The 288358-nt window shown below is 42.5% G+C and overlaps 1 protein-coding gene across 12 annotated transcripts; it reads left to right on the top strand.

The window, feature by feature from the left end:
- Positions 1-82917: 82917 nt before the first annotated feature.
- Positions 82918-278149, top strand: EPHA5 (EPH receptor A5). 12 transcript variants are annotated; one of them, XM_039550865.1, is made up of 18 exons: positions 82933-83194; positions 98156-98220; positions 126820-127483; positions 189877-190032; positions 195778-196113; positions 226085-226209; positions 229458-229617; positions 233634-233739; positions 242784-242849; positions 249425-249492; positions 250845-250970; positions 251998-252183; positions 256362-256423; positions 257224-257433; positions 259236-259385; positions 263887-264080; positions 266994-267149; positions 275313-278149. In XM_039550865.1, exons 1-18 carry the CDS (start codon positions 83068-83070, stop codon positions 275416-275418), a joined length of 3063 nt encoding a protein of 1020 aa, XP_039406799.1. In that variant the 5' UTR covers positions 82933-83067; the 3' UTR covers positions 275419-278149. The 12 variants fall into 12 exon arrangements, with proteins under 12 accessions (XP_039406805.1, XP_039406806.1, XP_039406807.1 ...); XM_039550866.1 differs by having other exon boundaries at positions 233637-233739; positions 275313-275502; XM_039550862.1 differs by lacking the exon at positions 275313-278149 and adding an exon at positions 270754-273367 and having other exon boundaries at positions 233637-233739.
- Positions 278150-288358: the final 10209 nt, after the last annotated feature.

The following is a 288358-nucleotide window of genomic DNA, read 5'->3' as shown; positions in this document are numbered from 1 at the left end:
GGGAAGACTCTTTACCCTGGGCCAGGTTACTGCTGAACTAATATCTTGGTTTTATGTCTCCTGCTTGGTGACAGCAATAGCCAACATCAGTCACTGAATCCTGCTGGAAAGGAGAAAGGTCAATAGACAGACTCACTCCATGGCAACTCCCATTACCCTACAGCTACAGCGTGGTGACTTTGGTAGCTGCAAAAATAAATTCATTTTTGTCTCCAGTACTGCTGGAAACAGAAATAACTAGGGAAACTGAGCTCCACAAGTATTATTTTATGGAAAGCCAGCGTGATGCAGGGAACAGGTTTCCATTAGCTCTAACTTAAGTCAAAGCCACAGAGGGACTGATGTCCTGTTAGAGGATCAAAAAAATATTCTTCTAGCAACATCACAATGTCTGAGAATCTACTTTTCATCAGAACTCTGTACCTGAACCTTTTTACTATTAACTAAGTTTAATGTAGGTTCTCTTATACTAAGGTGTACAGCAAAGTTGTTAGAAGATGGATCTGTCAGAACAGAGGCAATTTATCTCAGGGCTTTCTTGCATCTGCAACTGATAGACAGAAACCAGAAATCACAAGGACTAAGAACTGAATAATAGAGCTGAGTTTAAAAATTAACAGTAACAACAAATCAGACTTAGGACAAGTGTTCACATTTTGCTAAGAAGTGAACAAAATTCCCGTTTGGTGTTGGAAAAATATTTCATTAATCTATTGAATTAATATTTGCCAGTAATCTCAGTCACCTCTTGATATCAGTCTTTCCTAGACCAGAATCTCAGGGAAAGCAAACTCAGGTGACATAGTCCCAGAGATGGTTTTCTTGAAACATAGCTCAGTCCTACTGAGCAAAAAACCTCCAGACTTTCATGGTAGAGAGATGCACATAGCCCTTGAGGCATTATAACCCCCTTAAATATATGAACTGACTAAAAAAATAAGCTGGGAGAACTGCAGTAGGTTATGTGATAAAGGCCGGTCTGCACACACATAAAACAATACAGACACAAAATGGCAGGGTACATTTATTACATAATGCAGACATTTGGGGACCACATAGGACTTAAGGGAGGTTTATGAGAAGAGTTGAAAGCAGGGAAAAGGATGGATCTAGGTGATTTGGAATGGGAACAACTGTGGGAAAATAGAGGGGGATAAGGGAATAAAAAGGAGCAATCTAATGTTAACAGTGTTCTGTAAGCTTCTCTGTCAACACCCTGCTGCTGATTGCCACAATCTGTCTTATTTTCTTATCATATTCCATTTTTTTTCTGTTTTTCTGGGTGAGGGATTCTTGTTTCTGTGTTCGTATGTGTATGTGGGGGTCTGCAGTAGCAGCAACTGCAAAGACTGGGGTTAATGAACTGAAGTATCAGCAACTGAAGCAGCACCTTCAATCACAGGGATTCATTAGTCTGGGGTGCCAGTCTGGAGAGAGTGAGGGTCTAACACCCTGCTGGTTCCAAAAAGCATCTTAATACATCCTGAAGACAAACGTCACCTTTGATTTCACTGTTGCCGCGACATAGTATTTGGACCAACCTACCTACAGGGAGATGAAAGGGAGTTGTACACTTTCACTTGTGTTTTGTTACATTAGAGGCTTCAATTACCTGATTATTTTAAGGGAAAATGAGAATTCAAATATCAAAGGCAGCTTTCACGCCACAGTCTTTCCCTTTATGAGTGTTATGAACGTGTAATCAGACGTTATCAGACGCTCAAGCTGTCTCCTTTGAGAATGATACTGTACATAGCCACACACAGCTTTCAAAATTTGACCCTTTATGTGAAAAAAATATAGCTAATAATATTATGAAATATTCAAATCCACTATGAAATGCTTAAACTTCCCTACCTTTGCCATAACAGAACAGAAACCAATTAACACACCTATAAGGACAATCTACCAACTTGCTTTCTCACTGTTATGAAAAAAAATACCAAAATATAATATTTTATTCATGTAAAATAATTTTGGATTTCCATATGGATGAGGGGGAAGCCATACATGTTATCCAATCTAAGTCATTTTTTATTATTATTGTTATTTTTAGTTTGGCAGTTGAACCTAAAAATCAATTACTTGTACACTCCTGGATGACAGTTGAAAAAGCAGCTTCTAATCTTGTGTCAGTAAAGGCTGTTGCCATGAGCAGCAAGATCCTCTGACTGACATGTAACCAGAGGCTTTCAGAATAATTTGACAGCTATTTTTCTTTAAGTTTTTTTTCCTCTAAGTTTTCTGTTTTGTTTTTCTAACAGGGAACTCTTTTATTATCATTTACACACAGCCAGTTCCTGTCTCCAGTACATTAGCTGAAAATCTACTTGTTTAATTAAGCTTTAGGCTGCAAGCCTTCTATTCTTTCACTTTAATAGACTGAGAAATGGAAGCACAGTCTCTGCAGGTTTTACCTTACATGTCATCAGGTTGTTGACTTCTTAACCAGATTACCAGATACAAGGCATTTTAGATACAAGGCCTGGCTGACTCGAGTCACAGAATCACAGACTATGCTGAGTTGGAAGAGTCACATCATGTGCCTGAGAGCTTTGTCCAAACTCTTCTTGAACTCTGTCAGGCTTGGTGCTGTGACCACTTCCCTGGGGAACCTGTTCCAGTGCCCAGCCACCCTCTGGGTGAAGAACCTTTTCCTGATATCCAGCCTAAACCTCCCCTTACACAGCTTCAGGCCATTCCTTCAGGTCCTGTCACTGGGCACCACAGAGAAGAGATCAGTGCCTTCCCTCATGAGGAAGTTGTAACTGCAATGAGGTCTCCCCTCAGTCTCCTCCAGGCTGAACAGACCAAGTGACCTCAGCTGCTCCTCACACAGCTTCCCCTCAGGGCCCTTCACCATTCTTATGGCCCTCCTCTGGACACTCTCTAACAACTTAATGTATTTTTATATTGTGGCACCCAGACCTGCCCCCAGCACTCAAGGGGAGGCTGCCCCAGAGCAGAGCAGAGAGAGAAGCCACAACCAGCCTGTTTCTAGAGAGTATTGGTAATAACATTACTCTCGGAAGGAAGGAGACTATTTACCCTGAACTAACCTAGTTGAAGATAAGTAGGGTTTTTTGTCTACTTCTAATTAATAAAGAGAAGAAATGAAGCAACTTTTTCTGAATTCTTGAATTATGCTGAAAACATGCTATTTTCTCTACTTATGTGTTTTTTACAGCAGTTACCTTCACTGAGTGGCACTCTGGAAACACATGGGAAGGTATACTGCTGCAGGACACAGCACTTTGCCAGGTACTGAACACCGTGTAACAGCAAGAGAGAAAGATGATGATTTTGAAGGGATCAAGTATGGCCATTTTGCACTCTTCTGTTTTGTCTGACACATCTCACGCACCACCACCTTTCTGTGTAGATGACAGAGCTACAGTGAAGATTTAGGGTTAAATGAGGTAGTGCTATATAAAAAAGTAAAGCAAAGTGGCAAGAATATTGTTGGGGAGAGGTTGTGGGGGGTTGTGGTGTAGTTCTGGTTTGGTTTTTTTTTTAAAGTTGAGACTCTTTTTACCTATCTGAAATTATTTACAAAAGTACGGGCATTTGCAATTTACCACCTATACTGAAAATTTGCTAGACTTTTAAGAGTAACAAGTAACAGTCATGCAGTAGCCATAAGGGGAGGGGAGAGGAAGAGAATGATAAATACACCAAAATATATCAACAAGGCACAGAAAAATGTAATTAGCATTATTACATGCCCTCCAAGTACCAACAAGATCTTACAAAATCATGAAAAACTCTGAGCCCCAGGGCTGCCAGATGGAATCAATGCCAGAGCTCCCCTGTACTCTCTCTGTTTCCCTTACTGTACACCACTACCTCCACTTCAAGATTTCATTGTGCCAGACCCTCACATAGCAAGAAACAGTCTCTGCTTCAGCACTCACAACCATAAGAGAGCAAATGAGCCAGGAATGCGGCAGTAGGGGAGGGAAGGCAGAGACTGAGACAGGAGTGTAGCACAGCTTCTGCTCGTTAGCACTGCCCAGCAGCATCGTGATGCTGTTGCAGTTGCACTGCTCTCCCCACAGCCCCTTCTTCTACTCACGGTCCAGGGAGCAGCAACACATGACTGGAAACAAGAGTAGGCAAAACTATTTTTTTGAAGCTCATACCTCAGGAGCTTGACTGACATCTGAACTAGTTTTCTTTACAAAAAGCAAGGGTTCAGAAGAAACCCACCCCCTAAGTACTGTGCAGCTTGAAGACAAAATACTCAGTCTCGAAAGAAATAAAGGAAAGCGAAAGAAAATTTACTCCATCCCTTCATAATCTGCATTCTGTCCTCTTTTCAGCAGTTTTCTCTCCTTAATTCAAACTCTTTGCAACCTTTTACCAATGCAGATGTAAAATAAATGCAATTACTATGAGCATATTTTCATTCAGTACACTGCACACTATAAGTGTTCTTCTATCGCCCTCAATAAATCTCATTTTGAGTGAGCAGACATGTAAAGAATTTTCATTGAAATTTAGGCTATAACAAAACAAAATTATATTCGACAAATCATAATGGACAAGATAGTCAAACACAGATAAGACAGCCCACAGCAGACCAGTCAACACTGATCAGTAGGTTCACCAAATATACTTGCAGTAGATGGCAAAACAGAGAGCAAAAATAAGTTGTCTTAGTCGAAGCACTTTATGCTTTTCCATAATCTTAAAGATAGGCAATGTAGCAGCAGTATGTTAGTATGCCATACATGCTTTCATCTGAGCACACGGAGTACAAATCTGGTGGGTTGTAGATGCACTGTTGAAGACCAAATCCAGCCCTTAAAAATCCCTTAAAAACACAGCCCAGCACAAGAGAAGCAGGCCACTTCTGCAACACCACAGCATAGGAAATCTTGATCCGTATCTGTAAGGAAAAGTGACCCAAGAGCATCTGTGAGACCAACAGCCAAAGGCTGCTGTAAGAGCCTGCTGCAAAGCAATTACCTCCCTCCCTTATTGTAGGGGAAGAGATGAAGCCCTGGGAAGCAGCAGGATACCCATTCGCAATCAGCTCCTCAGTTCTTCTCTGCCCTCATTTCTCATGTTCTTGTGCACTGCTTTGCCAAATGAGCAGCTTTTGGGTACTCAACTTGCAGGATATGGAAATTGACCATCTCTGCTCTAATCTTTTATTTAGATAATTTTCAGAAATCTGAATTTACACTGATAGGGAAGAATAAATAAATATTTGGTGATAATTAAGAGAGAATCTTCCATTTCTCTCCATTCAAAACTTTCCCAAGTATTCTTATGCTAGTTTAAAAAAAGGCAAAAAGTCAATCAAAGATAACAGAACAGCTTCTATCCATAGAATTCACAGTTAGAATAGGACTCTTCAGGCATGGCAAAGGGGATGGGGGAATGGAGGGAAACAAGGGGAGGCTTGGAGAAAGCAAAAAAGTTAAATAAGGAAAAAATGTTGTTCATAGTCTCTCCCAATAAAGACACTAGGGGACATTGGGAAAATCCAGAGATGCTCGAATCAAAAGGAAATAAGAGGAGTTGGTTCTACAGCTATGCATAGCACTTTCTTGAAACTCCTCATCACCTTATTCTTGCACCTCAAGCAGCAGCATCACCAGCCATTGGTGTGTCCCCCCAGATTTCTGCTATGACTCCCTGCTCACAGAGCCTGCATGAAACCTGCAGAGGTCAGGTCAGCCGGTAGCTGGGGCCGAGAGATCAGTTTTCACATAAGTGACATTGTAGGACAGATGGCTGGCATCAGAAAAGAAATGTCCTGTGTAGGCAGGTAAAGACTGAGACAGTCTCACCTCCCTTCCACACAGAACAGACCTGCTGATTAAAGAATTCCTTTTTCATTGAAATAGCTCATTTTACACTTTACCTGAAAGTACACATGTTCCACTGGCCACAGTATGCTTCTGCATGTAGACAAACCAGCAGCATAAACACTGTAGTATGACTGGCCATATTCCACTCTAACAGTCTTTTCGGTTTGACCAGAGGATAGACATCTCCTTGGTCATTCCTGTTGCTGAGGTTTTTCCTCTAACAATGTCTATGTTTGTAGACAAATGCATGCTTTTATGTTCTTTTCTTCCAGACACAGAGACCAGATTTTTTTATTCCATCTTTTCTCCTTGTTTATAATCCCACTCATTCCCCTCTGTATTGTTTTTGTACTCTAAATGGCATTCTCAGTCCTCTGGAACAGAGCAGCATCTGTGAAACTGAGTCACGTTCTGTTTACTTCCTCTCATGGGTCATTAATGAAAGTTGGGGAACTCCTCACCCCTCAGCAGTCTCCCTTCATCACAAACAATACATTGGTCTTTGACATTTATAGTCCTCCTGACCATCCTCACCAGATCTCAGTTCAAATATATCTAAATTCATTGTCATAGTAGCATTTGGGAGAACACCACAACAAATGCTTCAGTCACCTCTACATGTGTGACAGCATAGGTGGACCCATTGCCAAACAAGTACACCATAGAGGATTAGCATTATTTTGGATATTTTTTTCTCACTTGATGTCATTTTCCTTTACAACAAAACAAGGAAATCATACATATATATGACAGATCATAGTCATCATACAGTTACAGTTCTCTTATACTCAGAATTATTTTTGGTGGAGGTTGGGTCCTTTCTGTCCTTTCTATTTATTTGTGGCGGCCCTTCAGTGGATGGGATGGATTAGAACACAGGTTCATAAGGAGAAAGACAGATACTAAGATATTTAACTATATCAGTAGTCTTCTCTTAATATATTAGTAGTGCCTTTATTCAATGGGTGCTACTAATGTATTCTGAAATGTTTTGCACCTCTCTGTGAAATTCCAAGAGATATCTGGGCAAAGCCTAGGCTGATAAGCTTGACATTGATTTAAATGTAGTAGAAACTGGTATGAAAAAGGAAGATAAAAAATACAGTCATATTTCTGATATTTTTCTATAGCCATTGAGGACTCGAGAATACTTGATTTAGCTTTACATGGCAATACAGAAAAAATAAGTACCTTTGCAACTCATAAGCCAGAAGCTACTGCAGCAATAGAGCACAGAAAAAAAAATACCAAGTGGTAAATGTTCGATGACACTGTGTCATTTTCCTTCAGACGATTATTAAATCCTTGCAAGCAGGATTCATGCTGTACTGAAACTGGAAGACTTGTTAATGACAATGCGTCTGTTACATAGATGAACTTGATCTCAGAATAAGATGATTCATTTGAATTGTAGGGATTGTTAAACAAACCAAATGCATGATAAAATACGTTGGATGTAAGATAGGGGAAGAATATGAAATCTTAAAATACGGTGCCACGGAGTGAATGACTAAGGACTACAAGACAAAAAGGGAACAAAAGCTCCCCATAGATATGGCAGATGGATAATCCAACCGCCAGGTCTATAAGCAGGAGATACAAGGCAGGATTGAGAAAATGGCCAGAGAATTACCTGAAATGGTCTGTGTAGTCCTGGTGTCCTTACTTAAGGGGAAGGGAGATACAAGGGTTATACCATAACAGCAGAATTCTAGGGAAGAAAACCCACATAAATAAGCTAAAGTCTGGAAAAAGCAGAAAGGAAGTAAGAAACAGTCTCTCCTGTCTGCATAAAGAGATCTCTGATAAGGGAAATCCTCACTGGAGAAACAAAGGTACAGAAACTGAAAGTGGAAAATTCCCACTTAGAAATGAAAGAATCCAATTTAATTTTTGATCATTTACTATTTCAATAATTAATCCAAGACTCATGGGATGCTTCTGAAGTTGCACCTTAGCTCAAAACAGAAAGCACAAACATGATAAAGGACCCCATAAGGAGACATAAAACCCTTGGCCTCACAAAATAATTGTAGAATTTTTTGGGATCCATTTTCAATAGAATCAGGTTTCAAAAGGAAACTACTTCACCACTAATAAGCTTTAAACTAAGACAATGCACTGGTTTAATTTATTTTAATTCATTTCATGTAAGTGTAACCCACCCCTGCTGGCAGCTTTGCACAACAGAACTGTCACCATAGCAATCTATCATGTCATTTGAAACTGAGAGGTCTTTGCTAAGTCGGCACTCCAGTGAAAGCTACAGTGGGGGCACTGAAGGCTCTCCAAGTCTGATGCTGAAAGGAATCTACTATGGAACAGAAAGTCCCATATATCACTACTGAAGCCAAGTCATCAAGATAAATGGTCAAAAAATAATACAGATGATCTCACATTTTACTGTGCTCAGTTGTAGCTGAGGCAACCCAACCCTAAAAATCTTAGTGGGTTTCTCAATGATCAGTGATGAGAAAGTGAAGTCTCTGAGGGCTTCTGAGTCATTCCACATTACGATAAAAAACAGAGAATAAAATTTGTTTTGAAGCTTCCCAAGCTTCTCAAAAGTTTACTTTTTCCTTTTGCCTCAGGTGAACACAATGAAACACATCAGTTTCACACTCCAAACCCACTCCATGCTGGGCTCTCATTGCAGTTTCAAAGCCTAAATTCCCCTAGCTGTCCTGGCTTCTCCTTGCTGTCACCATGCCCAAGCAGAGACCCTCAAATATCTGCTTCCATACATGCCAAAGAAGACATCTGATGAAAGACAACTCCCTTAAAGAAGGGAAAACAACTTCAACAAAATTCTGCTCCCCTTCTAGATTTACTTCAGTGACTGATTTTGATGTTTCAAGCCAAATACGTGCTTAATTTGCCCCTTACAGACTCTACTCATATGTGAGGAATGCTAGCTGTGGATAACCAAGCTAAAATAATCCCACGTCAAGGATTCCCACTGGAGCTGTACATGGTGGGAAAAGTAACATAGGCATTTTGAACACAACTCCCATGAAAAGATCAGAACTGGAAGAAATGGCAGACTAGAATTTCTGGAAAGAAAACCACTTGGCATTTGCTCTTGTTACAAGCTATCCCAAACTTCCCTAATAGATCAGCTTCCCCCTGAGGAGGGAATATTCAAACAATCTGCAAAAACATGACAACTACCAAAAAGATTGATCAGTGTTCTCTCAACTATGTTTCAATACCAAATGTTCACTCTGAGTGTTTTATTTTGCACCTCTGTTACATTACACATTAATGTCTGATATTGAAAAATATGATGAGCAAATGATGCCATGCTGCCAATTTTTATTTTGCATTCCCATTTGTGAACACAGCTTTTGACATCTTATCTTCCTAACCCAAGTGAAAACAAATTCCTTAACTGGGAAAATGCAAATTCAATTGTAACTTTTGTTGAATTAAGGAAAAAACAGGAACGTGCATTTCTTAAGCATTCTCATGCAAATGTGATCTGCAAGACTGATTTCCTGGCTCAGTTAAAGGCTCCAAACAACACTGAATACTGATTATATGCTGAGGCCAGAAAGAGCAAATGGGTTTAGCTGCTTTACTAAAAGCAATCTAGCCTCTTCAGGAAAAGGTGCAGTGAAGTCTTGAAAATTCTTCACTTAAAGATGGGAAGTCAGCCTCTGAGAAAACTCAGACGTGTTCTTTATATCCTGGGTATACCTCAGAACGTGCTGCTGCCTTGTTTAATTTTTTTAAGCATTTCAAGGAACTGGGGTCTAATTCCTGCACAGCTCCCTTCAGTAATTTTGAAAATGTCAAGCAGATTGTAAGGTTCTGAAGCAGAAAGTGCATGTGGTAGGTAATATTACGGAACAAAGTCTATTACATGAGACTGTTCACAGTCATGTGAAAAATCACACAACAACAACAGCAAATGGGAACCCAAACTTGTATTCAGCTAGCTTAACACTTTCTCTCGCAGTGGATGCTAATAGAGCTTTTGCATGTTTGCATTTCCCAGCGTTTTGGAAAACAAAATTCCTGGTTCCCAAGGTTGCAACCTAGCTCACCAGCAAGGAGATTGACATAAGTCACATGGAAAGGCCTTTCACCCTAACAGAAGCTTTCAAGGATGAAGACAGCAAAAACCAGGGCATTTGCTTTAGGCCACGTAAAGTGGGCTATGCAAGAGCTTTCAAAAAACACTGCTCAGAAATCACAAAAGAAATACAGCATTTCCCTGCACAGCTCAAACCCAGTCAACTCTCTTCGCATTTGGCCTAGACAGATTCTATCCAACCACTGCTACCTTGACTTTGGACCTGCCAATCTAAACAGCACAGCCACAGATCTCCCCTGCCACAGCAAAAGCAAGGTGCTGGTGAAAACGTGATGAGCCTTCATAAGAGGATCAGAAATGCTAGTGAATATTTTGCACATTTCTCAGATGGAAAGGAACATGCTCCCTAGTGAAGGAGCAGCCCAGAAAGGCAGCTGCAACACCTCAGCAGCAAAAGCCTGCAGCTCAACACCTGACAACAGCTGCCACAACAGGCTTAGAAGCGGGATTAGAAATGCCCTCTACCTGTGTAGCAACCAAGGCTGGCTGTGAAAGTACCCCTTTCCAGCTTGTATATTCTGGGAGGTTGGTTAGGGCTGTCCTGTCCAGGTCCAGGAGTTGGACTCAATGATCCTTGTGGGTTCCTTCCAGCTCAGGATATTCTATGATTCTATGCTAACACTAAAAAGGCACAGCACAGAGCAGCACTTGATGGAAGAGAGTCACAGGGCAGGGGCAGAACTACGTCACTGCTTGAGCTCAGCGTGTGTCTGGTGAAGTCTCCTCCAGTCCTGTCAGCCAATCCTGACAGGAATCAGAGTTAGCCCCACAGCCAGGAGTCACAGATACAGTACCACAGCTCTGCAAAAGGCTGCAATTTAACCTTCTTAACCCATCCAAAAGAAATAACACAGTGCTGGGTGTCAGCTACAGGTAGTTTTTAAAATGTCCCTGTTATGTTCTCATAGAAAGCACCTGTCCCTTGTGCTGAAGAGAACTAAACAAACATTTCTGCTTCCTTTGGTTCTTTCAGGGAAAAGACAAACAATCTGAAAGTTAGTTTGGGCTTTAAGGAAGTGACTAAAAAGAAGCAAGTATCACCTTTCATTGTAGTCAGAGGCCAGTATTTCAGCTAGAGACATCAGATCAAATTCCTAAGGTATGCCTGGCTTTCACCAAAGGACACATATAAACAGTAATGTATGGGAGATCTGACTGCACATAGCTAGGAAATTAAAATATTCCCTTGAATGGCACTATTAAACATGCATAGATATATACATAAAACATGTGAATAGTCAGCAGAATTCAGAAATCCTTTCAGAGGAACAAAATGCAACAGAGGAATACTGTACAGCGAGGAGTAAAGATTTACCTGTAGAGCTTATTTCATGCAGAAATACTCACATCAGTTACTCCCCTGAAGGCTATCTTGCTCTCTTGTCCAATACAGATCGAAGAAGACCACTTCCCCCCCCCCCCAATTCCACCTGCTCTCCTTCTGTCAATCTCTGCTGTCATCTCCATCAACAAACTGGATCATAGTTTTCCTCCTCTCAGCAGTATGACACTTAAAAATTTGGATTTGTGTGAGCACAGCATGGGTTTGTTCCACTCTAGTAACTGACCCATGAACACCTGTTTAGAAAACAGGTACTGTCACTGCACAGTGTTTTTACTGAGAAAGGAAAAGCTGTGTCTCTTGGGGCAGAAGTGAAGCAAGCTTGGGATGTGGTTCACTAAGTACTTTGTGAGCTCTGATCAAGCTCTCCAGTAGGCCAGCCAGCCCAAGGTAAGAGCACTACTGCATTTAAAACAGAGACCTCTCTCATTATGATCAAATTGCCCTTGCAGTAAGAACTAGTGCTCCTAAGGTATCAGAGCTAAGCTGACTGGCACTGTACAGTACCCTAGGGGAGGAACCCTGTGGTGAAGTTAGCATCTCATTTGAGAGAGATGAGAACTATTGCAGGTAACTTTCATAACCACAAGGTCCCCATCCTGCTTCTCTACTCATCAGAAGAGGCTTATTTCTATTCCTCTCTTCAACCCAAACCCAGGAGATGTTTTGCAAGCAGCTCGTTATTTATTGTGCTTAACATGAACTTTCAAGATCATAAGTGATACAGAGGATGAGGAGGAAAAATACATATGCATTTTCTGACAGAAAGAGTACTATGTAGATGGAAGACTTTAAGGCAAGAACTGTTTTCAGTACTATTAGTCAGCCATACAATATCAAGACCAGCAGTCTGCCCTCCAGCTCGATAGGAGAGAATGATTTACTCATGTCCTACTGTAACACAGATGTCTGGTGAAATGCTTTCACAGAGGAATTATGTAGGAAGCTGTATAGTACAAGTGCCACGTTCTCTGAAAAGGTTTGAAGCCACAGCAGTAGCCTCCATACCTCTGGCAGAGGCATTTAAAGCAATCATGAAAAAGAAGAACAGCAGTCCCTAAGTTCACACATCCTTGTGTTTTCTGTGTTGAGGTCATCATTTTGACTTTTAAAGTCTTGCTTTACACAGATTCTTTTCTGGATCAGACCCATGACAATTGCCAATTTCTCTACCCTAGCAATTAGCACCACTACTGTCAGTGGGGCACTGTTTCCCAGCGTATAGCAGAGGCAATTATCTTCAGCTATAAAATGGATTTGCACAAACATGCCATTTTCCATCCTTTGTCACCTGCCTCAACTAGATCTCAGTTGTTTTTAAAGGCATCTCAGCCCTTTTTTCTGTGCTATACAGTACCACATGGACACATCTGATTTTGTTCAACTCTTAGTCCTTGCATACTCAGAAAGCTTGGTTTCACACCTTCCCATTCATTGATATTGCTTGAAGTGACGTATCACAAGAGCAGCAGCTTTATGCTGAAGTGGTTATTCTAATCAGGCAGCAGTGTCTTTTATAAATTAAAAAATCCACACACATTCTAATTTAAACCATTAGCATGGCCTGTGGTTAGATGACATTATGTTGCTAATGGATCCACTGTGGAATATGACACCAGTTGTGCTGTCCACTGGGATTTACAGGCATATAATACACATGTTTATTTCAACTCTTAAAAGGCTGTACTAATGGCTTCAGCACTTTTGTGTTAAGTAATCGGCATTCTCCCCTTTTGGCAGTGAATGCATATGTAATGCAATCCATGTTTTCCTGGGATAATTGGTCTTCCTTTCCTCAATCAGAAGTATGATGAAATTCCAAACTAGATGTGTGTTAGAGACAAGTTAGGTTTGCCCGTAGGTTGTGACTAGTTTTCTTTGGTTTTCTCTATTTTAAGAATGCCAGGTATTTTCAAAGTGATTGTTCTATTTACTGCTCATCTCCTCCCTTCTTGTTGTTTCACTTCAGGCTGGTGTTTATCAGGATTAAAATAAAAACTAATGCATTAGGATTTTTGCAAAGATGCTGCTGCTTCTGCCAACATCTGAAATGGGCTGAACTAGTAATGGGGCAGGTGTAACTGCTTAGGGAAATGTACTATTCATGAGTAATTATGCTATGCCATTCTCCCACCTAATGTAAAGCTTGCTTATCTGCAAAGTGTTTCCCCCTGTTATCAGTATCCCAGCACTCAACTTTACATCGGCATTAACAGAGGCTGCTTGTCACCAATCAACTTGTACCACCTCAAAAAATGCTAGCACACAAGGTAAAAGAGCAGGCAGCCTTCCAGATAATGCATTCAGTATTAGGTGGCCTAGCAATAAAATGCATCATGGTAGCAGTGATTAGAGTTTGAATGTGCAATAACTAATCAGCTGAGAAATGATCAACAGTCATGGGAGATCATATACTTTTTACCAGGTTTTATTTATTGTATTGCAATTATGCAGTGCTGTGGTTGCTGCTGTGGCTCCCAGGTGGTCTTGACTTCATTGCATAGGAACACGATGCATTCCCTTCTGCCACACTACCTTAATGAAAGAACCCCAAAGGGCACATCTAAGTCTGACACAGATCCAGAGAGTCACAGGCTTACTCCTAGCAGTCAGCTATAATAAATGAGTCACTAAATAAACCTCCAGCCAGTAGCAGCCAGAGAAAGCAGCAGATTCTGGAGAAGAAAAGCCCCTTCTTGCTGTTCACTTCTTCTTTAGTAATCTGTCTAGGTGGATCATGGTTCTGTTTTTACCACTGATACACATCCCAAAGCTAAGTTCTCCTGCAGCTTAGCCAGATCGTTGTGCACTGTGCTTGCAATGAAATCCCCATACACAGAACTTCGGCTGGCTGACTGAGGAAGTCCTTTACAAACAAAAAATTTCAACTTCCTTGCACTGAAAATAGGCTAGAACTGTTTTAGACCTTATGGTTTGAGTTATAAGAAACCCAAGCCAAATGCTCATCTTCCTCTTTTCTTCCCTATACTGTGTGAGTTCAGGTCAAACCCATTGTTTTGGTAGAGAACTTGGTGATCAGCATACATTGTTTGAGACTCATTCTAAAACTGAGAATGAGAGAATTGAAATTCTGACCTTTCGTTGAATAGTTGTATCATGTTTTATCCCTTGAACCTGAGTTCCACACTCTTTCTGAGCCAAAGCACAGACAGAGCTAAATTCAGTAAGAAAATATAGCTTCAGCTGAATAGTACTAGATGCTTATTCTGCCCAAGGAACTTAAGACAACATAGCAAAGCATAAGCCTGCAAACATATGGAACAGTATATATTTCACAAGGATCTGGAAATAGAAAACTAAAAAATAAACCAGGTCTCTCCAATTTATATGCATGCCACATGCAGAGAATTAAAGCAAAGAAAGTCTAAAGAAACACTTCCCCAGGGTGCACTGAGATTCCATTAGCCCCCTTTTTTCCCCTGTCACCCAAGGAAAAAACCTCTTTTCAACGCCGCGTTGTGCAAGAGAAACTTTCTTAGAAGTGTTGCACATCACAGTAAAGGGCATGTTGCTGAGTGTTTGGGATATGCATATTCCTAGTCTACACTGCAGCACATATGCCTACCAGGCAGCTACTGCCTGAAAGTCACCAAGTGACTATTAAATTTCGCAGAGGAGGTACGACAGTAATGCTATACTACCATTAATTAGATTTCAACCAAGATAACAATTACCAGGGATTTGTCAAACTGTAACTAGTATAATTTCAGTGTTATCTGGGGACTAGGGATAGACATCTCACATTACATTTAAGTTAACTAAACATAATTTATAAAAAGGTAAATCCTCAGTACAAAATGAAATAATTTCAATCAAAACCACACAATCTGATCAAATACAAGGGGAAGCTGCTCCTTCTAGCTTGCATTTAATGAGGAGTTTCTAATTTGCATAAGTTTTTACTAGGGAATGATGTGTCCAATTTAAAGTTCTCACATACTATTTTTCTCTTTCAAGTACAAAGACTCTACCACCTGCTCTGGAAGCATCCAGCAGGCCAATCTGTGTGGACAGTATCATTATTAGATTGTCTTCTGCCTCTTGCTGGCAGTGGACCTGACCCACTGCAGCCCCCACTACTTCCTCAAAAGCGCTCAGCAACCACAGCACCCACTCTGGACAGACAAGTGTAAAGTGGCATCACTTCACAGACTTAAGTTACAGACATTCATTATGTGGCCCAACAGTTGTAAACAATATTCCCAGTCCTCTTTGGATCAGGTACATGCTGACAAGGTGACATTATAAAAGTGCAACACCTACAACCCACAATCTTACAACAAAAACTCTTATCTCCAGCGTATTCTGGCAATTTTCAAGAGCAACAAAAGCAGAATACAAATGATTCTAAACTTCCACCTGAATTAAGATTCCTCTATGAAGCAAATCTGCTTACTTGCTCTATATTTATGGGTGCTTTCCAGGATTTCAAGTGTCTGGTGATGCAAGACAAAAAAAAAAAAAAGAAAAAAAGAAAAAGCACCATTAACAATTAAATGTCTTGATTGCACAATTATTGCAGTACTATAGCTAAGAGGTACCTGAGATTTTTATACTTCCTGCTTAGTTATTAGTGTTGAAAACCCCCATGGCTTACCATTAGATACCTCCACAGTAATTCCCACACCATTAGTTATTCACAAAATTTTCTGCTGTCTATAAATGCACCTATTATGATACATGTGACTTTAGAAGCCGTGTGTATTAAATTCCTAATACATCTCCTTCAATATATACAAGAATCGGGCAGAAAGAAAGCTATTTTGGGGAGGAGGAGTTACTCTCTTTTTAATATCATTATTATTTTCATGAAACGTACAGAAATAACCATCACTAGAAAAGTACAAAGCTTTAATCAAAGCCATTCAAGAAACAGGGTGCAAGATTATAACACTAAAAACCATGTGCCAGTAGTTGGAATGGCATATGGGGAAAAAAAATGCAGACTACATTCAAAACCAAGACAGAACAAAAAACCAGAAAAGTCTTTTGAGATTTGTTGCATATTCATGCCCCAATAAATTGCTTTAATTAGCTAAAGGAATGAGGAGGCAACCACAAATGAATATGTTATGCTGAGTATGCACACTTTAAGAATGTCACTAATGCTTCAAAAACTGCATTCTGGTAGAAGTCCACACCTACCCAAATACCTTTTCTCCTCTGTGTATGATTCAGACAGTCACTGCTGACAGGAATGAGGAACTGTGCTTGAAGGATAAAACTACTTAGAAACACAGCTAAGTAAGTCTGTTAAGATGCCCACAATACCCCTTTGCCTCCCTCTCCTATGAATAATCATACCTAAAAAACCACAGAAGATTAAAACCCCATTTCCTCCTTAAGAGATATGTATTATGCTGCTGTGAAAACAGACAAGGTATGTTTGAGAACACAAATATCAAATGAAGTCAAAGGCATTGGCTCTTTATCCCACAAAGCCCCACCAACAGAGGCCATCTTGGACCATCTCAAGACTTCAGCACCCAAGTATCATATATACCTAAAATGGGATACGTTCATTTGAAGCTTTTCTTAAAAAGGTAGCCAGGATGAGAGTCAACACTATTAAGGTATAAAAAAGGAAGATAAAGATCTTAGAGATGCAAGGGCATTAGATGCTCCTGTCTTTAATTGCTCAGCTGCTGTCAAGATTTAAGTGCTACATTTTTGACAAATTCTATAACTTCATAGGCTTTAGGTTAAATTCTGGCCCTTACCGTTCCACACTGCTGGTTATGAACATCCACTTAAGGCAACAGGAACCTCGGTATTTCATCACTATCTGCTTCTCAACATCATAGAGGTTTTATTTTTCTTAACCTGCTCAGGTTGCAATTCTCTATTTGCTCTTCTGCATGAGCAAACAACACTTACAAGGAGAGCAGCACTTCAGAGCGAGGACCAGACCATTCGGGCCTTGGAGGAAACAGGCAGTAAGGGACAAAGCTGGCCCATTTATTCTCCTCCTATTACATGCTAATCCTAGGAAGGCCTTCCCTTCCTCCTTTTAATTATAAGCTTTACTAACAAGCCACATGTGTTTTTGAGCACTTGTTGATGAATTCAGATTAGATGGGGACAAGGCTATTTCCCTTTGCTAATGTAGTGAATAGCGAAGTAACAAGCTAGCCCAAGAAACAATTTTCACCCAAATTTCCTCCTAATTACCATTCTCATTTAAAGACAATAAAAGGTGATTTCCCCTGGCAAATGAAACAGTTTGTTGATATCCCTTTGAAGATCAGTATAAATTAAATCCATGATATAATTCTAAATAACCCATCTACACACACACATCCATATAATTTACTTAACCATCAAGAGATTCAAGAAGCCCACACTTGGTCTTCTTATAGCAGGTCAAAGTAGTGCTTTGGGACACGTAGCAAGAAGCAGCCAGAAGGTGTCCCTTCCCTTCAATACTTTTGTACTTCCTTATATTACTTGTTCCTTTGCAGACACCCAGAGTGCAGTCCTGGCCCCAGTGAAAAAAAAAAAATTAAAAAATGGCTTGGGAATTCTACATTCCAAACTCTCCACAGTTTCCTACACACTCCCGTTGAGGAGGTGATGAGCAAAAGAGATCAGAGTTAAGGCCATCAAAAAGCTCTGAGTGCAGAAAAGACCAGGCTTTCACAAAACATACTTTGGCTGGCAGGATCCCTGAAAAGATGACCTGCAAATGTTTTTCTGGTTGTCTCTTCTGCTGGAAAATCTTTTAGTTTTAGCTTCCATTAGACCTATCAGTTATACTGATGCTACAAGAAGCTCTCAGACTATGTCAAGTTTCCCTTCTACAACCTCATTTAACATTTGGATTAACAGTTTGGAGAAGATTTCTGGAAAGGAGGAAACCAAATCAGCCAAAGCCATGAACTTCTTAGTGTAATCAGAACCAAGAGAAAGCTGCAAGCAGCCTAAGAGAACAGCACTTGTAATTACAAACAAAATTATGCACAAAGGTAGAGATCAGCTAAACTAGTTCACCATATAAGGTCTAAATAATCAGTGCAGGCAAATAACCTGGCCATCATTGCCAACTGGCTGAGCCATGGTTCAAAACATTTTACAGCACAGCTGGAGCAGCCCAGGAGCACTGCTGGAGCCCAGCACTTGCAGCTTAGCTGAAGGCAGAAGCTCTGAAGTCGTACCTACCCATCACAGGCACAGAAACTTTGAAAACACTCTGCTGACCCCAAATAAAGGCTGAAAGACTTCGAGCTTGGACACTTTTGTGAGCATTACATACCTAACCACATCTGTCTTTATCAACAAACATATCCCTAAATTTCACAGAAATCAAAAAGAAATAAATCAAGTCCTAACTAGTTTGATCGTTTCGAAAGTTGCAGTTGTTAGAACCTTTTGAGGTCACAGGCAGTAGAGCATTCTTATTACCAAAAGCATCAAATACCGGATCCATCCTTCTCATATTCAGTTGCACTGAAGTTAACAGGTGATCACCAGTGCCACCCATTCACTTTGTATGTGCAAACTGAGACATGTAAGTCACATCCTGAATACTGGGCAGTGGGTAGGGATGGAAGTTTCTGGTGCTTCAGACCATTACCTACCTTGAGCAACTCATTTGTGGCTGTGATATTCCAAAGAACAGTCTCTTTATACATCATCCTTCCATGAAGAATCCTGAAAATCCAATCATTTGGCTCTCAGATCTGCTGTTGCAGTTCTCTATGGCAGAATCACAGTTCAGAGGTTTGTTTGTAATACCTGACCTATTTCAGCAAGCCAAGTAGTCTTGTGAACAACTTTATCTCCTCACTTTCCCTTAATCAAAGTATTAAAAGGCATTAACAGGTTACAGGCGATTGTTCCTTGAAAGCTAAAATAGGAATTCATTTCTCATACAAACAAGTAACCACTACATTCACGCTAAGATGTAAATCCACTAACATCACTGGAAACACAGAAAAAGAAATTCTGAGCCCATGTGGTTTGGGTCATCATCTACCAAACACACTGTACTGTACAGTACAACACTCCTCTAAAAAAAGTAGATGAGTCTTCCTTGAAGTCTGTTACAAGGAGCAAGTAGCATTGCAGATGAAATTATGACCTAAATAGGCATCTTGTATTTCAAGAATCAAAAAGTTACTGTCCCTAGAGTCTCAATATTATGTCCAGAAATAATCTCTGTATTTAGTGTTTTACATTATAATGAAATTCACTGCTTGCCTACCTTTTAAATGCTGGGCCGGGACAAAATGTGAATGGGTAATGAAATTTGTGTATTATTATTGAACTTGGAGGATTTATGATCCTAGCTAAATTTGTAGGACCCACAGCAAACAAATGGCAGAAACAGGCACTCTGAATGCTAAAAAGGATATGTACAATGTCCTTGAAAATGTCAGAAGAGCCATGTACCTGGCTCTGAAGATTGTACCACATTAATCAGTATTACCCTGGCATAGAAGAGCCTGTCACATTCCCTCATATCCCAAAACCTTTAGTGTCCTCAGTGGCAACAGAGAGTAGCAGAAGGTCATCGTCAATTTGTACTGCTACTAGTACTTTACCAGGAGAAAAAAATATGGAAGCACCAACTGGCATTGTATTTCCCACATGCACATCCTGTAGAAAAAGCCCATCGGGACCCAAGAAGGAGAATTCACAGTCATACTCATATGTGACTTTTGGCTACCAAACCTTAGCAGGTGGGAGGATATAACTGAGGCAGCCCTGTAACAGGTGCTCAGTGATCAAACTAAGAATTTAATACATAAATTTTTAAAAGCATTTATTTCAAGTAACATTTCAAGTCAAAAAGCCAACGAATTGTCATAGCACAGTTTTTGTCATAGCTGTGCCATTATTGCAGCCTCTCACAAAAAGCACTATTTGCACCCTTCAGATTTCAAAGTCAGATTTCAAAGTTAGCAGCAATTTCCCCACTTTGAGACAAAGCAACACATTCAATTCTTTGAATTTCTTTGCACTGCCTGGAAGAAATCTGTTGTAGAAGGTAGACACACAAAGAACTGTGCCAGGCATCAAGCAGGAACTGAATCACCCTTCTCAAACATTGTGTCTTGCTTCTCATCTACCACGGAGTTTTGAGGGACTCCAGAGTACCAAAGCTTTAGAATTCAGCTCACAGCCAGCTACTTCTACAAAGTGCCCAGTACAGGTGACCCCACAACAGACCTGGTAAGCACCCAAGCTGAGATCCTAGTCAGCCTAGGACCACCTAACAGCCAGGGAAAATCTTTCAGACTCCAGGAGGCTGACCCACCCTGTAAAAGAAATTATAAAAAGAATCAGGGTCCCTTCAGACCTGCATTGGGCAGTTTCTGGAGGAGCACTCCTAATAAGCCTGGGCTCTTGCTTCAGAGCTCGTCTTTGCATTTGCATACTGCTGTTTCCAGAGGCAGCCCTTGCTAGCCTGTGTGACTTGGCTGGCAGACCAAGAGATTTTTGATCCCAAAATTGTATTAGAACCCAATGAACTATGTTCCAAAAGACAAATAAATTTGTATTCAATTATTCTTTCACAGGCCAGGAACCACTTCAGCTGAAATGCTGGCTTGGACCAGATATACAAAGAAATGAGTGCTTGGCTCCGTGCAAGTTGAAACAATATACAGGCTGACCAGCGCTTACATTTTTCACACCCTGGTATCAACAGGTAACATCTGCAAAGTCTCTTACAAGTTATCACCTTTTCAGACAAAACCAAGCTGAGGGGTATAATTGACAAATCCCCCTGAGGGATGGGATGCCATCCAGACATGATCATCCAGTGAGAACTTTCCATAGTCCTGTTCAGCAATCTGGAAACTGTAATAATTCCAGGATGTTTTGAAGTGACATTTGATTCTGACTAAAATCAGCAGGACACAGAGCTTTTGAGTCCAGAAATAATAAAAAGTATGAGTAAATTTACACTTCTTTCTTTCTCTCCTCATTTTTAAGTGTCTCGAAGGACATTAATTATACTCTCCACAGATTCACAAGCTTGGAGAGTTTGATGGCAAGGCTTATTTTCCCATCACCTCACTGCTATAGATAAAAGCCAAGCATGAAGAGAAGCACAAACACAGGATACTGAATCTCAGATGCTTTAAAGTTGGTAATATATGAGGTAGCTTTCTTATCCTGCCTGACACACATGAGCTGAAAATGCTTAGAAATGGTACCATGCAGCTTTCACTGTTTCACACACACACAGAAATTCAACATTTGCCATGACATAACATACAGTTACCATGGTTATTTCCCTATTCTTAGCATACTGGGAAGAAAAAAGGAAAAAAGATCCCAAAATCTCAATGCACAGTAACCTTGAGCAAGTGTTGACTCTGCAGTGCCAGCCACCATACCGGCTAACAGAAAAATGAACTTTATGTTGCCCAAATTATTGCAGATGAATAATCTATGCACTGTTTGAGACTAGGATTGCTTTGCTATATGCCACACAAGGATTGTCACAGGGCAATCAATAATAAGCAGGGGAGAGTGAAAGTCAGTTTGAGACCAAGATCCTTCCTGACAGGAGAAATTCAGAATCAGTCTTCAGTTTAGGATAAATTATTTAACAGAAGAGCTACAAAGGAAGGCTACTGGCATAAAGGAAAGGGGGGGTTTAGGACTTCAGATGAGAATTGCGCCTAAAAACAATGAAAGATCCTCTTTAGCTTAACTCCAGGGGAGCATCCTGTGGAGAAAAAAGATATTAAATTCAAACAAACGATGGCCCAAAACCAAGCATGTATTAGACCAGCTGTGAATTAGCAAATACTGGAGATGACAGAAAGTTCCAAAGAAACAGCAAGGAAGTTGTAGAATTTCCAGCTGGACCAGCTGATAAAAGAAGGAGCTAACATTTCTTATGTCACAACCTGGCAAATTTGCAGCTGGGCTTGTATGAAATTGCTTTCTATTATTTTAGGAATTATGTTCTGTGTTCTGGTCAAACAAAGATGCTTCAAGGCACTGCAGTCCCCTTGAGCCAGAAAACTTCAAGCTAGTTCACTGTTCAGAGATTCTACTGTCAAAAAACAAAACAAGCAAACAAAAAAAACCTACCACCAAATCACAACAAACAAAAAAAACCCTCAACAACTTGACTAAATCTAATTTATATCAAATTCCCTTGGTACAGGAGAGGTTCTAGTCAAGTGAATCTCCATTTTTCAAATGAACAAGCCATTAACAGAACAGAAAAGAAAAAAATGTGTTTTTTCTTCAGGGGTAGGACAGGCTGGTGGTGGGGGTATCAGGCAAAAAAATAAGCTGAATTCAACCAATTTGGCTGGAGGTAGCTGTGATAGCCTGGCATTTCCCAGTTTCTCACCTGACTTTTTTAACCAGGATTCAAACTGGAGCTGTAGAGCACAGTTTGTGCCACAGTCCCACAATCACAACTCTACCTAGAGAACAGCCAAATCCTCCAGAGAATCTTTAAAGTGTGTAGCGTTTGTAAGCAAATATCTGCCATTGTATCTGAGTGAGTGACAGTTAGGACGTGTCACATGTCACCCTGTCTCTTGCAGCAGTTTCCCTGGGTGTCACTCCTCTGCATTAACCATGTGTTGTACTGCTCTGCCCTGCCATGCTGAGATGCTTTGATCCAGCAAACATTCACTTGTTTGAGCATAGCAATTTTCCAAGACTGCCTTCCACTCTTGGTCAGATCAGACAATCTCTGAAATGAAACACCAGTGTTTGACCAATGACTCCCATAGGTGATGGAATCTGCCTTTGCAATATCAAAGCTGCTAATAGCTTCAGAGCCAAACTCCCTAGCAGCAACTTTTGGACTATTCTAAAATACATACAAGCATATCCATCCACATAACATCCTGCTGTAATTATTCCCAGCCTATCAGGTGAGATAAGATAATACTGAGTGAGCTGTGGCACAGAAAAATATTGGCATCTGCTCCATCTCACAGAACCCAAGAGAAGCAGAGGAAATCATTGCTTGTCTTCCGTGCTGTCATAGGTTAGCAACATATTTCAATGCCTAACCAAACTTTCAGCTGATAATATGAATCCAAACAACTGCCTTTGCAGTGCTTGCAAAAACAGAAAGCAGGATTAACCAAGCCAAAACCCTTAGATATGATAGGACCAAGACCCATATAGAGCAGGACATCCTGTCTTCCCTAGTATTCTCTATAGGTTTTTCACGACCTCCAGGGTGTACAGACCACTACTCATGACCATCCTGCATATTCCACAGGAATAATCTTTCTCACTAGACTCAGCCTGTGTCTAGGAAAACACTTAGTAGCAAATGTGTGTTACCATTCCCTCTTTACTCTTGCAAGACATACTACTGGGCTATCTGTACTACTTATCACTATGAAGCGTTGCTATAAATTATTTAAAGAACAATTGTCCAAATAAATGAGCGACGCACTGCTTATTTGTGAATGCACATTTTCTTGCTAATTTGTAACAACTGGTTTCCCACAGAAGGATTCAAGGCCATTACTGTGAGTTAGTGTAGTCCTACAATATGTTTTATTTTTATGGCTTACCGTATCCCTGACAAATACAATAAAATCAGATTTTTATTTTTAATGTTTCATACTTCAGAGCAAATCCTGGGCAGGTATCCAACCATATAAGAAACACCAGAATATATCAAGACACACAAACTTCAACAAAATAACAGTTTTGGACAACAACCTCTGCCATTATAAGGGATAAAGAATCAATGCACTGAAGTTGTGAATATCTAATCAAAGTAGGGGCTTCAGCAACTAATTAGGAGAGTGCATTAAGGGTTCTAATGGTCAGAGTCACTTGGAGTTAATGAAAGATTTTGCTAGTACAAAATATGCGATATTTTATTGCATTACTCAACATTATCATGTAATCACCAATATTAGACAAGCCTGTACCCACATCCTCCAGGCAGTGCCATATAGAATTGCCAGCTGCTGCAGAATTACCAAAAGCTCTGATACATCAGTAAAGATGAAATATCTCAGAGAACGTGAGTGTTACATTCATGAAGACTGTTCCCTCATTTTTTGTTTATTAAGCATAACAACTTGTAAAAATAAACAGTGATGTAAATCCAGTTTTCCCATATGTCAGGAGAGTGCATCATCATTAAATGATAGTATGCCTTTAGGCAGAGGAAGAGGTGACAAAATGCTCTCATTCTCCATTCCCAAAATTGTGCAATTTCAAATGGCATAATATGGACCTCATTATCCACAAATCGAACAGCATACCTGCATTTCTGAAACCAATACATTGATCAGAGGGGTCATTGCTTTCTAGGTTCTGTTCCCAAGTAACCCTGAAATACAAAAAAGTAGAAATAGCTCTTGCAGCGCAGCTAAAAAGTCTGGTTTCACCCACCCTAGGTGCCACTCTTAAAAATAGTCTTGCCCTCACTTGCACTCCACCAAATTCTTGCTCATTTATGAAAAGTGGAAGAGGTTCAACAAAACCCAGTAAAATATCCCAAAATATTCTACAGACTGCCAAATACTTGCAAGTCCTGGGAAACAGCTGCTTTCAAAATCTCTCAGACAGATGAAGGATATGAATGTTTTCACATGCTGGATAAACAGTAAGAGGAAAAGATGCCAACCACTGAGGTAGCAAGTAAACACAAAGCTTCAGCATCATACAGGAACTTTAACTATCCAGAGGTCAAAAGTTAAGTAATTTAGCACTCAGTATCATAACACACAAACTTTCTGTCTATAATCAAGTTGATAAGTCTAAAAAAACTTCGTGTTTTTAATGAAAAAGAAAAATCCAGTTCTTCAGGCAAATCTTAAAAGAAGCTCCCGGATAATTAAGTCCCATTTCAAGAATCATCCTGGACAGATAAAGCTATGTGTTGAAAATAGGTTTAATAATCAATTCTTTGAGTTTTCCAAGGATAACTAAAGGAGCCTTTGCAATCAATTCTACTGGTTTTAAAATACATGCTTCCACTTTCCAGCCCTCTGGTTCTTGTCTATTTATACTTTAAGTCTTTAGGACAGGGACTGCTACTGACTGGAATGATAGAGTCCTGAACTCAGCTGGGCCTGTGGGCATTCCTTTGATGCAGACCATAATATGCTTACAGAAAGGAAAAAAGCTATGTTCCTTAGCAGCTAGACCAAGTTTGAATAAACAGCCACCTATTTCTGGCAGTAAATACACCAGAGAACAAGCACTACTGTCTTTGATCTATGCTCACCTAACAAAAAAAAGGACTGCTTTGACAGGTAATTTCTAATCAAAAGGACAACCTGGACAGTGTATTGCAGCTAACACTGGTGAACAACATTTTATTAAATTCATATACTGGTGAATTATCAGCTGTTATTTTAGCCCGTGTGTAGTGCAGATTTGAGCATTATTGATCATGAAATTTTAATATAATGCTTGGAAGCATTCACTGGCATTTCAAAAGCACCATCCAATTGATTTAGAACTTAGCTGCACTCGAGAGACAAGTCCTTATTGCCTGGTATCCTCCTCTTCTCCCTTTTCAGCTCAGCTTGTTACTGCATAAAAAGTTGCTTGAAATTTAAGTTTACTCAGAATCCATAGGCCATGCTGGCCTTTATGATATTGCCCTTTACCGAAACTCTGCATTTCTCAACAGCTTTCTATTGCCCTATAGATTTATTTCACTTTTACCTCATTTGATGCTGTTACGCTGGGCTCTCTTCTCCCCAGCTCCATACAACAGCGAAAACCCAAATGTAATCAAGTTTTCTTACACATAAATGCATTCAAATCTGAAGTTATGATACCTTGTCACCCCACTGCCGTCATAGTTAATAGTCCATTTTCATTTGTTTTCAACAGATTCACCTTTTGGATAAAACCTTGCCTTCAAAATCAATTTGGACTGTAACCCACAATACGGATTACCTGCAGAACTTAAAGGCTATTAAAAAAACCTCAACCAACAAACAAATCAACAAAACCAAACAAGCCCACAATAAAAATAGACAAAAAATTTTAAAAAGGAAAAAGAAATGCCCACTATTTTCCCCATTCCCTCCCCCCAGTAGGGGTATATTCTCCATCTCTTGAGTATTACCTGACTTTGTTGACATTCGCTTCCCAGTACTGAAATTCTGCCTCAGATATTGATTTTGCCCCATCCCCAGCAACCCGATTATTGCAATTCCTCGTAGTTTGTCTCCCTTTAGCTACTCATCAAATGGACAGACTCAGCTCACACAGCCCTGCAGGAGACACCAAGTATCACTTGGTGCCATATCAAAAGACATCCTGAAATCATCCCAAAATAAATACAAGCTTGATGCCACTCTTGTGAAATAACACCTGACTCTGAATCAGGCCCTGAGGGCCAGTTCCATCCAAACAAATTTCAGGCAGTTAACTCATATATTCTAGGAAACCAGGAGAGAGCAAGAAATCTTGGCACATTTCCAGGGCCATCCACTGCTGCCAGACCATAGTCCTAGGAGAACTAGAGCTTCTAAATGCCTAAGTATGGCCATTGTTTAATAACAATATAAATCCTTTCTGACATGGCTTTAGTGAAAAAAAAACCCAACAAAACCAAACAAAACCCCACAAAACAGTCAACAACATCCCCCACAACCCCCACCACACCTGCACTCAAATTAAAAGCACAACCAGTTGTACTGCTGGGATGTGTAAAGTCCAAAGTGAGGTGCCAGGCAAATTTAAGCATGAAGAAACAGCTCCCCATTGTCCTACACATCCCAAAATCCATTAATGAATGACAGGAGGAAAAAAGCACCCTCCTTTTGCAAGGAGAGCTCCAGTCAGACAGCTCCCACACCTCGGCTCTGCCCAGCAGAAAGCCCCTGGTTATTGAGTTGCCGAGAGCCATTTGACTCAGTCCTGCTGCCCTCACACAGGGGAGGTAGTGGAAAGGTGCATCTCTGCACCAGCCCAGTGTGCTTGTTTGGGCTGGGGTAGAGATAATTTTCTTCACAGTGGCTGGCATGGGGCTGTATTTGGGATTTTTATTGGAAGAAGTGTTGGTAACAGAGGGATGTTTTCCTTATTTCTTGCACAAAAACCCTGTGCGAGCAGGGTTTGCACATCGTCAAGGCCTTTTCTGCTTCTCACACTGCCCCTGCACTTGGTTCCGTGTGACTAGCATAGCCAGGAGGAGTTTGCTCTATGCCTGGCTAAACCAGAAGCAGGTAAGCCTTCATGCCAGGGGAAGCAGCCTCTGCACTTCAGGGAGATATCTGTACCCTGCTACACCCCTCAGCTGTGGAAAAGCCCTGCACGATGCTCAGGCCCAGCATGTGCCCTCACAAGGGCCAGTCCCCCCACCCTCACCCTGGAGGACTGGGAGGAAAAGCCAAAAGGCAAGCACAGGATATTTCCCCAGTAGAGCAAAGCTTACAGAGACAACCATGATTTGCAGAACACCAAATCTCCTCATTTGTCGCCCCTCAATCTCCTTCAGATGCATTTTATTATTCAGTGATGATTTCTCAGCTGTGATAATTGCCAACAATGACAGGCTATGGAGGGCTTAAAACTGACTGAGAGAAGCAATACAAATAAGATCTAAGCAGAGGATAGACTTTATTCAGAATTAATAGCTTTTCCTAGTCCTATCATCCTTGGCTTCCTGCTGTCCATGATATCACAGATACTCTAGTTCCATGCCAATGGCTGAAGCCACAGCAAACCTGTAGTCTCAGCAAGGCTGTGCAGAGGGAGAGCAAGAGACGTGAAAAAAGGCCAAACCTCTGGCCTCACAAAACAGAGCAGGAGCAGCTCTCAGCAATCCCCTTTACCATAAGGATTTCCAGGACTGAAAGCACCAGCTAACTCCCTGTAGGAAGATCACCTTTCATCTGGTCGCTGGCTAAAGAAACACTTCCCTACAGTATTGATAGCTCCAGCCTGGGGCTCTGTGTAATCCCTTGGAGGAAATTGAGTCATACATACACATCCTTCTCTCAACATGTCGTGTTTTATAGGCCTTAAACGTAGGCTTCGATTCCACAAGCTCATCTTTCATTCAAAGAGTTGGAAATCACTCTAGCAAATAAACTATGAAAATTGCTCTTGCTTCCAGTCAACAAGTCACAGAAAGCAATTACTTTGAACATGAGTTTGCTATTTCCCCTCACCAAAACAGGACAAAGGGTTGGGCTAAAATGTAGAATATACAACAACAAATTCCTTTTTCCCCTACATCATCCAAGACAAGTAGCAGAACTGTTTTACACAAAAGGAAGTGATCAGAACCCTGCGCACTTCAGTGGAGACAAGTCAATAGCAGCTGAGTTATGCATGTACTCAATACCAATATACCAGCTGTAAGCCAGAAAGGCCACTAGCTCAATCCTTGAGGCAGATCTGGTCCCAAAGCCCTGTTCTTCCTGAAAACACTGCAAGTGTCCCCTCCTGGGAAGACGAACCTCTGACTTCCAAGGGACAACATCAGACAGCTAGGAGTAGTTTTCACCCATCCCAAATGTTACACTTCCCCCAAAAGAGCATAAAATTAAGAAGGTACAATGCGCAGCCTTATAAAATGGGAAGATATAAAATTATAGGATGACTGGAAAGGTTGCTAGATACATAATGAGACTTCCACTGAAGCTGCCAGCACTACCTCTGCAGACCTAGCACCGGCAGGAATATCAGCCACAATGACTGGATCTGACACAGGGCCTGACCTTTAAATGTGTGTTTGGAGCAGGCACTTGTCTCAGAGCTGCTAGGGACACTTTGCCATCTTTCCAGCAAAGAACTACTCCAGAAGAATTAATTCTGTTGTCTTTCCACTTTCACAAACCCACATGGCCATTAAGAAAGTGGAATTGAAGTGTCATTCCCAAACATTCTCAGGTGACTAAGCTAGCATGGCTAACGACATTTTAATATCTTTTTATGCCTTCAGGAAAAGTGATATAAGTAATGTAGTATTTTGTTTTACAGTTCTATAAACCCATTTGTTTTCGTCTCATTTCAAAATCCCTCTTGGAGTAGCTCTCCATTTGGGCTTATTTTGTATTTGTTGAAATTTATATCCATCTATTGTCCTAGTAACAGGGTTGAAAGCCAGGAAGCATATCATCTTTCTGTTTCTGAGAAGTCATTTCTTTCTGGCTAACCTGGTCTCTCTGACCCAGAAGAAACTGTATCATCATTGAATTAATTTTCCTCAAAAAAAGAAAAATAAGCCTAAAATGAAATAAGCCACAGGGAGCTGTGTGGAATAGGAATAACAGCAGACCGATATGTTCATTTTATGTAACTACTTCTGCTCTTTTATGAGCCAAGTAAATTATTCTATTCTTCCAGTTCTTGTGGCTTGTTAAACATTAGAGGTGTTATTATAGCTGCAGCTAGAAGAATCTTATTTCAGTACTATTTAAATATGTTTAGGGGTTTTTTTTAAAGAAATGTATCTGTGCTTAGATAGAGTTACTGTTAAGAATAAAACAAAACCAGCCAAATATAAACTGCGAAAGAATTACAGTCAAACGAAGTGCAGGAGGTAAATTTGCTTCATAGAATGTAATACAAGTGCTATCATTCAGACCAGAGACTACATTAGAGGAATTAGAGACAGATTATTGCTCATTAGGATTTTATACTGAGACTCTTATGAACATTTAAGCAGGCCTGTTCTCCACATTTAAACATCCTCCTTAGATCAGTTCGGAAAGTAAATAGTAGGACACAATTATCTAGCATGCCTTCTTTTCAAGCTTATGTTACAGGTGTCTTGCAATTTACAGTACTGAAGGAATAAAGCTCAAAATTGGTATCTATTTTATCACCTATTTAGAATGCTGAATTTGCTGCAACTGGACATGACATGTTTTTCTTACCCCTGTGGCAGTCACGCACTTATTCAGTGTGATGTGTTAACCGCAGCCAACAACTTAGCCCTAAACAGCTGCCCACTCACTCCCCTACCAGTGGGGTGGGGGAGAGAATCAGAAGGGTAAAACCGAGAAAACCCATGGGTTGAGATAAGGACACTAAAACAGGTAAAGCAAAAGTTGTGAACACAAGCAAAGCAACACAAGGAGTACATTCACCATTTCCCATGGGCAGGCAGGTGTTCAGCCATCCCCAGGAAAGCAGAACTCCTCCACATGTAGAGTTCACTTGAGAAAACAAATGCGTGATTCTCAAGGTACCTTGTTCCTTCTTCTTTCCCCAGCTTTACGTCCTGAACATGATGCCATATGGTATGGAATATCCCTTGGGTCAGCTGGGATCAGCTGTCCCAGCTGTGTCTTCTCCCAGCTTCTTGTCACCCCCAGCCTCCTCACTGGTGGGGTGGAGTGAGACAGAAGAAGCCTTGACCCAGTGTAAGCACTGGTCAGCACTGTTGAAAGTATCCCTGTGCTATCAACACTGTTTCCAGCACAAATCCCAAACACAGACCTATATGAGCTATTGTGAAAGAAAACTGACTCCAGTTAATAGTTTATAGCGCCCCACACGTCACTTCAAAGGGAAGCACGATTGGACACACTAATCCAGAGACTATACAGCCCATGTGGCTGTTATCAGGACTTGCAAGCATCTCTAATAGACAAGTGAGACCTTCACTAGCAAAAGAGATACCTGAGGAACAACAACTCACACAGAGGCAAACCTCTGAGTACTGCCACAAATTGGCACCAGTGGATACCTCTCTGGCACAGGAGTAATCCATTAGGGTGATGGCATTCTCCATGGCAGGAGTTTCCCACTAATCAATAACAATTAATTTCCCACTAATCAATAACAATTAATTACCTTTAGCTAGAAAAATATGTTAGGCTCATTCTCTGTTCACTTCAAACTCTGTGCTGCAGTGTATCAAATGCTTAGACACCAGCTACTGATGTTCCTTCCTGTCATGGTTTGAGCTGGGATAGATTTAATTTTCCCCCTAGTAGCTGGTGTAGTGCTGTGTTTTGGACTCAGTATGAGAACAATGTTGATAATACACTGATGTTTTGGCTGTTGCTCAGTACTGCTACCTGTAAGTTACTTACTCAGTTTCCCATGCTTTGCCAGTGAGGAGTTGCACAAGAAGCTGGGATGGGAGCATGGCCAGGACAGCTGACCCAAACTGGCCAAAGGGATATTCCACACCACAGAATGTCATGTTTGGTCTGTAAAATGGAGTGGTTGACTGGGATGTGCCAATCCATGTTTGGGGACTGACTGGGCATCGGTCAGTGAGTGGTGAGCAGCTCTATTGTGCATCACTTGTTTTTTCTTGGATTTTATTTCTCTCTCTTTTTCATTACAATTCATAGAATCATAAGTTTTAGTTGGAGGGGATCATTTAAAGCTGTTATTAGTACCATTATCATCATCATTATGATTATTTTTTGTTTTCTTTCAATCATTAAACAGCTCTTATCTCAACCCACAAGGTTTACTTTTTTGTTTCTGGTTCTCCTCCCCTGAGGTGGACAGGGGAGAGGATGAGCATAGGCATGGTACTTAGTTGCTGACTGGGGTTAAACCATGACATCCCCACAACAGTTCCTCTCTAAGAACCAGAGACTACCCTGCCTCCAGGATGCTCCCACCAGGTATTTCCAAGTTGGACATTGGTCCAAACAAAGCTAAGGTTATGCCAGCAGAAGGATAATCACACCTCAGATGCATTTTTTTCAAGCAGTTTGTTCCTTCCTCTGTGGCAACACGTGCTGACAGCCTGTCTCTCTGCCTCATCTTCAGCATCCCAGGCAAGGGTGTTGTACCACAAGCACAACAGTCTGCTGATAGCTCTGGCTTTCAGTGAGGATGTGGAAGGTGTGGTATTACTGATGCCCCAGACAGAGGTAGCTCACACAACATCTCCTACTCCTTAGTCTCATTCTTCTTTTGAAAAATTACCTACCAGTCTGTGGACAAAAAAAAAATCTCAGAATCCAGCTGACTGCTACTTAGGCTCTCTATAAGCAGAGACAAAATAAATGAGTCCTGTTTCAAAGCTCACCCTCACAAAGTAAGTTCTTATACCTCTCCTACCACCTGATTTCTCAATGGTCATTCCCACAGAGAGGAAATTATGGCCTTCCTCCCATCCTACTGTGCTAACTGATCCTGTCAAACTGAAAATGGTCTGCTAAATGCCCTTCCAGAACCAGCCAAAGTGGAGTAATCCGATTCCTCCTTCTACTTGTGCTATCTGCACTTCTGCTGACCTATTGGGGGTTTAATGATGTGACTGCAGGGGATTCATATACGTCCTATAGGAAAGTCACTTCAGCCCCCCTTGTCTGTTAATCTTCTCTAAGAAAGGTAGCATGTTATAGTTTGTGAGCTAAACTCCATCAGCTTTTGCAAGAAAATCTGTCAAAGCAGCATTTCCATGAATTCCTGGTCAAAAGACCTTTTTTTTTTTTTAATCTTATGGTGACAAGTCAGAAAGCTTTATTCCAAAGGATTTAGAAAGCAGGTTAACATTTGCTGGCCCTGCATCTTTCTCTGGCCTTAACATACATACAAATGGGGTTAAAAGACCTTATATCAACAGTTCTGTACTACACTACTTTATAAGCCATCACACAAGAGACAAGGTAAGGCAATGCCGTATTCATGTTCTGGAAACTTGTACTTCCCATTGTAAAGTTGGAATACAAGAGCATCCTTGGTCATTGTAAAAAATGTCAGTTGTAAATACAATATTAGATTGTTTTGCATTTAAAGTGTTTCACTTGAAGGGCACTGTACTGTATCGGTTCCATTTGCTTCAATGAATCTTTTGAGCAAGTACCCACAGTGTGGCTGTGCCACTGCTCTCCTCCATTTGACTCCAGACCTTGTTTTTATTATGTGGTTGGCTCCTAAGTATGCTTACCCTTAAACATGTTAAAGAAAGAAGGATCAATACAAATTAGATCACTCTGTATTAAAATACCCCTGCCTGCCCAAAAAAATCCCTTCTATTCTAATCCTGTGATTCGGTATAATTATGTAATGCTTGTTCAGTGATGAATACATTGACAGGTTGACATTAAAGCCAAGCTTGAGCTATTCTAGTCTGTAGCATAATGGTAACATGTCCAGTAATAAAGTTAAAGTAGTTTCTTGGAATTGTACCCTCAAATTCTGGGAGTGTTTCTCAGACCATCTCTGCCATACAGAAGAAATGCCTCAAGAGAAAGGAGAAGAGCTGTAGCTTTTCCTGCAAAAATTGTTTTGCTGCTGTATGCCTTTCCCATTTTTTTCTTTCAAAATACTTCCATCTGCCTCCTGCAGAGCTTGCTCCAGCATCCCTGTGTGCAAATAGCATGCTCCTCTATAATTAGCTTCCTCCTCTGTGACTTAATCAGTGATACTGTAAACCAGACACTGTGATAATTTGATCAGCTCGGTGGCAGTGAATTGTACCATGACTAAAAAGTCCAGGCTGGTTGTAACTGTAGGAGAAGCATCTGCTTGAGGGGAAGAGTGGTATATTCTTTAGGTTAAGGGCACATGACTGCATTTAAATCCTACAGCTAACCCCAGTTCCTATTCCTCACAGAGTCCCACTCCCTAGAGTGAAGAGGCACACAAGCTTTTTCTCCCTCTGTGATATCCATTGAGTCTTAGCTACTCCATGCAATGCTTATGCAGAAGGAGAGGGATTGCTACATCCACTCCAAATGAGATCACAGTCCCATGTTTAAACACTTTCTAGTGAAGTGAATCTGGGTTATAGAACTCTTCATGTAGGAGAGAACAAAATCCTACATTTCTGCTAGCTGTACAAGTGGATCGGAATGTATCAAGAGAAGCAAGTTTTTCTCTTGTCATGGAAAAAAAGAAAAATTACAGTAACGCCACTGGATTTGGTTGGACACAGTGATTTTAAGGGCCTTTTCCAGTCTAAATGATGATGCACACAAACTGCAAGCTTCACCCTGCACACCACACCCAGGGCAAGCTAGGCAAAGACATGCCTTTGCTGTGAATAACTGGTGTTGCCTTCTAAGGACTCCCCTCCCAACAGGTTTTTATTAGTGCAAAGCTGGTAATCCAGTAGGTTACTGAGCATGCAGAAAGAAACACTCTCTTTCTTTTGTTTAGGAGGAGATTCATGTTCCAAGACACTCAGAAGCTATGTGGTCACTTTGGCCTCACCAGTTCCTCACTGAATGCACCACTACTAGTTTTAGGCAGTATGTTGCAATCTCCATGTAATCCTGAATCATTTGGAGCATATATGAATAAATGGATTGCTTAATCCTGTTTTCTCCCCTATATGGGAGACCTTTCAAAACCTCCAGCAGGTCTTGACTTTGCAGAAGGTAGCTTTATGTCCTCTGGCTTTGAACCACCCATTGTAAGACATCCATGAACATCAAAGTTTCCTTCTGCAGTGCAAGTTTTTGCTAGACCATTAGTTCATACAAGTTGCACTCCCTGATCTGCCAATGAGTTCTCACGATGGATTGTGCACTTTAAGTAAGAGTTCCTTCCATAATTTGTCTTTCCAACCTCCCTACCCCATATAAGCCTGATTTTCTGTGCATGTTAGCTCTGGGTTTGCAGGTGTTTGCTTGCACAGAGGTAGCATGAGCAAGCTTGGTGCCAAAGCTCTCCATCAATGCTCTCACTGAAGAGCTGAGTTCATTCTTTCCTGTATGTCACCTGGATATGAATTTCAGAGCAGATTATACAAGTGAAGAAGGAAAAGCTGTGCATTTCTTTCCAAGGAATTTTACTGAGTCCATTCAAGCAATGAAGCACCAAGACACTTCTGAGTGTAGCAAAGGATGAGCTGGGCAAGAAGAAATGAACATGCACTGTGTACACTATGCATGAACAGATAAGAAGCCAAGCCATGAGGGGAAGGTGGATTTGTGTTACATGTCTGGGAAGCCAGAGGAGAGATCCCCTGTCTGCAGTCAGGGAAGGAATATATATAGGTAACTGATGCAATGACAGTTCTGTCCCAGCACAGGGATGAAACACCCATGGGCAGCATTCACAGATGGCCTGATAGAGGCATAAATGGAAGATGATGGATAAATTCAATCTTCCTCTTCAGAGGTCAAATTCTGCTCCCATGGATTCATGCAAAACAATTCTGGCTTCTTGCCCTATCAACAAGCTGAACTGAAACCATATCATGCCCCTAAAGGGGGTCATTTTGTTCAAGGATTTGTCCTTTCCCCCTGGCAGCAAAACAAACAGCGCCAGTTGGGTTCAGACTGTTGGAGTTGCTGTTCACTCCATGAAATGCCATAGATGGGCTGCTCCCAGTGCACCAGGAGTGGTGGTGATGTTCACAGTCTGCTTTAAATGCCTGAAAGAACTGAGTGGTGATAAATATTCTGTTTGCCTGTGTGCGAGGGGATAGGTAGGGATGTAAGTGTGCAAAACCACATGTAGACCTTATTGTTTACCTAAGAAATGCTGCTGCAAGGATGGAGGGCTGGACACAATTTCTTCCTGAAAAGGGTCTTCCCAGGGACCCCCTTCTGTGGTCCCAAAGCACAACCTAAACCAGGCTCCCAGAGATACTGTCAGGCAGACAGGAGCAGCAGAGTGGTAAAGCCTCAGTCTCAGCAAGCAGAACTGCAGCATGACATGCAGTCCCCTGTGGCTTACAAAACAGACTAGATAAATCTAAAGTTTTTCAAAACCCACAGTATCTCCAGGAACAGGCACATTGCCCAACATGACAGTATTTTTCTTTACTTGAGATTCCTGTCCTGAAAAATCTCTCCTAATTTCTGTGCTTGTTTTGTACAAAGGCAAGACAGCCAATACTCTCTTGCTTTCAGTGCTTTGCTCCTTTGCCATGATGGGAGTGTGTTGCTGCAGAGCTTTAAAAAAAGCACTGAAGGAAGTTAGAAGCAGAGACACCACTGAGAAATGGTGAGCTTGGCACTCCTAAATCCTTTGGCAGCCACTGGGAAAACTGCCCAGCATCAATACAGACCCTGAACACCCAAAGGACTTTATCACTGAAAGAAGGATCCCTGCACTAGGATGTCATGCTGGTGCATCTCCATTGCAGAAAATACCAGCCAAAATGAAAACACAGCCCACCTCACTGAGGAAAGGGGAGAAGGAAAACTCAACCTGTGCAAAACTGTATTTTCCTGTCTTAACTTCAGCAAACAAATTGGAGCCTATGCAGCATATTGATGCATTGGGATTTCTAGAGAGGGTAAGGCTTTTCCCTGTAGTAAGTCAGTCACAACAACAGCACCCCACCAGTGAGCTTGCATATGGGCTAAGTACTGTTCCAAGCAAGTACTTAAGGGATGTTACGTGGGAGCGCTTAGGAGCTGTCACCAGTAGAAGGATCCAATTTTGGGTCCTTAAAGGATTCTCAAAATGTGTTCTACATATGCTTTGCCTTAAACTATTTGCCACAAAGCTTCTGCACAACTCTGCATCTTGCAAATGAAGAGCAGTGTTTGCTAGGACATGTCTGACACCACGACTAAAATACTACATGTAGCCATTTTTACATTTTAGAAAAGATACTGGAAAGCTGGAGAGGAAGCAGAATTTTGCAGTTTGAGGAAGAAAAAAAATCTTGAACCAATAGGCTTAATTAGTGTATTCTACTTCAACTACCAAAAAAAAAAAATCAAAAGTTGACTTAAGAATGGAATCGTTTGATGTGGATAAAGTTCTGGGTATTGAAGATACATTTAACTACTGGAGAAAGATGTAAAAAGACAGCAGCTGAGAGAAGAAGGGGGACAAATTTAAATGAAAGAGGGTGCCACTTTTAACAGTGAAGGAGCTTAACCACTGCAAAAAACTATCAGAGCAATGGTAGTGTCACATCACTAGATAAGTTCAGGTCAAACTTGCATCTCTTTCTGATGAATCATTTCTATTTCCCAGGGATTTCTGTTCGCAGTACAGGAGGACTACATACTGGTTTAAGGTCTTAAGGTATGCTGGGGTGCAGACCAAATAACCTATGAAAATGTTCTGAAATCAAAACGTTTGCCCTGAGGATCCTTGCTAGTCTCCACAAGACCCCCAGATCCCATGACCTAAATCTTCCTAAAATGCTTAAGTCCTTAAGTATCCTGTCCTTCAGTTGACTGACATCTCATCTCCATCACACAGCCAACTCAAGCACCACATAGAGAGGGGGTCCTCATTAGAGGGGCAGTTTTCAACTGACCAAACCAACCCCCCTGTCAGCAGCCATGATAGAGTCACATAGAAAGCTGGGTTCCAGCTGAAATGATTGCTTCAGGTCTCTTGGGACAATACCTTAAATCATTATTTTGCTAAAGCCGGCAAGTAAATAAAATCCTTCTTCAGTTTGGAGTTCCAGGTTTTGGAGCCCAAATGCCTCAGGTTCCTTCAGCAAACACTAGCCTGAGTCATGGGAGTCCGTTGACCAGGCAAGTCCCACAGCAAACCATGAAACTGGGCTACTTGTCTGGCAGGTCACTCCTCACATTCACATCATTCCATAGTGGCCATAACTTTTGCTGCATGGCAGGGGATCTGTTTCCTTTCAGTGCACAAAGATAGTTAATTTTGGCAGGTAACCCTTGCTCTTCTCTGTCTAAATTCCAATGTGTCATGACTCCAGTGTGAGATGAACATAACCAAAGATTCATGTGCTGTTCAGCAGCCATTGCACCACATTATGAATTCACCATATTCATTTAAGCAGTGCATTCATATGCAGTGTGGGATGCAAGTGCTTTATGTATCACACCACATTTTTATCACATACCACTCAGTCTAATTCACTATCAGCAAAACAAACCTTTTGCAATATTTTCCCCTGTATCTATTTGGATATTGAATTTGGACAAATGGGAAGAGCTCCCTAAAGATGATCTCTGAATGATTGCAGCAGAAAGCATAATTAGGTTCATCTTTTGGAGTAGCATGAAATCATCTGCATGTACTTAAGACTTCAGCAAGGTTTAAATACTTTGCTGGATAAAGATTAATGCATAAGTCAGACCTGCAATGAATCTGTCTTTCAGATTGCTACACCCTTGGCACATCAGCACTCTGGTCCCAGTCTGTAACTGCTGGCTGTATTCAAGTGCTAGATCTCTTTCCCACTGCCTGTATAAGACAATGCCAGGGAGGGTAAGTCCTGCTGGCTGATTTTAGTATAACAGAAGCTATTGAGTAAAGTTTCACCACAAACTGAAATGGCTGAAAGAAGTTTGGCACCCGAGCATTCAAAAAAAAAGAAAAAAATCTGGAGGCTGATTGCAGCACTCTGATAGATATCCAAGACACTTCCAAGTACCGAACAGTATAGGACAAATACTTGCATGTCAGTCCAAGTAACAGCATATGCAGATGTGACTGAAGTTTGACTCTATTACATATGTTAAGCAAGAGTTTAACAGTCACACCATTTTAAAGATACTATCCTCCTCCAGTGCTGCCTGCTACAGAAAATGTAGCAAATGTCCTCCATTTCATTTTTTCCCTATAGGCTTGCAACAAATAAACCAAGATAAACCTTATCCTATGATCACAGGAAAATTCAGTTTGGAATGTATTTGAAGAGACCATTTACTTCTCATGATTCCCCTGTAACTAAGATTTCACTGCAGTAGCAAAGAAAGATGTGTGATCTATTTGTCTGAGCAAACCTAGGTCAAATCTTGGTTTTGCTATGATCTAGTAGAACAGCCTTGAGTTGGGCACCAGGAGACTGCTGCTTCAGGATTCAATACTGCTGCTATGCAGCTTTGTGCAACCCTATCTTCTTTTTATCCTTTTTGTGGCTTAATTGCACAGGAAGGTCTTGGAGGAAGAGGCTCTTTTCCAGGGTATTTGTGTTGTGTGTAGCATGATGTGGCTCCAATTTCAGTCAGGGTTTGTAGATTGACTGATAAACTTAGCACAAGAGTGAAGTGTTAGCAGCATCACATGGAGTCTGCAGCAGATACTGGAACTGAAACCTGATTTCCTGAAGCTTAGTGTCTGCCTAATCAATAATGTCATCTCCTGTGGAATTTGCCTATTTTCATCAATAAAATACCGAGATTTTCACAACAATTCACTCATTACTCACTCTCTCTTTTTATAAGACTCATAGCAGGTGTCTGAGTTGACTGAATCATTTAAAGATTCTGGTTATTATTTTTTCTAAACCCTAATTTCTTTTTGCCTGCATTGCAAAGTTGAAAGGCATCAATTTAAGTCTCTGCAATGAACCACTCCAAATTATTTCTTTGAAGCATCATCTCACAATGGGACTCATCTCACTATTGAGGATTTTTTTAACAGCAGCACATTAATGATTTGCCGAGTTATTTAGCAAAACCCCCATTGATTTGGCATGGCAGCAAGCTCTACAGCTAATGCTCATGCTATCTTTTCTCCCTCCCAGGGTGTCATCAAAATGTTTAAAGCTGCAAGCCAGATCCAGAGCCTGTGAATTGGTGCCTTCTCACAACATAGGCCAGATATTCACCTGCTTTATATCATGGTAGAGCTGCTCAGACATGCAGAAGATATCTCCACCCCAAGAATAGTTTTCAATGGAGTCAAATTAGGCATTTTGCAAAAAAGAGGATTTTTATTATGCTAATGGCCAGCATGCCTCATCCTAGGGAGAGTGTGGATTACTTAGCCCAGAGAAAAAATTGATGTTAGATTAAATGACAATTATTTCGCCTTCTGGCCTCAGTTAATTTGAAAAATTTCCTAGTACATATGATTTCTCCCTGAGATTATAAAAAGTATGGTTTAGTATGCAGACACAAGCCAGGCCTCTCAAATGGAAAGACGGAACTTTAGTCTAATATATTATAATTTAGCAACTTAAATTGTTACATACTTTTCCACTTATTCTATTAGAAGTAGTAGCACTCAGGAGAGGTGGAGGGGAAAAGCATCTAAAACAATAATTGTACTATTACTTCTAAAGAACTTGCATTTTTTTTCCAGTGCACTTAGATCATAGAATCATTTAGGTTGAAAAAGACCCTTAAGATCAAGATGCTCAGTTTGAAAAAGTTGATTCAGTTGCCAGCAAGAAAAGCTATGGGACCAAATTGTCATGGTCTGTTAATATACTATGTATTTCTACTAACCATCTGGCTGCTTTCAGTGCTTTTGCCACTCAGGGAAAATGTCATTTACAATCAATTTCAACAAATACCATATGCATGAAGGTTGGAGAACAAATGATATTTCAGTATTACACATTGTAGAAGAGCTTCAAGTTCACCAGACCCTTCAAGTTGTTCAGTTTGTGGTGTTCTGGTTTTTTTGGTTTGTTTTTTTCCAGACTGTCTGCAGCCCAGCAGTTTGGTCTTCTACCTGTGGGTACTTGCTCAGCTGCTTAGGGTGAGAGATGCAGAGAGACTGAGGAGCCCCTGCTGAAGCCAGGATTTGTGAGACCACCTCACAAGCATCAACTCTAGAGCACTGGCCACAGCCTGGGACTGAGAGCCTATTTCCCACACAGAGCATGGACAAGGGTAAGGACCAGAAAGATTTATACCAATCAACACCAGGGCTGCTAACCTTAGATTCAGGAGCTAGTTTGCACTTACTGAAGATTTAGTGCAAAAACATAGGATCCCTTAACTCCCTGAGGTTCCTTCCACAAGTATGCAGGCATCAGGGGAGGTTCTTTATAGCTGCTCAGAACTTTTAAGGACAAGTATTGAGATTTTGATAAGCATTGGCCTAAAAGGTTTATTTTTCAGCTAGCGAAATGTATTTTTTTTTCTACAAAAACAACTCTGAAAAAATCAGTAGAATCTCATTAATCTTTTCATTTGTTTGAAAGTTCAGATAGTAAATATTTGAATAGTGTGTCTAATTAGTTAACACAGTCATCTAGTCTTGCAAGTAGAACATATGGAAAATTTCTACTGGAGCTGAATGTTAATGGATGGAACTTTACAAGCAGTCATTATCTAATCCTCCTTCTATTTGACTAAACTGGAGTCTTACCACTTGCTTCAGAAAGAACAGGTTTGGGCCAATTTTAAAATTCCTTGACTATTAAGTACATAATAACTACCAGCTTTGGACAAAGTTGCTGTCTCATTTTCAAGATGGCATGATAAGTATTGATATTTTAAAATTACATTTAAATTTAATTACAGTCACTCCCCTCTAGCATTTTATAATAGGCACATTAAGCAGGATTGAATTGCTATTCAAGCCACTAAAAGATCTTACAATTTGATCTTTTGAACCTCAACTGAGCAGCGACGTGAACGGCATTGAAGGAATACACACAGTAAGTTCAGAATCACTTCAAAAAAATATGACTGCACAACCTTTGGATTACAAATGCAGGTTCCTTACTGGAAGTATACTAACTTTACAAGTAAAATATTATCACTGACTTCAGCAACCTCATGTATGTTAGCAAATTCATTTTTTCCGCATGTTTGGAACCTTTGTATTGCAAAATGTCTTAGAACAACTGAAAAGACATTATCAGACGATACACAAATCACTTCCTCAAGCAAAAGACCTTTTTCTCAAAAACTCATATAACATAATATTCCTCAGCATTCATAAAAAGATGTATACTCATTTCTACTAATGAGGGAATTGATTTTCCTACACTGCTTATGAGCAATGTTCTTGGCAAGTTACAAACAGCACATTATCTGTAGATTTAATTTTTCATGGAAGGGTGTAATCAGCACTCCTCTTAAGGTGTGTTTTTTCAATGGAAAGTGCTCCAAGCACAGTTAGGCATTTTGTCTCCAGATAGGAAGGGTTGATTGTTAGAGCACCTGCAATGCCCTCAGAAGATTAATTATTAGCTTCACCTCACTTGTGCTAGCAACCAGAAATATTAACTCATTACAAAAATAAAGGAGTTTGAAAGCACTGTGCATTTTTTGTACTGGCCTGTTATGTGTGCTGTGCCTTGGACAGGGCTGACTGCACTCACTGCAATTCTTTTCAATGAAAGATGCAAGGTGACAGAAGAGATTTTTATTGAATAGTGTCTATAGGGACCTGTCCTGGAGCAGTTATCACCAGCCTGAAATACCTCTGCTATAGATGGTAGCATGGCATAATAGTTGGGTTTCAGGTTTTCAGAGATTAAGCAAAACCTGGGCACCAGAGTCTTTTCCAAGACCCTTCTAGAGGAGAGGTCTTTCTAATGCTTCTTTCGAAAGCAAAGCCCCTTTCCCCGTGACTTGTGGCTGTTGACACAAGCTCAGTGAGCTTAAGAAGGCCTTTCCCAAAGTCAGGTTTTTGACTGCTTCAGCCTGCTCCTCAGCCTCCTGGGGACACACTGCCAGCACCTCACAAAACTGACTGCCAAGCTCCTAACTTGGGACAGCAAGAGAAGGGCACAGCTACAGTTAGGACAAGCCTACCTCTGAGCATTTCTCCCTCCATATTCACAGATCTCAGACATTATTTGTGTCAGATCTTTCCAAAGCCCAGGACTCTCCACCCTATATACCTTCTGGTTCTTCTGGAGAAATATGGGTATTTCTCTCCCTACCGTAATCCACTTTCAATCTCCCTAATTCTGGTATATTAGGCTGTGGGTTTATTTTCTCAGCTTCTGGGAATACAGACACTTACTCTCTGACCTTTTTTATCCTGTTGACTGCCATTTCAAATGAAGGAACTTCATCATGGGTTTCCCACTCACCTCTCCACACTAAGCCCCAAAGACCTCTTGTTGAGGAATGCTTTTTGGCCTTTACATGCGTTTCTTCCTTGTGTTGCCATGTGCATCTATCCATCCTCCTAAACATGTCTATCAACTGACAGGCAGCTGTTACAGGAACATCCCTTGGCTACATACATAGAAATTTGTAGTCTGTATATGGGACTGAAGTGTGGACAGCATCACCTGGAAGTCTTGACAGCTGCCACCAGCTTCTTTGTACAGCTACTTAGCACAGCACCTCATTTCATAGTATTCTCATTAGCATTAGTGTCTTATTGTGCAAAACAAAACAAGCTGGTTCTGTTTGCTTATCCATACTGCCTAGTGGCTAAAATGATTGTGTTTCCTTTTTTCTTTTTTAGCTACATCAGTGTTCACTAAAGCAGAAATAAGGATTAATTTAGTGAAAGCACAATATTAAATAAGCTCTTCTGGTGAGTAGACATCACACATCGAAATATGGGGAGCATGGAATTAGAACTAACACACAACCTAGATGCCCCACGTCACTTATCAGCAGTGCAGCTTCTGAAGAGTATTCTTGGCTTTCGGACACCTAAGAAGCAGATTTTGATGAATAGATGAACACCAAGCAAGCAGAGGAAACACTACCATACTGCCAAGTTAGCTGATAAAGAGCACTGTTGGTAAGCACTCCTGCTTAAATTGTTTCAGTGTTGGATCTACACTGGAGCTTTTAATAGGTTACTACAGCATAATGCTGGTAGAATAATCTGATAGTAAATGTAAGCTCAGAACTTTTTTCAACGGTATCTGAAATCCTATAACTTCATTACAGCTCTGGATTGTGGGTCATTACCACCTGCAACACTCAGGTTTTCTTTATGTTCCTGAAAGATAGAAGCATCTTTTACTTAATAATGAAATGCTTAAAAGACTTATTCCTGCTTTTTTAGCCCCTTCAGTTTTGGCAGTCTAAATCATGAACCATAATACCAGTAATTTCACCTATGGCAGGTGCTAAGCTAGAACTTTCCACTTGGAGTAAATTAAAAATAGCAACTCCAGTATAGAGCAGCTGCTGCAGTATGTGGCTTCTGAAATATAAGATTATCTTCTCTCTTTGGAAGCTGAAGTCTAAACTGAGTGCAGTTTCCAAAGTTCTGACTGTACTATACAGTTTTAAATCTAAATATGTGATTCTCAAGTAAGTGTTCATACAAAACCCCAACAACAAACCTCCAGAAATCTGATAAACGCAAATTTAAGAAAATGAGCCAGAGAAGAAATGTTGTTTGTTGTGAGCATTTCAGCTATATAAAAAAATGTGATATTTTTAAAACAGCTACAGAGAGGATAACTCTAAACCAGCTCCTCTGAGATTTATTGTACAAAATGTGAATAGGACTAGGGGCCCATGTGAAAAGGAAAAATGCTAGATGGAGAACTGATAAAACACTTTCCACATTACTAATCTGCAGAGCTCTACCATAAGATGTCTGTGGATACCATAGAAGCATCCAAAACAGCAGCGTTTGTTTTGATACAAAACATTACCAGTGTTTGGAAAATAGGTTAGGTAAATAAGTTACTTTATAAGATAAGTGAACAGCTATTAAGACATGGAGGGAAAGCTTTCTTTATAGACAACCTGCTTGCATGATGCTTACATCTCCCCTTGAAGCATCCAGTGCTGACTACCACTGCAGATAGTGAACACTTAGCTGCAATCTTAACTTTATCCAGTCCAAAGCTGACACTCCTGAAGTCACATGCAACTGTTGCATTCAACAAAAGCATCAGACTTCATTAAACATTTGTTTGTAACAGCAAATTTAAGAATCTGTCTTCAATCATTTAGAATAAACTCTTAGAGGTTTGCTTTTCAAAAAATCACCTTCATGTTGCACCTATGTTTACCCTTGATTTACTCCTATTCATACAGGGCACTCAAGATCAGAGATCTTATTTCTTTATGCCCTCCTCCACGAAAGCAGAAAGTAGTAACTGACCTGGTCACATACTGAAAACACACTGAGATAGCTTTAAAATCCTTCTTTGTGAAAGAGAAGTTGCCTGAAAAATCAGGTGCTAGACTAGGTGGCACCCCCATAACTGCTGAGAGCTGAGCATAGGAAAAGAACAAGGCAGCACCCCAGCCAGTCACAGCTGTGACAATGCTTTGCATTTTGGTTTACAGCTGTGGAAGTGTAGAGGCATATGCTTGCTCCTCCCCATTTTAAAAGCATATTGTGGATGCACTAAGTTTTGCAGAAATGTCTCCACTAAGCCAAGAGCCAAATGCCTGGCAAAGCAGGGGCCATACAGTTTCCATGAGTACAGATCAAGTGAAGGATTTCCTCAAGCAGTTACTTTTCATTTAGCTAATGCTCAAGGTGACATCAAGAATCCAACCAAGTATTGAGTGAGAAGCAGACATCAGTGTCAAGCAATTGCTGAAAACAGATTACACTTGAAATCCAGACAACTTCTATTCAGGCTGTACTTCCAGCTGCAAAGCCCTGGCAGGAAGACACAACTAGATCTGAGCCTCGACCAACTTGGCTGGGGATGCTGGACAAATTAAACAGGGTGGACACACAACGCGTGCAAGCAGGTGGCCCTGACCTCAACACAGTAAAAAAGATCCACACAAAACTGAAGGGGATGGAAGAAAGGGGCATGAAATGAGATATAGTGGGCAAACCCTGCCTTCTTAGGGTAACACACAGGCATTTGTAGGCCACAGGATCAATCTTAAAAGAGTGAAATCAAATAACTCCTTGTTCCCAGGACAGCACCAGTGCTCCTGACCTAATCTAGTGTTCATTCTCTAACCTACCCCTCCTCAATCAATGAAAGGAATTAGGAGCCACCCTTGAAAATGAGCCATATATAAGAGGAGAAACCATTTTGTCCAACTGATTTATACTTGTGATTTAGAAGAAGTTTCTCCTCCCATCACACTTCAACCTCTCTAAAATAAAAAGTGAAGTTTCTTTCAGCTGCCAAATAGGTTCGCAAAATATCAAGCTGAATTACAGATGGAAAACTCTTGCTGAAGGAGAAACTGCTGCAGTTGTCATTCTTTGTGCAGTCCTTTATTCATTTTCAGGCCTATTAGCAGCCCTCATTTTTCACTTCTATTCCTTCTTTTCACCACATCACAATACTTCTGCTTTGTTAAATGCCTGTGAATGAAAAGCAAATCCTCTAGTCAGAATAAGAAGACAGATTCAGACCCTTGTGAGCAAAATGGGCAGTCTAAGCAACAGCTTGCCTTTGCCATTTGTTTCTTGAGCACTGCCAGCTTTTTCCCCTCACTCTAGGTAAAAGACTGGACTGAAGGAACCCAGCTCAGCCAGTTTTGCCTGTCCATCTGGGAAGGATTTGGGAGGGGCTGGCCTCTGGAGGATGCCTTTTCACAGGAGGTGTTCACCCCACAACAGCACCCACTGTCTGAGGGACATTCCTGTCCCTGATGTCTCACACCAGATGCTCACAATGAATATATCAAGCTTTTCCACTCAGTCCCTCTGTGTCATCCCTACAAGTTAGCTGTCTCCTTTGCTCTCCCTTACTAGTTTGCCAGAAAAGTAGCTTGCAGCTTCTGTAGCCTTTAGAAAACAAAAACTTCACAGGACCCCAATTCAGTGTCCTGAAGAGTTTCAGTGAGCAAAGACAAAACCCCTAAAGAGTAAGTCCTTTAAAAAAAAAAAAAAAAACCTCTCTAGTTTAAACAGTGGAAAGATGTTACTTACAAATGTTTGCTAATAAGTAAACAAAACCAGAGGAAAAAGCAGGAGAAAGTAAAAAGAACATTCTGTAGGATTTAATGGGCAAGTGTCTATCTATCTTGCTACCATCATTTTCCCCTTTCTCTACAAGATCATCTTGGTTCAATCAAACTAACCAGTTTGCAAATATAATTCTAATTCTTAAAAGCAACTCTAATTTATCATGTTCCTCACTGAGGTCAAATCTATTCTGTGTTATTTTTCAAAGTTTTCCAGCTTGGTAAGTCCTGTAGCTGCATAATAAAAGGAATACAATTCTTTCTTTATGAAAAATTTCCTTGAAAAAGAAAACAACTCTGCATTTCTGTATTTATTAAGAATTTCAGCTTTTACAAGGCACATTGGTGTGTTCATCAGTTTTCACAAGAGCCTAGTACTCCTTGCAACTGGCAGACATTCCATTATATATATGAACACATACACATATACAGATGTAATGCTCAGAAAAGATAAATCAATTCAAAAGATGCCAAAGTGCAGCAAACTTGAGAATTATATCTTCCTAATACCAGTGCTTTGCTAAAACCTATCTTTAAGTGAACAGTAGTTGATGGACTTTGCAGGCCTATAGGACAGCTTAGGCCTCTTAATTACTAAATATCAGTATTAGTTTCAAGTATGGCTGCTACACTGCTAAATGAAGAATTGGAAAGCCAATAGAGCCAAGGAAATAGCAGAAGAGTTTGATGTATTTGGCTATACACAGGAAGCACAAATTTCAAATTGCAGATCTAGTTCTCTAAGGATGATCTAACTCTCAAGGGATGGAGAACTCCCTGCAGACACAGAAACGACATGCTATGGAGCAGCATCACATCTCAGATACTGGGTGCAATTTTCTGAAAAGCCTGAGTGAGGCAGTTCTAAATACCGCTGAAATTAAATACACACAGATAATTTCATTTTCTTGAATAAGCAGTTGTGCAGAGCCACAAATCACAGAATGGTTAAGGTTGGTAGGGACCACTGGAGGTCATCTAGCCCAACCTCTTTACTCGTGCAGGATCCCCTAGAGCAGGTTACTCAGGATTGTGTCCAGACAACTTTTTATTGTCTCCAGAGAAGGCAATTCCACAAACTGAAGTCAGTGGCACTAGAACCTTGATACCATACTGCTCCACAGTAAACACTTGGTTTCATTGGGGAGTTACTTCTTTTCACTGGTCCATTTTTTAACTTTTGACATAATATGGGACTTTGTTGGGGAAGATGAAACAGGAAAGCCTTATAAATATGATTGCCTGACAAAAGATTTTGGGAATATGAAAACTACAGGCGACATCAAAATGAAAGCCACTTTTGAAATACCAAGTCTTAGTTACTGAACAACTGGAAAACAATGGTATGGCCGACTGAAGGTAATCCCTCTTGATTGAACAATACCCTCTGCTTGCAGGCAGGTCCAAGGGTCAGAGCAGACCCTACTAGCTCAGCAGAAGGGGTCCAAAGAGTAGTTTTTAGAAGTTAAGATGTAACACTCTATGGTAATATAAGAACTCTTATAGGCTGTATGTAAATGCTATAGGATTTGTATCTTGTGTTAGATTGGTTAGTGACAATTAGAATATTCAGTACAGAAGATGATTTATTGTATTGTAACCAGGACTTCAGACACTCTTACTACTACTTCTTCTTCTTCACTCTCATTCCTCTCTCTCTCTCTCTCTCTTTCTTTACTTACCCACTTGCTCTCCTGGGCCTGCTCCGAGCTGAGTCTGGCAGCTCTAAGCAGTGCCCCTATACCCACGCCCTTTGCAATAAACCGCATGTTCCAAGATCTGACTTCAGAGATCTCTCGTCTCCGTCTACGCCCGGTCCAGACTGAACCCCAAAGCTCCCGCAGGACTTACAGAACTCAAAAAGGGGAAAAATAAGATAAATTTCTTTCAAGTAGTTCACTGTAACAGCACTTCAGGATGGTGCAGGAAGAAAGGAAATGCTTTGTTCTAACAGATATGACAGTAGTTGCTTCCCAGTGACAGAGGGAAATACTGATCTTTCTAGGAGCATATGGGATATTATCACACCCATCTTCATGCCAGCACTGTACATTATCCACTCAAGGTCTTAGACTAGAGTTATTTTGAAATAAAGTTAGATTTGAGCTTGGTGACTGGATCTAAGCAGCACAGCAAAACCTTTCTTTGTCAGGCAAGGTGCTACTCTTCAAACAGCGTTTATCTTGCAGTATTTAAAGCTGCTTGCAATGTTAGACTGAGTCCTGAGGGAGGCAGGCCAACAAGGAAAACACAGGCAAGATGCTTAAACGTAGAACTCTGCACAGCAATGCAGCCCACAGCCTACAATTGGTCTCAGCTGTATTCAAAATAGCACCAGCCCTGCCAGAGCCTGGTGCTTGACAAATGCTCATTTCACAGCAGGCAAAACATGCACCTGCAGGTATGATCTTTTGCACCAGGCTTGAGAAATAGGCTGTGACCATCCAGCTCCCACAGGTACATATTCATACACCTGTACACTGAGTTTCAGTCAAACATCTACACACCAAGTCTCAATTTGGTAGACTAACAACTGATGTGGAAACTTCCATTTCTAGAGGCTTTGGAAAACCTGGAGCTGATTTATTCTCTGAGGTGTTGGTGACTACAGGGCAGGCAAGCAGAAAGGTCTTTGTGTCTAAGGCACAAGACTTGCTTTTAGTGGTGCCCCATGGCAAACTTGGTCCAGAGGTTAATGGATGAAGGACAACTAATGAAGCCCTGCGCCAGTTTTTATACTGGCTCTCAAGCTTTTAAGTTCAGCAAACCTTCATGGTTATGCTTTTTCCCACCCTTTTTAAAAGCTTGGAGCACTTCAAAATTCTTCAACAGTAAAATGTGGAGCTCAAGGAAAATAAATCCAACTGCAGTCCTCATTCTAGCAGCCTGTAAGGGACATACTGAAAGCCCTCCAGGCACAGTTTCCACACTAAGTCCCAGAACTCAACTGTCAAAATTCAGGCTAGCTCACGCAGACAGGTTTCCCTGTTGGCAAACAGCATGCCAAGGAAAGGGGACTGGTTTCCTAGCCAACAGTATTCACTAAGCCAACATTTACCTGGTGTCTTTAGAACAACGCCATAGTCAGAGACAAATGCAGTCAAGCTCTGCTCTCAATACCTTCCCCAGTTTATTCAGTATACCCAAGACAACATACCCCCCAAAAATGGAAAGAGTCCATCCTCCCCAAAACTTACACCTCCCCCACCCCTCCCTCAAGCGAAACTGTCAGAGAAGTGCCTTGAGTTAGGAAACCACTCCTATTACTGCTTGCCTTGCTCCTTGTTTAGGAGTATGGACACGGGCATTCACATGCTTTCCTGAACAGGGATGGTTTCTCTCAACCAGGTGCTTCGTCCTGCTTCTTTCTTCAGCAGAACCTTTGTTTTGTGTCTTTCCAGTTTCGACTAGTAGTTCACTATGATGTGATTTTCCACATCAGGGTTCCAAACTTGCTGCATAATCAGAATACAACAGAAAGTACTGAAACATGGAGTAAAAACTTAACACCATTTTGGAGACAACAATGTGGAACAAGCGATTCTATTCCCCTCCCCCAGGAACGAGACTGATGATTCATGTAACAAAATTATAAATCACTGATATCTTTTTGTTGTCCCAGTGTATAATTATTCCTCAAAGCATCTCCCTCCATTTGATCATGGACATATGGACACCTTTTGACACATCTGAAGGCAAATATATACCAAGAGATGGCATAAGCCTGTCTAATAAAATACTGCTTTTTACAATAGTCATGACAAGGGAATTATAGGCTGTTATTTTGTATTTGTTGACCAGAATGTCTTTTAACTACTTACTGTTTATTTAAAAAACAATAACCCTCCATTTTAGAGATGCACAGAGCAAATAAGATGACTTGTTTTTCTGAAAAGAAAATTGCCCTGCAGATGTAGATGGTCATGCAACCAGTCTGGGGTGACAGCTAGTATTTAAACAGAAAATTAATTCTTCTCAGTCTGTCAAAGCAGGGACCTCATCTTCCAAAGGAAGTGCAAGATTGCTTAAGATCCTTCATATCACAAAGTTACTGACAGGAAGAAGAAATGAGTGAGGTGAAGCTAGAAATCATCTTTCCCTATGAAAGCTGCAGCTCCCTTGCAAGCCCTGTTCCCACATTCTCTGGGGTGGGGGATGTTTTTGCTCTGCAGGTTAGCAGAGGAGTATCATTCACGTAACAATGGTGACAGTCCAACAAATCCTAGGCAGACAGTGTCTAACTGACAAGGAAGGCTCACACTTGGCTCCTGCTCACACTCGCCCTGGAGTGTACTTTCATAGCCTACTTTTAATATGCAAAGATGAGAGAACGAGGCTGGTCAGAATCACGATTGCTGCCCATTGTGTGAGTGCCAGTACCTTATTTCACTACAGAGCACAGCTTGTCCCCTGCTACATTCCCCAACTTGCTGCTGGGGGGCTGCTCAGTCACTGCTCCTGCTGGGTGCCTAGGGAAACCAAAATCATTGTGTCCATTCTTCTGTGCAACTCATGTTCAGTTACACTACCTTTCCCTGCATGCTCCTGGCCATCAAGGACTACTTTATACACAGTCACTGCACAACATAGCAGGACACCCCAGAACTAAATTTCTGACAGCATTTCAGGAGGTCATTCATGCTGCATGTACCAAAGAAAGAAGGTCTATATGGATTTTTTTTTAATTCTTGGACCATATGTATTTTGATACTATGCTCAGGTTCTCTACTTGAGGAGTGTTTTGATAGCCAAGGCAGTTTGTTTTGTTTCACAAAAAATTCAAAGCAGAATTATTTTAAAAGATAATAAAGGTCAGTGTTGGGACATCCTTCAGCTGAAACACATCAGTTTGTTCCATGTATTTCCAGGCAAGGACTCTCATGTATTTTAAGACCTTCTCAAATAGGTATACGATCATCTTCAAATCACGACCCTTTATATTTCCGTAGGCCAGATAAACCTCCACTACTGTAGTCCTTGATGTTGCCCCCATCCTTCCACAGCCTCACAATATCAAAAAGTACTACCAACCAAATTAGAAGTCAACATAATGCCCAGAGGAAATTAGGGCAAACCCTTATGGCTGGACTCCAGCCAGCTTGAGGGAAGTCACACAGGAAGCACCTAGCAGAGCTGGGAAGCAAGCATTAGGCACACATACACTGATACATGTGTGCTAACACTGTATTGCACCACACCTCCCCTTTAGTAAAATATTTCATTTACTTTGTCTTCAGGCTCTATGCTTTGCCATACTGGGATTTTCACCAGGAAAGGAGCCTATGAGCATACACACACACATATAGGAGCCATGCAGGTGAACACAGACGATTTTAAAAGCACACCACACAGCACTCAGCTTTAACTTGTCAAAGGTCCACCGTAGACGATGCTTCATGCTCCTGCCAAAACGATGATCTGGATGCAGATCAGGGGCTCTGACTGCAGATGTTAGGAGGGCACCATTCCTAACAGATGCATAATCTGATTAAATATGAAGTGCAATGATATTGTCAAAATCCATTAATCATTCTTTCAAGACACATTAACGTAGGCTTAAGTGACAGCTGTGATGATTTTACTGTCTCTACAGGTACTGTTGCTCATCAAAGTTACCCATTGGGTTTCAAAGAAGAAAAGGTGTTCAGTATGCAGAATATTCTTCAGTGCACAGTACAGATATCGCTTTCATGAAAGTGTTGGTATTACTTATATTCCTCCATCTTTCTCTAGATTATTATCTGATTTCTATGTACCCTTCCTAATCTGCACCTTGTGCAAAAATGGTGATAACTTGCCAAAACTACGTGGAATTTAGAAACAAGCAGCAAGCATGGCAGATCCGTAAGAGAGGAGCACAACAGTAAGAAGAATTCACAGGGCTGCTGTGTCAACTGAGATAGCCTCTCCTTTAACAGAGGCATCCAAACATCTAGCTTCTTGGCCTGGGAATGAAGTCTGCATGCGCTCCCTTATTTTATCTCAGGGAGACCAAAAGAGACAGGCCATGAATCCATCTTGTATCCATGCAAACTTCCTTTATTCTGGCCTTTCATACCCTCGACACATCTACCACTAGAAACCATCCATTGACAAAGTTATCTGCACACTTATGCACAACTAGAATTTATTTGTACATCTGGTTTTAGCCTTTTTTTTAGCTTCATTTTTTGGTTCCAGCCTTGTTATAGGACCTTCTAGACCTTTGAAGTAGTTATTTTGAAATCGGTGTAGGAGAAACAGCACCTCCCTGGACCACTAGACATTAGGAATGTCAACAGGAGATAGCATTTGGAAACAGTTGAGGGATCAGGTCCAACTGATTGGCACAGTAGGGACATGCCTATTTACTTTAAGAGTTTGGCCATGACAAGCTGCCCAAGAGCATGGCTCATTTGCAGAAATGACCAACTGTGCGTTGCGGAAAGGGCAATAAAGGCCAGTGTTTGTTTACAAAACAAAAAATTTTGGCAAATTTAACAGTAATAAAGTCTAGTGGCTACCATTACATTAGCATACCAGACTTCCCCAAGAAGATGATTACAAATGAAAAAGCACAGGAACAATAATACAAAGATGTGCCATGTCACAGCAAGGACTAATGTTCCATGGCAGCCAGTGGCCAGACATGGATAGCTGCAAACATAAAGGGTTAAAACTGAAGAAAGAAGTTGTCACTTCCCAGACCACTGGAAATTTGTTTCCCAATCCTGTGCCAGAGGAAACATCTCTGTTTAATCTCCTGCAATGTCTTTTTATTGCACTAATTTGTCCAGTCACACTTTGAGCCCATATAAGCTTTCTGCATGTCCAGTATCCTGTGGCAAATACATCAACAGCTTAACAACCTGTTGCATGACAGATTACATCCTTTAACTCTCCCTTAACTTTTACCTACTAGCCACCTACTAGGCTACCACAATACAGTGAAGCTCTAATGCTAGAAGAGGCAACATCCCACCCTTACCTCCACTCACCATACAATTCGTTACTATGTACCTGGCATATATCCAGTCACTTTTCAAATGTTTAGTCATTGCTCAGTTATAAGAAACTACTCCATCATTTTTGTTTCTCTTATTTCCACTACACTTCTCTCCTTCCTCCCACCTCAGCCATCTTGTCAATCTTGGCCTCCATTCTGCAATTTACAGGATCAAATAGAGAATAAATTAGAAGCCTCAGTTTCAGAGGGGACCAAGATTGGCACAGCAGTCCATCGTGTATTGTTGATCAAAGGAATACAGTTTATATTGAAACTCTTCAAAGCAGGGATTTTTACTATGTATTTACACAGTACTTGTCTCAGCAGGACCTTGCCTTATCTAGGACTCAGGGGTGTTGTTCAAACAAATAATTAATAAACAGCTCAAATAGGTAAAATAGTGCTAGATAGGCATTTAAGGAGAATAAACACTTGTAGTTGTAGGCTTTCAGGCATCCTAAAACAAACATTAAGGTGGTGATAAGTGAAGGAAAGGACACAAGCATATTTTATAAAGTGGCGTGGAAATGGCTTTTGTCTTTGAGATGTTTCAGGTCAGCTGCACATAAATACATATACACACATAACAGGTATACATGTATATCAGCATGTATGAAGACAGCACTATTTTGTACCATGTAGGTTGGACAAAATCTTTATTAAAAAAAACATCTTCCTGCGCTGCCTCTTGCAGCTTGAGAGACGCAGCACTACACAGTAGTGTTAGAAACAGGCTGGAGAGGCTTTTCTTAGGTTGACACTGATGCATTTACAAGTTAATGGGGACCAAGAACATCCACATTAGCCATGGATTTATGAGAGGATCACTAAAGTGAAAACTAACAAATCCTGCTGCACAAAACCTAGCAATATTCTCTTTATACCTAACTCATTGTAATCTAAGATCCTGTTTGCCTACATGATCAGAAACAACATTCTGGACTGCGGTTCAAAACCACTATAGAAACTGTTACTTGACACACCACAGCCTGAAGAATTCCTAACACCACCTCCTCAGTAAACACTTCTAATGGTGTCCCACAAAAGCAGAACAGAAATCCATGTAACAGAGCAGCTAGAAGCAAAATAAAGTCACTGAATAGAAGTAAAAAAGAAAATAGAATGGAAACAGCATTCTAGAAAAAATTGGGAATTTTTTTTTTTTTTTACTTAGAAAGGATCCATTGGGAAATAATGACAGAAATCTTCTTTCTAGTCTACAATCTGAGCCATGGTCATGATTCACTCGAACTGTTCTTGTACAGTTTTGTTTTCCAAGTTGGAATGTGCAGGGTGGAAGCCTCCTGAACAACTGTTTGCAGAAACTCACAGTAATGTCTGTTACTTCTAAGCAGAGGCTGACATCCTGAAAGGCACTGTTCATGAAGTTTTAATAAGAAATGCTGGCCACAGGTGGAACTGAGAATACTGAGTTGTCTATGCATAGACAGTTGCTTAAATAATACATTTTAGTACCCATGAGGCTTCTTCTTCAGACCCTTCACCATCCTTGTGGCCCTCTTTTGGATGTTCTCTAGCAGCTTAATGCCTTTTTTATATCATGGCATCCAAAACTTTCCCCAGAACTTGAGGTGAGGCTGCCCCAGTCCCAGAGCAGAGCAGGACAATCCCCTCCCTTGCGTGGCTGTGCCTGATGCACCCCAGGACACGCTTGGCCCCCTTGGCTGCCAAGGCACAATGACTCATATTCAGCTTGTCATGGACCAGGACCCCCAGGTCCCTGTCTGTAGGACTGCATCCAAGGTATTAATGAAGATGTTGAAGGGAACTGGGATGAGGATGGAGCCCTGCAGAACCCCACTAGTGACCGGCCACCAGCCTGGTGTTAGCCCATTCACTCTAACCCTTTGTGCCCAACCATTATAAGCCACCTGCTACAATCTGTAAAGTTAGTACGGGAATTTGGAGCTTTCTGACCTCCATCTCAAACCAAAAGTCACTGTAATGGCAAAAGACTAGCACTCTTTCAGACTCTGGATCATGCACTAACAATGCCATTTATTTGCATGTTTATTCAAAGGGGCTTTCAATGATGGTTCAAAATCAAGGAACACTCAAATAAGATGTATTTTCCCCTTCTCTGTCTTCCCATTTCTTAAGAGCACAAACCCTTTCACTGCAGAAGGTAGGGACACAAACATACTGTATTAGAATACTAACTTTGTCCTTCATCAGGCCACGGTAGTCTTGCAAAGGACTAGAAGAAACATCTATATGTCTATGTGTGAGCCCTCTTGCCTTGCTGCCACCTCTGCACTGAGATCACCAGAAATAATATTTTATTGCAAAGTAAGGCATAACCCTAGCACAGCTCAGGATAATGGCACTGAATAGCACAGCTTGAGAATGAGCCAAAGCATACTCAGAGACTGCCAGTCTTTTCTCAAGCATCCTTAACAGCCCAGATATCTGAAGGAGAAGATCATGGTAAAGAAAATACATTGGAAAGCCAGTGATAACACCATTTCCCACTGTTCCCTGTCATGAGAAAGTCATTCCATTATGCTAGCTGCTCCTGAGTCATTCTCCAAGAGTGGTACCTGTGAAAGGTTTTTCTCCTTTTTCCATGTACTTACACACCCAGTTCCAAGAACTGATATGTAACCATACTTCTTTAGCATGGAGAAATTTCCAGGCTCCCAGTGTCCTTTGTGAAAACACATCTAAGAGGTTCAGCCTGTGAACTGTAGCACTGCTATTCTGGCAGGGACTATCTCCTCATGGTACAGTAGTCAGTACCCAGTTGAGGGATGACTCAAACACTCACTGCTTTTGGGTGATTCACCCAGTTAGGAGGTGACTCATACCATGAGGGCAGTGATTTAACTCTCTCATGGACCTCCAACTCTAAAGCAAGCCTTTAGCAGCTGCATCCTGAACAAAGCTCACAAGCTGAAAAAAATTAACCAGCATGGGTACTTTGATTTTCATTCACCCTCCCAGAACTCACTAGTCACTACTCAAACACCAAGGATCAGGGAATCCAAGGCATACACCAGTTAGCCTGTTTTCTTGTAGAGACAGAAAGTTCCCAAATAAAAACAGAAGCCTCATGGAAGTGAGAAGTTTTATGCTCTTGCAAACATTTACCATGCTGTAGCACAGGGAAAAGGGCTGACAGAAGAGCAGGAAGCAATGCTACATTTAACAAGATCTGTACCGGTTTGCACCTCAGCAAAAAACCTCTTCCACAGCAGGAGGCTGCTAAAAACTTCAGCAAGTTCAAGACACAGCAAGGAAAACAAGACGATATTTTCTTCCTGCCAAGAGAAATACTGACAGGATCAAAGTATTATGAAAACCTCTGCATTGTAGAGGGGAAAACAAGAACATCCAGGAACAGCTGAAGCTAACCTGTTCATATAGTGAATCCCACTGGAAGCATTTTCCTGGCCATTTTAAACCATACACCTGCTCTGGGATCAACTTGCAACAAGCTGAAAAGGAGGGAAGGTGCTGCCAAAATCACCTGGGTGCAGAACAGCCCAGAGCTGCTATTTCTCCATTGTGCCTTACTGAACCATATTTTGGGATCTCACATAGACTGCCCTTCAAATCCGAGGATTTCGGCTAACTTTTATGAAAGAAATTTATTGGCTGGATTTGAACATACCTAAAACATTTCAGGGAATCTGTGTGACTGATGCATAGTGCGAGAAAATTACTCTGTTCTTATTCATCCCATATCAAGATGAATGCATGTAAGGTTTGTAACAGGAGCTATCCTTCAAATATCAAATTTAACACATAACTGTCACAGAAAAACAGATAGCCCACACAGCATAATCTACTGCGATATCTAAAATCTGCTTAAAAGCAGGGCAAGAGTTGGAACAAAATCTGTGCCAATTGTTGGCATTGGCAGAGTACAATTCCTGGAATAACATTGCATAAGCAGGAGAATTACTCACAGAAGATAACATGGTCTGAATTCTTATTATTCTGGAATTTGCTGAAACACACAGCTTGGGGAGGAGAAGCCAGGCTGTTGATGTGTGTGACAATAGTTGGGAACGTTGTCTGTATTTCAGAGACAACATGCTGTCCCTTTCAATAGCATCAGCTCCACATCTCCATATAATCACTCTAGTTTAAAATTAGAACAGGAGCCTGTGGCCAGAGAGTTTTAACTCTTCTGCAGCACTTAAACAGTCAACATTTGGAAGGAAAAAAAAACTGATCAGGTGATCCATAGTGCATGCACTTTGCTAGCTGTCAGGAGGTTAATGGTGTGCCTCAAGCACAACGCTAAATTAGGATGTGAACACCTTAATCTACAGTTGCAAATGCTGACAGCAATGGCACTTCATCAACTATTTTTGCAGTCTTATTTGCTGCATATCTCCCTGATTTCTCAAGCCCCTGCCACCAACCCTCCCTCATCTCCACATAAATTAGCTAAATGACCTCTTGTAGCCTGCTTGAAATGAAAATTGTCATCTGAGGGAGAAAATAGCTGTTCTAAATGTTTGCAGAGAATGGAGAGGGTGTTGAGGATTGCAAGCTTTTCTGCCATACAAAACCTTCAAAAAGTCATGTGCCAGAAATTAGTCTTATCTGATATTCAGAGCCAAGTAATGAATAATTTTCCCTCATTTAAAAAAAAAAAAAAAAAGTCAGATCCCTTATTTATATTTGAATTTAACATTTTTAGGTCTGTAATGCATTAAAAGCTTTTGGATATTGCTTAAGAAAAATATATTTTTGTAGAGCAGAGCTGAAATCTACCTTGTTTATACATGTGCTTTATAACACAGATCCTGTGCCATACTACTAAAACTGATGCATAAGAGGTGTCTGAGGGGCCACCATAGATGCACTGATACTGTGCTCTAAAAGCTTTATTGCAGGAATGCATTAAACAAAGCTGAATGGTAGAGACAGCTTCAAATTTACGCTGGTGCTGTTTGATGGGGAAGAGAGACACTGAAATCACAAAATAGAAATTAATACAGTGGCCACAAGTATAATATTAGCAATTCTCCAATTTCTTACATGTAGCCCTGAAAAGATTAATTTAAGGGCAGCAATTAAAACAAGTCACAGTGAATTGATCTGGAAGTGAATTTTCTCCTTCAGGATAGCAGCATCTGAAGACATGATATGAAGTTTTACCTAAGTAGGAAAGTTCCTGATAACCTTATCACAGGTTCAACCTAAATATCCCCTGGAACAACTTCACGCCATTCTCTCGGGTTCTGTCACTGATTACCAAAGAGAGATCAGTACCTGCCCCTCCTCTTCCCCTCGTGAGGATGTTGTTGACCACAATGAGGTCTCCCCTCAGTCTCCTCCAGGCTGAACAGACCAAGTGACCTCAGCCACTCCTCACACAGCCTCTCCTCCAGACCCTTCACCATTCTTATGGCCCTCCTCTGGACACTCTCTAACAACTTAATGTATTTTTATACTGTGGCACCCAGACCTGCCCCCAGCACTGGAGGGGAGCTGCCCCAGAGCAGAAGAGAGCAGAGTGGGACAATCCCCTCCCCTGCCCGGCTGGCGATGCTGTGCCTGATGCCCCCCAGGGCACACTTGGCCCTCCTGGCTGCCAGGGCACTGCTGGCTCATGTTCAGCTTGCCATGGACCAGGACCCCCAGGGCTCTTTCTGCAGCGCTGCTCTCCAGCCTCTCATTCCCCAGTCTGTATGTACATCCGAGGTTGCCCCATTCCAGTGCAGAATCCAGCACTTGCCCTTGTTAAATTCAATTTCTTTTTATATATTGTAGAGTGTCCCTGTAATCCACTTATGCAATTCTATGCAAACTGTGTTAAATTTCATCCCTAGCTGAGTCATAAAACCAGAGACAATGGAAAAAGAAAAATACTCGTACTCAGGGTCACTTTAGTTCAGAAGGGCCACTAATACAAGGTTGCTAAGCAAGTACTTACAGTTATGCCTGAAGATTCCCTTCAAATAATGATTTTTTAGATTGAAATCAAATCAAACAAGAAAAAACAGTATCCTTGTCCTGAGAGTCTAAGAATAGCAAGACCCAGCAAAGATTAAAGTGTCCCACAAGGGAAAACTTTCTAGTGTAAATTTAGAATACTTGCTCCAAATAAAATTCACTGCTAAGATGATGATCTTTTTTGCACACTTGCCATGGGGCTATTGCTAGCACCTTTTGCACTAAGATCCTTGGACTCATAGCAACTCAGCTTAGGTAGCCCTGGCCTCAGTATTCACTTGTTTTCAGCAAGGCTTCAACATACAGAGAGGCAGTGTTCCCAGATCCCATGGAAGTTCTGGAAAGGACTGTTCTGCACAGCCATCAAATCTATTCTCTAATGTTTGCACACACCTCAGAGGGACCCATACTTTTAAGGAATACAGACAGTGATTCCAATGACTTTCATCACTGTCCCAGAGCCTAGTGAGATGCCCCCAGAATCACTAACATATCACTAGTTTCACAGAGATATAGCAAAAGAGAGGTTTCAAAGAGGTAAAGATTCATGTTAGCCTAAGCAGCAGAGAGTGTTTTATCTGATATGCAATGTTGAGGTGAGGTGAGTGTTATGGTAAGGGGCTTATCTACATTAGTTATTCAGAGCAGTAACCACTGACAAACATCCCACAGTGGGTTTGCCAAGTATTTTGCTGCAGGAGAAATTCTGATCTCTTTGGTGATTCCAGACCAGCAAGCAGAAGATGTAAAAAGATAACTTTCATTATTACAATAGAATGTTTTTTCATAGCAGTTGTTACCCCATTTGGAAAATACTGCTTGATATCCAGTAATCCCTCTGTATCTGTCATTTCAGTTTATTAGTTTCTCAAGTATATTCAGAGCTGTAAATGGAGAAACTGAGCTGTCCGTGTTTCAAATTGAAGATGGGAGACAACTGACAAAATACCATGTAGCTGTTCCAGTTTAATAATCCCACATGGACAGATGATGCATCTACTATTCCTTTAGAAGCTTATTTCCCAAACCCCATTATCATGCAGATGGTAAAATCTATTCTTTGAGGGTCAGGATTAAAGCCAATGGAAAGTACCATGTAATTCTTTGAGGAAAAATAGCTATTGCTGCTACCTGGAAGGTAATATCTATTTCCAATACAAAACACCCTACATTTTATGACAGCTAACATTTTCCCAAACCTTCCTAAGCAGCTAAACTTTAAAAAATAATCTAATTTCAGACACTGCACAGAAGCAGCAAACAAGTAAAGGTCAATATAACCACAAACGCTTTCCATGCTATATAATCCAAATAAACAGACACCCTTACAGGAAGGGCATTATCTCTCCTTCAAATCCCAAGTGCCTCAGTATCCAAAGCAGAACTTGGACACCCAGTCTGCCAAAACTCAAAAGTGAATGAAGAATTTCTGCACATGCCAAAGCTTTCCCAGCACAAGAAACCAAACCCCTTCCTCTCCCAGCCTTCACAAGGACTCCACACAGGTGGAGTCATGCCTATAGCCTGTGAAAGGCCCTGGCATCCTTACTCCAGCCAGAGAAGTGGACATAATCCCCAGGGTTTGCTGACATGATCCATCAATCAAGCAATGCAACTGATCTAACAGCTGCACTAGAAAAAAAATGCAGACCCTTCTATGGCATCTCTCCAGCATGCCAAACAGAGCATATGCAAAAATTGGCTAATGGTCTAAAACCAGAAAAATATTATCCCAGTGTGTCTTTGAATAAGTTCATAATGTTTATTACTTTGGAAATTATTAATTCATATAGATGGTGCACTTTTATTTTTACTGGTGAAAAAAGGCATTTATTTTAACCCTACCATTAAAACACACTTGTTAAATGCAGCAATAGTGCATTGTTGAGGACAAATGAATTTAAACATGAGGCTAACTCTATAAAACATCAGAATCACCCTTCCAAAGCAAAAAATGCTTTAAGGACATTTAAGTCTTTAAAAACAAAATTAGTCAGTGACTTGAAACATCTTCTCTTCATCACAATAAATTGCAGTTCTCTGGCTCAGCTGTATTTCCACTATTTATATACCTGCAAAACAGGCAGAGGCCAAAGTTCCACTTTTTGGTATTCCCCTCATCTACAGAACTGGCTAACACTCAGTTTTACCTGAAGAAATGTGCAGACTTAAGAAGGTATGACCTGCTCACCTGCTCATGGAAGCAAACTGTGATTATCAAAGGGAAATCCATGGGGCATTCACCATTAAAAACTGAATTAACAAGGCATTCTGCATTTCCTCTGTAGTATATTTTCTTTGAGGGAGGATTTAAGGGATGCTCTGAACTCAGTAGCTCAATAAATACACTGCAGTGTCACGGCAAACCTTCTAAAGCACATCCTGACCCACACATTGGCGTGGTACCACACCAAGGCAGGCATGTAGCACTTGCTCGCCAAGGAACGGTACAACGCAAGACAAGTACCTACAGGTACTCAAAATCTGGATCTTGGCCAATCTGTCCAGATAAAATAAATGCTGCTTTGAGCAACAGACAAGGGGGATCCCCCCCACAGAAAACCATCAGGCATGCTTGCCTCCTACCCTGTCCCAAGAAGTTCAGTTTGGACCACAGCCCAGTACTTTGTCAGGTCTCAGCAGGGAAAGGTGGAAGCATTAATGAGGGGTTTCCCTGACATTGCAGCCTTCATCTGAACACTCATTTCTACTATCAGGGAAAGTTCAGAGTCTGCTGGGGTTGGGGGAGGGAGGCTAGGGGGGTTTTGTACAATACAGCTTTTCCCCCAAAGTTAATTCACGCAGACCTTTTTGACTAGAAGGTACCGCGTTTTAAATCTAAATCCCCTGTAGAGGGATACACACTATCAGTATCTTTGAGCAACTCCCCAATGCAGACAGTAGGGAATTCTGCTCAGAAAAGAAATCAATGGCATAACGAAGCCTATGGTTGTTGGAACTGTTTTATATATTGCTTTATAGCTTTTAAATGAATCCTGACATTGATCCTCAGAAAAAATAATGAAAAATTAAATGAAAAGGAGAAAAAGATGACAAAACACTGCAGTCAAAAGGCTAGTAAGGCCAAAGACAGTAACATATTGTGCTGCTGGAATATTAAATGTAGAATCCTGAAAGTGTCATAAAATAACTTTGCTGTAAGCCCCGCAGGTGTTTGTGGGATCTGTCTGCATAATTTAATTATTTATTGTAGGAAAAGTCTTAAAAAGTAGAGCAGGGCTACCACTATCAGAAGTGAAGGACTGTGGAAAGCTGGCCAAAGGGAAGACATTCAGCATGTGAAATCCTTCAAGAACCTCTCCACTACTAAAAGGAAAGGGACTAGATTTCCTAAGTCCTTCAAGTACATGAACAATCTTACCTATTAGATGCAAAAAAAAACTAGCAGAGCACGGAAGCCTTGACAACATGCCAGTCCCAGTAGCTACAAAAAGAAAGTCCAATTTTACTATCTAAGAAGCCACCCCTACTTCTCCAAGCTTTAATGGAGTAGTCATTAATTGCACCAAAGTGGATATGGCCCAGTCCTTTCAATGCAACACTATTGATTTACTCCTGCAGCACGAGTAGCCCACCAGATTTTGACATTGAAATATGATCTCCTTTAATGACGCCCTCTCTTGGTAATATCTTCCAGCTTTCTCTGTTATTCATTCTGGGATTTAGATTTAATTTGGATGCTGTTGTGTTGCACATACTTTTATTGTGCTCTGTTTACAAAATGATTCTTGCAATTAATTACAGTAATGAGATCATGGCTAAAAGACTCACAGAATGTTGATTAGATAATTAATGATTGGTTGTTTTTTGTAGTATTTTATTGAATATATACTCCAGGCTGGTCTCTCCCCTTTCCTTTTTTGGTCTTTCTTGCCTGAGTTCTAATAGGTAATTGAATAAATGATTAGTGGGAAAGTAGATTACATGAATCATATTTAACCCCTTGGCACTTACACAGGAATCCAGAGTAATATAATGTGAGGAATATAAGAAATCAATTTCTTTGGTATTTTCATTGTAGTAATTACAGTCTGAAAATAGTTTTAAATCAGACATTAGTTCAAAATTGTGAAATAGGCTGGACCTGACATAAGAAGTCTCTCTGTAGAAGCAAGCGATGCTAAAATAGTTGCCTGCCAGCAAGAACAGAACTGATCATCCTGAAAAGGGGCTGGCCAGGACATAGCAGAGCTTGACCACGCAAACTAGTGTGGCCAAGTTTACAGTCAAATGGCTGACCATGGGAAAAAAATTTTGTTTCTGGGCCTGGAATGGAAAGAAAATATCAGGTCACCCTTCCCCTGCTCCCAGTAAGCTTCTGTGAAACCTTCAGCCATGCCAAAGGCCCATCCCCTCTTCAGGGCCAAGACATACCACAGGCAGTAACACTACTGCCATGAAGTGGATGATGAACTGGTGCAGTCAAATTCCAGACTGACCAAAAGCCATGCATCCAGATTGAGTCAATCTGGTTTGCTTTCAAAAGACTAGATTGACTAAAGTCACAAAAGTGAGCACTTTGTCTGTGCATATATTATGATACAGTCTAATTCAGATAACTCCCATTGACTTCAACCTCAGCACTTACAAGAGTCAGACACACAGATCTCCAGTAGGAATACAGAAAATGAGGAACCTGTACCCATGCCAGTAAAGTAAAAGTACTCCCAGCTGCCTTCTCTTGATCAAGCCCCAGAGTATCTTGGTACACTTCAGACCTCACAGCAAAAACCAGCCTGTATTTAGATAATTGGTCAAACTCAATTTGCAAAAATTAACCCAAGGAAAGTGGCTGGGCAACCTTAACTACTATCTTCTTGAAAAAGCAGAGCACACCTTTCCAGTTATTTGGCTTGTTTCTTTCTTCAAGTCTCAAATTTTTAATTAAAAAGGGTTTTTTTCAGAGTTTTGTTGAATCGTTTATGTTTTCTTGAATAGCTGAAAAGCATGAGCAAGAAAAGCTATGACAGTTTACTTTCAGCCAACCAGATGAAATACAGAATAAGTCATCACAAGAGACTGGTAAGTTACATTTATTCATGGGGACAAAGATCTAAAATAAAAGTTATGTTGTCAGAGAAGGAATTGTGGTAGTTCCCAAATATTCTGTAGAAAAAACATCAAGCCATGATCAATCTCCAACTGTCCCACAATGACTTCAATGTGATTTTTTAATGCCAATAAGCTCACATAGCATTTCCAGCAAAACACAAGACCAGATACAATATTTGAACTTGGTCCTGCAATTGCAGGTAGTTTCAACAAGGCCAAGTGCCAGGTCCTGCCCTTTGGCCTCAACTATCCCAGGCATTGCTGCAGGCTTAAGCAGAGTGGCTGGAAAGCTGCCCAGCACAAAAGGACCTGGGGGTGCTGGTCTACAGCAGCTGAACAGGAACATGAGCCAGCATGTGCCCAGGTGGCCAAGAAGGCCAATGGCATCCTGGCTTGGATCAGCTCTACAGTGGCCAGCAGGACCAAAGCAGTGATTGTCCCTCTGTACTCGTCACTGGTGAGGCCACACCTCGAATCCTGTGTTCAGTTGTGGGCCTCTGACAACAAGGAGAACATTGACGTGCTAGAGCTTACCCAGAGAAGGGCAATGGAGCTGGTGAAGGGTCTGGATCACAAGTCTGATGAGCAGCTGAGAGACCTGGGGTTGTTTAGCCTGGAGAAAAGAAAGCTCAGGGGGCACTTTCTCACTCTCTACAACTATCTGAAAGCATCTTGTAGCAAGGCATGGTCAGCCTCTTCTCCCAGGTAAGAAATGGGAGGACAAGGGAAAATGGCCTCAAGTTGCACCAGTGAAGGTTTTGATTGGCTGTTAGGGAAAACTTCTTCAAGGAAACGGTGGTCAGGCATTGGAATCAGGCTGCCACGGGCAGCAGTGAAATCGCAGTCTCTAGAGGTAGTCAGGAAAGTGTGGATGTGGCACTCAGGGACAAGTTTTAATGGTGGACTCAGCAGTGCTGTTAGTGATTGGACTCTATCTTAGAGGTCTTTTCCAACCTTAACAATTCTATGATTACTCTACTGAATCAAACTACCCAGATCACAGTATATGCCATGCCAACCTATTTTGAATACATTCTCACACTGATTTAATGAACAAAGGTGAATTATCCTACCTCCATATACTACCAAAGACACAGGCCTCCACAGATAAATTTCTGCAAGACAGACCTATTCACTCATGGATGAACAGGTTAAGCTATCAAATGCCCAAGGCACATAACTTTCTCATCATCCTCCTGTGTTTCTTCAGCTGTCAACTCAGTAGCTTTCCAATGAAACACAGATATCTTACAATTCCTTTTCAGAAGGGAAATAAACTAGTAGGAGAAAAGTCAGCAAGATTTCTCTCCACCCACCATCAAAAAGAAACATTACTAAGTGGCTAGGAGAGCCATACATTTGAGGGAAGTTACATATTGCACACAATTTTTTTTTCTACACAGCATGATTATAGATAATTGGCACACACGATTGCTAAAAACACAATTATAAGTCCCCGCATAGGACTGGACTTTGCAAGAATCCATTTCAAATCAGGGGGTATGAGGGTCACAATCTGTTCTGATTATATCATATGTTATAGATGCTTCCAATATGTTTAAGCTGAGGAACAGGATCGCTACTAATGCAACACAAGGTTTTTCATGAGCTTCAGAAGCTGGCTATCTTGGACTAAAATCAAAGTCTAGCAACATTGGTGGTTTGGTGAGAATAGTTAACAACAGAGTTGTTTAAGATGCTTTTTGTTAACCCACATACAGCACCTAACACCTGATGAGTCATTGCCCTAAGGTATTAAGGGATTAACATCTACCTTGAATGAGAAAAAGCATACAAAGGATTTTATTTTATTTATAACTATCCTGCAGTTACACACCAGTCTGTGGCAGGCTGCTGGCAGCTTGTCTGTACTCTAACCACATTTATCTTGTACTCCTGCAAAGTAGATTTTTGCATACAAGATTTTAATGCCTTCTGGAGCTCCCAACTAAGTGCTAGATCCTTGCAGCTTAACTCACCTGCTATGACCAACATCTGAATGAACTGCATGGCAAGCCAGAATTACATTTAAGAAGTTTTAATTTGAAGTTTATGGGTACTCCTCCTTTCGTAGAATACCTGCTTGCAAACTACCAGGGAAGCTACTGTAGAAGAGCGCTCCAACCTTGGCCCTTCATTCATACAACAACATTCAAAGAAGGCTGTTACAGTGCAGATACTGCAGCACGTGTATCAATCAACGAGGCCAGTGGAAAAGAATATATATGGACAGATTCTTGACAGATGTTTCAGAGATGTTTCTTTCTCCAGCCGCATGGCCGGGGCTCTGCCAAGGAACTGCGGCAATCATGGGACCCAAGGGTCCTTGCCCGCGCAGGGGAACACAAAACCACCAGTGGGGAACGAGGCTGACCAGGGGCAGGGAAACCCTGTGCCTCCCCCCCAGGGCTCCTCTCCCAGGACCACATGGCAGGGGGAGGGCCCCAACAGAAGGCCATTACTCCAGCATGGGTCCCTTCCATGGGATGCAATTCTTCAAGAACAGGCTGCTCTGGCATGACTCCTCTGCAGGGTCACCAGTCCTGACACCAAACCTGCTCCAGTGTGGGGCTCTCCCTCCATGGGGCCACAGGTCCTGCCAGGAGCCTGCTCCAGCATGGGCTTCCCATGGGGTAACAATCTCCTTTGGGCATCCACCTGCTCCACTGTGGACTTCCAGGGACACCGCTGCCTCACCACAGTCTTCCCCATGGGCTGCAGCGGAATTTCAGATTCAGTGCCTGGAGCACCTCCTGCTCCTCCTTCTTCATTGACCTGTGTGTCTACAGGGCTGTTCCTCTCGTGTTCTCAGTGCTCTCTCTGGCTGCATTTGCTGTTGCACAGGTATTTCCCCCCATTCTTAACTCTGTTATTCCAGAGGTTCTATCACTGGCACTGATGGGCTCAGCCTTGGCCAGCAGTGGGCCCATCTTGGAGCCAGCTGGCATTGGCTCTATCAAACATGGGGGAAGCTGATACCCCCTTATCACAGGAGCCACACCTATAGCCCCCTCTACCACACAACCGAAGACACCTCCCACCCCTGAAACAGCCTGCTGGCTAAACCAAAGGCCAGTCACTTGCTCTAATTATAAGCCCAGTTCCTACACTCTAGATGTCCCTGAACTGCCTACCACAGCACACATGATCCAGGCCTCCTGCTGTAAGTAAAGCTCAAAATAAGTTTTAGTTCACCATATCTAGAATTCCAAATAGACAAAAAAGAAGTCCATTTAGTTATACCAGGAAGAAGGTATTCTGTCTTTTGCTGATGAAGTCCCATATTTCACTACAAGCAGTTTCAGTCAGTCTCCATGTTGGAAAACCCCGTGGGTGTTTGGGTCAACCACTGACCAATTAGAGTAAGAGTGTCAGTCCAATGACTTGCCGAACTAATGATTACCTCAGGCAAACATCCTAAGCCGAGGCCAACCTCTCCACTTCACTGAGAAGTATATTGTACAGTTAACCACAAGCACTGCAATTTCCCTCAAGTTGGAGTATATAGTTTGGGGAAAACCCATGAGCATTCTCACCATCTGAGATGAAAGTTGTTGAATATTTTGCCCTGAAGTCAGACTGCAAAGTGCTATAGAAGCAAGTGAAAAATCAGAAACTTGACAGGAGAAAATACTTGCAGCTAGTTCTTTTAAAAAGAACCCTCTACATCACAGACACCATAATAGCAACTTCTGTTCTTCTTAGTCATACAACAGGTAAGCCAATACTACCTAAACACTTGTCCCACTTCCACAAAGCAGTTGAAAACACCTACCATACCTAGACACACACACCAACCTCAAACATACTACTGGTTAACTACCTGCTCCTCCCTAGTTGCAGTCACACCACTTTGGTCCCTTGAAGGACAGTTAATGTAATATAAAAGCAGATGACGTAGAGCCAAACAGTCATATTAAACTGAAAAGCAGGACTGCAGTTGGAGGATGCAATTTCCTACCCACATATGCCAAGTGGATGCACCGAGTTTGCATGACAAATATCACCTGATGAATTTTTTTATTTACTAGACATATGAGATGGAAATCCTACTCCTTTGCCCTTTTGTATGCTCAAGTCTAAATAGAAGATATTGACTTAGGTGGTCATTTACAGCAGGACTCAGACTTCACATTCGTAGGCTATGAGGCATTTCCATGGTCTGTGCCATGCCTGATGTGATGAGCTAGCTCCCAAATCAGTATTTCTTACTTTGATTAATAAGATACGAGGTAGATTTTAACAGCATACTACAGGGATTAAATGCTTATTTTTTAATTATTTGCCTGTTGACAGACCACATTTATACTAGAAGATACAGCATTAGTATGAGGAAGAAAAAAAACTTGAATCCCTAGGACCAGTACAAAATGGTGAGACTGTAAAAATCAACTGGCCACTACAGCTATATGCTAAAAGAACATTAATCAGTCAATTATTTTTTTCATTAGAGCAGCTTTTATAAAAGAGAATTGTTTCAGATACTAATTACTAATTTAAGAAATACTATAGAAACATTAACAAAAGGAAAGTAAAATTGCCAAAGGAAAACCCAGGCACAAGTACAGTTTCTTGAAGTTAAACCTGTGAAGAGGTTGAGTTTTCCAGCATGAACAAGCGCTTCTAGTGAAGTGAAACTTTCCTCAGATGCTGCACATTACACAGGTAAAGGCACTAAAAATCATTTTTGAGATGTCCAATGTAGCTTCTATATGTTACCTTTTTAAATCCTTCAGGTAGATCCATGTTCGTCTTTTGCAAGCTTCAGAGAAGTTTCCCATTAGGGAGGCCCTAATTTCAATCCTAGACTCAACAGCTAAAGTGACAATAACCCTTCAGAAGTGCATGGCAGTTTCTTTCTGTGCCCTTCAGTCTCATTTAACGTGAATATGTATAGTTAAGCAGAACTTGCTGTCCTACAACCCACATATCTCCTATTTACCATAGGTGAGACAAATAGATTCATAAACCCTGCATTTGGTTAACAAAAGATTTTCCCTGTTGGGGAACTATGAGCCCCATCCTTCCCACATACATACCACTCATCTTCCTCATCCAGGAGCATATAACTCACGGAGCAGTTTAAAGCACTTACCAGCTATTGTTAGCACGGCACAAGTCTTTAGGGATTCTGGCAAGGAAGTACCTTATCACACGCACCACATAAAGGGAGCAAGGAATCAATCACTAGAGACATCCTCAAATGCCTCTATACATATCTAGATGGAGAACTTGATATAAACAGATCAAAAACGGAATAAAATTAAGTGAAAGGGTTAAGTGTTATTGAACAGCCTCACAAAAATAGCATACTAGTACCAAAAGAAAGCCATTCAGTTCCATGCAAATGTATCTCTGAGAAATCATTTCAACGATTTTTTTAGGAAAGAGCATATATGAAGTCTTGGTGGCAGCCTCTGCTTTACACCAGGAAAGCTAAAGTTGATATATGGACCATCAAAGATTTAAACAGTCCTTTCAGGCTCATAAGGATGACCACATGCATCTTAAGACTCCTTAGTTCTGCCATAAAACACCAGCTCACAAAAAGAACATGAATGAAGGCCCTGGGTCATATCATAACATGATAAACATCTGAAATCTGAATCACATCTCTGGAACTTTACAGGAGCAAAAACATACACCAATTAAGTCAATCACATCAAGCATTATCAACAGACCCCATTTCTTCTGCACCCACCAAGAACCAAGTCTCTTTCCTGTGGTGTCTTGCACATGCTTAGTTTTATGCACCTGAAACAGCACCAAACATCTACAATATTCTCCCCAGCATGAAGTTCTGCATAAGCTTAAGCAGAGAAACAAACCTTGATCAATATATTAGCAGCTGTAGATAGAAGCTCCCTGCACTGAGCAGGCATATAGCTTTCACCTGTATCTAGCAGGCAAAGCTTAACTAACAATTAGGGTAACAATCAGACTGCCCAAGGAAGACACAAAGCTTTAACTAATTTTAAGTATTTTTCTGAAACAGCAATTGTTACAGGGAGTCCCAGAAGCCACCCTCTCCCCCTCTAGGTTCCCAGAGGAAAAAAAACCAAAACAACCTGTTACTTATTAGAAAAGTACGTATATAGAATTAGGAGGGGCTTGAGAAGAAAAAAACTGCAGTGCTACTTCTTGGGAATAAACTGAATAGAGAAAAAACATCTCTACTTACTAGAATATGAAAAAAAGGCTTCTTCAGCTCCCCAAACTGAGAATCCTTATTCTCCACTTTATGTTTTAAACATCTTCTAGTATCAGAGCTCACCTACACAGATGAGAAGCCCCAAGCTACTCATGAACAACAGCTGTTTATGGAAAGCACCCAATTGTTTTGTTGACAAAAAAGAAACCGAAGGGTTTATTAACACCATTGCCACCAACCATAGACCTCTTGTAAAGGTCTCCCTACTGCCTAAAATCATAAAATAAATAAGATACTATCTACTATTTATTTCTTGGGTGCATGAAGGAGGCTCTTGCTTATTCCCTGCAAGAGAGTAGTAGAGTAGAAGGTGATTTGTTGCTATTTTTTTATTTAATGTTGGGGTAGGTTGCATTTGTTAGATTTTTTAGTGTATTAAGGGGAAGTGCTGGTTTTGCAAGTCTTTGAATTTTGTTGACATCAGGATTTCAGCACTTCAGTTTTACTCCTTTTGTTTCATTCATCTTGGATTAGTCCATAAAGCAAAAGACTGAAGTTGTTCACTCTTTCTTGTGGAAAAGGCATTGCAGGCATGTGGTTCAACTAGTACTGTAGTTTCATGGATGCATCCCAAAGGTATGTTATGTTATGTTATGTTATGTTATTAACTGATATCAGCTTTTGATTATAGAGGAAAAGAAACTACTTTTAATTACGGGTTATATATAATATGTTTAATTTTTACAGCTGTTTTACTTACCTTTTTTTTTCCCTTCTTGCTTATACCTCCAACAGGCTTACAGAAATCATTAGTAGCTTATTAAATATTCATAAAGTGAAATTTTTTTTCAGAGGACTGTTTGGCTAAAACAAAAGTAAAAGCTCACAAAACTTATTTTCAAACTTAATCTCTGAAATATCTCAGTTACTTTAACGTTTCCTTTTATAATTCTAGTTTTCTAATTAAGAGTATTACTGGTATTACTGGTATTTTCCAATGTAGGGAAATCAGTGGACAGGAAAGAAAAAGTCTAAAACCTGGCTTTATCTGGCAGACTGTTGTTTTTAAAAACATAATTTTAATAATTTTCTTGAGGGTCTCTTAATTTTGTTTTAGTCTAGGTTTTAGTCTTATTAGTATTTTAAATTACTCAGATGAATTAATGATAAGTAACTGGTGAAAAATGTTTGTACTATTTTAATATTCTGAAAGGATCAGTCTGAGTATCTCCAGATCTTCATAGGTAAGATGCAGACAACAATTTTGTACAAAAATCAGGACTTTTTTTATTACATTTGTGATTGCAAAGAGTGCTAGAGGAGGTTTAAGTTCAAGTAACAGCTTCCTGGTCTAGAACATATTTGCAGTGCAGTGCTACTCAATTTCTAGTTTGACCAGAGTAATAGAACATAAAAAGCTTTCAATAGCTAGTGATACATATGGTTTTTTTATTTACAGTATTTCTGGTGCTTTGACACTTTAACATTAAATAGGACTTTTTTGGAATGCAAAAGGGAGAAGGACTGAATCTGTTCAGCAGCTGTTGGTTGACTCCCTTGTACTTGAATGAGAATCACACTTCTGATAGCCTAAAAATGAGAATGCTTTTCCAAATTCTGTAACTTTAACCTGGTATGCTGGTGCAATGTGCTTTCCAGTTTGCTGGCAGCCTGTCTTGCTCAGAGTAGTTGTAAACAGTGATGCTGGTATTTTTATTGGCTAATTTTACAAGCTGGCATCTGCTGTCAGCAGCTTCATGTAAACACGGTCCTGCCACAGCATCTGTTCTGCTGCATATTGCCCTTACCTTAGCACTTGCATGGAGCTGGGGAGGGAATGATAAAGCTCTCGTCTGTGTTGAGAAACAGGAGCTGAATAAGACTTTCTCCTGGGACAGAGTTTCTAGAAACAGACTACTTGAGTCAATTCAAAGTCAATTCTAAATGGCTTTGAAACCTCTGCTTAGAGTCCAGCCCTGCTCAGCATGTGAGCAAGCACACACTTTCCTAATGTGAGGCCAGGAAATATGACAGTTATCAGAAGAGTGGACTTCTCTACCGAATGAAAGATGAAGTTTTTTGTGAATGAAACTTGACTGAGATGACATGACTGAATTGGTAGCTGAATGCAATTAAACTAAGATTGATCTTGTGGAACCCAGCTATAACCTAGTTGGGTATGAGTATCAGGGGAGAACAGATCCCAGTGAAAGCAGCATTGTTGTTCAAGGAGCTGGATATCTGCACAGAGACAAACCTTTGTTCTCAATGGAGACAATAAAAGGTAACTATGACCTGCAGCTTGCCAGTAGATTCTCAAGCTATCTACTTCTAGCAATATATATTAGAAGACCAAAACAAATCAGTAGCAATGCCACAGAAAGTCCAGCTTGCTTTGGTCTCAGGACAAAGAACAGACCTAGGTAAAAGCTGAATAGTTGTATGCAATACAGTATGTTATGATATAGTACCATGTTAAGTGACCTCATGCATCTTTTACTGTTTTTCTAGTGTAAACACAGCTCCTTTGAGTGTCTTGAAATTTTCTGTGCTTGCCACCATTAGCTTTTTTTCCAGCAGAGCACTAAGGGCTGGTTCAGATAGAGGTGTTAGAGAAAGAAAGAAATCAAGAAAGTCAGCATTGTATTTTTATTTGGAGGTGTTGAGGGGTTTTGGGTTTAGAAGTTTATGTAAGGTGTCGAATCAGTCCTAGGAAAAAGGTCAGTTGCAGATTGGTTGCAGCTGTATTGATGTATGAACGCGGCCTAGGAAGTAGGAGTCTTTTCTCCCATGTTCAACAGTGCCCAAGTGAGATCCTATGGCTGGTATAGCTCTCCTGTCATTTTTTCACACTCAGTGTGTTCTTCTGCCTCCAGGGTTTGTGAAATGGTAAAACCCAAATACTGAAAAAGTAGCTACTTTTCTAAAAATAAATGACACCTGTTCCATTCTCCTGGAGGTGTGGGCATACCTGCAGCAGCCTCTTCTCTATATATGTGACACAATGTGAGTGTGCTTCTGGATTTGGGGCTAGCTCAGACCCAGAGCAGGTATCTAACATAGAGGTGCCCAGCTCCTGGGGTGGTGGTTGTGAAAAGAGTTAATGGGATGGAGTTTGCTGTAAACAAAATGGGGGGAGAGCTTGGTATGGAAGAAATCAAAATGCAACACCCACCAGCAACAAAGCAGCAGAGAACAGAGATTTAGCTGCTACACTGTGCACAGAATTTTAGTATATAGTCATCCTTTGTGCAGATGCTTGTGCTGGCCAATAATGCTGGGATAATGACTGGTGCAAATCCCTCTAGCTCTGAGGTGCTTATATTTTCTATATAATTGTCATTTGGTTTGGGGACTTGACCAGAAAGGAGGGGCTGTGGATTTGATGCTTCCCTCAAAACACGGAAAAAAGCTTATCTAGTGTTGAAATGTTTGTTTGGAATAATTGTATTTGAATTGGTTCAGAAATATGAAATGTAAATGGTCAACTAGTTAGGTTAGCAAGACAGAGAGGTAGATTTGCATATCCTCCTGACTGGACTCCTTCATTTCCTGTAAATGCTTATTTATCTTTCTATTCTGTGGACAGAGTCACATTTGTCACTTAAAATAAGACAAGCTAACTTGTCATACTTAAACACAACTTGCTTGTTGGTGTCAAAGTGTTTCTGAGCATGTGCAGAAACAGCAAGAAGCCCTCAAAGATATTATGTTATTTTTAAATTTAATGTTATATTGAGATGTGTAAGGGGTCTGGATATTGTGAATACAAAATGGAAGTGAATATACTGGCTCTCAATTCAACTTCTTTAAATACACTGGTCCTGCAAAGGACAATGTGTGTCTGAGATGGGACATGTTTTGAGATGGCTTTTGTTCAGTGAGTAATTCTTGGATATGGATAAGGCATTGACCCCACTAAGGGTGAGTTCTCAGTAAATCTTTATGTAAATGGCCTGATACTGACTTCTGCTCACTTCCCTATGTCTAAAGACTTGACTGTCTAAGTGAGCTATGCAATCAGTGCATCTGTAATTGTTTTATTAAAGTTTAAATATTTATACCAGGCCCAGTATTTCCTGAAGTAAATATCTTTTGGTGACTACGGCACTCTGGGTAAAATGTCTATTATGTGCCCTAGACCAGAGACGCATTATAAATTCACATTACAAAGTATTGTGCTCTAGGCTATAGCTGTAATCTGATTGCCACTCCTTTCTCAGCTTGCTGTGCATGTGTCCCATCTCCTTCACCTCCTGATTGAATGAAATTGTAATCACCTACTCTTCTGTTTAGCTGGGGGCAGAATGGGAGGCAGCCAGGAGTGTCTGGGACAGCACATATAGGGTGAACTGAGTGGAGATTGAGCAAAGGTGCCACAGCCCAGATCTCACAAGAGACAGAAAGGGGAGTAATGTTTAGAGAGTAAGGAGAAGAAGCAGCTATAAAAGAGAAATAACAGGAAATAAGCTGCCAGTTCTCATTTATAGGTATGTCATTATGCATGGTGTATTTACACCTCATTACTGTCCAGTACACTGGTAATACCTCAGTGAAATCTGTGAGGAATACAAACATTGTCTGAGCATGCAGAGACGATGTGAGAAAAGCCAATGTCCTACTGAAATTTGACCTAGCAAGGGATATCAGAAGTAATGAGAAGGAGCTGGGTGACAAGTAGGGATGGTTATCTTGAAAGGTAGTCATGCTTGAAAGAGGAAGCAAAGGGTGTGTGGCAAGGGAAGTGTGGACTCACAAGAATATGGAGGTGAATTGAGGCACACCAGTGATGGCAAGCATTGTATTTGGCTTGTCTGGTCTCCAGGACACTGCCTAGAATCACAGAATATCCTGAGCTGGAAGGGACCCACAAGGATCATTCAAGTCCAACCCCTGGCCCTTATTGAAGAATACTTTGGGAGCAGGAAGGTTGGTTTGCAAGCTGCCGTGCCAGCTACAGGTTAAGCTCAGGGTGGCAGGAGCCCCAGGCAAGAGATCCTGAGCTGGTGCTGACCCTTTGCATAACAAAGAGCACAGGGACCTGTGGCTCAGCCAGGTGACCAGACACTAAGAGACACAGCAGGAGCCGGTGTCCAAGGAGGAAGAGACTGTAAGGGTATAAAAGTCCAGGGGTTCCATTGTTCCTCCTCTTTGGAGGCACCAGCTCCGGGTGTTTCTGTGTTACTGTGCCATGGGTAAGTGGCTTTATGGAACGAGACATCTGAGACTCTGCTCTGGGAAACCTGGGGTCAAACTAGTGAGGAAACCTGGTCTGACACTGTGTGAGTGGGGTGTGCAGGGAGTCAAGTGGGGCACCTGTTGGGTCACTGGAGTCACACACTGTGAAGGGGGTTCAGTTCCAGTACTTAAAATCTCTGGTAGTGGGAGTGTGACTGCCAGAGTCCCATGAATAGTCAGACAGGAAAATTTCCTTAACCCCCTGCACAGGGCAATCCCAAGAATCACACCATGTGCCTGACAGAGTTGTCTACACTTGGTGCTGTGACCACATTTCTGGGGAGATGTTCCAGTGCCCAACCACCCTCTGGGTGAAGAACCTTTGCCTAACATCTAACCTAAGCCTCCCCTGACAACTTCATGCCTTCCCTCGTGTCCTGTCACTGGTCACCAGAGAGAAAAGTTCAGTGCCTGGCTTGTTAAACTACATTGACAACAAACATTAACGAAAAAATGCTACTGGAATAGTCATGGCACAAGATCCAGGCTGCCTGATGATCCCTTTCAGCCTCACCTCGGGTCTAATGCTGACCCTTTACAGCACATGTCTTTTAACAGGATATTATTTGCATCTCATCTTGAGACCCTGTCATTGAGTGTTGAGAAAAGGGTTATTGTCAGCTGAGAAATAGCTTCCCTGGGATCACCCAGGGTGTCTGTGTTGGAAGCAAAGCTTATATCAGTGCACCTGAGTCTTATAGCTTGATTGCAATACTACCTAATTGCTCCACCTCTTCTGGTGTGGACACTTCATCTTGTAATGAGCTGTCTAAGTCTGTCTGGAAGACTTGGTCCTTTATGGTAGGTAAATGCTCAATTCGGGAAGTTCATGTATTAAAGTTGACTTCCTTTTCTTTCCATTTTTAAAAATCTAGCACAGGTAAGCACTTTTGAGTAGTATTTTGTTTGTAATTCTTGGACGGGATAAGGAAAGAAACACTGAAAGCTAAGAGTGACAGGACGAAACACATGGTATGTCACTGTGCAATATCTGTGTCAGAATTTGTCACATGAAGGAGTCTGTCCCAGAAAGGTGCCATTGATCCTACTTTATCATTCTGTTGTTTAAAAATCACTCAACAAAGCACATGCCAGAAAATTATTTATACTTACTGAAGTACTTCTCTGAGTAGACACTGGAGTTTTGTAAGTATTTCTGAGTTTGGAATGGAAGACTTACCTAAAGGCACAACTTGAACACTGCAAAGGAAGGAGAGAAATAAATATGCTCCTGCATTTCAAAAACAGTTGCAATTAACTGATGGAAAGGACTCAAAGACTATAGCTGTGATTCAGATGGCATCTCCGAAGAACATAAATGAGTGTGTTGGCAGCTGAAATTGCTAAGCATTTGCAAGTATTTGAGCTATGATGTGATTGACAATGATGTGATTTATTTAGGAAATCATTAGGGTTAGATTGAAATAGAGAAGTCAGTATCAAGCAGCTCCGCTTGGAGGAGCGGGGTGAGATGAAAAGGATTTGCTTTCCTTAAAAAAGAGGAAAATAGACACAGTTGGCCTCAATGTGGAACGCATGGCAGTAGCTCAAGCTAACTAAACTAGTCTGTCTATAATCAAAGGAATTCAGGGTAGCCGTCCAGCCTGCTCTTAGAAATTAAAGAAGGCATTATTGACCTTATGAAACATAGTTCAGAAAGGAACTGAGTTCTGGACAGTACTGTATGCAGGAGATTAATGTAGTTCACTATTAAATGATATACTGATTTTCATCATCATATCCATTATTGTATTTGTACCTTGAAAGAATGTGCATTTAATGAGTGAAGTGCTGAATGTGAACCCTACAGTAATGTCTACGTTGGATAGCATAGATCCTGATCGAAAATGACATGCTGGGAAAGGAAAAGTGAGAATGAAAAGCAAATGGATGCTCTAATAGCTTTTCAACTTGATTCAGGTCTGCCACACACCTTCTGTGTGACCTTGAGCAAGTTACTCAAGGGCTAGACTTTCACAGAGCACTTTGGTACTTGCAAATGTACCCAAGTCACTGGCACAAGCTTGTGCAGTGCTCCTTTTAAAATCTGCTAATTCTTATTCTGATATAAGAATAAGATAATTTCATTAGAATTTAGAAAACATTGTTCCTGATCTAGACAAGCCATAATCAACTCAGTAATGTTTATCTGAATCTTTAACATTTCCTTTGTTTCTGTCTATCAGTGCGGGAATAGTAATGCTCCTCTTCCTCACAGGAAGACTGGCTCAAGAGTGTGAGGTGCAGAGCTACTGCAGTTAGTGGATGCATGTAAATAGGTTATGATGAGAAATGTGGAAGCAAGTCCATTATTAAATTTATACAGGGCTAACAGTGTAATCAAATTAGCCTTTGCACTTTCTCCTGTGCTCCACTTTCTGCATTAGAAAATCTCCATAAATCTCTGCAAAGCCATTTCATTTGTTCCCTTTAATGCTCTCCTCTGGTGTGATGCAAAGAAACACCTCAGTACTTGCTAAGTAGCGGGTGGGCTGCAAGTAGTGCCAGCTGTGTCTGCTCCTCTTGGTGCTCACAAGTGTGTACTTCCATATCTGACCTGGATTATTTTGCTGATCAGTCTAATCCACATTGGCATGTGAAGTGATATATACATTGTCCCCTCCAGGACAGAGAACATTCCTCTGCCTGCAGTGGTTTGCTAACACCTGGGATCTGGCTCCATGGGGGTCACTGTAAGGCAGTGAGAGGGAAGCAGTGACACAGCATTTGCAAAGGGGAGAGTGTGCTGCCCGGTCACAGGCTTTTGGAAGAACTCTTATCAGGACTGAGGGCTGGTGATGAAGCACTCCATAAGAAAATGCCAGGCTGAAATGTCATGCTTTCTGCAAGCCTTTTCTGACTGAAACAAATATTCACATGTTTTTCCCATGTATTTTCATGGGTTTGGATCTAATTTCAGGCTGTAAATGAAGTGAGCAGATTTTCCTTAGTGCACAGTTGCCAACAGCTTCTGTGTCTTGTGGGGGTGGCAAAAGATAAATTGGTGCTGAGACCATACAAGTGACTGGGTTGTGAACTTGCACGGGCAATGCTTTATTTACCACTTGCTCATTTTTCTTCATGCAAATTACCAGTTCGTTGGTGAACATCTTTCTCCGCAGTGCAGTGTGAAGATTTCAGCAGCCCGAGGGGTACAGTCACTGACATACCTCCTCTGGCCAAGCGGTGGCCCACCTGCACTGGCTCTGCAACATCCCTGTCCCGGCTGGCCCCTGGCACTATTTGTCTGTTGTCCACTGGGGCTCTGACTATTGCTTTCTGCAGCCCGACACAGGCTGCTGTGGTGTGTGTTGAACAACAGCCATTTTGTGTTCAAATTGTAGTTGCAGTCGTGGTACTAATCCAAATATATCTACTATGCAAAGCTGCTTAGCTGCTCCTGGATTGCTTTTTCCTTTAATATGCATCTAGTTTTTGAACAGAAGGTAATTCTTCTGTTTCAAAGGGCTTGTGGGGAAAAACAAAAAACCAAATTACTAAATTTCATTAGGGTATTCCTTAAAGGTGTCATCTTCTCTGACTCTTGAAAGAAAAGGACTTTTCAAAGGAAAATGGAAATGCTTATACGCCTAACTAATTAAACAGTTTGCCACATTACAGTGGGTCTTCTATTCCATTATTGCAATGAAGACATGGCTTTAGTGGGACTGTTTACACTTAAATTTAAAGTATGAAATTGAATCTTTTCTCAGATGAAGGTCCTGTTGAATATGGAGATGCAATAAGTATTTTGCCCTTACACTTCAGTAAAGGATAATGATATAGGGAATAGATTCAGCTGGCAGTTTTTGGTTGCTGAAATAATCTGAAGGATAGACTAATTTCTTTTTCAAGCGTGTCCTGTTGATGATAGGATAAACAGCACGCTAATGAAATGAATTGGCAATGCAGAATTAGAAGCCAGTCAGAACACAGAAATTATATGAAGGGAACTACCTACACAGGAGAGAAATTAAACTTGGAAAAATGAGCTTTTGCATATCTAAGTGAAATAATCTGAAATGCACTAACTCCAAAGATGTCTGGTTTAATAAATAGTTTAAAATATGTGTAATAGCTGACAGCAAATTAGATATGAAGTGGCAAGCTACACAGGGTAAAGCTGTCATTTCAGTTTCAGACACTATATTCAAAATCATTTTAGAGACAGTTGTTTATTATGGCACTAGTATGATTACATTTCTGAGCAAAATGTTGCGATGGAGATGTTGGGAAAACTGGAGGGACTTTGTAGTATAACAGCATTACTATCACTCTATAGGAATGACTCATGAGAAAAAGATATAAAGGATGAAATATAGATCCTAACTGAGTGATGATTAAGAGGAAATGCTCATTGCATAGGTGAAAAAGCACAAATGTAAGGGGTGGGAAAAAGTTAATGAGATGGAGGAAGAAAAATATAAAACTAAGACAAAATACAAGCTGGATATGGGGAGAAATGGCATGATTCTGCAGTGGTTTAGGTTCCTGAATAGTTTGCCAGGTGACCAACCCCTTGTGATTTCTACAGTGAATTTGCTCAAAGCAATAGAAGATATACTCTTTAATGGGAGATAGGGAGGGATCCCATCAGATTGTCCAGCTTCTCTCTGATTATCCATCAAGGCTACCTGGGATGCTGCAGCACTTTGCTAGAATTTCTATCCTCTCTTTAAGAGCCTGCTGGGTGCACTGATGAGGCAAAAGCCAGGGAGGAGTTGCCTGCTGCAGATTGCTAATAAGATTGGTGGCAAAACCAGGAGAGTTTTAGAAGACTGAGCCCCCACCAGATAGGATTCACCTGAAGCTGCATAAAATTGCAGTACCCTGCATTTGGGAACAAGGCAATAGCCCCTTTAAAAGGCAGTACTTACTTTTTTATCAGTACTCAATGATGTCCAGTGAGATGAGGTGGGATACTCTTCCTGTGCTACAGCCAGGGTGGGGAACAAAACAAATGTCGTGGACCGGGAGCTTGTTTCCTGTAGGAAAAAAAGAGGCAGCTAGGATGAAACCTAGAGCGTGGTGGCTATTCTTAAATAGCTTATGAATCATATGAAGCTCATCTCAGTGTTCCCTAGAAAATTAAGATGTCACTAACATATCATCTGAAATGCCTCTAAATTATAAGTCTGGCAGTCCAAACAGCAGTTAGTGACTGTCATACAGCATCGGAAATCGGGAGCACACAACAATTTGACATGAGATGGTATTAAGAGACTTAAGGCTGCTACAGCAGCCTTGCCCCTCGGCCAGCAGAGGTGCCCATCCAGCTTGGGATTCTACTTGTTCTTTGCCATCTGATCCTTTTTACTATGCTGGCAAGGCGCTATTTCTGATGTCTTTTTTTATTATTATTATTTTCCCTGCATTGCCCGGATTTCTGGATGGCAAAACTTACCATTGCTTTTACAGATGGCAATGCCCTAGAAATTATTATACCACATTGTGCTACTACCCTCCTTAATCTGATGCAGGGCTGGGGTCAGACATTCTCAGCTGTGATTTATTCCAGCTGAGGATCCAGTCGTGTGCCTTTTTAGAGGAGTGGTGTGATAGCCAACCTCAGTGCTTTTTGAACTTCGGACTAGGAAGGTATTCAAATAGTGAAGATCTGGGGCAGTTCTGTGAAGAGATGTATGCCACACTTTACATCTGGCTGGCAATTCTACTGTAACAAGTAACAGTCCTTGCCTTGTCCTCCTGGTGGCAGTAAAAATGTTGAATAGCTTGAGGTAGAAAATCCTCTTGTAACAGGAGCAAACTCTTTTGAGAATAACATGCATGAACAGCTTAGGACAATGTTTATGGAAATAGCAGGGGTTTTTGTATGGTGCAAAGACACAGAGAAACACACTGTCCAGCTAATAAGGAATAAAAGATGAGCAATAGCAGTGTAGGGAGCTATGTCATTTGGAGTTCCCCTGTTGAAAATTACTTGACTTCTTCAGTCTGGCTTTGGGGATTGTGTACTTTTAATTGCAACTTGCTTGGAACCCTAGTCCTGAACGTTGCACCTTGGGGAGAGAGAGAGCCTTTTGCAGGTGCTCAACCTTTGGTTAAACTTTTGATAATATTAATCAAGGGGTGAAATGGAAGAGGCAGCACGAGGTGAGCAAGGCTCTGGTCAACCTTGACTTGCTGCCGATGCACCTACAAGGCCGGGTTTTGTCTTCATTGGCTTACTGGAAGAAGTTTCCTCAAGGAATGAACCGATGTGAGTGAATAAACCTCCAGGAATTAATTTCTTTTGGGGATTATTTTTTTTAGCGAGATGGCCTGGGTGATAGCTAGGGTTCTGAGAGGTAAAAGCACCTCAGTGAAGAAGTGTTTGGACAATGCTCTCAGGCACATGGTGTGATTTTTGGTGATGGGCCTGTGCAGGGTCAGGAATTGGACTTGATGATCCTTGTACGCCTCTTCCAACCCAGCGTATTCTGTGATATTATAAGACTACTGTGCTGGATTCAAAGCTGTGCTCTGGTGGTGGCTTGGGGTAAAATACACCTGAAACTCATCTTTCTATCGGCTCCATTACGGAGTTTGTGGCCTTTTTGCTTACCTGGCCGGGGTGAGCCTTCCTCTCAGGCTTGCCAGCCTTGTGAGACCGCGGCTTCCCCGGCTCTGGGCTGGGGTGTGCGTGTGTAGGTTTTGGCACGGCGACCCGTGGCTGCTGCAGGGAGATCTGGTGCTCCCCGTCCCCCTCTGAGCGGGCTCGAGGAGAGCCTCGCAGGGACAGCGCTGCCGCCCCCTCCCTCCCACGGGCATCGCGGTGCTGCCACGGGTTTCCCTCAGGGCGGACACTTCAAGTACGCTGCCCGCTGCTCCCCGGGCTCCGGGAGGCGCGGGGGGCGCCGTCCCCCGCACACGGTGGCGACAGCGGCGGGTCCGCCCCATCGGGGGCGTCTCCGCGGCGGCGCGGGGCCACCTCCCCATCCCCGCCCCCTGCATCCCCAGTCGCGGCGGCGGCTGGACGGGAGCGGACCGGGTCCCTCCGCGCTGCCAGCCCGCCCCGTCCCGTCCTGAGCCAACCCGAGCGGGCAGCGCTGGGGGGGAGCCGCCGCCCCATGCGCTGAGCGGCGGCGGGATGGGGCCGCGGGGCACCGGCGGCTGGGCCGGCCGCGCCGGGGCGCCGGCTCCCGGTCGGACGTGCCTCCTGCCGCTGCTGCTGTGCGCCGCGCTCCGGAGCCTGCGGGCCAGCCCCGGCAGCGAGGGTGAGCGGGGACGGGGCGGCCGGGCCGTCGGGGCAGCGCCCACCCGGGAGGGTGGCTGCCCGGCGGTGCGGGACTTCAGACTCGGCTGATTCAATTTTGGGACGTTCTGGGGGAGGTGGAGACGGGAAGGCGGATGCCGCGCCGGGGATGCGGGTGGCACTGCCGATGGGGCAGGGGGCTCCCGGCGAAGGGAGGCGGCGGTGGCCGCGGGCGGCAGCGCTGCACGGCGCGCGGGCAGGCTGGCACGGGTGGGTGTGCACAGATGCCTTGGCACGGGCGCGTTTGGCTTGGCAGCGGGTGTTCCCTTCTTGCGGGGGGATGGATGAGTGTGCGGTGTGGGTGCCTTTGCGCGGGTGGGTGTGCACGGCGGTGCCTGCTCGCCGTGTGCCCCGGGAGTCGCACAGGTGTACTGGCGGAGGGGCTGCGGGGCTGGAACGGGGAGTTCGCACGGGGCAGGGGGTCTGGCGGGGCTGGCCGGGACTCGGCGGGACAGGGGTGGCTCCCGGTGGGGAGCCCTGCAAGCGCTGGCCGCAGTGCGCTTACTTCGCGGCTTAAAATACACGTATAAAGAGGAGAGGAAGCCGCGGCGGTGGCGGTGTTAACCCGCAGCGGAGCGCGGCCGCTGGGGACGGATTCTTTTATACCTTTGATCTCTGTGAGGCCGATGGCCAAAAACGCGTCTAGGCTTCTTGTCTAGCAGGATGCTTCCAGTCTTTGAAATTGGACTGGTTTTTTTTCCTCTATGCGTGGTGTGGGCACTGCTTGAGGCTTTCTAATGTTTTTGGATCCGCGGGCAGGCTATAATGTGAAAGCAATGGGTGGAGAAGTTCAGCATCTGCAGGGGATGCCAGCGGTTCGAAGCTGGCTGGCGTCGTGATGCACCGTAATTATTTGTGAAACTCCTTTAGAAGGAGGAGGAGGTATGCAGGGGTTGGGAAAGGAAAACCGTACCAGAATTTCAAAGATGTGGCCTGAGGTAACCAGCTAGCTGTAATTTATTTTCCAGAGCGAGAATAATACGAATCTCAGTTTTCTTAAAAAAAAAAATAAGTGCAGAGGAAGGGGGAAATACTGTTCCTCTGTGTACAAAGATATCAAATGTTCAGGAAGTGCATTGGTTTGGGAGATGATTGAAGTGGTTTGGCTTTGCCTTGGTTAGATAACAGTGGGCCCGATCCTTCTGTCCCCATGCAATTTCAGATGATTTCACCCATGGGAGCAATGCTGTTGAGATGATGTGGCTGATTTAGAAGGGCTTTCCTGGTTACTCGCCTTCCTTTTAGGAAGCGTGCTGTCCTGTGTGAGCCAGTCCGCCACGATGCCGTGCTGGGAGACCAACAGATGCTCCGAGCCCCGTCTCAGTCATCCTTGCCAGTTCTCGGAAGATCTGGATATTACTGACTGAGCCAACGGGACCATTTGCCGAGCACAGAGGTGTCTCTGCATGAATAGGCAGCTGCAGAATAGGACTTTTACACGATATGAAACTACTGGAAAGGATTAATGAAGCTGACTAGCAAATAGGTTTAGTGGCATCTTTACAGGGAGGTTGCAGGGGAATATTACAGCAATGATGAGCAGTGTGAGCGCTTGCTTCACGGTGTCTCTGCTGCTACTTTTCTGACTGCTGCTCTCTAATTTCCATCTCTTCAGTAAATGCAAAGCTAAAAGGCTGCTGCTAGGAGGGGTCTGACTGTGGACCTGAACTGTATTCAATAAGTGCTGTCCTTTGCTGCGAGGAGATTTATTTGTAAACAAGCATTATTTGACAAGTGCTTCTCGCAGCGTGTCTCCTTTGCCAGTTGCTACGGAACAGCTCCGTGCCTGGGAATGGCTCACCCTGCAATATGTGGAGACCAGCGCATGAGAAACCTTGGATGCTAAAGCCCACCTGCCTGGCTGCGTGCGAGTTGACACTTGTCACCAGCTTGGGTTTGAAAAGTTCATTTGGCTGCTTCTGGGCTCTGATGAGAGAGCTTCTCCACTGGGGTTGGTTGTTGGGCTGGTTGGGAACTTTACTTTTGCTGAGATGGAGGTAGCCATCTTAGACTGGTGAATAATGTTTTCAAAAGTTGGTGATATTGGGTTTTCTGGGTTTATTTTTAATTTATTAGCGCTCATCCTACTCAGCGTGGTTAAAGAACTAGCCAATACCCTGTGCTGTGTAGGAATGTAGCACATAAGTAGTTGCGTAGATGATGACAAATTCTCAGAATCATTTTTTTCTTTACCCCCGTGCATCATGTTTTTTGTTTCTCTAAATCTTACTGTAATCCACAGTGGCTTCGTGGGATAAAATACATGCAGTTAACAATTCACAGTACGTGATGTTCTATTTTACCCTCTAGTGGAGGGAACTTAGGGGAAAATGCTTTCAAAATCTAGGTTATGATTTGGAGGGGGGGAAAAAAGTTTTAGTTCCTTATCATGGAAATAGCTTTTTGTATGGGCAGCTGAGTTGCAGAAGCTCCTGCCGTTTTTGCCCAACCTGTATCACAAATCTGGTCACCTTCACAGATATCTCCAGTAATGGATTGAGGGATATACATTGGGAAAAATGAATTAATTTTTCTTCAGCCTTTCTTGTAACAGCAAAATAAAACAGATTTTTTTTTAATCGCCTTTCCTCGGTTTATATGTTGAAAGCAAAACGTAGTGAAAGATGAACGCTCAATGCTATTTCATGCATTTTCAAGTGCTGTTTAGCCATTATTTTTAACTCTTTAGCAGTCTTCATTGTTTAAACCAGATATTTGCTTTTTTCTTTGAGTAATGTTACAAATTCGGAAATGAGTCCCAATGAAAATATTCCAAAGAGTACCCTAAAAGTATAGTACAATTTTGTGAAGTGCTGGTATTCCAGAAGTGCATTATTGCTTTAAAGTGCATTCCCTGTGATAGTAGGGTGCGAGAGACAGCCCTGCAATATGTGACTGGGCTTCCTGCACTGCCTTTGGTTTAAAAATGCATGTGTTTTAAATCTTTGTGTTGTAAGTACTAGGGTCTGGGAAGTAGCTTATATAAATTATTTATGTGAAACATAAATGAATGACGGATTTGTTTGAGGACTCCCTCCTTCACCCTAAACTATATGATTTGTTACACATCGCCTGTGGATTTGAAGTGGTTTGCAGATCGCATTTGGTCGTCACTTAGATGACCTTAAAAAGTGTCATGTGGGCACATTACTAAAATAATGCAATGCGTTATATCTGATTGCTTGCAACAACGTCGTTCCACAACATATTTGCATAATTGTAATTAAATACAAAGTATATTTCATTTTTGAGCTTTTCAGCCCAAGTGCCGATGAGTCAGTGCTTAACAATGAAGTGTACTGTTAAGCAAATCAAAAGAAATGCAGTTTGAAAGAATGACATTGACTTAAATAGACAAAGGTGAGAAAGACAAAATGGGTCTTTGGGATGTGTTGTATTTGTTTTAAGACTAGAAGGGTATTAATTTTTTTACAAACTCCTGCATTTGGCCCTTTCTCTCTTAATTATTTCAGGGTTTTTTGAAGCTAGCTTTACCTCAATGTATTGTTTCTTATTTGAATGAATGAATAAATGAGTACAATTAAAGGGGTGGGTCTGGTGCTGGCAAAAATAAAGGAAGGTGGTAATTTGCAAATTATTCATGCCAGAGCCTGAAATGAGCCTACCTGTTCTCAGTGTGTTGACTTATTTGTGTATGTGTTGTCCCATAGTGGTATATAATTTCTGTGTCATGGCACACTGGATAAATGCATATTTAGCTATAACATCACAATGTTTATCTTTAATTAATGAATTAAGTCTTTTTCAGGAAGTTGGGGGGTTTTTTTGTGTAGCAGAAGCAGGTGTGAAAACAGTTGTAATTTTCATATCAATGTATTTCAATTAGTCTAATGCTTCAGATAAAAATACACACGATCAGAACATTCTGCTTATTAGGTTGCACTCAGTAGCTTGGCTTAGTATGTCATACATTCACACAGCTATAGCATCTTTTGTAATTCTGTAGGTATTGAGTGCTGCATGTATATGGCTTGTGTATGCAGAACAGGTAAGTCTGGGCACATTTCAGTGTGCTCACAGTGCCTTAAGGAGTTATCAGTTCTGTATTTGGTGTATTGGAATGGTTCCCTGTGTGCTTTCCATGAGAGCAGAGCACAGCCGCAGTGCCATGTGTTTATTTTACTCACTGGAGTAGTCCCATTAACTTTTAAATTTACTGCAGTGGAATTACTGGTATGAGGAAGGACAGCTCATGTCTAATAGTCTTTTTGGGATCTGTCTGATGTGTGATTTATGGCTTTTCAAGAGGTTTAGAATGACTCAGTCATGGCTTTAAAATGGAACTACTATCCTTTTGACAGTAAAACAACATTTGAAACTCAGCACTTTTAAGTATATGGCTAAAAGCATTGCTGCCTAATGATACGTTTTAAAAAGGGAAATAAACAATAGCAAAGATTGACTCCAAGATAGTGCCTATTTCCTTTCAAAGCGTATCTTTAAAACTGTGATAAATAGTAGAAAACAGGCAAACTGTCTTAAACAGTAACTGACTGCTTATAATATGGTAAATGTTGATGCTATCATTTGATGTATAAAGCAGCTATTTGCCCATCAGTATACAGAGGGGTCAACTGACAGCTACCATGGGAGGAAGGGAAGTTAGCGGGCTTGTGTGACAGGTTCTTCCCTCTCCACTGTTAACTCTCCCACCATTACCTCACATTTTAGCTCTAGTATACAGTCCATTTCCATGTCTGCTGTTCTCTTATTGCTAAATAAGAAAACAAAATTTTGCCCATGGTGAAATGTTTATTTTTTGCACTAAAAAATACAAAGCTTTTTGTAGCAGGCTTGAGGGAGGCATGGGTGGTGAGTTGAGAGCAGGATTTCATAAAATCTGGCAGAAATTGAAAAGGTGGGACAGCTTATGATGTGATGCCATGTGCGCTGATCTTGCTAGCTTTATGCTTTGTTGTTCCAAGGTTTTCCATGCTGCTTCTGCAGGAATCCTGGTGTCCAGCATGTGCTGAGCAAGTGCAGAGCCCTTGACCTGGGAAAGTCCAGCTGAATTAGCTCAGCTGAGTGATGTTGTTGGACCCTGTTGTCTTCAGGGTCTTGAGCAGATATGGGTCTGTTAGACCCCCAGTCTTTCTGACTTGGAGCTACATTTTTAGTGGTCCCTTCCTGTAAGTGTGAAATTATGTATATACTTGAGTAGAGATGAGCTTTAAACTTTGCTCAAGGATGTCAGGGAAATGAAACTCTGCCCCACAATAAAAAAAAAAACCAAACCAACTCTTTTTGCAATTTAAAAAAGTGTTCTCACTTCCTCTTTGGAAATAAATTGAAATCTGTATATGGAATAAGGGTGAGATGAGAGACACTCCAGATGCACAGATCGGTCACTTTGTAGAAGCACTGAATTTCTTATTTAAGTGCTTGCTTCTATGGAGGAAAGAATATTCACTCAGCTCTTCAGTCGATACTCAACCTACTATAGTCTATTAAAAAGGTTTAAAATAAAACGTTGTTCTTATAGTAAAACATTTAAATACGGAATTGAAATCTGCCACAAGTGTTGTACCTTTCTCAGTGACCATAAGTGCTGCTGAGAGATGAGGCCTCATTTCAACCAGGATGGACTTGAACTAGGTATTTTTCTTTACTCACTGCATGTTGCGGAAATATTGTATTAATTATTGCATTGGAATGAACAATTTTTTAATGACTTCACTAAACTGATTTTCTTCAATCTCTGCTAGAAAAATTGCTGTGTATTTAAAAAGCTAGTAGATAGTTCCTTTTTCCTTTGAAAATACATTTTATTCTTAAGATGTGCCTGGATTTTGGCACAGGCAGAATTGAGAGCTGGATTGTCCTCTGTGTTCACGTTGTGCCTGTCCCTTACTCTGCTCTGTGACTAGCTGGACACTGAGGTGACAGGTGAAAGCATTTGCTGCCCCAGCTGCTTTCACAGCCAGCTGTATTGGAAAACCTGAGCACTGGCCTTCAGTAGCTTAGTTCTCTCTAGGGATTGGCTACCCTTTTAGTTGTCCCTTTGACCTTTTATATCTGTTACAGTCTCAGTTTTGGTATTTGCTATGGCTTTGGTCAGTGCATTATCTGAACCTCTCTGAAAGGTTTAATGCGCTTATCCTCTTGGAGGTGGAAAGCAATTATCCCTGTCTCCTGCAAGGAAGCTGGTCCGGAGCGCACAGTCAGGAGGAGATGGAAGCACTGTGATTCACAGCACCTGGCTGCTGCTGGGTGTGGTAGGTGATGGGTGGCTGTTTGCAGAGGTGCAGCAGTGTATTGCCTGCTGTGGACAAGGGTGCTGGGAGCTGCAGGCTGCCCTGGGCTGTGTGTATGAGCACAGCCTTCCTGTTTCTGCTTTGCAAAGAGGGCTGAAGATGCTTTGGGCTAGAATAATTGCCATGGGAACATTCAGTGCATGCTGTTTCACCAGGGGTGGTGTTGGTGTTTGAGTTGTGCAGCAGGTATGTTAGGAGGACTCTGACCAAATAGAGCTGCTCAGGTGCCCACTGGCTGGAAGGATGAGAGATGCCTCCTGGAGAAGGTGATACAGCATGTACTATGACAGCAGGTCTGGGAATACCCCTGTGAGCTGATCTGGCATCCCTGAGGAAGGAGGTGATTCCTGCCCCTTGTCTTCCTGCTGGCCAGCTCCTGAGCATCAGTTCAGCAAACTGTGCCTTGGGGGTGTGTGGGGAGAACAAACAGTACCCTGCAGAAGCTGAGAGCTCCTAGGTTTAGGTGGCTGTGTAGCAGGTATTGAACCTGTAGGAGAGAGGATAGAACCCTGGGCTTGCAGGCTTTCATGTCATTTTGGTGCAGGGGGCAGTATTGAAGTGTTTTGCCAAGGTGTTAACTACTGGGTTCTCTAACCTGGATCACTTCATGTTAGAAAGAGATCAGAACAACCAGTCTGAACTTTGTAATTCCCAAAGAGGATAGTGGAACACCTGAGAGGAAATTGATTATTCAGCATCAGTAATGAGCATTTCTTGATGCTTCTGGGTGGACTTGTGGATCACTTCTTAAACTGTTTTGCATGTCCCAAAACAGTGAAACTACTTGGGGAAATTATCTGCATACTTGCTTTTGTAAGATAATTTCTAAAAAAACCCCAGTCATTTTGGCTTATCCATCTTTGCTTTACTAATACTCACAAGCAATTTCTTACTAAAATGTGTTGACAATGTGCTGTTCTCACTAGCAACCTCCACCCTCTTCCCTTAACAGAAATAGAAGGGATAAACTGTCAACCCCCCTGAAAAGCCAATAGATCATTTTAAACATTTTTTTCTCCCAAATGCTTGCTAAGAATTATGTCAGTTCTTTTATTTTCTACTTGAATGAATTCAGTGGCAGCAGAGTAGTCATTATTGTCAACAGGAAGGCTTTACTGGTGGTGGACAGTGAGGTCTTGCAAGTCTACTGGTAGTGAAAGCTGACAGCCTTGTCAGATCTGGATGTACCTGTCCCAGGTTTCTTCAGTTTGGTTATATGGATAACAGAATTTGAACTCCATGTCTTACAGGACACCTTTTAGGAACAGAGACCGTAGAGATCGTATTGCTTTGAGTTGTTAATTTAGGGAAGAAGGAGAGATTTCATCTCAGCCCTGCTAGCAGGTGTTTTGATTGCACTGAGAAACTGTTGGGATGCTAACATTGGGCTTGCCTTTGTGTGTGCTTAATAAGGTGCTAGCTTTACGTAGGGTCTTGAGGCAGCTGCCTCCTTCAGCAGCTTGCAGATGCCTTGACAGTGGTTGGAGGCCCTGATCTGCAGGACAGCAGTGGTATTTTGTTTCTCCATGCAGGCTGGTTGTCAGGTTGCAGGTGCTGGTTGTGGGTTGCCTTCAGTGGAAGCTTCTTTTTCTTTCTTAGTGGTAAAGTGATGCTTGCCCAGATGGTTACCCAAAAAATCAGTGCTGCAGCCAGCTCAGAAATCTGCTGTTGTGTTGGTACAGTGTTGTTTCCAGTGAATTTTATGAGTGAGAATGGAAGCATTTTCCTGGCTTTCTTCACAGAGAAATAAACCCTTTTCAGTTAAATGGTGATTTTGGTGTGAATAGGAGTGTTTACTATTAAAGAAAAGCAAACTACACTGGAGTTCTTATGTTTCCAGGCACTTTGGTGTCAAGCTAATCCAATCACTTCTGCCTTTAAGTGATGTATGGCAGGAGGAACAAATGACTGCCTCTTGTTTTGACTGGAAATCTTTGTAGGGAAAAAATTGGCAGTTTTCTGGTTGTTTTAGTGGGTCTGGTTATCGAAGTGAGCTTTGGGTCTCACTCCCTGGTGCTGCAGCTGGTTCTGTGCCTGAGAGGAAAAAATGCAGCCAACCTGAAGAACTTTTTCAAAGGGCAGTATCACTCCCTTGTAAACAGTGTGTTCAAGCAAATTACACATGTAATACACAAATTACTGGATAAAATTCTCTAGTTGATGTTATGATTGCAGTTGTCCATCTGGCCTTAAAAACCTATGAATCTGTGATGCAGATGCAAGCATTTTGGCTCTTGCTGTAAAAGGTAATCATGATAACTTGGATCAGAACGAAGCCAACATAATAAAATATAAATCTGCAGTTAATATTAGTTTGCAAGTTCATTAAGTAGTGTATACTTTCCTCCTCCAGTGGGCTATAAATAATAGGTTCCGCTACAGCTTGCACTCTGATGTAGCTTGTTTCCACTGATGGAAATATTTCAGAGGTTCTTGCCTGTGTGTTTTGTCCCTGCTCAGTGTAGCTAATTAATTCAAGGTATCTGCTCCCCGATGGCCTTGATTTCTTTAAGAGTTTGGTTTTTTCCATTTTTCATTTGTTTTTGCTTTCTTGAGTTGTTTTTGACTGTTACTTGTTGGAGTACCTTGGATATATACTTTTTAGACAAACACTTGGCACAACAGGGAAAACAGTTGGAAAATGAATGGCAACAATACTTCAATAAAACCAGTGAAGATTTATGAAGCAGGAAAACTTTGACTCATGATGATGAAGATTCCTCTGCAGTCCATGTGTCTTTGTAATGCTGTGACCCCTGGAAGTGCTGGAGGAAGGATGGGGATGTATGCATTGCAAGGAGAAACCAGCTCCATTAATGATGTGTTGGCAGCTGTGCCCCCTCCTTTAGGTAGAAGGAAAGAGGAGACTAAAGCTGTGAAGCTTGGTGGAAAGTCTGTGATGCTATTCAGGAGACCTTCTGATGAAGTGCGGAGCGCTGCTGTCACATCTTGTCCTGCACCTTGACCCCCGTGCAGCAGAGCGTTTCACCTCATGCTTAATTGTCACTGTGTGAGTGTTCCTGTGAGAGGTTTCTCACAAGTTCTTTAAATGCAGCTGTTCCCACAAGGTGTGAGTGTTGGGTCAGAGCTGGGGCTACCTTGACCACCCACAAAAAGGTTGGAGCTACATCATGTCCTGCAGAGTGTGTGCAGAGGGGGCCAGGAGCTGCAGGAGGAGCCTGGAGGAGGATGTAGGAGTATGACTGCACTTTCTTTCATAACAGACTTCAGCTTCAGGCTACACAAAATAACATTCAGATTCCTGTTCAATTTGTAGCAAGTTTATTAAAGCAGAGTTTTCCTTCAGCTGTTAAAAACAAAACATTTTTATTTAAGTTTTGTTGTTTAGAAATGTGCTGCTTTAGAAATCATGTGATGTTTTGAAATATTTATGCATGCTATAAGGAAGGTTTCTGTAATTCTGTTTGTTTTGTGATGAAACCTGGTTTCGTAGGGTCAAAAAGGATTTTCTATCCCTCCTCATTAAGGTGTATTTCAGTGAAATAAAAGAAGATTCTTATGGCTTTACAGCTTCATGATATAAACTCCATTAGCTTTTGCTATGCTCACCATTTTGCCTGTTCTAGAGCTCTTAGGGTATACTTTGGTAGAGGATGCCCTGTGGTAAGCCTCAGCTTGCAAATGGTGCTGCTGAAGAGCAGCATTACTCTAGTGTATGATTAATTGGAAATCAGCTCAAAGACTATGGCAACTCAGAAGACTTCAGTTTTGGTATGCCTCCAGAGACTTTGCCCTGGTACAAGCAATGAAGGATTTTCTGAAGATCTTGAGATACTGAAATGACAGGAGGATATGTAGCTGGTAAGGTCAGAAGTACTCAGTGTTCTAGACTGTTGGTGGAGTATTTTTGGGTTTAACTTGGATTTTTTTCCCATTTGAAATTGTAGTGAAGTAAAAAGATGCTCTAGATGATCCTGTTCCAGTCCAGAGCCAGAGGAGCCATCTCACTTCAGTGGTGTGATCAAAACAATCCATTAATTAGTGGCTTCTACTTCAGGCATGGTACCATCCTGGCAGGCCTGTCCTGCTTTCTCCTGGGCAAGCTACTGCTGCCACACGTTTTGGGTGGCAGTGCCAGGTGGGGAGCTCTGCTGTGCTGTGGAGTGTTGGTTTAGGTCAGTGTTGAATATCATCAGCCCTGGCGTTTCATGTGCTTCCTCCCAGCCACAGTCCCTGTGTAGCCATGGTGAAGTGCTAAATGCCAGTTGTATGAACATGACAAGGACATTTGAGTAAAAAGCTAAATCCAGGCTCCCTCATAGAGATTCCCAAGTGAGAAACCACTATTAATTCACCAGCTAGAGTTCAGGGCAAAGGTTTCGATCATGTCTGTTTTTATTCTTAACTTGATTGTTCACCTGTAGTAACCAGCCTGTCTGAGAACAAGAGTGTATGCAAACTCCCCAAGCTATTATTCTGTATTAAAAAAAAAAAAAGAAAAAAAAAAAGGCTGTGGTATGACTTTAGACTTAATCATCATTTATCCTACCCTGAAGGCATGGAAGTTAATGATGATATAGATCTGTGTGGTTTTGTGTTCCCCTTGACTGAGCATTAGAAATAATTAGGGCTTGTGGGATGGATGCACTGATGGTGGAGATGAGCAAAAAATATTATCTATTATCTTCAAAGTTTGCTGGCAAAGATACAGGTGCTAAGTGTGTGCTTATGGGGTCTGAGGTTTCTTGCTTGTTTGTTGAAATAAAGCTAGCTGGTGCTGAGGAGAAAGGAAGTGGGAATAAATGAGTTCTGGTATTTTGGAGCCTTTTAAGATTATGGGGCAAGCAGAGGTGCTAGTAATTTCTGAAGTGATTTTTTTTTTTTCAGTGGGGTTAGCTCTGCAGTATCCCAAGTGCTCCTGAGTACAGCTCTGGCTTATGCCTGTGGAGTAGGCAGTGTTAGGGTGAGTCCAGGAGTTACCAGCTACACAGGAGCTGGCACTAGACCTTTTGAAGTATGGAAGCCTTGCACACATAGCTGGAGGTGTTCCTGAATTACCTGCTTTGGTGTCCTGAGTGTTTAGATTACTTGGTTATTAAACAGCCACAGCCAAATACATGCTCACAGTCATCACAGATAGAATAGGGAGGAACTGGTTCTGTGCTCTGAAGATGACCTGTGGTCTCTTTCTGTGTCTTGCTGTGGGTTAAATGAAGCACAATTTCAGATTTTTTTATTCAGGTGCAAAAAAGCTTCATCTCTTTTCAAGTAGCTACATGGTGAATTTGGACGCATTTGTTTGGAATGGTGGCAGCCCTTCTATAAAAGTCTCTGCTAAAACATTTTCCTCTGTTCCAGGCATCCGTTTTACCTGCTGCTTGCTTACTGGTTCTTCCCCAGCCTGGTCAATTAGCATTTTTTTGATAAAAACCATTTCAGCAAAAATAATGTTCCTGCCAGGCTGGAGGGTGGTGGGAAGAGAGGTAGTGCTGAATCTGTCTGGGCTCGTGTGGTGGGACTGTGTTCCAGTGACCTCTCTGGCAGTGCAGGACCAGAAGGCTACCTGAGAGAGCATCCCCAAAGTGTCAGTAGCACCACTGCCACAGGGAACTCCTGCAGCTGAGCTGTCAGAGGAGCCACCCCCCTTGGAGTGGGGGATGCTGGGGCCCTGTTTCGAGGCCGCATTGGGGTGGGGTAGTAACCTGGAAATGATGCAAGCAAAGGACAGACATGGTGGAAGTGACTGGGGAGGGTGCTGATGGGGAGGATGCAGACACCTTATATCTAGATGGAGCAAGCGATAATTTGTGTTCAATATACCAGAATTTTGGGGCTTCACAAAGCAAAACATCTTTGTCCTTGGCAGTGGTTTAGGTTAGTGGCTAAATATATTCATCAGAGCAGATTGATGCAGTGCATTGTTTCAGATGGTACCCTGTGAAAGCAGCCCTGAGCAGATGCCTATGGGGCAGTCTGTATCTGCTGTGCCTTACACACCCCTTGGGGTGTGCTGGGAGCCCCTCTGGTCTCCACAGCAGCCCACACACAGGGGACAGAGTCAAGTCACTTGTCACTTTTGCCTTCCTGGCACATGAGTTTTGAGTTACTGCATGGTACCTGGCAAAAGTTGTATTCCATCCTATTTATTTTGCTCCATGCAGAATGTGGGAGGATACAAGAGGAATTGAGTCTTTTCTAGTATTCGTCTCTGCTAGCTGACTCACTAGTTGGAAGATTCCCACTGACTTGACTTAGAGTTGAATGGGCTATATTATCTTTTCATATGCAGAAGATTATTTTGAATTTGAAGTTAATAATAGCAATTTTTAAATTGTCATTGATAGAAAGATAATACAGTATTTAGCTGTATCATGTTCTTTTTATGATCTGATGTTCGAATAAAGCACTTTTTCTGCTTTTTCCTTAATTAGTATGTCATGGAGAAGCTTGTGACATCAAACACAGCATCTAATTACATTCATTAGTAGCATCTCCAGGACAAGTTTTAATTAAGTTGTACAATGTAGATCAATACTTGTTTTGCATCCATTGCAACTTAACGACAGGAATATAGTGTTCTGCACAGTTTAATTACAGTGATTGCAATAGAAGGAATTTGAGTAAACCTGCCATTTTAGCAACTTCACTGCTGTCTCTTGATTTTTAAAATAGGATACAGTTATAATATGGGACATGTTATCTATGTGTGTCTTATTTTGAAGAGTGTTTTAGGGTCATTCTTTTTATTCCAAGAAAATGCGGTGTAGTTCAGGAGCACTTGGATGACAGTGCTTGGCTCCAGCTGGAGCAGGAGAAATTAATGACCATTTTACCTGAAGACTTCATAAGGGGAAAGACTGGGCATAACTGGGTGACATATCTAGTGGTAGGTGATAGCAATACTTTTATTTTGCATGGACTCTGGGGTGAAAAGCCACCTGATTGTATGTTTACTTACTGTGAATATAGTTCAGTGCAGTTTCTGAGTATTGCTTCCACCACGTGTCCTGTAGTTTGGAAGCACTGACAGCTTCCAACTGTTTCCTCTTTTGGCAGGAGAAAGCAATGCAGAAATGAAAACCCTGAGCCATTGAATGTGTTTTGCTCAACATCACAAAAATATACTTGACCAGGCAGAACATGTATGCCTTGTGATAGTGTCCTGCATTAATACTTGCATACGTTGTGAAAATATCTGGATAGACAAATCACTTTTAAGATAATTTTTTGCCAGATCTGAGAACTCTATGTTGTATTTTTTGTGGCTTGGCCTGGTTTTGTGTACAGGGGACTACAGTAGTCAGCCTTCAGTGGTAGAATGATAAAGACCAGATTGGTTTAGAGAACTTTGTTTTTTTCTGAACTAAATCGGTTGTTTAGTCTTCATTTGTTTTAAAATACTCCTTAATATTTTAAATCTGTATCGTGGATTTCTTACTCTGCCTCTGTAAATGGTGTAACCCTGAGGGTTAGTTATGATACCTACCTGCCTTCTTCATACTTGTCCATGCAAGCTGTTTCTCTTCTAAAGGAAAGAGCACAGAGCCTCCTCACCCTTTTCAAGCTTGTTCTTGGTCTAGATCATCATGTGCTAGAAAGTCTTGAAATTGCAATTGCCAAAACTTCCAGTGGGATTTTTAAAGAACACGCAGGGTGGAGGTCAGGAATTGAACACCCAGGGAAATGACTTCCTTTTCAGGAAGGACGTGAGTTGAAAAAGTGAGGTATTATGCAGACAAATATACTGAGAGAAGTGAGAGTTGTGATCTGATGAAGTGTGCTATTAAGGTAGACAAAAGTTGCTCCTAGGTTGAGATTTTGGATGACAGTTGATGGTTCAGAGACAAGCTTCTGACTTGGAGAGTTAAAGCCCTGGGTGCGGGAGGTGAAAGCTCAGCACCAGAAGCTGCTAGTTTTTCTTAGCTGAGTAAGGTTGTGTAGATGTAGTCACCTCTCACTTTTTACCCAGTGTTTCAGGTAGCAAGAGAGGAAAGAAATGTTACAAGCTTGGGAATAGTTCATTTGCTGTTTAATGTAAATTGTTGGCTGCTTGTGTGACTTAACCACTCATTAATTTTTGTGTGTAGAAGAAAAAAGATCCCTTGCATAGCTTATAATGAAGATGTCAAAGACTTTTGGAGAAAAATGTGGAAGAGGAAGAAAATAACAGATTCCTGATGAGAGTAATACTTGCACATATAATACTCCAAAAATTAAATTCTTGTTTTGTTCTTGTCTTAAGGGCCTGAATATGCCCAAAATACATGCCACCTTAGAAGAAATGTGTGTATAAACACGCACAGATGTTTGTGAGTGTATTTTTATACCTATATACTCTGTGTCTTACATATACACATATGTACACAGTGTACATGATGTACTTGTTCCACCCAAAAGATCAGGTCCTAAGAATGTGAAGGATCTGGATTTTACAGAAGTTCAGTGCATTTGCAGCTTGGTTTCTGTGGCAGATCTCAAAGGAATAAGCTAATGCATACATAGAATTGTTCTCATTGTATGACCTCATTGTTAGAGGAGTTACTGCATTGTTATTGTGCTTTACAGAAATCCAGCTTCCTTGGTTAATTATAAACAATCTGTTTACCAGAGCCACCCATACCTTGAAATACCTACTGAAGTTTGTATCCGACCATCTTCTTTAACTGTTTTTTTTCTTTTATTTTCAGTGAATTTACTGGACTCACGCACAGTAATGGGGGATCTGGGATGGATAGCCTACCCAAAAAATGGGGTAAGTCTCTGTTATTGTTTGCTTTCTCTCTCACAGATTATACTAATCATTTCCATTCGGAAAGTAGACTACTGGGTTTAAAAACTCTCTAGAGGGATTTGTCGGCAATGGAGGGGAAAAAAATAAATAAAACAACAAGCTGTGACTGAAGAAATGGAGCTGTGTGGCTAGGGGATTGATTTATTTATGCAGCAGAGCCAGCCACAAGTATTAAAAAATAATCATGAGTCAGCCTCCTCACTCCTCCCCCCTCCCCAAGAAAATCCATGAGGTTATTTAAATTTCTCTTAAATTATAAATTCTTAGGTTTTTTTCTTGAGCCTTTGTGGTAAATGTGGAATACAATGTTTTGGAAGTTAGCTTCTGAAAAGCAAGGTCTGGAACGTGGCTGTTAGCTTTAAATGAACAAGGCTGTTCACAAATACGTCTCAGATTCATGATAAAGTTCTGGGACCTGATAACACTGAAACAGGAGCTGAGTTCTAAGCGCCTTGAAGAGTCTCCGTCCCTTACCATTACTTATATGAAGAGCTGTTCAGCCTCAGGAAGAGACAACTGAAACAATGATGTCAGTATCTGAAGGGAGGGTGCCAACAGGACGGAGCCAGGCTCTACTCAGTGGTGCTGAGCAATAGGACAAGAGGCAATGGGCAGAACCTGAGGTACTGGAAGCTTCACCTGAACATGAGGAAGAACTTAGTTATTGCGTGGGTGACCGTGGGTCATTGTGTGGGTAACAGGTTGCCCAGAGAGGTGATGGAGTCTCCCTCACTGAAGATACTCAAGAACCCTCTGAACACAATCCTGTGCCATGTGCTTTAGGATGACCCTGCTTGAGGAGGGAGGTTGGACCAGATGACCCATTGTGGTCCCTTCCAGCCTGACCCATTCTCTGATTCTGTAGCTGAAAGAACCTGGCCCTCCTAATTTGATACTTGAAATAAGTGATGGAATTTAGATGCATTGATACCCTCCAGTGTGTCTGCTTGACCTGACTGCATCATGTGAACAGGATGTGGTTTTTGGTCTTTGGTTTGGGACACCCTGTGTCCTGTACTGTGACAGAGCTTTGGTACAGTCTTGAAAGGTTGATTTCTGCACCATCCTGGGTATTCCTGTCAGCTCCTGAAAGCCATGAGCACTGTGTGAGGTAAGAAAGCATCCTAAGTCAGAGATGCTGCATGACTGAGCCCTCCAACAGAGCAAGTCTCAGGAGTGTGTTATTCCAGAGTTTTAGTCACCAGATGAAACAGACTGAATAATTGTCTTGGACTCCAGTTGGGTTGTTATAAAGATGGTGGCAGGGTTTAGATAAAATTCAGCCAACCTTGAAAAAAAAAAAAAAATATAAAAAAGACAGTAAATTAAAGTCTGTCATTCCATATATTCTGTGTGGATGAAAGGTTGTAGAAACGGCAGCTTCACTCGGACAAGCTGCATGTGTATAGGCACAGGTTACAGCAGGGATGTGAAAAGCTACACAGGGATCTGATTTTATTTTCAGTTCAGCCCAAGATCTAATCCTGTTATGGTTGGTCTATAACTTTTCTTTTAATCAATTGATTTAAAGCTGAGAACAAAATTTACTCTGCTTGCTTGTGTGAGCATCAGAATAACTGGTGTCATTTATGCTGGCAGAGTAATATTTTGGTGCCATGGGGCACCATAAAGATCCCAATGTCCAATTCTTAAAGGATGATTTTACTTTTTGAACATCTCCTGGTATTTTTCCTGTGGTATAAAGAACAGTTCCGGTATATCCCAATGCCCTTAAAAAGAGTATCAGCAGAAAAACAGATAGGGCTGAGAAGTTCAGAATACTTCTGATTCTGTATGTATAGATGAGTAAATCAAAAGCTAACTATCCCACACGTAAGCTGCAGTTGTAGCTTTTCATTATTTAGGGAAACCTTTCTATATCTATAAGCTCGGTTTGCAAAGAGCACATGGAAGTACACTCATGAATGCCAAATTAAGGGTTACTGACTGAATAGGGAGAATTTTTTTTTTCCCTTAATTAACTTCTACTTTTTATTTAAAAATGAATTAGGCAGTTGCTTTTCAAATTTCCAGAAATCTCTTCTTAATCTTCTTTGTTTTCGTGGGACATCATAAAAATCCAGGAGGTTTGTTCAACCGTCTTTTTTTTTCACTAATATATTTTCAGTATTTTATAAGCACTAAAAAAGTCTTCCCAGAGTTACTTCTCTAACTGCTATATCTACTCTGCAATCAGCTACGCTACAGTTACACGCTCTTTGCTTAATTTTTTTACAAGATCTACCTAACATAAATATTTAAAGCAACTCTCACTTCAGGATTTGAATTTGGAAAAGGAGGGAGCTTTAACTGACATCAGAGATAGGCATTGTCATGTGTTTTGAGGCATTCTCATATGAATTTATTATCTCAGGATATTCTCCTAGGGAAAATTTTCAAGGTCCCTGTATCACTCTGCACAGTCACCCATCAAGGAAAGGAGCAAAAATGTCAGGCTGTGTCACACTTTGCAGCACCACAGTGTGTAGATACAAACCATGTTCTGAAGCAAGCTTTTTGATGCATGGTGTTTTATTATTGCTGTAAACAGTATCCTGTGGAGTGTAGTCACTTTTCAATGGTGGTGCAGTTCCAGCTGAAGATACACTGGTACTCTTCGGATGTTGCTGCTTCTCCACTTGATTTTTATTATCAATCTTAATGGGATGCAAATACTTTTCGTAGAACCACAGCTGCTAGAAGCAGGAGACTGTACCCGGGCACAGTTGCAAGTGTTTAGTCTCTGGCATTGTATGGGAGTGCTTGGGAGAAATTATCTTCATATCACAAAGGCTCAGGCTGGTAGGTTTTGAAAACAGATTTCCACATTTAAAACAAACAAACGAAACCCCACAAAAAGCCCCTACCAAGACAATTGGGATAAGAGGTCCAGGCAAGCCAAATGAACTTGCTTTTGGTAGATCCTTTGTAGATATCGTAGTCTCAACTTCTGTTACAGCTGTGTGCCATGTTAATTTTTGTGTATTGAATCTTTAAGACATTCCATGCTGCAGAGAGGTCCAGCTGCCCTTGTTCAGTCTCTTGTTCACGTCATTTTTGCTGAACACAATGGGAGAATGTGATCTAACTTGGGAAATGAAAGCAGCATTTTATGGGAAGGAGACTGACTCTCCAGCCTGGAAACAGATCAGGCTTAAAAGTAGACCTGTTTCATGCCTGTCATCTCAAATGAAGAAGCACTGCAGCTGCTTAAGTCCCCACAGGATCAGACCTTGATCCACTGCTAAACAGTGTGTGCTGGCTCATCTTGTGAGTAGTGGATTTTATGGGACGGGAGAGGAGCACTTCAGTCAAGGGTGTCTTCTGAAGAGCTTTGGCTGCCGAGGCACTTTCTTGGTGTGGGTTTGCATGGTGGCCATTATCCTTGCAGCCTGGTTGGCCTTCATATTCCCCATGCACAAAGAAGGGAAGAAAAATGCCCCTCTTCCTTCATAGGGAGTATTGAGGGATGAATAGAAACGAGATGACTGAAATATGCTATGGCCAAGTAGGGTTTTGAAACAATGCCTCCTGGTGTGAAGAGCCAGCTGTTGAGCTGGAGAAAGTGCTTTTGTATTTCTGCTGCTTTCCCCGGAAGGGTAAGTAAGTTGCAGTAGTGTGGCTTCTGGCTTCCCTGTGTGCATTCAGCAGCTTGCAGCAGTTGTGCAGTCAGATCTTAAACTTGCAGTTTGTCTGCTAAAGCATGGGCAAACTTCCTGTGAGGTCCTCATGGCCATGGAGCTCAGAAAAGGGACTCTCTCCCTGCCAAAACAGCATGGTCAGCATGGAAAGTGCTGCCCTTCTCACACTCAGGTTAGGGATTGATCCTGTTATCACATGCCAAAGGGACAATTTTGACTTTTTTTTGCAGCTCATGTAAGTTTGTTTTAACTTGAAGGAGGTTACTGTAATTACCAGAGGCTGTATCAGGAAAGTCTGGTCCCTCTTGTGTAGTAAGAAGCCCTCACAAGCACATGAACAAAACCAGTCAGGCTTTCTGTTAAAGGCTTGTACAGCAGGTCTGCAAAATCTTTTGCCTCTGGACTGATTCCTGGGACACTGCTTAGGATTTCCCAAACTGGGCACCTCCGAGGTTTGTGTGTGCCTTGTGTACGGCTGTGACACTGGATAGCTGTGACCTGCAGAAACTGCCTGTACTGCTCTGTGCTGAACACACATTTTTATCATGTGGGAGCTCACAGGGGTAGGCATGAGAGTAAGTGCTGTGACAGAAATAGTCGGGTGAGGTCAGGCAGTGGCTGTAGGCTGCATTGCCTCCTCTTCCTCCCTTGATCTGGCAGGAGGCTGTGTCATGCATTTCAACTCTCTGCAAAGCCATAGCAGGGGCAGAAGCTGCAGAGCACCCTGCAAACCTGTGCTGTTCAGTTTTACTTGGTCTGGCCAAGTGACAACCAAGTCACTTTTAACAATATCCAGGTAGTTGCAAAAGTTGCTGATAATAATAAAATCTTTCTTTAGCTGGTTTGATTTTATTTAGCAGTTATATCTGATTTTTGTTGCAGTGGCTATTATAGGGCTGATTTACTTGTTTCAGACCCTCCCTCCTTTTACTGTTACTTTAAAACTTCTTTCTTTTCAGATTAGAAGTACTCTTTTTCTGTCCAAATCAGAGTGCCACACACCTGCTTTGCTTTTGTGTAAAGGGTTTTATTCCATCTCCTCCACCTCCCATTGATTTCCCTGAACTTCCTCTAGCACAGAACAGGAAAGTCTCTGTGGTCCTTGGGGTGTTGGCTCTGTGCTATGGCTCATTGCACAGCTCCTTATGATGGCTTTTTTTTTTTTTTTTAGGCTCAGACTGGAAAATAAACATGTCCTGAGGAACCTGGTCCTGTGGAGATGTTCATTTTCTGCAATGAATAAAGAATTGTGAGGGAGCTAGATGATTTCTTGCATGTGAACAGCAAGAGGGAAAGCAATTGCCCCTCCTTTGGGTGTTTACTAAGGTCAAATACTGAAAGTTGGGGGTAAATTCATCTAGACTGATTCTACAAGTTGGTTCTCATTTCTGTAGGATATTGGTGGGCTTGATTTTTGTATTTGGTTGATTTGGGGGGTTTTTTGGTTTGGTTAGGTTTTGTTTTTTCTGAGCGGCATTTCTGGCTCAGTTTTTTGAGGGCAGGTACCCTAGGGTGCCTCTTTAAAGTTAAAAATAACAGCAGTTTTAGATTCCTCAGCATGGTTTGGGAATAATTCTTGTTGCTCTCTGCCAGTCCTAGTTTAGATAGAGATTTAACACAGGAATCCTGGATTGGAGGCAGTGCTTGCCCTCAAGGGATAGAAATAAAATAAAGGGGGAGGGATAGGGGGTAGTGAAAGGACAAGGAGGATTCTTGGCACCATTGAGCTGTGTCATGTAGTTATGATTATAATTGGCATTTTCAGGGCAGTACTTTTGGCAGCCTGTGGGGGTTTTTTTCCTGCAAATGCTGCTGCTCGTCTGTGACCGGTGTAGAAAAGGAATCAGAGGGATCTGCTCTGTGGTTTAACCCCAGCCAGCAGCTAAGCCCCCCACAGATGCTTGCTCACGCCCCGCTCCCCAGTGGGATGGGGGAGACAATCAGAAGGGTAAAAGGGGAAAAACCCATGGGCTGAGATAAAGGCAGTTTAATCAGTAAAGCAAAAGCCATGCGCGCAAGCACAGCAAAACAAGGAATTCCTTCCCCACTTCCCATGGGCCAGCAGGTGTTCAATCATCTCCAGGAAAGCAGGGCTCTATCAGGCATAACTGTTACTTGGGAACTCAGAACACCATCACTCCGAACATTCCTCCCTTCCCTCTTCTCTCCAGCTCTATATGCTCCATATGGTGTGGAATATCCCTTAGGTCAGTTGGGATCAGCTGTCCTGGCTGTGTCCCCTCCCAACTCCTTGTGCACCCTCAGCCTTCTCACTGGTGGGGTGGTGTGAGAGCCAGAAAGGCCTTGACTCTGTGTAACCTCAGTAAGGAAAACATCCCTGAATTACCAACACTCTTTCCATCACAGATCCAAAATACAGCCCATACCAGCTACTATGAAGAAAATTAACTCTATCCCAGCCAAAACCAACACACATGCTAACGTGCAAGAATGCAATGAATACGTTAGCAGGAAGCATGATGGAAATAAGTAATACCAAGTAGCTGAAAAAAATGTTAATGGCACACTAAAAGCCTGCAGTTTGGATGCTCTGTTTATATGGAAACATTTCTGTACATGCGCAGTTTAGTAAGAAACAGTACTGCACATCCAAGGGTTTGAAGTAAACTGAGTAATCCAAACCCAGGCAGCAGTACTTGAAGTGTTCTGTTATATACAGAATAAAGGAATCTTACATGAACAATATGTGGGATGATGTTGAGCTCAAGAGTTGAAACATACAGGGTTTGTTTCCCCACTAGAATTTTTTAAGGTAATGTGTAGTATCTATATATATGTAAACTTCTGTCCTCTGTGACCCTCTTTCTGGTTCTTCATGTCCATGGTCATTTTTACTCATCTCGTGGGGCCATGATGATGTGTTTTCTTTTGGTTGTGCTGCCTGCTTGGTGTGCCAGAGGCATGCGTGCTTCTTTCATATAGTGTAATTCCAACAAAAGAGCTTGAGCTTTGGGTCTGAAAAGACACCAGAGGTTGATGATGCAGTTGTAGGAGACCCTTGTGGTAATTAACTGTAATTAATTGTGTTTTAAAGCAGAGCTGACTTCATGTTTCCGACTCCGAAGGCCCCAGAGTGAGAATGAAGATGCTGGAGTTAAAGGGAGTAGGGCGCTGCTATGAGAGGTGAATTTGGCCAGCAGACTATGGTCCAAATTGGTGGATTTCCCTGCTGAGTTGGTGGCTCTGCCAGTGCTCATAGAGCTGCATTTGTTTCACCAAGCTTGATTATACCAAGCAGGATCTAAAGAGATCAGCTTCTTTGTGTAAGAAGGCTGATGGAGTTGGGTGTAGCACAGAGTATTGGACTGGCCCACAGCCACCAGAGAGGAGAGGAATAAGCTTTCATCCAGGTTTGCAATGGGTAGGACAAGAGAAAATAGAATTTGTTTCATCTAAACCAGTTCAGGTTGAATTTGATGGAATGTGCCTCCTGCTGGTTCGTCTGTGGGGCAGATGCGGGATTTCTGTCACAGGAGGTCTCTGACAGCAGGTTGGACTGTCTCTGCTGCTCTGGTCAAGCAGAGTTTGTCTCTTCTGGAGGAACAAACTGGGTGATCTGTTCTGACCTATTGCAGCCCGAAGTCTGAAGCCCTTCTGTCTGAGAGCTTGTCTTGACTCTGTCTAGGGTGAGATCTGTTTCTGTTTCGCTCTGAAATTTGGTGTAGGGTTTTTTGGTTGTTTTTTCTTTTCTTTTGTTTTGTTTTGGGTGGGTTGGTTATTTTGTTTTGGGGTTTGGTTTTTTTTGGGGGGGGGGGGGTTTGGTTTTTTTTTTGTTTTATTTTGTTTTTAATCTTGGCCTGACTAAGATAAGGTTACTGTTACTCATTCAGCAAGCTGCATTTAAGGTCCACTTTAGATACCTGCAACATATTAGCTGCACTGCTTTTAAACCAGAGTACCCCATGCTAGACAAGAGTTCTCATTGTATAGCCTTGCCACTTTATTCATGTCCTTTCTCATGTCTCCTATCTGTAGTTGAATATTTTCACTCCATTTGAGACTGCTCTTGTTGTCCTGTCCTCTTAGCTGGCTGCCCTTTGGTTTGTGTGCTATTGACATAAATCAGCATTTATTTGGGTGTAGCATCTGGTGAGGTGTAGGTCTTATTAAAGGAGATCTAAAATGCCTAGAGTACTCTAAGGTACTGTAAAATAAATTAATACTAGTGAGATTAAGAATAAAGCAAATCTTTATCTTGTCTAGAACTATATTACTGGAATAATATATTCTACCACAGGAAAAAATAAAGGTTGATCCTTCAGTATATCATTTTGTAAATACTGTTGTCAGCATTAGGTTCCTCCACACAGGCTCATTGGGCAAACAATAATCTCCTTTCATGCTAAAATGTCTTTTTTTTTCTCTAGTGTCTAGGAATTACATTGGGGGATAAAAGAGCTTTGAAGAGCTTTATCTTCTAAAACCATTGTTTTCTTTGTTACTTTTGTGCCAATTTCAGAAATATTGGTATCCAACAGTTAGTAACCATACAATTAAAATGTATTAACATAGTGCTGTCAGGGAAAATTTCAAACTATACAGAATAAAATATTACCATTACAGAATGCATATGCAACAGCCCAGGGTTTATAAAACATTCACTAGGATTTTATAGCTTATATTTATGAATTTTTGAAGTATATTTCTTACTGCTTCGTGTGCTAATATATGTATCTGTGAGTTACTTATCACTTAATTGCTTAATCCTTTTATAAAACTTCAAATGCACTGGCCTCATTTGACAGCATATATTTTGACTCAGGTTAATGGCTTTTTTTTGGTAACTAAATTCAAGAATGCATTCCTGTTTCTTTCTTTTTTTTCTTTTTTTTTTTTTTTTTTGGTTACTCATTCAGGAAAGCCAGCTAAAAAAACACATGAAAAAAAGAATGCTAGCTTCAAAAAGGTAAACACATGGTAGGTGTGTCCAGAAGGAGAACATTTTAAATGCAAAATTCCTGAAAATATTGTTAAGATGGAAGCTGCTATTTTGTCTTCATGGCAAGAAGTTGCCTTCTGTATACACAGTGAATGAAGACAATAAAAATTAGAGGGCTTATTTGAAGACCCTTCACCTAGGCTGAAACCTGAAAGCAGAGCATTCTGATTGACTGTTGTTTACTGCACAGTCCTCATGTGTGGTTATTCCACTATTAAGAAACAGTTCAGCAGCTGAACATCTAGCATTGTTAGAACAAACTTCCATCCATTTTTCAAGTTATTAATGGGAATCATTCAGAATTTGCTTGTCCTGATCAGAAAAACAGGGTGTTTCTCAGTTGCTGAAGGCTACATGCACATAGGAAAAGGGGAAGGTGGGACTGGGTTCTTGGCTGTTGAAAGAAAATGCCAGTGTTTTATTTGGAAACTCTTCTTGTCCCAATATATTTTGGGTTGATAGTCTTAATTTACCTTAAAGCATCTTCATTTTGAGGGAAAAAGCACGCTGAACTCTGTGATTTTGGGTATGTAACTAAAACAGACAGTAGGCATGAAGTCTGTTGGTTTAATATTGAGAATACTGTAGCAAAACAGATTGGAGATTAAGTATGAGCAGTACACCTGGATGCAAACCCATGCTTTGGAGGCTTTTGTGTTAACTCTGCTTGAAAGAAAAGTGGTAGCTCCTCTCACAAGCCTTTAGGCTCTTCAACATGAGTAATGAAGCATTGTTGAAGAGAATGTGGGTGACACCTGGCTATCAGTCATCTCTGTGATACCACTGTGATATTGTATGCTGTCAGGCTGCTGTGATTGATTGGCTGTACCCCATGGGATGAACAGTGAGTAGGAAAGAATTGCAGAACATGGCTTGGCTGCAGCTTCCTCTGCCAGGACAGAGGATTTGGGGGCGAAGAAAAAAACCTTACCCAGATCATCTCAAAAAAATAAAAGACTGCCATCCTGAGGGGAGTTGTGAGCATTTAGGGTAGAGAGCAATTATTCCTTCCATGTGTAATGGGACATCACTGATTCTTAATTCCATTTCAGGACAATTTACTGGAGACACATCTGTGATGTAGTAGTGACTTATAGTTAGGAGTGAATGATAACTTGCATGTTAGTTTGATCCTCACATACCCCTGTATGATCTTAGTGGTCTGAGAAAGGAATAATCCATGGACAAGTTGCCAGTTAGCTGCAGGGAGGAGGCGGGATTGGGCCCTGAGGTTGGTAAGGATGCAAGCTCCCCTGAGAAGAGTAGGGACTGTGGATCAGCATAGTGGGATGGAGGAGGAGGAGATGAAATTGCCTGCTGAGCTGGGCATCCCAAGGACAGCTCAGAGAAGGGCGGTGATGGCAAGGAATAGAGATAGCTGGTGGCTTTCTAAGGCATGGATCTGTCAGATCAGGCTGAAACACCCACACAGTCCTTTATTTTCTTTCTTTTGCTGCTTTCCAGGAAGGAAAGTATTATTAGATACTTCGTTCTTGCCAAAATGCTTTGATAAGCATTTAACTTACGTCTTCTTATTTATTTCTCTTTGTGATCATTACTCAAGTAAGTGCCAGGCCACTCCTTTTATTATATTGAATTCTTGACTTTACAAAATGAAGAGTTGAAAAAAATCAAATTCAAAAAAACACATCAAAAAAAGTAGATTTATTTAAATTGCTAGTGAAGTTCTCCATTACTAAAGCCTGGATCTTACTGATTTCCATGTATATGAACTACCTATATATTGAAGCATAATAGTGGCCTGTAGATCTGTTACTGGTGCTGCAATAAGATAAGCCAGAATCATGTAAAGATGTGTGCTTTCTGTGGATAATTGCCCTCCTTTGGATGCTTTCTTGCAAAGTTCAGAACTTCTGGCTCTGAAGTGGGTGGAGGACTGAACTTTTACGCTGCAGAAATCCACATTTGACTTCAGCAAAAATATTTTGGGACAAGTGACCTGACCCTTGCCTTCAGAGGTCTTCCTATAACCCCAATGATTCTTCTCATAATATTGACAGTATTAAATGTGGTACAGAAGATGAAGTTATCAGGAGAAGATGGTGCTGGGTATTTCTTGCTATGATTTGAGATACCATTATTGTTAATCCATTTTCAGTTTTGTCCTGGTTGTGAGAAAGAGCTGCTTGGTGTTCCACTTGTGCAAGTCAGCCTATCCCCTGCCTTGCTTAGGCTGTGAGCTAGACCAAGAGCTGGTGTGAGTGAGGGCAGGGTGGGAGAGGAGGTGATGACAGGAGTTCTTAAAGTATTTATTTATTGAAAGTTCTCTTTAGAATTAACTGATTATTTTTTTAAGGTGTTTGAGTTTTTATGTGATGCATAGGTGCCACTACTTCTGGGATGATAACCCCAAGACCTAAGTGTACTTAGCAGATGCCAAGTGTGGGGGAGAAATTGTCTGTTTCTGAAAAAGAGGATTTAAGAGGGTTTTTTCCCCTCCAGCTGTTTAGAAAAACTAGCACCTTCAATCTGTGTTGGCAGCCTTTTTCATTGGCACCTCATATTGTAATTTGGAGGGGGGGGAGGGGACAAGGGCAGGGGGGTTGCTTTAGCATATTCAGCCTGCAGACTCCAGGTACAGCACTGATGTGATTCTCCTGGTTTCCTGCTGGAGCCTGGAGGTCCTTCTTAGATCTTGTCACTTGAAGTTGAGGGTCATCAAAATAACTTGTGCTCTGTATGATGTCTGCTCAGTGTGGCTTGCTCCTAGTTCAGTCAACAGTAGAGGATAGCAAAAATATGACCTTTGGTCTTCTGTTCAGGAGCCTTGGGGGTATTGAGGTTTGTTTTATTTTAGCTTTATTTGCTAATTGAATTTAATTGAAAGATACACACTTAAGAGATTTGCCTTTGTTTCAAACCTCCGAACTGGTGGGCTGTTGGGGCTCCTTGCAAGACATAATTTTAAGTGGTTAGAACTGTAGGGCATATACTGACTTCTTTAGTTAGTTGCAGTGCAGATGTAAAGTCAGCCCATAAATCGTAGCCAGTGTTGTGATTACAAATCATTACAATAATGTGAGATTATTCAGTTTGTCACAAATCCTTCTAGACTACACAGTTAAAGTCATAACCACAAGTATAATCCTGTAAGACAAAGTTATTTCATTACACAATCTTTGTCTGGTTTACTGTTCACTTTATTTGATGCCAGATTGAATAACTGAATGTTTCTGTGTAGTTAACTTCAGTAGCAACACTCTGCCAGTTCTGGAGTTAATTTTGCAGTCTTAAAACTATTGATATTGATTAATATAGTAATTAGGCAAAGCCTTGATTTTCATTCTAGTGATGGGAAGATCAACTTTAAAATGATGAAGTTTTAGAAAAGAATTGCTAGTTACGTCCATCACTAGAGCTGTCTTGTCATATGATCAGGAAATAAATGAGTTGTGATACTGGTACATTGTTGGGTAGGTGACTGGAAGGAGGTTGGCACTTTCTTGCAAAAGCGGTGACTGCTGTCACTCTACAGAATTATAGTGAGGTGTGGACAGCTGCTGAACAGGAACAAAATGAATAGTTCACTTGGGAATGGATTTCAGACCATATCAAACCTTTTTGTACAATTTCAGATACCCATCTTATTTCTTATGTGGTACTTGTCTCTTCCTGGCATTGTTCTGATGCTTCCAGTGCAAAGGAAACTCCAGTGAGCCCAGTGACTCAGTGTGTCAGAGTAATTCTGATAAATACCCAGACTGAGATAATCAAAACCCGTCCAGGGATTACATTATTGTCCTACTTATTAATTTTAATGATAATTGAATATCCTTGCCGATTACTCAGGTTGTAAGCTCAGCTCCCCAAGCCCTGTATATTCAATTTCAAAACACTGCTTCTTCAGAATCTGGTATATGTACGTCGGAGTGGTGGTCTCGATGTGGACAGACAGTACAGATAGGCAGGAGCTACTGTATCCTTTGGAGTCACAGTAAGTCTGGCAGAGCCTGTTTCTCAGACCTGTATAAGTGTATTGACCTGGCAAATGTCTTTAGCCCCCAGGGGATTTGGTTATGGTGCTGCCTGTGTAATATTTGTAAAAGGCTTTTGCTGTGAAGGTGTTGAAGGGAAAGCAGGGAATCTTAAGCAGCCCTTGCTCGGTGTTTGCAAAGCTATTTTGTTTGATGCCACTAGCCCAGGTAAACCTTTTGGACTTCTCTGTTCTCTGCCCCTTTTGAGCACAGCACTATGGAGAGATTTTTTGCTTGCAGGGGTATCTCCTCCAGGGCTAACCTGGGGTGTTTCTCAGCACTGCTGTTTGCAGAGGCTGACCTTGCTGAAGCTGAATGTGCAGCAGTCCCTGTGCATCTCTCCAGGTGTTGCAGATGGTCTTTGTCAGAAGCCAGAATCTATGTTGAGTTTTTTTGTATGAGGGTAGCTTTTCCCAAACTAATTCCCTGGTGCTTCTGGCTGTGCTGGGAGACTACAGTGTCCCCATTGATCAAGGGTAAAACAAGCAACTAAGACCCAAAATGGGGACTAATGCCATTGGTGTTCTGCGTTTTCTTGAACTGGGAATGACCTAAGTTTGCAAGGTCTTGATTACTGCCTTTAAAAAACAGATCGTCCGCTTCCTTCTTTTCAACCTTTGTTTTGTTTGTTCAAAAATAAAGCAGCAAAGAGAGAGAGTAGAGTGCAAACAATTTTTCTTCACGCACAGTGCTGTGACCAAAGATATTACTTGGCAAATTTCCTTCCTTCTCTGCTCTGCAGAGTTTTAAAACTGAGAACTGTTTTTTCCTGTATTACAGCAAATATATAAGGAATCAAAATGATATTAAGGAAGAAAGTTGGGCAACACCCTGCTGTTCAAATATGTCGATTGCAAATCATTGACATTCTAGACATGCTATTTCTGTTTGTTAGTGAGTTATGGTTTCAGTGCTGGTGGGGTAAAACATTCAGTTGGGGAAAAGCACAAGATTATAGTATTTGCTAGTTCTTATATTTAAAAGAAGAGCAGATTCATGTGTGTGTGAGCTGAAGATAATGGTGGTGTAGCTTCCTAGGATTTAAGGCCACTGGGTCTGTTAACATTATGTAGTTGAATCTCTTGTGGCACGTATGGTGTAGAAACCTGTTCAGGGGTCCTTGCAGCAGGTCTGTAACCTTGATTTGGCCTACAGTGCATCTTCTGGAGAGAGCTTTCTTTGATTTAGTTATCCTCTTGTGGTAAGTCCATATCCCTCTATAGCTTGTACCAGCGTCACTCTGTCCTTATTGTAAGACAAATTAATATTTCTAGCTCAAATTGGTCAAACTTTATTTCTCAGTCAATGGATCTTTCTGTGCCTCTTCTTTGTTAGCTTTACGGGTGCATACTACTCATTTCTCTCTTCTCCTCCCAACAACTGTTTCAAGCAAACAGAGGCCACAAGCAAGTTAGCCACATCCCAGCCTTCTCTAATTTTTTAATGGTTTTTTGCCCTATAAAGTAGGACTTTGATCTCTTGGGTAGCTGTGGACTCTCTTGTGTGATCTTTGCAATTTGTCCTAGCTGAAGCGATGCTATGTGAAAAGAAAATGCCTTTCTGAAAGTGATCTTAGAAAATTGTTGCATAACCTTGTTTGCTATGTGAGGCAGATGGATCGCAATGAGAAGAAAATCATCCTTGTGATGGAAGCCAGGTAAAAATGAAGAGGGAATCTTAGTGGCTGCTCAGCTGGTTGCTGTGGCAGGTAGGAGATGCAGAATGGTGCAAGATGCTCTATGACATGAAAATGTGGGCTAGAGCTGCGCTGAAGACTGTCATCAGGAAACCTGTGGGGTGGTTGTATGGTAAGGGGAGTCCATGGGAGGTGGTTATGCTGCTACAGGAGTGTACCATGTACACAGGTTTTGGTAGGAAGACAGGTTCCTGTTACAGTGGAAGATACAACCTTGGAGCCTCTTAGAGCCCTAGGAAAGGTGGGATTCAGTCCTGGCTCAGCACCAGCTTCTGTGCAAGTAAAGGCAGCATGCCTGCAAAGCCAGATACCTTTCGGCATCTCAGGAGTCTGCATCCCTGAGCAAAGGAGACAGAACCAAAATCACCTGTGTGCTTGGATGGCCTGTCTGATTGCTTCAGTCCACACAAATGTGAAAATTCCCCTTTTGTATGTATGAGTGGTAGAGTTCTTTTGGGCCTGGTCCAATGTCACTTGCTCACAAGGCAAGAGGAAGCTATTGGGAAGCAAGAACAGGTTTTTGTGTTCTTCTCCTAAATGGCTAATTCCTTGACTTGGCACAAAATTTCTTTCACTGCTTACTGTTTTAAGTTTCTTTGTGCACAGTAATTTATGAATGACAGCAAACATTATTAGAAAGCTTTGTGTGTTGTGCACTATGGGGGCAACATTTCAGCATCAGAGTACCATTTCTTCAGTGGTCTTCTTTTCAGTGGGTATGTGTTTTGGTAAGGAGAATGATGTCAATTAACCACATAACCTGCAGAAGTGCTGTTCCCTATGCTAATTAGCTCTTCCTCTGAGAACTGTACTTTTAATTTATTTTTCAAAGTGCATTCACTCATCCTTTTCCTTTCAAACTTCAGCACTTTGTGAAATATGCATCCGGGTTTGCTGAAAGACTCTGAAGCTGACGAGACAAAAATTGAAAGGGGATTGATTTAATGGTTTAATTGCTAAATAATGATGAAACTGTGGTTGTAATTTCATGTTACTGTGAAATGGCCAATCAGTCCATTTTGTAGAGTGAGAGCAAGGCCTAGGATAGAGCTGGATAAATAATCATCTGTAGTTTCTGTGCCAAGTGGTACCTTTCAAGGACTCCTGAAGATTGTGTAAAACTTCTTTTACCAGAAATCCAGACTCCAGACAAGAATTATCTTGCCTAGCTGTAAAATGCTGTTGCTGCAATTTTACTGAGTTCTGTTCATAAGCTGCAGATCAGAGTGTTTGGGGTGGCCAAAATCCAGCAGGTCCTTTTCCACCTGGGATCAGCAAATTGTGATCTCCCACCGTAACCCAAATTTGCTGGAGGAAGGGTTGATTGATAGCAATCTCTTTTCTCATAAGGAAATGTAGCCCCTTCCCATGTCCACATGTTTACTTGCTCTTGCTACTCTGCCTCTCCAACTTCTAACCCACCATTAATCCCAGTGCACCCTGGATAGAAAATAACAGTAGTAAGAGCTTGTAGCTTAACCGAGCAGGCAGAGATGTAGCAATACACCAGTTAATTCATTTTCTGTTTCAACTATTTTGGATAGTTTGTTCTCTTAGGAACCACATGTCTTCAGCCATTTCTGTATTCTTCGCCTCTGCCTTAGGGACTTGGGCCTGGAAGAGACACTTATTGTAACCTGGTGAGGGCAATAAACATGAATCTTAATTCCTGTGTACCCACTCTGTACTCCCACAAGGCATGGGCATGTTGGTGCTAGCTTTAACCCACCTTACTTAGGTGACAAATATATGTGGCTTGTCATAGGCTTGGCTGCCTGATCAGATGCTGCCTTCTGAAACTTCTTTGGATCCCACTTAAAAGTTCTGAATGATGGTTTGACTGTCATGGCAAGTTCTCACTGTGGGTGATTATGCCCTGCCCCCCAATAACAAAGTTGTCTTCCCTTCTCTTCAAAAGCATTCAATTTAAATTCCAGGATCTTTTGTTGGTTAGGCAAAAAGCAAACTAATAACAGATTTTTTTTTTTTTTTTCCTCTGTGTATGTGTTGCAGTATTACCATCAGGCTAAGCCATGGTTTACCTCTTGGTTAAGAAAACAATTCGAGTTTTTTCAGTTTCTTCTGAAAACTTCAGCAGCTTTCCTAGACCTTGCATTATCACAGCTGATTGCCAAAGCAGCATTTATTTCTGCATTGCAGGCATCTCAGCTGAGTATTTGGCACACGATTGTGTTTCCTTTCCTAGCTGTGGCATGTTGACGTTCAAGTGGTTCTTCGGTGGTTGTCAGATACCGGGAGAGAGTGTGGAGGTTGCAGGTATGAAATGTATTCTTTGTGAAATGGTTAGGATATAGGACATCTGTCGCAAACAATTGAGCACATCTGTGTTTCTTCAATTCCAGATTAAAAGAAACATTGCACCTTTGTCCTGCAGATTTACATCCATGTAATTCTGGTGCCTTATTTAAATGGTAACATAAACCTGACACAATGGGAATTAAATTCCGTAGAATAAAAAGTAACTAAAAGTTTCATTATGTGGTGGAATAAGCATGCCAGGCATCCACATGTATAATTTATTACCTATAGTGGGGTAAGTATGATAAACCCATTCTGTTCATTCATTTTTAGATCTTAGCATACTGATTCAGACCTTAACTGAAAGTGAATATACAATCAATGTGAGGCTTTTTATGCAGTTTGAATAATGTAGGCCTGGCAAGGTTCTTTAATTAAATAATTATTCTTTGTTCAATCAGAATAGATTGTTTTGCTATAGGGATTGCAGGCAAGTACATGCAAAATCTGCCCTGAACTGATCGTGTTTTAGCTGCTTACTGTAATCCTGAGTGATAATCTTTGTCACACAAAGCAGTGAGACCAACCCAAAAACCAGGGAAAAAAGTTGCACTCAGATATTAAAAATGTAATGCCTAATTCTGAGGTAATTAAAGAAAATCATGCTAAGATGCAGTTTGTTGGTGCTGTGCACAAAGTTAGAGCTGCCTGACAGGTGGGAAAAGTGGGTTTTGTAGACAGTTCCGATTCACCAGAACTGTCACCAAACCCAAAGTAAGCTAAGGTACTCAGCATGTGGGCAATCAGGAAATCTGGTTTGGGATTTTTACTGGTAACCCCATGTATTCAAGAGGTGGCAAATGGAGCTGTTAAGGGGAGGTGCAATGAATCGCATGTTGTGTGTGCCTACCGCGCGCGCCAAGTTCCCGTAGGAGGGTCTGCACAGGCAGCGTAGCCTTGTCATTTCTTCTGAGAGTCTTGGAAATGCAAAAAATCTGTTTGGCGTGGGGGCTGCTGCTTGTAGCATCGCACAAGGCTGGCTTCAGATGGCCCCTGCTGCCACGGCATATCATTAATGCAGCTCACAGCAGCTGGACTGAGAGGACTGCAGTGTTTATTAGGGGAATATAATCATTTAAGCCTGAATAAGCTTCAAAGCTCTAATGTGGCTGTTTGGCCAACAGAAATGAGATGTAAATTTGTGCTGAATAGCCACTGATTACAGAAAGATGATTAATGTGAGGTTTAAAATTGATTTATGGGTGCAGTTGTCAAGGCCTAAGCCATGAATGTAATATTATCTCTATGAAAAGCTTTGGGTAGATTAAAGACCAGGGAGCAGTGGCAAAATAATGCATTTGCTGGAGGATCTGATACAGTGTATGGGCTGTCTGTAATCTAGTCAAATTTTGTATACGCCTGAGAGGTTAGACTTTGCCAGTGCAGCACGTGGATAATTGTATCACTTTGCGTAAAATATTCAAAAACCAAGGAGTTTAATCTGCTCTATATGCATTAAATAAACATTTAGATCAAGAATCTTCTTCTTTTTTACTGAAAACTCTTAAATGTGTACTCCCTTGAGGGAAATTTTATGAAGACAACAACAAGGATAAAGAGAAAGAAGGTGAGCTTAGATTTTGCAAATTTTTGCTGTTTGGTGCATTAAAAATAAACCAAATGCTATTTTTGTTTCAATTGAAGTAAACAGTTAGAGTCCCCACAAACATTTTGATTTATTAAATATATTAGCGCAACATTAAAGTAATAAGGAAAACTTACTTTCTTGTTGCTTTTCAAAATTGTTCTGTGAAACTTTTGGTCACATCAGATGATGAATAACGTGAAAAATATCCCAAAGCCTTTGAAAATCCAAGCATCCCTAATCCTAATACTTACCCTACCCTACTCTAAACCTAAGCCTAACCCCTAACCCAATGTTAACCCCTAACCCAATGTTAACCCCTAACCCTAAACCCAAACCTAACCCTAAACCTTAACCCAACCCTAAGGCAGCAACCCTAACCCTATCCTTAACACGAAACGCTAATCCCTAAACCCTAACCTAACCCTAGCCCTAGGCCCAACCCTAACCCTATCCCAACCCTAACCCAATCCTGAGTCCTTCTGAAGATCTGGCTCTGTCAGCCTCCCAGTGTTACACCACGTGGTGTCGGTTACACCACGTGGAGTTGGTTATACCACATGGTGTCAGTTATACCATACCACATGGCATCGGTTACACCACGTGGTGTCGGTTATACCACATGGTTTCAGTTATACCATGCCACCTGGCGTCGGTTATACCACGTGGCATCAATACTGTTGGTTCTGGCCTTTGTTAAGTTGCTCTGCAATGGGTGTATATTAAACAGTGAAAAATGATTTAATGGTATTTTGTTTCTTCATTGCTTCATTCACGCTCGTCTCCCTTGTCTTTCCCTCCGTTGCTGGACTGTGATTTGAAATGGATGTTTTAATTCAGATATACAGCGAATTTCAAACCTTTAGAAAAATAAACCTGTGGGAGGGGAGGTGGGGTTTCCAGATAACACATTGCTTTGTTCTAGTAAGGGGATTGGCACAGTCCCTGATTAGGCATGCTGGAGAAGGGCTGGTGCTCCTTTTCATTTCAGTTCTGCTAGCCTCCAGCTGGGTTCTCATTCTACTTGGATTCTGGTCCTGACATCTTCCATTGATCATGCAAATTATCAAAGTCTGAGCTAAACTTCAGTCCTATTTTCATTTTTTTCCCATGTATCTTGGTGTGCAGACTGAAAAAGCTAGGTGACTTTGTCATGATGTTTCTCCATTTTTCAATAGCTTGAATTGTGCAGGTCTCTGAACAGATAACACATTTCATCATAAGGTTGTTCTGAAAATAATTTTTAATGTTTTAATTCTTCTTTCTTACCCGTTTGTTTGGTTGGCACTCTGTGGTGGAAATTGCTGCTTGTGTTTTGAGATGCTATCACAGCTTTCCAGAAATCTGCATTGTTTCTTATCTAGGTAGTGGTGCAGAGCAATCCAGGAATTTTCAACACTTTTGCCTTACAGGGAGTTTTACTGAGAAGTCTCCTGCACAGCCAGCTACCAAAATGGAAGGTGTGGCAGCAAACTTCAAATGCATGTTACAAATAAAAAAAGAATATTGAAAAATTGTTCAAGTAGCAAATTCAAATGTTCACGCAGTAGGAGCTGATGATTATTAAGTTCTCCATGTAACTTTAGGTGGCTGATACATCTTCACATATAGCTCTTCTTGAGAGGAGCAGTCATGCTTTGTCTCATAGTTTCAGCGTGGGGCTTTCCTGTTTGGCATTTTCCCTCTGCTCTGAGCAGTGTGACTGTGTGAGAGCCTTTCTTGACATAACTTCATGAAGGAGGAGGATTTCTAGAAGGCCTGATTGCACACAGGGTGGTGAAAGGTTGACCTGGGTGGAATTAAAAATATCCAAAACACTGTAAGATACAGAACTATCCACCCAGATGCTTAAGCTCTCAGTTCTAAAAACTGCATTTTTTTTAAAGCTGATGTCTGCTGGCAAGCTGTTCTGAGTATTGGAATGTGTAGTTGGCAGCAGTGGAGTTAGGATGGAGTATGATGGTGTTGTGAACATCTACCCAGCTCATTTTCAGTGCAGCTTTTTTATAGCGGAGATGAAACATCGATCATCTCCCCACCTTTGCTATTCCGTCTCCTGCCCTTTGTCCCAGTGCAAAGCCAAATGTGAAACCTTGGTGCCAAGTGAAATTGAGTCTTGTTAACTCTTGATGTGGGGGGGAGTAGCCTTTAACAGAAAGCAAGACCCTTTTTCTCCTCTTAGCATCTTTGCTGCCCACACATTGCCGGGGGTCATTCAGAGGCACGTATCTGGCAGTTCCTGTAACTGCTGAGGTGAGAATTTGCCCTTTTAGTGGGAGGTGGGTGGAAGGGGGTGGTAATGGAAGTGACTTTCTGAGTATGCTTTCTGCTAGGTACATATCACATGTGGACTAGGGAATAGGTGTTTGGCTAATACAGAGATTGAGAAAAACATCCAATAGTGTGACATGGCACATCTCAAAATCATGCTTTGAATTTCCAGTTTGTACCTCTTTGCTATTTACTTCGCCCCCACATACGTTTTAGTTTATGAAAAATGATCCTTAGCTTCTAGCTGGGAAATCTCCTGTAATGAGTGAGGAAACTCATATTTACTTCAGCTTATTAACCTCAGAATATTCTGAAGCTGTGCGTTAACCGGACTATGCAGCTTAGTAACCAGAGTGGCATTGTAAGAAACAGCAGGAAACTGCAATCCACTAGTAAAACAAGAAGAGTAGCCTGAAAGTTACAGTGTTCTTACTTTCATTTTATTTTCCTGGTTGGAGAAATTGGGAATGTGCCAAGCCACCAGAAAATGTAAAGTTCCTTCTTCAGAAACTCAGCTTTCATTAGGCCAGATTTCTGCCTGAGTAGGGAGATTAATCAGATACTCTCTATCCTCTGTTATCCATTATGGTTTTTGCTTGACTAGTAACTGCTGTCAGTAGGAATATATATCTGTATGTATAAATGTCTCAGTTGTAAAATTGCCATCCAAATGAGGCTTGAGTCTCCGGTGGGGGCACTGTCAGATGTATGGAAATAGTAAAATCCCAGGTTGCAACTGCTTCTGGTATTTAAAGGTTTTAGTAAACACTGTTCCTAATGTTGTTTGCATTGAACACAGTTTCTTTTTGACACTGGCTCCTGCCCTTAAAATGAGCTCTAAAACCCCAAAAACAGTCTGGGAATGTGTAAAAATAGCTTCATCTTTTGCATTATAAAGTGGATATTGGTATTGGAAAAGTTTGCACAAGTAATAAATTTTTTGTTGCTTGGTAGCTGAAATTTAAAACAGTGTGTTTGAGGCTGAAAGAAGTAGTTCATATTACTCCAGAACAGTTTTTTCGTATTTTTTTAATCTGCCCTCTTTTTTGTTTAGACTCAAGAAGAAAAGATGGTAAAGACATGGTTTGTGAGGCTGTTAGATTAACTGGTTTCTCCTTTACTAATTTTTTTTGTTGTTGTTCCCTCTCCTCCTGTCCTAACTTGATCCAAGTACATGAAATTCTTTGGTTTCCTGATTATTTTTATTTCAAACTTGTCATTTACTGGGAAAAGTCACGTGGCTCTAGTTGGTGTCCTTCCACTGGTTGATGTGGGGCAGGAGTGGGGAAGCTGCTGAGCTGTCCTAGTGAGCAAGCATCCTGCCCCAAAATAGAACTTGAGTTTTAAACCTGTGTGGTTACCCTGGCACAAGTGCTTAAAAATTGTTGCCCAAGAGTGCTGTTTAGCAGGGTCCAGTGACCTGGTACTGATGGAAAAAGCTGGACAAAGCTATTTTGATGTCTCTGCTCTGCTCCTCGCACTGCTCACCCATTGGGAAGAGCAGACTTGCAAACAAACGTGCAGCACTGTTACAGGTTTACTGCATTTTTCTACTGCTTGAGAGTGGTTTGGGTCATTGTCCCTTGCTGTGAGGGGGAACCAGGCTTCTCAAGTGCCCCATCCAGGTGCTGGTGGACTCTTGCCATGATCAGTAGGTCACATAGGTTATACATACACCTCTTGCCAATGCCAGTGTTCAAGATAAAACAAATTGTTTTGCTCCTGCCAGTCCTGAGGGTTAGCATTGCTGTCGAGAGAGTTAAAAGTAACATGACTTTTGGGTGCATTGTCTTTTGTGTTCTTGTTCTTTGAGCAAGCAAAACCCATTTAATGAAGACTGAAACACCTCCAGCAAAATGAGGCTCTTGCTTAATCTTACGGCTCCCAGGCTGAAAATCTGAGCAATGCCATGTATCACAGTTTGTGTTGATAACACTGGCAGTATTTGGTGGCAGGATTTGAAGTACCTGAATCTTGGGACTGGCCTGTTTGTAATTGCTGTTTTGCAGTAGGCAAGATAGTGACATAGTCAGCCTTATTTTACAACTAGCACAGCCCTGCAAAACCTGCAGTGCAGAAGAAAAGATACGTGGTGCTCTGCCTGGCTTTCACTAGAGATTTAGCCTTACGTAACCTCGCCGAAGTCACTGAAACTGCGCAGAGGAGAGCCTGCTGCTTGTTTGCTATAACTGTGTAATACGATAGCAAGTGGAAACCAGCAGGCAGCTGAAAAAAAAAAAAAAACAAAACCCCACAAGTTTTTGGGTTTTGTGATGGGAGGGAAGAAGCAGGTTGCAAGATAAAGTTGAGTAGTGGGAGGGAACATTTGTGTGGGAGCTAAGCTGGAGGCTATTGATTGGCAGCCAGGTCTTAACATCAGCTGCATAAAAGGAAATCGAAGAGTCTGCCCGAATATTACCAGGATGAAAGGCAGGATAGATAGTACTGAGCCGAACACCAGGCCAGTTTGCCCTTCTGAAAGGGCATTAGGTGTCCCCTTTTGACTTGGCATAGGGATTGCTTAGCACCATGCCATGCTGTCCGCTGCACCAGTATGTGCTCGTGGTGGGCTTGACAGAAGTATTTTGAGGTAAAATTGCCTTTCTGTGGGCAAAGCACATAGAGTGTCTCTGATGCTTCCACACATTCAAAGCCTGAGATCAGAGATCCATGCCAGGCTTGCTTTTTTCCAAAAGAGAAAAAGGTAAAATACATAAATCCTTCTTTAATTTTACATCTTTGTGCCAGCAGATACCTGAGTTAACATGCATTTGTTGCAGAGCTCTGTGTGGTGGGGTGGAAAAATTAAATAGGAGAGGATGAGGCTTCTCCTACCACAGAGCCTGTGAAATAGGGAGTGGGAAGAGAGGCAGATTTCACAGCCCTTGGAGTGAGGGAGTCCTGCTGGGAAGGTTTCAGGTAAGTCTTAGGAACACCTTTGTTTAATGTTCTTAAGCTCCCTTTTCCTCTTAAGATTCCTAGGATTTTGCTAAATGCCTTATTTTTTTTCACCTGTGCAAGGATGTGTGGAATTAGGAGCAAGGCTTGAAATGTCTACACTGACTTTAGTGGATGCTAAAGAAAGTGAGTGAGTTACTGAAGACCAATAACAAAAACTCGTACTGCAACCCTCCCATCCCCTAAAAACCAAAGAAACAAAAGCTCTGAAATTTTCATCCCTGCTGTCAGTATTTGGTTTTGGGGCAGCAGCCTTTCGCTGTGCTGTGGTAGCAAATTGCACTCCTGGAAATCTCCAAGATTAGAAACAAGCCTGAGCAGCAGACAGCTGGTGAATGTGTTCTAAAATTGTCCATTTAACCCAAGGCTGCTCCACAGAATGCTTTTTTAACTCTCATGTCTTTAGTTAGAGGTGTGATATCTTTGGCCTTTCTGTAGACAGCCAGCCTGTATGAACTGTGTGCTTCCTATTGATGGAGCTGCATTTTTACTCTCCAGTAGTAGTGTGCTGGAAATTTCTGATTCAGAAATAGGTCTTCTATGAATGATTTAACATCAGGCCATTGAAATGCGTTTGTGTTTTCCTTCTTAGGGCTATTAAAGATGTAGAGAAAACATTTACCACCAAATTAATGGTTGCATTTTTGTTTTAATCCTGCAGATGGGGTTGATTTATATCTCAAAAAATACATGCTGCAGAGAGCAATTACAACATTACACAATTTTTCAGTTGTACTTAACTTTTTTTTCATGCCAAAAATTTTCATCTAGATGTTGTCTCTTTAATGTGGTGGGTTTTCTTTTTCATTAACTGTAAGGCACTGCATTTCATCTTCTGGTTTGTATTTCTTTGTTGGCTGAAAGACTCATCTGAGGTCTGTAGTGACTGGAAGCTGGGACCAGGAAGAAGGTGCAGGGGCTCTTACTGCCATCTCCATCTCGTGGAGGGATGTAAAAGCAGAAGGGTGGCAGGTTGCCTGCAGTCTCTGGGGGAGGCAGATCCAGCTGAAGAGAAAGAAATGGTGTAGTCCTACATGCAGATAGGAGAGAAGAAGATTAAATGACAGAGCAGAGATCTTGCACAATACTGGCTGCTCTGATAAAATCTGGTTGACTTTCCCTTGAGGATTATACAGAGATAAGCAGCCTTAGCTCATTAGCACCTCCCCTTTCTCATGCTCTGATGATTGCTTTAGGTTTGATGGCAGGTGGTGATGACAGGATTTGCTGGGATCTGGGGTGCAGTACTGGAAGCGCAGCACATCCTGAAGCCTGAGATGTGTCGTGTGCCATTTCTTGCAGCTGAGATTAGACTCTAGCTCAGTTGATTGAGGTATTTATGCTTGGACCTTTCTCCTCATGGTGTTTAGTGCTCTCAGTGCATGAAAGCAACCATTAGACTCACTGCACTTAGTATTTCAACAAATGAACTTTGTACTCGCTCCCAAAAGCACAACTCCTAAAGCAGCAGTGGAAATGAGCTTAACTTCATAACTCTGGGGAGCATCACAGTTGGGTCCTTGAAAATTGACCTGGCAAGTATGAAAATAGTCAAATGATGTTTTTCAGCATGCCATCAAGTTAGGTCACCAATGATATTACTGCAACATCACTAAAAGTCATTGAAAGTGTCAGTTCCATGAAAGAAACTATGCATTAATGCTCTCTAAATGTTGTACAGAGTTACACTGTGTACCTTGTAGCCATCCATACACATCTCCATTTGATAAACTGGTCTGAGCAATTTCCAGTCCTGAAATGCTTTGCACCACTTCCTGCTGGAAATTAACACTTTTTCCTATATGCTCGTTGATGTGAGCAGTTGTTTGAGTGATCCTCTGACCTTCAGCCAGAAAAAAAGCAAAGTTAAAGTCGTCATATATATCCTGGGCTATATTGGGATGTGCTCATCTGTCCCCTCGACTGATTTGGCAGGGATGTCCCTGTGGGTTGGGGGAAGTGGAGGGTTACTCTCCCTCTCTCATCAAATGGAGAATCACCACCACCTTCATAAAAATAAGACTTCACCTTTATATGGTGTCATGTTTTAACCACAGCCAGCAGTTAAGCACCACACAGCTCCTCTGACTCCCCACCAGCAAGTGAGCAAATCAAAAGGGTAAAAGTAAGAAAACTCATGAGTTGAGATAAAGATACTAAAATAATAGGTAAAGCAAAAGCTGCACACACAAGCAAAGCAAACCAAGGAATTAATTTACCATTTCCCATGGGCTGCCTGGTGTTCCGCCATTTCAGGTAAGCAGGGTGGTATTTTCATTCCAGTCTCTATCCATGGGCCCTTTGGACCAGACCATTTGGGATAATGTTGGAATGAGCTATTCTCCTTGCCTCTGCTCCTTTTTGGGCTTAGCCACAGACTTCATTCCCTTAGGATTTTACCTGCTCAAAGTGGAGCCTTATCTATGTGCCACAGTGGTGCTTTGCCACTGCTGGCATCAGAATGTTCCCAGGCCCAGCAGAGTAAGGTGATCAGCAGTTCAGCAAGCAGCAGAACCAAGGAGCAGCCACTAACCAGCGCCAGGCTTTAGTGTGTAGTGAGGCAATCAAGCCCCATGGCAAGCTCAGGAACCCGTCAATGAATAGCTAAACAACAATAACATCTATAAATTCAATCTAGCACATTCTAATCAAACCTGTCATTATCTCAAACCCTTCCAGCCCCACACTGGCCATCAGAAAGGACTATTGTGGTTTAACCCCAGCTGGCGGCTAAGTGCCACACAGCCATTCATTCGCTTCCTCTGCAGCGAATGAGTGAGCAAATCAGAAGGGTAAAAATGAGAAAACTCATGGGTTGAGATAAAGGCACTAAAATAGGCACAGCAAAACCACACACACAAGCAAAGTAAACTTGGAAACACCACTTCCCATGGGCAGGTGGGTGTTCAGCCATCCCCATGAAATCAGGGCTCCCTTACATGTAATGTTGACTTGACAAATGCCATGATTCTTCCTGTCCCCAATTCTTTCTTCTTGCCCTAGTTTTTATGTGCTGAGCATGACACCATATGGTCTGGAACATCCCTTAGGCCAGGTGGGATCCAGCTGTCCCAGCTGTGTTGTCTCCCAACTCCTTGTGCACCCCCAGTCCCCTTGCTGGTGGGATGGGCTGAGAGGCAGAAAAGGCCTTGACTCAGTGTTAAGTGCTGGCTTAGCAGTCACTGAAACATCTCTGTGTCATCAACAGTGTTTCTAGCACAATCCTAAACATAGCCCCATACTAGCTGCTATAAAGCAAATTAACTCTGTTCTAGCTGAAACTAGCACAGTGTTTGGCAGATTCATTGGAAGTATGTGTGTACAGCATATTTATCACTTAAATTAACCACAGTAATTGAAGAATGGTGTTTTTCTGCTTTTAATTTCATGTATTAAAACCTCCCTATTTAGTGAAACATAGAAAATCTAGCTGCAGAATTACTCATGTTGCATACCTTTCCTGTGTGTTTTCTCAGTGACTCTCCTTATAACTGTTAATTGCCTCTCCTAAAGTTAGGCATGAATCCTGCACAGGTCTGCCTGGCTTTCACTGCAGACATATCTTTGTCCAATTCTGTGGCGCTACCAGGTGACAAGTACATCTTAATCACAGTAGGATTGTGGTCTGTTTAAGCCCAGAGACATAAAAAAGGGTTAGAAATGAAAGTACTGTTTGCCATGGCAAAAACGTCTTCGGGTTAGGTCTTGGAAGACTGGTGGTGGAACTCTGCACATCACAGTGGGCATGTCTTCCTGCACAAGTCCCCACTTTCACATCCCATGTCAGGAAGGAGAAGAAATGTTTTTCTGATGGTGGCATTTAGAATTCATTTTGGACTGTACCATCACGTTATTTTCCTATGTCACTTGTTGCTGATATTTTAATTTAAAATGGAAAACGACGTTTCCCTTAAAAAGATCTTCATTGTTATATTGACTCTGAGAGTGTTCTGTGTCAGCTCTGTAGTAGTGGCATCTGGGCTGAGAACACTCTCAACTTTATCTCAGGCTGTATTTCCAAGGAAAAAATTTGGCCTTTGGCCCTCAGAAGATAGGCAGCTTGGAATATAGCTACTACCTTGTACAGGACTACCTGTGAATTATGCTCTGTGCATTTGCTTTGTGCTGCATCCGCAGCTGTGACTGGGTGTGTGCAGGAATGCTGAGGAGAGGGTGGAGCAGGCTTTGGGAATTAAGCTCTTGCAGACAAGTGGGTCAAAAGTAGAAGGGAGCAAAACTGAAACCAACACTGGCTCTCCTGGGTTCTTTGCTGCACTTAGATGGTTCATCTGATCTCTTAATGCAACTCTATGGTTCTCAAAAGCAGAGAGGAAATGCTAATGGGTATCTGTTGTAGGCACAGTGGTGGTGCTGCTGACTCTGCTGCATCAGGAAAAAGCACTCCTTCCAAGTGATGCCCTTCAGAGCATGGCTAAAATAAAATGAACTGTTGCTACAGTTCCCACAAAGAGCTGAAAAAGTTGCCTGGAGCTCTGCTTAAAAACCTGTGTAGCACATAAACAGCTCAAGATTTGCAGATCCCTGTAACCTGTATAGGAAGTAATCCTCTATTTGCATGAGCAAGAACTCTCTGACTAGCACACTTGGGGAGAGCAAAGGCCTATTTATTTTGTGTATCACTCAATTCCACTGATTTTCTGGCATGCTGTTTGGTGGGGGGGAATAGCTTGTAGAAGTGTGGTTTTTGTTGTGTGGGGCAGTGATTTGAGCATGTGGTAGAAAGGAGCCTGGAGGAATGGGGACAGACAAAGTGTAGATAGCTTTTTTTTTTTCTCTCCTGTGTGGATGCATTGGGAAAGCCCAAGGAAATGACCCCATCTGCTTTTGTTTTGTTTTCTAACTGAGAACTAGTGGACAAACCCAGCAATATGTTTTCCCACTTTTGGACTGCCTAAAACAAAAGGTTTTAACTAGCATCCTTTTCTATTTATGAAGGATCTTTCGTCTGACTTTATCGGGAATGTGTTGAGCCTCTAGTACAGAAATCTTGGCAATTAAAACATTTTTCCCCCCGAAAGTCCCAAGCGCTGAAGCACAAGATATCCTTAGATAGGAAAGCTAAGAGTTCACGTGAGTTATGACTGTTTCAAAAACTACTTTTCCTTTTTATACAGTGGGAAGAAATTGGTGAGGTGGATGAAAACTACGCTCCGATACACACATACCAAGTATGCAAGGTAATGGAACAGAATCAGAACAACTGGCTTCTGACCAGCTGGATCTCTAATGAAGGGGCATCCCGCATCTTCATTGAGCTCAAATTCACCCTGAGGGACTGTAACAGCCTTCCAGGAGGACTTGGGACCTGCAAGGAGACTTTTAACATGTATTACTTTGAATCAGATGATGAAGACGGGAGGAACATCAAAGAAAACCAGTACATCAAGATTGATACCATTGCTGCTGATGAGAGCTTCACAGAGTTAGACCTTGGCGACAGAGTAATGAAGCTTAACACAGAGGTGAGAGACGTTGGGCCCCTAACAAAAAAGGGATTTTACCTCGCTTTCCAGGACGTGGGTGCCTGCATTGCCCTGGTTTCCGTGCGTGTGTACTACAAGAAATGCCCATCGGTAATCCGCAACCTGGCCCGCTTCCCTGACACCATCACAGGTGCGGATTCCTCGCAGCTCCTGGAGGTGTCAGGTGTCTGCATCAACCACTCAGTGACTGAGGAGGCACCGAAGATGCACTGCAGTGCTGAGGGGGAATGGCTGGTGCCCATCGGGAAGTGCTTGTGCAAGGCAGGGTACGAGGAGAAGAACAACACCTGCCAAGGTAAGGGTTTGCAGGGAGGGTGCTGTGTGAGCTTCCAAGGCGGTGTGCAGTCTGGGCTTTCTTCTGTTTCATGGTTTTTGTGCCTGGTTGAGTTGACAGTGGTGGGTCAGGTTCTCACTTCCTCTGAGGTCCTTTGAAGACAGAGGCTTTGGGTGGATGTTGTGGCACTTGACACCTATGTGCAGGTGCTTCTGGTGCTTACAGGGCTGAGAACAAAGAGAATCTGGCATTCTGCTATTACCTTTGGAGCACTGTACTGTTGGGGCCATGAGGCAATTGTAGTCTCAGCTGTTATTTAGAGATTTATGTTATTTTTCTTCAGTATCAGCATTTCCTTATGAGTCTTAGAAGCCTGGTTTCTTTTTTTCTGGACTGTACCAGGGAATGTTTGAAGTTAATCTCTTTATAGAAGATGCATTTTGTTTTTGTATTTGAAGGAGTATGTTTTTCTGTCTTTATCACTCTGTGGGGGGCTGGGTATTTGATGTGGTGTGAGTTGATTGATTTTCCTCTCTGGTAAATAATTTAATACAAAGCTGCTCAGCTGTTCAGAGTTAAACTTAAAGCCCCACTGATAAAAATGCTTCCATATGTGCAGAAGTTTTCACACAAGTAGCTGGCTGAGGTTCCCAAGTTGCTGGTCAGCACAGATCTCCTGAATCGTCAGAGGCCTTGTGCAAGAGATCTAGGGTATCTAAAGTTCAAGACCTTTAAAAGAATACTTACAAAGAACAGCAATAGACTCTGAGTATATGATCTCATTTTATGGTTTGTACTACATGCTTGTTTATAAAATCTGCCCTTCCATTGTAAATACGTAATAGCCTAAAACTAACTTGCTTGTAAAAGAGAAGGGTAAACAAATAAAGATTTCAATACAGTTTGCTTTTTGCAAAATTAATATATATTGGTCATCAGCCCCACCTTAATTGTCTTCTCTTTGCAGCCACTTAATAATGGATAATAATAGATACTGTGGGGAAGGCAGAGGAATTCCACTTCAACCTAAGTCTGTGTTGCATTTTCTCTTCACCTCACTCCAGACACTCATTATTGCTGTTTGTAGTGTGGTACAAAGAATAGATTAGTGCATTTCCACAGCAAACTGTGGCCTTGATCCTTTAGTCCTCGGTCACAGGCTTGTGCCCCTGGAGATAGTTCGAGTCTTCAAGGGCTGACATGGAGAGAAAATGTAATGTTTGAGAGAAATGTTTGTGTTGGAGAAAGCTCTGCTGAGCAGCATGTGGAGTGATTTTTGACCAGAATAGTCTCCTTTTTCTACAGATGTAGTCAGTACAACAAAATCTGTCTTGGCTTTGCTTTTGCTGTGCTAATAAAGATATTTCTCCTTTTTAGGGGGGAAGAAGAGACTGACTTGATGTTTGATACTGTACAAGGGGGGAGCTAAGATCAACATTATCCCAAGTTGAGGAAATACAGGCTACCGCAGACGAGGGATGTGGGTCAATAGATCAGCAAGGTTTTGCTTAATTATGGCAGAAAATACCATGTCACAAAGTGACAGACACTGGTTTACTGCTAGGTCTAGACACTGAGGTCAGTCCACCTGTAAGAATTTTTGGAGGAAAGGAGTCCTCTGTTGGTCACCTTTCAAGTCCTGTCCTCTGATGTTGCATGAGGATTTCTCAAAGCACTCTTAGAGGTCTCAAAAACAAAGAAAACACCATTAAAAAACCAACTAAAAACCAAAACACCAAACCCCAAAAACTACGGATTTAAACCAGAAATCTGAGACTATCACTGAAGAACCTGCACTGCCTGTAGAGGGGTTGCATCTCTGGCAGTGTTGAGATAGCAACCTGGGGTGTGCTTTCAGAAGGCCTTTGTGATTAAAGGTTGTGCTTTCCATTTTTGGGTATGGGTTGGGTTCTTTTTAATTTGCTTTTCTTAATCAAGAGGACATATCTGGCCTCCCAATTTATGACCGTGTTGGGTAGGCCTGTGATCATAATTAGGAAGTGTAAAGATACTTTGTGGTGGTGTATCCCTGCCCTGTTCCTAAGGTATATCCACATAAATTACTCTTTACTTCACCTACAGCCTGCACCCTCAGCAGGAGTTTAGCACTTTAATTCCTCTAGAGGTGTTAAAGCCAGTAATTCTTTTTTGCGGGATAGCCCTAAATTCCATCACCAAATCAGTGGGACTCGAGTGCCAGTGGCAAATTTTGTTTGAGGACTCCATTTGGATGTCCTGTGTTTAACCCAGGTCGTTGTGCCAAGCATTCCCTGCTGGTTGGCTCTGAGATGCTCAGTTGATAGGAGGCATTCAGCCTTAGGCCGTTCAGGAGGTCCGCATTCAGCATGTATGGAGTTCGTGTTGATATCGCGTGTGAGTAAAATGCTTTCTGGTGTGGTTATTGTTACATTCACAAAAACGGGATTGTCTTCTAGGGCAGTGAAGTTAAACTTTGCATCCCTAAGCAGAGTAAGTAACACCAAGAAAGGTCCTGTGTATCTGTAAATGCCAAACTTTTTTTTCAGTCTGATTGATGTTAAGGAAATGCACTCCATGCTCCTGGCTGACATAATGATGGTCTTGGCACTCTGCTGTGTAGCTCTCACAAACACCTAAATAACTTCTGACCTTTGGTTTGTAAATCACTTGGGTGCATCTTGCAAGTGGTCTCCCAGTTTGCTTTCACTTAGTAAGCAGGTTTTTCGTGACCGTGCTTTGGGAAACATTTTCAGCCCAGAAGAGCCTGGCTTTGTTTATTAAAATTTCTACTGCAAAGATGACATTTTCTAATCTCTAGTGTCACGTCTGGACAGAGCAGACTACACTCTTTTATTAGAGGTGATGTAAATCCCAGTCATCCTCACAAACATATGGGAACTATTGAAATCCCTTCTGCCTACAAATCATTAATTGGCAACGATGTTCTGAATTCATCATCTTGTCAGCAGGGTTCCTGTTTGAAGAAGGCACTGACAGTAACAGCTGAGCAGTTTCTCTCACTGGGGACTCTGAGGTTGTAAATATGACATGGTCTAAGCTCCTTATATAATGTGCTCACCCTCTCAGTTAATATAGGCAGCTAGGTAGGTAGTTACTGTGAAAACCCAAACTACTTGGATTTTTACACCTCCTTTGGCAACATGGCACATTTATCAGCAACTGCTAGGGACAGCTAGAGGTAAATCGTGACTGTGTTGGGACATGTTTGTAAAGGAACAGTGTTAAGGTTCATTATTCACAAGAATAAATTGCTATGCTAGTTACTAAGAGAAATGAAAGTGGTTGCTCTGTGAATTTCGATGCTGGTTTCCGGAGTGGTGGTTTGGTACCACTAAAGAGCTGATGGTTATGGGCTTTGCCTCGGTTCAGCTGGTGCTCTCTGAATGGATCCTTGAGGAGGTCTGCTAAGCCAGTTTCAAGTCTCCTAATGGTGGTCTCCACCCTAGGAGGCAGTACTCAACGAAAGCTGAGGGACAGATCCTAAAATGCTGTAAAAATTGGTTTAGTGCCGCTGACATTTCTGCCTTTATCCATTTAGGGGTTTGGCCAAAAAAATTATTATTATCTGCCCAGTCTGTGCTTTCCTTCTTCCTGCACTAGCATAGGTGAGTTTTATCGTAACTTCAGTTTTAGTTGCTTACTGTAAATAGCAGAGCTCACCATTGGGGTTTGTGTAGGAAATGAATACCGTGACAAGGACACTTTCTGGCACTTCTTATATTCATCCTCACCTTCAGCCCAGTATGTTTTCAGTGAGCAGCAAGTACTTATTTTTATGCCTTTAAAGACAGTTGAGCCCACACTACTGGAAAAGAGGGGATGTTGACATGTTAAGCTAATGAGAGCCAAATACATTTGCAGTGGTGAGGTCCTGCTAGTGTCCAGTGGGCTGCAGACTAGTAACTGCAAATGTAATTCATTTTGCAGAGCCTGATCTTTTTCAGATGACTTTATCGCTGAAGCACAACTTAATTAAATATTTGAGTAAAGAAGCAATGGAAGAAAAGAAAAACTACACAGAATGAGAGCCAAAGGGAAAAGGTGAGTAATGAGTTCAGGTCATGGCACTCTCCAAGAATCAGTACATGCTGTCATTTGAAGAGACATCAAAAGGAGTACAGCTGGTTTTAGCTAGCTAGAAGGTATAGGCAAGGTTACAGATGTTAGAGGTGGACAAAATAATGGATGAAAACTCAGTGATATCTTTCTTCACCCTTCCTATCTTCTGAGGAAGAACATTGAAACTGAGGGCTGAAGGAAAGATGGGCTGGGGTATGGTTTCTGGTTTTAGAAAGGAGCTGCTGCCAGAGAAAATACCTGGATGGTTTTTTTTTGTAAGACAACTCTAGAATGTTCAAGACCTTCTGCTGTCTTAAATACTAGTGTTTGTTTGATTATTTTTCCTTTAATCAACTTTGCAGAACATACCTCAGTGCATTTACAAAACCATATTTATTTTTGCTGATTGTTCATTACTTGTGTTGTGATTCAGCTGAGCTCTTGCCAAGAGAAATGAGTGTCTTACAGAAAACAAGGGCTGCAGAAAAACCTTGTGTTCACAGGTCTTTTAATTTGGACTTAATTAAAACTAATCGACATACATAGCTAGCTTATGTAGTTTAGAAGTTTACCTGCTGAATCAGTTCTTGGATGATTTTGTTGCTGGCTGATTGGGGGTGAAGCAGAGCTACTCATCTTCCTCCAAAAGCAGTGCAATCAGTGCAGATGTGTGACGGCACTTTCCCAGAGCAGTGATTGGCATTTGTTGAACAGCCACTGGAAGGATATTCAGAGGCAATTGTTTATTTGCAGCTGTGCAGGGGCAAGCAGGCAGAGGCAGTGACCCTTGGCTGGTGAGGAGCAGAAGGCACCATCTATGGAGGGTTGGGAGACAACTGAGGATTTAAAAATGTAGTGATGGCAGAGCCATGCTTTTTGACTGTTGTGTTTCTGAGTCTGCACAGCAGCTATCGCAGAGGCCTGACTTGAGAATGAAACAGCTGATACCACAATAAAGAAAACCCTGTATATTTGCATATTATGTGTGATTTCCTCAGGTGACACAGTGCAGCTCTTCAGCCGTTGCCTTCCCTATCCCCTTATTTCTAGAAATGGAAACACGCTGCTGCACAGGTAACCTTATTTTGAAACTTGGGCTTTTGCTCCAGAGCAGCCACCGTTTCTATTTTTCCACCTGGTACAGCTGCAGTAGGGGGGCAAATTTTCTTCAGTCCACTCCACAACTTGCTTGCCTGCCTGTACTCCCTCAAGTTGGCTGAATTCTCTCTCTCTCTCTTTTCTCCTTGTTATGTATGCTAGAAAGGCAGCATACTGCTAAATCCTGCATGTCTTATGGGAGACTTCCCAGCTTGGACTCAGGTGGATAAGGCAAGTGTGCTTTTACCTTTGTAGTGGAGTGGAAAGCAAGCAAAGTCCAGGGATAAAAAAAATTAAAATCTCTTTTTAATTGTTCTACTGGGAGGTGATTACATGGCAAGAAAAACTTTGATGGAAATATTTGGTATATGGAGAATACTGAATTTGGAAATACAGTTGCCCCTCCAGGGAGTTCTTTGCCCATCATTCATACTTCTTGTGCGTTTTTCTGATTAAAACCAAATTGGCTGGGAGTATAGCATGGTAGGTGTTTATATAATTATGAGCTGAAGTACCTAGTTAATTTTAATTAGTCACAAACCCAGCCAGTGTCACAATAGCTGAATTTTTAGCCACACAGTGTGTATTATCTTTTCCAGTGTAAAGAAAGTCACTTGAATGCAAAATGCAGTTGTCACTGGAGGGAGAACAGGTTTTATTCTGTAGAGGTGTGTGTATGTACATATTTAGGTGGTTTGTTCTGCAGCTGAAATAATTAACAAGAGTGGGGAAATGTTTTGCACAGATCAAAATTGTATTGCAACAGGACTGATTAAATATTATTCCTTTTGTTTTGTGTGTGTATGGTTGCCCTCATTATTATAGGAGGCACAGTGTCCATCTATGTGCAATACTTAACGCTTTACTAATGAGCTGTAACTTTCTGCACTACCTTGTATATCGTAACCCCTATGACTGAAGATCTTTTCCTTGTTCTGCAGCGATGCTTTTAGGCTGTTATTTTGACCAACTTAACCTTCCTGTTCTTTGCAGTGTGGCTGCTGTGCAGTCACCTTTCAGAAGGACAGTTAAGTACTTTATTCCCTTCACAAAGTATAGATTGAGCAGTGCAAATAAAATAAGGTTTAGAAATGGCTTCAGAATTGTAAACTGTGAAGGTCATGTTTGTTTCTTAGTCATAAGATATTTTGGAACAGATCTTTAGGGTATGCATTTGAGTCTGGTCCTTGATAACTAAATGATATTTACTTGAATGGTGCCTTTGTTTAGTTTTATCATTCTTGAATATACGGTGTCCATTGGTAGATCAGGGAATTTGTTAAATTATGGGATGGCAGAGGTGTTGCAGGACAAAAGGAGTGTTGGCCATGGTGTGGTTAGGTTCCTTTGATTGCCGTCTTCGACTTTGAATGGCTTGGTAACAGTTCACTTATTAATTGTAGTTTTTAGAAGCAATTAAGGACTCTGGAGAAACACTAGGGATAAAGTACATGGATATTTGTTGGCAACGCAGTGAATTTAATTGCCTTGATTTAAGATACAGCTTTCCCCAGCTGCCCACTCTGTCCCAGTGCTGGAAGCTGCTGCTGGCTCTGCAGGACTGGGTGGTTTGCTCATGACTGATGTGATCAGTGGAGTGCTTGTCTTGATGTCCTGGCCTGGGGGCACTCTCCCTGCATGGTGATCTGTAGCAGAAGGGTGGCTGCAACCACTTGAACTGCCAAGGGTCTACTAGAGCTCCTTTGTCAGAACCCTCATTCCACCTAATTTATATGGGGTATAAAATGAATTGGTCCTATTGTTTTGGTCATAATTTGGGTTTTCAGTTTTGTGTTTCTCGTTTAGAAACACTTAGCAGTAGTTAATGATGTGTTGACATTTCAATAATAAGCTTTTCTCTCTGCATGCTTTACATCTTGACCATTTTCTCTTGCTCTGGGTTAAAACTGAGGTTGAAATCCAGGCTCCACAAAAGCATGCTCCAGTTGTGTCTTGCATGAACAGATTCAGATCTTATATTTTATTTCTTTAGCGGAATAAACTTGTATCTTTTACAAGGTAAGTGTTCAGTGGAATGAAGTAAGAGTAAAGAGACGGCGATACATATGTCTGTAGAAAGAGTTGAATCTGCTCTTCATCATAAAAGAGATACCCATTTATTTTACTGGAAGATTGCTCATTTTCTGTCACTGAAGAAGTTAATGTAGTATAAACAGAATTGTATCTATGAACAACACAGGGTTAAGATTGTATTGAGCATGGTTCTGATGTGCTTCCATTTTTGAATTCCCTCAGGGTGGTCAAGTGTTTGTTAACACTGGAGCAAACTCAGAGAGGTAGGCATTAGATAAACCCCAAAATGTACACCCAAAATAGATTAAATAAATAAATAAATAAATAAAACCAAGACAAAAGGGGCAATTCCAGGCTTGTGGATGTCCCTTATTACTTTCAAACACCTGTCTTTATAAATTTATGTCCTTAAAAAAAAAACCAGCTGAAGTTTGAAGAACTAGGATTTAAGATGACAACTTCCTTCTCACTGTCACTGACAGTCAATCAATTTAATGCCAAGAAAAATTCTACTCCCCTTCTCCTGAAAATTCAGGCTTTAAGAGCTGCAGATAAGTGGCAGTATCAGGACAAATCCCCTGGCTGGGGGGGTGAAACAAGACTATCCCTGCCTGCATGCCTCCTCCTGCCACCCACAGTTCCATTCCTGGAAGCAGGATGGGTGGGAGAGGATACACATCAGCAGAGTGTCTGCATCTTCATGATCCTTGTACAGCCCGCTGTGGTGGTGGTGGGCTCAGCTTCCCTGACAGGGTTGCCTGACCAGTGTGGCACTGGAGGTGGTGCTGACTTAGGATGTGACCCATTCTTGCAGTGAGATTTGGAGGGGTATCATGAGCCAAGTCCTCATAGTAGGCTTTGAGTAGCTTATGAGTAGTTTTGCTGCCACTTGAGAAGTAAGTGTTTCTGTATGAGGAAAGAAGTAGTTAATACAGACTACTAAAACTGCTTCCAGGTCATACAATGGGCTTTTCTCTGTTGGATCTTGAACTACCCACTTTGTGAAGTAGGTCAGAGTCACTATTCCCAGTTTTACAAACGACAGCTTTGGGCTGGAGACTTGAGTTATTCAGTGCCATTCAGAGACTAGAACCTGAATCAGGATTTTGGGTATCAGTGCTGATCTCATGTGCTCTTTTTATGCTCTTAGACTAGCCTAAAACCCTTTTGAGATCATTCATCTCCAGGTGGATTCATTGGGAAGTAACAATGAACTTAACATTCTTCTAGAGATGGAATTGGGACAGAAATTGTCATTTCAAAAGGCTTGCTTTTATACATCAGTTAGATGCTTTCTTTCAAAAAACCACTTGGCCTGGAGGTGCATTTTCTGAACAGGACTCTCACATCAGCTAGAGGTTCTGCCTAGTGTGGCAGCTGTGCCAAGGAATCCATCTCTGCCCAAAGGTCCATTTCACTGCCAAAGCCTCAGCATTATTGAGTACCAGAGCCTCTGCATATATATAAAAAAGCATCCCCTGCCCCAGCAGACTGCCCAGTCCCTCTGCATGTGTGTGACTGGTATTACTGGAATAAAGCGAGCCTGTCTAGGGAGCCAACATGATCTTTGCTGAGCTCCAAGTGATGGTTGCCATCCAAGTGAGATGATGTCTCCTGCATGCACTGAGGAGTCGCTGTGCTGCAGTACTAATTCCACAAGTAATGCATTGGAGGTCTTACACCCAGTTGGACAGTCTGTCATCCCACTGCAGTGGTGACAGAGGTCACAGTGTTGCCTTCAAAAGCTGCCTGGAAAGGAAGCTTTTTAATTACTGCAGAGCATGGGGAATGTGCTAATTTGTAATTTGGCAGAAGCAACCTGCAGGCTGGAGCTTCCCAGCTCTGAACTGCTTCGCAGATAGCCTGCAACCCAGGCAGTGATAGAGCTAGGACTGTGGACTTCATTACTGCTGGGGCTCTGCACAGGTTCAAGAAGTGACAGCAACGTTGGAATCTTGGGACAGGAGCCAGTGTTTTATTAGTATAAATCCGAGGCAATTGGGCATGTTAATTACTGGAAGAAATTCACAGCAGGCAGGAAGAGGTCCACGATGATGGAGAGATGCCATGGATAATTGCCAAGGTCCACAGATGCCCTGTGACCCTGTGCTGCTGGGATTTCCTGCATTGCAATGGTTGACTTGGAGCAGATTGAGTGTTGTCACTTCAGGCTGCAATGTCTAGAGCAAAGTGCCTGCAGAGGGTATTTGAGGCAAAAATGGCTTAAGGCTAACAGAGTACTGTGGGAAAAACAATCATGGGACCTTCCAGTGCCAAGTCAGATGCTGATCACACCATAGTAGGCATGAGTGTGCTGATAAGAGGTAAGAAGACAGGCGATGAGATTTCATTCTTCCTGTCCTACCTGGTTTTGGGTTTGCTTTTTACCCAAGCACTTGATGCTCTTTCACTGCCAGAGCAAGTGATCAGCAAGAGACTCTTTCTAGAAGTGAAATGCGTGGAAATGGCTGCAAACCTCTGAAGAAAAAGGCAGGTGTCTGTGTTGCAAAATAATCTTTTCCTCTCTGCCTACCCGAAGTCCTCAGGCAGGCTCAGATAAAAGCTTTCCTCCCCTCCCTGGGCACAAGACTGGCTCATATTATTTATTTATTTGTAAAGCTTTTTTTTTTTTTTTTTTTTTTTTTAGAAGGACTTTTACATTATTTTTCTTTGCTCTCACAGTTCAAGCATGATTTAATGTGTCAAAACTAGTTTGCTTAGCCAGCCTTGATTGTCTTGCATACTTCCACTAAAGCAGGGCAGTCTTCCTTCCAGGCATTGCTGCTGCCCAGACAAATGAAGTGTCACAGCAGCTAGGACCTGCTCTTGCGTTGTGACAGCAGTAGCATCCTTCAACAAAGCTATCAGCAGGGAATTTAGATGGGGGTAATGCCTACAGATATGGCTTGGGTCAGGGCAGTGTGGGCCCACACAGGCAGATGTGGAGACAAGCTTATGCTCGAGAGACTTAATCGATCATTCATGTGCAAAGGCATTTTGGTCCAGATTGAGAGTCTAGCTAGTACAACAGAGAGAAAGGAACCATCCTGTTGGTGCCTGAACTAGTGAGCCTGGCAGAAATAACACTGAGAGACCTTGCTGCAGGGTAGTGCTGCCAGACTGATACATCTGGTTGCAGTTTCCTGGCAGAAATGAGTTGCAGTGTGATCTTTTGCTCTCTGTAGTCAGTGGGGATTTTATCATTGATTTTGGTGGGAGTGAGATGATAATCCTTTATGATATGTTAACTAAATTATTTCCTGGCCTAGATCTTTATTAAGTGTTGCGCTGACTGCCAGCAGAACACAGCCTATAGGAAAGAAATTTAGTTCATGATAATTGGTGTAACTCAGATCAGACCTATTTGTCAGCAAGTGGTCTGATCCTGATCTCCTCCAAACCTCCCAAATATCAGAGTTTCTGGTATTTTGTGGTTGTCTTTTTCTCGTCTCATGCAGGGGGACACAGGCTAAAGTTCATCCACCTGTTTCTGCACTGTTCTCCATTGAAAAGAGTAAGGAAGAGGTTTTGAATCACTCTTAATTAGTTTAAAATGGCATAGCAAGCCTTGAGCCTGCCTGCAGGATGTGGTGCATCATAGGAAGCCTTCCCTAAGGTGATGCTGTGTGCTCAACTGAGCAAGAGCTCTGCACTTGGCATCCTCATCATTGATGTCTTCAGGCTCTTGTCTCCTGGATGCCTCAGTAACACAGTACTCATCAGTCAGGTCAGATGTCTCTTGGTGTGTTTTTGCTAGGGTGTGTGGGATGGCTGCCAGATGGAAATCTGGTGCTCGGGGACTAGTGAAATGATTGTGTGAGTCTGTTATTGACTGAGCTCTGAGCATGGCTAATGGCATTGATGAGTTGTGTCATCCTGATGATGAAGGCAGTGGGTCATGCGCTGGCTCTGAAATGTAGTGTGTTAAGTGCACTGGTAGATGGGGAAAGTGTCCCTTGCCAAATCCTGCCCTTCCAAAGTATTGTGGGACTATTTGATTTGGTGGCCTCTTCTTTTCTCCCATTTTGTTTGTTTGGGGTTTTTTTGTTGTGGGTTTAGTTTGCTGTTGGTTTTCTTCCCAATAAAAGAAATGCTAGATCAGACCTTGGTGTGTAAAAACACTGGCCAGAGTTGTCTGGAAACTTGATTCTACGACTCTGTAAACTGACACAAAAAGCATTTATCAAGATGCCTGTGCATGACTCCTTCTGTGTCTTCAGTCATTCAGGTATGTGCAAGTCATTTTGCTGTACTTTGTGGGCACTGTGCACACAACTGAAAACACAATGCCTCTAATGTGGCATCTGTGTTTAATACCATGTGTAGCTCTGGGCTAAGAAGAAAGTGAATATTTTACAAGAAAAGCAAAACCAGCCCAAACTAGAATGAATGTTTTCAGATGGAGGCATTTGCTCTTCGGTTGGCGGCATAAAAGCACCAGCTTAAGGTTGTAATCACTCATTTTCAATGAGCTTACTGTAAGTATTTTACCACTCTGGTTGGGAAGAAGCAGAGGCAGCACAACAGTCACGCTGCAGTTCTGTCTGTAGGACTGAGTGTGCATTGTGAGATTTAGTGGGAGGCACGTTGTTATTGCCCACGTGCTGCTGGCAGGTGCGGGGGGGCCCATGGAAAGCCGAGCCAGAACATTTCAGGTGGTGGAGTCACCTTCAGTGTTTTGCACTGCGTACGTGCATGGAAACAGCATGGGCTGTGAATATAGAGAAACAAAAATACTCCTCCTGAAAGTTTATTGAGCAAAGGCTTCTGCTATAACAAATTCAAATTTTACAGGTTTCAAAGACTGATCTCCAGATGCCATTGGGAAGAGTGTCAGGCCACATTCAGATTAGCCTTATTGTTCCATAATATCTTACTGGAGTACAAGGTTAATTAGTACCATAGGCAATATGCATTATTCATCACAGCAATCAGGCTTTTCTTCTGTTGGTCTGTTGTATGCTGCAAATGTTTTCTCTTCCAATAACAAATCCTTGATATATAATTTTCAAATTTAATCCCGCCAAATCATATTTGTGATATATGAATTATATGGGCACTCTGATACATTTCAGGTGTCAAAAGTACTGTAATTTTAATGTTTAACTCCTGACTTGCTTGGGCATAGACCTGAAGGACCATGGGAGATACAAGATGATTTTATTAATGCCTCTCTTCAACCTGCCCCAAAGTGGGGATAGCACAGTGACACAAGTGGTGCAGTGGTTTGTGGCAGTAGTGTTTTCAGTGCTGATTATCAGCAGTATCTCTCTGCGGGTGTGAAGTGCTGAAGCCGTGTTGCTGCTGTGGTGCTGTGGCTGCCTGCAATACCTCAGCACAGATCTCAAGCATCTCGATTCCCACCCTGGCGTTTGTGGCGGGGGAAGGCTCTTTGTAGGAGGGTTAGGATTAGCCTTCTGTCAGTTGTACACACGTGTATTTAGTTTGTGGGTAGTTACTAGGAGAAAAGCTGAGACACAAAACTGGGTGACTTGGCTGAAGGTCCCACAAACCAATTTTGATGGAGTTAGGGGGCTCAGGCTTCCTGCTTCTGCCATCCTTGCTTCAAGATCATTAGCAATTTCTCTCATCTCTCTTGCTGTCCTGAAAAGGATTTAGGCATGAACTTCCTTTCTAACGTGAGATGGTGTAGCCTCCTCGCACAGCTGGGCATGCCTTGCAAAGTGATGTTGTGCTGTCAGGGCCCCAGGGGATTAACTTGAATGAACTGACATGGCTGGAGGATAAATATGGCAGATTTCTACCCTAAATAGCGTGCGGCAGCAAATCCACTGCACAGGCAAGAAATGCTTGGGATTCCTTTGTGTTCAAATCTGCAAGTAAATATTTTCCGGGAACCCTGACTCACTTCCCTTCTGCCCCTCTTGTTTTGTATGTGCATTGTTCTCCCCTCCTGACTTTCCCTTTAGGAGGAACCAGCTTAGGTGACTGCTTTGCTGCTTGCCTCCTCCTGGCTGGCATGGAGGGGAATTTCGAGGGCACGATTTTCACTGTGGAATGCAGAACACAATGCTGGGTTTGTGTCAGATAACAGAAGAGGAACACGTGCTTTGAAAGCGAGTACCCTGATGTGTTCGGGGCTTTCTGGGGTAGTTTGGAAACAGCTTTTTAGCAAGAACAGGCAGGTGGAGAACTAAATTACACTTACCTGTCAAACAACTAGCAAATGTCTGTGGTCTTTGATTTAGATGCTGTTGTGATATAAACAAATGAGCAGTCACAGGACTGTAAAGAGGTGATGATGAGTATTATTCTTTTCTCCTGATTATTACCCATGGCTTTGAAACAAGAAGCTGAGATTCCTTTCAAGAGACTTCTGCTCTTGTGTAAAACTGCATTTGTACAGCAATTTTGATTGCTTCCAGTTAAAAAGGAATACACACAATGTTTCCTTAAAAGTTGGTTGTAGGCAACAGAATAATAAGTAAACTGTACCTAAAATAGAATTATGTAAATCACCAAAAGTGGAATGGCATTTTCAGCTTAGTCTTTGAGAGTCACATCAATAACTTATGAGCTTTGATAAATGTGCTGTGATATATCCTACTTTGTTGCACACTGTTACGACATAAAGGCAAAGGAATCTAATTTTTTGAATAATTTCTGAAGACAAACCCAAAAATTCACAGCAGTGGTTTGTAAATTTAGTGTTGTGTTGTAAATCATCATGGTTGAAAGTATTAATGAGAGAAAATCTTCTGCAGATGCTGCATCCATAGATCTGTGAAATAGCTCATGGGGGCAAAGACTAGACTATGTGGCTGATAAATAATAGAAGAGTTTCACTCCCTCTCCTCCTCTCCTTTTTCTTAGGTTTACATGATGTGAGCACTGCTTGGAAAAATTAGGATGGTGTTCAGTCTGTACCAGAATGTAACAAAAGCCATAGTTTTTCCAGAGAAAAGTTATATTTCTGTTTTGGAGCAGTTGGTCTGTATGTCTGTGTGTCTGAAGGCAAGAAAAAGCTTTTTATTGCCACAACTGTCTTGACATCATGAGTAAAGAAAGAACCATGAAATCAGAGAGTATGCATGGGGAGAGAAAAAGTCCATCATCTTTGCTTCAGCCACGCAGTATAACCAGCTGCTTGAGAATGTGTCTCTGTTTCAGATGTCTTTAAACATGCAAACAACACCTATACCTGAGGCTGTGCCCAAAGGAGGGGGAGGTCTGTCCCACCAAGCAGCTGCAGGTTTGGGACATGGCACACCCAGCAACCTACGGATGTTACATTTGGCAGGCGTTGTGGATACTCTGTTGTATCTTTTCCTTGTATTTATATCCCATAGATGTTTTACACCTTCTTGTTAAAGAAGGATGCGGTGCTGGTGCTAGGTGGGACTGATATGTGATTTCCTGAAAATGACCCCATAAACTGAGGTTTATCCTGTTTTTCTTTGTTTTGGACTCTGCTTTGATAGTTTGTTTTCTAATGGCAGCAAGACATTAAAGTCTCCTAGATGCTTTTAAAGTGACCATGTTTGAAAATGTTTTGAATCTTCATTTCTTGGGGGAAAAGTATCAGGTCCTGCTGTAAATAGCTTGTTTATGTTTTGTAAAAGGTAGTAAGGAAATGTATGATTTCCTGGGCTGTAAAACAGCAACAACATAAATGCTAGTGCCACTAACACGTGGCTAATGTGGCTTCTTCAAACACAAGGGAGTTTCACAGGTGATTACGAAGAAAAAAGGATTGAGCAGTCAGTCTCAGTTATGCTTCTTGTATACTTGCCTTTTTGGGCTGGAATTCCCAGGGCTGTTGTCACCAGATCAGATATCTGTTGTACCTTGGGGATGTCATTATCTTCATTTGGTAGTGGGGAGCAAAACGAAGAAAGGAATTGCCAAAATCATGTGTCATTCAGTGGAAAACCAGGCTTCCCAGTCTTGTACTGTACTTTCTAAACTGCATGACTGTGCAAATACATGACTGCTATTCCTTCTCATTAGTGAGTGTAGGCATGTGTCTTCTGTATTTTAGCTGATCTTAAGTGACTTGCTTTCCTGGCAATAGCTTCAGTGATGTGATTTGTGGTTTTTGGTTGAGGGTTTTTTCTCCATATACATAGGCCAGGATTTCAACTGTAGCTCCAAAACACTTGGTTACATTTTGCATTAGATGTTCTCACAGTCTACAGGATATTCTCATCTAGGTTAGGAAAGCTAGAGGTAGGACAACATCATCAATGTATGAGTATTTAATTCATTATGTCTTAAGCTATTGGAGATCTTTAACATGTAGAAATTCCACTACGAAGTACGTGATATTACTGAGCTGTCTGTGTCTTCTCTTCTAGACAAGGCTGGGTTAAATATTTTGCTCTTTGCTGACTTACTAAAAAGGGTAATTTGCAGCCTTTTCTCGTTTGTGAAGCACCAGATTCTGAATCCATGTTCCAGTGTTTGCTTTAAAATAGCACGCCACTGTGCATGGTGTTTCTACATATTTAATTATCTCTTGAAAAGGGGGTGAAAGTGGATCCCTGCCTTACAAAGCAATATGCCTCTGTGACAACAGGACTAGATCTCTTCCCCTCAAGTAAAAATGAAAACAAAAGCTCTTACTGACTTAGTGAAAAACTGGCAATCTACTGTTTAGACAAAACCTCTCAGACTTGAAGCTTCTGCAGCCAAAACATACAAGCACAAAATCTCCAATAAATGATAATTAATTAGTGTGTAGAAGTGAAGCCTGCTGTGAGCCTTCAGTCCCTTCAGTTAAACTGTTTTATAATGTAATGCTATCAAGATATTTCATTGTACACAGAAAGGAAAAAAAATAATAAAATATATGTTCTCAAATTCCCATGTGAGAGTGAGTTCCTTTCATTTATCAAGCTTGCTAGTGTGCCTCCAGAAATTTTCCCCAAAATGATGACTTGTTCTTTAATTACACTTAGATAGAGCTGTGTTTGTTTGGTGGTGTTTGAAACTACAGATTGAATTTAGTACTGTAAGTGTCATTAATCTGGTGAAATAAAAATGCCGAGTTTTTAATAAGGTCTCAATTTAACGTTTTTAAAAGCTCTGAAGAGATTTAATACTAAACCAGCCGATATAAATCAGCTTGGCTCCTCTGTAATTGTCTCTCTCAAGCATGTACCTCTCTTCAAGGGAACTTGGCTCACACTAATTTCAAAGCTGTTTACTGCCTGCATGAATTTGATGGACTCTCACTTTTATTGTTAAAAGTTGTTAACATCAGAGGTGACCAGGAAACTGATGTGGCAGAGTCTATACGTGGTATTAATTGCCCTGTATTTTTGGTAGGACCACAGAAAAACCCCAGCCTTTCTGTTGTGCTCTAGATGTGTAGAGCCCGTCTGAAAGACCTCATAGGTTTGAGTCTTACTCTCTTTTAAGCCTTATCTGTGAGGTTTTGGCTCCTGTTTTGGCGGACTTGGCTATGTAACAGGCTGTGCCTTGCTCTTTGATCTTGTCAACAGGGGCGTATCTGTGCCACTACTTGATATTGCTGATTGCAAGGCATTGGGAAATGGAGCTTTGCAGCTGCATCAGCCTGGCACATAAGAGGTATCACACAGTGCTAAATGGAGTAGAAATATGCCATTGTTTTCATGATGACAAATGTTTATTCCTAAATAAGTTCCAGTCCTTTTTTTTTTTTTTTTTTTTTTCCCCCTAAGTTATTTTAGTTTTCCCTCTTTTTAGCCAAAGGTAGTTTTTATAGCAAGTCATCAGACTAGTGGGTTTCAGATGAGGAAGAGTGAACACTGCTTGATCAGTGCTCTAATTTATGTATATGAAACATGCATGGAAATCTTGGTGAGTTCTTTATTAAACTTCATTCATTCAACTTTTGTGGGCATAAATGTCATCATTTATGTCAGTGCACAGTGGGTCCAGCTTCCTTCTCCCTTCCTTGCTTAGCTTCCTTGTATGGGAGAGCTGAGGGGACCTTGCCCCTGAGATCAGGATGGAGCTGCCTGCATGTCAGTGAGTGTATTTAGCCATCCTGATAGTAAATATTGTAGTTGAGAGGCAGTGGTATTCACAGGGGAGCTGTATCACTGCAGTCGCTTCAGAGCAACAAAGAGCGGAAACTGTACCAGCCTTGAAGATGAATCAGTGCTGCGGTGATTAAAAAGATATACATTTCCCCTGCTCCACGTAGGAGTCGGCATCGTTTTCCCTAGGGATTGTCGTCAGTCTGTAAATAAAAGATGCTGACAGTTTCCTTGGGGAGCAGCTTAAGGACTGAGAACATCGTTTGCCATTAGATACTCCTCATTAGTCAGTGGCTGACACAAGGAAAGGCGGGTGGGGTGCTGAGCTTCGGCATTTTTCCTCTCCCTGGCATTATCACCCGTTCCTTTTTGGGGTTTGGTCCCACCATCTAGCTGAGATGAGGGAATACCTGTGGATACTATGGTGTTTTGGGGGGTGGAGGGGAGAAGTTTTCTTGGGGACTCAGTGCTGTGTGAACTTAGAGAAGTCCAAATAAATACTGTGTCTCTCAGCAAGGGAGCCTGTGTATTTGCAGGCATGGGGCTGGCAGGGCATGGATGCTCCTGAGTACCATGGTGCAGTTAATGAGCACTGCTGCTTTTCTTCCATCATTATGTGAGCAGCTTGGCAAGCAGGCCAGCAAAGATGAGGGGCAGCTCATGAGCCCAGTTACTGTCCTACTCTTTAATTATTACTGTTTTCAAATCCCTTTCAGTATTCACAGCTCAATTTATGTGCTAATTGGCCCTTTTAATAATCAAAAGACAGAGACTGCAAAAGTCGGGGTGTGCATTCTCTCAGCAGTGCCACTGTGTAGCTGTGATAAATTATCTGTGGCAAATGTTCTGTTGCCTTGAGCTGGTTGACAGAGGCCGAGCACCACGTTTTCTGCTGGTTCTGGTGACCTCCTATAAAAAATCTGGTTTGGGAAGGAAAACAGCTGAGGGAAGAGTGGCTACAAAGTGCTGTGGTGCTGCCGGAGCAGAGCAATGCTGAGGCACAAGAGAGGTGGATGATGCTTCAGAGAGGTTTTTCTGCTTTGGGGATGGTGATAGAGGCGTGGAGACCGTGCAGCTCCTCCCCCAGATGGTGTGTGAAGAGCTTCATGCCAAGTGCACGTTGAAGTGAATTACCCATGGCTCCTCCTACGGTACAAAAATAGGATTCTTCATTTTCTCTGCCTCCCTTGGCTTCCTGTGTCCGCCTCCTGCCCCTGTCCCCCTTGAGATCTGAGGTGGAACGAAACCCAGCTTCCTCAGCGCCTCTGGCTCTTCTCTCTGCTGTCGCACACACCACCTCATTTTGCTGGAGCTGCTCAAAATGCAGCTATAATTGTCGAGTACACGTCTGCTCTCATTCCTCCCACTCACCCTCTGGTACCTTGTGCCGGGCTCTGCTTTTTCCTGCAACCCCCCACCACTCATTCCTAGCATTTCCACCACCCCTCTCCCCTCTTCCTATGCACTTCCAAGCCCCCACCAGCGGTAGAACTTTTTCTGTGGTATCCACATCAGGAAGAGCTAATGTGCTTGGATTGTGTTTTGCCTTGGGATGCAGGTTTGCAGTGTCATCAGGGTCCCTTGCAAGTGGAATCAATGCCTTTATTTTTTTTTTTTTTTTGCAACAGGCAGTTCTGTTTTGTGTGTGCAGGAAGAAAGGAGATGTAACACCCTTCCTGCTGCCAGCAGCATCCCAGGCAGCTCGGATGGGTGGAGTGACAGCACCCAGCATCTGGGCTCCCTTCCATGACCAGCTGAGTGAATGGGACTGGAGAAAACTCCAGTCCTCCAGCTGCTGGGGAGGAGGTGCATAGTGATAAAAGCCTCAGAGGGTGATGGAGGGAAAGGACAGCTTGAGTTGGATGAGGGATGGATTATGTTATAAAGCATGTGAGTTTGTTTTTTCAGAGCTTTTTTGCGGGTACATCTGAGAGTGAGGAGTGTGGGTGTGGTCTGGGCCTTTGTGGATGCCCTGTCCCCTGCTTTTTACAGAAGATGCTGCTTGTCATTTTTCTTGGAGTTGAGAAAGTATCCACTTGTACCTTTGGAAAAGTCAGTCTTCTTGGAGGAAGCTATTTTTGTTGGTGCCAGGGCTTCAGGAAATATTACCGTGTTGCTGGCAAGGTGGTAAGAAGCTTTTTACTTACTGGGTGTTCTCCTTCCAGTGGTAACTGGTCAGTCTCTGAGCCCAACCCTTTTAGAGAGAAATCAAACATATCCTGTGCATTAATTTATTTTTAATCGGTTCTTTCATGTCATCAGCAAAAGACATTCACCTTGAAAGAAATACACAAACCTTCTTTTCACTCTTCACAGCAATAAAATTGATAAAAGAGCCTTGAAGTAGAAATAGAAACTATCTTCCTTATTTCTTGGTAAGTTTGTGAAAAAGAAAGGGGAAGTTATCTGATTTGTTAACAGGGCTTGGAAAACTCCCTTGGGAGATGTTGCTATCCATTATGACTGTGAGTCTGTGCAAAAAGAAGAGTCTGCAAAAATAACCAGATGCACCTAGTACATTGAAAACAACAGTCATGATACTGCTTTGAATAATACACTACTGCGGGATCTTGCTGGAGGTGAAATGAGCTATAACGTGGGAGAATCAAGAGTGAGTGTTGAAAACCAGGAGGTTGCTAGGTGTCATGTGTAATTACTTAAAAATACCTTTTAGTTTATCTTCTCTGCAGGCTTTGATTGATCAGAATTTCTTGGTCTGTTTTTAAAAGCAGTAATTTTCTTTTTTCTTTGTTTTCATGGAAAATAATGAACTGAATACAGGCTGATTTGTTTCAAGAAAGCCTACCTTATTAACCAGGGACATAAAGAATTCATGCTGAAAACGTTATAAGCCTGAGCTGCATATAGCTTGCAGTTTTTGTGTTAACCCATCCTCTGGCTTTATCTTCCTTCTAGTGGAAGGGATGTTGGCAGGAGGGGAAGATGTTCACATCCCTAAAAATATGTGTGGTGCTTACTAGAACAAACCTGATAAATTATTAACAAGAAGTATTTGTGAAAAGTGGTCAGTAAGCACGTAGTTCAGTGGGTTTTCCCAGTCTCCCTGGAGGAAGGTGGATGTAGTGACTGGGGCAGGGCTGGTGTGTGGGTCAAGCAGCCAGAAGGGAGACATCTTAGCAACATCCACGCTTGGTGAGAGATACGACTCCAGACATGGGCTTAGACATGTTAAATATAGGTTCATCTTGGAAAAGTGTAAGTTTCAGATTACGTATTCCTTCAGTTTGTGGAAAAAATGTGGGAAAATCCTTGGGATTTAGCAACTTATGAGGCTTTTCTTCGCCTAACCTTCTCATATTGGTGGTTTCACAGAATGCGGTCTATGAGATGGTCTGGTTTTAGGGGGTTGGTATTCATTTCCAATTGATAGGTCCCAGTTTGTCTCAAGCCAAGAGTGACCAGATCTAATTACCATATGATGGCCATACATAGATACGGGAGTGTGGGAAAAGAGGGAGAGATGAGGAAGTGTGTAGCGTATTGGCTGTGTGTTGTTGGTTCTTGCAGTTATCAGCATTACAGTATTGCGAATGTATGCATGCAGAAGTTGTGCAGTTTGCTGAAAAACATGAATTTTAAATCCTATTTATTTGTTGAATTCTTTGATTTGCCTCACAGATTTTGAGCCTTTAGTTTTCATTTTAAAGCTTTGCTTGGCAAATGTGAAGCCTGCAAACCTAATTAGAAAAAGCAGGATGCAGATTGTGATTCAGATGGGTCATTTAATGTAAAATACAAAATAGGATGAAGATAAGAGTCCGGTCAAGAGTGGCAGTAAAATATGAACAAACCTTTTGCATCTGATACCAATTGCTCAGTGCTCCAGCTAAGGAGGTGGCTCTAGGAAAAACTGGGTTACGTTTTCTGAGTTGAATTTGCTACCAGGTGAGGTGAGATTAGTATAATGAAACCCATTTGGCTCAGTGCTTTGCGTCTAATGTCTTTCTCATCAGAGGGGCAAATAACCGTACCCATCTGAAGATCAGTCTTGCTGTCTGCATCAGAGACTATCATGTAAATAGTCTCTGAGAGGACTTGAAATAATAGAGGTGAGTTTTGGGAATACATACTGCTTTTATCTAGACTAAATGAATTCTCAATTGGAAAAAAAACAAATGTTAGTCCCCAGCACTGCCATTCTGTCACTTCTCTTTCCCAGCAAATTAAGATATTACCCATGGTGTAGTAAATTATTTACGATCAATACACTTGGCGAGTTCTTATCTCGTCCAATAGGCTGAAGATGAAAAATTATGCTGCATGTTTCCAAACAAAGTGTTTCATACGTGATAAATAGTCATTAAATTGTGCCTCACAGATGACATCATACCTAATAATACATTAGGGGTCTTTGTATCTATGTGGCTCCCAGGAGTCAATTATTTTGTCAGCTAGTGCTGCCTCATGAAAATAGCAGATTTTTTTCACCAGGGCCAGGCAGCTAGCCATGAAGGAGTAACTAAAGCAGATGTGTTAGTGGAAAATGTGGCATTGCAAGGCCAGTGTAGGCAAAGTGAATACTTAGAAGTTGTAGAAAACCCTGAGACTGATGCATTTTTTTTCTTTACCTTACTGAGAGTATCAAATGACCAAAGTGCAGAAGAAAGTGTTCAGCTTTGAAAATAAGGGGGAGCAACTAAAATTTTCAAAATTGGGACGTGCGCCTCTAAGCTGAGCACAGGTCTTAATGCCTGTGTACTGATGTGCCTCGAAGGAAACACTTAGGTTTCTTCATATCTATCATATTAGTTACTGATGTCCAAACTCAATCCAGGTTAGAACCTGCTCATGAGAAGTTCAAAGCTGTCTCCTTGTTGTATTATTCATGTGCTGAGTTACACTTCATATATTTCAGTGTTGGCATTACTCTGCAAGCAGTCAGTATACCTATTTGTATCATATATGCCTTAAGTGGTTTAGCCTTGTTTTAGAAGTGGTTTTCTGTTTCCTGTGGATAATAGTATGAAACATGCCATTATTTTAGGGAGTGATGAGCATGTGTGAATTATAACAATCCTGCATGGCATTTCTTTGGAGCAGATGCAAGTCCTGACTGCATAACTGGTAGTTTTTCTTTGTAGATGTAGCTCTTCCCTGAAATCTGATGTATTAATGTTTGAGCACTTTCTCTCCTCCCTTATTGAAAATTTCAGCTTTAAGACCTTATACTGGGGCAGAGAGAGAATTATGTTCTTAAGTATAAACAGATTCAGAACCTACTTGAAATCCTGAAGAAACTGATGGTGGCTGGATGTGCTACTGAATTGGCATGGGGGAAATCATGGAATATATATGAGCAAAGGTTTTGACACTGTTGCATCCTGATTTGCTCTCAAAACAATCTGTTTGTATGTATCCAAAAGCTTTTAGGCAGTAGGGTATGGCCAGCAAATGTCTGTGTAAAGAACACTTTAAAATTGGAATTTCTTATGATAAAGAAACACTTTTCTTGATTTAAGCAAGAATACCAGTTAAAGCATTTGTGACTTTAATGACCTTAATCCCAAGATTCAGTTTACTGTATAGAGTGTGTTTTAAATGCCTAAATTCTTCGTGTGTTTTACAACAAAGGATGCTGGATGCCTCAGTGATCTTGGAGGCTACCCAAACTGGTCTTAGACTGTTCTGAGACTGGTTGTCACGTGACCTAGAGAGATCCTCTGCAGTAAATTATCTTTCTAAGAGGAACCCAGCAGGTTTTGCTGAAGCATCCTGCTGGGATGAAGGAGAACGAGAAGCATGCAGTGCTCAGTGATGCGCAGGAGGACCATAAGGTGATGAGAAATCATGCTTATGGCATGGGCAGCACAGGGCGATGTGGTACTCATGGAGTGGGCATGACTAACCAGCAGATGCTTCTGGCCATTTCTGTGCCATGGTCTTTTCTAGTTGCTCCTCCTCTGCTGTGAATTAATTTGGAGCAGCATTGTGCTGTCATGATTTTGTTCAAAAGAACAAACCGATAATTGTGTTAAACTGATCCTGCAAACAGTGGGGAATGATGGCTTCTCTTTTTTATCTTACCACCTTCACAGTCCCAAGACCTGTGTTTCTGTGAGGACTTGCTGAAGCCCTGAGAGCTGTCACCCAAACTCAGTGAATTACAGTTTTAACAATTTTGCCTGCTCCTTAATGCTGTTGAAGGGTCTTCATCTTGATGGCTCTGCTGTTGCCTGCTCTGTCGGCAGTCAGGCCCATGTTCTGGCGATGAACCCGTCCAAGGAGGTGATATGCTCCTGAGGGTTTTTTTGTTTTCTGTGGGCTTGCAGGACACAGACCATCCTTAGAAGGGAAGGGCCATCTCAGACCATCCCCAACCTCTTCCTTCAAGTCGATACTTGATGTTTTTATGGTGACACGAATAGGGAGTTGGTGTGCTGGACATGCATGGGGGTTGCATTGCTGGACCTCAGCAAGTGCCTTATCCATTTGTTCTGAACTCAGCTTACTATGTGTGAGTGCAAAAGGTGATCTGTTGAGTCTTCTTTGCTTTAGCTGTCTGATTCAGTCATCCTTATAAAACACTGTTAGTCTAATTCCAGCAACATGCTTTTGCTCTCTCTCTCAGGGTCTTTCTGTGTCTTACTGCACAGAAGAAAGGGCAAAAAGAGGAGAAGAGGAGAGTGTGGGAGCTGAACCATGATTGCAAGCCAAATGGAACTACATTTTGAGGAGGAAATTTTAGAACAAGAGATGGGACCGTCTCATGTGACTTTAAGAAACCAGTAGAAAGCTACCTTTTAGGTATTTTTGGTTGTAATTTCAGGACTGTAGGAAAAAAGCATGAGAAATAGTGGCTGGTATGGTGGGAGTTAAGAAAGTTTTGTAAAGGAGCTTTTATAAAACAAAATAAACCCACTACCTAAGAATAAAACTAGAACATCATTTTACCTGTTACAACATTTCATTTTGACTACCCGTGGCTGGATTTAGTTCACTACAGTAGTGTTTTTAAGCATATGTGAGGACAGCCTTATAGGAATGTTACGGCTATCACTGAGTTTAGATAGGATATCTACTTTCTTGCAGTATTGCAGATAGTAGTAGAAGCAGTGTTTTCATCATGTGTAAACCCCATGATTTTTCTAGGTTAGTGTGGAAATCGTTTCCAATACTTCAGTGCTAGCCGTACAACTATAAATTGTGTTCAGAAAATATGTCCTTGAAATATCCTTTGTTCTACCACTTTTTTTTTATGCTTAGTGTGCTCTACTACTCTTTCTTTTCCCAATAACCTGCTTTAGGGAAATTATGTATAAGGCTCAAGAGCACAGATATCACCATAATCTTCTTCTCCCTGTGTGCTTATTTTCTGTTGCAATGCCCAAAGTGTGTTAGGATATTATATTATTTTTCATATTGTAATTAGTTTCTTCCTGGATGGATGTGGGTTGGGGTTTTTTTTGCTCTTAGATGTAATAATCCTCTGTCTTTGTTCTGAAAGTGTAGTGCAACAATTTGTAGTGTTTTGAGATGGAATTGGAGCCTTATATCTGTTCATATATTTGAACTTCATGCTCTGTGTTCTGAGAGAAACCACAGTTGACCCAAACCTTTGAGAGCTCTTCAGGATCCCAGCTGGAGGGTTCTTCCATGTGACCAGTCTCCTAATGCAAGTAGAATCCTCATAATCAGAAAATTGGAGCTGTTCTCAGGTCCTTATGTTGGCCTCTAAAAGACGTAGTTACCAGTTTCTGCAAATCTTGCCTCACTTCCAATTCAGCCCATAAAACCTCAGCATTTTTTCCTTTGTTCTTCTCTGGCTGGAAATTACCTATACCAGGTTGTTCCCTTTCTCTGCACCCAAAGGAATCTTAAGGGTAATTCAAAATCACAGACCAGGTGTTAGAAACTTCTCAGTATTTTGTAGTGGTCGTAGAGATGAAGAGCTTGTTACAGGATGTGCATTTAGGCCTTTGGAGATAACTTCACTGTGCTGCAGGGAGCTCCTTGAATACCTGCGTAGAGGTTTATATTGTCTGTACTAAGTCACTTGTGTGCTTCAGAAACACAGACTGGGACTGGGCAGGGGCGTGGGTCCTCTGGCTGTACTCAGATGCTTTGTCTGTCTGAAGAGATACAGCCTGTGCTGGGTACTCAAAGAGCCTTGTCTTGTCCATTAAGTTCGGTAAAAGTGGAAGTGTTCTGCCTTTTCACCAAAGGGAATCTGAGCCACCTTGTTCCCTGCCAGGTTGGTTAGGGAAGGAAGAATGATTATGTGAATAAGGGGAGAGGAAGGAGGCAGATCATCATGTATTTCTGTGGTTGCTTACACAGTTTCTGTATGCTGAAATGCAGTTAGTTATCAAAGAAAATTTAAGTAGTGCTGTTTTGGGCAAAGAAAAGATTCTGATCTTTTCTCACCTTTTGTGACAAGCAACTGGAGAAATAGCTGAAGTATTCAGAAGAAACACTGATCACCATCAGGGCAAAATACTAAACAGTAGTTCCTCTGAGACACCTATATCCATGTTTCAGCTCATGTACAATTGCCCTCATGGTCAGACTTGGTATTGAAGTGAGTAGAAGTTGAGAGAGCACAAAGGCTTTTTCTACTTTGGTGACTTATGTAGGTACCCAGATAAGTGTTAAGACTGATTTCAAGTGAGTCTTGCAAAAGCCAGCATTGGGGACAAAATTGCATCTCCCTGTGAAAGTTCCGGCTTGTTCTGGAGACTTACGACTCAAATGTGTTGTTGAAAGTGCATTTTTAGGAAGATGCACAGCCTGATTTCTGAGGACTAAATAGGAAGTGCACAGGATTGATGTAAATCTGGGGAAGGCATTGCACTGTCCTGTGAACATATCCATCTCTGCACAAAGAGTAGAAGCTGGGATATTTAAAGCAGTGCTTCTGACCTTGGGCAAGTCTTTTTTTTTCCTTCTTGTTTCCCACCTTCTTCTCAGTTCAGCCAGATTGTACTATCTTTTGGGGTAAAATATACTAAATGGCACAGAGATTTATCTGGGGTGTATCAGCACTGCTATATTACACGTAATAGTGTGCTTGGCACTTGGTTTTTGCATACCCATCTATTTGCCCTTACTAATGCTGGCTATCAGCTGAGAGTCCAAGAGCATATCTACCTCATCCTAGATGTTTATATCCATGAAAGAATTAGTGACAAGAAGGGAAGGGGGATGAGCAGTTGGAAAACAAGGTTTGCAATTAGTAGGTAAACCTGGAATTTGCTGAAACTCCTGGGAGATGGTCTGACCTGCACTCATGCACGTGCTCCCCATGCAGCAGCACACCAACATGTGCAGCATGGGCAGGCTGGGTGGCTAATATTTATTGAAAATGAACAGCCTGTGAAATCGCTCTGGAAACACTGCACTGTGGAAAGACTGTGGAGAGACCCAAGGGCAGCTGTTGGGATGATACATCACAGATGCTCCTTTGGAAATAGGTGATTTGCTGCTGAAGTGCAGCCTGGCTTGTTTGTGGAGCATGCCCTCAGTGCTGCCCAAGCAGGACAATCCACTGTGCTGGCTGCTCATGTTGTAGCAGAAGGGTGTTGACAAATTAATGCTTCCCCTTGGAGTTCTTACAGCAGGACCTCCAGGTGCTGCCCAGTGCCAAATTGGTGAATTGATAGTTCTGCTTACTGCGTTACGGAAAGCCACACTGACCTGAATTTAATTGCTTCTTACCTGTCCTTAATGCTGAATTTTACAATATTTATAGATCAAAACTTGGGAAAAAGGAAGGATTCAAACTTCCTCAGGTTTTAGTGCGGTCCAGAAATTTGCTTTGGTTCGGTAAATTTAAAAAGGTATAACAGACAAAAAAGCAATACTTTGCAACTGGGCATTTTATGACTTGTTAATAAAGCCTTAGCTGAACTGAAAGTCAGACACTTTTTTCCTAATACAGTTATCCTCTTGAGATACTTGAGTTTGAGAGTTTATAAGCCACAGCAGGTAGCTGTGCTGACCTGAGCTATGGTCACCAGCCTGGTTGCCAGCCTGTGGTGTAGGTGTATTCTGGAGTCTATTGGCAGATGGGTCAAATCAAAAAATAGATGTCACCATCTACAAAGGAACTTGGATTTCAGCCCTAGAAGACCATCCACTATTCCTCACACTACGTCCATGTGGCACGGTCATACTCTGGAGGTACCAGACCTTGTTAGGTACCTCCAGCTTAAACTGATGGAAGAATGGAAGTGCTGTTTTGGAGGCACAGTTGAAGGAACTTGGGTTCTCTAACTGCATTACTCTCCTTAATATGTTGGGATTTATTATATGTTTGAAATTTACATATTTTAAAATTTATATTTTTCAGTCTTGTGTTAGGTTTGTCCCAAAAATAGCTCCCTCTCCTGTACTGTCTTAGTAGCAAGTCAGTCCAAACTGTAGGGCTGTGGGACTTTCTAGAACTGTGGATAGTTGTAATATCTTTTAAAGATCTGCTTTACCAATCCTGGTGTTTTTCCTCTTCTGGTTATTTTGATACAAGAGGTTTTTTCTGGAAATATTTGGCTCCTTTTGGCCATCTTGTAACTGTAACTGCACAGGAAGCATTGGGTTTATTTCCTGCATTTTTCCTGTCCTTGGAAAAAGTCTGCATCAGTAAGAAAGCACATTGCAGGTAACTAATACCTTTGCATATTTGCAGTCAACGAGTGCCATAGAAAGTCTGCAGCTGAGCTACTTGATGAAAGAATAGCTCGTTTAAAAAAAAAAAGAAGAAGAAGATGAAGCATTTTACCTTTTACGGAACTGTGTTTCTCATTTATTTAGGTCATCTGTTATGGGGAGTGGGGGAGCTATTACTCCTGCTATCTTCATGCTGCTTGTGATTTATTTTCAACTTAAGTATCATGCTGGCATCGCACAGGACATTTACAGTTTTGAACTGAGATGCCTCTTTCCCTGCCTGGTGGTAATGCCCTATCAATTCCAAATGGCAATTAATGCTGTTTCCCCAAAATGACTTCTGCAGAAATAAAGTGTAATTGGAAAGTAGTTGCCCATTACAGTGATTTATCTTGTCAGTGACTGATTTGTTATTTAACTCTAAAACATTTTATTGATGTCTTTGGAAAGTGACTACGTGACCTAAGTAAAAATGTTAAACTTATTAATCATGGTAAGTTTTCTCTGCTGGGTTTACCATATACATAAATTACGTAGCTTGTAAAATAGGCTGTTTATTATGCTAAGAAAATACAGTGCTGTACTACAGGCAGCACATAGTTCTAGTTTTATTAGCTTTTAAAATAAAAAGTTCAGTAGATAAAAAGGTTAAGTGCAAGTTACTTGGTTCATTTTTTATGGAGTCCCTTTGAAGGTAAAGATACTGGGTCCATGGTGAGTAGTATTGTTGTAATTAATTTCCAAACCGGAAGTTCTTATGAAGATGCACCTGAGAAGAGGATCACCTCTTTGCCCTGAAAGCCCCAGGAGTGATGGATTGCAACAACTCAGACACTTCTGAGCCTTAGAGATTCCAAAATTTTTACAAACACCTTTAATATAAGAAAATACCCTTTATTATCTATCGGATTCATTTACATTTCTGGTGGAGAGCAGTATGACTAATAACACTAACTCCCCTCTTTGCTGCAAGACTAATAACTGTGAGGGTTGGTTTTGAAAGTATAAAGCCTTAATTGAGTTGTGGCATTTCTCACAGAAGCAGGGAGAGTTGAAGAAAAAGATCTGGAATATTTCTGTAGAAAGAAAAGTAAGCAAAGGAGAAGGAATACAGCTCTGCTTATGATGAATCCCTTGAAATGCCAGAAAGGAGCAAGAGGACATAGCAGATCCTAGGAGGAAGAGTGGCTGTGTTGTGGAGGAGGACCTGAAGGACAAGGTCTTCCTCGTGTCTCTGCTCTCCAAGATAGTGTTAAGCTGTGAGCAAAGAGGACCCAACTCGACTTTAAATCAATTTTCCCCTCAACTGTAGCATTTTCTAGACCTAATAGGGAAAGACGAGCTCAAACCAATTCATTTTGTGCATTGCAATGCTTTGTGCAAATATCTCCTTTGCAATTCCCGCTCCTCATAATAGAAATACTGAATTTTTTTTTCCAGACATTCTCTCATAAAAAAAAAATAGACCAAAGTTCTTGATGCTGATTGAAAGCAAACCCCATGGTGACAAAATCACTGCATCTTTCCATGTTGTAAGAGTTGCTCCCAACACTTCTCTTGCTTCTGTGCCGTAGGAATGAACATCACAACATACCAGAGTAAGATTTCTTTGATTTCCATGTCCAATATGGATATCTGAGAACAGGCAGATGTTACAGCGGGGATACTGTAACACGATGTATCAAACTAGGAGGCCCGTGGGAAAGAAATATCTATGGGCCGATTCTTGATAGATGTTTCAGAGAGATGTTTATTTCTCCAGCCGCAGGGCCGGGACTCTGCCGAGGAGCTGCTGCAATCACGGGACCCGAGGGTCCTTCTGCCCGTGCAGGGGAACACAAAACAACCAATGGGGAAGGAGGGTGAGCAGGGGCAGGGAAACCCCGTGCCTCCCCCCAGGGCCCCTCTCCCAGGACCACATGGCGGGGAGGAAGGGACCCCGACATTTCACCCGTTTATTTTTAACAAAAAGAGATTTAGAACTTAACATTGAAAACAACTGGATAAACATAACAAGAACAGTTTCAAAACAGTACAAGCCACCCTCCTGAGTCTTTAAATGTCCAAACAGATTCTCTGGAATATCTTAAGGCTGATAGAAGGGCGACAGAACTCTCTGGGCATGCTTTGTGGGGAAACTGAGGCAGGAGAGGGTTTAATTTCTTCCCTCCCCCTTTTCATCCCACACTCGGCATTGGAAAGGGATTTCTGGGGAAACATGGTTTTGTGAGGGAAACCATGGATGAAAAAATGGATTGGGAATACACTGGGGGTAATAGGATATAGGGTAAAAGGGAAAGGTGGGATTAGGAAAGGGAGACTGTAGGGGGGGCTTACAATGGAGATATTGTCTAACATGACTACAATTTTCAGCATATATACTGCCTTTTACAGGAACACCATCAGGCCCAGTGACTGCTGATGCTTGTAACCCTTTTCTACCTTGTACAATTTTGAATTCCACCACCTCTCCATCTCCCAAGCTTGGGATGTATTTTTCAGGGTTATTCTTTTTAATAGCAGTTCTGTGAATGAATATGTCTTGCTGGTTGTCACACCTTGTTATAAAACCATAATTTTGCTTAACATTATACCATTTTACTATTCCTAAAACCTTAGCTATGGTGATTTTTTTCCTTTTTCCAAGTGACTGCTATTTTCTGTCTCACTGTGTTCTTGCTTTCACTTTCGGGGCCGCTCGTGCTTGCGCGCTCTTCCCGGGGTCACATCTGGGACTGTGCGGGCCGGGCCGCGCTGCTCAGCTCCCTGCGTGCCGCCGCCTCTGCTCTCAGCTTCGCTGCCGCTGCCTGGGGCTGCACCCATGTCTCGGCCGGGCTCCCGAGCGATGACTCCCCCATGCCCTGCTCCAGCGCGTGTTTCGGCTGGGCACGGCTCCGCTCCACCGCCATCGCCACCAGCCGCCGCCCGCGCGCGCCTCTCCTCTCATGGGGCTTGCTCCACCACGCGCTGCGCGGGGCCGGGCGGGCACCGCCGGGTCGCACCGCTCCCGCCACACCTGGCTCTGCTGCCAACACTGCAGCTTGTGTCGCTCCGCCTGCGCCCGGGAGCTGCCTCGCTGCTGATCGAAGAGCGCTTGGCGCACATGGCCTGGGTCGCACGGTCCCTGAGGCATGCTTCCCTTTGCCAGGACACAGCTGACATTGCTCAACAGTCTCGGTAATTAAATAATATTCAAGAAAATATTCTTCTATCGGTATATATTTTGACTCAAAAATTAACTGTGTCCAAACGGTCTTCCAAAAGTCTTTGGTAAGAATTAAATCCCAAGAAACATAGAAAAAGTTCTTAAACAACCATGCCAGGAAGTGCTTCAGTTCCTTTTGAGCTTGAATTAAGCTAAAATTTACAAATCGTTGTTCAAGAATCTTTTTAAGTTTAAGATAAATGTCTATATGTGGCTCTGAGAGCCAGGAGTCTTTCCATGGTTCCTCCATAGTTTAGATATGGAACAGCAAAACAAAAACAAGAAGAGGAATCCAAAGTTTCTTTACTCACAAATCAGTCGCTGTCCTTAGGGATTGGGGATCGTTCTGCTCACATTATCCACCATTTGTTACAGTGGGGATACTGCAACACGCATGTATGAAACTAGGAGGCCCGTGGGAAAGAAATATATATATGGACCAATTCTTGGTAGATGTTTCAGAAATGTTTATTTCCCCAGCCGCATGGCCAGGATCTGCCAAGGAACTGCTCAATCACAGGACCCGAGGGTCCTTGCCTGCGCAGGGGAACACAAAACAACCAATGGAGAACGAGGCTGACCAGGGGCAGGGAAACCCCGTGCCTCCCCCCCAGGGCCCTTCTCCCAGGGCTACATGGCAGGGGGAGGGACCCCAACAGGCAGAAACTTGGGATTTATCAAATTTGTATTTATTAGCTGTTTATATTTTCCATTGCTGGAGGATCTGAACAGTTTATTTACAACACTGTCCACATCCTCTTTCTCCTGCAAGTCCCCTGTGTCACTGCAGGTGATAAAAAGATGCTCTGATTTAGGTCTTGAAGACACATATGTGTGTTAATATCCTGTTGAATAAAAATGCAGCTCTATAGAACTCCTTCTAATTTCCTTCTATGTGCAACGCCCAAGATATTCATTATATGATCTCATTTCATTTTATTACCTTACTCGTTTTAATTTTTATTTTATTCATAACAAAAACATAGGATAAGCAGAAAAGATGAAGATCAAATACAAGACTGCCAACAGATAAAGAACTTTGTAACATGAAATAGGAAATTTCATGCTATTAATATTCAATCGCATGGGAAGCAGGTAGGGGTGAGTTGGTCAGGGGGAGAGAAATCAAAAAGATGTGGGATGAGCACCAGGCTTGGAAAAGATTCTTCTTCCTGAAGAGTCTGAATCATGTGGTTGTCCTTTAAGCAGCAAAATAGCTGGAAATATTGAAATTTACTGACATTTATCTTCATTATGGAAATCCTTTATCCTGTTTGTTAACCAGGATAACAGATAAATAAACCTTTTAAGGAATTTGGTCTCCTGGCTTCCTGCTGCAGATCTGGGAGAGTGGGCTTATGGCTGGACAAGGTTCACAAACTGCCTTGTCTTATTCCTCACCCGTAAATAATATTCCATAAGGGATGTCCCCTGTGCAGGGTGTGCATGTGAAACTGCCAGCTCATATATTGTCCAAACAGGTGCCAGACTGTCATATAGGTGGGGAAACCAAGCTGTATCCCAGCTTGAGCATCAATATTGGGTAGGGCTTGGAGCATGGTGTGGCTGTTTTTGCTCTGAGGGAAAGCTGTGAATGTCTAATGAGAAAGTAAATTATTAAGGTTTTGCATTACATAGAGCATTTGTGAACTGGACAGCGATGATGTGAAATAAGTCTCCAAATTCCTGCTTCTCTCTGAGTTGTGATGTGATCCTTGAGCACCAAATTCATGGAGATTTGGTAGTGACAAGAAAGAGTGAACCATATTATTACTCACATATCTGGATTTAGTGACACTTGCAGAGACTTTTGATAGGAGGCCCTTAAGCCTTAATCCCCAAGTCTACATTTTATGCAGTAGCCACTAAAACAAAGGGATTTCAGTTTTTTTTAAGGAGCATTGGCTTATTTATTGAATTCAGAACTGTTGCTCAAGATGTTGGATGGGGTTACTGATGGCTTTTGTGGTTTCTGGAATTTAATATTGGCAGGCTATGGCTGAGGAAGTCTTTTCTTGTTGTCTGTCTGTAATGTGTGTGTGAGGTTTTGCCTCATCAGTGTCTTTCCAGAACTGATGCTCCCTGCTCCTTGGGGCTCCTTATGGTCCCCTTGTCTGCAGTGGGTGGTCCTGGCCTGATTGGCTGGGTTTGGAGGAACTCTTGGCTAGGTTTGAAGGAACTCTTGCCTGTGTGCCTGCTTTGGTAAGACCACTGAAGTCAAAGTCAAGGAGTAGTTGCAAGGCAGGGTGGCAGTGAAAGACTGAAGGACACTGAGATGGGTGCTTTTCACAGATTATTTGACATGCTGTAATCTACTTTTGTACTTTAGTAGTTCATTTCATTAGTTTGGCACTCCCTGTCTAAATATAAAAAATGCATGCTGAAAAATCGATTACTGTCACTTGTCAGTGTGCCTCATTTACCCTGCCTCGAGTGCCTGGGGATAATTGGCAACAGTGGAAAAGTTTTGCAGTCTCCAGCTGTCAGCAAGGTTGCACAAAACAGGTTTTCCTATCATAACGTTGGCATGTCAGCTTTGTGGGGGTTTTGAAGGTGGATTTGGAGGGGTGGTTCCCATCACAAGCTAATTCTTGCTTGGAAAAGCTTCCCCTCTCTGCTCTCTGGGACAGACCATCCCTTTTTCCCAGCTGTGCAAACCTGTCTTAAACAGCTTTCTGTGGAAGTCAGTTCAAAGAGCTGGAAGTGCTACTTAGGGAAGAAGCCTTCTTGGGGCTTATAGGTCTGAAATAATCCATATATGTAAGTTTTCAAATCAGTCCTTCAGCTTGTGCTTGCACTGAAATTTGAATGGAGTCCCAGAAAGTTTTCCTGAGAGGAGGTAAACCCTGTGAGCCTGTGCTTCTTGGGTGTACCTGAATTTTACTACAGCCTTTCTAGTTGAAGATAGGGCTTTCAGAATAACTCCTGGCAAAGATTACAGTCTCTCTAGAGTGCCTTGTATTTTAATCCTTCTAATCTATAATATTTTCAGCCTCTGCATATTGACTGATTTCTTTTTTCCTTTGGGGATGTTAGAAATAATAACCAGAATGAAAGTCTTAGTACAAGTCACCTCTACTGAATTGATATGGTTTTTTATTCCTAGTTAATCAGCAGTAAGTCTCAGGGTGCCAGTGGGTGGTCCTGCATATCATCAGTTACTACAGCTCTGTGGACCAACCATTGAAGTCCTGCAGTTTAAAGTATGTTACTTGATGGAGCAGCTAAGCTTTTGCCCTGTCATTTTGAATGATATTCCGTAATAGTATTTAATGTGATGTTAACTTTCAAGGGGAGCATGACTAAACACTAGAAATGAAATTTTTTGACATTTGTCTGTTGTTCATTATGGCTGATGTGCAGTTTGTCATCCTTTTTAAGTAACACTGCATCTAGCACAGATAACATGCTTGGAACATAATGAGCTGTCAAAAGATTATAGCTACAGAAAGGTCAAATAATCACTTAAACACGGGTAAAAAATAATTCTTGAAAATGGTCTTGGGCTGCTTCTTCATTGCATTTAGTTAAAATGTTTAAAGAAAGCCCCTAAATCCCACAGTTCTGTTTTCCAGAGATAAATATAACAGACATAGATAACACAGAGAAAGAAGAAAACCTCCCATGTTTTAGCATCGTTTTAGAGAAATAAAACTAAACACCCTGACTTGACAGGGAAGCACCTTCTGAACATATTTTGCAAGCATGTTTGTCTCTCATTGCAAATTAATTACTAATTGCCTGTTATGTGATGTGTTGAAATTAGCTCTTTCTTTCTTATCATAGCTTGAGACATCTTTGCCTCCTACTTCTTAAGGAGGTCAGGGCTTCAGCCTCCTCTGGAATCCCAAATGAGATTTGTCAGTCAGGCGTAGCAAAATCTAATCTCATCCAGAGAAAAAGAAAAAAACAGACCAGAAAATGATCTGATTTTCCGATTTCATGGCCAAGGTTACCCCGGAAAGTGGCATTTAAAGCCCGTAACTAAGGTGGCATGCCAAACTAAGCACTAATAACAGAGCAACCATGTGGAAAGATATCGCTTTAACAATTTTACAGTTGCTAAGTGTGAAAATTGTAGTGTGGGCAAGCTCCTGGAATCTGTGGCAATTGGTTCAAAGAGCTGGAATTGATGCTCAGTGAGAAAACACTCTCAGCCCCTGTAACTCTTAAACACTGATGAGGTCGGCTCCTGCTTTTGCTGTTCAAACATAAGGCTGAACAGCTTCATTAAAGAGATTTTTTTTATTTCTCTGAGAATAAAAAAAAATAGCAACAACACCGCATAGTGTTGGTTGGTGACTTGATCAGATGGTGTTATCAGTGTGATCTTGTGCCTTACAGACCTGAAAGAAAAGAGATTAGATGGCTGAACTTAAAAGATGATGTATTTTTTTTCTTGTTCTAAGTGCTGTTCTGCTTTTGCTTCCGGGACACACGGGCTTCTCATGCTCATGCACATGTGCATGCTCCCCTCCCCTGAGCTATGCCTGTGCACAGCTTTATTCTCTGAAAATACCTGGCTGATGCAATACATGAGGCACTATCCATACATGTCTCTGGGACGTGAACGGTGAGGTGATGTGTATCAGGAAGTGCTGAAGGAGGAGATTGAAAGGAAGCTTATATTCATGTTTCTGACATTATCTCTGGGCTGATTTGCACTAGAGGTAGTAAGACACCTCGGAGGAATAATCTGTTGAATGAGTTTGTACATCAAAGGCTGACTATTATCTAGCCAGATATTAAATGAGCCAAGGGCCACTGCATGTCTTCTGTGAATCATAAACCAGCCTTCCAATCCCGGCACAGTGAAGCACTGATACCATGGACTGCACGTAGCAAGGGCTCCAATCCCCCCTGTAAAACTGTGTTGTCAGACCTCCCTCCTCTAGCAGCAGAGGTGGCACTTCCCATCCTATGCAGTAAATGCACGGAGACTGTCCCAGGCACCTATGCAGTGACAGACCCACCCCCCCCCCCAGAGGGCTGGGCAGCCAAGGTGCTGCAGCAGCAGGAGGCTTTGCTGGGACTGCAGGAGCTTTGCTGAGCTCCTGATGGCCTGGCCCTTCAGGGAAACACGCCCAGGAGGAGTTGTCTACAGCATGAGATGTTCTCACCTCCTGTGCCTGAACTTGGAGGAAGGCACTTTGGGAGAGGCTGCAGCCATGCTGTTGGTTGATGGGCTGTCTCTAAAAGGTTCTGGGCAGAAATTGCCATCAGTGTTAGGCAGGTGCCCAGAAGTTCTGATCACAGTAGTCCTTTCTGTGAGCACAGGGGAGGCCTGAGATGATGCCTCCTGGCTGATGCAGTACCAGCACCTTTGCAGCTGAGGTCATTTGAGTGCCTAAATGAGGTAGCAGGGATCAAGCTCTAAGGAGCTGTTAGTTAAGGTTCTGGCTCTTAATCAGCTGGCATTAGTGAGGCTTGGGAAATTACCCCAGTTGCTCTTGAGTTGGGGGTGGGAATGTTAAGCCTTATCTATTTGATAGCATATTTATAACCTGCCATGGAAGGGTTTGTCCTGGCCTGTGTGAAGCACAGCTAGGGACCTCTTCAGGACCAATGTATGTTTTGTGAAGACTCTCATTATGTTTTCTCTCTTCTGTATTTCTACCACTGTGAGCCTCAAGGTTCTGTGTGTCTTTTTCCCCTAGCTGGTTTTAACCCTTGCCTTTTAAAAGTGAAGATTCCTGTGTGATAGCACTGGAGAGGCAAAATGTGTTGGGGGTTGGCTGGGCTGCAGTAAGCTATTTTTGCACAAATTTCCTGTCTCTCCTCCTGTTGTTGTCAACATGTCATGTTTCCAGAAGCTGAAGTCTAAAGCAGCTTATATTTAACACTCTTTGGAGAGAGACTGTAGCCAGGCATGCTCATGTGGAGTAACGAGCTCTGGTCTTTCAAGGACAACCCATTAGTGCCATGGGCTGCCCGACGCGGGCGAGGAGCGTTTGGGTGCATGAAACCCTCATTTGCTGGGTGGGAGTGAACAAATGCTCCAGCACAGGCTTCTGCCTTGGCTGTGGAGCCTGGCAGCAAGCCCCCAGAGCTGCCTGGCTTAGCCTGAAGGTTACAAGTTAGTATTTCTCTTCTGGTTTGAGCAAGAAAGCTTAGAAAGCAGAGGACCTGAAGAGCAGAGAGGACTTCCACCGTTCTCATGCTAGTCCTTGTCCCCAGATGAACTAAGTCGTATAATCCGGCCCATAAACTCATTTCAGCTTTTTTACTGTACCACCTGCTCCAGATAAGCTAGAAGTGTGGTTTAGACTCATTTGGAAACAAAAGGCTGAAGTTCAGACCTTCTCCATATGGAGACTCCTCTTGAAATGAAGGAAAATCAAGGGAAATGCTGGTTCAGCTCCTTCTGTAGGTCTCTGTATCACTAGCCTCTCCATTTTGGAAGAACTACGAACCATAATTGTGAACTATGCATTCATAATTATGGATGGCTGCCAGCATGCCAAAAGAAGAAGATTTTTACAGAGAAATTGTGTATGTGCAGAACTTAGGCCTCTGCTCTTGGGGGCCACGTTACCTGCTTGTAATGGGAAAAATAAAGCAGTCCCACAGTGTGTCTTTGCAGCCCATCCCTACCAGCTCCTCCAGGTATGCTAAGGCTTTCTAAAGAGACTGGGAGACACAGAGAAAAGCTCCCTCTCTCTGGGGAGCAGCCTGAGCAGCTTCTGATATTAGGGGCAGCAGCATCCTGCTGCCAGCAACCATGATGTGGCAAGGCACTGGGCCATGGCTGGGATTTTTGGGGTTTAATATGGGATGGGGGGGTGGCTTTTGGGTTATTTTGTTCCTTTTTTTTTTTTTTTTAAGCCAGCACAAGGATATTGATAGTATTTTCAGTCAGACTGAATTGTAGTTGTAATCTATGACAACTGTGGATGTAGATTTGTCAGATCCTCCATATTTATCTTCTTAAACATAAAAATTGTTTGGAGTTGGCTCAGCCTAAAGATGCTGCAGAGGCTGTTGTTTCTCTGCATTTGACTTCACAAGTAGGTTGTCTGACTGGATACTTAAAATCACATCCACCAGCAGGTACTGCAAGCTTTTTCTGGCGCCTAGGTTGCACTATATGTATTTAGCAATGTAACTCTGGTTTATAAAACATTTTATCAACTTTAACCCTTCATTCACATGTTTTACTGCATCACCCGTGTTTCTTGCAGCCAGAGATATTTGGACTCCTGCCTGTCTACTTCCTAAATGAATAAATGTGACCTCATACATTTAAAGTGACACATGGGAGATATATCTGGGTTTATCAGTAACAGAGAGCAAGAATTGCTTACCTTTCTCTCTGACCTGTTTGGGTCGGGGGGAGGAGAGTTGGGGATAGGTATCACCATACCCAGTGGTTCAATCTATCACATGCCTGAGTCTGAGATGTCACTGCTGGCTGACTGCTGGTATCTCTGTGGGTGGCAAGGCAGCTGTTTAAGGTGGTGGTTTTAGATCTCTATTCTCCTTCTAAACCATAAGGGAGGGTAAAATGGGAAGTAAATGACTGGAGCAGAAAACGTCTCCATCCTTGGAAGGAGTCAAGAGTCCACTGGGTTCAGCCCTTACCTGACTGGAGAAGCAGGGGAGGAAATGATGCTATTTCTGGAAGACATTATTTCACTGTCAGTAGGCTTTGAAAAAAGGAAAGTCCCCAGGCTGCTCACTTCCTTCTCCAAAGAAGAAGCAGCACAGCCCCGCCTAAGGTCTGGACTTTGGTTTACAGCCAGGCAAGGTAGTTCCTCCAGGTTGTCTCCTCTTCTGAACTGGCGGCTAATCTACTAAATAACAAGCCTCTTTTTTTTTTTTTTTTTTTTTTTTTTTGAAACCTTCAAATGATGAAGCATTAGCTCCTAAACAACCTAGGGAAGCAGCATCTGGTGTGTCTATTAAGCCATATGCACTCAAATTCAATATAGCAACAGAAAAAGACAGGGTGAACATTAATTAAGAAGTCCACTGATAATAAGAACTGACTCCTGTAGAGATGATCTGTAGTTGAAATACAGTTTGATTTTTAAAAAAGAGAAGGAGATTAAAAAAAAAACAGGCAGAAGCTGAACTTCAAATATCCTTGAAAAAAACCCATCAAAATGGCCCACAAGAAAAACCTCACAAAAATATCCCAAAATATTTGGGCTGTGGATGGATCTGTGTTTAGGTGTGTGTGTGTCTGTGAAGCTATCTGGTATATATTTAAGATATGACCTCTGAATAATGTTCTCTAACTAGGCAAGGAGATGAAGATCTAAATATGGATACCTGGTTGATAAACAGGTATTGTGCAGTGGTGCTCTGCAGGTGTGGTGTGGATTTAGTATTGTGGATAGAAGAGAGGGATTTCAGACCCGAGATCAAGACCTGGTGCATTCCTGTACTGGGGTCCATTCTGTTCTCTTGGCCATTTCTGCAGGCCCAATTGGCAGGAAACTTCCCTGGACTAAGAAAGAAAAACCTACCAGTCTCAGTTTAGACCACCTTGGCTAACAAAGGGAGTGAACTTCATTAGCAGGCTTGCACAAAAATAAAGAATCATTAATTTGCCCTGGTATCTGCTGAAGTTTGATGTCCACTGGTAGCAGAGTCAATTGGAAGATGTTGTTTTTTGTGAAGAAAAAGGTTCATTCATGCATTGTAAGCTGTTCTTATGATTTGGCTTTGTTTCAGTCCTTGTCCCATTCTCCCTTCTGATCTGTTCCCCAGGGGAATTTTGACCAAAAGTCCCAGATGCTATAAATTAGCCTAAAAAGGCAGCCATGGGGCTGTATGGGAAGAATGTTACTAAATGTTTTGAGGGTATATGAAGCACGTGCATCATCAGCAAGGCATAATGCTGTGGACATAGTTATTACAGCAGATACCAAGTGTTTTCCATGAATATTTCTGAATGGAATTAGAAACTTTTAAAATTCTTCCCATAACTTTAATGAAGATAACCTTTTGCAGAAAGAAAATACCTGGGCTTTGGACAAGAAGTGGAAATTATTTAAACGTGTTAATTATCTAGCAATTCTTAGAGTAAAGATCATTTAGAAAAAAAATAGTTTCCAGTGAAAAGTTTTTAGCAACCGTAATTATAGGTGCATCAGACTACTTTGCTGTAAAGGCATCCAGATGATGAGTAACAAGTGTGTCCAAGTTCCCTCAGTGCCCATTGTTACTCTCAGCAAAATAAACTCAGGGTTCTAGTAACTACTTAGTAAAAGTCTAGCAGTTTTACAGATATGTTGGAGACCATTTATGCCTGCTTTTTCCACACATGGAAAGCCTTTCTGTGCCAAGCAGGCCCTTTTTTCCCATGTGTTGCATCATGAAAAAATTGTCGGTCTGAGTTTCTTGTCATACCAAAGCCAGGAACAAAAAACAAGAAACAAAACTTTCCCGTCTTCCAGCACAATGAGATACAGAAAGATGTAACCAACATCTTGAATGGGAAAGGAGTGGTAAATGTTGCATATTTTTTAACATGTGCACATATACATGTATGTACACTTGTGTATTTGTGTAGGTATTCTGATTTTCAAAGGGAGGAGTCCTGAAGGTGAAATGAACACTGGAAAAAAAAAAAAACAGAACAGGGGTTTTTTGGGGTTTTTTTTGCTTCCACTGGACTAGCTGACTCTGTCTTAATATGAATCTGTGTTATGAGGCCACAAGTTTGAAAGCAATACTTTTGCTTTGTGGAGAAGGCATAGTGCACCAGACTGCTCCATTCCAAACTCTGCCTCACCAGACTTGGTAGCATTGCCAGATGATGTGAGCCACCAAGTTACTGACTGCTGATTGTCATTATTAATCTTATTTCAGATTTGTGATTTCCATTGCCACAAGTGTCCCTCACCATTTCACTCACAGAAATTAATGGAATAGGTAGTTTTGGAAGGGTTTTGTCTTTGTGTCCAGTAATAGGCTCAAATACATGGAAATAGTCCTCCTGCATTGTAGAGAAATACACTCCTAGCACTGTGCTGGAGTTGCCAAGGATAAATCTCTGCATGACTTTTCCCTGCCCAGAGGGCTTGCTTATTAGTCAGGTAAGTGGATTTGCCTTGAAAACATCCAGCAAATTCAACTGTGGATGGTTTGAAATTCCTTGAAGCAAATCCGTGCATCTATGGTAGGACTGTCCTGCTTCATTCACCTGGAAGCAAGGTTGAAAGATTAAAAAGGGTCAGAAATGTATTTGACATCTGTGGCACAAACATGCTCAAATCTTCATCTTGGGGGAGGGAGGGCCTCTAGGTAATGGGATTTAGGAAGTTTCTGTCCTCTTTAAGACCTTGTTAGGTGATGTGATTGCATTGCCACCTAGTAGCAGGCTAGTAATGAGACTTTTGATGGCTGTCACTCAGCAGGGAAGTGAATGAAGTTAGATGATGGCAATAAATTGCTTGCCATGTTGGCTGCAGAAGGGGTTAGGACAGGGCAATTGTCTGCCTGAAGCAGTGCAGAGCAGGTGCACTCACACCTTCGCTCAGTAATGGGGAGTGCTTTATATTAGGCCTAATCTGTGCATGCATGTGAGAGTGAGTGCTGCAAGGTATTGCAGGGTTATTATTGTAATAAAATCCTTAAAAAGCATGGGAAAAAAGCTAGGTAGTAAGCAGAAATATCTTAATTTGTCTGACAGGGCCAGTAGAGTTCTAGAGAACAGCACTGCCAGCAAGTTCCTGGCCCTACATTCTTTTTCTTCTCTGCCTAATTTTTTTCCCTAGTTTTCTCTCTGGAAGGTTCTTTTGGCTCTCTTCAGCACAAGCGTCACACCTTTTCACCATGACTTTCATTCTCTCTCAGTATAGATTTTTTACTCTGCAGTGGCTCCTTGCCCATGAGTACCATAGCTGACTTGTGTCCTGGTCACATCGAGGGTGGGCTTGCTGAGCAGTGTTGCTCAAGATAGGGCAATGCTCCAGGGGGAAACATCAAGGGAAGGGTGTTAGGGTATCCCCTAAGGATGTAAAATGCAGACAGTGGAGAAAAGCTTACAAGAGACAGTTCAGAAAAATTATGCAGCTATGTAAAGAAAGTACATCCAGACTTTCTCAAAGGGAATTATTCTTGGGGCTGGAGTTGGAGGATCAGCCAAACTTTTCCTGACTGAATCGCTCTTATCAGTAGGATTTTGTTTACTTCCCTGCTTTTCATTGCTGGACAAGTCAAAGAACAGGTTATTTCCCGTGTCCCCAGTTGCTGAGATACAACAAGTGGTGTCTTCGAGCTACATCCGTACCATCAGGATGAGCTGAGTAAACGTGCTCCTTGCTTTGGGTGTTGGCTGTAGTGCAAAGAATGTAAATATTCATTTGTTTTCGGTTCAGTTTTGAGCAGAATTAATCCTGAGTCAAACAGAATTACAGTGCAAGCTCTAAACCAGCAAATCATCTTCCAGGCTTTCATGCTGACTCCTTAGAAGTAGCCGCTCAGCTGTCTGTAATTTTGCACAGCTATACAAGTCTGACTAATTTTGTTTTCCTCATTAAGCCCTTGTTGGTTGTTCTGAATTTTTAGAGTTAGATTTCCAAGAGAAGCAAATTAAAGTTAGGTTTCTAAACCTATATCCAGGCACATAAGTGAAAGATGTGGAGTAAAACCTCTATCCCATTGAAGCTAATGGTGAGGCTTTAATCATTCCTGGTTTTCTGAGAGCATTTATTTATTCCCCGGGAGTGACTAAGCACTTACACTTACAGCAGAAGACAAAACCCCACACGCATTTCCTGCCCAAGGGTAGGACTTTTCAAAACAGTTAATGGGACTGGGAGTGATTTGGACATTACTCGCCAAATCATTGAAGATTGGGCTTTTATGAGTGTACACACAGGACTTCTGAAAACCCAGTTGTGGCTTAGAAAGTTTTTACCTAACATCTTGCTGGAGTAAATTACTGTTTGCAGAGGATGTGAAGTATTTGCTAGATTGGAACCTTTTTTTGTTTTTAGAGGCCACATGTTGCCGTTTTCTGGCTAGGAGGGAATGAGCTCTGGTAGCAGCCCAATAACATCCCCTCACTGAATCAAAAGCAATTCAGAGAAATTTGCTGGACTTGGTTATGGAAAAAAGAAAAGCCTGCTTTAGCAGTATCCTTGATTAAATTTGAATTTGTAGCATGGGATAAAAAATGTCTCTCTTCATAAGGGGTATCTTATGAATCAATTCTCTGTGATGGTGGTCGATAGAGGCTTTTTACAGAGTGTATGCTTGGGAATTTAGTTTGGGCACAAACACAGCTGCAAAAGTTCTGCCCAGCAGCAGAAATTTCCCCATGTCTATGTTTCATGAAATCCTTGCAGGAACATGTATGTTCCTTCACACCTCAACAGCAAACGCTTGCATGAAAAGGAAGTGACAAAGACAATTCTTTCCCCCGGGTTGCTTTTAAGAAATATTAGTTCCTTGTAAAGCTAGAGGCAAATAATGGAGAGGGTGAAAAGAGAAGGGAGAGGCTAGGAGGGAGTCTGAGATCCAAATATGGTGTTGAGCTGAAGGCACTCTTAGATGAAAAGTAATCACACTGCCATGAAACCCGCAGGTAAACAGCCGGTGTCCTAATAACAGATGTTGTCACCGCACAACAAAAACAAAAGGATTTTGTATACATATGCCTGGCTAGGAGCCTCACTTGCCTGCAGCCCCTCAGTTTCTCAGTCCATCTGAGTGCCAGTGGGTTGGATCCTGGTTTTGGGGTTCACCCAGGGGCTGTGGGGTTCCAGGACTCAGGTACAGAAGCCTGGTCTGCAGTTAGCACTGTGTATCTCTTGAGATGTACCTTGTGATGATCAGTTGATCCAGTAGCACAATCAAACAGTCAGGATTTAAAAAATACTTTGATTTCTGCAATATAAATTGCAGTGAATTTTTATTTAAAGCAGGTGTTCTTATGCTGTGAGAAGATGTAGCTGGAGCAGCAACACGAAATCTTCCAGTGCTTGTAGACCAGCCCAGCAGAGTTTTCCATGCATATGGATGAAAACAGAGGAACTATTTGTATTTTCCCCAAAAGACTCTACCAATGTCTGACATGTTACCGCAGGTCTTCCAGCAGCATAACAAAGAAAACAATAGTTTTCCTCTGTGGTCTCATCGACTCTCTTTAAGAGTTCTGGCTTGGTATTAACAAGTAAACAATGTTTGCTTCTGGTAGATTGCCTTATGCTACAGAGATAAAATAAAATTACCAGGAAGGGAAGGTTTTATAAATGAGTTACTGAGGTTTTTTTCCCTTTCTGAAAACAACCCAAACCAAATGCTGCCAACCAAAAGGAACAAGGGGAGAAGTCACTGAAGGAGGAGGTGATTAGATATATATTTATTGCATTTGTAGGAGTACATTATTGCTGATTCAATGAAATAAGAAAATTGTTTAGGCTTGCCTGAATGAGCATTACTTTATCTAATCAACCTTTTCTAAATTGGTCCTAATGTACTTCTATAAATACATTATTTCCAAACCCCAGGTTGTGTGGGCAGTATCAATTCTGCTCTGGCACTGAAATATGCACACCCTTTTGCTCCATGTTGGAAACATTATACTTTTCCCCACACACACCCCAGAAAGAGAGGTGTGGAAATGGGTTGGAAGGATAATGGACTATTTGTGTCAGAGAGGGATGGGTTATTTAGTGGTGGGGTGCCAGGTTCTCTGTAGGCAGGCTGCTGAGCACAAGCCTGGGCTGCTGTATATGTAGGGCTGATTTTGGTAACCTCCTGGTAACTTTCTTATGTCCTTCACGCCAAGAGGACTTGGCATCCTTGTGCCCACGAGGTCTCTGGAGTAAGTTGCTTTTCCTGGGGCATGGAAAACGAAAATGCTTTGGCATTTAAGTCCTGAGAAAACTCTGTGGCTTGGGAGTCAATTGCTGCCAGGCTCAGTTTGGGGCTTTTTAGAAGATAACCTCCAAAATGTGACCCAGAAGGCTGATTTCATGAGGAAAAAAAAGAGTGCTCTGCCAGAGTTTAGCGTAACCTCAGGCTGAGGAGCTGTGGTGGTATTGATTTGGGTGTGAGAAAGGGAAGAGCTGCAGCCAAACCCTGAAAGGAACCGTGTGGACTTTGCCTTGAGGAGCTGGAATCAGAGGCTAAGCTCTCATCCTGGTGCTGGTAGGCAGGGAAGTTTCTGGCTAAGCAGCTAAAGGAAGGTTTGAGCACAGGCTGATGGGTTTTGCCTTGCTAGCAGAGCATGCTCCTACCAGAAATTAAGCTGGGACTGTTCCCTTAAACACATTAAGTGGTTGTAATTGTGTTGTTATTAAGCCGAGGTGATATATCTAAAGGTCTTCATGCATGGATCATGAAAAAGCTAAGTAGCGTCATGGGGCTGGGAAGTAATAAACCATGGATTTATAAAAAAAAAATCAAACCAACAACCCTTGTCAGTTTTGCCTTTGATAAGCAGTTAATTTATCTCAGAACTGGCAGAATTCCCTGTAGTTTGTATAGGGAATTTCCAAGTTGTGCTGTGAATATCAGAGTAATATTTGGTTATCTGAGACAACTGACAAGTGTTGGAGCAGCTATTGGGAAAGCAAATTCCAAAGACAGGTTGAGTCTGAATGTATTAGAGAGTAAAGGCTGCTATAGGTGTGTATTATGGCACAACAAAAGGCACGATTGCTTTAGTTAATGATGGCAGAGGCTCTTTCTACATTAGCAGGTGGGATGATGTCTTGGGGATGGATTCATAGGCTGAAGCAGCGTGTTGTGAGTCTTGTTTTGTGCTGGCTGTAGCTTGGCCCCTTCAATAAAGCTAAAGCAGGCACTGTGAGCAACAGTGCACTCCCAGGACACATCTTCAGGTCGGGTTTTATCCCCCCACGAATGGGTGGGTTGTGTTCTGGGTTATAGGTCAATATGATGCTCAGTGGTTAGAGCAGCCCCAGGTGAGACTGTGAGGGGACAAAGCATCGTGGCACACGAGAACAGCTCACGCTGCTGAGGGACCTGACAAGCAACACAAAATTTAATCTGTAATTTGGAAACTACAGCTGAGGAGCTCCTGACTATTTGTTTAGGTGTTAAAATGCCTGTGGGGTTGGGGATCAGATGGACAGGTGCTGCAAGGGTAGCAAGGTAAGATCTCTCAGGGGCAAACTGATGTGTAGGGCAGTGGTTGCTGTTGCATTGGGGAACATGGCAGGAGAGCAAGCTTAAGAAATCTGACAATAAACAGACTGTATTTGATCCCTGCAAGGCAATATGAGAAGTTTAATGCATGGCCTTCTGCAAAAGCAAAAACATCATCGTTTGTAACCTTTTAAGCAGCAGTCTCATTGAAGGGAAATAACAGATAGCAATCTGGGTTTTTATTTATTTGACATACTTTAGAATAAAGATGAGAGGTAGTTTCTACATTTGTTCATCTTTGGAATGACATACAGCTCTCTGAGTAAGCCACACATAAGTTTCATGGACTGTGGTGGTCTGTTTTAGTTTTTTTAAGAGCTATCGAGTAAATCCAGAGACAAGCAGATAATATACTCAGCTTGAAAATGATAAGTATGGAGATACGAAAGCCATTCCTTTCTGTGCTGTTGAAATGGAAAGATTAGTGGAAATGTCACAGCTTAGAATTCATGAAGCAATGTTTCCCTAATCAAGTATCAGAATAAATTGCCAGAGTACAGTATATTTCTTTTACACGAGAAGACTCTGTCTGAAGGCACGCTGAAACAGGTGCTATAAATACAGGTAGAAACCCTTATACATAATGTTCTGCATTACAAGGCTTATCTCCTAATTGCGTTGTACCTGTGATTAGCTGCTGTAAAATAGCTCAGCATACAACTTCATAAATACTTGCCATAACATGCTCTGCAGGAGGGGCCTGCCCAAGTGTAGTGCTGCCCATTTACCTTGGCAGGGGGGTATGGCCTGTGGGTGCCTGGTGGTGCTGCATCCTTTGACTCTGGAGCAGGGAGGACCTAAAGGCTCGCTTTTGCTTCAGAAGAGGTCTTGGCAGTGCCTGCAAGTGATTTGATGCTTTCAGGTGCAAGTGGTGAGTGGCCATATCCGTATTGCTTCTGTCATTCTTGGGAGATGTAGAAAATGCCAGATTTAGGAAGAATGGGAGATATAATTTGCATAAGCATGTCCTATACATATAAAAGTAAAAATATATATACACACACCCATGCCCTGCTGCTCCTGAGCTGGACGTTTCTGCCTCATCAGATCTGGACACTAATTAGAATGAGTGACTTCTCAAAAACCTTAAAAAATTATTTAAATTAATGAGCTTGCTTCACTGAAGCAAGTGAAGGAGAGATCACTCCAAGTGCTCTGCTGACAGATCTTCTGACCAGGAGCACAACGGGGGCAAATAAACTCTTACCCCATTAGAGCCGAGTACAGGAAGGGAAACGGGTGTTCCCAGCACTTCCCAAGATGGTGTGATCTTTGTGCTTCCCTGTTCTGCAGAGGAAGCAGACTGGAAAATAGCTCTGCTTTCTTCTGAAGATGCTGTGTGAGCAGAGAGAGGAGGATGCTCCCTGGTAAAGAGAGGTTTCGAGGTAAGTAGGAGATGAGGGGCATAAAGCAGAAGAAGCACAAAACCTGATGGAACAACACAGGAGAACTCCCTACTTATTGACCTTGTAATGCGAACCCCATGGGCCCAGTAAGTGTGCCAAAAAGTATTGCATGCTATTTGAGGTTATATTACCTTTTTTTTATCCAGTATGGACAAAATTCATGCTCTCTGGTCTGGGCTGAGATTTATAGCAGTGGAGGATATTAGTACTTTTCCGATTACAGCGCTCTGGCAGAAGGAGACTTCCATGCATCCCCCTTGCTGCTAGAAGGCTGACAGCCTGTGCTTATGCCTGCATGTGTATTATCAAGGGTTATTCATTTCTTTTGGATGCAAAACTAAAATTAGTGTCCCTTGGCTTTTTCCTAACTGAAAATGGCTTTTTAAATATGTAAGAATCAGAAATAATTTTTTTGATACCTGGGTCCTTTCCTGAGTCTATCATTCCCATGATCATTTGTCATCAGGCACAGTGGGCAGGAGGTTAATTGTAATTGCATGGTCATCTGGACCATTGTGTGATTTGAAGCAGAGTTTCTCTGCTGTGTCAGGTCCAACAGTATATTATTTGAAAGCATTAGTGCCACGTTGCTCTTTAAATCTGCCAGGGGGAACTGAGGAAGAAGTGATTTAAGCCTTCGATTTAGTGCTCTCCTCTTGCTGTCCGCTTCAGGCCACTTTTCTAGCAATTGCAGAATGTGAGTGGAATTAAAATACAGATTTTTTTAAATAAAATTAAATCCGAAGTAGCAACTGAGAAGGTGGAACCCTTCATCATGGTAACTTAATACCATGTATCTTTGTTGACAGCTCTATATGTAAATCATTAATTATTCTAAACCATTCAGTTCCCCTCCAGGAAATCTCGACTTCTACATTAAAGACTGGCTATGAGGAATGAAAGCCTTGCGCCAATTCCCCACAGGTTTTATTAAGCTGTGGAGAAAACCCAAGGATTTTTTGCCTCTTAAGTAACAGTGATAGAGAGGTCAGCAATTTACCTACATCAGTGGAGATTACTGGGTTTGCAGCCATAATTGTAAGCACTTTATGGCTGCAGTAATACCTATTTTCTACCTCGGTGGAGCAGCAAGGTAAGGAGGACACAACTGGCTCTGCTCAGCTGAGGTCTCCTTTCACCACGTTATGCCAGAGGTGATATACAGGAGTGCTGTGAAGGTGCAAAACTGCTCAGGGATGTCTGTCATGGGTTCTCTTTGACACAAACGTTTTTCAAGCCTTCCCTTTTTTGGGGACAGCAGGTCATTTGCAGACCCGCCTGATGTCTGGGCCCAGGTTTGGTGGCTTTGGAGGTGTGTGGCCCAGCTGTGGGTGTTGTGGTTTGGCACTGCTCCCAGGCAGAGCTGTAGGTTGATGGATGCGTGGTGGTGTGGGATGTGTCCTCCCGTAGCCATGGGATGGCCAGCTCTCCTGTCCATCAGACAGCACCCAGCTGGTCCCATGTGAGTTGGGGGCTGGACTCTTCCTCTGATCTCTCATATGCGTTGGACCATGAAAACTGTGTGTTCAGTGGCATGGCCTTTGAGAGAAGAGGGCAAGTGGAAGATGCCTCTCAGCAGGCTGGTGTAGATGTGTTGGGAGCAGCTGTCATGCATTCTGGAGGAGGAAAAGGCAAGCCTTTGCCTGGTCATGCAGCCTGTAGGCAGCACTAGTGTGGCTGATGCTGTGTAGAAGCCCTGTAGTGACATTGGCGCACGTTGAAAGGTAAGGTATGGTTAAACATCACTATTTAACACTTTTGGTCTGAATTTTAACCAGAGTTGTGTATTCAGTTTTGCTTTTAAAACATGCTTGCAGAGATGCAGGAATCACCCAGACTATCAGAATCCCTTTCTTATCTTTATACACCAGCCAGTTACCATAAATCTCTAAACTCTAGTTACTGTCTTGTTTAAATGCAACATTCATTTTCTGTTGCTTCATCTTTGTAGCTATTTTGTACTCTATTTCATTGTAAATTATTTGCTTGCTTCTGGTCCAAAGTTCTTTGCAGGGAGAAACAAGCTGAAGGCTTCTAAATTCCTACCTTATGCCTGGAAGAGATAGCTTCATCACCTTCTGCATCTTTCCTCAGGCTGGAAAACGGCAGCCTTGGAAAGCAAAGCTTCCTATTTAGATTTATTCTTAAATCCAATTTCTCTCAAGCAAATGAAAGCATCCTTTTTTTCTCTCTCTTTTTAAAAAACAATTAAGACTAGCCAAAAATCTTTTCTGTGGGTGATTGTGCAGTGATCCTATGCCTTCCCCAACTCTGGCCTTTTGTCTTCTTTCTCCTCTGCCATCTATTTTTGTTATTCTTGGCTACTTTTCTCGAAGGAGCTATTGATTAAAGGATGCAAACTGTCTCAGATCCTGCATATCAAGCTGCTCTTTTTTTTCAAGTTGCTCGGTATGTGTAAAGCATCCATTTTTGCACTGCAGTGCAACTTTACCCAGATACCTGGTCTCTCCATCTCTCTTTTTTTTCCTTTGCCCTCCCATCCTGCTAAATGGACATCTTGTCAAATCCTGTTTGCACAGACTGACAGCTATAGAGGTCTTGGAGAAAAAGCCAGATCCCTGCACATACACTCTAACAAACAGAATCAAAATGTCAAGGCACAAATTAAATATATCACTGTGCTTCCTGTCAGATTTTCATAATATCACCTGGCTAAATTGACAGAGGAACACCTGCAACAAGTTAACCTGTTTTTATTAGCAGTTGTTTCACATATTTGGTTATGAATATAGGGAATGCTGGGGAGAAAGCTTCCAGTTATTTCCTCACAGGATGAAATACCCTCTGTTCTTCAAGCCAAAAGACAGTCAGGGCAGTGAAGTCACTTTCAAATAGCACAGAAATTAATATAGAAAGAAAAAAATAATTTCACAGTCTGTTGTTAAATTAACAATTCTTTAGGGTGTCTGGAGTTCCTGACAGAATTAATATGCACTCTGAAGCCTTGGGCAGCCTTGGTGCATATCATTTACCCAACAGCTGTAAGAGCCAAGTGCAGAGACAAGGAGTGGTGCTTGATTGCAAGGGAAATACTGGAATTATCTGTCTAGTAATCATTTAGCAGCCTTGTTCACAAATAATCAAGAAACATTTGGATTTGGATTTCATCCCTCATTCTTTCAAGACAAATGTAGGAGAAACAGTGGCTGGAAAATTATGTGTTAAGTAACACGGGTAAAAAAAAGGCAGGGAGCAACATACATTTGAGCAGGGAGAAGGAAATATACAATAAAAGTGCAATAAATTTCCTATGGATTGAAGGGGAGTATTTTTATAGCAGCTTTCTACAAATTGAATGCATCTACATAAATAATGTAGCAACACATTTAATTGCAACTATTTATTTTTAAATTTGGCTGGATGATGAGAGAATTTCTGCGTGGAATAATGAACCTTGTGTTTTTACCACTTGCACAAATTTGAAGAAAATAAATTGTGAATGGTATTTGGGCTAAGTCTCAGAGCCACAGAGGTTTCTGGCTGCTCTCTAGTGCATTTGAAAAGAAACCAACATCCAGAAGTGCATCCAAATGGAATGGATGCTAGATACTGGGGAGGCCAAGAGATGGCAGGGAGGAAAATATTACCAGTCCATGCTTCAGTCAGGAAACTCCCATTTGGTCTTTAGTGCAAAGTGTACCTCTTCAAATAAAAGAATTAATAGTGGACTTCTTACATTTGCCTTCAGCTGATTTTGCTGTTGGTGTTCTCATTTTTAGGCTTTCTTCTCAAAAAGGCTAGGAAACTCTTTTTCCCTCTCAGGTTTTGGTTTTTTTTTTTTTTCTTCGTCATGACAAGACTGATTTTTCATATTCTCTTGCAGTCTCTACATTTCAGGGCTGCTGAGAGGACAGGCAGCATCTTCCTGTACCATCCTTACCTACTGGGCAGGATAGATGCCACAGCACTTGACAAAGCTTTGAAAACAAGGTGTGGAATTGGAGCTGGCAATGAGGAGTGGCAGGCTGTTGAGGGTGGTTGTGTATGAGATCCAAGGCAAGGAGGTTGCAGTCTTTTTTCTTGTGAGGCATAAGTATGCCAAAGCAAGGGTGCACTGCCCTTGCGCCCATGCCAACTGCTCCCTTTTCTCCCCGCTTGCTGTCTTCCAGTCTTCCCGTGAAGAAACCCAACATGAATGGTTTCTGTAAAGCAGAAGGTTTGCTTTGGTTTTTTTTTCCCCAAGCTGACTTAGAAAGACTGTTGAAGTTGATACAGTGCAAGGGTGCAGAGATGCAGCAAAAATTAGAAATAAAAGAAGTGCTGGGTTTCCAGGGCAAATAGGCTTGTAAAGGCAATGCCTGTTTCTTTGGATATAGCTGGAGAGCCATGTGAGCTACATGTGAGCAACAGTATTCCTTTATAATAGTTTGAGAATTAAATCTCCATAAATTAAGCTTTGGCAGCTCACAATCTTAAATAAAAAGCCTGTGAGAATGGCCAGCATTGTTGCTGCAAGATGTGCTTCAGGCTAGTGCTTTATGGTATGGGGAAATGGATTTGGCACGAAGGACATCATGGCAAGGCTTCGTGTAGCAAGAGGGAAGGCAGCGTTTGCTCTGCTTTACTTTTTGCTTCATATGTGAATTTCTGGAACAGTTGCATATGTCAAACAGCTATTTCTGGGGCAAGAACAAAGCCCATAAGAAGAGGCAGGGGACTGGGATGTTAGCAGGACATCTCCTCCCAATTTATGCTTTTGTCTCAGAAAAGTACTTTTTATAGTCTGATAAAATATCTTCTTGGGATATAACTGCTTTTTTTTTTTTTTTCCTCTGGGCTTTTGGATTTTTTCTGACTGGGCTGGAGTCACTCACAGCAGTTCTAGCTAGTTCATGGCAAGGATGACCCAACTCCAGCAGCCAAAAGCCACAAGGCTCCCTGCCCAAATAGTACTGAGATTGGCTTCAGAACCAGAAGGTTTAAAGTGTCAAGTTATATTGTTTTATCTTGGGTTTGAGCATTTTTTTGTATGCAGCAAGTTTTCCTCCAGAAACAGGAGATATTGTACTGAAATAAGTCCTCTGAAGGATCACAGTGCAGAAGAAAAGCTCCCAATATTGTCACACTGACATGGGAAGAGCCAGCAATGCCTCAGGTTGAGGTTGACTTTGTTGAGCTTGTTCCTAAAGAGGAGCTGTTTGGTGGAGTTACTTGGCAAGGCAGATGAACTGTAGTGTTGCAGTGTTCATCTGACCCAAAGGGGTAGTTTAATCAACTTAGCAAATAATCTCAATAATTTTACGTCTGGTTAATTAAACTGAAATGATGAAGGTGTTCTATCTGCATGTGACAGGATAACTGCTTGATGTTTCTGCACTTGGCTGTGTGTTTAGGGCTTGCTCAGCTTTCCTGGTTAAATTTCTTGTCTTCCTTGCACACACTCCTTGGTTTGTGGCCTCCTAACAGGTCAGAGCATCTCATATTCATATCAAGGCAGAATTTAGCTGAGTGAGACCTCCATCTGTAACTCCAACCAGTGTGCTCCAGTGCAAAAACCCATAAGCTTCTGTGGAAGGAGGCATGACTGAAGGGAGGTGTTCCCCAAGAGATATGTCCACGTTTCTTTTCTGTGCACCTCTCGGCTGCCTGCCTGTGGCAAAACTGGCTAGCATCACCTGTACCTTAAATTTGCAATGACAAAAAAATATCCCAACAAAACCCACACACCAGGAAACACCACTTCCCCAGAATCATTGTTCTGTGCATGAATCCATTTAGCACACTTAGTTCTGTCAACTCTGGATAAATCCTTCCTATCTTTTTTTGGTCAGGACTGTAAAAGATCCATCTCCGTCGCCCTCTGATGGAATTTGAATAGATGTGTCTGGAGTGACATATGTTCAGCCATAAATTACAGAGGAACAATTTTAAAACAAATTGTCCGCAGCCAATCCTGCCGAATTTACCTCCTGAGACAGATGATCATAAAGCTAGAAGCAAACAAGCCCTTAAACATTTGATGCCAGCTTTGAAAGGATCCTTTTGAGTAGGTGTTAGCATCACTCTAGATTGGTGGGATGCTGCCTATTTTGGACCGAATACTCAGCAGAGGAAAGGCTGATTTTATACCAGCAAGAAATCTTGTTCACACAAACGGAGTTGAGCAAGGTAGAGCCAATCAGAGGGAAATATTTTAAGAATTTTTAATTCTCTTTACTGTCTACATATGTACAGTTTATTAGTTCAGGCTAAAACCTTAAAATGTTGGTTAACACACGTGGCATAAATCATCAAAATGAATCCTCCCAATCGTCATATTTCTTAACCACAATGGCTTGCAGTTGTCCAAACCACAACATAGTTAAAGAATATTTCTTTCTTTGCCGGTTGGGCTCCAGATCCCTGTGGCAGGCTGAACCAAAAGACTAAAACCCTTTTATTGTAGTACTGTGCCAGCAAACATGTAGCTTTGAAGAGCCCTATTTTCCAGGAGATTTTGCCAACTGATCTTTGCATTACTGTCTGTAATAGGTGTATAAAATGGACACAGGAGGGTATTGGCTGCATCATTTTCAAGTTGGATCCTGTCCCCCAGTTGCCATTAGGGACGATGCTTGTTTTTGCTATGCAGTCAATGTGGCTGTTGAACTCGAGGGAGTTCTGTGGCTTGTCCATCAATCCTCCCCTCGCTTAGCACGGCAATGCAGCTTGAATGTGTAAGTCGCCATTCGCATAACAAAGGATAACCCGCGTGTGTGTCTTTGTGTGCAGAAACCCCCAAAGCAGACTCCTGTGCCTCTTGGATTATGTGGAGCCGGGCATCTCAAGTTATGTTTACAAGCGTGCAGAAACAAATGTGTCTCTGCTGCCTTCTGTGTCTTAAATTGTGTTTTTCCTTTAGGTGCAGCATTGTAAATCATGGCTTCCTCTGCTTAAGGGAAGTAAAATGATTTCAGTTTGTCTTCATTAAAAAACCAAAGACAGTAATTTAGGAGTAATTTAAGTGCATCTTTGTCCCACACCTCGCAGAACAAAGTGAAGATACACAGATTTTTATAGACAGGGAAATTTGTGAAGATACATATTTTATAGATATAATAGGCAGAAAAGCTGTAGCAACAGGATGTGGACTTCCTTTTTTTATTGTAAGCCAGATAGTTGGGGTTCAGTGAGATCCATCTGGATTTGTCCCTTGTAGCCAGAGAGCAAGGAAGTCTGCAGATGCTGCCTGTGATGAGAGCATGCAGCTGCTGGTCACAGAAATTTTGGGTTTGCTAGGAAATGACACTTCACCTTAAGTGGTGCTTTCTCTAGAAATGTACCAGTTTCTCTCAGTGTTTTTTTGGACAGGAAAGTTTGGCAAAAAGAAAGACCCCCACAAAACCAAAGACAGCCATCTAGCCCTGCAGTTGTGACACAGCCTGAGGGAGCAAGCCTGCACAGTGCTGAGTGCTTTTGAAAAATCTTCTGTTTCCCCTAAGAGCATTTATTTTCCACAGCTTGCTTTCCTTCTGCAAAATCAAACCCAAATGATAGTGTGGGTTTGCATATATGCCAGGATAAATCTCTTTCCCTGCTCCTCCATCACACTGCTGAGAGTTTAGGCTTGACTCAGGTTTTGCCTCATTGACTGCTTTAAAATCTTCTTTAGAGCAAAGTCAGAATGTGCAGAAATATAGCCCATTAAGATACTAATGTAAGCATGAGCATTTTCAAATGTGTTGTGTTCTAGGTATTTTTATGTCTTGAAAATGTAGTTTACTTTGGAATTTGATGAATTTTTCAGAGTGATGCCATGTGATGAAGTTTTATACCATTTAGAACAAAGACATTAATGTCATTAGTGGCAGTTAATTCTTAGTTTTCTAGCAACTACGGTTATGTCATAAATTGTTGTGTGACAATTTAGTGAGCCACGTGATAGAAAAAAGTGGTATTTCAGAGGAAGGAACTGAAAGTACTAATTTATTGATATTCTAGTTTTTAAGGTTGTTTTTGTATTCAGAGCTAGAGCTGATTTCAATGCAGAGTGGAAATAATTCAGCCTAAGTTAGTGTGGGGTTGGGCAAGACAGCATCAAAAGACAATGTTTTCTTAGAACAAAAGCAAAAAAGCTTTAAAGAATATTTCCCATTTGAGATGCATGAATTGGTTTAGATCCAAGATAGGGGCCGAGTCTCTTTTTCAAAGTGCAGACCCTGCAGATGCCTCCCTTGTCCAGCAAGCTCCAGGACATGATTTAAAAGGACCTTTAGCAGGTCTTAGACTGCAGCATTGGGTGCTGGATGTCCTGAAAGATGCTGGCAAGTCTACTGGATTGAAGTGAACTGGCAGCTTCGAATTACAGTGTTTTATTAGTGGGTATTTATTTAATTCCCTTCAAATCCCCAAGGCATGCTACAGGAAGCAACATAGCACTATTGCAGATAGAGAGACCAAGCCTAAAAGAGATATAATCGGGGCATTTTACACATTTTTCTATAGCTTTATAGCTTTGGCAGCAATTTCAGTGTCAGCCTGCAGTTCAGGAAAGCTGTTAGGGAGGGCAGGATTAGCTCTTGGGAGCCTGCTTGTAAATTCTGCAGAAGGATGCTCTGTGGTGGGTTGCTGTAGTTCTTGAAATACTTTTTAGAAGAGCTTGGCGTTCATATGTTTATGCTTGTTGGGAGACATGCAGACAGTCCATTGTGGGTTTCTGTTTTGTTTTCTCTTGTAAGTAAAAGAGCGTGTCAGGAGCACAAGCTGAGGCTTGGAGCCTCTCAGCATTTTAATTGATTCCGCATTGTAAAGACTGTACCTCGATAAACCCTTTTATAGGTTTTGGACACATCTGAGAGGCAGCAGCCCCCTCTTCTCAGTGCAAACACTTCAAGGCATGGCAGCTCTGGAGAACAGGGGTTGATTTATTTGTAGCTTGTTTTTGCTCAGATCCTTCAACTCTCAAGGCATATTCCTTGCACCAGAGCAATGTGCTAATGAAAGCAGAGTTGATGAGCTACAGAGCTGAAAACACACACACATACACACACATACACATCCCTCCAAATCCTGCCTGTGTTCCAGCTGAGAGCTGCCTCATTGTGGACTGTGGGTCTGCCCATGGGGCAGAGAGTTTTACACTGTGGTTACTTTTAAAAGCCATGACAATTTGAGCTGTGTGTCCCTGTCTGAAAAAGCTGGCAGTCTGGAAATCTAAATGGGACTGAGGATGTGAAGGAGAAGCAAGGGAGCTTTCCAGGCTGGGGAGGAAACCTCAGGTTCAGCCAGATAACCTGTGCTCCATCTAGGGTAGGTGTCCTTATCCTCATTAATTTTTGTTAGATTTAGTCCTTCAGCTTTATTTGTGGATTAGTGGCACTGCCTTATGAGTTACACTTGTGGTTTCTGATTACTGTGGAGACTAATTCGCTACTCTGCAAGGGAGACAGTGTAATTCCTGTTTGAGTTTTATTTTCTGGGACATGTGAAAGGTCGCTTTACTGATCCTAAGCATTTAAGTACTGTGAGCTTATCCTCCCAGCATCACAAGAGTGCAAAGAGAGTAATAAGTTGGACTTTTTCTTTATCTCCTGGGGTTTCAAGGCTTATAGGGTCATGTTTCCTAGCTTCTCTCTCTACAGGGACAAAACTGGAATTCCCACTAATACTAATTATGGGATGAAGAGACAGAGTATTCTACAAGCAGCTGGCTGACGTTTCACATTATCCCTTGTTCTTGTGGGACACTTTAACTTGCTGGATGTCTTCTAGAAACTCAACACAGTGGAGAGGAGGCTGTCTAGGAGGTTCCTGGAGTGTGTGGAATACTAACTTCCTGACACACCTGGTGAGTGAACCTACCAGAGGCAGTGTCCTGCTAGACCTGCTGTTTATGAAGAGAGTAGGGCTGGTGGGAGATGTGATGGTCGAAGGCCGTCTTGGGCATTGTGACCAAGGAATTATAAAGCTTTCAGTTCTTGGTGAAGTAAGGAAGAGGGTCAACAAAACCTGCCTTGGACTTCCAGAGGGCAAACTTTGGCCTGTTCAGGACACTGGTTCAGAAACACTCCTTAATAACAAATAGGTCCAGGAAGGCGGGACGTACTTTAAGAAGGAAATCTTCTCCCTGGCAACTGGTGACAGGATGAGAGGAAATGGTCTCAAGCTGCACCAGGTGAGATTCAGGTTGGACATCAGGAAGAATTTGTTCACTGAAAGGGTTGTCAAGCATTAAAACAGGTTTCCCAGGGAAGTGGTAGAATCACCATCCCTGGGAGTGTTCTAGAAATGACTGGATGTGGCACTTGGTGCTATGGTTTAGTTGACATGGTGGTGTTCAGTCAAAGGTTGGACTCAATGATCTTGGAGGTCTTTTCCAGCCTAATGATTCTGTGATTCTATGATAGTTGGGTGGTTTTACTGACATGGTCATGTGAATATAGAAAGCTTCAGATGTGGTCCTTGCTTCCAGCATGCGTAGTCTTGGGTCAGTGTGCAGCGACAGCAGGGGTCAGCTGGAGAGGAGAGTAGCCCTGCCCATGGGCTGCAGTCTTCAGCCAAAGCTCAGGGAAGGGATGGTTCCAGGGATGCAGCTGCAAATCCTTTGATGTTAAGGCTTGCAGAAAATAATCTGCCAAGTAGTCCCAGCTGGTTGATGTTACTGGCTTTTTCTCCCCTCTCCTCCCTGGTACTCACTGTCTCTACTACTGGTCTAGCACATTCAGCATGTTGTTCACAGAGGCCAGTTTTCACTGTAAGAGGACCAGTGGTTCTACCTCCATCCACCCACGTTCCAGGAGCCAGTGTCTTTCAGCATGGCTCTTGTGGGCTCCCCTCTGCAAGGTACAAAGACACTTTCTAATCAAGTTGCTGCTGGTTTAAGGGATCTGCTCACACCATTGCCATCCCAAGATGCTCTTCCTGCCATTCTTCACTGCAGCCATCTCTCTCTGGCCCCTTTGAAATGTGCAGCAAGAGGCTACGCAGATGTTAATGCTCTGTGCATGCCACATTTTGTGGTTGCTATTAAAAATAAAGAGAGTGAAATTGATTTGCTAATAATGGATGTGCTACTAACAGAAACACATCCCACTTGTACCTAGCACTAGCAGGTTGTTTATGGCGTATTTGCTGTCTCTAAAAATAATAATTTTTTTTCTAGCGACCAATTTAATTTAAAGACTATTTTCACACATCACTGGCTGTTAATCAGTTAAAGAGTTTTAATATTAAGAAAACAGAAGCAGATCTCATCAACAATTTAAAACTTGATTTCATTTCTTTTCAGCTGGCTTGCAGCAGATTATGGGGAGTCTTAAGCTCATCTTATTTCTCCTGCTTTCCTATCCCCTTTAAAAGAAAGATAGTACCATTATCTGTATGACTGTACTGCGCTAGTTCTGTGTATCCTTTCAACAGCTGGTGAACTGGAAATACGGAGATAAAAATATAAGAAGACTAAAATAAGATTTAATTAGGAATTAAACACCAGACACCCATGTAATTTTAAATAAAGTCATGTATACTTTATGAAGAGATTATAAGATTGACTGTCAGAAAAGGAATGGTAGGATAGAGACCAAAACCCAAGATACGTGCAAGGTAAGTTGTTTTTGGCCCTGTTCTGCTCTGAAACAAATTTCCAAAATGTCGGAGACATTGCCACCAGTGGCAGAAAATGGACAGGGTACCAGCTCCTGCTTTTGGCTGTTGAGCTCAGCCGAGACTCTGCTCATCCATGACTCTGCTCATCCACCTACTGTAATACTTGCTCTGCAGTGTGGAAGTGTAGGGTGCCCCTGGGTCAGCTTTCATCTAAAGAGGGTCTGTTTCATCACAGCATCCCTGTCTGATAAAGGATTGCAGTTTGAAGCATCTCACAGGCTGTCCTCTCCTTTGTGTTGTGTACAAAACGAACACAGGGAAGGATACAGAGCAAAGTGTTGTAATAGGTGCTAGGTATGCCTGAGATACCCATGGAGCTACAGCTGCTTCTGCTCCTGAGCGTGGGAATGCAAGTGGGGTTTCCATCAGGAGCTGCTGGTCATGACAGCCTGGAAGACTGTGCTGGGGGAACACTGCAAATCCCCCTACCCTCCCCAGAGCAACTGCTGCAGGTGTGTGGATTCAGCCAACACCATTCACTGTGGCACTTCTTGCATATATTTTGATTGTCTATACTCCCCTTTTTTGCATAACCCATCTCCTGTCCCTGAATTCTTCCTTTCTAACTGACACAGGAATATTTCACCTCAGTCTGACAGGATGCTGCTCTGCTGCCTGTTTGTTTTAAGGACTCATGCTGAAATCTTCAGTGTAACATAATGCTCTTGAGTATTCCTCCTAATACTCTTTGAATAGAGATGGGGCTTACCTGACCCATGAGAGCCTGCAGTTTACAGAAAAATTGGTCTAGTCAGTTCTATTTCACACCTCTCATTAAAACATGGGTTATTGGCCTTGTGCATCTCTTGGCTCTATATTTATTCATGAAAACCACACATTCCCTTTGAGCTGAGCTACATATCCTACCATCATCAACAAGCTCCACCTCGTTGAAAATCTATCAAGGAAAACTGACTTGTTTTGCATTTGCTGCTTTGCACAAAATAGAAGCACAGTTAACTCTTGTGCTGTAATGATTTTCTGTCTGTCTTGATAGAACATAATGAGATAAATTCAAGTCCTTTTTTGAGGGCTAATTACATTGAATACACACTAGATGTGCACTGCCATCATTATATGTTGCACATTTTCGTGCTTACATTTCCTCATCTCTGTTGTCTGCGTGTGCAAGTGAGTTTGAGTTGGCTTTGAAATAGAAATTGTGGGCTAGAGAGGAACCATTTGGTGGTCTGCTCTCCCAGAAGACTCTCCAGAGACTGTGTAACAGTCCTTGCTGTAGGTAGGGCAGCATTTGAAGGTGATTGTGAAATAAATAAAAGAACTTACCTATGTGCTGGAAACTGAGGGATGTACCATAAAGCATGAAGGCAGCTTTGTGGCAAGTCTGCTAAAAGCCATCAAGAATAGATTCAGCCCTAGATCTGTTCATTGGTCCTGGTGTCTGGGCACAAACCAGAACAACTGCAGCCTACAGATGAATACCACAGCTTGGGAATGGAATACTGGTTAGATTATGAGCAATTTTGGAAAAAGGATTTTTAAAACCTGTAAATCCCTCCAGTCCAACTAGTTGTTCTCTACCTGTCTTGTGGGAAGAAAGGGAAGCTGGGGAATAGTGTGGGGGGGATGCTGGGTTTGGGGAGGTCAGCAGGGAGATGATCACCTGCTACGGCAGGGGGGAGAGACTGCAGATCCATGATGGTGACCTGGCAGCCTGTGCTGGGCTTGGGACCTGCTTCAGGACTGTGTGGTGCTTGCTGGGAGAGGTGCGTAGTCCAGGCAAGGCTGTGGAGCTGGGCCCTCAGGGAGGTCTGTTGGATGCTCTTGAGCCACACCACATTTGATGCATGAGTGATTTTCATCACCAAAGACTTACCAAAGCTCTGGGAGTTGGGAATTGATGTGCAAGTGTCTCACCTTTGGTGAAGAAACTACTGATGTAACAGGGAAGATGTCAAGAGAGTTCCTCTGGTACTGCAGGAAGCAGAGCCAACTTCAGAAGCAGTTGTCCTAGTTGGTCCATCAGAGGAAAGGGATCACTAGTAAAAACCTATACTTTATCTGTGTTGAAGATGAATTCTGTCATCACTTGCTGAATTTTAACACATTGCTGTGATTGTCTGGGACATTCCTGATGGGATAATATTAGTGCTTTCGCTGTGAACTCATTTTCTTTGCAAGCTAATTACAGCTGGGAAAGCTTGAATGCAGATGGGAAGGCTCTGGGATTTCCAGGTAACTTCACCAAGTCTGATAGCAGATCTGTGCATCATTAATATTATACTGGGCAGAAATATTTTAAAGAAATTCAGAAGAAAAAGGTAACAGCACTTTGGAGCTGCTTTAACATGTCTCCATGTCTCTGCCTTTTGAGACAAACAGAAAATCAACATTTCCTCCTTTTGCTAACAGTGCATTTGTAATTCTGTATATAATGGTATGATACAGAGCCAGCTGGGTGTTTTCCTAAAAAAACACATGCAAACCTGTGGCTGTCACTGCTTCTGGTTGAGTGTGCATACACAGGTGAAGTACAGAGAGCTTTTCATAGGTGAAAAAGCACTTGTTTCAGGAGGATGGAAACAAGATATTACTGTATTCATTTCAAACTACTTTAAAAAATAATCCCAAGCTACCCATAGCCATGTATTTGTAAGAAAAAAAGTAGCTCTCAGATCAAGTCTTTGTGCCTTGTCATGCATATATATCGGAGCTGGAAGGAATATCTTGTATGGTGAGCATGCCTGGTTCAGGCTATACCCAGAATAGTCTGTCATATGGAGCACTTTAAAATTCATCACAGGTTTGTGGGGGGAAAGACCCTAGGGAAGCAGCCTTGTCACAGTGTCTTAAAGATGTCGATCTTGAGATCCCCTCCACCACTGTGTTGCTATTTGTTTGCTGAGACATTGATTTCTGGGTGTAGAATATCTTAAACAAAAACCGTGAAATGTATTTTACCTGTTTTCCTAAGACTAAAAAAAAAAAAAAAATCACAGTAATGTTTTCTAAGGCAGAGCCCAGAAGATGTTACCTCTAATGCATTCAACAAGGAAAATAAATAGCCAGCAATGGCAGATGCTAGGGGAAAAAACTAATCGAGAAATTCACATTCTCTTTTCATGCAGATATTTAAGTATGCACTATCTGTTAGTAGCATAGACTGTTTTAAAATATGCAAACTAAATAGCTTGTGAGTGTTTGTCTGTTTTATAGCTGAAGATATGGGGGTTTTTTAAAAGGAAATGTAAAGAGACTAATTTTATGATGGGAGAGCTTAGCCTGTGGTTCTTCTTTTCACAGTATGCAGACCTGGGTTCTTCAAAGCTTCACCCCACAGTCCATCCTGCAGCAAATGTCCCCCTCACAGCTACACACTTGATGAAGCATCCACATCTTGCCTGTGTGAAGAACACTATTTTAGGAAGGAATCAGACCCACCTACAATGGCCTGTACAAGTAAGCATGTGCTTATAGGGTTGTTTTTAATCCTTTCGAGCTGTTCCTGTACTGTGACTAGACATTATGTTACTAACTAATGTGCTTTTTCAGGCTCTGCACTGGAGTCTGAACTAGTCTTGACACACTTGTAATGTCACTGTCTTTGTCCACCGTGCTTCCAATTACATGAGAAGAGACCTTTCAGTGCTTTTTGCTTCAAAAGCTGGCATCAAAGCCAGGAAGGGTTTTTGTAATGAGCAAATGCTCCGTCTGTCCCCCTGCACTCCTGGGTGGACTCAGCCAGCAGCATGGCACCAGACATCCGTGCGGTATGTGTGCAGGTACCAGCGTGGGGCACGCACGTGGAATACAGCATGGGTAGTGCTTGCCAGCCACAGGCATGGATACAATCTCCATGGTCCTGCCTCGTGTCATCCCACAGCTTGTTTTCAGTAAACAAGCAGGGAGAGAGCCCTATCTTTCCAATCTGCCTGGAAATGGTCACTCTTCTCAAAACTCTGTGATGGAAACTGCTTCTCCACAATGTAGAACTTACCCCTGGGAGTAGGGGGCGAGCAATGTAGCAGGCACATTGGGGTGCCGGGAGTCCAAGGTGGAGATGGTGTAATCAGAATCACTAATTCTACCCTTCTCTTCCCATCCATGAGCTGTCCTGTCAGCTGTATCTTGAAAGTTCCTTTTTCAGTTTATGTTTCAGATACTTAGGGCCACAATTTGCATGCCCCCATCTAGTCCTGCTGAGTATAGCACAGATCTGAGCTGGGACTGTCATGCTCCAAATGTAATTTTTGTGGTTGTAAATGGAGTTGAACTACTGGTGCAGGAGCAGTTACGGCTTCCAGAAACTTAAGCAGTGGAGGAAAAAGTAGGTTTATGGCTCCATACATGCTCAGAGTCACTGAATGATGGTGCAGAGGTGACTTCCATACTGTAGGGAAGTACTTTGCATCATATAGGGATGGTAGCAGCTTTTGTGCCTTTCCCAGTGACTACAGATGTCCTTCCTAGCTTCCCAAGTTTGCACTTCAAAAAGGGAAAGAAAAAGTCTGTTCCTGTTGGAGAGACACTCTCTCAAAGGAAATTGCCCTTGGCAGCTCTCTGCTTGCCTGCAGGAGGCACTTGGAGCAGAATTGGGCCCCTTGAACTCTGCCTTTGATTTTCACCAGGCAGGGGAGCATGGCTGTTGGAAGCTGTGCTGTAGAGAAGGAGAAGGCAGCCTTGGGCAGCATTGGAATCACTGGTGCTGTTAGATCAAAGTGGTCTGAGGGGGTGAGTCATGCAAGTACTTCCCAGTTTATTAAATAGGTATGCCAGAGTCCTTCGGAGCCATAGCCAGGGTGGGTTATAACATGAAAAACCTGATACTAGCGTTTCTTGATGTTCTTTTTGCCCCTTGGCCTGACTTGAAAAACTCAGATAAATGTGGTCCAGCATGGTATTGGGAAACACACTGAGCTCTGGAAACACTCATAAAGTAGGCTTTTCTGTGCAGACAGAACCAAAGCCAGCAACTGAGAGAGCATTATGCCAGGCTCTGGGGTCCACTGTGCCTCCCACCCACCATCAGTCGTGTTGCTCTCTGCCCTTCTCAGAATGGAAGGGTATGCATCCAGTCTGTCCTGCTGGTGCATTAGCACGGGGAAGGAACTGCCATCCCCAAGGAAGATGTTTCTGCATGCCTATGGCCTGAGCAGCATCAGGCAGGGTTCAGAGAGGCACAAGCAAGTGTGGTGAACAACTCTTCTTAAAAAGAAGGAAAGTTCAAGAGCCTGTCTCCCCCAGGTTTCCAGTGCAGTTTGAATCTTGTGGGTAAAGGCTGTAATTTCTGACTCTGCAAATGCCATGGGATTTTCTTTTTATGTTTGTTTGGGGGTTTTGTGCTTATTTGTTGGTGGTGGCTGTCTGTGTTTGTTGGCTTTTACTGTTTGGGTGGTTTTCTCTCAGGGTGGGTTTTACTTTTGTTTTGAGAGCTTACTGTAAGCTAGTTTAAAGCCCAGACATGGTGCCTGAAGCTGTGTTAGGATATGGCTTGGCAGGACACCAAGTCCTTCTGGGGCAGATGAGAAGTTTAATATTGATCAAGGCTCAGCTCAGCTTCTGTTGCCCACTGCAGCCCCCGGAGCTGCAGTTGAGGACATTGCAGCGCCTCTGCTGGCATTCACGCCTACCACCCCAAAAGCAGGGTGGAATATCCAAGCCTTCTCCGTGTGCTTCTGTCACCCTCACTTTCCCCATGCAGCTTTTCTTAGGATTTTGTCCCAGTCCTGCTGTATTTGTGCTGAAGGTGATGAGGAGGGCCCCATGAGCTCTCCCAGCTCAGCAGCAGGGGTAGAAAATGTTGGCAGGGGCGGTAAAGAATAGGTAGCGACGCTAGTGGTTTAAACCAGTCCAGTTATATCTGGAAGGCAACAGCTCATTGTGAACTAAAACACAAGTGAGAGAGACTTGAGTCACACCTGGTAGGAAAATATTGCAAGGGTTTTTTTAATGTTTTGATTATTTATTGTCACAGAAGTTAATAATATTCATAGGATTCCCTCAACAAGAAATGCAGTTAATTTTAGAGAATACATCAATGTCTGTTTGCAGGTCTACACCTGCAGAGTCCCCTTGCCACTCAGTATAGCTGTAAAATCACATTTTTCTAATTTAAAGCGAGTGTTTTTCAGTTCCAAGATGCATGAGTCTCCTCACCACCACCACCACTGGCATCACTAAAGAAAACTAGCTGCTGTATCACTGTCACTTGCTCAGTTAAGTACAGGGCGGGGGAGGAATACATTTTTGTTCAATTTTTCCAGTTTCTTAAGTATATTTTATAAGTAATGATTGGTAATTTTGAAATGAATAGTGCTGTGATGCATTCTGAAATAATTAGTGCTCTCAGACAAAAAAAGAAAAAATTTTGGTCCTGATGGACGTTTGAGAATTCTCTTCATATTATTATGTGTCTTCCAGGAAGTAATTCCACTTTATTTCTTCTTAACTAAGTAATCCTAGCTTCAGTTCCTTGCACAACATCTTTTTAAAACCAAAACAGTTGCACCCCTTTCTTTCCTCCTCGTGTCTCTGACAAGTAGCCTTATTGTTGTTCAGAACATGTTGGGGAAATATTTGTGGTATTATGACACATGGGACAAATCGAAGACTTCATAGTATTTACTGTAATAGTATACTTGCAAAACATTTACAGTTAACTTTGAGTGTGTATGTACATATATTTATATCTTGAGGGTAATTTCTCTCTTAGGTTATATTTTTTAAAATATGATCATCAGTAAACAACAGGTTTGCTGTCCATCAAGAAAAATACCAATATCTTTGTTTTCAGAAAATATTTGCCTCTTGTCAGAAATTGTGGTGCAAAAGGGGTGAATCTTAGGGTATAAAGCAGCATATTCAAAAATTATATATATATATATATTTTAAAGTCAGTAGATTAATATCTGTGCCCTTGACAAAAGGAGTTTTGAAATTAAAGCAGACCACCTTCCACCTTAGCAGATCCAGAGCCCCCCCTCTTCTGAAGGTAAAATACCTTTTTGTTCTCCCAGCTGGGGTTTAGCGGAGTTTTTTCCAAGTACAGTTTCAGGATTCTTCAAGTAGGTCTTGTTAGATATCTGTAGACTACTAAAGACCTTTCTCTGAGGTCCTGTGAGAACCCTAATGTTATAGGTTATAAAGTCACAGCAGTTTTAAAACATTTCCACTGAAGCTGATGTTTTTAAGCCTTCAAGAAGAGTAGCTGACTTTTCTGTACAGAGCAAGTAAAAAACCCTGTGGTGACTTTACAAAAGTAATAATTTATCCCCTGATAAAGACACATTGTCCAGTAAGTATTTCTCGTGCTTGAGTTCTTTACTTTTTGCTGGAGTACTGGCATCAGCAAAAGGGCATTCATCCAGTGGAAGAAAAAATAGGGCAATTTAACTGGTAAAAAACATACAAAAAATCCTCAAGTGCAATACATATAACTCCATACAGCTCCAGTGATGAATTCCGTAGTTTCCGTTTTGTCGGTACAAGTATGGCACTGCAGAAAACAGTCCTGACCTGGGCTGTATGATAGTGTCATTAGCTAAATAGTGCTGGATCCCTGGGGTGCAGCTTGGGAGTGGATTGCTCCCTGTTTCTAGGGATCTGAAGGGATCACAGAACAAAACAAAGATGATCTGGCATTTTCTAAGCTAACTCAGCTTTTTTCTTCAACTGCTTTTCCTCTGAAAAATAAAAAAATACATCAGGATTATTTATTTCCTCTGGCAGTGAGTTTCTCATTGAATCAGAATAGCTTGAGTCTAAATCCTGACAGTGTTTCAGTTTATCAGTGTTACCAATTTTACAGACTCAGAGAGGGGAATAGAAAAAGGAAGTGGAGGAAAATGCTTCTGACTTATAAGGTGATTTTATTTTTGCAATACACTGCCTGTTTGAAATAACAAATTTAGTTTAATTATCACGACAAAATGCAAAGATGACAGCCTAAGTCAGCCTGTTAGATTCGTATGGATGTCTAGCTAGTGAAGCTACTTGTCTCCCTCTTTTCAAGGAACTGCTCATGGGTTTTGACAACTTCATTCAAACTGAAGAGGAATGTGTTGCATTGCCTTCTTTCAGAAAAACCCCAGCCTTTGCTGTATAGTTTCTGATGGTGCTGTGACTAAAATCCATCCTGGCTTGCTTTTATAAATTTCCCCTCTCTTCCTCATTCATTAGTATTTCCTGAGTACTGAACACGTGGATATCTCACATGAGACTCCTGCTTGTCCTTTCACATTGTCTTCAGGGTGTATCTGCAGCTTGCCCTTCATCTGCAACACAAGCCTGTTAAGAACAAAACCCTTGCAGCCCCTTCTGCGAGGAAGCAGTCTTGAAGGTGCCTCCAGGAGGGCTTTGCTTGCCCAGCCGTGGCCTCTCCCATCAGGATGAAGAGAAACAGCTCACTTTCTGCAGGTGCTCTGGTACCTCTGCAGCAGCTGTTCCTCCTTGGATAGCCTTGCCAATGCCATGCTGGCATCCTGAGTGGGGAGGCTTGGCAAAGTAAGCAAGTGCTCCGTGGGTAACCAGCCGTGCTACAGCCTGGCAGGGACCAGGAGGGCTGCCATGGAGTGGCTGGATACGGCCGTGTTTCCAGTGGCCCATGCAGATCACCATCTGCTTTGGGCTACATCGAGCGTCTCGCTTAAGTGTGATTTGGATACCCAAGCTTAGGGTTTCACTGCTGCCAAATGGCTGATGGGAAGAGGCGGGTGCACACAGAGGAAAGATTTGGCATCTGAGTTGAGTACCTAAGTAGTGTGAAAACCCCAGTGTGTGTCTGTTTTTTAGGACCTAGAGGTAGTGATATAGGGGCAGTGGGGTGAGGAGGGGGAATCTTGCCCCTGGTGAAGCCAACAGTGACTTGCACAGGGCAAAGACTTGCTAATCCCTTTGCTGAAGAGCAAGGAGAGCACCAGAGACAATGCGCCAGGGTGCAGTGCTCCTCCTGTTGGGTTTGACCCAGCCTTGTGTCCTGTCCTCCCGCACAGGTGACTGCATCCCAACACAGATCTCTTGAGTGAGGTGAGAGTGCTCAAAACAAATCCCTGTTTTCCCAGTTCTTCAGGTGTTGTTGCAAATGGTTCCCATGTACTCTCTGACACGTGAGCAATGGGGCATCTCTTTTCAGCCTAGAGAGTAGTAGCGAGCAGGATGACTGATAATACTGTTTTTACCATGTGTTTTTCTCACTTTACAAACCAGGACCCCCCTCTGCTCCTCGGAGTGCCATCTCAAATGTTAACGAGACTAGTGTCTTTCTGGAATGGATTCCCCCTGCTGATACTGGTGGAAGGAAAGATGTGTCTTATTATATTGCATGCAAGAAGTGCAGCTCACACTCGGGTCTGTGTGAGGCGTGTGGCGGTCATGTCAGGTACCTCCCCCAGCAAACCGGCCTGAAAAACACCTCTGTCATGATGGTGGATCTGCTTGCTCATACAAACTATACCTTTGAAATTGAGGCAGTGAATGGAGTGTCCGACCAGAACCCTGGAGCCCGGCAGTTTGTGTCTGTAAATGTAACCACAAACCAGGCAGGTAAGTGGATCTTCAGCCTGGGGGAATGTCTGGGGTGGGAGCCTGAGCCAGTCAGACCCAGTGCAGACCTCCCTTTGGAAAGGGTGGAAGTCTCCAGCGCGGAGGGCTGGACTCTGGCCTCTTCAAATATGGGAGGTGGGAGGTGGGCAGTGCTTATGTTGCACAGGCTATAATTACAGCAGTCTTCACTAGGTTTCCTTTCAGTAGGACACATTTTTAGGCTTTGTGACTTTTTCCTTTTACACTCAGCTACTTGGAGATACCTCCACTTCTTTGCATGTTGGTGTATCCATCCACTAAACCAGAAAAAATAAAGGGCTGTCTTTCCTGTTGGGAAAGGAAAATTTCTAAGAGTCCATTTTGATTAATAATGGCTAAAACATCTTAACTTTACAAACAGTTATCCTAAGAAAATTGTTTTGAGTTACCTTAGGAAATTTAATCCCTCTTCTACACTGTAATGCTAAAATGACTGGGCTCAGGCTGGTGAGGTACATTGTCACTGCTTCTCCAACAAGGTAGGGCTAAGATATCCCTCATACTGTGTTTTTCTTGGTTTTGCACTGTACAGACAGGGATCATGTAGACTGGTTTATTCCTTTGTCCAGGGCTCTCATTTGTCCACCCTTCCTTTGCCCAGCAGTTGAAATGAGCTGTCACTTTGGACACAGGCATGGAGTAGCCATTGTCCCCTGTCACTTGGAGTTGTGATGGGAGGCAAGAACATGATTACGTCTCCTTCCATGTGCATCAACACACCAGACACATCACACAACTTCTGTAAAGCCCCGGAGACTGACCTGTCCTTCTCTTGTCCCCTCATGCTCTGTGTTTTAGGGTCTCTCCCTTTGCCTACCCAGCTTACTTCCTGCCATTTAATTCAGGGCTCCAGTGGCATTTATCCACCGTGAAGCCCTTCCAGGATTGTTAACAGGTGGCATTTGAGACTGTGAGGACTGTGCTGCCAGACCACTGGAGCCACCCCCTGCCTTCTCCAGGACAAGGTTTAGCCAGGAAACCCAGTGGGCAATTCAGTGTGACAGCTGGATGTAGATTGGCAGATACTCACTGTGGAGCAGAAGAACACTAGCTGGAGCAGGGCTGCATCTCATTCCTGCTACCCAGGTGTATGTGCACAGGCTTGGCAGCCAGCAGCAAGAAAGTGCAGATCCCTGTCCTGATAATTAAACTGGGTTGTTGAAGTGTTGGACAGATCATTCAGATGTTTCTTGAGGAGAGGAAATAAAGGCATGCTGGGAATGCTGCTGATAGATGCAGCATGGAATCTGCTGGAGGAATATTAGAGGACTGTAGTATGACACCCGTTGAAGGCACCTGTTTAGTGCAGATCAGTGGGTGTCACGGTCCTAATGCTGTTTGCTGTTTTCCTGTTGTGAAGGCTGCTGCCAGTAACTCTGCTGTTGGAAGAAGTATATTTTCCTGTTAGTGGGTTTTCATTGGTATTTCATTGCTGCCACTGGATTTTCCCTGACGTGTGGTGTTAAATCCACATAAATCTCAGTAAATGTAGCTGTGCATGAGGAGATGATACCTTGCTGATCAGTGTAGACAGTGAGGAAATGGTCCTGGTTTGTGACTTACATCCCAAACTCTCCATACCTGCAGCAGGATTTATCCACATAGCTGCCTTTCTGTGCATCAGGCCAAGAGTAACCCCCTTCCACAGTTATCACTTCCAGCTTCGTATTGGAAGGTCTGTCATAGGAAATGGTAAAGCTGTGACAAATGTGTCTCATGCTAAGGACAAGTGGGTAAATGTAGCTTCTGGTTAAGTCTCGCTGTTTACTTTAGTGGAGCCGCAATCAGGGGAGATACTAGTGGATCGAGCCATGGGTGTTTAATACCCTGTGTGGTGTTGAAATTGTATCTGTACACTCTCATGTACAGATTCAACAGGAGGTTCAATCAAACTGCTGTGTAAAGAAAGCAGTAGTGACTGTATTTTGTTGTCTCTCTGGCTGGTCCCACCATGCGTTTGTGAGGTGAGCCAAGCCTGTCTGCTGGAGCTGTAGCATCAAATGGACTTCCCAGTAGTGCGCTCTTTCAGCACTCCCCCAGGTGATCATCAATTTGCCCATGCCAGAAATAAAGCAGATGGAAAGAGGGACTTTGCAAATCAGACAAACTGCCAAGCATAGAAAGTAAGTATCTGGTTTTTTAAGGTGCCTCCAAAAAGCATCCTTTGAGGCAAGTAATGGGGTGGTCCATGCCCAGTGGTTCTGGATATCTCTTAAAAAGCCTCACCTTCAGCAGTCCTTTCTCAAGTAAGAGTAGGCTGGGCACATGTGGCTTCAGGGAGTCTCAGGCCACCCACCTTCCCCCTGGAATTCCCTCCAAGAGGTGCAGCTCTTGTGTCTCATTTTTTCCCTTGCAGAGGTTTTCTGATGGTGTGATTATATTTTCACAAAGGCTGGTTAATGAAGTTGAACCAGTGACACAAGGACAACTGCAGCAGTAGGAGAAATCCTGCTACAAGATCTGTTGGCTGCAGGAAATTGAAAAATTGCATGCCATGGGATAGGTCTGGCTGCTGGAGTCCTACTGGCACGTATTCAGTAACCCAGCACTGCAGAGAAATGCCAGGGTATGTTTTGTTGGTTTGGCTTTTGTCCATCCCAAGAAGACCATGCTCATTTCAGAACTGCAAAGAATGTGCAGTCAGTGAGTCTCTAGGTGCACCACCTCTTCTGGGCATGGCAGCTTTTGGCAGCAGAAACTACTTCTGGGTTGGACCCTCAAAGGGATTACTTCCTGAAAAAAAAGTGGGTTTCTCCAAAATAATTTGTTCCCTTTCCTCTCTCCCCTGTTTTAAATAACAAATAAAAGAATTGGTGCTGGCAATCCATGTGGCATTTTCAGACTGATGTAATTTTCCTCTGAACTTTTGAAATCAGATTTGGAAATACAGCAAGGGAGCAGTAAAGTTTTGCGCACAAGAAGAGGCCGATGGCTAATCTCCACCGGTGACCCCAGCATGCTTCTGTTGCCCCAGTCCTTGGGGACCTGACTGTACTTGGAATGAGACTGATCCATGCAGGATGTTGTGGCCTTAGGCTCCAAATACAGGACTAGTTTTCCTGTAATCCTCTTGCAATCCTCAAACCCCTGTTGCTTCTGTGGGATTTTGCTGGTGTTTTTCTGCTGAAAAACCTGTGTCTAGAAAGGGTGAGCAATGCCACAAGCCATGAGAGATAGAAATTGTGCTGGCCTGCATTGTGACTACCCTAGAGCTGCAGCAGGCAGGTAGAGGACCTTCTTCCCTTTGTAGGCACAGGAGTTGACCCAAGCATGGGTTTTCCTTATGGCATTGCTGCAAAATACGTGTCCAAGGGACTTCCCAGCACAGATGGCAGGGAGCCATCTGTAGTGCAGTCTCACTATGTGTTAAAAAGTGTGCCTCATGCACATGGGCTGGAGCACAGTGAATAATTCATAAGTGGCAATGATAGGATTGAGTGAGCCATCTTTCCCTTGCTCATGGTTTTGCTCAAGTTTTCATATTTTTGAAACCTCCACCTATTTAAACAGTTTCCAGAGAGCAGTCTGTGTGTACTGCTAATATTGAAGTTTGCTTTTTAAGTGACAACTGCATGACCTTTTTTTTTTTCTCAGCGATTTCACCAAGCTGGATGATTAAGGGATGCTGTCGCTCTGGACAGAGATGTGCATCTCCCTTGAGGTCTTTCATCTTATCTGCCTTGTATACAGAAAGCACCTACCGTGACGTCTTGGTCAGAGATGTGTCTCATAATGGGTCCATAGGGAGCGAGCAGTTTTGATTCATGGTTGCCTGCTCACCCGTTGTATCATCGCAGGAGCACACTGGAAAGATGCAACATTTAAAACCTTTCTAGGCTTAAAACCTGCCAGGAGTATTCTCTTTAAGCCAGCCTAAACAGCTGAGCAATTTTCTTTGCTTTTGATGTCAGCAAGTCCCATGCTGGGTATGGCTTCAGGCCATGCTGGCCTGAACTGGCCTGGAGGTGGGTGGTACGAGAGTGGGGCAGTTCTCCTGCCGGCATCCCAAATGCCACACACTCCTTTGCACTTAAAGACCTTCTCTGTGTGTGTTTTCAGATAAACCCCCTGCCTGTTTCCTGTTTTGAAAGTCAGAAGCCAGTGTTCAATCCCCTTCTGTGACCTGTATGGTATTTCTGAGCCTTCTGGGCAAGGAGGAGAAGAAAGGTAGAGATGTGCTTGCTAACAGAGGAGGAGTTAATGTGTCTAATGCCTCAAGGAGTCTGCATGCCTGAGGCCAAACCAGAGATACAAGTTGCATCCTGTGGAGCAGCAGTGCTTTTTAAGCAAAGGTGTTGGAGGACAGAACCTGGCAACCTGTAGCTCTGGGAGGCATGGCTAGGTTCTTACTTGACCAAAAAACCACTAGATGCTTGGAGGAGCTAGAAGGCTCTTGGAGCAGGGAAGTGTGCTGAAAACCTAATCTAATTGCACAGGCTGGGATCCTGCAGTGGAGGGGAGCAAGGGAGAAGGTGTTTTCCTTAGTCAGGATGTGTATAGTCTTTGAAAAGCAGCCAAGGGCAATTCAGAGAGGGAAACCTGCAACGTAGAGCTTGCTGCAATCTTACATCAGCATCTGCATGCTCTCGAAACCAAGAGACTGCAGCCCTGCACAGCCTGGGAAGAAGACATCAGAAAATGAGGCAAGGGATGGGAACCACATTTATAGAGATTGCCTTGGGGAACAGATGGGTTCAAGTCCTGTAACATTCAGGGTCTGATTCTTCCCACATTAAAGTCTTCACAAGTTTGTTTGGTTTGGCAAAGGGAAGGGAGCACTTTACTTATTTTCTTCAGGAATAACAGAAAATTTCCAAGAGGGTGCTCCAGTAGAGGCAGCATGTTCCATCATCTCACGCAAGAATTGAGACCGGTCTTGCAGCTCTACTTTTCAGCCAGAACCGCTGGCCTAGGGTCTGAAAAAGCTTAAGCAGATGCTTACTTCTGGAAAAGTGCCTCTCCACAACCAGCATGTTACACAGGGCTCGCGTTTAAACATCCATTGTAACCGTACTTGATCCACTGGGCTGCATCACCTTCCCAGCAGTGGTCACTAGTGGATGCCATAGAAGGGGTAAGAGCATGAGGCAGACACGTACCAGTGCTCCTTGGAGCGCTCTCCAACCTCCGGGGAACACCTCCTTGTGCTTTATAGACCTTAATGGATTTTTCTCGCATGAATTTGTCTAATCATTTTATGAACTCTGAGAAAATTCCAACGGCTGTAGGCAATCCTTTATGAATTTGGTATGTCTGGTGGTTTAAACTGTGCTTTAGATTCACACTGGCCAGAGAGGAGCTATTAGTGGCGTAAATAGAGGTTTTAGGGTTTGCAATTGCCCATCTCTGTGGAAAGCACTGCCATTTAGAGATGCAGCACTGGCTTCCAGTGTGTTAACCCAGGTATTGCAGCATTTAACCTAGAACAATGTACTCTTAAAAGCAAAGAATGTCTTCCATACCAGGATGGGCTAATACAGGGATATTTTAATATGCAGAGGTAAACTGTAGTGCCTCAAAGACCATAGTGTCTATTTAAAGCTGAGTGCACCCTGCACTGCCCCTTGCAGCAGGATCTTTCTGCAGGCTGTGAGCACCCTTCATGTCCAGGGAGATGTGAAAATTAGTATTGAGTTGCCAGTGAAGGTTCAGCCAGAAAGAGAATAAATTCATTAGTGAAGTTCCATGCATATGCTGGTAATCAGCTTCAAGAAGTATTTTGGTATATTTTTGAAGCATGGTCACATGCAATCAGAGCATGCAATCGCAGGTTGTAAAAAGCAAACACACTGGCAAAATAAAACCTGAAAGCCAGTGTTGTACAAAAGGTTTATTGTTTGAATTTTTTTGTTGGTTTTTGGTGATGGCTGCATTTATACTGAATGCAAAATCTTCATCCAGCATCCTATTCCAGAGTCATGAATTCAACCCAGCCCAGATGGCTGGGTGTCTGCTACCAAATGAATTATGGATCAGATTAATATTTTACAGTTTTATTTATAACTCCCCAATCAGTAATTGCTACTTTTTCATAGTTTGTTATAAGTCGTCTTGTTATACTTCACATATTAGAAATACATGCTTGAATATTGAGACAAGTTTTTGGAATATGAAAAAATGTCCCCAAATTACAATATGACTTTTAGTTAGAGGTCATTTTTATTCTGGAAGTATGTGAGACAACCCCATGGCTGATATATAAGGATATTAAAAGATGAAATAAAAAACATTTTCTTGCATCTACAGACAGACCTTTCAATTTTGACACGAAATCAAAACATCTTATTTATAGATGAAAATACAAATAGTAAGCAATAGTTGTCTCTATCCACCCTCCTCCTGAAAAAGGGAGAAAGAAAGATGCTGAAAATCTCCTTATGAGATTCAGCTGATGACATTCATTGTGTGTTGTGCAGTAGGGTGCAGGTTTTACCATCTCCCAGTTGCAGTGAGACAAACATCTTTATGGTGAAGCAACTAGTCTCCTTCAAAGCATGCTGCTCATGAGGCATGAGGTACCAAATGCCGAGTTACACCTGGGAAAATGAATCCATGGACCGCACCCACGTGGTGCCATGAAGATGAGTGTGAGGGAGAAAGAGCTGCCTGAATACTCAGCTTGAGATGCTGCAACCAGAAGGATTAACACCGCTCTGTAACATCCCAGAGCCACTGGAATCCCCACCAGCAGCATTGCCTCAGGCTTGGGATAAAGTAGCAGATATTGGGCAATCGGAGTCTAGGTTTTTAGAGGAGTGAGCAGCAAATACTGATATTTTCCGAAAAGCATAGAGCAGGCCGTGTTGTGATCAGGTGTAGTAAGAGCTTCACAAGGTCAGAGCTTTAAGAAACTTGTGCTTTTGCAGGGCATTACTTGTGTTACAAGAGTGATAGAGCTGGTTTAAAATTTTATTTAGCATTTTTCTGGCATATTTTTAAAGGATTGCTAAGTAATTTTATACTAATCTAATTCTCATCCCCTTAAAACACAGTTTTCAGGGCCAAGGAGTTCTCTTTGTATTGTGCTGAGCACAGTACCTGGCAGAGAGCAAAAGCAAAGCATCTGAAATGGTTTCACTGCCCAGATGACATCAATTTATAGATTTTTTTCCCCATTAATGTTGTTGTTGAATTTCACTGCTAATAAAGTCCCATTCAGCTCTTTAGTCTCAGTCTGCAAGCTGATAATTCCATTGTCTGATATGTTATTTCTCTGATTTTAGCATTAAAAGTAGTTTTATATTTTTAACAGTCTGCGTAGATGATACTTCTGAAAATAGTCTTCAGACACCAGGACTCCAAAATTGCCAAAAAAGAATGTAAAAATACTTTCTGTGCTGTTAGAGAAATAGCAGTGGACTTGTAGGCATTTAATAAACAACCCACTTGTTCTCTGGCTGCAGTTTCTTTACCAAACCAAGTAAGCTCTTTATAGTAATCTCCATCAAAAGTTAAATGTAACAGTGGAGGAAACAGAGGAGTTTGAACATCTGCGTTTCCGTAGTTGTGCATTGAGTGAGCTGTGCTACAGAAACACTGCTCAGGGTATAGCAGCTTCACAGGGCATTTCTCCTTTCCCATGCACCCTTCATGCTGATAAAATGAATTTGTAGGAGTGTGAAGGTGTAAGTACATGCATGGCGGCGTGTGTGCGTTTGTGTGTGTATGAACGTGCAGGACACGTGCTGGAGAGAACACAGAGGTTACCCACCCTTGTTTTATGTGGTGTCTGTGACAGCTTGGTAAAGCTCAGACAGTTCAGGTACCTTTCACTCTTCGCATCCTTGTGCCAAATTGCTACCTAACTGGGCCCACATTTGAAGAGGGTGGCTTTCTGTGCTGCAAGGCTGCCCAGAAGTTCTCTGGTCCCTTTTCCCTTCTGTCTGCTTTCTTTTGCCTTGAGCATGACCCTTCCTCTAATAAGCAGTTTGTAATACTTATTTGTAAATATGGCCAGATTTTTTTCCCCTTGCTTGCTGTTGTGCCTGGTGTCTGCAACCACACAGCAAGCTGGCTTCTGTATCCCAGGAAGGATTTTTCTGTATTTAAACTGAATTACAGGTTCCCAGTATTTTACAGTACCAGGCTGAAGTGCTCTTCTCCCCTGGATTGCTTCTCATTGGAGAGGTGTTGTTTCAGTGAGGCTTGTAAAGTTTTTCCACATTTTCTGTTGTGGTTGCTATTATAATGTATTTCAACAGCAAACCCCTTGCTCATTCCTTGAAAGATTTCCAAAATGCTACTTCTGGCACTTGTATTTCTTGCAGAGGGCTAATGTAATAGGAGTAGTAGGGCTGGCTAGTACTTTTTCCCCAGCATACTGCCCCTTCTTTCCCCACTGATGGGGGGACATGGGGACACACAGCAGGGAGGGGAGAACACTATCTGAAAAGCCAAGAGTAGTGTCAAGGTGACAGACAACCCAGCAGTAAACTGTATTTCTTCTACAGCAGCTGGGCCAAAGTTCAGCTACATGCAAATACTGCAAAAAGCTCAAGAGCTGGAAGGTTTTAATTAAAACACACTTCAGATGTGCTCTTTTGCCAGCGTGATGGAATGCTTTCTGCATCTCCTGGTCCTGGAGGAACAGTCCTGATCAAAGCAAGTAACTAACGGGATTTGTGGCTAGATCAGTACAATAGAAATCACCAGAAGGAAAGCGTTACTATTTATTTATTTTCCTGTTTCTTCAGGCTTGATAATTTCTAGGAATACAGGCTCTGATCAAAAGGCCCGGTGCAAATCGATGCAGAGCACCCACTGGCTACGGTGGTGCTGGGTGAGGGTTTTTCTGCTGCAATGCAGCAAACTGGGGCGACTCACTGCTCTTTGTGTGGAGGGGCCGACCATGCTGGACCGATCCTCTGCGTGCTTTGGCAAGCCTTGGAGAGGGCACTGCTCTGTGGAAATGGATGGGAAAAATTTGCAAATTCTCTTGTGCATTTGACAAAGTCTGCCCTGCGGGTTTTAGCTAGGGGTGGTGGGTGTGCCAGGTGGTACAAGGGGCCTTTTGCATGTGGCCCCTGGGCTCTGCAGAGATAGACAACAATGCCTGAAAAGCAAATTTGGAGAATTAGGTGGAAAATGCCAGTGGAGGGCACTAGCACTGCTTACTGCCTTCCCAGGAATACACAGCACGATTGCCCACCATGCTTCTGCATCCTGCTGTGCAAAACTTGTGCATCTTTGCTCTCTGCCCCTACACGAGATGAAAGGAAGCAGAGTTGAATCAGGTAAAAGCAGAAAACTGGGCTTGCCCCTCCCTCCTTCAGTTTGCAAGGGTTTATGGGACCGTGTGTGCCATTTCTTCATAGATCCTTTCCAACTTTCTGCAGTCTGCCTCAATCCAAGGAGAGAAAGTGCTGTTCAGCCAAGTAGATTATTAATTATTCTGTTTTCTGAGTTGCCTTCCACACAGTTCAGCATTAGTGTGGCTTATTACGGGGGACTGATCTGCACCGCACCATTATCCTGTCATCTCCAGAGCTCTGCCTTCCCCACAATGGGTTCCTGCCTTGGATCATTAAGCCATGAAGCTCCGTGGTTCTGCCTTGTTCTCCTGGGGGGTGGCACCAAGAGCATGAAATTGTTTGCTGACCTTGCTGGAGACTTATGGTCTGAGTCTTTAAACACCTGGGCGTGCAAGGACAGTTTCCACAGAGAGGTGCTCTCGCCCAGTTCAGTAAACTGGAAGACTGTCACTGCAGAAATGACTGGGTTATTTAATTTATTGTACATCACTCTGTCCCAGGTGCAACTCGGCCCCTGCAAGGAGATGGAAAGGAACTGGAGGATGACTGGGCAAGGATGCACATGAGGGCACAGACCCATCTTCACCTTTTCCAAAACTGCAGACTGCAGCTAGCAAGGCTGGGTGTGCATGAAGGACAAAATGCTGGGTGCTTTCCGCAGCAGGGTGTTTCACCAAACCCTCTGCTATGTGTTGGCTGTGGCTTCAAGGGGGACTTCTGCCAGAGTCAAATAGCCCTGAGGGCTTTGAGTGCTATTTGCACCCCCTGCAGAACATCTCTATAAAGCAAAACAAATCCCCTGTAAAGTAGTCAGTTGATAACATGGTTCATGCTCTAATAACAACTGTGCATCTGTTGTGGCCTCGCACTCTGCCTGTATCTTCTGATACTGGTCAATGAATGAGAACTGCTATTTTAAATTCAGTTTGTATACAGTGTCCAGTTCTTAATTTAGGACAAAATCGGAAAGTTAAATACATGGTCATTATGCAAATAACTGCAAGTTGGCTCAGCTTTCCTGCATGCAGACCTGATGGATACAGCAGCATTGGAAGGGGTACCTAATGTCAGTAAATTGTTATTTTGATGCCTAAAACTTTATGTATTGCCTTCATCAGGGAGGTTTTTCAGCCATCTGGTTCATTGATGGGGAAACTGAGGCATGGAGGTGTGGTGTGATGGGCCAGAGGACACACAGTCAGGGCTGGGACTCTTCTTGCTGCTCCTCTGCCCCTACTGAACCCTTCCCATGGGGCTGGAGCCTTAAGATGCATTGGAAATGTTTCCTAACCTGTTTGCCAAACTAACTTCAGAGCAAAAAAGAGAGGCTGGACAGAGTCCACTGGAGATGGGCTGTTGGGTTTGGGGTTGCTTTTTCTGAATCAGTTTCAGTATTATTGTGGTTTCAGTTTCACTGCAGCATTACAGATAGAAATGTCAGTCAATGGTGTATTTATCCAAAGCATTTAGTGAGCTGAAGTGTGCTGAATAGCTTGGGGAAAAGTGTGGCATGGGGCCCATTTGCTCCCAGTCTTAATTGCTTGCAAGAGTGAAAATTTCCTCCTTTCCTCTTTTGCACCTTCTGTCAGGAAAGACAATATTTGATCCAAGTCCAGCTCAGTGCAAGGTGTTGCCTTTAATACATCTGGTTGGTGAACTGTGCTTTGTCTGCTCAAAAGGGAGCCATTAATAATGTGACAGTGTCCATTCCATGCTGCTACCAATTCCAGTGCCCAGGTGATTAAATGTAACTAAAATCCTGATCGTTTTGATTTCATATCTAGCAAGAGAGCAATTGCTACCTGTTCAGTAAATACAGTTGAGTTTTATTTGGCCTCTGGCAGCAATAGTATTTAGAGTGGCTTGGCAACTGTTCACTGATGAGGGTCCAAAAAAAGCACTTAACAAAGTCAAGTGATAGCAGTAATAAACTGCTAAAGACACTGACACTTTGTTTATCTGCTTGAGCGCTTTAGCAAGGATTTCTGGGGCTCCTCTTGGTTTCTCTGCCTCTCTTTATAACCTGGATCTTGAGACCATCTGCCAGGGACTGGTGAGGTGGCTGCCTCCCAGCCAGGGGCACCACTGCACGGGGCTGTGTCAGACTTTGGGGTCACGCAGCCCTCTGCTCCCTGGTCCCCATGGCTGAGCCCCAAGCAGGTGCCCAAGGGGCTGCACCAGGGGTTGGATGGGAGAATATCCAAATATCTGAAATATGGGACTATCAGATCTCCTGTCTCCCTGCCTCCAGCTCCTCTGCCTCATAGAAGTAATGACTCTGTGGACGAGGCATGCCCATGGCTCGTAAACCATTGGACCATGGAAGTTCTGTGCACTTTGCCCTAGCAGGAGGAGCACTTTGGCAGGCACAGCAGCCACCTTCTCCCTTTGCTGTGAGGGTGCTTGAAAACTTTAGAGGTGCCACAAGTCAGACGACTTTACAGCTGCCGTTTGGCTGAGTCTAGGAGTGTTTTCCTCTATAAGAGAAGCAGCAGCTATTTTTCACAGAGCAAATGAAGCCACCTGTTGGGTTAACTGGGCTTTATTCAGTCCCCAGGCTGCCTTGCACAACCTTTAGGGCCCATAGCAGTCTTTGAAGTACCATTGAATTTCATTGTAATTGTCAGAGTCATTTACTGTGAATGGAAAAGGGTATTTTTTTTTCACTCCCAGGCATGAATAAACTCTGTAGATTGCAGGAAATAATCCCTCTTAAAGGAGAGTTGAAAGTGCTGTCTTTTAATATAAGAAACCTGGTGCTGAGCTGATGCGTAGGACTGCTCCAGGTCTTGGCGAAAGTACTGGAATTTGCTCAGTGATTAGAAACAGAATAAATCAGATGAAAGGAAAGCAGCTGATGACAGGGTAATACATGTGTCAGAGAAGGGGAGGGAGTGGTGAAGGAAAAGTACCTAATGTGGATGACTTTAATTATGTGGAAGGTGGGAAGATTGACTTGCCCGTCCTGAGTGGGGTGTGTGAGAAGATACATTAGTGTATATTCTCTCAGAGGTTGATGAGGTGTCCTCCAAGATGTTAGTAGTTACTTGGATGAAAAAGGGTGCACTTGCTGGCAGTATTTATGAGAGGTTTAATTACGTTTCACAGACTGAGTTCCAATTAGAAGGGAAAGTAGGGGTGAGAAAATGAAAGATGTACAGCATGTGTTAAGAGCACGGTGATATATCTGTGGGTAAGGATTACGGTAAACAAGGTGGTTGTAGATCATGGCATCATTTGCACACTTATATTTTAAGGTGCTTACTCCAAGTTCCCTTCCACCACCCCCCTCATCACAAGCAAAATTATCATTAAGGGGTCAAACACAGGTTTCTGTTACTCCTCTTCCAAGATGGAAGGCAAAGATCATTTGCAATTGCTGCGATGCAGGGCTGTTTTGTTTGGGGTTTTTTTTGCTAATTTATTAACTGTGTCATAAAGCAGCACTTCAGAAAAGGCAACAGAGACAGATCACAGTATTTGTCTCCATGCTGCATGAAAAATTTTACTGTCACAGTGGAAAAATTTTACTGTCACAGTGCATCCTTTCACATTGTTGCGGATTCTCGCATTTAGAATCATGGAATGGTTTGGACTGGTTTGCATTATCCTTGCTATAACCTCACCTAACCAGCTTCTTATGCAGATGACCATGATGTCCACTCATTTTTATGTCAGGAGGTAACACTGAAAGCGGAGATGTATCAGCACTGGCTTATTTCCCTTTGCACTGTAGTCAACCAAGGACTTTGCCATTGACTTCGCTGCGAGGACAGTGCCTCCATGTCTGAGTGGCTTTGGCACAATTCTTTCATTACATCCCTCTCACATGTCTCAGAAAGAAGCTTCTTTGCACTCTTTACTTGTGGTGTAAGCTGTTTGCCAGTATCTCCACAGAAGATGCAGGTAAGAGGTTTTGTCTAATAGTATCAGCATTAAACCAACAGGCAATACTTTGGATCTCGTGGTGTTGGTAATTAAAGTAAAGGTAAGTCTGCAAACAGTTCATGACAAACATTGGCTGGAGAACAGGAGGAATTAGCTAGTGAGATTGCTTTTGTTTCAGGTACCATCGTTCCTCCCCCTGGTATCTTAAACAGCAGTGAAATGGCTTCAGGGAAGCAGTGGCAGTACTTCAGCAACTGGAAATTTTTTTCTCTCCTTTAATTCCATTATCACACTTGGTAAGCTAGAACAAAGCAAAGGAGAAAACTCTTTGGTGATGTTGAGAACAAATCCTTATTTATTTAAAAGTAGCTATGTCAGGAGAAAGGTATGATGGAGTATAATTGCCAAATTCTTATTTGGTAATGAATATCTTGCAGCCATCTCAATGCTGTTAAGAAACAGGCATAATTGCACATAGGATGCATATATTTATCATGGAAGCTGGCACTTCAGACCATTAGGAAGTATCTGTAGCTTTGCTGTATGCTGCACGTAGATTAATCTAGCTTAGGAGACTTAAGAGCCTGTCAGAGATGCTCCCATCATCCAAGCATTTGTTACGTCAGGTGATAGGAGAGCACTTGGAGAGGCACCAGATGGTTTCCATAGCCATGCTGCAATAATGTTGTGAGTTCCTGATATTTGTGCATTTCCAGAGGTTTACCTGTTGCTGGCTGCAATATTTGCCTCTGCCTGTTTTATTTACACACATTAAAAAAAAAAAAAATAAAGTGGTCAGGTCCAGGAGGGAGTAGTGTTCCATTTATGCTCTGTTGTGCAGAGTATTTCTGCATGCCGGCATTGGAGGAAAGACACCTTGACTCTGGGGAGCCTCTGAGAAAAGGCCAGCGAAATAACTCCAGACACACAGTCAAAGGCATGGGTCTCTGCCACCTTGAATGAAAAAAATTATTGTTGGGAATTAAACATGTTCCCTTGTCAGACCATCAAAGAAAGTATAGGTAGAAGCAGCATGTTGCAGAAATAGGCAAGTTTGGAAGTCGTGTCTAGGAATAAGGAACAACTCGCCAAGGGAAGATGATTTTCTGTAAAAGATCATAGCTAGCAACTCATCACTTAGGGCTTTTTAATTAAATGTGTTTGGGAAGAGATGGACAAATAAGATCTCAGGGGAGAGATTGTTTCAGCCTCAGGCCTAAGGCTGCCACCAAAGATGAGGTTGTACGTGCTGCAGTAGAAGATGTTAACTGCGAACCTCGTAGTGCTTTGTGAGCAGCGGGAGTGTCCCTCCTGCACATTTATAGGCTGCAAAAGAGAGTGAAGTGATTTTTCCCAAGGTCACCCAACAGTTCATAAGCAGGGCCAAGAAGAGACCAAAAGCCACCAGGGTCTAGTGGCACTACACTTCGCTGGAGTCAAGGTGGAGACATAAAGGTAATTTATTTATTTGTGTCCTTCCTTTATTCCCCATGTTTCTTGACTGCTTTTTAGAGCTCTACACAGGAATACGGGGTTAGGGATTGTATCTTGGTGTACATCCGAGTCCCTCCTGATGAAGGACTGAAGTACAAGACCATAAGTAGGATCTCTTCCAGAATGGAAGGGTAGATTTTCTCTGTGTTACAGCTGTAGGTCAGCTGACCGTAGGTCCAAGTTGGTCTTCTGTTTCATTCATGGCTTTGTCTAAATCAGCACCTGGAGGGATATATTATATTTTGCCTTCCCATAGTGGATTGAATTCTTGTCTTACTTGTGTGGAAGCTACTTTTGATGGAGTCAGTGAGTAGCTTCTCATGCAGACAAATGCAGGGTAGGGCCTGATGTCTCAGGTAGGTTTGATCATCACACTTTTTTCTTTGGATGTCTTCAGAGCTGCTCTTTGTGTTTCTGTTTGGTCTCTAGAAATTTTGTCTCTAAACATAATTTTTTCCCCCAGGGTGGTGAGGAAGCAAGATTATCTTGTGCATGGAATTAGAATAATTTTGATTTTTGTTATTTTATCAATGCAGTGTCTTCCCCACATTCTGAAAATCCTTTTGCCCAGCTCATTCAGTACATAGTTGTAGCTTATGATTTGAATGCCTTACTGAGGAAAGGATGAAGCAGAGAACACCAGTTTTATTATTGGGTCACCGACTGAGATATTTTTTGAGTTCCCAGAGCTTTATCATAGTCGCCATCCTGGGTCTTAGTAAAGAGATGATCTCAAGAATTAAATTACTGAGATCATAATATACTGCTCTGTTAGACAAGATTCGTGGTTGAGAGAGGATATGGCATTTACTGGACCTTTTAAATGTCACATCCAGACTTTAAAGGCTATAGTCTTAGAATAAACAAAAGAGAACACAGCTAGCTCAAGCAGCTTTAAAATGAGCAGCATCCTGGTGATCCAGAGGGAACCTGTGTTCCATATTTATGCAGCAGCTACAAGACTAAGCAGCCACTGGAAACCATGCAAGGATGATAGCAGTGTCTTTCTTGAGATACCAGGTAAGATGTGCCTATGTGCTCAGCATTCCTTCCATGTAGCAGCAGAAGGAAGTAATATGAAGTTCTTATCAGAGTGATGCACAAGAAGTTAGACAGGCATTAATGGCTTGAGTAATTTTGGTTGGAGTACAGTAAATGAAGTGACTGAATACCACGTGAAATAATATGTCTCTGCAAGCAGTTGCTTGGCAGTTGAATGACTGGATGGAATTTTTTTTCCTGTTTTCTTAGCTGTGTAGTAGTTCAAGTGGATGATAATACTGGGAAAAATTTATTTCTTTCCTCAGATGCATTTTCACTGATAGAAGCAGGCCCTCAGGAGGGTAATCCACAGAGCTGAATTCTGTACTCTGCAGTGCTGTACAGCATAAAAATGCATGTGGGCAGTTCCCGCTGATCAGATGTGATAGTTCAGTATCTACAGGCCTTTTAAAATCAGGCTGGTTTTGTAATTTTTATGAACTGATAAATGTTGCCAAATTGCTTGGAAATTTACTGACGGTCTTCAAGGGACATTCAGCTTTAAAAAGTACACTTGAAACATACATCCTTACTTAAGACTTTTCCTGGGCTTTTTTCTGGGTGGCTCATGGAAGTGTGCATGTGTATATCTATATTTAAAAGTGTCTTTTTCTGTTTTGTTTTTCATGCTCTCAGTAACTGTTGTATTGATTTTTTCTTAATTTTTTTTTCTTCAGTACTAATTTCTAGAACGAAGTTCAGTTATCTCTTAAAATGTTCTATTCTTTTAACCAAGTGGCACGATGGGCAGCAAGTCCCTATGTGGTGAAGTTTGGTAATCTGCCCTCAGGAGTGAATTGTTATTGATTTAAAGGAAGATGAAAAGTCAGTGGTGTTTTGTGGGAGGGCTGAATGATCTCTTTTGGCCTTAGGATCTAGGTATATTGATTTAAAATTATCTTGCTTTACCTGCTGCCTATAAATTTACAAATTCAAGTTAAATGAACATAAAACACATTCTGGTTGAGTCCACTGTATTTATACAGGGTTTTAACTAAACCATTTCAAATGTTGTTCTTTTTATTAATTCTGCTTAGCTGTGTATAGTTCTCTTGGAGTACTTCTCATTTTGGGGGGGGCAGTCCAACAACATTTGTATACTTCACTGTAATTGAATCCTGATGCAAATCCAAGTCTTTGTTATTCTTGCATTCACTGCAGTGACCTTGATAATGTGAATGCTTCACCTTTGCTGCTCCTTGGAAGGCAGTCCTGTGAAACGGGATCAATTACGTGCATTGCTAGGATCCCATTTTCAATACCACTGAATTAAAAACAGTTAGAGCTTGTTAATGGGCTTCCCCCTTGTGTGAGGGAGGGGCAGGGGGAATGAACAAAGGAGAATAGAAGCTGAATTGTTTGAGAGGAGGTAATCTCTGTTTTGTTTCTGCTATAGATTAGGAGAGATCAATTATCATGTCAGAAGGCAGAGAAGCTAATACGCCTCAGAATCTACACACAGTTATTTAATCATCCTGCTTGATGCATAGCATTCATCATTCACATTTTTAATGCCACTTATTGTTATCATCTCACATTTACTCAGGGAGCATTTAGGGAGAGAGAGTCGTGCTAATAGGCAACAACCTGGGGAACAGAATAGTGGAGAACCCATATGGTTTGATTTCTCTCTCTTCAGTCTAAGCAGCCTGAGCCCTGGACCCATGCAAACTGTTGTACACATGTGACCTTGAGATGATACCCCTGTGGATAACTCAAGGCATCTTCTGAAGGAAAACCTACATGGACTCCCATCTGCACTGGGTGGGTACTTCTCAGTGGTGCTGTAAGTGGCTTTTTTCCAAGAGCTAACATCATCACAGACCTGTGAAGGACACAGGCAAATGCCTGTGAGCAGCTGGTATTTGTGCAGTGAGCTCTAGTAGCCACCCCACCCTGTCATCTACTGTTTGGACTACTTTCACACATCTTCAAGGCACAATTCCAGCCAGCCACTAGATGCAATGAGCACTTGCAGCATAAAGGTTGGTCAGAGGAGAGTCACAAATGTGCAGGGTGATACCAAACAGGAAGTGTTTTATATATTGCATATGAAGACATGCATATATGTATTTTAATTCCTCTGTGAAGTTTTGGTGGTCTAGTCCACACACTAAATAAAGATGAAGTGAGAGTTGGAAGGACTGGGGCCCTTCCTTAGGTCTATCCAAGTCATTCCCTGGTCCAAGTTGGAGAAGAGAGCCAAGAAGCTCCTCAGAAGGAGGAACCCACAGTGACTGATGTTGAAATGCCTTCTTCTCTTCTAACAGACACAAAGCCGAGGGGAAGCAGGTGATCAGTATAAGGAGAGCTTGCCAAAACCAAACCTGTAATCCTGTTACAGTGGTTGTGAACCAAGAGAGGAATCTGGATGCAGTGAAAGTTGTCTTTCCTCCATCTTTCTATAATATCATGGTACAGCCAAATGAGACAATGTCACCAAAGCCTCAGAATACATTAGAGAGTGGAGCTGCACAAATGCTTCCTCTGAAGCAGTAAGTTGCCTGATTCCTATAAGCCTCTTCCTGGCAGTATCTAGGAATAGTGAAGCTTTTGTTTCACAGCCAGGAGGTGGATGGACCTAAAATATGAATTTGTGGCACATTCTTTTTCCCCTGATGCTTCAGAGAGTGGCACTATCAGAAATGAAAGCCAAAAAGGCAGAAAATTCCCACTCTGCTCTCCCGCATGCATATATCTTGCCTGATTTTTGATCAGTCATACCCACAAAGCAGTGAAAAATATTGTCGTCAGAGGACCAGCCACCAACCAGTGTAGATTGGGATGAGCATCATGTTGCAGAAAGCAACCAGTTTGACTACAGTTCTGATGAAGATGAAGAGCTAAAGACATGTCCATTTATGCATCGCTCGTGCGGCCACCATTTGAAACAGCTGAAATCTCTGCTGGGCCCGTTTAGCTTCTGGATGGCAATCCCACCCTCTGATGTTCAGGCTGTTCTCCTGGTACCATAGCATTGCCCTGACCTCCAGAGCCTGTGGTGATGCAGTTAAGTAGACAAGGGCATAGGACAATATCCTGTCAGCAGTAAGGGGAAAAATTGGACTAGAGAGTCTCTGTACAGTCCGTAAATTGGGTTTTCATGTTAGAAATGTTCTGGCATATTCTTGAGTTGGTCTCTAAATCCTTTTCAACACCTTCAGAAGCTAACTGGACTGAAAAAGCCTGCCATATTTTGTCAGAAGAGTCTGTATTTGCTTCCTGCAGAAAAGTGATGCCTCTTGCAGGGGGGGAGAGTCAAAAGCCATGCTTTCATATGCAGCTGCATTTATCCATTCAAAAGGTTGATGTTCATCCTGAGCTTGTGTTGCTCAGTCATGATCTCTGCAGTTTTGCCTCAGCAAAGCAATTTTGCACAGTGCTTGTCGTTAAGCACAGAACTAGTGCTTCTACTTGGAAACAGAAGTTGGAGAGAGTTATTAAATTATGAAAACAAGCCTTTGCCACAAATTTCCCTGTAATTTTCCTTTTTTTCACTCACATAAGGGTTTTTTTTCCATGTTTGAGCTCAGTGTGATATCACCAAGTTGCTTGTGATTTAAATAGAAGAATCCAGCTGTCAGGAGTAATGCTTGCAGGTATTCCTTCTTTTCTTTATTTGCCTTACAGCAGTGCCTGCGGGCCAAAGCAAAGATTGTGCTGGCAGCATCTGAATAGTTAGTTCCTGCCCCTCAAGTCTATACAGATAAAGGAATTATCGTTATCTTCATTGCACAACTAACAGTACAGAAAGATGAAGTGACTTGCCCATGGTCATGCTAGGAGTCTCTGGCAGAGCCGGAAAGCAGAATATTGTTTCCTCTGGTCTGATGCTTTTATCCCAATGTCATCCTTTTGTGTGACTAGCCACTTTCAACAATTTAGATTTTTCCATAACGTCTCCTGGCACAAATGTGCCAGGTGGTAAATGGCACTAAATATATGTCTCTTGGATCTCTGCCTTTCAAGATCCTTTTTATTTTTATCCCTTACCTTGTGATAGCCAGGTGTCTGTGTAGAGCCTCGTGTCTGAAAGGATCTCAGGATGTGCTCATCTAACCTGCTTTAAAACCTCCACACGCACAGATGCCACAGGTTCACTGGGTGATTTTTTTCCAGTGATTCATTATTTTTGTCCTTAGAAAGCTGTTCCTAAATTTCATACTGTGCTTGTCTTGCTCCAGAGACAGCATCCTTTTACTTATTTGGAGACTCATGTTCTCTTTTAGTCTCCTTTTCCCCGGGACAGAACAGTCTCTGTTAGGAGCTTTCTTAACTTGTGGATTTTCTCCAATTCCCTCTTGGATTCCCTCAAAATGCACTGAAATCCCTAAAAAAGTGTTTTTCCTGACATTCAAAATGTGGCACAGTATGGAGCTCCCTCAAGTGCTTCCTCCTTCTCCCCAAGGACCTGATAAATCACTTCAGCCTACTGGGAAGCCATGGGTTGACGACTCACCAAAGCAAACAGCCCAGAGAAGGTGCATTCCGTGGCAGAGCAGGGCATCAAGACATACACGGGGGGGGGTGGGGGGGGGGGGGTGGTTGCTGGGGCAGGGACACCCCGGAGCATTGCCAAGACCCACCACAAGCCCACAGTTTGTACAAGAGTGGCTGATGAGTGGGCAGGGCGTGGGGGGGTACGCAGGGAGGTCACATTCCTCTGACTTGAAGGGGAGAAGAAATTCAGTTCATCGCATTCCTACCATTTGATGTCAGAGCCAGCAAGAGAAGACCTCTGGCAAGACCTTACAGCACTCTCCAGGGCCTACAAGAAAGCTGGAAAAGGATTTTTACAAGGGCCTGTAAGGATAGGACAAGGGGTAATGGCTTTAGACTACAAGAGGGTAGATTCAGACTAGATACAAGGAAAAAACTTTTTACGATGAGGGTGTTGAGTTGCTGGCACAGGCTGCCCAGAGAAGTTGTGGCTGTGACCTTCCTGGAAGTGTTCAAGGCCAGGCTGGATGAGGCTCTGGGTAACCTGGTCTAGTGGAAGGTGTCCCTGCCCGTGGCATCAGGTTTGGAACTGAATGACCTTTAAGGTCTTTTCCAACTCAGACCGTTTTATGATTCTGTGAAGCTGCATCTTCTTAGCTCCTTCCAAAGGGGCATTGTATCCTCCCATGTTTCACACGGCAAAGGTTACCCTTTAGGAAGCTGAAGGTACACAAATTTACCTTGATAGTATCAAGAGGTGTTTTCCCAAGCAAAACTTTGATTTGTGCTGACTTTCATAGTTAGCTTCACCTCAATGCTTGGAACCTGAGATTTTAGGGCTAACAGTGGCAGTGGTCATACTTAAGTGCCAAAAGACTGGGCAGGATATCTGAGTTGGCAGCAAGGATGAGATCTGTTCAATTTTCTCTCTATTTGTCTGCCATTGCCCTTAAAAACAGTGGGAGCCTGGGCAGCATTTGCTCTGATCCAGAAAAGCCACTGTCAGTCTAAAACCAAGAGATTCATATAATCACAGGTACATAAACCTTTCTATTTCAGCTCTAGCAGTTTTGAGGTTTTACTAATCTAGGGGTTTGATCTAGTATTACCTGTTTGATATATTTTTATTTGTTTTTAAGAATTTTTTTTCCAGCCTTCCAGTCTTCATTGGGGAACTCACTTACGGAAAGGGTCTGGATTGTGGTTCTGTAAAGCTGTGACCAGCTCAGGGTTCTGTGACAAGTGGTGAGCTCATGCTTTTCTCCCATTTCTGAATGAGAGGTGAGATAAGAACAGTGGTGGTATTTGGAGGAACCAAATACCGCAGGAAACCCAAAACAAGCTACAGTGGGAGTTAAGGACTTTGCCTGTTTTTCCCTCTGACCTGGTGTGCCTGTTCAGTAGCTGTTCTTCAAGTGGAAACATAAGGAATTAATTTGCTGCCCCTGACTTCACTAGAGTGTTCAGTAATTTGGCTTTAATGTTAGAATTCATCAGCAAGACTGATTGCTGTATCATACAGAGTGGCAGGCTTGGCAGAGAAGGAAATTTCCCACACAGTTTAAAAATGGTCCATGAATTTGCCGGGTTTAGAGTTTGATAACAACTGGAAAAAGGATGCAGCCAGTTTTGTATGAAGAAAGGAGCCCATTTAGGAATTAAACATGTGAAATGGTGGGAGGAGGAATGCACATTTTACATTTTGTCCAGTAGCTGTGGTTTGGCTTTGTTTTGTTCTTAATGGCATGTGGTTTTTAAAAGGAAGTTTTTGCTTAAATGCAAATCAGATATTAGGTTACTAAAGATAGGAAAGGCACTCCTTGGTAAGTGTGGTGGAGGCTAGTCTGATAAATGTACTCAGTAATGAGAATTCTACAGCAAAATGCTGAGCCCTGTGGCTATGATCCAGCAAAATGCTGACAGCAGTGGTAGCGCTCATGGACTTAAAATTAAGCATTTTCCAAAAATGCTGTGATGGATCAGAGCTGGAGTCCTTATCACCTTGCTAGGAGTGAATTTATGAGCGTCTTCTAAGTCAATAGTGTTTATTCTTAGGCTTCACAACTAAACCGCTAATGGAATAGAGGAAAGTTACAGGTTTTTTTGTGGTGTGAAGAAATCTGGCTCCAGGCTTAACCACCGTTTCCCAGATTTCAGAAAAACTTACTATCTTGATTTCCAGAGGCTCTAGAAAAACAAAATCAGGTACCTTTTCCCTGTGGATTTGCACCCTATAGGAAGATGTTTCTTCATGCCTCTCATCCCTGCTCCAACAAATATTTGCCTCAGACACACATTGGCCTTGAGCGCAAGTACCTGCTAGGGACATCAGGAAGGCCTCTTTTTCTTGAGCTCAGGCAACCTGTGATGCTCTAATGTCTCCCTCTCCCCTCTCAGGATCACAATGAATTGCAGCTTAATAGGAACTGCCTGTGTGGGACATGGGGCTGATGCTGCTGTAAACACAAATGAACATATGTTAGGCCTGGCAATTGAAAAAAAGTTTCCCAAACAATAAGCTGTGGTCAGGGCCAGTCTTGCCAGGCCAATTTTTAAAATTATTTTTTTCTGAACACCCTGTAGCTGTATGAAGGGGACTTTGTACTCTGCAAAATACAGGTGAGTGTTGGCAAGCCTTCAGGTTTCAAGAGAAAAGAATTACCTTGATTGATGTTACAGATCACGGCGCCCTTTGCAGCCTTCATTATACAGAGTCCTTAAAATTCCTTAAAACTGTTGTACACCAATATTCCTCATAAAGCATTGAATGTGTTTGTTGATGAACAAGCTGGAGCTAATACTTGCCCTACCCTGAGACGAGTGTGCTCAATATTATACAATTTTCTCTTGTGATATCTGGTCATGTTTTCCTCAGGCCTGGTGCCTGCAAGTTTTGTGAATCTGCAGGCAGCTTCCATTATTTAAGAGTACATGTCTCTCATCCGTGATTGGCAGGAGCCGAGAGCATGTCTGTGCAACTCTGTAAACAGAAGGCAAATGGCAAGAATCCAATTTATTTTTTGAAACCGTGTTCTTTTAAGAGCCTTGCCAAAGGTTATGTGTTTCTTGGAGATTGTGGTGATATCTGATAGGTTCCATTAAATATTCTGGCTCTGTTCTGTATGGGGTGGTGTGCATATGAGGAATGACAAGGCCAGTCTTACCCCAAAGGCTGTGTAGTTTAGTGCCTAGATTTTGTGGTGGCTTTAGGCTCTCCTTGTAATCCTCTTACAGTTTTAATATATGATAGCCCTGACACAAAGTAACTTCCATATGGTAGATTTTTTTAGAAATTATTTTCTTGCTTTGTGGCATAAGCAGTAAATTTTGGAAACTCATGCAGTCAGCAAGAGGGCATAGAGAAAGGAGTGCCAGAGGCGAGATGTTGCTATGCTCTCCTGAGTTGCCTCCGCAAAGATAGTGAATCTTAGCAATATTTTGTTAAGGCAAAATACTTTGTGAATGGCAAAACTTCCGTTGGTTGCATCCACTGTCCTTCAAGGAGTATGTGTTGAGTCCTGCTGTCTCACAATTAACAACGTATTTTGATTAAGAGGAAAAGACTGCATACAAACATTTAAAGCTATGCATTTATTTTCATAATTTATACGTCAATAATCAGTACTTGGTCTAAATAAAAAAGGATTTTTTAATATAGATACATTTCTATTTATTTATATTATATTTATTATAGATAATTTTTTTAAATATAGATTTATTTATTTAATATAGATACATTTTTATAACACAAATTATTGCAGGGAGGATTTCAGCAGTGATGTTTCACATGCAGCAAGGCATTTGTTGTTATTTGTTCTTTTGTTACCATTTTACAGGAGTAGCTAAATATCATTGAGCATTCATCTAAAGATTTACCATAAGAAGCAGAAGGTCCTTATGGGTGGGCCAGTTGATGTTAGCTTGTTGCTGCGGAACAAGATTCTTGGTTTCCTCTGTTTTGTCTCTTTGCTGCTTCTCTTGCAAGCTCCTCTAGGAGGTACTCAGAGAAAAGAAAGCCTTGAATTATGTGAATTTAGTGTGCACACCCTCTCCTTCCCCTAAACACACTGGAATTAATGCAAGAACAGTGGGGCATGGTAAATCTGGAGGCCTTAGACCTCATTTGTGCATAGCCAGGCAAATCTCCTGAGCTATTACAGAGATCAGAAGTAAGAGACGAACCATCATCCCGGTGCTAATGCAAATTGCATGCAGATTACTTCTGTTATTTCTCTAATGTGAATATGAATTGAAGGGGTTTTTTTCTGGTTTGTGTCTACCAACACAAGAGCACTTCTCTTTAGTGGGAGTGCTGGTAATTAAGAGCGCTGGGTTAGTAGAGTCCAGAAAACCACAGCGTCCATACTGCGCTCTTTGCCTTTAGCAAAGGTAGTTTTCTAGTATCTTAGGTCCAAGCCTAGAGAGAAGTTATCTAAGGAAAGCTTTGTCAAAGAAAGAAGAGGCTCTTCAACGCAATTAGGCTCAATTTGGGTTTCACTTTTCACGAACCCAACCTTCTGTCCAGCTGGGAGGCAGCAAGGTCTTGGGAGCACCTTGGCCATGACCAGCTTGGCTGTCAAGTCATGTCCTGGTGTTGAGCTTAAGGAGCTGTGTAGAATCTTTTAGGGACCAGGATGGGAGCCACCTGAAAGATCCCCCTTTTCAAACGAGATACATCTGATTGCTTGGGTTAGCCATGGATTCGTGTTACAAAAAGGGGGGCCTGCCTTCTGTCAGGGCCACTTAGTGCTTCAGTTGGGTTCCTCTCTCTTGTTTGACCTGTTTTGTTTCAAGGTACAGATCAGGGCACCTCAGGTTTCAGAGGCATTCAAAATAGGTGGTGGGTAACAGAGACTGCAAAGAGATCTAAGACCTGGCACCTCAGGGGTTCATCTTGGGATGTACAAGATGTGAAGGAATATTATATATTCATTGCCAAAGCAATTTGAAGATTGTGTTCTCATTTTGATATTTGATGTGTGAAAAGGACTAACATGAATTCCCCATCTACACAAGAGATACCGTGAAGATCATTCAAAAGAAGATGATCTCCATGTATGAATGATGTTTCAGTATTTGGCTCCTACTTGGCAAGGTGTTTGCATTTAATCTAATCCTGGGGCTAAAATTTACCTCCTTACATTATTTAGGGCCTGTGCATGGTTGAAATCCCACAAAAGATCTCAGATAGAATAGAAATGGCATTTAATGCTACTTAGGACATGGACCTTTAATTCCCTGGACTATTTTCAGAAACATTTGCAAACACCTGCAAACTTGGGGCCGAGCCTGTTTGCCTAACTAGCCAGGCATGGTTTGCAACTATTTGTTCTCAAGGGACAAAGAGTTTTGAAACCCATTATCAGACAAACTTGAGTACACTTTGGGATATGAAAAATTGCAGCTCAAAAGTCATAACTTGACTTAAATCCTAAGTTCTGACCCAGGTGTGATATTCACAGTAAAAGTACCCTTAAGGAAGCCACTGGGTGTTAAGCTTCTCTGAAAGTTCCTATATAGAAATGGAAAGAGATAATACAGTGAAAGCTTCTTTTTTCCCTACCCCAAACAGTGTTTCTATTTTGACTAACATATCTCTATGTTATTAAATTAACCTCCTGCTTGAGGCCGCCTGCAATTCCACAGTGCCTTTTAGTGTGACTTGGTGAATAAGGCAAGTCTTGCTTCAAACACTGAAGTCACCAAAGACCTGAGAAAAAGAAATTAGAAACTGAGTGAAAAATTACAATATATCAGGCTTTTGAAGTGAAACCGGAGTTGCTTGTCTTGTGGTTACTCTTCTAATACAGGTTTTATTTTCTTCAATTATACCTGGTTTTATTAAGTGCATAATAATAACATAACTGTTTGGTTATATGATAACAGGTAAAGGTTATGACTTTGGGACCAAGTGAGTTGGGGAGCCATTAGCTGTTGTTTCTGCCAGAGTGAAAAATACCAAGACCAAAGTAGTGTTCCAGGAGAGAGCATTAGATAGACCGTGAAAAGTAGAAACTGGGTTATTTGTTTTGTCTTGGTACAGTGGTTGTTCACCTGATAACATTAGTTTCTCTTAAAATGTAATTAGCATTTATTCCACTAAGCATTATTGTATGTTAGATATTAGTGGGACACAGCACAGTATGTTGTAAATGTGGCCTTTGGTGCATAGATGGCTAATTCAGTGCTAATGTCATTATCAAAGGTTGCAGAGGAGCAATGTCCTAAAATGTCTGTTCTTTGTGAAATAACCTCCTGTAGTTATTCAAATGTGACTAATGATGCATCTCCTGCAGAAATTTTATTTATTTGGTATGTCCCCTTATTGTTCTTAAGAAATGGTTAGAAACAGGAGGGGGAAAAAAAAAGAAGAATCAGTTTTCTATGCTTTTCTTTGCCTCCTGATTAATTTTTGGTCTCAGGAAAGCAAAAATGTACATTGGCAATTTCACACCTTGTTACATCTTCTGTTTGCTTTCATCACATGCATGGCTGTTTTCATAAATGGCAAACATAAACATAAATGATGTAATATCCCTCTTTGATCTTGACTGTGTGGCTGAGAAATTAATGCATATGTGCAGAACATGAACAATTCACAATGTACATCCACCTTTTGTTGTGTCAAGGCAGGGATTTGAACAAGACTTCTGTCTGCTTACATAAGAAACATGAGATATTAGAGCCTTATACATCTTGACTCTTAAGTGAATTTATTTTTTTACATGTTGTACTCCAAATGGAAGGGTTCTGTGGCTTGACTTCTTTCTATTAAGAGGATTCTGCCCTTGCAGAAGCAGTGACCTTTGAAAAGCAAGTCTTAAGCAATCCTTTTATTCTTCTGAGATCATATAGCACAGTATCCAGTTGCAGGCTTTTAAGATGGAATGATTACAGGCTTTGTCCACTTGCCTGGATTGGATTACATTTTGTTTGACAAAGAAAACTCTAAAATACTTATACCTTCCTTCCTTCACTTCAGAGTATCGTAATCTCTGTGCATTGAGGATGCAGAGTAGTTGCTGTATCATGCCAGCACCGCTGGGATTTACTGAATTTACTTAATTGGCCTTTATCTCATGGTTACACTTTAACACTTCTTTTGAAGGAGATTCAAAAAGGATGCAGTTACTCCTCTTGTAATTTACTTTGAGCGTTGGGTACTCATTTTCTTATCTTCCTTCCATTTCCCGGTAGAGCAGAGCATTCTGTGAGCCACAATTGAACAAGTTAAAGACTTGCACACCCAGAGATTTAAGTCCATGAAGCTGCTCACTAGCCAAGCTTTTTTCACATGCTTTTTAAAGAGAATGCTCTGGTTTAGGGGTGTAGGAAGTTTGATGGGTGTATTTGGGTGGCTGGTGGTGCATTTTGTGTTGTACTGTGCAGGTGCATGTAAAGGAGAGCTGAACTGCCCTGAACCTCCTAGGGAAAGATTTTGCAGCAGAGTTTGGGAGCACTTGCATTGTTTTCTTGGCTGTAAAGTGCTTGTGAGCCTCAGTCTTATAAACACTTCAGGAAACCTCAGTAAAGAAGATGAAAAATCCATTATTTGATCAGGCGATTTTGATACTGGGAATTGCATAGTTTTAACCTTCCCGAGAGGCATTCAATACCAGGGAGGGCTGAGGCCTTCCCCCACTGCTCTTCTCAGGTTTGCTTTTGCTAATAGGAGTTTAAAACAGTTTAATGCTCAGCACCGATGTTCTCTATCCTGCCAGACCTCTACTGCCAGCTTGGAGGGATTTGGGGGCACTGGAGATCAGTCCCAGAGGGCATAGGTCCCTTTTTCTGAGTACTTTGGTGGCTCCTCCCTGTACATGGTAGCATCTGAGTGGCTCGCAACAAGCGATCGGTATCATCTATTTAACAAGGATTGTAAAATCTCATTTTACTTGGCACCATCACCACACAGTGTTTCCCAATGCCCCTGAAAACCTTGCATTAGAAGGGGCCTTCATTCTATTTGAATGGTGCTCACTACTCACTCGTATTTTCTCTGACCATACACATGTGCAGGGATCATGCATCTCATAGGCACAACTCAGCTTGTTGTGCACGTGCATGCACAGCGCATATTTAGGCACCTGGGTTGATTAATGGAAATTCCTTTGCCAGATGAACAGTTCGTATTTAGGTTGTTATTTGCCTACACATAGCCCAAAAACTTGTAGAGGACATCAGTCAGAGAGGGGTAAGGTGACTTTTGCAGATGAAAAATTGTTGGTGATCACCATGCAGTGCCTGCATAAATAATATGATCATCATTCAAATCAAGGTGGTTTTTACTCGCTCAGTGGAGCAGTTGTGAGCACAGTGGTGGACGCACAGTTAAAAAGCAAACACTGTGCAGCTTGATGCCAGCTCTCCAGCAGAAAACAGCATGGAAATAGCCAACACCTTTCAGGATCCTTCAAGAGCCAAGTGGGGAAAGTAAACAGGAGTGTAAAAAACTAGGGCTAAAGCAAGACTGAGATGTGGGAACTTGCTGTAACAGAGAAGTCTTGCTGCTAGCCTTCAGTCCAAGAATAATTGTCTGGAGCTCTTCCCTTACTTTTTGGCTTAAAATCAGACCAGGAAAAGAATTTTTTGTTGTTTTTATTTTACTTAATGGGTTGGGTTTTTTGTAGTGTTAAGATAATTAGCTAGTCCTGCATATAGAAGAAATTTTTTTATAGTTCCAAATACATTTTGCAAGATAAAATGTGGTTATTTGCTGCTGCTCTTTGCACTCCATTGCCCATATGGCCACAAAAGTCTTTGTCATGGGTCTCCTCAGGCCCCCTGTCGTCCTTACAGGAGCTGGCCTGTGTGGAGAGTGATTTAAAGTCCCTCACCCAGGCGTGGCCTATTTTATCTCTGGAGAAGCTGCTCTTGGCCCTGCAAATGGGAGACTATGAATTTCTCCCATCCCCTTTTCTTTTCACTCTGTGTTGTTTCCTAATCACTGGCATGAAATACCTGGGATGTTAGGGTTGCATTGCCCATAGCAACTTTTGCTAGAGAGCTGGCAGGGGTGGCAGCAACCACAACTTAAAAAGTCTCTGCAGACATCGGACTGAATACAAAGGATCAAGCCTGTTTCTGATGCACATGTCTGCTGCAAAGGGCAGATAACCTTTCAGGGCTGCATCTTGAAATAATGAGCAGAGCTGGTATAGCTGCTCTCATGCTGTGGCTTCCCCAAGCACACTGCGAACTTCCAAACTGTGATTGCCATTAAAATCTTTTGCCATTTGCAAGGAATTAGCATCACTATGTGAGCTGTAACACCCCAGTGATATTTATCGAGAGCAATTGAATTATAAGGGTTGTAATATTCCTTGCTTCTGGAAGGGGGGGGGGGGGGGGGGGGGAGGGGCTGAAAGATGCCTAGGCTTAAACTACTTAAAATACAAAAATAGTTAAGGAGCCCATGTAACCTAAGGTCTTCTGAAAAATATATGCCTTGAAAGCAGGCAAAAGAAAGCAAAACATAATCAGTATGTAATTCTGATAACGTAGGCCCCTGGCACATATGAAAAGAGAAGATGTGCAGTTAATGTGTTTGAAAAGTGTTTGAAAAGATGGGGTTGATGTGTAAGCTGTGATAGTAGTTCATGTTATTACTTTGCTTGGTGGCCATGCTACTGAAAATCTGTGCAAGTCGAGTTGTTAAAAATGGGCAAATACCACCAAGGCGAAAACAGACCCCACTGATTTGCAGTAGCTAAGGATTGCCTTGTGTTTGCGGATGCTCTGATGAGTTTGACTTTGGCTGAGGCAGACCATCTACTAACAATGGTTTTCATCTGTTCTGTTTTTCTCCTGTCTTGCAGCACCTTCTCCAGTCAGTAGTGTGAAAAAAGGGAAGATCACTAAAAATAGCATCTCCCTTTCCTGGCAGGAGCCAGATCGACCCAACGGCATCATCCTGGAATACGAAATCAAATATTTTGAAAAGGTGTGATGGACTGATTGCTGAGCTTCCCAAGTACCTTCTCTTTATTGTTTTCTTCTTTTAGTCATAATTATTTGAGTCATGGAAGGGAATGGAGAGATTTTATGCATAAATCAATGTCAGATTGATTTTGCAGTAAATGATTAGGAAGACTTGAAATGAGGCTGTTGTTTTCCATTAGTGTGCCACTTCTCTTGAACAAATACATTAAATCTGCATGTCAGATTCCTCTCTGGCCTTACCACATTAAGATAGAGCCTGCTCATTTGTTAAAAATAGAAGGGGTTGGGGACTGAGCATCTGTCTCCTCCCAGAAACATCAGGCAATCCCTTGCCTTTGGTATTTCAGTTTCTCACTTGATTTTCCATCCGCTGTGAAAGGAGAGGAGAAGGGGGTTTTGGAGAGATTGTATGTGCTCTGATATGAAGAAGGGCATCCTGGCTTAAAAACTTGCCTGGGTTTTCCAGCTCTTGCTCTCTATTTAAAGGAAAGCAGTCTCCCCACAAAACTTGCCTCTCCTAGTCTTCATTTCAAGTGGTGACTTGTTCTCTTCCTGCAAAATTAATGTCATTTAAATGAAATTGTTACAAATGCACTTTATCAAGGTAGTGTATTTTGAGTGATACGGCCTTAAATCTCTGGAAATCTTAGAATTCCAAAAATCAGGCTTTCAGGATTTGACTAAATAGCAATTTTTTTGCCTTAGCTGGAATTGTAAGGTGTTCTTTTTTCCTCCAAAACATCCAGGCTTTCTACACGAAAACAAGAGGAAAATAATGAAATTGAGTCACAATTCACTTCTTTAGGGGGATTGAATTTCTATTTTAAGGAAGATATTCCATTAGTTCCGTCTGTGACCCAGGTGAAATCACTAAACATGGACCAGGACTAGATCCTTACTCCTTCTCTCTTCTTTCTCTGACCGTGGAAAGGACCTGCTCAAGCAGTCCATTCAAACAGGGGAAAGAATTTCTTAAATCTTCTCCATCAAAATAAAATCAACATTATTTTTGCAGATGAGGGAGCTTGTGAAATATCACTACATATGTGAGTGACTTAAACAGGGCTGATGTTTTCAAGAAGATTAAAGTACACAGCAAGAATCAGGATATTTTGTTGCTGGAAATAATCCAGTACTAATTATTTTATTAACTTGTTTGAATGACTGTTGGGGTACATTGAATCCTTACCATGGAGTGGCTTGGGAAGAACAGCTTTTAGAGACCAAAAAAATGTAAAGCAAATAATTAAAGTAAAAAAATTCATATATTCCTTCATTTTCCTTAGTTTGTTTTCAAACAAATTGGCAGGAGAGGGGACTTAAAATGTTGCGTTTGTAGCCTAGAACTAGTCTCAAATACCTTCAGCCAATAGTTCCTCAAGACTGAGTCCTTTGTGGAGAGGTAGCTCCAGCCAGTCCAAGTTTATGCTATCTTGATTTATTTTCTTCAGGCTGATAGTGAAGCTCAGTGTTTTCCATAGAAAAGCCCAAGAGTCCAAGTGTTTGCAGAAGCCAACAGTGAATTGGAAAGTTAATTGGCTGACATACAAGGAAAGATGTGACCTAATATTCACTTACTGCTTTTTAACCAGTTGTTGAGATAGGTTTGGGATATTGCTCTTAATCCTTTTTGTTTGTTGCTACTATATTTTATAATTTATATTCTCTCACTTTTCAGCCCTTCGTAAGGGTAAATTCACAGCATTCATTTTCAAGGGGCAGGAGTGATTTATATTAGATGTTTGGGAAAACTGAGTTTTGTCAGATTGCATTCCTGTAAGAGGATCACTCCTTAATAAGGAAGAAAAGGCACGTGTGTGCGTGTGTGTGTGTGTCTGTACACATTTCTCCAAAACAGGCTTCAACTGAGAAATTTTGTAATCTTACATTCAGAAATTCCTAGCACCTTAGCCAGGCACATTGCTGTCTATTGGAAGCTGGCCATTAAATTAAAAAGAAAAAAGAAAAATGAGCTCAGATTCTAAGAGGTATCCAGAAATCTTGGTAAGGAACTACTAAAACCTCTGGTTTAACTCATAACAATTTGGATCTGAGTGGATATTGATGCCTTTTCCTGGTCTTAAAATCAAGAGTCAAACACGGTTAGAAGGGAAAAAGGGATTTTACCTTGGTATTTATTTTAAGGATCCTTAGGTGCACACGTCCAGGTCAAATGCACCAAAATGCACCCCACAAAATGCACACCCCAAAAGATCTGGTATAACATTATAGGTCTTACTAATTAGCATATCTATCAAAGATTCCCCAGTGAGAGGCTTGAATGAGCCCCCCTCCCCAAGGAGCCTTCCCCTGGATGGTTCTATCTTGATTTACAGAATGTGTTCTGGAGAGGACCTTGGGGTCTGGGGCACACTGATCTCTACCTACGAAGCTTCTAAAATGTTTAGTCTCTTAGCTTGACAAACAAGTCCAAGAATGTAGGTAAAAAGCACTAAGAATACAGAAGTTGTAAAAAGGTATAACAGGGGTATAAAAGAAAAGGCAAAAAATCTTCATGGTATCAATATGGTGAATAAAAAGCAGTTTCCAAATTTGTAGACCTTAATTTATGAGCTCTTGTCTAGATTATGTGTTACAGTAAATAATTCTAAGAGTAATTACTTAGCATTTCAATGAAATTTTAATCAAAGAACTGGAACTGTTTCACATTAGAAACTGATGTAGATGAAGATTTATTTCAGCAATTTTTCTTCAAGTTCATTGCTTCAGAGTGCAAAAATTAGGTATTTTCCTGGAGTTTTGGTTTATTATTCCGTTCCCAAGGTCTAATTCGTTGTTCTAGAAATGCAAACATAAAGTTGTACAATGTGTAATATATTATTCTCTTTTAGGCCTACTTACGTTACTGGGAAGCCGTTTTGGTGTAAATCAAAATCCCTTTTTAAGGCAATGGGACTTGTTTTATCTTCCCTGTGCCTTGGGATTGATCTTTGTATGATGAACCTTTCCACTGCTCCAGGCCATGTACATCCCGAGCAGTGGAGAGCTGCTTCTACTGCAGATGCCAGTTGCATGCCTCCTAGAATCATTGATTATAAAAGAGAAAATCAGGTCTCACATTTTGTATTGCAGAAAGGACCTTCAGAGAGGGGTTTTTTGAGGAAGAAATCCTCAAAAATTAATACTTCAGTCATCTTTTGTAATGTCACTCTGGGGGTTTTTAAGAGTCTGTCTTCTCTGAGAGCTAGTCTTTGTGTGTTTGAACTTTGTGGTTTTTGTTGGGAAAAGGACCAGGAGACGAGCTACACCATCATCAAGTCCAAAGAGACAACGATTACGGCAGATGGCTTAAAGCCAGGCTCAGCGTACGTCTTCCAGATCCGAGCCCGGACAGCTGCCGGCTACGGGGGCTTCAGCCGAAGATTCGAGTTCGAAACCAGCCCAGTGTGTAAGTCTTTAATTACTGTCAGCCCCTGTCTCTGCAATGGTTACCAGAAACAAGTCAGGGGATCGATATCTTTGCAGAGAGCTCTTCCTTTTATTGGCTTCATTCCTTGACTTTGGAAACATCAGGCACATTATCACGCTGCGCTTGACATATCTGTCCTTTGCTTCCTCAACCCACATGGTGAGGCAGGAGATCTTCAGGCTTCAGAAATTCATGGCATTCCCTGCTTAGAAGAACCCTGTATTTACAGGAGCTGGTGTAAGAGAGTCTGTCCTCTCAGGAGGGGCAGAGAGGATGGGACCTGCTCCTCTGCACCTCATAATGGCTGTCTGCAGAGGATGTTGAGCTCTCTTAAGTATCTACATCTGGGAGGGAAAACCCTGAAACGGTGCCTCTCCGCAAGGGGAAGAGTTGAACCAGCATTAGTGTCTTTAGTGTCTTTTGGTGAAAGTTCCTGTCAAGTTAAAAGATGGTTTCTGTTGGCTGCCAATGCCACAGCCTCGAGAAAAGGAGGTTGACTTGTGATCAGAAATGGAAAAAAATGTGCACTGCAGGTTCAGGACTTCTTCTTGGCCTGTTACATTTGTGGGCTTTTAAATTTTCTTAAATATTTTTTTTAATGAATCTGATTATCCAGGGCTGGATTCTGGAACAGATTCTTTGGCAGGGTGAACTCCTGAGGCATGCAGAGGCTCAGATGCTCTTTCTTCTGTGTTCAGGCACGGCTGTGGGGAAATTTTTTTTGTCCCAAATACAAAATTTTGCCGAGGTGTCAAATATAATTTTGTCCACCAGAAAATATGCCTTCTCTCCTTTAGTTTGTACAGCTGTCATTTATTATTTTTTTTATACTATTTGCATGGAAGAAGAATTTTATGGTGGAAATACTCTGATCATTCCTGTGGGAAAGAGACTATTTTCTCTGTTTTCCTTGGAAATTTCAATTCATCAATACTTTGATTACTGTTACTCCGGTTTATTTAAAATTCATCGTCTTTGAGAAGAAGATGCCCAGTTGTCTTTTCAATGCATGCTACCTTTGAAGTCATAATAGATTTTCAAGGGATCATTATACATGTGCAGATGTAGCTGTGGAGCCAGTGATTAAGCTAATACAGTGAAAATTGCATCACAATGCAAACATTAATGCAATAAGGACAGTCTATTTAATGTATTTCTTATTGTATTAACCATTAATTGTGCCCTATATGTACCAACCAAATCATGTTATGCCAAAAAATTATTCTATACAGCTTTTCTCAGTTGATAACTTTCTAGCTTAGAGTTGTTTGAGTAATAGTGTTCTGGTCGATTAATGAGTAACACATGAAATATGTGCAGATTTGATCTATTACCTATGATCCTGGTCCAAAAATAATGGCACTTCCATAAAGCCCATCATGTAAGTATCTGTGTTAATCAGGACTTTTGGAGGACATCACATGGAAATATTTTTAAACGCTAGGAATTCCATGGGTCATTTAGTCATACCCACATCCCAGTCAATTCCTCATTTTAAAGGCAGAGGAATAGGTACTTCGCCGATATTTTTGAGTTGCTGGCATAGTCAGCGAATACCTATTGCGTGGTTCCCAGTTTAGGAACTGGGAATTGTTCATCTGTTGGACTCAAGCTCTGGCTGAGGCCAGACTTAACCAGATCCTTAAACACTTGATAGGATTGAAATACAATGTAAGCCTAAGTATCTTGCAATATGCATCTCTGTTTGACATTTAAAACCTTATAAAAAGCTTTTTTTCCCCCAAAGTCAATATTAGTGTCAGGAGTGTGACCAGACTCCCGCTGCTTTCCTGCACATCCTGGAGATTTCGAAAGCAAGCACAGATCGAAATCTCACTGCTACATCAAGAGTACAGATCTGAACTTCTTGTTAGAGCCAAAGCAAATGATTTTTATTCAAGCACAGATGAAAACCTTTTGGTGGCTGTTCTGAGAAACAAAAACACTCTCCAAGTAGTTTGGACCGAACAACAGGTTTTGTTTCCAGTTCACAAGGTTTCTGTAGTTATCTTTAATACATTTGGAGGAGTTATACAACAACAGCCTGAGAAATGCAATGGAGGAAAGCTATAACCTGTTTTGGACTTCCCTCTTTTTCCAGGTTTTGGGAATTTTTGCATACTTCTTCCTGCTTGGGCAATTCTGCAAAGCACCATGAAGCAGCCAGGGCTTTGATTTTCAGTGAATTTTGTTATCTGAGTGGAAGCTGTTGCTGGGTATATCCACTTGTGCTTCCTCATTTCCAAATGTCACTGAGCTTGTCTAGCCCCAAAAACTAACCTTGCCAAGAGCTGGGTTTTGGCTGGCTTGGTGAACTAATCCACCTGGTATGCGGGGCAGGAGGAAGAACGTATCACCAAGCCAAGAAGCGGTAATGCAGGTGTGTGTGTCCCCTTGACTTTGAATGGCAGCAAGTCCCAGCTTGGCTTATGAATTCAGGCTTTTCACCTGCCACAGATTCACAGCAGAATTTATTTCATTTCCCCATCCCTTGAGCTGTGCAAAAAACCACCAATCACTGCTTAATGTTCTCCTTTAAATGTTTTTCTTTTTAATTCTTTTGTCAAGAAAGCAATAAAACACCATCTTAAGGAGCCCCCATAAGTTTGTGAGGTTAATAAAATCTCTGGATGATGGCAGGGGTTTGGAGCAGTTAACATTAAATATTTAATGTATCTGGACCAATCCTTCTGAAATCACTTACGTTGCTGTAGCAGGTCCACCCCGCTCGCGGTTAAGCACCGGAGAGCTCCCATATGAAGAGCTACTTGAAGCCCAGTGCAGATCAATGTTTAATGCCATACCTTTCTGTCTTTCCTTTAACAATTAATATGGGACTATATTCAGTTATTTTATAGCCTTCATAATGTTAATCCTGTGCTAAGGACCCTTTTTTAGTTCAATCATTTAGTTAAAGGCTTCTTCAGTACGCAATCAATTCCTGCTGCTCTCTGGGGTGGATGAAGCTTCATCCTGGGCTGGCACGAGGTTAAGAGCTATAATGAGGTTTTCCCCCACAGAGCAGTGGTGCCTGTGCCAGGGAGCTGGTTTTGCAGGGAGGATGTGAGATTTGTACCCTGGGGTGGCTATATACGTGCAGCGAAGAGGGTGAGGTGAGGAGACTTTGGTTTCTGCTTGGGGAACCCCACATACAAACCCCTGGGAGAGGTGGGCTCCTTCCCCTGCCATGTAGGGCAGATAAACAAGACACAAGTGGTATTAGCATTTCCATTTTACAGCCTGCAGGAGCTTGCTCACCTGCTCTTACTTGACCTGTGTCAAAACTCAGTTCTCAATCAGCTTTCGTGACCTTTCTGCTGGCATCTTTATCACCAGATCAGTCTCCTGCCTTTTGGCGGGGCTTGTAAGGAGGGCTCCTTACAAGGCATGGGCTGGAAGAGTTTTGCTTCCTCGAATTTTGGCCAATCAAAAGACCAACTCATGTACGTGTCTTAGCAAATTCCTGTTTTACAGAGGGCACCTTATGGCAGTGTGATAGAGATGCCACAAGGAGTTAGTTTGTAATTATTTAAAACTTCTTGAAGTGCAGGTAATTCTTTTTATCTTGTAGATTTTGCTTATGTCTGTTAGCAATAACATTCCATAAATGTTCTCTCTGCCTGTTGGGTTTTCATCCAAATGAGAGCCTGTTGGGTTTTCATCTTTTATCTCTGATTTCTAATGCAGCTAACTCAGAGAGAAAAACTTGAGTTCACAAACTCAAAGGCTGCATTCTGCAACACTTTGGTTTCTGAATTCAGCAATGAGGTGCAATTTTGCTGGGTTTTTGGCTTAGTGTTGCATGTAGTTTTGTTTCCTTTCCACCCATATCCCTTCCAAACTAGAAACAGACAGCAAAGGGGGAAAACACAAACCATAAAAGAAGAAACAAACTGGTAAGACTTGAAATCTCACTGGCAGCCTCACTAGAAAGACTGTCATGAGTGCTGACTGTCATTTTAACCCTAATCTCCATCTTCTGTTTCTCATCTCAGCAGTAGCTGCATCCAGCGACCAGAGCCAGATTCCTATAATTGTTGTGTCTGTAACAGTGGGAGTCATTCTGCTGGCTGTTGTTATCGGTTTCCTTCTCAGCGGAAGGTAAGAGAAGAAGCTGTGTATTTATACTTCTTCAACTTCTGTAATAACTTTTATCTGACCAGCTGATTAGTGTGATTTAGGCAAAAGCAGCATGTGAACAAAGCTGTCAAGCGGTAGCACTGTAAAACAGCACGAGGGTGGGCTGATTGATCTGTTTGGACAAGCAGGAGTGACAGAGGCACTCTCACAGATGTAGTTCACTTCCCAATGATTTTCATCTGTGTGTAGACTGGCCCTGATTATTTGACTTGATTCTCACAGGAGTGTTTTCACATTCCTTTAAAAATAAGCAGAACATGTTATTACAGGTAAAATATCTTCAGCTCCATATGTTTGCAGTCAGAGCTTGCAATGGACTTCGCTCACGCAGAAAACTTGACATCAGGAAAACACTTGCAAAAGAAATGAGGATAAATCCACCAGAATGGCAAATGCCCCACATTTTGGTCAGATCTGGATTTCATTTTTCCTGTGTATGATACTAATGTGTTCCCCAAGTGTTAGTAAATTATACAGAGAGCTTCTCCCACAGAGGGAGACACTCTGCTTCAAACCATCCCATTGACTTCTCATGTGCTTAAACATAGGCAAGTGATGAAAGCCTGGGCTATACCATCTTTGGCAACTCTAATGGAAGTTGATGGAATTTTTTGATGAACAAGAGATGGTGGTACTGGGGCAAAATCTGGCTTGTATCAGGATAAGTTTGTACTGTAACATTAAATTTGTTTGGCAGCCAGCATGGAAGGCACTTTTTTCATATTCTACATGTATACGAGTACATTTTTTTAGTGGCAGTAGTCAAATGATGCAACATCCTTCATGCATTTGTGAAGTACACCAAGCAGTGTGAAGTACTCCACACAGCAACGTGAAGTACGTCTACTGATAAGGCTGAATGTTTTCAGTGCAAAGTAAACATTTTTTCTTCTAAGGTACCCATCAGCCCACAGTTGCTTTTATGATACAGGTCTGTCTTAAGCTCAGGTCTAGCAAGGTGGCTGTAAATTACAGGATATTGTAAGCATTAAGATGTTACAGACACTGAGGAACTGCACTGAATTAATTGGTTGAGGGTCTTATTTCCCAGAGGAGGTAAGGTATCAGTCTGCAAATGCAGAGCAGTGAAATCCTGCCAGGCTGAGCAACTCGGTCCCCAGGCATAAGGCATCTGTGGAAGGACATGGACACACAGTTATTTCCTGTCTGGAAAGGTAAGTGTGCTGCTAGACTCATCTCCACTTAAGGTCAGAGACTGACAGCCTCTTCCAGCTCAGCTGTTCAAGCTCCTGTTGTCTGCTTTGAGTGACTTGTTTGGCTTAAAAATGGAAAAGTAAATGCTCCTGTCTGCCTGAGAAGCATGCAGCAGCAGAGAGGAGTGGGGGTGAGTAAATGGCTACAGGCAATTCACACCAGGGCCTACAGGAAAGCTGTGGTCAAAAGACTTGGCGCTGGACACTCTAGACAGGAGTTCAAGTCTTTCCTTAAAGGCTAGAGGTTTTGATTTAAATTCCTCTTCAATCAGAGCAGGTGGATGTGAACCTTGGTTTCCCCCAGCCTGGATGTGTGCTTGTATTGGTGTAGACAGGAGAATGCACGCGTGACCGTAGGGAAGCTGTGGATTTCACCTGGCACCTCTGCAAGGAAGAGTCTGGGGGATGAATGGCAGGTGGAGGAATGTATATCCCTCTGTGGCCATGGGGAATCACAACTGTGTGGCTGACAGTAGCTCTTACTCTTTCCACAGTCGCTGGCAAGCGCTCAGTACCCCACTGAGGAGGATATACCCTTGCAGGTCTCCTTTTCACTGCTACTGTCTCTGGTCTCAGCAAGCAGTTGCAAATCCTGAGCCATTTGTCAGCAGTTCTCATTAGTTACATCCTTCTGTCCTTTCGCCTAATATGCTTTCCAGGATGTGCTTCCTCTTAGCTTTTTATCTCTTGGCATGCTTATAAAAGCCCTTGTGTCCTTTGGCTAGAGTTTTATTGCCGCCTCTGCTACTACCTTAATTCTCCTACCTTGTGCTCACATCTCCCTCTGTTGACCCCAGGGCAGCGGCAGGTTCCTGGAACCTTCTTCATGATGCCACGCTGGATGTCTGGGAAGGGCAGACACAGGGAACTGAGCTCTTCATCCATTTTTATCTTTTCAGTTCTTCCCCTAACCGAAAAGACTACAGTCCCTCAGCTGGAGCTGGTGGAGAAGCCTCCAGCACCAAGGCTGGGTCCATTATTAGAAAATTGGCTTCAAAACCACAGAGCTTCTCAGCCAGTTTGAGTTCCCATGAATTTTAAAGCCCATCTAGTACATTGAGTGACTCGTGAGAACAGCAGAATAAACCCCAAAAATCCAGAAAGATGACAGACAATTTGAAATTAAACAAAGCAAAACAAAGAAATTGCTCTGGTTTGGAAGAAAGCAGAGATGCCACTGAGATGTGTCACTCATGCTGCTTTGCCTCGGATATGGATTCAAGACAATTTGTGGAGTAACTCTCCTGCTGTGACAGCAGGGACAATAAACATGTTCCAAGTCATGGGATAATCCCTTTCTGAAGCAGTTAACCTGTTTCTGGAAGATGTTTTCCTATACCTCTGGAGTGGTTCTGTTGTTCCAGTGCCTGTTTCCAGGGGGTTGCATTTGCTCTTGGCAGTTCTGAAAGTAGTTTCCAGTCATAGGGCTGAGGAGTTTGCTGGAGTCTGCAGGCTTTTTGTTTTTTTGCTAGGTTCCCAAAGGCAGAACCACACCTCTTCCCCTTTTTTTGCTTTCAAATCTCTGCAGTTTTCTCGCTTCTTTTGAATGAATATAAGTAACAGCTTGGCATTTCCCGTTGGCAGCTGGCCCTAAACCAAAGGTCAGTTGAACAGTAGTCGTGGTGGCATTTCCACATATCAGCGTCCATCTGTGGAAATGCACTTTGCGTCTGAAGCTGGAGATTCCTGGGAATTTGAAACTAAATGTGCTTTGCCCTAAACAATTAAGCTGCATTTCAGAGCTGATTTACTTGCAGATGCTCCAGAAAACTTCCTGTAAATAACATGTCCTCTGACCAAGGTCATAAATGCCAAGCCAAATAGCTGATCACTTTTTTAAGTTATCCTGCTCCTTGCATCAAGGGCATATTAATAATATAACAATTGGGATTGCAAATCAAAGAGATTCACTAAATCAGACTGTGGTTGTCTCAGCATAAAAAAGAGAAGTGGATTGAAAATTTATTATTAAACCAGCTACAAGTATTGAATTAAAGAACACCAAGTTGTTACTGTCTTTGTTTCGTTAGGATTATGTGTTCTCAAAAGCGCAGTGCATTTTACAGATAGAGCCAAGCTATAGATTTTGCTTTCTTAGCAATGCATGAATTAGATGTCGGTTACCATTATTGTTCCTGATTGAAGCATATATTAATCTAAAACTGTTTACTGACTTTTATTTTAAAGTCTGTGTCGGACAATCCAGTGACAGAGATCTTTGCACTCCATCTCACAGGGAGCAGTAAAGTGTCTCAGTTGTTGTTGTGTGGCATCAGTCTCTTTCTCCCCACAAACTGAGGTAAGGAGCCATCTTTTCAGCAGTCCAGGGAGGAGACCAACTGCTCCAGAGCAGTACTCTCCTTTTGTCCTTCAAACCCAGCCCTGTTTGCAAAACAGACAAGGTCTTAGGGTGAGTGTTAAGAGACGGCTGGTCCCTCCAGTCCCCCAAGCTTTCAAACTTCATAGCACTAAACAAAAGCATGAGCTTTTACAGAACAAAGTGGGGAAGATATTAGGTCAATGCTGCGCATGTTTGCAAAAGCTGTTCAAAACAGCTAAGTCAACTGTGCATCTGCATTTACAGCCAACTACCCATTATGGATGACCTTTCCATCTCAAGTGATCTTCCGAAGAACCAGAGGGAGCTTTTCATAGAACTTAGGAAAAAAAAAATTTGAAGCAACAAAAAACTGCCCTTCGCCCTGTGTCTTGCTTTTATGGAAAGTCTCCTTCTGGCAAGGAACTAGCCTTTGAAAGACAGAGCAAAGACAATCTTGCCACCTGCGTATTGGCAATTAAAGGCTCTTACACCAGCGTATCCATCCTTGACCTTAGCTGATTTAGACTTTTAAATATCCGTGCCTGTGGTGGCAGAGGTCTACTTTCTGGACACAAATATGTGCATCTTGTTAAAAAGTGACTTTCAGGGAATAGAGAGGGTGAAAGATTGTGGTGTGTGTCCTGAGACAGTGTTTACAACCTTCTGTGATGTGGAAGGTCAAAGTGGATGAATTTTTCCACAACCTCCCCCCATCCTATTTTCCAAGTTGTGTCAGGGCTTTTTCAATATTTCCGTAGGACATGGGAGACAGTCTATAGGTAAAGGTTCTCATAGAGAATTTTTCCAGCATGAGTCACAATTTTTGTTAGTCGGGACTTTTTAAAGGATTTTTATCTCTACATTCTTGCCTGCTCTTCCTTCTTCCTGCAGGACATTGTCTCCTGTGATTTATAGCCACTTTATTACGCTGCCTACTGCCAAATATTCCCCACGATTCACCTGACAAGAGGAAGGATTTTGTTGAGGAAGCTCTTGCTCTGCCAAGTCAAAATTCCCATCCACCGAGCACAGGCAGGGTTTGGTCCTGCTTGTGTTGGGGTCAAGGTTTTTACTACTTCCCTCCTATTAACAGCCCTTTGCTGGTACATTTTCCCAGAGAGGAACAGCACTGGTGTACAGTACCCCTCCCCGAAGGCAAAGTGCTCTAGTGCACCCTTCTGCACAGGGTCGTACCTTCCTAGAGCCGCTATGGAAGTCTGCTGCCACTAGCACCGATCTCTAACATCCTGTCAAGATCAGCTTGTCAAATTTGGCTGCTCCATCACCTCATTCCTCTTCTGCTCTAAACACTTTTTGGCTTAGTGCAAACTCGCCAGGCTCCGCAAGCCAGTCTTCGCTCTGCAGTTTCGAGGCGGGTTTAGGGACCCAGGCTAATCTGCCCTCAGATGGCTTTGGCCCAGACAGAAGGTGAGAGTTGACCAAATCTGTAATTAAGCTCCAAGTTATTTCTGAGTTCCTCTGGCAGTGGCCAAGGGAATGGGCTGGGAAGACTGTCATGAACAGATAAGCAACCGGCATTAGCTCTGTCAGAGCAGGGAAAATTGGGGGACAGTGCAGCAGTAAGTGAGAAAACCTCCTCGCCTTCTTGCAAGTGATTTGTTTGATGGCATTGTGCAAGTCCTGTTTCCACTTGGAGAAGGGAATTGGGCTGCCCTTCCAGCTGGAATTTGTAGCAGCTTGAGGCTCCTGCTGAGCAACCCATGTCTATGTAGTCTTTGAAAGTGGGGTTTTACTGTGTCTTCTCTTGGCTGTGGAGCGGGTAGAGAATGAAGAAGGAAGTCAGATTCTTGTCCTTCTGCACTTCTGAATATGTGGATGTTTCACCTTGCTTTGAAATCAGAAGTGTGACCTCTCCTGGGGTTTCGCCATGTAGCGGCACTCGGCCTCTTACCTAGAAAGAAGGTTATCTCTACTTTGTTACATCTTAGACGTAGAAAAGTGTAATGCCAGGGGTCTTTCCAAGTGCAGCTCCTTTCCCTGAAGACATTTCTTTCCTTCCCCGTAGTGACTGCATTGGTATCATCTGCTTGGCCTTCTGCATTCTCAGTTTTTCTCAAACAGTGCAGAGATGCACTTTAACATGGGAACGAGGATAGCTCAGCAGGAAGAGCAGGGGACTCCTTAAACATTCGTGTATTTTGGGACAAAGTGGGAATATATTCCTAGCAGCTCACAGTGTGTAATGCTGCTTCTCTGATGTTTAGAGCAAGCATGTTGACTCAGGAGTTTCTAGGTGTAGCGCTGGACTCCTGACCTGGAGATGCAGGAAGCAATCATTACCATCACTCAAGGCTGCATGAAGGATTAGAAAAATCTACCCAGGCACCCTCAAGTATTTCAGTCTCTAATTGCAAGCCTCTGAAGAACATCCCATTAGAACAGCTTATTAAAAGCAACAAACGAGACTTTCATTTATCATGATTCCAAGACTTCAACTTACAACTCTTAAAAGCCACATCTATATATGGCAGAGCCTCTCTGAATTCTATCTAGCCATTAAAATGTAGTTTAATTCCAAATGCTCTCTGGGTCATCTGCAGACTTGTGGTAAATTAATTACATTAATTGCAGGAACAGTTGCTGGGGCCCATGATATATATACATTTCATTAACCAAGCCCAGGGTTTGAAACAGTGCCAAGGGTGTTGATAAGTCCTCCTCACACAGGTTTATTAAAGTTTGCTCTCTGGACAGTTGGGTTTGCAAACCACGTAAGTGTTGTGGGGGTCACCTTAGAGCTGGAGGAGTGTTGTGTCTGTGTGCCTGAGATAACTGAAAGCAGCAGAGTTGGGCTGGCCAAGGAGCAGGGCAGTGCCAGCAGGCCACAGAGGTCCTGGAGGTGTCACTGCAGCTCCAGGCTCCTCTACATTTTCTCTGCCCATCTGCAGCCCTTTCCTTGAAGCCAGGGCTAGAAGCAGGTGTCACACCTTGTTTCAAGCCAGCTTGGGTTTTGGAGATGGTGTCGCCTCAGCACCTGTTCTTTCCCAGCAAAGGGGATCTAACGCTGCAGGTGTTTTCTCAATAACTTTCACTGTTACCTAGACATGTCATCTGTTACCCTGCAGCAGATCTGAGGGGCTTCTGGCCAGGAGCAGCCCCGACAAGCTCTCCTCATAGTCTGCTGGTTGGTTCAGTGAGGCTGGAGGAGACTTTGCAGATAAAATTGATCTATACAGTGCTTGGTTCTACTCTGCTCTCCAATATAGATCAGCTTGCTGGCTAAAGATCTTAAAACCCTGGAGAGGTCCAGGTGTATTTCATTAAACAGCACTTTAATCTTGTTCACAGCATTTGATCTTGTCTGGAAGGCTTTTGCTTTCAGCTTCTCAGTTTCTAGGAAAGCCCTGCAGGAAATGAGGAGATGGGACCTGGGCCCCTCCTAGAAACCATCAGCACCCAAATCCGATGGCCACAAGATGCATGATGGCTTTGCTTGAGTTTAACATTGGTTTGATTTGCCACAGGATTTTTGTATTTTGAAGTTTATCTGCCAAATCAAGCCATTTTGTTAACACAAGCAGTAATAAATCTTCTTTTGTCCTGACTGTTCAGACCAATTAGTAAGTTCACTTACCTGTCTGAGTGCTCATTGGACTGGAAAGTGGATTTTATTGTCTGCTGATCCAGTGTAGCTTGTTTCTAAGCGCTTTAGATTTCCCATAATGCTAAACCTCAGAGTATTTTGACCATAGGTGCACAGCCGATGGGTTTGCAGGAGCAAGGCTGCATTGAGGTACCTTTCTCTTGCACTTGAACATTTTTTTTATTCTGTATAGAATGAGATCTGAAGTGCTCTGGATTCAGTGCAGGGAACTGATTTTGTCTCAGAGCAGCCCTGTTGCTGATGAGGCCTCAAAGAGTTTTCTTTGTTTAAGGAAACAGTGAGCTCTTCTCATTTTAAGGAAGTGTTTGCTTTTCAGGTTAATTGAACAGTTGTTTGGGAAACTTTGACTTTGCATGCTGAGTGGTGTGGAGGTGTGGGAAGGTCTGGTGTCAGCAACCATTAGAAAATGCCTGGAGGAAAAGGGCCTCCTAGCAGAAACATAAGCTAAAGGGTCACAGCCAAACTGATCTTCTGGAGATGGCACCAGTTCCCTGCACTCAAATCCGGCATGGTTAAAAGAAGAAAATGGTAAAATTGACTCAAGATATGTAGGATTCCCTTTGTGTGCCTTTGGGTTTTGGATCTCTGGTGCTAACTTGGTGTTAACTTGGATCTACGGAGTGGTTTAGTGAAGGCTGATCTGCTTCCATATTAGGATGACTGAACAAGCTGGGGCATTATGAAAATAGAAAATATTGTCAATTACAGTAAGAGATATTGGCATTGCTGTTTAGAAAATGTTAGCAAGTTGTTTTGCTGATGCAAAAGGAGCTTAGAAGACATTCTTCACCAGTTTTAATTTAAGTAAGCACATAATCCAGTGTATAATTTTGTAAATCATTGCATGCCTGAAGTTATTTTGCAACATAATTTAAGGCAATGCAGTTTCAGAATGTTAATTTTATTTAAATAAACTATTTTAATGTATTTAGGCATTGTAATTCATACTGTGTAAAAATCTGACGTGCACAGAATTTTTTTCAAGAATGATATGTTGTGATGACTGAGGAGAAATGACAAGTGAGATCTTCAGCTGACTTTAACTGGAGTATACCAGCACCACTGGGCTCTTGCTTGTGCTGAAGTCTTGCCTGTTGTTTCTTCTGCACTATGTTCTTTTCCAGGATGAACTATCTTAATGGATTTGGTAACAGAAAAATTGTCTGTGCAAGTTCTTTGACAAGAATAAAGGGCAATTACTGAGGTGCAGCCAGCACTGGGTTGAGAACTGATGCCAGGCAAACCCGTAGTCTGATTAAAGTAGTGGCTGAGCAGCCTTCAAAGGCAAGCTGTGGGTGCATGGAGTGCCTCTCAGCTCACCCTATTTTGAGTTTATTTAGGCTGAATGCTCTCAGACAACTCACAAGGTCCTGCTTCCACAGATACCTAACGTGTGCTGATACAAGAAGATGCAGAAAGGGCTCTGTGAGTACATACATAAGGGTCTGCAAAGGCAGGGCTCGTATTCATCCAGTGCTTTTCCTTTTTTAAAGGCAATTGTAATTGTACCACATTCATGCTTCTGGAAAAAAGTCACTTTGCCTGCTTCAAGGCAGGTGCTTAAGTTTAAGCACATGGGTGGCCCCATTAATCCTGACGGTGGTACTCAAGTACGGGAAGCACGTGGTTAATTGCTTTACAGGACCAGGACCTAGACACTCTCCCCAAGGCATTTTTCACCAACAGTAGCATACTCCATGAAATTTTTGCAGCCCAGGGTGTTCCGGTCCATATAATAATTGTAATAAGAAGGAAGAAATACATATAAAAATGTTGCAAATGTATTTGCACCTTGCCAGGGCGGTGGGATTATTCCTTATCCTGGGCCTTTTTGTTTGCTTTTCAGTTGCTGCGATCATGGCTGTGGGTGGGCTTCTTCTCTGCGTGCTGTTGCCTATCCGAGCCTAACATGGTCAGTGTTCCCACCCGTGCTGGCTCCTACTTCGTGTCCTCCGTCCGTGTTCTCTGTGCACAGTCTGCCTCTCCCTTCCTTTCTTGTATGGGCCTGGAAATCACTTTCTCATCTGATCTCTGTACCCAGCTTGTCTATCTCAACAACTGGAAATAGCGTGACCTGAAGCAGAGTGTATCTTCAGCAAGAGCAGGGAGCTCAGGGGGAAAAACCTGCTATGTTATGCCATGATCAATCCAGGTGTCTAATAAAACATCACGTGTGCCAGACACCCATCAAGTTCTGCTTCTGGTCATCCAGATGGGCTGGGGGGGAGGTGATGTGCCCCCAGAGAGGAGGCAGGGGGAAGGCGGGAGTGGAAAGGTGTTTAGTGGCATGTGACATGCATGTCAGTGGAATGCACTGTATGTCATCGACATACATGTCAGTGTGTGACATACACAGCAATGACATGGTGCTGCTTGCCCACGATATGCTCCAGCAGCATTGGACATATCTCTGTGGGTGTCCTGAGGTGCGTGTCCATGCTGCATGCTGTCCTTTTCTGCCACCATCTGGGCTGCCTCACCACTTTCTGCTCTCTCGTACTCTCCCCTCTTTTGCAACTAGTCAAAAGAGGGGTGATTTTAATTTCTGTTTGTTTGACTGGATACAAGTTGAGTTACTTCTCAAAGAAGAATCGACTGTAATATTCATGTGGGCAGAGATTTTCCTAAGCCTTGTAAGAAACGCATGTAATCACCATCCCCATCAGATAGCTGCTTGAGACCACAGAACTTCTGAGACATCCCACATGCACTGTTAAGCTGGGAAGGTTTTTCAGCATAGCTGGTGAAAGGTGTGGAACTCTTTTGCTGTGTTTTCTGGGGGATGCTGAGGCTTTGCATGGTGGTAGCTGAGTCATGGTGCAGTCCCTTGCTGTGGGGTACAGCAGTCACTAAGGTCAACCATTTTGGGGTCCTCTGGTGCTGTATTTTTATTTTGATAAAGGCGTGAACCAAGGAGGAGTTTGGACTTTGGATTTGGTTTTTATTCCTGATGGAGCATTTTTGACTTGGTTTTTGTGACTTCTCAGTGCTTAAGAGCAGAGTTAGCAAGCAAGGATGCTCAGCTCAAAGTGTGTGCCCGAAAAAAGTTGTTCTGGTATGTGGGCCACTGTTTTGGCAGTGATTGCTCTGAAAGAAAACCTCACAGTACTTCTATTGTCTGCTGTGGCACCAGTGCACGAGCAGTCCCTCACTGCAAGTCATGCTTCAAATGTCCTCAGCAAGGCCCCCAAACAGAGCGTGACAGCAATGGAAAATACTTCTCAGAGAAGACCAGGATTAGACTGGATGGCTATGAAGACAAGAGACTCACAAGGAAGACTTGGCTGACCTGGAAAACACCCTCTGCGGGTTTCCTCCTAAGCTGCAGGGAGACTAATGTAGCAGCAAGCTGGGAGGGGGAAATGGGAAGAGTTACTTCAAGGCACAGATGCCATTGGCCGTGCTGTCGGAAGGCACGACGACCTCTTTGGAGAGATTTATGGAAATCACTTCAGAGGGAGCTTCCTGCAAGAGGGGAAAACGGTATCTTGTTCAAGTTATTTTTAATTGTTCTGGTGGTGTTTTAGGAAAGCAGGGAGTCATTCAGCGCAAAGGCAGGGAAAGACTAAAGGCTAAAAATACCACTGCTGGATTTGTGAAGCTTCCTCTGTAAGGGATCCAAATTAATCAGCGGTCAAAGACAGGATCACACAGTGTAGAGGGGGACAGCAGTGCTGGGAAAGCAGCTGAGAAGACTGTGAGCCTGCAGCCCTTTGGAAGGGAATCTGCCCAGTTCCTCTCAGGCCAGCCATCTACTGTATCTGTGGACTGAGCTGAAGGTCTTTGCTTGTTGTCACCAGACCTTTTACTGCTCTTTTGATCTTCTGCAGGAGGAAAGTGAACAGAAGAACAGAAAGCAACTTCCAGTGTAGAAGCTGTTCTGTTTACACCAGTCCCTTGAGTACTACCTGCTTTTTTATACTGAATTTATTCTAGGATTGAAGGCGGCAAAGGCAAATGCTGAACACAGACTTACACCACTAGTGGTAGGCTTTTGCTTCTGGCTCTCAGTATTGGTGTTGTTTATCAAGGATAAAGCTATTTACTGAACAAGTTATTGTCTCCCCACACGAGCTGAGGCAGCAGGATCTTGGCCAGATGGATAGATCCATGTTTGTTTGTTCCTCTGCATGGAACACGATCCTGCCCTGCAACATGTATGCAGCTTTATTACTTTAACATCTTGGAACAAATAGTCTGAAATAAGCACTAACCCCTTGCAAACAACAACCTTGCAGTCCTTGCAAACCTCCTGTAAAGTGACAGCTTGAGATGGGTTGGAAGCATTCCTCTAAGTTGATTTATTGTAAAAGATATGCTTCTGAGAGAAGGTCTCACCCCTGAAAAAAAAGTGGTGGTTTGTCTCTGTTTCAGAGAAGTGTATATGCTTCATTTATCTCATATTTAAGAGATTAAACACACGTATAAATCTCTGCAAGACGGGGATGGGAGATTGCATGCTGCTTCAGGGCACAACCTGCTCGATGGTACTGACTGCACCTGGGAAGGTGAAGTCCCTTTCCTCATCAGGGATGTCTCAATGCTGTCCCCACCTGCATTTCCAGTCATGCCTTGACTGTGTGCTGAAATGCTTTGGCCTATGCCTGTAAAAAAAGTGGTGGAAAGATTTTTTGCACATCACCACCTAGGGCTTCACATCCAAGGTCCAGGTTCACAGTCCCCTGGCCGTGTCTCACCTTGTGACCAGAATGGTGGCCCTAGCTAGGGAGATGGAAACTCCTTCCCTTGGGCATTCTGTGGTTTTCAGGGGAATGCCTCGAGTGGCCAAAGGGCCGCACACAACCCAGCAAGGGTATCCTGAAGCACAGGGCAGAAACAAAATAATCTCCATCAGTCCAGGGAGAGCATGCATCTTCCTGCCTCACTTCTTGAAGGCTTTTTCCCCGTGAATTGGCTTCTGTCATGCAAGGTAGTGGGCATTGGTTTCCCAGCTGGGTTCTTCATCTTTCTACCTGTCCGTTTTATATTTTATAAACCTATATAGGGATCATTTTACAACTTCACTTTTATAATCTGCTCCATAAATATTTTATGAGCTGCCTGCCAATCTGCAAGTAGTTTTTAAATAAGACATGATGCCTTAAGAATATTTAAAGTCTCACTTTTCTTTTTACCTCTGATACTTTTATTGAAAAACATAGAGCTGTGCAAGAAAGACATCTGCTTTCTACATAGAGAAACTGGGACAAATCCACAACAGGAGTAAATTAATTGAGATTCAGGTGTGCTGCTGAATTACGTTAACTCCTTGGCTGAGTGTCTCCAGCTTGGTGGGAGATGAAGCAAGTGTCAGGATCTTTATGCTTTTGCTGTGCGTGATATAGAAAAGATATTGGAAATCTATGGTTTGTACAGTGATAATAAACTAGAGAATGAGTCTTCCATCAGAGCTTTTGACTCACAGCTTTGCCAGTAAATATTAAGAGCAAATGCACATGCAGAAATGGATTATTTCACAAACAATTGAGAGCTTTTTTTTTTCCCCAAAAAATATATTGCAAAGCCACAATATTTAGATACTTTGATCTGCCAGTAAGATTAACGAAGTGACTCAGGACTGTTAACCTGAAATTGCAGATTTTTATGGGATTTAGTTGGGAAAGAAAGGAGAAAAAAATGCCTGTGTGTGTTACTTAAAGCTTCTGAAGGTCAAGAATGGAAGAAGCGCGGTTTAGCCCCAGTCAGCGTGGACTCTGGCCAGTTAGAGAAAGTGTGCAAAGGGCACAAGTGATGGCAGGTCTTGCAGCAAGCTTTATTAGTGACACCCAACTGTTGCTTGACAGTCACAGTCACTAGCCACTAGCTGCCATTTCACTTTGATGTGTCTTGTCAAGGCTTGTTTTAACGATGCTTCGGGCGTCTCAGAGCCTGATGTCGGATGCTAATGTGATGTGCTGCTGTATGTGTTACCCAGCTCGAGAGAAGGGGGCAGCTGCAGCCAGCTGGTTTGCACTGGCCCTTGGAGTGTGCCTGTGGGCAGTAAAACACAGACCATTGTGCATCAAGGTGTGCTTGGATCACTGTAGGCAGGGAACAGCGTGTTTCTGTCTCCTCCGTATTTATGGTCCAGGAATCAGGAGATGCAGGTCATAGAAAGGATGATGTTAAAAAAGCATTTTCACAGGCAAAGTGCTCCAAACCTGAAGAAGAGAGAAGGGCACTTGCTCCAAAAGGAAAACAGAAGAAATATCGGATACGTGCATTTGGTAGAAGGATGAATTGACACATTTGTGTATTTTTAAAAGGAAAATTGTGTCATATGCCTCCATCTGGAAAAATTAGTTCTGCAGAAAACTGATGTAACTTTGGCAACTTGCAGCAGAAAAAATTGGGGTTGCCAGAAGTGGGACTCGATACTGAGATTCATCTCTGCAGTTTACTTAATTAAAGGGGAGGTCATATGATGAAGAAGAAGATTCCATTCTCACTGAGGGTTTGTGAACACCAGAATGTGCTTTGAAATGAGCCTTACTCACACGGTCTCCATGTACACCTAGTGCTTAGGTTTTGAGTTGATTATGCAGGACGCTATCTCAGGAAATGGCACTGCTGCTTTAAGAGCAAGGCAATGAGCACCGACATGCAGATAACTGAGCCACATCTCTGGGCACCTCGGTGCTGTTCTTGTGGGGTTTGCATTCAAAGTGTCATGGTCTCAGCTTGATTGCTGCTGCTGAAATCGTGCCCTGCATGGATAACCTGGCTGTTTATCGAGTGCAACCTGTTTATCTCCCTGCCTGTGTCCCCTGACTGCCTGCCAGCCTTCCCTTGTCTTCTTGGTCCGTTTCCCTGCGCTTGCACAACCTTTGCAATCTCTGTTTTTCCTTCCTCTCCCTGTGGCACAGGTCTCCCTTTGTCCCCAAGGTAAGCTTCCTCTTCCCTGGAATAGCCCCAGAAGCTCATGTGGCTTTTCCCCTCCTCAGCTGTCCGGCATCCAGCTCTGCTGGGTCCAGCTCAATGGTGGGATCTCATTGTGTCCGGGCTTTTGTTTATAACCCCGATCATTTCACAAACCCAGTGCCAGAATCCTATAGCCAAAAGGCTGCTTGGCCCCTTCATCCGGGTAGACAGCAGTTCCCTGTAATAGGACTTCATGCTGAGGGCATGTTTCATGCAGATGCCTGTTACTGCCTCCTCCTAATTCCTGCTAATCATATGCTCCTCCTCGCTGTGAGTGATGCTGGAGTGCTCACATGCCCCTAGCTCAAAAATCACGGAAGCAATGGGAGAGAGGTTTCTCAGCTTTAAGTGGCTTTGTAGTAGCCTGAGGCTTTCCATGAGGTGTGCCAGCTAGTGATTCCAGTGCATGCTGGCTGGCTTGTGGGTGTCTGTTCCAGGTTTTTCATTCTTCCAAGCAGTGTCCTTCAGTCTCATGTTCATGCGGTTTGCTGGAAGGATGATCCGGTTCCTGTATCCAGTTATGTTATCAGGAAAGACGAGCATATACATGTGCATCCTACATACCTCATCCCATTTTTTTAAATGTATGTGTGTGTATAGGAATTCTTCCTGCCTATGCAGTTATCCTGGGGCTTCCTGGTTGTTGATGTGAAGCAGATCTCAGAAAAGCCACCAAAGCAGACGGTTAATGCTAATGCAAAACTATCACCTAGAAAACCAATGGGAAGAATGAAGCTGAGTCAGGGAAGGGCAACCAAAAATTAATAGGAGGATGCCCTGGAGGAGATGTGACTTCCATATGACTGTGGTTGCAACTCCATGGTAGGATTCAGCACTGTCCTTGCACTGTCTGGTGCTAAGGTGTGAGCAGGACAGGTCAGGCAGCGTGCCTTCTTCTATCTTTATTCTGCTGGGCAGCGGGGATTCCATGAATGGCAGCTCCCTTGTGGAAAGACAGGAGATGTACACGAAATGCTGTGCAGAGCCAGTGATATGTAGGAGACCCCTGAAGACAGTGAGGCAACAGGTTTGGTTTGGCTTTGTTTTAAGCCATTATTTTGCATGTGTATAAGGTGTTAATGTTTACACAAGGCCATTTTCTAAAATAGCATAATTTGAAGTTCTGTGCAAATGCACAGTGCATGAAGGGGAGTATACAAGACGTACAACACAGTACCTGCAAAAGCTCTGCAATCCAGGAGATTTTGTTTCTGCAATTCTGATGTTTCATCCCATTCCTCTTCCATTGTCCTTCCTGTTCCTGCTTTCTTTTCTTCTGCGTAATAGCTGCATTAGATGTCAGGTAGAGTGGAGATGTTCAGAAGCATCTGTGGGATTTGGAAACACAAGTCCAATTGAAAATCCACGGGCCTTGAGCCCTGAATCCTGTTAGGGAAATTGCTAGTTTGATGAGCTAAAACTGGGACAGCAGCAACAGAGCCACTAGAGAGGTTGGATTTGTCACTGCTCTGGGTTTTTGTGCATTGTGTGATTTGAAGTAAAGAATGGAGTTCTGCCATACCAGAGACAAAAATACTCTTCTGTTGTGTTTTTTTTTTTTCCCAGGCGATGTGGCTATAGCAAGGCTAAACAAGATCCAGAAGAAGAAAAGATGCATTTTCATAATGGCCACAGTGAGTAAAGAGCAAATGTACATGTGTGGGTTTGGCTTTCTGTGGTAGTGAGAAATTCAACTGAGAGGTGGTTTTCTGGAAAAAAAAAAAAATCTGGTTTTGCTGGTAATTCACAAAAGAATTGTTTGTGCAGTAGGTCCCCACCCGCCCCTGCTGCAAGCCCCACAGAGAACTGAACGTGTGCTGAGCTGTTCACACCTGCATGTTTGCAGCAGATATTTCTAGTGAGCCATTTTGGTTTGTTCCTTTGTCTTTGCTGTGTGAACAAAGATGTTACTAGTTTTTCCTGGTCAGCACATAGCAACTCAACATTTTTGGGGTCTGGACACATCAGTCCAAAATACCTGTTTGAAAGCCTTGCTTCACCCCAGCCGGTTGTGAGGACCCAGCCCACTGCTACTCTTTGGCTTGGATGCCTCTGCAGAGGTGTGAGGAATAACACCTATTTCATGCACCTAGGAAGCTTTCAAAAATGCCATGTTAATGCCCTTGAATAGAAAACCCCTCTGCAGTGATGCTAGAAAGTAAATCTCGTGGTTGTTATCAGTCCTTCTTTCATCAAGAGCTGTGGGATCTAGGGATGGGTAACAGTGAGGTGCCTTTTGGGGTGGAATAGGCAAACATATTGTGAGTGAAAGTCAAATTTCCATTAGTGCTATGTAATGAAGGCAGCAGGAAGCAAATCAATTAAGAGCCACAGTGTAATGTAGCTGTCTCATTAGACTGATGAGCAATTCTTCATGTGAGTAGCCTTAATGATTGTCAAAACAAACTTATAATATGGATAATGAAAATACTTTTTCCTCTCTCAAGTCCTGGAGAAAAAGCCTGCTATTGATTATATTTATACTGATACAACCCACAGGCTTTGTACTGCAAATATGCAGTTCTTTTAAATCTCAGTAACTCTGTCTGAAATAATGTGGGCGATTGATTAGCTGATGTGTGACTGGTAGGGCATAATTTATTTCAGCTCTCCATCAACCCCCATCCATCCAGCTTGCTTTGCAAGTTACTCCTGTGGCATTTTGCTTTTTATACTTTTCCTCCTGGTGTACCCTCTCCAGTTCCAGAAAGGGATCTTTTTCTACCAGACACCGGACCAACCCATTACAGAGCACCAAGAGGGATTTTTAGCTGCACATCATTCAGCTGAGCACTGCTGTGCTTCTCTAAATATGATGAAGTTGCACCTATGTCACATGCAAACTAAATGTCATTTTTCAAGAATGATACGCATTTTCACCAAAGAAATAAATTTCCAGCAGAGCAGAGTGCAAGGGACAGGAGTGTGTAATGCCCATTTTCTGTGATGTCATGTGCCATTAAATGTGCTTAATTTGTGTTTGCAGTTAAGCTGCCTGGAGTAAGGACCTACGTTGACCCCCACACCTATGAGGACCCCAATCAAGCTGTCCACGAGTTTGCTAAGGAAATTGAGGCGTCATGCATAACCATTGAAAGAGTTATTGGAGCTGGTATGGAAATGCATTCCATTACCCTTAGCAACATGAGGTGTTGGCTTTCTTAACATGAGAGATCTGTGAAGGGCCATGGAATATTTGAGCTGTTAGGTACCCTGGAAGTGAAGGTGAGCATGTTCCAGCTGAAGTTTGGGACAGACCTGTCATTGTCAGCAGTTTTGAAATTCAGGAGCTGAACTGAAAATGTCAGAAAATGGTCGTCATATTTGGATCCAGCTGAGCTATTTCAGTGGACGCTAAGGGAAAGAAGTCACTTAATTTTCACATTCTTTTTACCATTTTAACCTTTTTATCCCCCAGCATTAAGGTCAGTCTTGAAGCAAAAATTAAGAATAAGAAGTCACCTGGGACATTAAAAAAGCACAAGCCAAAGTCCAAAGCTTTAAACTTCCTTGGTTTAAAGAAGAAACTCCCATTTTGTTTCCAGTAAAGCTGTTTGTTTAGACTTGCATCCAACCTTTGGAGTATTTTCTATTCTCTGAAATTGTGGGTTTGGACGTAATTTCATGTTCATCAGAAAAAAAGTCCATTTAGGTTACTTTTTGGAAAAGGTAGTAATAAAATTGTAAAGAGTTTATAGTCTATAAAAATATACGTTACAGTGAAAGGCTGACAGCTTTCCATCTGTGTAACTTACCAAAGGCAGGTTAAGAAGCAAGTGGTTTGAGTTTACAGCTATCTGCACAGGACAGTGCTACAGGATGTGACAGGACTCTTTCATATAGTAGACAAAAATACAAACTGAGAAAAAAGCCCAGTGGAACATAAAGCACAGCTCTTTAAATATAGGAAAATTACATTTTTACTCCTAGTTTTCTTGTGCCTATGAATTACTTGGCTTGTGGTACAGTGGCTGTTTGAGATGGTCATCAGTGTGATGTTCAGCAGTCCATATCCATGAATGCAGGGCAGCCCATCGTGCTTTTCATCAGCCAAGGCTGTGCTGCATCCTGTAAAGAGAGGCACATCGTGTGTTCCCTTGACGTGGTGTGATCCCATTCTTCCTGATTTTCCTCTGAAGGTGAATTTGGGGAAGTCTGCAGTGGGCGGCTGAAGCTGCAGGGAAAGCGTGAGTTTCCAGTGGCTATCAAAACCCTGAAGGTGGGCTACACAGAGAAACAGAGAAGAGATTTCTTGGGAGAAGCAAGCATCATGGGGCAGTTTGACCACCCCAACATCATCCACCTGGAAGGTGTCGTCACAAAAAGTAGGTACAACTTGCTGTAGACTGCTCTCTCTTTCTCAAATAAAAGTGAACTCCCCTTGCCTGAAGCGTTGCACTTGATAGGCCCAGCCAGAAACAGGTTCCCTAACACTGTAAAGGGGGTTTGTGCCCAAAGTTTGGTTTTCAACCAGCCAGAATGGATAGATAATAACTAAAATGATAAAAAACTTCAGCTGCCTCTGGAGAGCTTGCCTCACCTAGGCATAATATGCATGGGCTAAGAGAAAACCCTTCTTCAAAGGCCCAAAATTAAATGAGACAGAAATGGAAGATGGCCAGCCTCATGCAATGTGTGGGTGATGGGGACAGCAGCAAGCCTGGGATGTCTGAATGCCAGTGGAATGCTCGATTCCTGCCTTGCAGGTGGTTCAGCAGCTCATACCACCTGCAAAATGCAAGAGCATTTTCAACACAGCAACGCCAGGCCAGCCACTAAGTTTTCCAAGTAGGCTTGCCTCTTATTTCTGCCTTTATTTGTTTCCTTTTGAAACCATATCATCCTCAAGGTGAACAAAGATGTGCCAAGTAGTGGGAAGTGATTTCCCTGGCAGGTACATGAGGAAGATTTGCTACCAAGAGTCTGGGACAAAGGGGAACCCATCCCACACCCCATGATGATTTCCAGCCGTCATATTTTGAGAAACTACTGAAGCAAAGCCCACAGGAAGGTAGTACTGAGCCTAGTGATCACTCCCATGGTATGCAAACAAGAACAGAAGGTAGCTGAAGTTTTGCTTTCCAGAAGCAAGGAAGAACAACGGGACTGTAGGTGTAGATGACAGGAATGTATAAAACCACGATTAAAAGCAAGCTTCCCCTGGGATCTGCTAGAGATGCCCCTGATAATAGCTGCCCATGGTGCTGGCATATGGGAGGGATTGAGGGCATCCCAGCGCAAGAGTTACTGAGGTCTGACTGCTCAGTTTGCAAAACAACCTTCTGTAACTTTTCCAGCCCAGTTCTTGTCCAAATTACTGTATGCACTAAAGATAAGGGCAGGGAAAGGGACAGCACATCCAAATGTGCTGAGCACAAGACTGTTGGTGCTGTGCTGAGGCCCTGGAAAATGTGTAGAGCTGTTGTAACTCATCCATTTTAGAGCCTTGGAGGATCTACTTTATTTGCATCAAGGATTATTTTGTTGAACTACTCCTTTATTTTAAGATGTATTTTAAGTGAAGAAGCACCAACCTCACAGGTGTGAATGGCTGTCTCTCCTCTTGTCTTCACGTTTGGTAGTGTCAGAGTTTGCTTAGCTATTGCTGTTCAGATGGTGGCATCTGGGGCCATGTGCTGCTCTCAGTACCATTTGTCAGTCCTCAGAGGAAGCATCTCCAACATTAGTTCTTTTTCAGAGCTGCAGTAGAGGAGGTACAGAGGCTCTAGCTGTTTGTCTTTGTAACCTCCACAAAATCAATGCTGTTTTGTAATCAACAGCCTTTTCTTGCCTTTTTCCTTGAAATTGTATTTCCTAAAACTTAAAGAAAAGAGAAAATAACCAAAACAGATTTCTCCCAAAAATTTATAATAAATATCAAAGTCTCTTGGGGATACGTTGTGTAACCCTTAATACATAAGAGGTCCAATCTCTAGCCCTGCAGGGATGTGGAATATTCGGCAGGGTGATGATTATACATCCATGAAAGCTGCTGCTGGCATCGGCTTGAGTCTTTCTGGCTGCTGGGGCCTCAGGGGATGGTTGGGAATCTCACTTCTAGTGAGAATGTGCCTCCCTAGCAAGCTGCCTTTTATATAAAGTGGCCATCTGCTCCAAAGGCTGTGGAAACACAGGGAGCTCTGCTTCTAAATTGGACTTGCAGCAACTGGAGTTCAGATTCAGAGAGTTATATGCACCCAGAGCTTCTCATTATCACAGTAAATGTTTGTTTACTGCACTCAGAATTTTTTTCCAGCAGACATCTGTAGCATCTTCATAGCTTTTTCCTTTTCTTTTACATGGACCAAAACAACCTTTATGAATTGCAAAGTATTCTGCTCTCTCAAAGTATTTAATTTCTTTTACTCTTCAGTGTCTTAGTCATTGGCCTTTTGTAGAATCAGATCTTTAGGGTAGAATGTCTTTTCTGCATCATGATTTACTTTGGAAGTAAATTAAGTTAAATTAAATTAGGCCATTTTTAATTCTGAATGAGAATATCGTTATATTTAACTAATATAGTTCAAATGCACACCTTAGTTAATTTGGACTAATCATTGTTGCCTTGCAGACAAACCCTTAGCTATTTCTGCTTTACAGAGGTAGTGACAGTTTTCATTTGCATCCCATCTGGTTGCGCTGATGCTGTGCACATTGCATTAATACATTGACATGAGTGCCATCAACATACATTTTATGGCCATGTAACGCCAGCAGGAGGAAGCCCTGGTGACACAGAGAATCAGCCCAGCACTTTGGAAGGGCTGATGTTTACTTTTAATTTACTTTGTTGAAAGTTATCTATTTGTGTCCTTATTTCCATGCTCTTGGATATGGGGCTGATTTATTCCATGACTGCTGCCAACCTGCAGCAGTCAGATAATGAAACATAAGTGCCAGAAATCCTACCTTTTTTCCCTCTGATGGCATCCAAAGGTCTGGAGGAGGTCCCCCAGGGTGGTGGCATAACACGACCTCATCCTCACTGCAACACTGCCTTGAAGTGTCAGAGATAAGGAATGCCATCCTACAGTTGGGTGTTTAGCATTTAAAAACAAAAAAGTTTTTAACATTTGAGATATCCCTGGGGTTTTCTTCCCTGCAAAGCCACTGACATCTTTGCCAGCCAATACCAATGGCCCCCAAGATCTCCTTCCTCCATCCAGCCCATGTTGTGCGTAGACAGGTGACTGTCATCCTTAAAATGGGGCCCGTCATTTCATTTGGGATTCAGCAATATTTTTCATGGTCCCAGGGTGCATTTCTCATATCAAAAGCAATATTTTGGGCAAGTTTCAAGCTTGGGCAACAGCTGTGATAGTAACTTAAAAGAGTTGAAGAAGCGCAGGTCCTTCATGCTGCAAAGGTAGTATTTGCACAGCAATGAGTATTTTGATTGACAAGTTCACAATTGCCTTTGTTATGTACATAATTAAGCGGTAAATTAGGCAAAATAGTTAAGGTAATCAAAAATGGGAAAATTAAGATCTATCTAAATGGTAGGACATGCGTTGATTTTTAGTATTTACCTTCACGTGCATGTTATGACACACGGCAGCTCTCATTGATCATTTCTATAAAAGACATTTACAATGCACTTTACAAATAACTGACAGCTCCTCTTTTGTCTGTGCTGTGTGCTAGCTAATGGAAATTGATTTAAATAAAAAATAATTTACATGTTCTTCTAAGATTTCATTGAATTTACAAGGGCTGGAGCACACCACAATTATTGCTACGCCATTGTGGCAAGCTAGCGAGAAATTAGATATAAGAACTGAGCAAAAACTATATATAATTATCGTTAAAATGACTCGGGCATGAAAATTAATCAAACAGATTTGGAAAAACATTATTATTCCTGTCAACAGTAGGAGACCAGGTCTTTTGTTAAGAACTTTGATTTCCGCTTGCACTCATTCCATACTTAACTAGCTTTTGTTCTGCAGCGTAAATATTCCTTTTCTTACTTCCAGATTTGTTTACAAGGGTAGTCACATGGAATTACTTGAATTACAGGGAATGCAATCCCATCCTTTCCTGGTCTTGGTTTTGTTGGCTACCAAGCTCAAGCTTCAGACCATCCTTGTTGCTCTTGTTGGGCTCCTGTTTTTACTTCAGGGTGTGAAGCTTGAGGGAAGGGTCCAAAGAGGTTGCTGTGTGCAGTTTGGCCTCTGCAAGCTTCCAGCTTGCTGGTGGAGACAAGAATAAGGTTGCCTGGGTTCAGCTTGCCACCTCTTCCTCAGTCATCATCTAAACATTTTAGGGCTTGGTACTCCACCCATAATATGGTATTACTTTTTCATCCCCTCCTCCTTAATTTCCCTGCTTCTGTATATATTCTGGGAACAGCTCTTGTCATCCTGCTGGGACAGCAGTGTCTTGGTGCAGATTTACTGATGCACGACTGTATATCCACATGCAGATGCACTATTAAAAGACTTTCTTATTGCTCATGTTTTTTAAATAAATTCCTAACAAACTAATGCACTTTTTTTTACAGGCAAACCAGTAATGATAGTGACTGAATACATGGAGAATGGCTCTCTGGATACATTTCTAAAGGTATTGCTTAGATTCTTTCTCCAGGGGGACCTAGGGACTTGGTTCAGGTTTGGGTTCTTTGTAGATGGTTAATATCAATGAAAATGTTTTCTGGGTGTTGGTACTGTCTGGAGGCAGGAGTAGCTCAGTTGTCTCTTTGATCTGCATTTACACAGCGTCATGAAGGACCTGGTGCATGCAATGATACAAACAGGTAGGAATAAATTGGAGGATATTATGTTTGTTTTAAAAGGCAGTTGACTGCGTGGAAGGTATTAACTTATCGTGCAAAATGTCATGTGGTTCAAGAGCAGATCCATACTGCAGCGTAGCAAACTTTGACTTGTCAGAGTTTTTCTATGAAATGTAAGAGCTAGAGAAGGGAGCGTGGGGGAAGTGGTTAGAAATGCAATGTGGCAACATGGGGAAGAGCCCCTACCCCCTCAAGTATTCATGAATCCCGGCAGGTAGATTTCCATGCAGGTTGGTGCCATTCAGTTGCCTGACTGAGAAACAGCCCAACTCGGTACTCTTATACACGTGTTCACTCCCAGTCACAGTCTCTTCATGAGTCACCAGTAGAAGCACCTCACTCCTTGATCTCAAGTTAAAAGAGCTACATTTCCTTAGCTTTGTCTCTAGAGATCCTAATCTAAACAGTGAAACTTAGAAATGCTTCATGGTCAGAGCATGAGAGTAATGAATTATTAATTTTCCTGGTTGCCTTCCTTGGAGACTTGCCTTTGCATTTTTATTCATGCACACACAATGCTGAGGGTGCAGAGGCTCTCAACTCATCAAGTGTCTCCTTCCTTTTGCAGAAGAATGATGGGCAGTTCACAGTCATCCAGCTGGTCGGGATGCTACGAGGCATCGCGTCAGGAATGAAGTACCTGTCTGACATGGGTTACGTGCACAGAGATCTGGCCGCCAGGAATATCCTGATCAACAGCAACTTGGTCTGCAAGGTGTCAGACTTCGGCCTCTCCAGAGTCCTAGAAGATGATCCTGAAGCAGCATACACAACCAGGGTGAGTTATGGGGATACCAAACTGATTGAGCTTAAGAAAAATTTATTTCTTGCCACATTTGGTGTTCAGGCTCTCTAGCAAAGAGGTTTCTACAAATCCAGAGCCTCTAAACTGTGCAAGAGGGTTTGATCAGGTGATAACAGTTAATCGTCACCAGATTAATTTTGCAAACGCCTTTAATTTATAGTGGGGATGGCCAAATAACACAGAGCTTTACTAATAACTCTTAAGTTTAAGTTGGGTACACGAGTCAAATAGCAAACTTTGTGAAGTTGCCATGCTTCCAAGCTCTACTCTGTCCTCTTTGGTGAATACCAAAGGGAAGAAAGAGCAGTTGCTTTGCTCAGGCACCCATCCAGTGATGTAAGCCATGGTCTTCTGAACAATTTGACCCTTTCAAAACATTAGTAACTGTGTAATGAATGCCCATTGCAAACAATGCACATTGCCCTCAGCATTACCCTGTTGAGAGTAATTTCTCCCAACCCAAGAAAGAGCTTCTCCAACCTCAGTGCTCTGCCCCTGGCTCTGCCCACATGGCACTGGCACTGAAGAGAGGGGGCAGGCAAGACCCAGTCTCAATACCACAGGCTTGGAGAGAGGCTCCAATATTAATGGCAGTGATTGGCACACCTTGGACATGTCTTATTACTGTGTTTTTCCAAGGGTGTTGTTTTATGGCTAGTGGGAGCTGTCTTGAGTCATGTTCCCAGTTCCTGTGGAGATCTTGGAAAGGCCTTTCAGCTTGCGTCAGTCATGGCCCCGTGATGGGACTCAGTGCACAGCTGGACTGGCACTTCCCTGCAGGCAGAAGGGCTCTTGGCCAGCGCTGCTGCAGCTCCCATGTGCTGCCATGTGCTAATTGGCACTGCTGAGAGTCTAGCCCTTCACTTAAGGCATGTGCTGATGGGCTTGTGAATAAGTAATTATGGGAAGAAGACACTTTTAAAAGTTGCTTTGAAAATGTGTTCCAAATCCTGTGTTTTTCCAATAACAAACACTGTTAGAGGGCATTCAGGGAGACCTTCCAATATTTAGCTCAACATGGAAAAGAAGGGACTTCACAGTAAAATATTTTTTGATATAAATCAAGGGAGACAACTCTTTAAACCCAATGAGAAAAGTATTCCTTAATCCAGACTCTCCTTTCCCTCCCCTTTCCCTTCTCAGAGCTGATCTGAAGTTTGATTTCTAAAATGATAGAAAGGAGAAAAGGAAATGCCAAAGCACATTTGACAGCTGTGGCATCATTTTCAGTCCCACAGCAGAGGCCAAACAGGCTGGTCTTTGCACACACAGATTTCTGTGCCTGCTACACAGATCTCTCTGCAGGACCAGGAGCACATAAAAAGAAAAAAGAAAAAAGAAAAAAAAAAAAAGGGAATTACTTCCACAGCAATTTGCATGAAGCCCTCATTAGATCAAAGTCTTCCTCGGCTTCAGAACTGTCTGTTCCTCCCCCGCTCGCTCTCACAATTGGAGGAACTGTATTCCCTTACCAACCCGTGCAACATAATTGAGATGTTGATCCTATACATGTCCCAGCATTCAAACAACATTCAAACAACAAACCTTCAGGACAGCCAATTAGTAGGCAGCCTACAAATGCTTATGGGCTGAGATAATGTGGAAAGGGGCCCCATGCTGTCAAACAGATTTACTTTAAAATTCGATGTCTCTTTCCAGAGAGAAAATAACATCCCTTGGTGCTCTAAGAAGAGCCATTTCAACTTTTTTCGCATGTTCTCTGCCCTCCTCTGCAATCTGTTTTTTGGGGTTTTCTCCATTTCTTTTCTGTTTAGGGAGGGAAGATCCCCATTCGATGGACAGCGCCTGAAGCGATCGCCTTCCGCAAATTCACGTCAGCCAGCGATGTCTGGAGCTACGGCATTGTAATGTGGGAGGTGATGTCCTACGGCGAGAGGCCTTACTGGGAAATGACAAACCAAGATGTAAGCACGTGCCAGAGCTGCTGTGTGATGGGACTTTGAGGGCTCAGCATTCATTCTGCAATCAGAGAGGCAGAATAGGGACAAGAGGAGGAGAGCTGCTGTAAAAATGGCTTTGCTCCCCCATGCCAGACAGAAATGATCCTCCCGTTTGATGCTCTTTTTTTTTTGCAGCAACCCAGAACAGGCTGTGCACAGAGGGAAATGTGTCTGCACGGAGGCAAGCCTGCTTCCCCCAGCAGACTGCTGGAGCTTCACTAATGCTGTTAGGGCTGGAGCCTGTCCCTCCTCTGCTTAATGACAAAGGCCTGCCGGGGGATAGATGCTGATAAACTGGCAGCATTTCAATTGTGTGCTCAAACCCCTGCTGCCACGTAAAGCAGAAACTCAAGAGAGTCATGGTAAGGGCTTTGTTTCCCAGCACAAAGGCTGGGTGATTTGATCTAGTGACAGCAGTCCACAGAGCCGCATATTGGTTGTTCTTGCATCGCTGATCTCAAGAGAATAGTTTTGCTCCAGTTGTGAACATCTTGTAAGTCTGTGCTTACACAAGTTCTCATTCATTTGTACAGTACCCTTCAAGTTGTGTCCCCCTGCTCCTGGGTTCCAGTGCCCCCTTGAGCCTCTCACCTCGAGGCCACCCTCTGAAGCATCTCCAAACAGGGAGATGCCTGGGAATACTGTCTCCCACCTAACTGCAGCTCTAATCCCAGCCTGGGTAAGGATCTTTTGATCCTACTGCAGGGCTGCATTCTACCCTGAGATCACCATCAAAATCTGTGCTTGTCTAAGGCTGAAAACATGTAAGCCTGGGGTAGCCAGATTTTCTAGGTCTCTCCTTCTTCTTCACATTCTGAGAATGATGGTTTTTGAAGGCAGAGAATGGTCTGAGAATGCTGGCTAGTCATGAGGTCAGATTCACCATGAGGTATGTGGGGCAGCCCTGCTACCTGTGAAGATCCTACTGCTGGATGGATTTCCATGGGTTTCCTCTGGTCACACCACCTGGTGTTCCATCCTTTCTGCTTTTTTGTGCAGTGTTCCTTTCAAGTGATTTTTTGCCATTTCACTGGCAGCAAGGGCTCTGGCTGAGCTTTCTGCTCTTCCTGCATTTCGTTAGCGAGTAACATCAGTGGATGTTACTACCTGCCATGCAGAGCTGCTGTTCTCATCTCACTTTGAGCGCAGGCTTGGAAATGAGCAGTACCTTTGAGACGGTCACGCCACACTTCTTGCCAGGGACCTGAGCACGTTGCTTGGCATGAATGCCCCACTGCTCCTGCATTGCTGAGGCTGTCACATTTGCAGGAAGTTCAGTAAAGCAGCATGTACCTACACAGGGATTTATCTTAATCAAATACGGGGACTGCTTCCATAGTCTGTGCAGAGAATGCAGCAATTGAGAGCCAAGCTTTTTCAGTCACACTGAGCACTGTAACTATCTTTAATGCTGATGCACTGGCATAGCACAGATGTTGTTCAGTAAATGCCAGGCTAAGATTGAGGCTGGTGCCAGCGAAGTAATGTTCTGTGGCCAGGGGAGTCCCTGGTCTGAATTATACCACTATGAGCATCCAGACTTTACAGAACTGTTCCAAAAAGCCCAAATGCCTTTGTGTTCTATAGGGCATGGGGTGAATTTCACACGTGCCTGGTGTGAAAGCAGAAAACAAAAGACTACTAAGATGTTTATGAGAATCATTTCCTGCTCAGGCTTTGCTTGTGTAACCTCTGTGCTACTTGCCTCTGCCCTTTGCGCAGATGGCAAGTGCCTAGATGGTGGTGGCATAGGAACTTAATTCGGTGCTGTGGCATATTTCTCATGCAGCTCCTGAAGGCCTCCTCTTCTTCTTCCCTCCTCTGCTTGAGAAGAGTCAGTGGTGTTAGATACAGCATTGACTTTTGTGCAGAGGAACAAGGGGTCACATAAATTTTGGACTCTGTTGCACAAGAGTTTCTTGTTGCATGGCTTGTAATTAAAGCACATCATCTGCAAGCACAGTTGATGATGAGCAAAATTATTCTCACTGTGTTACAGATGGCTTGCTTTAAAGGAGGTGCAGTGCAATAGGGCAGGCAAGGTTGTAAAGCTACAAACCACATTTTAGAGTCATGCTGGTTTCTGGATGGCCCTCTAAAAATATGCTTTGGCTTGACCACAAGGTAGGGCTTTGATGCAGGAATTATTGAGAGGAATATTGTGACCTCTGTTGCAGAGGTTGCTAACCTAAATAATCACAGTGGTTGATTTTTAGTGTTCAGACTGGTGAATCTATGAAAACATGGCTGAGTGTTGCTTTGGTTTCCTGGAAATAGACTATCCCAAATTGTCCTGTCCTAAACATCCCGTTCAGTCACCCCAATCCATAACTGAATAGTTCTTGTCCAGAAGAGGAAGAGAGACAAAAATGCCTCCTTAGGCACAAATTCTAGATCTTCAAGTCTTACAAAGCAGAACACACCAATGAATGGAGCAGCAAATGTCCCATTTTCTTATTTTCTAATCACTGTGGTGGCTCAAGCATCTCAGTCTTTGTTGTTTCTGTTTTTTGCTCCTCTTACTGCTAGATGCCTGAAGGCACCTTCAGATGCAAGAGTGTATTTCAGCGTCCTAGCTTCTTGCAGTATTTTGATACCATTTACATTGTATCACCAGGACGACTGACATCCTGTAAATTGAGTTAACGCTATTGATTGTGATGTTACTGCCAGGAATATCCAGCACGCATAACCCCGTTGCAGATATAGTTCAGATATTCTGATCTGGTGCCAGATGGTCTGCTCCCCGTCTTGCTACTATTTTCTTTCTGCTACAGTTGGAGGATGACCCATTATTGTTATAAATACAGATGTGGACACAGCAAATAACATTCTCGTGGCTGTGCCACACTGAAGCTTTTTTCTTTATAGGGCAGCTGCAAATTTGGAATCAGGGACCTGCTGAAAAGCATGGTGTGAAGAACAGAGAGTACAGATAGCACAGTGTGGTGGGGCTGGGAGCAAGAGCCAGGCCATAGAAGAGATTGCCTTGCAAGTGCAGGTTGGGTGGAGAGCGGTGCAACTGCTCCACCGACAGATGAAATCTCAGCTGGGCGCAAAAGGACTGCACACGTTGTGGCCCAGATCTTCTGACGTGCTTTTTACCCGTGAAGGAGATCGTAAAGCCTCACCTAACTACTTCTCTGCTATGTACATCCTTAGGGAGTTTGAGGCTCCCACTACTGCTGCTCAGCCGGCCTGGCTTGTTCCTGCGACTCTTCCACTTAACAAAAAGCTCTGTGATGGAGGACAATTTAAAAACAATCCATGCAGTCCTGAATTTTGGAGCCTTCTGAAATGCAGTGCCAGCCTTCCTGTACTTGTCTAGGGACTAAAGAGCAAGAGAACAACTCCCATGCTAACCACAGAGCCTTCTTTTTCAACACAGGTTGTTTTGAAATTGTGAGGCAGTGCCTAGAATGAATGGCATCTGAGGTAGTCCTTGGAGTGGACAGTGAAGAACATGCGGTTTTCATGTGGACATAGCAAATACCTGCTTCCAGCTCCTTTCGGTCACGGAGTCTTGGGAGTGGAGGGTGTGAAGATGAGCTGCCGGGACTCCCTTGGCACAGACACAGAATCTTGAGGCTTGAAACATGAGCTGCAGTCTCCTGAAAATTGTAATGCTTCAAACTGGGAACTGCTGGGCTTAAAGCCCTGCCACAAATCTGCCCCAAACTGGGGAAAACAAGTTGCCTTCTTCAATTCTGCCCTCACTTATTCATTTCTGCCTTTCAAGAAGGCGGGCAACACATATGCATACCACTTGTTTGAGATATAAAACCATAGATGGTTTGTATTTGAAATCAGTGCAACAACTCCCCTGGTTTTAATTTACATACTCTTGGGCTGACATTTTAAATTCCTGGCAGAAATGTGGCCACACTAAGAAACTACTAGACCCAGACAGTATTGAATGATATATGAGATGGTTGTTCTGCCTCTGCCTTGAATCCATCCATCAATTAGCATTCAAAGTCTCTTTTGAAATACAGTCAGACTTCTATTACTGTAATACAAATTTGTGGTCTAGCATATGCCTTTTCATTTAAAAAGAAGCCAACATCTGAATAAACAAAATCACTGCACTCCAAGAAGATGCCAGAAAGACCTGTAGGCTCTTTTTCATGGACTTAGAATAGGCTCCAGGAGTTTCCTGGTATATACTGTAGAGACCACAACTGAGCTTTGAACAAGTGCAACCAGGCAATCTGGCCCCCTGGTTGCAGCAGTGGCTCAGCTTTCTAGATTCATTTTGCAATGACTAAAAATTAAGTTATTCAACTCATCCCATGGAAAATATGAAAGATAGAGGGGTTTACTGAGTTTGCCTGTCCTGTGCAGAGTTGGGGGGTGGCAGGATTTTTCGTGAGCATGTTACTGATACCAAAGTTCTACATTAAAGTCAATTTGCATTTGGGAAAAAGACGAGGGGAAGAAAAGCCTTGCGTTTTGTGCCCTGTAGGTGATTAAAGCTGTGGAGGAAGGCTATCGCCTGCCAAGTCCCATGGACTGCCCTGCTGCTCTCTATCAACTAATGCTCGACTGCTGGCAGAAAGACCGCAACAGCAGGCCCAAGTTTGACGAAATTGTCAGCATGTTGGACAAGCTCATCCGTAACCCGAGCAGCTTGAAGACGTTGGTTAATGCATCAAGCAGGTACAGACTCAGCCCAGAACCATTTCTCAGAGCAAGCTCCTTGTCTGAATACCCACCCCTAGGGTTGGATTCCCTCTGATTATTTAGCCTGCGTGTGTTTGTGGGTGGATGCTCCTTCAGCTTCATTATGTCCAGGGGAGCTTGGCTCAAACTTTTTCTGTTGCAGTTGGCAGCCAAGTGAGCAATTCATTTACTCTAAATGCAGTGCTGCTACCACAAAGAAAATTTACCGTAGTCTGTCTTTCACAAACAGGAGCTTCAGCAGTACTTTGCATGTGACAAAACTACCTGTGCTCCACCGCAAGGTTAGAGAAGGGAAGACCTGAGTGCATGAGGTAGACAGTAAATACTGCTCCAATTATCTGCCTGTTGACTTTATTTTGGTAATACAAACAAAGAGTGTCTCTTGGGGAAACTTAGGATGTGCAAAGCTCATGGATGTCCAGGTGCATCCTTCCACAACTATTCCCAGGCATGCTAGCCACCGCTACGAGTTGTGAGAGTCTTGGTAATTGCAAGAGGAGGTCTCTGTTTCCCAAAGTGCTGTACACAAACCCTTTGCTGAAACCACATCAAGTGAATAGAACAGCCAGTTTGTATTTAAGCATGAATCTGAACAGCTACACAGCTACAAGTAAGGTAAACACAGTCAAGAAATAAAGCTGCACGTGGGGAGAAAGAGCTAAACAGTCTTGGAGAGGCTTTTCCTATTTTCACTGTAAGTACACAATTACTTCTGAGCCATTGGTGTTGCTAATCACACAGTCCCTTGCAAGGTCATAAATTTATATATATGCATACACACACACACACACATATATATATGTATCTGTATATAAATGCTGCTTCACTGATGGCAGTGGAGTTCCCCTGATTAACAATGGAAAAAGCCCTTCAGAAAAGTTTATTCTCAGGGGAGGGACAAAACAAGATACGTTGTTTTCTTTGAACAGGAATGAGGGAGGTACGATTAGGCTAGACTGGTGATATGGACCAAAGCAGATGGACTGCTGTGAGCTTATAGTCATTTGTCCCCACACCTTCCAAGTGAGCCTTGCACAGCTGCATGTGGCATGTCTCACCTGCTGCAGCTGGATATCCCTATGGTGGCATGTCCCTGCGCATGGCATTTTGTGCACTGAAAGAGAAGAACCTCCAATCTCTGTTAATTTTTAAATATGAGCTAGATCTGGTTCCTCGGGCTATTTTACATGTACCGTTTACCATCTGAAGAAGAAATTATTCTTATTAGCAATTAGATGTAATGTCAGTGCCAGCAAACCTGCAGGAAAAGGTTTATGACAGCATGAAATATGTGAGGTTTCTCTTTTATTTTCAACTCAGAACAGTTATTTTCCAGACCTGTTATGTTCCTGCACTCTTTTATACCAAACTGTTATGCCAGATGAAGAAAATAGGCAGGAAACCATTTCCTTGAGCTGCTAAGCACTTTGCTGATGTTTTACTCCATGAATGGGTCCATGCAATTCCAAACCTCTCCTTTTCAGAGCTGATGTGGGTATTTTTGATATGGATGGAGCACCTGAACAGTCAGGCTTTGGGGCTGGGTTTCTAGTCTCACAGATTGCTGTGCCCAGACCATAGTGATTCCAAATGAATCATAATTTCAATACAGAGCAGCTGTAAAGGATTTTTTTAATGTATGTAATGTGTTCTTTATGGAAATTCTCATTAATGCAAATAAGGGAGGAAGTCACTCTCTACATTACAGCATGTGCTATGATATCACTAGGTACCTCCTGACATTAGTGATGAAAATCCACTTCTCATTATGATTACTTAGGAGTTTTGAATTTCTCATGTGTATAAAATGTTATGGGAAGCCATTATGTTCTTGGTACTGCAAGTATTCACATTTTATTAGACCCTTCAGCATTGCTATTAAATAAACAAATAATACTAATGTGCTCATAAAATATATGAAGATTCCTGAAGTGCTATAATAATATAATATCCCAGCTCTCCTTCCAGTTGAAAGTCTTTTAAGTGTAATAGGCACCATAGAGGCTGACCTAGAAAATGTTTTTTTACCTGTGGGTAATAATCTCGTGTTAGCTGTGTGTCCCGTTTTACAAAGCAGGGAACAAATCCAGTTTCTTTCCTGGCTGACCTTGGACAAGCCCTCTTTGCTCTCTGCACATCATTAGTGGGGTGGTGGACCCTGCTTGTGCCAGGTACTGTATCGGTGCTCCTGCCGCGGTGAAGGGTTATTATTTGCCTGAATTGCTTCCTCCGTGCGTGGCATAGCTGAGCAGGGAGCAATTGCCGTGGCAGGGTCTGGAGTGAGGGTGTGGGAGCAGGAGCGTCCCTCTGTTTGCAGGCTGGAGCGTGGCTGGAGCATTGCTGCTCTCTGCAGGCTCGTTGGATGCTGTCGGCATCCGAACCCCCCCGTGACTCTGCGGGAGCAGCCCCTGCACTGTTAATGCTCCCTGGACTGTTAACAGCTGCCTGCCATCGATGGCCGCTGCTGGGAAATGTAATTTGGGTTTCAGCTTCCAGGCTCTGCGCTGTCTTAAGTTAATTATGAGCTTTAAAGGCAGAGGAAGAGAGCAAAGCAGGAATCGTCAAAGTGAAGGCTTTGAAGTAGGAGTGACTGGGGGAGCCTACTTGTGGCTGAGAGGTAACTGGAATAGATGCCAGTCCTCTCCTCCTCTTTCTGCTTGTGGTGAGGACCTGAAATGGCAAGAACTATCTCAAGAATGGGTAAGGTTGCAGGTGAAGTGGTGTGTTTGATACATTGCATATCAAGCCTGCTGGGAGGATTTTGGCTGCAGCAATCACTGGAAATGGAACAAAAGAATCATCTTTACCATAAAAAAATGCAAGCAACTTGAGTCATGTGTATATCTCAATGCTGATTCTGTTTGCTTCTTTGTTTTTGTTTGTCTTTAGAGTGTCAAATCTGTTGGTAGAGCACAGTCCAGTTGGGAGTGGTGCCTACAGGTCGGTGGGTGAGTGGCTGGAAGCCATCAAAATGGGCCGATACACGGAGATCTTCATGGAGAATGGATACAGTTCAATGGATGCGGTGGCTCAGGTGACCCTAGAGTGAGTAGTGTCCAGATCATTTTCACCTCATTTCTTGGAATTGCAGTGGGAGGAGGGAGGAGGGAGGAGAAAGACAAACCATTCAAAAATATGCAAGGATGAGGCTGCAGAAAGGGAAAACTGTGTTTGCAGCCAGCAGTTTCCCTTGTAGCATCCCTATTGATAACAAGTGCAGGCAGTAATAAAACTTACAATCACTATACTGGCAGCCAGTACTCTGGCTCCTCTGCTCACAGAAATTCATGCATGAGTTTCTGTAATTGTCAGGCCATCCTCTTGACACAATAGCAGTTGATTATTTGGGGTTACCAACAAAACAAACCCTCTACCCTACTAGTAAATTTATAGGTGCCGGAGTCCCTGCTGAGATATGCTGGCTTCACAGCAGATGAGCTGGTTTCAGGGCTGATCTGGATATAACCAAGTGAACAGTGAAGCCCAGTAAGGTGTGGAAATAGTATTCAGCAATAACAGAAATAGCTAACAGCTGATGCCAATGCAAGAGCATCAGCAACCCACAGCTCTAGAGGACAGGCTTCCTGAATGAGACTCTTTCTTCTGAATGTGCCCTTGGTTTTTGCACGTGGGTGTGACTGCAGCTGGGGCAACAGCCTTCAAATGACTTGGTAAATGCCTCAGGGCTGCTAATTTGCTATGCTCCACCTTTAATTGCCTGCCTTGCTTGTGTAATTGCGTCAGTACTTTCCTGCTGCTGCCCGTGCTGTCTCAAACTCGCCTCAAAGTCTGCCTTTCTAGCTGGGTTAATTTGAGCTTAGTATACTGCTGGCATTAAGGCAGAATGTGAAGAACTATACTCTGCTGCTTCGGAGGAGGTTGTGTCTCTTCTGACCACATGCAGATTGCCAGTGCACATACAGAATTGCTGCTGAGGACTAAGAACACACCAAGAAAAATCCCCCCACCCCACAGAACCCCCACAGCAGCATTTCCTCCTGTCTGCCACAGTGCTGTGGAGCTCACGGTACAGCACAGGAGTGTGATGCAGGTCCATGGACTTCAGCTTTCCTTACATACATGGAGGGAGTGCAGGAGCGTATCTGCTCTCACTCATTTTATTTGCTCCACTCACATTATGAATATTTGCCCCTTACACCTGGACTCATCCAGTCTTTTTTCAGCCATTCACATGAAAACCCTGAGCTAGGGATGAAATCCTCTCTAGGAACTGTCTGGGAAATCAGACAGTGGATTCTTACCTAGATCCTGTTTTGAGCTCCTGGGACTCTTATATGCTATTTCCCAGCCTTGTCCTGCAATTATGTGTCACATTACTTGGGCTTTTGAGGACTCCACAGTTTAGACTGATAATCTGTGAGCACTGACCAAGGAAAAGGGCACCCATCCCCAGGCTGGTCAGAGTCCACATAGCAGAAAGAGCTAGCCAAAGGTTGAGTGGCAAGAAGGGGGAGAGGATGAAGCAGTAATTTAAGAGAAAAGGAAAGCATTGGAGCATTCCCCTCTACAGTACCACCCCAATCATACAACCAGAGCAACTTCTGCTGAAAAATGCAGATTGTCTAAAATACATCACAGATTTATCACTGTTTGGCTCAGTCACATCAAAGAAGAAAATTATGCTTCTATCTTGTTCCTCTTTAGAATTTTCTGCAATTTCAAGAGCTCTACACGAAATGCTCAGAAGTAAAATGCTTTTGTTTGGGTCACAGAAAATGTTGACTTGAAGCCCAAATTAGTGGGTGCTTTCAACAGCAAATTAGAAGTTTACTTACTTGGGTAACTTTAAACAATCTTACTATCCCTCCTACACTGTCTTAGCATCCCATGCTGCTGACAAAAGTATTCCTAACCTCCAGATTCCTAAAGTGCAACATTTCAGATTATGAAATAAGATCCTTAATTTGACTTTAAAATTTAACTATTGCCCTACATTTACTCTTTGGTATTCCAGAAATTTCAAAAATGTCCCCCAAAATCTTTTCAGGCTATGCAGAAAGTGCTTTAAAAGGGTGATTCTGATTGGCAATGAACCAAGAAACCCATTACCTGCACAGTCTTAACCAGAAAGGCAAGTTGGTTTGAAAATCTTTAAATAAAATCACAGCTGCCAGAGATGCTCTGACCCTCACCAGCTGCAAACCTCCTCGAAGGCCCCCTCACCAAGTCCCAGGATGTTCTCTATGGCACAAATGGCATCCTGCTGGTCCCAGTGGAGACAACATGTCTGAGCTGCTCAGTTTCAGCTTTCTTCTGGGCTTTTAGAACAGCAGAGCAGTGCAAAGGAGCTGATGTCTGGCAGCCTGGGGAGCTTTTGGGGTTTTTTTAAACTGGAAGGACACATTTCATGGATCCATCTTCCATTTCAGTTGAAACTGAAAAACAGGTTGAAACCTATTCCAGCTAGTTAGTTACCCATGTCAGCAACTAAATTCTCCCTCCTCACCCCAGCTGCCTGTGGACAGAGATTCTTGCATAGATACCTGCTTGATTCTTTTTTGTCAGCCCACACACCTTTGCATTGAACAGGTGGCTTGGCAAGAAGGCTTGACCCCACTCAGGTCTGGTTTTGGGAGAACTGTGGAAGATTAATCAAAAAGCCAAGTACCCATCCAAATCAAAACTTCTCTCATCCCTCTTAGATATGGTAAAAAAAAAAAACCAGTAGATTCTCAGCTGTTGAAAAAAGAGGAACCATCATAGCAGCTTAAGAGGAAAAGAGTCATGTATTGAAGTCCTGAGCTCAGGCTGATGTAAACTGGCAGATTGCCCTTAAAAAATAAAGTAAGGAAGAAAAATGGCTCCTGGTGGGCTCAGCTGAGACTCTCATGGGTTCTCCAGAAAATAAACACCAGAACAAGCAAAGTTCTTTAAAGGTTGATATACTGAGAGGGTTTGGTTTTCTGGAGGTTTTCAATTTTTTCTCCCTGTAAAAGGGAAAAACAAAACATTTTGTACTCTACAAAGGAGAATTCAGGTTAAATGTTCCTTGTCATTTTTAATAGAGGCAACTGTTCTGTATATTCCAGAGCTGGGACTTGGGGGGATCGGGTGAAAAGATGATCTGAACATCTGAAAGTAGCTTGCTTTCCCCAAATGACATCAGTAAAACAGTCTTTACAATTTAAGAGGTTGCCTTCAAATACCATCCAAAATGATCTTCACCAAATTGAAACCATGCAGGAGACAGATGTAGAAATTAGATGGATAATTGCTGCCAGAAAAAGCAGGGAAAAAAACATGATAAATGTAAAGACTTTCTAAAATCTACTGAAAAAAAACTACTAGTGCTGTAGGAGGAGTTGGCCATAACACTGACAGGACTGGTAATTGTGGGTGCCCAGCTTGTGGCTTCTTTACAGGACCTGGTTGAGAGAGATGTTCAGCACTTTTTTTGAATCCTTCCTCCCCTGACATGAAAAGCAGAATCCTGATTACCACTCTGATTCTTTCAAACTGATGGCTTGATGCATTTGTTCCAGAAAAGAGTAGTATTAGTGACAAATTTCTGAAAGCAAAAGATTAAAAATCTAGAATCAATGAATATCACCCCAAGTCCTAAGCTCTGCCTGATTACCAAAGACCTGAAAATGTATGTGTTCAAACAAAGAGTGATTTCTACATTTAGCTCTAATTCTTGCAAAGGGATGAATCACCTTGTGAAAAGTGGAGCCTCACCCTCCACCCTCTCTTTCCAACTGGATATCAGACTTGAAGGGAACCTTTCCAGTGGACCAGACCTGCTCTTTAAACTTGTGGACCACCTAGTGACTTTGAGTGTGTCTGGAGCTCTTTCAATCCACTGCAAGAATATCTTTACCAGGACAATACTCAAGAATAGATAGATCCATGACATGAGTTTCAGTCTGACCCTTGACTGGACCAATTACTAACCATGTGGACTACATATTTTCACCTTTTGAAAGATCTGTACTCACTGAATCTCAGGACACCCTGTTGTTTGTTATTAGATTAAGAGCTCTGAATATTTGTAATAATATGTGTTGTGTTGCTTTGCATTGTATATATTTTTCTTCTAAAATAAAATAAATTATTTATTAAAAGTTATACTGGATGAAGAACATTTAAGAGTTCACCTGCTCTAGATGCTTATTCTTAACCTGAAATCTCAGTCCTGGGATTGTGATGCTGTGTCTGCTTCAGAACAAATTCTCATCTTGTAATCAAGTAGAATGAGAATTATGAGTAAGAGCAGATGAACTCTTAAAACAAATTTTTTTAAGTCTTCATTTCACGCAGAAGTCCCTAGCAAGTGGATTCCTCTCTCTTTAGCATCGTCTGAAGGTCTTTGAGGTTCTTCTTGTTTCCCCTCATTCAAACTGACAATTGACTAACTCCATGAGTAGTCCCAGTCTGCATGGGCAACTGTAGTTACACCACGTGCAGAAGAGTGGTGAGATCTGCCCTGGATGGGAGATGAAATACAAAATATCTGTGGTAGGCTGACAGCTGCTGACCACGGAAATCTTTCAGGACTGTGGCCCTTTTGCTTGCATGACTAAACCAGCTGGTGAGGGGGTTGTATTTTATGTGGCAATCCAGTCCTAGTCTACACTGTGTTTGGCAAACTGGTCCATGGTGTATAAGTAGTTCTATTTGTAAATAAAATGTTTTAAAATCTATTTCCTACAACATGGAGACTGTGAATTCAACCCTTGCAAATGGAGGCTATTGCAGGGAAGGGGATACCGTGTTGTCACTGGCATGTTGCAGCTGGGCTTCCGTGCAAGGCCGTGGTAAGAGAGCAGCATGCATGCAGCCGTGTACAGGCTGCTTGGGATGAGCTGACACCAATTTTCCCCTTTATTTCCTTGGCTTTTTGGTCAACTTAGGTCAGTTTTTTAATACCTTGTTGACAAGTGATTCATATTCCTGCCTGCTTTCATTTTCAGCCCTACATCAATGAAAGAAGTGAAAAGATAAATTTTCTCCCTAAAACAAGAATAAAAGTTGTCTCATGGCTGGGGAGGCCAAGTATTTTGAAGCAGGGAGACCACACAGCACATGGGTGCACGGATCTCCACTGCAGAGGCGCACACAAAGTCCAACACCAGGGGTCAGGTCACTCCCACAGCGAGGAGCAGCCTGGGTCCTGATTGCAGGTGTTGTTTGCCCACGGGTCTTAGCTGTGCCTTTTCCTGCAGGGAATGCACATTTTTATTGCAAAGCCCCAGTGGATGTCTGCTCACATCTCCTCTGCAGAGCTGAGCCCAGTGAAATTACCACTTGGCTGCTGTAACATGAGCCAGGCAGCTCTGGACTGGAGCTTGAAGGCAGTTGTTTTGCAGCCCTTTGGCACAGAAGTTGTTGGGTCCCCCAAACCAGCTGGTTTGCACACCCAATTCTGTTCTAAATTATCTTCTGCCTTACACTGCTTTAAGTCCTTCAGCACTGGATGCATGGGAGCATGCAATGTGCTGTAAGTCATGCTTGAAACATCGGAATTAAAGCTCCTGCATTCTCTAGGCAGTTTTTAGAAAGTTTAGTTGCTGTCTTTGCTATGTGCAAGGTGGCTTTTGAAGAAAGCTGCTGATTTTTGTACTTGGCAAGCATCTGGTTCAGGAGCTGTTGTCTTCTGGTTCATCTTTGCTGAGGTGAAAGACCCCACAGTAGTGTTTTTCCCCCTCTCTGAGGAGTCCTCCATGCTTTTGGCTGGTGGCTTCACATTTGAGAGGATTTGATATTAAAAAAAAAAAAAAAAAGACTGGATCCCCTGGTGAGCAGTTAATGTATTGAAACCAGAAATTCTTTTTTCTTCTTTCTCTCTTGTAAATCAATGAGACACTCCTCAAGGATATTGAGTTAAGGGTTATGGGGGAAAAAAAAGGCTGTGTAGTGAACTGGGTGGGGGGTTTCTTAGACTGATGGGGCTGTGTGTGAAAGGCCAAGACATGCATGCTTTTCTCCAAGTTTCAGGCTGGTTTTTCCCGGCATAACATGCAAGAGTGTCAGAAATAGTACATCTGTGAAATACATGGTACTGGATTTTCAAAAGAGCTCAGCTTGCACTTTAGATATCTGGGAAAAAAAAGCTGATTTTTCAAAAAGTGCCAGCAGAGCAAGACTCAGCAGGGGGAAGATGAATGTTGTCTCTTTTAAAAATTAGGTCCTATACTGTGTTGGTTTCGGGGGTTGGTTTGGTTTGGGTTTTTTTTTCTGACCTCTGGTGTGAACTTCCAACTGTGCTGTGTACATAAAATAAATTGCATGTAACAATAGCATTACTTCATTTTCCTTCATTATTAAGATGGCTTGCTGAACTAGTTTCACAATTCAGTGGAGGCAGAAATGAAAGCATGTCCCCCTGAGAAGGCAGACACCTTTTGCAGGTGCTGCAGCCTTTTCTCTGCCAGGTAAGGAGCACTGCTGATGTGTCTCATTGACCTCCTTTGCTCTCTGCCCCTTATGTTATGATTTCCCTTTGCATCATCAAGAAGCATTGCCAAAAAAGGGTATAACAATGAAATTATGTGTTTAGCCCAAAGCAAAAAATCTGGCATTTTCCAAATCAAAAGGCAGAAAACATGACAGTCCTTGGAGAAGAACAGATCCAGCTTCTGGCTTCAACTAGTTTATGTGTTAATGTATTAGCCTTCACTCAAGACTGCTTTTTATTCAAATCAGTGTTCATCTGTGTAATTTGTGCACATGGATGGTTGGTTGTACTTGCACAGGAGTTTCTGTCCACAATGTGAAGCTGCTGAGAGAGGCACACCTCCATGGGTAGCTCGTGTGAAAATGTTTCGGTGTTCTTTGCACGTTCTCACCTGCAGTCCAGCACATGGCCCTGCTGTGAACTGTAGGCCAGGTTTGCAATTATGTCTCAGCTGATGGTTGGGCTCCCAGTCTTTGCATGAGTGCAGCAGCATGGTTTCCAAAATGCAGCTGCGTGTTCAAGGTCACATCTCAGTAGCTTACAGTGGAGAAATTTCTCCTAAATGACTTGCACACAGGGTGTCAGGAGCTTTGGGATTCATGAGTGTATTGTCAGGAACCTAAGGCACAACTTAGAAACATCCTTAATTCAGTGCAGTCCTGAGGTAGAAAGTTAGGGACTGCTGTTTTGCTAGTGGAAGTCTTCAGACAAAATACCTCAAACTGCTTCTCTAAGATTAGTTTCTGTGTCTTGTGCTGGAAACATTTATGCAACTGTCTTGATGTTTCTTCTGAGCTTTTATTCCTACAATTTCTCTGTTAACACTTTTCCATGCAGTAAGAAATCTCTACAATTATACTCTGCCGTAACTGATGGCCTTACCTGGCTTTAGATGTGTCGCTGCATCCGATAACCCAAGGTCCTGTGGTAGTATCTCCAGGAGATGACTTGTCCCACTCCTGTCTTTGGATGGGATGAATTGTACCCTGGAGGTGCCTCTTATGCCATTCACATGAATCACAGGAAGGTGCTTACCTTCATCTATACGCCTGAATTTTGGAGGGTGGAGTTGATGACAATCTTTCCTCCTGATCCTGCATTTTACATAAACTATCTTATTTACAGCTTTCCTATAATGAGCCCAGTAGGCAGAATCAACACAAATGCCCTTGGCTTCTAGAATTCACCCCCCAAAAGAAAAAACAAATGTGGGTTTATGGGAAGATTTGCAAAGACCCAAAGGCTTTGCTAATTAGCTAATTAGCTGCTTTGCTAATTCTTGTTGACTTTAAGGGGTCATCAGGATGGTGGCCATGCTCGAAGCTTTTGCCATTTGTGTTTCTTTGGCTTTCCCTCATCTGAAGAGGAAGAAAGCATGGATTGATCTCACTCCTCACTGCTCATATCCAAGATCAAATACCAGCCTCTCCCATGAGAAGAGGAAACTGCAACATGGGCATTCTTACATGGCTATTCTCTTGGAAATAGGACTTTTCACGCCTAGCAGAATCCTTGGCCAAAGACGATGCTGACACTTTTCTCTCTGGCCTTTCTCCTTGGCCAGCGAGGTGATCTCGTTCAAATCACATCACCTCTCTGAGATGCTGTCAGCCATAAAAAAAAACATTTTACAAATGGGGAAAATAAAACTTGCCAACTAAACTTGGCTCTGGGAGCTGCCAGTGGTAACAGGTAGGCACTGGCAGCGGCAGCAGCGCATGCGGCGCGTGGTGTGCGCGGCGACGTGTGCCTGAGAGGTCCATGGAACCAACGTCTGCTTTCTCCCACAGGGATTTGAGACGTCTGGGAGTGACACTTGTTGGTCACCAGAAGAAGATAATGAACAGCCTTCAAGAGATGAAGGTCCAGTTGGTGAATGGGATGGTGCCGTTGTAACACAGTTTTTAAAGTTGCTTCCTCAAGTGGGTCGGTCCTGCACTTTGTACTCTAGCCCTGAGATTTATTTTGACTAAAAAAAAACCCAAGAAAAGATAAAAAGGGAAATTCAGTGGTTTCTGTAACTGAAGGACGTTGGCCTCTGCTGCAGCATTTCTAAAGCAGTGTTTGACTTAAGTTTTCCTTTTCTTCCTATTTGTGTCCTCATTTTCATGAAGTCAGTGTAAGATGCATGGAACATGGAAACAAATCTGCTGTACGTGAGGTTAACCAGTCTCTTAAGCTTCAGCGGTGATGACAAGAAGCCTTCCACCACGTTGTCTGTACATGGGAGGTACAAATATATATAGCACCTTTATATACTGAATTACAGCAGCACATGGTAATGCTTCCAAGGACTGACTCGAATGGAGGATTTTTGTGGCCATTCATGGACTCCCAATAGCTGCAGTTTGCTGAAGTATAACTTCGAGTCTTACTTGTCTACAGAAGTGTATTGAAGAGCAATATGATTAGATTATTTCTCAATAGATATTTTGTTTTGTAAATTTAAAGAAAAGAAAAAAAAATGCTGTTACACAGCATTGAGTTATAGAGACTAGCATATAAACATGTTGCTTGCTCCATGGCAAATACAATACAGGGTGTATATTTTGTTTTCCTCCTTCTGTGTTACCAAGTTCTTTTTATTTGCTCTTTGGGGAGGATAATAGATGATGAAGATGTACATACTGTACAGTTTGCTACACATCAGGTACAAGATTGGGGCTCTTTCCTTGTTTTGTTCCTTCTTTTCTCCCTCTTTTACTCAGTCTCCCTTTTGTGTTACCCCTATGCTTTGTATTTTTGCTGCGGTTTGGTTTAAGCAACACATAAAGCCTTCAGGAGTTTTGATTATGTATATGAGGTAGAAGGAGTTTGCTTAAATAAAAGATGTTGCCCCCCTCTTCCTGTACACCATGGGCTGAGGACATCCAGAAGAAGGGAAGTAAAATATCTGGTTCTTGGTGGCCTCCAGTGATAACGTGGCATTGATTTTTCTGTGTCCTGGCCAACGATAGCATGGGATTGCCTCACCCAGTGCAGCCATCGCCTCTGTTCCCGGAGTCCAGGAGACAAAGCACGAGATGGTTTTAGCTGGAAGGAAGGAATTTCGTTGTTGCTTTTCTGATGATGTGGGTTAAGTCCTGGGGCACAGTGTGGAAATGAGCCCGTGGTCATCCAGTGTGGATATTTTGTAGTATTTCTCCCACAGTGGTGGGAGTGGGATTATTTTTGGAACTGTACTGTCCTAAGCTGTCTCTTGGCATTTTAGGTTTGGCTGTGGACTTGGCCACTTTGGGACGGGGCACAGAGGGGAGGGAAGAGCAGAGTAGCCCAATATGGTCACAGCTATGGCATCCTGAGGGCAAGGAGATGCCATTCATAGGGGCTAGCACAGCTCAGATCAGGACTTGGTTGTAGCTAGGGTTCAATGTATCCATTAAAGCCCATGGCTGGTAGTTTCAGAGGGACCTGAGGGCAACCCAATCCCTTGGGAATCACACCAAGAACTATTTTGGGATTGTCCTCCTCCTTTTATTGTAGATAGGATTAAACAGCACAGTTAATTTGGTATTCATAGGTTGGGCTTTTATTTTGTGAAGACTTAGATAAAGCTAAGGATTTTAAAACAGCTCAGTGGACTGCAAGGGTTTGTTGTTTCTGTAAATGTATTGGCTTCCTTAGAGTTTGGATAGCATCTTATGGCATTCTTCCTTAGCAAAAACATCAACATAAAGAGTTGCTGTAGCTCCCTTCATCCCCAGTGCTGTAGAGCCAAGCCCAAAGAGTTCAAACAGCCAAAAGGAGGCCTGTGTCCTTCATGTCTTGTAGAAACAGGTGTTGCAAGGCACCTTCAGCTGTTTCAAAGTCTTTCTTCCATTTCCCCCCGGCCTTTGGATGGGATTTGATACAAAGAATGTTTTTTAAAAAAAAGAGAAGCATCTAGGAGAAGAGGCTGAGTGGTTTTTTTCTTAGCAGCAGGGCTTTGTTTGCTTACAGCAGGGCTTCTTCAGGAAATATTTGCCTGTTCTGAAATGGCCCCCTCCTCCTCTGCAGGTTACTGCTGAGTTCCTCAGGAATCAGGAGAAATAGGAGGGAGAGGAGCCACAGCGAGGTCTAACAAATCTTGATGGTGTCATTTCTCATCCCGTTGTTTCATTTTGGCAGCCACCAGAACACAAAAGAGGAAGAGGGTATCAAGACATAACAATTTCGGCACGGAAAAGAGATTTGTCATATAATAAATAAGATTATTAGAGCTGTCAGCAGAACAGTCTTCAGATTATTTGTGCCTCCCTGTCTGCAACGCTTGGGAAAATAACATGTAGGAAGACAGAAACAACTTATTTCATCAGGAGGAATTGTTTTGTTTGCCTGCATCCATTGGCGGCACTGAGATGCTATTAGCAAATATATAGCACTTTCTGCCCATCACCTCCACTCATTCCTTTCCTGTTGGCTCTGTGGGAGGAGTTGAACTTGGTCTTTTTTTTCCTGGGGTCTTAAAAGCAAAATCCCCTTTTCATCATTTGTTTTGCTGGGATACCTACCAAATGCTGGAGTAACCTTCAAAATGATGAACCAGTGGAAAACAAAACTGTTCTTAAGCCAGACTGCATTTGTAAATAGGGCACCTCTTCTCGCTTCCTCCAATAAATAAATAAATAACCTTTTCTATTTATTTCAAGAGCTGTTCTTGCTACAGATCTCTGTATTAACAGACTTTGTCTCGGAGCTAAAAGTAAAACGTCGTTTTAGTGGCTAGGGTCCAAAGGTTACAGCTTCTATGTCCATGAGTAAATTCCAGAGACAATGGAGGTTTTCAGTTCCCATCCAAGAACTGCAAGTATTTCGTGTGTTGGGCATGATTATATGTATTGGCATGCAGCAGAACAAGAGGACAGCAACTTTTTTGGCAGGTTATGTTCTTGGAAGGGGCTGTAGGTGGATTTCCTGCTTATGGTAAGTCCAAGCATTTTGCTTTTCCAGCTCGCTACTGCTGCAACAAATTCTGGTTTTTTCCAGTATATTTTGCTGATAATTGAGAGGGAGGTATTTAAAATGATCCAAAAGGTGAAAAGGCTTTTTTTGATACAGTTTTTCATTTTGGGAGAACAAGTGTCCCCAGGAAAGGCTTGTGTAGACTGACACCCTTTCATTGTGTAGCTACCACTTGGAAAAACTACTTGAGCATAAAAAAGGAAGACTGATATAAAAGGGAAAAAAAATCAGTTTAAAATTTTATTTATTCCTCCTATATGTTAATAGTGAGAAGAACAAAAGATGAAGGTAAAAATTTTTTTTGTCTATTCAGTGTTGAATGTAATGTAGAAAGTCCCAGTGCTCAAGAAATTGTGACTCCTTGGATTGCTGTGGACTTGAAATTAGATGTTAAGGCATATGTAAAATACATCAGTAGCAGTCTTAAGATTAACACGTAGTTTCCAATCCTTTACTGTAATTCCTTAGAGCAGGTAGAGCAGGAGCTGGTGCATCCAGCACTGCCAGAGCCGCAGCATCTGCCTCAGCTCCTTAAATCAGTGTTTTAACTCATAGGAGACTGTAGCATTGCTGTATTTATTCCTCCCCTTTCCCCCTCTTTGGATGCTCTCTGTGCATTTTGTTTGTGTTCATGGGTTTTTTTGTAGTATAAGATACGAAATTTTCTATTTTTTCATAAAAATAAAAACTTTGACTAACAGCAACATCCAGTTGTAGATCACACATACCCTTGAGCCCTCGACTTTCCATGAAGCATCAGGATTTCCCCTCTTGGAAAGGAAATAAATTCTCTGCATTTTTTTCTCTCCTAAATGCAGATCTGGTGCTACTCTTGTGGTCCCTGAAGGAAAGAGAGGCCTTTGGGATGAGCAAGACATGTAGACCCACATGAATGCATCCTGCCTTGTTACAGGCTGTTCCCGCTTTTCTCTGTTTTTTGGGGAAAATACACTTTTTAGTCTGGTTTCTGGGGCAAAGGGCCTGCCAAACCAAGCAAGCAAGCCCCAGAGCAGTCCCTGACCACATATCCCTCAGAAATACCATTTTTTGTGAATTTTTTTTTTCTCCCAAAATCTGATTTTCTCTGAATTTTTTTTGGGTGGGACCCCAGCAAACCCATGATGAGCTGGAGCACCTGCCACCACATCCCCTGCTCCGTGGATTTGGGGGCAACCACATGCTTCAGAGGGGCATGGGCCAGCCTTGAAGAGAGGTGTGAAAAGCCACAGGTGAGAAAGGCCAAGGGCCAGGGGGGAAAAGATTGACCTGGGAAGGGTCTTAATGGAGGTAGTGGTGGGCAGCCACCATCTTCTTGTCCACTGCTGGAGGACAAAGGGAAGAGGTGCGGATAAGGATAGTGTTTCCCCTGACATGACAGGAAGCTGTGGCAGATGATGGGTAGTGGTACACTCACACTGTGGCCAGGAAAGGCATGATAGGCTGGGACAGTGGGGGAATGCTGCCTTATATATTGAAGGGAGCACAAGGTCAATTGGGTTAGCAAATTGAGGTTGTCAGCAACTTGGATAAAATCCCTCTGAATTGACGTGCCAGTCCCCACTCAGTGTTTTCTTGTTCAGCTTGAGTCTGTCTGCTGCTGGACCACAATGGTGGCAGATGCTGTAAGGAATCAGAGGGGCTCTGAGGACAGAGGAAAGAATTGTTAATTTGCCCATGTAGGCAGCATCCCTGGTAGCTTTATGGAGGCAGAGAGCCCACTAAAGGGAAAATACAAGCATAGGGAAACTTCCATTAAAAATCAGAGCTTGCTGCAAACTCCTTCCACAATGTTCCATTTTAAGTGAGAACTAAGGAATTAGGCAATTTCCATAGGCCTTTGTGGTCAGATTGGTTTGGGACCAGCTCTTAAACAAATCTCAAATCAGTGTTTGCCTATTCTTTTCCTCTGCTGGGCTCTGAGTGAGAAAAGGCACTTGCACTTCGTGGGCACCAGCTAGTAAATATACCTGCACAGAAAGGTAAGGTGCTTTACCTTCAAAGTGGGTCTTTAAGCATGTGCCTGACTTATTTTTTGGGTGGTTCTCCTAAACAGCCTCTGTCTGGTCCCTGAATAAATGCACAGCTGCATCTCGAGTCGCAAACACCAGCTCTCGTGAATGCTTAACAAGCTGTGCTCAGGGTAATATTCTCTGCATCGCTCTTGTTTTCAGTAAAGCTGAAACAAGCTGCAAAGCAAGATGACCCCTGTGCTGGAGACATTGCAGGGCAGCTAAACAGTAACTTGGTCTTACTTTCCTATCCAATAATATAAAAATGTGCCTGAAGGGGGCTCTGAACCTCTCCCCTCCTCTACCAAGCTGGAACGGTTCAAGTCTGTAATGCCAGAATCCCCAGAGGATGCTGCGGCCCCAGGGCAGGAGCAGCGGGGAGGCTGCTCCCCATCACCCCATGAAGCTGAGCTGCCATGCAGAAAGCAATGCAAGATTTATGAAGCTGTGGGGAGAAAGAGTGAGGGACTCTTCATGTATTTTTCATGGGCTGAACTGCATAAATAGCATGCAATGCATAAACTGTGACTGGATACTTCCACAAAAAAAAAAAAATAGGGACCAGCAAGCAGAAGAAGAGATGAAAGAATGAGATAGATTTATTCAAGTCAACAGGGCCTGCTCAAAGTCACCCTCAGGTGCATTAACAAGCAGGCAAAACAGCACAACCTCATCCCAGAACAATTCATCTTTGCTGACATGAGGGAGATGGACCTCAAGGACTGGAGAAGGGCACACGTCATTCCTGCTTGGTAAAACGGGTGGGTGGCAGGAGAGAAACCACGTTATCCGTGATGCCTCGGATGTGGTGTGGGACTTAACAGAGGTGCTAGGACAAACTATTGCAGCAGCAGACAGGTCAGTGTAGACAGTGGATCACACTGGGGCACAGAGAGGCAGCTCAGAATGAGGTAACGCTGGGAAAAGAGGATGCCACTGGAAAACTCGGTGCAGGGATGAGTGCTGAAAAGGTGGTGTTCCCTGTGGCAGTTCCCTCAACAGGTGCATGTGTGCTTCCAAGTGTGCAATTTTAATAATGCGTCTGCTGCCAGAGCTGACACCTCATGTACATGAAGACAGGTATCAAAACAATCCCAGGCTGAGATTGGGTAGGAAATGGGAGCTGGAGCAGCATGGCAGCCAGGAAAAAGCTTTGCTCGTTTTGCAGCCGTGATAGCAGGCCAGGGTGTGTTTGCAGTTATTGCATGCCTAGGGTTTCCAGGGAAAAAAAGGCCTTGGAGAAACAGGTGTGAAGTGTGTGATGCTCACTGAATGCACCCTTTACCTCTATAGTGTGACTGCCAGTGGGAACATCTCGTGCAAATCCTTTGGGAGCTGCTGGATATTGGCGGCTGTAGGCCCCAGTGTTACAGCCCATTAACATATGGCTCATTATTTTCCTCCCAGAATGTCCTATGAGCCAGCCATGGAAGGATAACAAGGCACCCATGTAGGTGATTTTCTTACCCCTTCATTTCCTCACCTCTAGCTGGGGTCAGCTTAATTACTCATAGCATCAGCTACAGTAATATTCAGCAAATTGAGTGTAAGAAAAGAAGGTGCTTTCTTACACTGGCATGCTGCTTTCATAACCTATTAAGACCTCTAACCAGTTTTTTTTGACCCCAAAACTCTTCAAGCCCCCCCTTAAATGGCCAGCAGATGCATTTCTGCTGGTAAAGATGACTTATTTCTCTCAAAGCTTATTTTTTTAACTACAAAACCAGAAGAAAAATCTTCCAAGCTGAAAAAAAAAAAGCAGCAAAACTGTGAGATAGGCTGCCTGCCGTTTTCTTGGTTTGCTCCCAATAAAGACCATATTTATTACAAGAAAATAGAAATCCTATGGATTTCTCTTCTGAGGTGCTGTGTTTCAAGCTTGACATTTAAACATGAAACTCCAGGCTCTAATATTTAATCATTTACTCCTCAAGAAATATGGTGTGTGGAGCCGCTGAGCAAAAGGGCATGCAAGGTAAAAATATTTCATTGGGAAAAAAAAAGGAAGATAGGGAAAATACATGTTCATTTAAAAAAAAAGATAGGGAGCAACCCCTCCCATCCAGTGGGCAAAATGCTGTCAAAGTGGCAACCTGTGGTCCCTTTCCATGAGATGTGTAGGAGCTCAGGACTTACTCAGGGCTTGCTAATATCCTTCAAATGGGATAAGATTAGTGGTTGGACACAGTTACTGGAGGAGGACGGAGAAGGAGGCATACATGTATGTATGGAGGTATATATGTATATATTTATATATGTATATATATGTGTATATATATATGCATGGCTATATATGCACACACATGACGAAGCACTGGTGATCATCTCTTAATTAAGACAAGAATTAGGGCATGGCTAATAAATGGTGAATGGCAGCAAATAGCCCAGGAGTGAGACTGGACTGGGCTGAAAAGAGTGTTTTGGACCAGGCACGGGGGGGTAGATGGAGACCATCAAGGTTTGGCACTGGGAAGGATTTGGCCTTCATTAGTGTTCCTGTCCCAGGATGAATTAATGACCCGGGCGGGAGAGAAGGGAGGCAGTGTAGGGTGGCTGCAGAAGGGATGGGTGTTCTCACTAGTGCTAAAATCCCACCAAGTTCCATCCCACTGGGCAGCCACCAGCCATCAAAGCAGGGAAGGGCGGATTGAATGGACCGGATAAAGAGGCTGGGAACATGCACTTGGCAATAAATGAGGAGAAATTGGATGGAGGGCAGCCACAGGCATGGCTTTCATCCTGGCTTGGCCATTGCTTTTGGGCTTGAAAGTCACTCACAGACCTCAAAGGTCAATCCACGGTGCTCAGGTGGGAAAAGAATATGTTTATTTGGCTTGAAAACAATGGCCCTTTTGGGGGGTTTTAGTATTTTTTAGTGGAAAACAGGCTTTCACAGCCAGAGCTTGCGAACAGCTGAGTGTACACTGAGCCCTACACAGAGACTTGGCTTGCTCAGCACCTGCTAACACCTGGGTTTGGGTGACTTTAGGTCTTGAACGTGCCAAGATGGGTCCTTCCCTTGGCCCAGCAAGGGGAAAGGGAAGCATGAGTGGTCCATTCACCCCTTTGTTCTCCAAACCTCTAGGGTTTGGAGAACAGGGCTGTACAGCCAGAATCCTTTTGTAGCAACAACTACATGTATCCCAGAGAAAACAGTAAAATAAAATTAATAAATAAAATAATTGTAAATATTCTGTGTAGGGAAAGGTTGTTGGCTCTGGCAGAGGCAAAGTTGGGCTGTGGAGGGGAGTGCTAGAGGGGAGTGCTAGAGGTGCAGTGTCCCAAATCAATACAAATAGTTGCTTCAGGGCACAGAAATCAGTCCTGCAAAAACTTCATGCTTCTCCCATCCCTGAGAGCTGTGCTTCATTGCCTCCTATTTTTATGCAGCAGCCAAAGAGATTCTGAATCCTTGGCCCCCGCATTTGCATCCCAGGCCAGACTGCAGCCAGGGTCAAAGCCTGCATGTACTGTCCATCCCTCCCTAGCACCCCGAAATTGTGTGATTGCTTCATCAGGGAAGGCAATTAGCATTCAAGTGCTGCTGTTAGCATAATCAGAAAGACAAAAGGCTGACAGCAATAGCTGCAAAGCTGGGGCCCTAGTCAGAAATGTAATGGAGAAATAAATTATGGCAAGAGAGCACATTCAGATCCAGACTTCGGCTGCAGAGGGTACGAGGGCAGAAAAGAGCCCTGCCTCCTGCTAGTTTATCATCCACACTCCAGAGATCCTCATGGCTGTAACTGATAAGCAGCTGATAAACAGCTCAGCTTCTTCAGGAACAGAAGCACTCCTGTCATGAGCAGCTGAGACCCCCAGGTACCAGCCAGGGATACTGTGAGTCCTCTTGGCACCACATCCTAGTTCTTTAATGCCAGACCTTTCCCTTGAAAAATTCAGCTTATTTCAAGGTGCTGTTTTGTGTTTGTGATAGAAGGGATTTAAGCACCCCAGGGTTTCGGAAGCCACGATCTGGGGACAGTCACGCTCCAGTACTGCTGAAAAGGGGAGACAAGAACCCAAAACAGATAAAACCTGATGACTGGAAGCAGGTTTGGGGTGTAAAAATAAGATTTTAAAAAGCCAGGTAAGTATCCCAGTGATCCCTGTAAATTTGGAAAGCCTGAGTACAGCTTGGGAAGGGAAGGACCCAGTTGTGGCTCTTTCTATGCAGCCGCATTGGGCTTCCCGTGAGCTAAAAAAAAAAACAAGAAAAAAGCAAACAGACAAACAAAATAAGGCAAGAAAGGGAAAAGGCAGCAAGGTGAAATGCCTCCATCAGTGATGGCATTGGATGGGCATCTGGTCCCTGAAGACGGCACTGTTATCTCAGTGTAAGCTCTTTTTTCAATATTATTCACCTATTCAAGGAGAGGAGGCATCTTATTGTCTAAAAGAAAGATGAAAACAAAGGTTGCTGCACTCCAGGTTATTTTTTACACCACAGAAACATCCCACTGATGAAGCAGTGACTTTGTAGGAGCTGATAAATCAGAAGTCGAATGAAAGAATGGGGGTTTTTTGTTTCTCCAGCCCTGAGATTTGATTTGATTGGAATTAGCTTCATTTGAATCTGACCCTTAGCAAAGGCCTTTTATATTCACCAGGAGGTTTACCACAGGGCACTGCAAATTTTCCTGCTTTGAGATGCTACAGCGTGAAGGGAGGTTATAAAAATATATGAGAATATTTTTTAAAAATATATAAAGTATATGTGTAATAAAAATTTAAAAATATAAAAGCCTTTATCAAACCAAATTTAATGCTCTAGAAATATGATCTCGTGCTTCCCCCAGACAAGAGAATGCTACAGAATCTCTCCAGATGCCCCACACCAAGGACTTGTACTTGTGTGTGTGTGTCTGAGGGATGCAGAAAGGGAGCCGAACTTGTGCTAATAAGCAGCTACTCAATATGCCTTGATGAGGGAATGTATTCAGAGTGTACAGAGAGCAAAGTGTGCTGCAGCGAGAATGGGAAATGATTCCCCTCATATGAATTTGCCTAAGTACAAAATAAACATCTATTTTTTTTCTCCTTTCCCCCTTTTTCTAAAGCCCAGCTGTCTGTTAATGCATATAATGATGGTCCCTCCAGGGACCAAGCCTGAATTCCCATTCATATGCAAAAATCATAAGTGAGAAACTTTAGATTTGGCCCAAATAACAGTGTGCACTTCTCCCAGTGAAGGAAATTCCAGCTTGCCATATTTTTCCTGCTCAGTGCATGCCAGATGTCTAAAAAAAAAAAAAAAAAACAGAGGGGGATGGTTATTCCTGTGTATGGAGCCAGAGCTGGCAACAAGGAAAGGATGCTTCTGGCACATCCACAACGCACTGCCTCCACACGGGAGCATGGAGCAAGGGAAAGCTGGGGGGGAAATGGTCTTGCTCATATGGCCACGTTTGTGTTGAACACCAAACCTCTGCTGAGGGGGTTGTGTTGACCCCGTGAAAGGCAATGGCTGTGTCACAACATTTAGGGAGAGAGAGGGGGGAAAACAAAGGTCTGAATATGACAGCAAAGGGGCTGAGGCAACTGGGAAAAACAGGTATTTGTGCAAAACCAGCTCCTGAGTACTCTTTTTCAAGTGGACTGCTCAGTGCTTGCCGGTCAGCACTGCCGCCCTGAAGCCCGGCCTTAAGCTGCCCTCTAAGAGCCTGCCAAATGTTCATTTGGAAAGCAGAGGCTTAGGAAGCTGCTTTTAGGCTTCACCAAACCATTTTGCTTTTAAAGGAGGCCTCTGGCATTGCAAGAGAGACCACACTGAGCAGAAAGACCAAAGCCATGCTTTGCAGTGAAGTTTTGCTGGAGACAAAGCATTAGAGCAAGTGCTGAGGCTCATCCCTTGTGATGGGGATGGAGAATGATCTCATTTTGGGGAGAAATAGCTATAAACAGATGGATTGTTACTGGAAAACAAAAACCTCAAAATATTCATCCTTTGGGAGGCATCGCTGTGGGTTTATTCTGGGGGGCTGTGTGGGTCATGTGAAATGACAAATGACAAAATGACAGGCAAGTCATATTTCATGCTGGATACCTGCCTTGGGATCATGTGCTCAGAGAGAGGAAGTGATTTAGGAGGAAGGCAGTCAAATTCATGGGTTTTTTCTCTATCCCCAATAAAAAGAAAGGGTCAGGAGAGTACTCCTTTCCCACTGTCTCAAGATGAATCGGGGCTTCATGGTGGTGAGGCAGTGGCGGTCTGTTAAGGCAAAGGGGGATTAGGGCTGGCAGGGGGGTTATGCTGGGCCTCACAGCTGGTGCAGGTGCATTTCCAGCCATAAGAAGTAGTAACAGTCCCAGTGGAAACATTCAGCTGCGGTAAGAGCAGACAGAAATCTATTATCCTTGTGAATGCAATGTCAATATTTACAGAGAGAGGTCAAAGAAGAGATCTCTGCTCAGGAAATGTCAGCTCTGGAGAAGGAGGAGGCATTAGCAGCATTTGCCTTTTTGCCGGAGCAATCCCTGCAAAACTGAGGAATATTTAGGAGGTTTTAGACTTCCAGCCCTATTCACCCATCTTCTTGTACCATTGCATCGTCTACTGCAGCAGTTTAGAGCACATCTGCAATGCCTGGAAGCAATGCTGGATGCTTCCTCCTCCTTGGGGGTTACCAGCGTGAATGCGAGTGGTGATCCAGTCATGGTGGCTGCAGGCAGCTTTCCTTATCTGCCATTAGTAGGGTCCTTTACAGAGAGGAAAAGACAAGAGGAACAGAAAAATGGCCCAGAGCAAAGAACACAGGGTCCAAAAAACCATTCAGGCTGAGCCAGGTTGGTACCTGCAGCTAAAAACCCACCAGGTGAGATAGGATTATGGATTTAGATAAAGGATCTCAGAATATTTTTCTGCAATCTTTTTGCTTAGGGTGGGAAGTGCTCAAAATGGGTTTAATCCCCCTTGCTCAGTGTTATTAGCACAGGAGTGCTACTGCTATTGCTGGTAGCACAGGAGTTCCTGGGCCCTCTCTAATGAAGACCAAAGAGGCTTTGTGTGAGCATGAAAGGGACAGGCAGAAGAAGCACAGGCGAGAACACAGCCTCAAAAACAGCTTTATGCCAGCATATGCAGTTGCTGCCCACAGATGTTACCCATGGGAATGACAGGACCTCCAGGTGATGCTTCCAGGTGTAGGAGGACAGGGGAGCATCACCAGCCCGCCTAGCAGGTATCCAGCCTTGTGGCTCCTGGGGGGATTGGGTGTTTCCCCATAAAAGCTTTTTTTTCACTAGGGAAGGAGGCTTGAGACATCCCAGAAAAGCTGAAAAACTCCCTTGCATTTCCCAAGTGGAAAAATGCTTCTTGCCAAAGACTTCAATTCCTTCCTCCATCATTGGGCTGAGATTTTGCCTGTAACTCTATTTATGCTCAATGAAAACTTCAGGGGCTGGTGGCCTGTGAGGATGTGGGATGTGCCAAGTTCTGGTTTTCACTGGTATTAACACATACATGGCCAAACAGATGGGAAACCACCCAGTGAGACAGAGCCAGCGATGTAAATAAACATCAGAAACCTCTCACTGCTTGCTTAGGCACTGGTTGCTTTGCCCACATTGGACTGGGCCCAGAGGCAGGAGATCTGGGGAGCTGAGGAGGTTGAAAGGGGGAATTTCCCTGCCATGGCACTGAGTTCAGAGGACAGGGCCTGTGGGGTGCAGAGCATCCCGTATCTCTGTCCCATGTGCCTGGGATGGCAAAGGACACTTCTGTGGCATGGAGAAAGTAATTCTGGGCTTTCCAGCTCCCTTCAGATTAAATGTTATTGCATTTGGGTGGGATATTTTGGAGCTGTTTCTCTGCTGGCCATTTTACTCCAAACAGTTTAATTAAAAAACCAAAACTTCTGGCAGGTTTGTGCTGCTTGGTATTTAAA

The sequence above is a fragment of the Corvus cornix genome, chromosome 4 (genome assembly GCF_000738735.6).
Source record: "Corvus cornix cornix isolate S_Up_H32 chromosome 4, ASM73873v5, whole genome shotgun sequence".
NCBI lineage: Eukaryota > Metazoa > Chordata > Aves > Passeriformes > Corvidae > Corvus > Corvus cornix.
This window is presented reverse-complemented; position numbering and strand designations above follow the sequence as displayed.

Excerpts from the sequence above, each read along its gene's own strand:
- EPHA5 (XM_039550861.1), top strand. The coding sequence starts at position 83,068 with ATGGGGCCGCGGGGCACCGGCGGCTGGGCCGGCCGCGCCGGGGCGCCG. Across the intron at positions 83,195-98,155 it reads GGCCAGCCCCGGCAGCGAGG|TGAATTTACTGGACTCACGC; the intron begins GTGAGCGGGGAC and ends TTTTATTTTCAG. Across the intron at positions 249,493-250,844 it reads GCATTTTCATAATGGCCACA|TTAAGCTGCCTGGAGTAAGG; the intron begins GTGAGTAAAGAG and ends TTGTGTTTGCAG.